The sequence below is a fragment of the Hyperoodon ampullatus genome, assembly GCF_949752795.1.
Source record: "Hyperoodon ampullatus genome assembly, chromosome: 13".
NCBI classification, from domain to species: domain Eukaryota; kingdom Metazoa; phylum Chordata; class Mammalia; order Artiodactyla; family Ziphiidae; genus Hyperoodon; species Hyperoodon ampullatus.
Genome location: NC_136926.1, coordinates 3746147 through 4034504, shown reverse-complemented (window position 1 = coordinate 4034504; position 288358 = coordinate 3746147). Strand labels below are relative to the sequence as shown.

The 288358-nt window shown below is 46.4% G+C and overlaps 3 protein-coding genes across 5 annotated transcripts in view; 2 read left to right on the top strand and 1 right to left on the bottom strand.

Moving 5' to 3' along the window:
• The window catches only part of TMEM132C (transmembrane protein 132C), a gene marked incomplete at its 5' end in the record, with an annotated part of 378847 nt that extends 282626 nt beyond the window's left edge, over positions 1 to 96221 (top strand). Inside the window, 6 exons of the mRNA XM_079717718.1 lie at positions 27047 to 27230; positions 68810 to 68953; positions 84625 to 84830; positions 86542 to 86815; positions 88753 to 88944; positions 94737 to 96221. Coding sequence (XP_079573844.1) covers positions 27047 to 27230; positions 68810 to 68953; positions 84625 to 84830; positions 86542 to 86815; positions 88753 to 88944; positions 94737 to 95900 — 2164 coding nt within the window. The 3' untranslated portion in view covers positions 95901 to 96221. The remainder of the gene's footprint in view (positions 1 to 27046; positions 27231 to 68809; positions 68954 to 84624; positions 84831 to 86541; positions 86816 to 88752; positions 88945 to 94736) is intronic.
• A 58545-nt stretch (positions 96222 to 154766) lies between these two features.
• SLC15A4 (solute carrier family 15 member 4) lies at positions 154767 to 177571 on the bottom strand (the record flags this gene model as incomplete). Its single annotated transcript, XM_079717514.1, has 8 exons — positions 154767 to 155854; positions 160186 to 160344; positions 161416 to 161571; positions 166259 to 166427; positions 167112 to 167189; positions 167622 to 167790; positions 170205 to 170500; positions 177047 to 177571. 8 exons carry the CDS (start codon positions 177569 to 177571, stop codon positions 155706 to 155708), a joined length of 1701 nt encoding a protein of 566 aa, XP_079573640.1. The 3' UTR covers positions 154767 to 155705.
• An 883-nt stretch (positions 177572 to 178454) lies between these two features.
• GLT1D1 (glycosyltransferase 1 domain containing 1) lies at positions 178455 to 280669 on the top strand (the record flags this gene model as incomplete). 3 transcript variants are annotated; one of them, XM_079717097.1, is made up of 12 exons in its annotated part: positions 178455 to 178582; positions 204893 to 205041; positions 206322 to 206427; positions 213966 to 214017; positions 226742 to 226778; positions 229116 to 229172; positions 238438 to 238533; positions 239158 to 239207; positions 255429 to 255472; positions 256863 to 256983; positions 265072 to 265170; positions 280508 to 280669. In XM_079717097.1, 12 exons carry the CDS (start codon positions 178455 to 178457, stop codon positions 280667 to 280669), a joined length of 1101 nt encoding a protein of 366 aa, XP_079573223.1. The 3 variants fall into 3 exon arrangements, with proteins under 3 accessions (XP_079573223.1, XP_079573224.1, XP_079573225.1); XM_079717098.1 differs by lacking the exon at positions 178455 to 178582 and adding an exon at positions 189665 to 189754; XM_079717099.1 differs by lacking the exons at positions 178455 to 178582; positions 226742 to 226778; positions 229116 to 229172; positions 238438 to 238533; positions 239158 to 239207 and adding an exon at positions 189665 to 189754.
• Between the last annotated feature and the right edge of the window lie 7689 nt (positions 280670 to 288358).

Below are 288358 nucleotides of genomic sequence, written 5' to 3'. Positions count from 1 at the left end.
TTGATCTTTTAAAAGCTTTACGATCTTATCTTGGGGTCACAGAGAGAGTGGATGCCTTTAACTCCCCCCAGGGCAAGAGATGAGCCCGTCTCACTTCCCACTAACCGGGTATCACACTTTGGGTCCTATCGCCACCCACCCTGCCTTGTTAGAAGCCTGGAAATACCACCTTCCGCTTTGCTGACCTCAGATGACTCTGCAGGGATTCCAAGACACCCATGGCAGAGTTTCCTAAACGCCATTCACGATTTTTGTCCTATCTGCAGAACCTCCGTACTATTATTATTCTGTCAGTATTTTAAATGAAAGCCAACTCATCTTGTTTTCTATTGAAATACGTTTATTTCAAGAGGAAACTTGAAGTTATTCCTGAATAAGAAAAACCCAGTATCAGTTGCCATAAAAAGGAGGCAAACATTAAAATATATGCAATTACATTCTTGGCCTGGGGAGGACTCCACTCTGGTGGAGACTTGTGATCCTGCAAGCCTCCCCTCCTCCGTCCTGGAGGCCCCAGGAGACCTTTCATCTTAATCCTTCTCTTTTGTAGGAACAGAAGGAGGCATTTGAAATGAGCATGTAAGTCATGTCTTGAAGCTAGGCAAACTGCATGCCGCCCACCTCCCAACCCTAGAGATTCCACTTAAAATCATCTTGAGTGGGGCTTCCCTGGTGGCGCAGTGGTTGAGAGTCCGCCTGCCGATGTAGGGGACACGGGTTCATGCCCCGGTCCGGGAGGATCCCACATGCCACGGAGCGGCTGGGCCCGTGAGCCATGGCCGCTGAGCCTGCGCGTCCGGAGCCTGTGCTCCGCAACGGGAGAGGCCGCAACAGTGAGAGGCCCGCGATCATCTTGAGTGCTAGGTGCTGTATGGGTACCTCACTAAGGGGAATGTTGGGCTATCAGATGGTGGTTTTGTTACCGGAAGTGGGGTCCAGCTGCTCGCTGCTCAAAAGCCAATAAAGAGGCAAGGTTGGTGGAAAGGAAAGTTTGCTTTATTTTGGATGCTGGTAACCAGGTGGTGGCGGGGGACACCTGTCCAAAGGCCGTCTCCCCACTCCCCTGACAATCAGGGGCAAGAGCTTGTATAGACGGAGGGAGGGGGCTCCATGCAGAACCAGCACAGGCAGCTCCGACAGGCATCTCGAAATTGGTCCTCGGTGGTCTGACCAGCGTCCTCTTGATGGTTTTAGGTACAGTGAGTCTTCAGTTCCAGGGTCGGTTTGTTTCCATTTCTTTGAGGACAGTTCTCGGAATTGTGGCAGCTTATGTCATGGCTACAGTCTGCTCATCGTGTAGTTAACTTCTCCACCTGGTGTGGGTTTCAGTGTCTACAAGACAGATCCCAGGACACGGCTCAGAATATGATCTATAGCCCTTGAGGAGGAACTAAATGTCCTTGACTATGCTTAGTGACTAAACTATTATATTATTATTTAGTCTTGTTGGACTGTTTTCCTTTGTTTCTTCATTTCTCTCACTCCTCTGATTAAACTTATTCTTTGGCTGAAGTTTTTCCACAGACAAAAGGCAGGCGGAGGACATGGTGGGAAGGACCATAGGACCCTGCTCCGTTTCAGTTTCTTGTCCTATCATTCAAGGTCTCATCCAAAGGTCACTGTCAGTCCTCATCTTCCGCCTTAAGCAAGCCCTCCTTGGCCTCCATCTGAGCTCCCTGGGTGCCCACTCACAGCTTGACTCTTGCTGGTGCCCACTTCAGTAATGCCCATCCAATGTCATCGCTACCTTGAAAGCCTACTTCCTATCTGATTATCCAATGCAGATTATTTCCCAAATAGATCTTTTCCTCCCATTAAGCTTAACTGTGGCTGGGAAATTTTAAGGTTGCATGCTTGTTTTGGGTTTTTTTTTTAATAATAAAGAATTATAATTAGGAAAGCAGAAACACCATAGAAGCATTATTCTAGATAAAAATGACTTGGCGTTGGGACTTCCCTGGTGGCGCAGTGATTAAGACTCCATGGTCCCAATGCAGGGGGCCTGGGCTTGATCCCTGATCGGGGAACTGGATCCCACATGCATGCCACAACTGAAGAGCTCACCTGCCACAAATAAGAACCCACACCACCAAATAAATAAATACATATTTTTTTAATGACTGGAGATTTTTATATTTAGGGGATTATTGGTACTACCCCAGCCTTCTAATGATTAAATTGATTGCCCAAAGTCTCTTCAGTAAAATGCTGGAGCTACAAATAAATGAATGAATAAACACTGCTAAAGAAATATAAGTTCTATCCATTGAAGTGGTGAGTGGCGCCATCTTGAATTTCAGGGGTAGGTGCAATGATGGAGCTCCCGCAACCCCTGGAATGGTCTCTGGACCACTTGTTGGCTGGAGAATGGGTGCAGCTGAAGGAACCTCCTTGGCCTGTCTCCTGCATATCTCACCATCTAGTGGCCCAGCTTCATTCACAGATTGAACAGATTGGCCCTTACTGAGAATTGTTTCCACTCTAATGTGTTCCATTAAGGGTGTATCATCAGTCATCCTATCAACACATTACTCTGAAAGCTGTTGAAAGACTGGCACGTGGTGCAAATGTGCTGGGCCGGGCAGGGAGAGCATAAACAATCTTCTTGCATGACCCACTCCTTCTCCTACAAACGAACACCTTGACCCCTGGTTCTCTAGCCAGATAACTTTGGGGAACAGTGCAGGCTGTATCCCCTTTCTTGGAGTGTCCTAGTGCACATTGAACAGTAAGGCTCAGATGAGTCCTGCAGGAGAACATTTTGCTTCCCAAATGTACTGGGTGACAGAACCTCCCCCGCCCCCGCAATGGGGTACACCCAGGGAGCCCGCTTAGAGAGGTGATGCATTCACTGTGCTCTGTGCCCTCCTCCATCCTGGGCAGGGGAGAGAGAAGGAGAGAAGTGTGATGAGCCAGAGTGCCTGCCTTCAAAGGGCTGCCAGTTCTCCTGGGGAGGTGAGGCTGCCTGATACTGACCTGAAATTAACCAAGATGTGGGTGGGATCCAGTTGGCTGTACAGATCCAGAGGGAGATAAGGATGGTCCTGGTCAGTCAAGCAAGGCTTCATAGGGGGAATCTGAACAACTCCAGGCCTGGACAGACAGCTTAGATTTAGCTAAAGAGGAAAGGGAAGGTCAGGGAACAGCAACAGCATACACACCTCAAAGCCCGGGGTTCCCAAGCAGTGAAGAAAGATTCAGGAGGAAGACAAGAGTTCAAAACCTGCCATGTGCATTGGCCGTGGGACCTTGGCCAGGTGAGTTCATCTCTCCAAGCCTCAGTTCCCTCATCTATAAAATGGGAATAATTCTGTGGCGAGTTGTTCTAAGGATGAAAAAAATAACAACCCACATAAAGATCCTGGCACAAATAAATCCTACTGCACCATTGCCTGGCTAGAGGGAAGCCAAGGCCTCAGCCCAGGTTGGAGGATTGGACCACCAAAGGACATGTTTTTGTTCCATGCAGAAGTTGTAAAATGAACACATTTTACCTAAAAATCTAGATTTCTGAAGGCTCTTGCAAAGGACAGAAGTACATTCCACTTGGCACGAATGGCATGCGACCAAGACTCAGCTGGGGGACATTACGTAGCAACTGTCCCCATCCCCCAACAGGGCACTTACACCACCCACTCACGCACCTTGTTACCCTTGGTTATGTGACTCACCCTGCCCTCATAGGCATCTACATTTTCACTTAAGTTCATTTTGGGCAGGATAATCCTTTGTCGTAGGGTCTATCCTGTGCCTTGTAGGATTTTTAGCAGCATCCTTGACCTCTGCCCACTAGATGCCAATAGCACTTCCCTAAAAATGTCTCCAGACATCACCAAGTGTCCCCAGAGACGGAGGGCAAAATGACCCCTATTTGAGAACCACTTGTGTAGCCCCAAACCCTCCTGCCCTCCAGAGGTTGAGGACACCATGGAGAAGTAAAAGGAGGTCAGATTAATGGGGGGAGCACTGAGGCTGCAGATGTCAGGGAGAACTTTGCACAGGTTTGGGGGGCAGGTACAAAGCCATTGCAGTGATGCCTTTGGATGTGGAGCTGGCACCTGTGAGGCCCTCAGATTGTATCACAGCGCTGTCCCCATTCCGGGATTTCTTCTTTTCCTTTCCTTTCAAACTACACATTTGCAAAAGAAATGTTTAATTTTCTAATCACAGTGAGCTCCCGAACCCAGCCAGCCCTTGAACAAATAAATGTACAGCATGTGTCGGCGGCGAGGCCTCTCTCAGACTTCTACGCCATCAGTGAGAGAGGAAACACTCTTTATGGCGTCTGCAAGGGCCACGTCGCATAGGTGGGTTTAGCAATATTTCATAGCTCGCTTTGACTTTCCTTTGAAGACGATCAATTTTCATCACAGCGGTTAGGAAAAAAAAAAAAAAAAAACCTGGCTCCTTGAATCTGAACTTCTTTCCCAGTCTTTAAAATGCAAAGTTCGCCGTTATAATGACCAACCGGGATATTAGACACATTTCAGACCCAGCTGGAGTGTATTTCAGAGCCAGACAGCTGATGTCAATTTTGCCGAATTCTCATCTTCTCGTTTGACTGCGTTAGCTTGAGGGGGCTCTGGTTCAGGGCGATCCGAGTGGTGCCAACTCATAAAGAAACCATGTTATGAGGAAATGGAGAAAGCAGATGTTTTATTCACATTCCCTGAAGAGATGAATTGGGGGTGATGTATGTAGCTGATGGTTTGTGCCATTGAGAAAAGTGGGGATGTGAGCCAGCTTTGCAGACCCAAAGAAGTGGCTTCAACCCCACGACTCCTCTCTGCATTTTTCTCAGCAAACCCGCCCCCTGACCATGTGGCAGATGAGGAACCAGATAATAGAGGGATAAAGATTAAAGTGCTATGATCCCAGGTTTCGGGGACCACAGGGCTTTGATGGAGAGACAAGCATATAAAGAGGAAGTTGAAAATATTTGCAGCCCACGTAACAGACTCACGTGAAGTAGAACCAGGAATGAGAAACAGAGAAACAACTCGATGGACAATAAGCAAAGAATATGAACAGGATGTTGGCTGAACGGAAATAAAAGTTGCCAATGTATTAAGGAAAAATGCTCAGCTTGACTGGGAATTAAGGAAATGTACATGAAAACAATGAGATGCCATTTCTCACGTATCAGGTTAGTGTCAGTTCAAGCCTTTAATAATCTCCCATGTTGCTGAGGGTACAGGAGAAATGGAGACTTACACACCCCATGTGGGGCTGTAAGTTGGTACAGACTCTTTGGAAAACAGTTTGGAATTTTCTCTAAAACGTGTAAGTGTTCAACTCTTATGAGGCAACTTCCTGGTGGTTACACTCATGAAAAAGCATCTATACAAAAAGACTTTACTATATACAATGGAATATTACTTGGCCATGAAAGAGAATGAAATAATGCCATTTGCAGCAACATGGATGGGCCTAGAAATGATCATACTGAGTGAAGTAAGTCAGACAGAGAAAGACAAATATCATATGATACCACTTATATGTGGAATTTTAAAAAAGAATACAAATGAATTTATTTACAGAACAGAAATAGACTCACAGACATAGAAAACAAGCATATGGTTACCAAAGGGGAAAAGGAGGGGGAGGGATAAATTAGAGGAGTCTGGGATTAACAGATTTGTGCTATTATGTATAAAATATTCAATATCTTGTAGTAATCTATAATGGAAAACAATCTGAAAGTTAATCTGAAAAAGAATATATATATGTATAACTGAATCACTTTGCTGTACACCTGAAACTAACACAACATTGTAAATCAACTATACTTCAATTAAAAATAAATGGTTAAGGTGATAAATTTTATGTTGTGTGCATTTTACCACATAAAAGTAAAAAGTAAAACGAAGAAGTATATTTGTAAATGGCTAGAAGATCTCTGGAATGGTATACAGTGTGAGGGGCTCTGAGAAATTAAAGGTCAGAGATGGGAGAAAAATTCCATTTGCACCATATTCTTGTCTTGTTTGAATTTTTGTTACTGTGCATGCGTGTTGCCTTTAAAAGCATCTTTAAGTGTCAAAAAATGGTGAATAATTACAATCGCCAAATATACTTGAACAACAGAGGTTATAAATACGTAATGTATGTTTCTATGTAATTCATGTTACGTATTTATATTAATATATTGTGTTTATGTAAGTAAATAGTGTATATTATAAAGATATATTTAGCAGTGTATAGTTAGCGATCTCTGAGCTAGTTTGCAAGACCCTAATTCTTCTTTGTTGTGGTTAAAAGGATTATAAGCTGCAGGGTAAAAGTGGGATTTGGACTTGTATTTTTCCACAGTTACATAAGCAAATAAAACTGCCAAACTGCTGTCTTTACTTAAATATTCCTTAATGATGCGTGAGACTTTTCCTCTGTATCCTCCCCCCCCTTTTTTTTTTTTCTTTTTCTTTCAAAAGAAGCAATCATGCCTTCCATGGAAAGAACAATTGTGGCAAATATGAACCAGGAACTAAACTGTTTGTCTCTTACATAAAAGCCAATGTGAACGCACATCAATACTTAATTGAAAACAAAGAGCCCTGGCTGCCAGCATGCTAGGTGGAGGGTTCTGTTTGTTTCTCCCCTAACTTCTCTCCATCCTGAACACATCTCTGCAGCCATGAGGGGCTCACGTCCTGGCCTTCCTGCCATCCCAGAAAACTGGCTTCCCTGGGAGAGTGTCCTGGACAGCTGTTCATCACCTCTGTGGACACAGAGATCACAGGGAGTGAGAGAAAGCTCCAGGCTAGGGACCAGGAGATGCTGAGTCCAAGTTTCTTCCCTTCATTTTTCACTTAGGGCAAGATGCACAGATACTTTAGGCCACAAAAGAGGAAGGAGAGGGAGTCAGAGTTTCTCAGTGCTGCTTTGTTCAAAAGATGTTTCCCATCGCTTGTATGTGGAATCCTAAAAAAAAAAAGGGTACAAATGAGCTTATTTACGAAACAGTAATAGAGTCACAGATGTAAAAGAGACACGGTTACCGGTTGGGGGGGAGTGGAGGGGGGGAATAAATTGGGAGATTGGGGCTGACATATACACACTACTATATATCTACTACATAGAAAACAGAGAAGTAATAAGGACCTACTGTAGAGCACAGGGAACTCCACTCAGTACTCTGTAATGACCTATATGGGAAAAGAATCTCAAAAAGAGTGCATAGATATGTATGGATAATTGATTCACTTTGCTGTATGGCAGAAACTAACACAACATTGTAAATCAACTGTACTCCATTAAAAAATTTTTAAAAAGATGTTTCCTCCTGGGGGTGGTGTTTACAGTGGTTGTTGGCAATGGTGAGCATCACCACCTAAAAATAAGCCGCTAAAGCAGCGTTCCCAAACTATCATGTGAGACGGCTTGATTTGGACCACACACTTGGGGACATCAAAGCAATCGAGCCTGTCCCTTGTTCTCTGAGTCCTTCTGAGGAGTCAGCTGTGGGGCTCAGGACTCCCTCCTGCAACAAGATCTAACGCATGTATTCACCTGGTTGATTTCATGTTGGCCAGTGGATCTCCTTTCCAACCGGATGTATTGATAGAAAATTCTGTGTTAAGGAAGTGCATGTAAGTTTAAGGAGAAAGTGAGACCACTTACAGAGAAAACACCAAGGTATGTACTTAGATTTGGCCACAGGCCGTGTAGATGGTGTGATCTGTGGCCAGATTTGAAGTTTGGGGACTTGCAGTAAAGGGAGACTAATAAAAATAACAGCAGCAGCACTTAATGCCAAAAGAGAGCTGCCTCTGGGTCAGAGTCTGTTTTATTTTCAGTCTGTTTGAAGCACATTGTGTATGTTAACTCATTTCATTCATTCTTGTAAAAACCCTATGGAGTGGACATGGTGATGTACCCCATTTTAAAGACAGAAAAACGACCTAAGCGTCTAGAGTATGAAAAAATTAAGCTCAAGAGAGGAGCCATGGATGGCTGTAAAGTCCCCTCCCAAAAATATGTGTAGTGCACTTCTTTACCTGTTTACTTATTTATTTGTGAATAATTAGAGCCTTTCAGTTGTAAATCACCTTGGGTTGCAGGAATGAAGCTTTGACCTGGTGTGTGAGGGACGGCAAAGAGAAAGTCAGGGATTGTGTTGGCAAACTGAAGAGACTATTTCTTGCACACAACGCAAAGTTTCCACTGTTTGGACGGGGACCTTTATTGAAGGGCTCCAGGCTGGAGCTGCCTGACTAAGCTCTTGGGACTGGATGACAAACAGGGTTGCCAACGGGTGTCACGTTTGGTGGCAGGTGCCAGATTTTCACGCCTGTTCCCTGTGTTGAGCGGCCTCAACGGACTCCCCAGCTGGACAGACGCCAGGGGCAGCTCTCTCAATACAAGATACAAAGACAAATACACAAGGAACCGAGCAGGAGTTAGAACAGAGTGTGAGACCCTCACCTGTCCGCCATCTCCTGGCAAGCTGTCCTGCCTCTAACCCCACAATGGCCTTCCTTTGCCCTCGGGGTCACGTTCAGCCCTTTGAACCTCCTGCACCCCTCCACCTAGATCTTCGCCCACACTGACCCTTACTCTCCTGCCCTCTCCCACCTGCCCCACCCACCTCAGGGCCTTTGCACGTGCTGCCCTTCTGCCAGCAGGGCATTAGCAAGGCTTCCTTCATGGCTCAGATTTCAGTTTAAACGTCCTTGACCTTCTCTCCCCACCCACATACCTCCCATCCCATTACCAGCTCCCTGTATACCTTGTCTTTATAGCATTGTGTCACTGTTTATAATCATAGATTTGCATAATTAGGTATTGCCTCTTTTTAGCATTAGTTCAGGAGACTGAATGTGACATGGGCAAGCATTTCCTAAGGTTTGCTTGACATGCTTTCAGAAATTCAATTGGCCAAGAAACAACAAACCTCAAAATATTTAGACGGTTAATGACTCAGAGCACAGCCAGCAGTGTGAGCTTCATGATGGCAACAGTCTCCCCGCCCCAGGGTGGGTGGGTGCTGTAGACTGAATAATTCACGTGTTGAATCCTAACCCCCAATATGATGGTGTTTGGAGATGGGGCCTTTGGGGTGCTTAGGTCATGAGGGTGGAGCCCTCATGAATGAGGTTAGTGCCCTTATAAAGAGACCGCAGAGAGCTCCCTTGCCCCTTCTGCCATGTGCAGACACCGCAAGAATACGGCCATCAGTGAATCAGAAAGCAGGTCCTCACCACTAAATCTGAAAGTGCCTTGATTTTGAACGTCCCAGGCTCCAGAACTGGAGAAATAAATCTCTGTGTTAATAAGTCACCTAGTGTATGGTATTTGTTAGAGCATCCTGAACAGGCTAAGACAGTTGGGGTAATGCAGAGCAGCCCCAGTGGAATGGGGTACACAGAGGGGTCTCTGAGAGATGCTAAGCTTACAGGGGCACCCCCAGACTCACAGGGGGTGCTGACACACCTGCCCAACCCTTGCCCTGCAGCCAGACACTATTTTTTATTCTCCTGGCCTGGAAACAAATCTGCCCTCTGCCCTGGAGGGAGACAGTATCTCCAGCTTCCAAGGCTGTTTGCATAGCATGAAAGGCTGGTGTCAGACACACAGAAGTGCCAGAGTTAGCTCCTGACACAGAGGCAGCAGCTGTTTTGCTCATCATGGATTCTCCAGGGCTCAGAGTGGCTGTATGATGCATGAACAAATGACATCCTGGGTCCAAGTGCCATTTCCTCCTCTTCTCACCTAGGCAGCACCTTGGGAAATGCACTTAAACTTTCTGTACCTCAGTTTCCTCATCAGTGGGGATAACAAGGGTGCTTATCCTAAAGGGGTTAGATGAGTATTAAAGGCTTAGAATGGCGCCTGATACACAGTAAGCCGTATGTAAGTGATAAAAGCTAAATATTACTGTCTGATGGTGATGGATGGTGATGATGATGATGACGATGATGATGATGATGATGATGGAAGCAGTGTGGGGCGGCAGGTTCCAAGTCACCCTTTCCCCACTGCTTTTTACTGTCTCCCGGCACCAGTCTATGCAGAAGATGCTGTTACATGTGGTGCTTCTTTTTAGCACTTACATACCTGGGTCAATTCATTCATTTTTATTCCCTACTTGGCCCCCATTAGGCATTCAATTCTAGGACACCCCTGCCAGGGGCGAATGGAAGCTCTACCATTTTTACCCTTCTCATGTAGCTCACACCTGTAGCACACTTCCTAGTCTATGGCAAGTGCTCAGAATAGGTGTTCAATGAATGAACAAATGAATGAATGCACTTCTCTCTGGTTCCCAAAGCTGAACAGGGGCTACAACTGGACATGACCCAGCAGATTTCCACTCAATATAAAGAAGAGCTTTCCAACCATCAGGCTGCCAACAGGTGAAATTGGCTGCCTCAGGAAGTGCCAAGCTCTGTCCTGGCTGGAAACGGGGAGCCGAGGCTGAGGTGTCACCTGTCAGGACAGGCACGGAGGGAACACCTGCCAGAGGGATGGGAGCAGGGGGATGCACAGCAAGGGCTCTGAGATCCACGGAGTCCCTTTCCTTGCGGACCATTTAACATCAGGGCCCTGGCCCTGCCATTTGTCATTGTCAAGGACTGAGAGACCTGGGCCCTTCGGGGACCCCTGAGGACCAAGTTCCCTTTCATAGGAAGCCTGGCTCTGCTGTGGGGACACTGACGGCAGCTACAGTGTCTCCTCCTTCCTCTCTCTTCTCTTCTCCTTCCTTCCCCTGTTCCTCCCCTCCCCCTCTTCCTCCTCCTCTCTCTCCCTCCTTTCTTCCTTTCTCTCCCCCTCTCCTCTCTTTTCTGTTCTCTTTTTAAAAAATTAAAATAGGAGACAGAGCTCTCCCCTCAACTAAGCTGGAAGCATGGGGCTTTCTTAAAATTTTTATTTATCTTTATGTAAAAAAATTTATTGAAGTAAAGTTGCTGTATAATATTATATAAGTTATAGGTATACAATATAGTGACTCACAATTTTTAAAGGTTATTCTGCACTTATAGTTACCGTAAAATATTGGCTCTATTCCCCGTGTTGTACATACATCCTCAGGTCTATCTTTTACACCTAATACTTTGTACCTCCCACCCCTCATCCCTATGTTGCCCTCTTCCCCAGACTGGTAGCCACTAGTTTGTTCTCTATATCTGTGAGTCTGCTTCATTTTTGTTATATTCACTAGTTTGTTGTATTTTTTTGGATTCCACATATAAGTGATATCATACAGTATTTGTCTTTCTCTGTCTGACTTACTTCACTTAGCATAATGCCATCCAAGTCCATCCATGTTGCTACAAGTGGCAAAATTTCACTCTTTTTTATGGCTGAGTAGTATTCCATTGTGTAGATACACCACATCTTCTTTATCCATTCATCTGCTGATGGAGACTTGGGTTGCTTCCATATCTCAGAAGTCTGGTGCTTTTAACATTCAAGCCAATTCTCTGAGGGAAGTGATGTCACTCCCATTTGGCAGGTCTCTGCATAGAGACACTTTCCCAACCTTACACAGTTTAGAAAATGGAATTCAGATGTTTACCTGGATGTGTCGGACACCTGCGTGGGAATTGGAGTCCATCAGATCTGGGTTCAAACCTTGGTTTAAAAGCTTTGTGTCCTTACTTATTCTGTGTGAGCTGAATAGGATCACATTATAGATAGGACCGTTCTGAGGAACAGTAAACACTGCTGATGGACAGTGAACCCTCAGTGCAGTGTGTATGCACAGGTCCACATCTCCTTCCCCACCTAACCCACCTGTTTCCCATTCAGTGGACAGTGTTGAAGAGCGGAGACGTATCAGGGTGGTTCCTGACGATCGGTTTCCACTCTCCTGAGCTCCTCCCACCCTCTCTGATGGAGTGTTTCGTGCTTGTCTACAGAATCCTGGAAAGAGTGCTCGCTGGTGCGTTAGGAGCCTGGCCTCCAAACCCTGGCTCTCCTCAGGCTGGGAAAGGACACGGGGCTCCTGTTCGCACCACCAAGAGGAGGCTTTTGCTCTGAGCCCTCAACTGAGGAGACAAGAAAGGACAAAGCAATCCAGCCAAGTGAGGACACTTCCTCTCACTAACGGCTTCGGCGGCCCCTCTGGGATCAGAACACTATCGCCCGGGTGACACCATGTCGCCTGCAGTCTGGCACAGACCCCCAGCGGGGTCCCTACAACTTGGGAGGCCAGGGGCAAGGAGATGGGCCTGTGAGATGATGCTTCAGCTGCCGTCTTTGAGCATTTATTCAGCGTTCGGTCACGCGCTGCGTGCTTCCCACCCACAAAGAACAGTCACTGGGACTCTCTTGTTGGTCTGTTTCCCCACCGCCCCGCCTGCCCCGCCATATGCATCCACTAGCATGAAACCTCCAGGAGACGCAGGATCTTTTTTTGTCGCTGCTGCGTCCCCAATGCCCCCAACGTCGCCTGAGTGTTGAGGCACTCAGTAGCTGTGTTCTTGAAAGAACGCGCGTTGCACGCAGTAGGCGGAGAGGGTCAGAGGCTCCCCATCCCGCAGCTGGAGGACGCGGTCCCCCGCCAACAAGGCTGGGAATTGCGGAAAGTAAAAGAACAGCTGTCGCAGTTGCTTTGTAAAATTCGGTGCACAAAGGCTCTGGGATTGAAACTGTATTTCAACGAGGATGGTGGTTCCATCTCCAGTGTGAACACAGTATTTATTATAATATTTAATTCCTCACAGCCCTCGGTCCGGGGAGTCCACCTAAACGGGCTTTAAGATGAAATTGCAGCCTTTAAACTGATGTCTCAAAGGATGTGGTTCATTTCAGCATCTTTACCCTCTCTTCGGGCAGCTTCCAAGACACCTAAGAACGGCTTTTTTTTTTTCCCCCTAAATTGGAGACCCCCTCAGAGAGCCTCAGCTAAATAGTTACGGACTCCGGTGACTTTGATGTGAAAAGTCCTGCCCCGGGCTCCCCCTCCATCCATTGTAGCTGCTGGAGGGAAACCAGATTTGATGGTGGCTGCATCCTTCACGTCTGAACGGGGAGAGAGCTGCTTGCCAGCAAGCATTCCTTTCTTACGATGGGTCAAAATGGTCAGTGAAGCTGGAGGAAAAACACTGCTCCCCGGAGAACAGGGTGGGGAAATATTGTTTTGATCCTCCGCTGACTTTTCCATCCCCTACATTTTTTCCTGATATCTGATTCTCTTGCTGTGTCTGGTGATAGCTCCCCGGGGGGACATATGTTCGTGGCATCTGCCTGCCTTTCAAGCCAGACCGCCTTGGTGTTAGAACACAAGGAACCGTTTAGAGATGAAAGAGTTTGATGCAGCTTCCAGGTAACTTGAGGAAGGTGGGGACATCTCCCGAAGCTGTGTCTCCAGGCACTGTTTTCTCCCAGAGTGCTGACATCTGTCTGATGTGGGATAAACACCGCTGTGTCCAGAGTGTTATAACGGAACGGAGATGATCTGGTCGTTTTACCTCCTTTTACAAAAGGGGAAACTGAGGCCCAGGGAGGGGCCAGGGTCAACCAGGTGTCTTGGTCAGGGTTCTTGATTAGAAAGCAAGAGAAACCCAAATCTGGGAAACTTAAGCCAAAGGCAATGCATGACCCAGAATAGGAGGAGGTCATGGGATCGGAAGAGGCCAAAGGACCAACTCGGGAATGGGCAAGAACCAGTGAAACACAGAGGACAGGGCGACAGTAACCAGAGCCGGAACCTTGAGGCAGAGAGGTCAGCCAGAGTGAGCCATTCAGGCATTCCTTCCTTCTTCTCTTCTTTGCAACACTTGGCGGTCCAGTTCCCAGACGGGGGCATCCACCTGGTTAAGCCATTGGCCATACAGCACTAGAAAAATGGAGAATTCAGCCACTTCATCTGTAAAGTGGAGGTGGGGGAGTAATGACCAGTAATTAACCTCCCGTCACAGCTCCGTATGATAGGAGAAGGCTAATTCTCCAAGAGGAAGCTGCCATGCTATTAAATCATATTAAATTGGGTGGATGCTGGGGAGCTCTGAAAGGAGAAGTAGCCACTGCATCAGGGCCAGGGCCACCTCTTGATTCCTGATCCAGCGTTCTGTCACACAGGGCTGCCTTCTATGTAGGTCCCGAGGCTATGGGAGGCATGGCTTGAAGAATCTGCTTTCCCCTTACACTTGGCATGACAGCCCCATCAGACTTAAACGTCACCACTCACGGGCTCCTCCAACTGAAAGCCATTCATTACATTGATTTAGTCAAATGCTTTGTCATCCCCATGGTCCAAGTCACTTGTATGACTGAAGATTCGACTTTTTTGGATGGAGGTAGTTCTTTTCAGCTCGTCTATTTTCTATTAAGGACACTTTCAGGGCACTTAATAAAGCCTTTCCCTAAACTGGAAATGCCAAGTGGTACAAGTTGTGTCAAGTTGAGAGGTGATTGTTTGGCCAGGAGGCTTGGCCCCGTGCCTGTCCTTAGGACACTGAAGGGCCTCTGGAAACTAAAAAGAAGGTTTGTACGGGCAATCTGGGCTACCCCTTGATTCCTAGGGAGTATTGACTTCCCCACTGAGCAATGACAAATTGCAGATTCTTGAAGGATTACCGAAGCTCTGCATTTCAACAGTCCACCTCTAGAAGTGAGTTTCCTTCTCGCCACCATTTCTTCAGCTTATTTTGGCTTCCTCGAATCAGCTTAACCAGTTGGACATGCCTTTTGGGGATGTTTCCGATAACTGTCGCTAGGAAAGAGTAAAGGTTAGTTTCCAGGATGACTGGCTGATGCAAATAGCAGCGTTATCCAAGGATCGTGAAGCTGTGACAGAGGAATCTATGCATTCAACTAATGAAGGTTTATTCATCTCTTCCTGCGTTACCAGGCGCTATTCTTGGCATGGTGGTGGGAAGGGGTTTACAACAGAGACGAAGACGGAGCAAGTGTCTCATCTCGAGAAACTTCCGTCTTAGCGGGGAAGACAAACTGAGCAAAGGAACACCAAACAACGTCTTCACTAGTGATAAATGCAGTAATGACAATCTAGCCATACTATTGTTTCTGGAAGTGGGTATTGGAGAATGTCTACTTGAGTTACGTGTTCAAATGTTTGAAGGTGTTGGCTTCTATGCTGAGTGACAAGAGGGAGGCCATGCAGACAGCAGGCAGGGGGAACAGCAAAGACAGAAGTGGGAATAAGCTTGGCATGTTCGTGGAGCAGACAAGAGTCCCAGTGCAGCCGGAGCATAGTGATCAAGGGAGAGAAGGCAAAAGAGGAGATCAGAGGGGGAGGATGGGTCCAACGATAGGATTTCAGGTTGTGTTCTAATTGCGGCAGGAAGCCAAGCAGACTTTTTTTTTTTTTTTCGGTACGCGGGCCTCTCACTGTTGTGGCCTCTCCCGTTGCGGAGCACAGGCTCCAGACACGCAGGCTCAGCGTCCGTGGCTCACGGGCCCAGCCGCTCTGTGGCATGTGGGATCCTCCCAGACCAGGGCACGAACCCGTGTCCCCTGCATCAGCAGGCGGACTCTCAACCACTGCACCACCAGGGAAGCCCCAGGCAGAGTTTTAAGGATGCACATGGCCTTAGGAGGTATGTATTATGCAGAGACCCCCTCTGACTCCTGGGAAGAGGATAGATGGTAGAGAGACAAGAGTAGAATCTGGGAGAACAGGCAGCCACAATGGTCCAGGAGAAAGATGAAGAGGGCTTGGATTCAGAAGGTCACAGTAAAGAGACAGAGAAGTAAACTGACTCAAGATATATTTGTAAGTAAATTCATTTGTATTATTTTTTTTAGATTCCACATGTAAGTGATATCATATGATATTCATCTTTCTCTGTCTGACTTACTTCACTTAGTATGATGATGTCTAGGTCCATCCATGTTGCACAAAACAGAAACAGACTCACAGACTTAGAAAACAAACTTGTGTTTCCCAAAGGGGAGAGGTGGGGAGAGGAATAAATGAGGAGGTTGGGATTAACATACACACACACTACTATATATAAAATAGATAACCAACAAGGACCTGCTGTAGAGCATAGGAAGCTCTGCTCAGTACTCTGTAATGACCTATGTGGGAAAAGAATCTGGAAAAGAAGAGATATATGTATACGTATAACTGATTCACTTGGCTGTACACCTGAAACTAACATGACGTTGTAAACCAACTATATTCCAATATAAAATTTAAAAACTGATTTGGTGAAAAAAAATAAAACAGCAGAAAAGAGAGAGAGATTTAGAGGCAGAGCCAACAGGACTGGCTGAAGGAGTGGGTGGGGGAGGGAAGGTGGGGACAGAGAGAAATCAATCCTTGTTTTTAGCTGTTGGGCTTCAAGGCTGGGGGCATGATGGTACCTCTTACCCCAGTGGGAAAGACCAATGACCCGAGGATGAGAATATAAGCAATAAAACCTGTTTAAAGAAGTAGAACTCTGGGGTTCCCTGGTGGCACAGTGGTTGAGAGTCCGCCTGCCGATGCAGGGGACACGGGTTCGTGCCCCGGTCCGGGAAGATCCCACATGCCGCGGAGCGGCTGGGCCCGTGAGCCATGGCCGCTGGGCCTGCGCGTCCGGAGCCTGTGCTCCGCAACGGGAGAGGCCACAACAGTAAGAGGCCGGCGTACTGCAAAAAAAAAAAAAAAAAATGATACGAACTAGAGCCCTCAGTATCAAGCAGCGCATTCCTTCTTTTAATCCACCTTCTAAGTGGCCAAAGAAGATGCTGAAGAGGAGCCGCTGATGCTGCGTCACACTGACCCTTCTCTCTCCATTCTGCCCCATCCACTCCATCGGAAGTACTGAGGGGTTCCTATCTCCCTACCTGCCGGCTCCCCACTCCACGCTGCCCCCCGGTCCAAGCCGCCATGACTCTCCTCTGAGGTTATCCGTCCGCCCCCTCACTGCCCCTCCGGAGCCACTGTGCCCACGGAAGCCAGAGGGGTCTTTCTCGAATGCAAGTCTAATGAACGCTTTTACGCCAGGAGCACCCCCAAGTCCTTCAGCTAAAGCTCCACCGTGCTCCGGGGTCTTGCCCTGACTGCTGTCCAGCCTCAGCTCCCACACGGGGGCTCCAGCTCTCTGGAGACCCAGCTGGGGGCTGGGCCAAGGGGAACAGCTGCGCCCCCGACTACATCCACTCAACATGATGCCTTCCTGGTTTGTTTTTGTATTTTTTCCTTTAAGAGAAAACGTCAACCTGACAGCTATTAACTGTTTTTAAAAATGTTAGAGGGATGAGTATGAAAGACCCTGATCACCACCCCCAGCACCAAGCAGTGACACAGGGTGCCGGCCCCGCCCTGCCCTTTCCAGCCTCAAGCTTGCTGCCCGAATGTTAGGATGTGTCTGTAACCAGGCTCATTGAACTCCAGCTGGACTTCTTTGGGTCCTCAAAAGGTCTCCACCCACGACAACCCCTCTTCCTAAATTCCCGTGCCTCTTTTTTCCTCTGGCTTACATCCACTCAGAGTTCAGGTCTGAGCTCAGAAGTTCCCGTTTTAGGGAAGTCTTTTCTCACCCTCTTGGCTGAGTTATCCTGATTTCAGGGCTTGCACTTGATTGTCTTCATATCCAGGCTTTTAGTGGGTGCTCGTTCAACATCTGTTGGATGATCATGGACGTTGTGTTCCCGACAGAGCCAGACAATGTGTGGACTCCCCGCTGCACGTGGGGCTGGTGTCGTTTGTGTGGAAATGATGCTGGGAGTGTGTGCCAGCTGTTTTCCGATTTGGTCTCAAGTCTATTCCCTGCCATTCTCTTGCTCTGTGGTCGGTCGCTGCAAACTATGTTTGCCAGGATCCCTCAGCAACTGAGTTATGGCGATGTTTAGCCAGTGGGAGGCGCTGGTGAGAGATTGAAATAGGGTGGAGGAAAGAAGTCAGGAGATTTGCTGCCCTCTCTGCTTCAGATGGTGTCTCAGGCAGTGGGTCCTACGTCTTCTTGGCTCTTTTCCTGCTGGGCAGCTCTTGACTGCAGCTCTCCCCCAGGGACCTAGCTCCTGGGGTCACCAGCCCTGACCTTTGTCCCTTGACCCTGGAGGAGCATCTTTTTCCCACTGATAATCTCTGGTTCCCTCAGCATCCCGTGTGCCCCCTCCACCCCCTCCAAAGCCTTTGTAACTAAAATTATATCTCCTCTACAGAACTACCTGGTGTAGCCTCCGTTTTCTGACTGCTCACCACAGTACAAGCAGCATCCGGAAAACTGATGCTTTCTAGGGTCTGGTGGGTGGAGCTTCCCACAGCACTGGGGAACCCGACACAGAGATGAAGGGCCTGGATGCTGGAGCCTGCCTCTCCATTTATGCTCTGGATGGGGCTGTCGTCTTGGTGCTGCTGAGTTTGGTACAAGAATAAGGTCTCTGTATTTGAAAGCATTCCCGTAAACGAAGAGTAAGAAGCAGTTCTCTTTTTTCCCCAGTTTTATTGGGATATAATTGACATACAGCACTGTAGAAGTTTAGGGTGTACAACATAATGATTTGACTTACATACATCATGAAACGATACCCACAGTAGGTTTACTGAGCATCCATCATGTCATAGAGAAACAACATTGAAGAAATAGAAATATATATATATATATATATTCCTTGATGAGAACTCTTAGGGTTTACTTTTTGAAAACTTTCATTTATAACATGCAGCAGTGTTCTTAATCTTTATCACACTGTACATTACATCCTAGTATTTATTTATAACTGGAAGTTTGTTGACTACATTTATCCAATTGCCCTCCCCCAACCCCCGGAAAACAGTTCTTCTTAACCCTGGCTTCACAAGGGGATACCCTCGGAAGCTTTACCAGAAAAAAAAAATGACATCCAGCCCACCACAGACCAGCTGAATCTGAAAGGAAGAGAGGAAGGTGTTTCTGAAAAAGCATTGGTGCTTTGCACGACAAGTGATCCTGTCGTGCAGCTGGGGTTGAGGACATTAACTAGAAGTACAGAGATTGCCAGTGTAAATTCTCCCAGGATGAGGATGGTATGGACCCCAAATCCAGAGAGAAGTGGTAGAGCAGGAATTAGACTGCTTTCTCAACTCAGGCAGAACCCCGCCCCCAACTTGGAAGACGCCAGGGCAGCCGGATGCTGCAGAGGGTAACAGGGGACCAGAGCAAAGCAGCCCCAGGACATGCTGCATCTGCATTCACTCTGGTCAGTCTCCTCCCTGTGTTTTTAGCCAAATAAATGGGAAACTAATAGCAGGTGGTGGGAATTCTGGTGGAGACCTGTGACCCACTGTTGGCCACAGTGCATTCACTTCTGTATCTCAAGTACCAAAGCGCATGCCTGGCACAAAACAGGGGCTTGGTAAGTGCTTGATGGATGGATGAATGGTGGGTGCTCAGCAGAGCACGCTTCTATTTTCTATTTTAGAGTAAAGCTTTCCTTTATCCCCTCTAGTCCTTTTAGTCTTAGTGGTTCGTGCTGCCACAGAGACCCTCAACTCGTCAATTACAGACATTAACTGTAAATTATACTTTTGCATAGTTAATTCAGCCTCTTCATTATGTATTTAGTGGTGCTCAGCAGGCTTAAAATTCAATAGCAAGCTTTGGAGCAGATCCACCTTCTGTCTTCTGTGATATTTGGAAAAGGCGAAGTTTTAGTAGTGGACCTTGGGGCATGTCTTTCCTGGAAGATCTCCAATGGGCTCTGCTTTTCGCTTCTCCCTTGGAAGGAGTTCAACCCTTCTGGAAAGGCTGATAACTTCAAAGGCTGCCTCTGCCCTCCTGTCCAAGTGAGCGGGGAACTCCTTCTCCCTTCTTGAGCCGAAATGAATATTAACCTGACTAGTGGAAGGAAATAGAATGTGAATATCAGGGGACCCAGCTCCTGGAGCATCACTCATTCATTATTCATTCGACAAATATTTACTGAGCATCTCCCGAGGGTCAGCGCTGTGACGTATCACGAGAATATCACAGTGAACAATACAGTGTCCTTGCTCTCGTGGAGCTCTCAGGGGAGAAGAAGGGGAGGGGCAGATGGCGAACGACCCAATGTCTATAAATGTATAATGTGCCATGTGATGATGTGGATAAAGTGGGCTGAGCCATGGATAACAGGGTGAAGGTAGTGATGGGTGAACCGCAGTGATGTCTGGGGGTGAAGCCAGTGCAAAGGCAGTGAGGTAGAGGGAAGCTTGGTGGTTTTGAGTAGAATAAACGAGGGAGAAAATGGTAGAGAAGGAAACTGGTGCAGTAGTGGAGACAGGGACATTGTATTATCAGGAACTGGGAGATGAAAGCATTGCTAATTCCGGGGCCAGGCTCAGAACGGACCCTCAAAAAACACTTGCTCTGCCATGTTCAGCTTCCACTAACAAAGGTCGTGGGTGTGTTTCCAACCTACAAATCCAGTGTGCAGACCATATATATACAGCTCTATTCCTTTATCTGTCAGTGCTTTCAAGGTCTGCCTTAAGCCCCCATTCTACTTGGTAGCAGAAAAGTTAATCTGGTTGATTTCAAGTTCGCTAAGGCATTTCAGGTTTAAACTTGGTTGATTCAGTCTTTCGAGATCTGCCCCATTTTCTTCAAAATGGACCCAGGTGGGAAGGATGATGGCTTTGGATGGGGGTTGGGGGGACCTTGGGTCTTCAGATAATCTGGCTCATGGCTCATCCACAGGGATGTGCTAAGGTGTGGTCATGGTTCGGCGCTAATGTTCATGAGGTTTCCGTGTTTCTACCTGGTCTCTGAGTGCACCATCCATGACGTCTTTCCCTGCAAGAAAAAGACTGCAGGAGACTAACTTCAGTAGTCTTCCCTGGAACTAGGTGAAAATTCCATTGCTTTCCTGTACCACTCAGGCCTTAGGAGGCTGGGCAGTGGAGTGAGCTCCCTCTCAAGCCCTCCCTGCCCCTGGCATCTTGAGATAATCCTATTAGACCTCTGCCATATCCTGCTGGCAAAGTGCATGGGAGACTCTAAGGTCCCTTAGGAATCAAGTGAAAGACTTGTATCCGTCAGAGACATCATCCCTTATCCATTGCTGTGTAACAAACTGTCCCAAGCTTGCTATCTTCAAATAACTATTATTTCTCAATAAATGGGAATTTTCTGGGCAATCCCTCTGTTGGTTTTCCTAGGCACTCTTATGGAGCTATATGTATCTGGTACAATAGTTTGGAGCCAGGATGGCTGGTCCTCACTCTCTCCACATGATCTTGCATCTGGGCATCTTCATGATCCCGTTGGATCTGAGGGATGAGCTCAATGCTTTCCCTCTGTGTTAGCTGTCTACAATTTGCGCAGCTATGTGCCAGGCTCCTAGAGTGAGTTAAGCATGTACATTTATCTCCCTAAATATGCACAAGACCCTGAAAGAGCAGAACATATATCCCCATTTCAGAGATGAGTAAGCTGAGGTATTGAAAGCATGAGTAACATGAACAATGTCTCGAGGGTAAATGTGAGGTTCGTATCCAGAGCTTTGACTCAGAAAACATGTGCTCACGCCCATCCACCACGCTGAAGAAAGGAAAATAAGTGACGGGACCTGGTCTAGTCAAATTCAGGGTCAGAGCTGGAGACACACTCTTCCTGGGAGGGATTCTTAGATCAGGATCCAGGGACCTTGGGTAAGGTCTTGTTTTTCCCCACCTGCTGTGTTCCACAAATCCCAGGACACACGGCCTTAGGAGGACAAAGATGTCCAAGTCCTACCAGGTTATTGAACAGGAGAAATACTGTAGCCAGAGCTACCACTTAATGAATAGTTGTTTTTATATGCATTCAGCTTTCCACATGTTATACCTTTTATCCTTCCAACAGCCTCATAAGGGTGGCTTATCACAGATCAAGGAACCGATCCTTCTACAGGTAAAGTTAGTGGTTGTTCAACTTTGCTGCATCTTAGAATCGCCTGGGGAGTCCTTAAGAATCCCAGTTCCCAGGTCCCACTCCAGGCCAGTGAATGAAGATCCCTCGTGTGGGACCCAGACCACAGAATTTGTTAAAGCCCTCCACCAGATAATTCCAGAAAGTCATCAAAATGGAGAACGAATGGGTTACGTAACTTGCTCCAGATCACACCCCCACTAAAGAACAGAGTCAGAATTCACACCCAAGTGTGTCTTATTTCAGAGCCCACGGTTGGAATGCCTACCCAATACAACTGCTGCATGGACACTAGAAATCAAAAAAATAATAATCATTCAAAAGCAAAATGCTTGGTGATCACAGAGAGAGAGCCTTTTTGGTATAGCAGTAATGTTAGACCTTGGCCACACATTAAAATCACCTGAGCTTTAAAAATGCTAATATCTGAGTGACACCTCTTGAGATTCTGATTCCATTGGTCCGGGGTAGAACCAGGTGTCGATAGTTTTTTTTTTTTAGTCTCCCCAGGTGATCATAACATCCATCCAGCCAAGGTTGAGAGTCCCCGCTTTGTAGAAAGGGAAGGCTCAGGTTACTTCCTTAAGGGTTGCAGTTCACCTTTGAAGCAATGTCATTGGTGTCAATATTATTTGCGTAAAGTACTCTCTTTCCTCATCCTTCCACATTTACCTGCTCCTATAAATTTTTAGGCTTTGGGGACCGGGATAGCGAGAGGGAAAAAAAATTAAGTCTGAGCTCAGTCTAGTCCAAGTGTGTCTGGAAACAGGGCAACCTGCAAAGGCTTTCCTCCTTCCTCTGTCCTGCACCGTTATCCTGCATCCTGGATTCTGGCCTGCATGTTAATTGCAGAGAGCAGGAATGGAAGAGATGACTCTCTCAATAACAGACCAGATCCTTTCTCACTGTCCTGACATATTGGATTAGGGGACGTTAGCTCAGCCAATCAGATATCCGCACTCAGCACTTTGAATGTGGGATCAGTGGTGCAAAGCATCAAGGACAGTAGAAAATTCATTTTGGCATCAGACGTGGTGCCCCATCTAGAGCTGGTTTTGTCCAACTTTCCTTTGCTTCCGCCTATTCTCCATGTCTTTTTCTCCACACTTCCTAGTAATTTTGAGGCATGTGTTAAGTTCCCTTTTCTTTATCGGTCAGCTCAAGATGTTTTCTGTTGCTTGCAACTTGCAGCTCAAACTGATATGTTGCAGCACCGTGGAGAGCACCCAGAGATCATCAGGGCGTTCCTGTGGATGGTGGGGTCAGTGGGACTATCTAATAAAGCCTTTCCCAGGGGAGATGTATGTGTCCTTGGCCTTCATGAAATACACATGAAGTAAAATGAATCAAATGAAGCCTGGGCCAAATTATTCTGTTCTCTTGGAGCTGCTTCCCTATTATAAGGTCGATTTCTTCATTTTGTTAGTCTCATTTCTTTCTGCAGGCAGTAAGCTGTCATCAGTGTCTGACTTGGGAGCTGAAATCCCTTACACTCCACAGTGGGGAGGTAAAGCCCTTTTGGCTTCTTAAGATACACCGAGACTTCATTTTCTTACAAGATGGAGTGCAACACCTAAGAGGTTTGATAAATTGGGTTTCCAAAGTCCAAACTTTATTGTGACTATTGTGGAAATTTATTTGTTTTGGGTAAGAGCTTTTTTTAAGCCAATTTTGAACATTTCTTTCGAGAGTTAACTGCAATAAATCTACCCTATTGATTTAGCAAGTAGTGGTTCTTGGGCTCTCTCTGGAATCACTCAAGTGTTTAAATTCCTCTATTTATTACTCCAAAGATATCACAAGCCCCATATAGGCTGGCATGGAGGGTTCTTGGTCCCTTCAAGGCAAAGGCTTAACAAAGATTTCAGTTGGCTCAGAGAGAGTAGGAAAGCACCAGCCACAGACAGATTTGCAGACAGGTTTCTTCTTTTCTTGGTCCCCATCTGCTAGCATAACGTATCATACCATGGTATCGTGTCTGACAGGAACAGCTACCAAGTAAGTGCACTGTATACAAATCTGAACAGATCCCAGTTCACGATGAACAGCAGGGAATTGGCATCTATCCTCTGGCTTGTTCTCCGGGAGCTCCTGGACCAGCCCTAAAGGGGCACGTTTAAGAGGTGGCTTTTGACCAAATCTAAAGTCACAGAGGATGAACATAGGGTCAAGTCCTGCTAAACACAGGAAGAGCTCGCGTTTATTAACCTTTGGTCGTGCCAAGTTCTGTTCTAAGTGCCTGAGACATATGTGATCATTTATTTAATCCTCGTATCAACTCCATGAAATGGGAAGGAGTTGACTTCCCACTTGGCAACTAGGGAAAAGAGGGCAGAGCTGCCCAAAGTCACCCAGCCGGTAACGGGTGGTGCCAGGACTTGAGCTCAGGAGGTCTGCTTGGAAGGTGACAGCAAATGAGTCATGACACTGGCTGTGTTCCCTTGAAAGAGTCACGGGTCCTCGTCTTGCTTCGACCCACTAACCTCCCTCCTGCCCTTTACCACTTCCTTTCTTTTTCATTCTTTAATAAAATACTTCTTGGATGCCCAATATTCACAACATGTAACACTGGATCTGCTTTTGCTGCAGTAGGAGTTGATGAAGGAAAGAGGTGTATCAAGGACCAGTTCCAGCCCCAGAGCCAGCACTGTCACACCCCCTGGGTACACTAGGGGTCCCATGGACCACAGTTTGGAAATCACCACACTGCATTGTCTTTAGGGCAGGAGTCTTCCACCTCAAAGATGGGGGTAGGTCGCAGGCACATTGTAAAATCTCTAGCAATATTCTCAGTGTAGGCATCCTTTAGGCGTCACGACGGGATCTTTGGATAACTGGATTTTTGCCACGTGGGGTACTAAGGAAAGAGAATTCTTTGTTGACTAGGGTCAGATAACCAACAGCTACATCTCCAGCGAGCACAGCCAAGTAGCCAGCTCTGCTGCAGATAAGGAGATACCAAGGGAGGCTGTTAATCCTGAGAGGGCAAGATTAAACCCCCTGAAATGAGGGAAGTCTTTAGTCTTGTGAAGGGAGAGGCTGGCCAGAGCATGCAGGAGGGATGTCCGGAAGTTGAGTTGAGCAGACCCTGATCCCTGCAGGCCTTAGCTGCTGGACCAGGAAGTCTTAGTTTGGAAACACTCCAGATTCCAGACACGTCTCCCTCATTTTCCAAGACAAATAATTCACTCTTGAGCTTGCACAGACCATGGCTTGAGGTTCCAGACGCTGAATTCGTTTTCCCTCCCAGAGGGATGTATGCAGCGTCTCATAAATCGCTATCCTCCGGGCTCCACTTCCAGCCCGGAGCACCGGAAGGAAGATTCATGAGTCCCGGTGCTTTGGCCGGTGCAGCGACCTTACTGTTACGTCCCTCCCCAGCCTCTGAACGGGCCTGAGGGTAACAGAGTGAGAAATTAGCGTTCTGGCTACTGGGCAAGACCTGAAGATTGAGTGGGTGCATCTTTAACTGATGGTCGCCCGCAGCAAAGGGAAGAGTTTCTCCGTGACTCTTCACACTGGTACCAGCACACGCTTGGGATGCAGTGTTAACATCTCTGGTGTTTCTTTCTTGATGTGCTGTGGGAAATCCCCCTCAATTCACCTGACATCAGGCGGCCTTTCCAGAAGCTGACAGCTGTGAGAGTGCTAACTGTTGGCCCACCACTTACTTAATATTTACCCTACAGGCAAAGAGCACTGGGGGCACCTCAACCTGGCTTCAAGATCCTCCCTGGCCCACCTCACAAGCCCAGCTGTATGTCTGGGATTCCCTTCCTTGGAAGGGCACCGCCAATATTGATTCTTTTGATTCAGTAGTTCCAGAAAGCTTCTCCCACTTTCCCTTCTCTGATCTCCTAAAACAAGGGCTGGCAAACTTTTTCAGTAAAGGTCCAGTTAGTGAATACATTAGGCTTTGCAGGTGTTACATGACCTGACATAATTATTCAACCATATTCTTGTATGTAACATGAAAACAGCCAGAGACAAAACATAAACAAGCGGGCAGGGCTGGGGTCCAATGAGACTGTTTACATAAAACAGGTAACAGGCTGCATTTGGCTGACAGACCACAGTTTGCCCATCTCTGTTCTAGGGAAACTTGCTTGGTGTCTTGTAATTTCATACTCGACCCCCGACTAAATTAGAGGAGAATGCTGTCGAGAGCACAGGGCTGGGAATTGGGAGAAGCTACATTCAGCTTGCTTCTGCCACTAACTAGCTATGTGGTTGAGAACAAGCAATTTTCCCTTCCTGGGCTTTCGTTTTGTCATCCGAAAAATGAGATGTTTGGACTGTCGGTCATTCCCAAAGCATCAGAATTGCTGGGGCAAGCTTGCTAAAAAATACATATATCTGGGCCCACTTCAAATACAGGGTATTAGTCAGATTTCTTAGTTGCAGACATCAGAGTCCCTTTAGCTAACTAGTCCTTCTAAAGAGAAGAGTTTTCCTTAAGGGATACTGAACAATTCCAAGAATCTCTAGGAGAGCTGTTGAATTGAATGTGTTTACTACACAGCCAGGGACAAGGCAGACAGGGAAGAAACACAGATAAGAAAAATGACCAACTCTGCCGTGGACCTTTGCACTGGAAACATCACTTGGCATGATAATACAGGGGCCTGGATAACAGAACCACCACAGCTGCCCCGGAAGAACCAGGACCGTGATGCTTGTCAGAAAAATCCTAATTGCCTTCCCCGCTGCTGCTTCATAACCCACTTCTACATCTAAGTACAAGTAGAGTGGCTCTGACAAGTGGAAACTTGGCTTTAAGCCTGCAGGTAGCTGCAAGGGAGTCTAGAAAGGTAGTTTTATGCTTCTCGGCCTCTGTAGGAGGATAAGCTAGGAAGGGGTTGAAAGACGTTGATTTGGCTGCTTACAATATCTGCCACACAAACGACACTGAACTTCAAGGGGGTCCATTTAGTTCCGAGGTCATCCAGGTCCATGGTGCCAGGGTGAGGCAAACTGGATTAACTCACTGTCTGAAGAGCTAGTCAAAATCAATCCAGGAGACTCATCAATACATACACTGATGCTCAATGTCGAAGATTCTTCAGCCACATTCTTAACGTGTGGGTGCTATTCCATCCCACCCGCCCAGGTCCCTAAATTGCAGTCGGTGCCAAGTCCCAGGTGCCATGCCTGAAAGGCATTTCCTTTGTCCTTACATTCTAGTTATAATTGTGAGGAGGACGGGGCGAAGGGATGGAAATGTGCTTCCACCAAACCAAGTCAGCTTAAAGCTCTTTTCCTCTGCTCTCTTCCAGAAGCAGCAGTTTATTCAATGAGGTTGTGCAGATGAACTTTGAAATCGCCAGCTTCAGCAGCCTGTCGGGGAGTCAGCCCATCACCTGGCAGGTGGAATACCCGCGGAGGGGGACCACAGACATCGCCGTGTCTGAGATCTTCATCAGCCAGAAAGACCTGGTTGGCATCGTGCCCTTGGCCATGGTAAGACCGGTGTGATCATGGAGGCGCGTGTGATCATGTGTCAGCTGTCTGATTGTACTCTGGTGTCCCTCCTCTCTTTCCCAGGCTGTTTGCTGCCGTTGTTTCATGGGATGTTTGCATTCACAATTTCCCCTCTTCCTAGTCTTTGGAAGTTGCTATCGTCGTTAATCCAGCCTGTCTCAACTTCAGCTATTTTCATACCAGCTTCATGACATTTGCCAAATTTATAGTATTTACTTACTTTTTCTTCTTGAAGTCTACTCAAGTTCTTTTTATTTCTGTTCCTTTCTTTTTTTTTTTTTTTTTTGCGGTACGCAGGCCTCTCACTGTTGTGGCCTCTCCCATTGCGGAGCACAGGCTCTGGACGCGCAGGCTCAGCGGCCATGGCTCACGGGCCCAGCCGCTCTGTGGCATGTGGGATCCTCCTGGACTGGGGCACAAACCCGTGTCCCCTGCATCGGCAGGCGGACTCTCAACCACTGCGCCACCAGGGAAGCCCTCTGTTCCTTTCTTATAAGGAAGCTTGAGGTCACTATGGCTATTAAGATGGGTATGGTATGTTGCTGCTACAAACAACCCCCAAATCTTAGGTGCCTAATGCCATCTAGGTGGTTCTTGCTTATGTCATGTGGTTTAGATGGTAGGGGGCTCTGTTCCAGGCAGTCCCTCAGGGATCTAGACTGATGGATACGTCATCATCTTGGAACTAGAACATCAGGAACACGTGGCCTTCTTGGTGGCAAAGACAGAGGAGCAGTCAGAGTGACATGCAAGCTCTTCTAAGCAATGGCTTACAAATTACATATGACACTTTCACACACATCCTTGGGCAGGAGTCCCATGGCCCCGTCAGATTTCAAGAGGGCTGGGAAACATGGGTGCAGAGGAAAAGTTGGGTGACTACCCCAGTCTCTGCCTCACTACACAGTAAGTCAACATGTCATTGACACAAGTAGAACAAAACACAAATAGAGTATACACAAACCCGTGTTACCAACTTCTAGCTAGATCCCATGCAGCTGGAACTGAGAAAAGCAGAGGATGATAAGGGGCTAGACTGTAACTCTATCCTGTGGTCACTCACCCACGTCTGCCAAGCCCTGGGACTATTCTCCAGGACCATGCCTGTGCACAAGTGTTAAGTCCCCCTTATGGAGATACATAGAGGATGGCGTTTCAGAGGCACTGGAAGAGTGTTCTGAAATATAGCTCCAGTGGTCTTTGCCAGAATTCGCCTTCATAGACATGGAGCCTGACATGGATATTCTAAAACTAATTTCTGTTCAGCTTTGGAATAAGCAGGCTTCATTGACACCAGGTTAAGAAATATATCAACTAGAAGTCTTTGAGTTCCATGTGACAGAAAACCCAACTCAAACTGGCTTAAGCACGATGAGAAGTAACCAGCTCACATAACTTAAAAAGTCTAGAAGAGTGTTTCTCAAATGTTAATGTTCACATAGGTCACCTGACGATTCTTCTCAGATGCAGGTTCTCATTTAGGAGGTCTGTGTTGGGTATTTTTTAAAGCTCCTAAGTTATGCCGATGCTTCTAGACAGAGACAGCAGAGCACAGGTTGAGTACCAAGGATGCAGGTGTGCAAATGATGTCATCACGGAAGGTGGCTTCTCTTCCCCTCTCAGCTCTGTGCTCCTCTTGGCTAGAGTCACTGTCCAGGAGGCTCTGTCCCCAAGGTGGCCCCTGGCAGTGCCATGCTGACATAGTCACAGCATCATATCCAGCAGGAAAAGAGTGAAAGATCATTGCTGATCACCCAAGAAAACTCCTAGGACTGGCTCTGTTTGGAATTGATTGGCTTGGCTTGGGTCACGTGTCTAACTTGGGAAGCCAGTCACGGAAGCCAAAAGGACGTGATGCTCTGAATGGCCAGGTCTGGGGAACACCTTCCCCTGGAGCATGTCTGGGATCAGATGGAGGGCTGGTAGGCGTGGTGCATGATGGGAAAATCTGATTCCACTGAAAGAGGGGCAATGGATGCTAGTCAGACACAGCAACAAATGTCCACCACAGGAGGTATTAGGATTTGTTAATACTCTGAGGTTAGAGAATGACTTCTCTTGACTTTTCATGTCCTAGAAAAGGCCTCAACAATCTACAGGCTATGGGCCAGATTCAATCTGCTGCCTCTTTTGGTACACCATGCGAGCTAAGAGTGGTTTTTGCATTTTCAAATAGCTACATTTTGAATGGTTATATAAGTCGCTTCTTAATATGCTCAGTTTTGCCTCTTGGCTCACAAACCCTGAAATAATTTCTGTCTGGCCCTTTAGAGAGAAAGTTTGCAGACCTATGTCACAGGACCTCGACCTCAGTTCTAGAGTATACTTGCCTAGTTCCCACCCTACCTATTTCAAAAAGATAAGTCCTGCAGATACTGTGAAAAGTAAAGTCATTATAAGTATATGAGATATGATTTTGGCCACGCCTTTTTTTTTGGCCATGCTGCGTGACATGTGGGATCTTGTGGGATCTTGTGGGACCATAGTTCCCCGATCAGGGATCAAACCCATGCCCCCTGCATTGGAAACCCTGAGTCTTAACCGTTGGGCCACCAGGGAAGTCCCTGGCCATGCTTTTCAAGGGACTACAAGAAAGCCTTCTTTGAAGCAGGGTGTCATTAATATTGTGCTTATAGTGTTTTTGTAATACCTTTAAGGTAAAATGAAATGACGACTTATGTCACACCCAGAATCCTTTTGTGTGCAAATAACTGTAAATGAATTCAAACTGGCTTCATCCAGAAGGTCACAGAGTGGCTGACTGCACGGAATAGAGCAAGGACTTCTGACGGCCGGATTTAAGAGCTCATGTGATGTCATCCTTTTGCTTCCCCTCGAATGTACAGTTTGACATCAACTCTGCAAAGTGCTGTGGACAGTTAGGAACTATACCAGGGAGTAGACAATAAAAGAAGCAATTTGGAAAGATTTCTATTCTCTTATTTTCTGTATTTTCAAAGTTTTTTTTTTTCTAGAATGAGCTTTAGTACCTTGAGAAGCAGCCAGAATAGAAACTTTTATTGGAAGGAAGTAGCAAATAAAATGGCAGCTTGACTAGAAGATGAGACATTTTTTTAAAAAACTGAACAGGAGGCAAATCTTTATGTTACCTGTCAGCAGCCAGTGAGGCAACGGGTCAGTCTTTGAAAACAATTAATTGCCCCAACCGTTGCTCATTCTAAAGAAAAGCAAACTGCCGAAAGGTAACAGAGAGGATTACCGAATAGGAAATGGGCCTCGTTGGGGAAGTTCTCACCTTAAAATCAGACCTTCTCAAACCCCTTCCTAAATCCAGGAAGAAAGCCATGACGCCACCCATGTGATTCTCGGTGGCCTTCTATCTCACCCAGCAGTACCTTCCAACTCCCAGTGAGTAAATGAGACACAGGGAGCAGGGGGCAGTGCCCTCAACTCTCCAGCGGAGTGACCCTTCCGGGCGGGAGCCCCCTGAATCACACTGCCTGCCCCCAGCACCATCCTGGGTGGAGAACTCAGCCTCACAAAGCCATCATTTACCCACCCCGCCGTCAGACTTAACTCAGCAACAGGACCCTTTCCTTGCATGGGGGCAGGAAAGCTTCAGGGTCCAGCTCCTTGGCCTTTGAGCATCTCCCACCCCGCCAGTCCTCAGCCCCTGCCCTCAAAGTGCCCACATCATCTGGGGTGGAAGAGAGGGAGGGGTCTGGCTGCGGGGACCAGGACCGAAGGCTGGTCCAGGGCAGCCTGGGGCCAGCACAGACTAGGAGATGAAGCAGCAACTTTAGTGCTTGGGCTTCAGTTCTTCTTTGCCATAAGAGAAAATATTCACATCCCTAGTTGAGACCTCACAAGCAGATGTCAGGCGCAGACCTCCATGTGGCAGTTTCTGCAGGTTGGCGGCAGGGGTGTAGGGATGCTGGTCTCTTTTCAAGAATAAAGACGTGCAGAATCCACTCAACCTCACCCTGAGCTCTTGCGAGGTGCAGGCACTGTGGGTGCACATCGTGTTCCATCCAGGGGACTCAGCAGTAAACAAGCAGGTCTTCCCCTCAGGGGGCAGGGGGATGTGGGGGACAGACAGACAGCAAATAGGAAGCTATTTCTTAAGCTAAGACCAGGTCATGATAAGGTGCTGCCATGAAGACGAATAGCGCGGGACAAGGGGATGGCTTGTAACCGGTTCCCAGTTCTGTTCATGTCTCAGAGCTTCTCCCTGCAGTTTATTTAAAAATAAAACGGTAGGGGAGTTTCCTGGCAGTCCATTGGTTAGGACTCCGCAATCTCACTGCCGAGGGCCCGGGTTCCATCCCGCAAGCCACATGCCACGCGGCGAAGCCAAAAAAAAAAAATGACAATGAAAATAAAATGAGGTCCAAAGTCCAATGACTGGTGTCCTTAGAAGGAGAGCTCAGTTTGGATATCTGGAGGAGACCACAGGGAGGAAGGCCATTTGGGGACGGCAGCAGAGCTTGGAGAGATTCACGTACAAGCCAAGGAAAGCAAAAATTGCCAGTAACCTACAGGATCTAGAACAGAGGCAAGGAAGTTCCTCCCCTAGCACCTTCAGAGGGAGCCCGGCCCTAGGGACACCTTGATTTTGGACTTACAGTCTGCAGAATCACAAGAGAATGAATTGCTGTTGTTTTAAGCCACCAGTTTGTGGTACTTTGTTACTGCTGTTCTGGAATGCTGCTGCATCCCTATCCCTCCCCCTCTTGCTGCATCCCTGTCCCACCCCCGGCCCCATCTTGCCGCACATTTGCCAGGGGCATGGTCCTCTCTGCGTACAGCTCCTGTCCTGTCAAAGAGGCTGTTTTCCGTGGTCCTCCTCTCTCTGGGTACCAGTCACTGGGCTGCTTGCCTCAGGCTCCCAGCTGAGATGGGCGTCTGGACATTGCACCATCCCTGGCTGTTTCCTTTGATCCTGCCCACAGCCCTGTCATCACACACTCTCCAGTTCAACTCCTCTGAGTGGACCTTCTGTTTCCAGCCAGGATGCTTAGGGATACCGAGGGGTACGTGCTTCAGACTCTCCTTCCCAGAGGATACATCACACCTATCCTCAGTCTGTGAGGGGAGAGGTTAAGGGATCTCACTGGGGTATCTGAACCCCATGGCCGGATATTTCTACCCAGCAGTATCCCGTGGTTACTTCTCTGCATCCTTTGTTGTTGCTAAATTCAGAGAACCAGACTGAGGAACAGAGCGTGCATTCGCAGGCCTGTGGCATTGCAGAGATGCTCTTGGACCCCCTGTCAATCTACAAGTGATGGACGACTTAACTTGGCTTTGAGGTCCGTGGGGAAGCATGTTGGCAATATCCTGTGTTAGAGAAAGGCAAATACAGGCATTTCAGAGAATCGAGGGACATCTCCTTTGACAGGGATGGGATAATATTATTTTTAAAGAGACAATGAAAAGATAATGTTTTCTAATTTTCCTAAAACACCCTGATCTCCACACTCCTTCTCCAACTTGAAGATTTTACATTGGTAATTTTCTAGGAGTATTTCAAGGATGGCTTTGATGCTCTCGGCAATTGAAAAATGTTTGTGCAGTTGAAAAATAACTATATGGGCAGAATAAGTGTTTCCTTGCCACAGCTGGAGATTTACTTTGGAATTCAATTTTAAAATGTCCCTCTCTCCAACTAACCAGCCCAGATTTGTGTCTAAAAAGCTGATCTATGACCCATCAGAAGCTGTTTTGACTTGGTGGCAATGGTTTCAATGTTGCTGATTAATTATCCAATTAATGGTACCTTATTCACTGCTTGCCACAAAGAAAATGCTCCAAAAATGTGATTATGATTGTCATTCATGTTTTCACCCTCATTACGTGATCTTGGGTTTCCCCATCAGTAAAAGGAAGGGGTGGGGGATGAGCAATGGCTCAGGTCTTTCCCAAGTTTATGCTTTCCATTATTTACTTACATTACGTAGAAAGTAAAAACTGCCCTAATTTTAAAGATTATATTACTTCACTGGCGATGAGAGATGGAGATGGAGAAAAAAAGTGATTCTTACATAGGAAAATTAGCTGGAGGGAATCACAGGCTAGCGCTGTCTTCCTCCTCACCCTGAATGTCAGTTGGAGCCCACGTACTATAAGAGGGGACCCCAGGAGAGAAAACTGCATGCACCGTGGCACAATTAACTGCCAGCCCTTAGCACACCAACTTCTGACTTTTTACAATGTCCATATACCACTGAGTTTATCCTTTACTTAATATTTTCTCTAATAGAGAACAGTACAGGAATTGGGAGCCAACTACGTTGGCGTAAGTCCTAGCTTTTCCTCTGAATGGCTGTGTGACCTTGGAAAAGTGGCTTGACCTCTCTGTGCCTCATCTGTAGAGTGGGAATAGACATAATACCAGACTCGTAGGACTGTTTTGAGAACTAAATGTACTCAGAATTCCTTGTCTGGCACTGGTAAGCCTTCAGGAAATGCTAGCTCTTTTACCTTAAGTAGTTCCATGTTAAACTTTTAATTATATTTAAAAGGAAATGCCACTTCAGTAGGTATACTTCAGTAGGTATTGAATCAGTTGTTTATAAATCCCCTAAAGACGTGATGTTAGTATAGAAATGTTCACCCATGTGTAGTCAGAATCACCTTGGATGGGGGAGGGGACACCCCAGGGGAATCTGTCCACAGCCCGAGTGACCCCAAAACCCCAAGTTCCCAGCAAGAATGCGGTCACCCACCTCACAACCCCAGCCTTCCCGCTGGAATGTCAGAAAACAGTCCTGGGAGAGAGTGGCGAGAGGATGGGAAGTGGCAGATGACCAGGACGTAAAAATGCCACAGCACGCCTGCAGGGGTCTTTAGTCCCTTTGGGAATCACAGAGACCTCAGGCAGGTCTGTGAACTTGAACGGGAAAAATTCCACCTCCACGGTCACTAACAACCTCTAACCAAAACTCAACATTTCCGCCGATTATGAACAGAGATCCCCCAAAGTATTAACAGCCACCACTGTACTCGTATCACAGATTTCCATACATATTACTGGCGATCCAGACACCCTGAAATACCATTTCTACTTTTCACTAATTGGAAATTATGGTCACTTTACACCCAATCCTAGATCTTATTTTGAGGTACACTAACACAGAAGCACATGCATTACTCTATTTCAGATATTCTTTATATTTTGATACCGGTAGTTTAGCACAATTGGCTTCCTTTGCAAGCCCACGTATTTTTTTATGCATTTAAAGACTTTATTCTTTTTTAAATTAATTTTTATTGGAGTATAGTTGATTTACAACGTTGTGTTAGTTTCTGCTGTACAGTAAAGTGAAACAGTTATATATATACATATATCCACTCTTTTTTAGATTCTTTTCCCATATAGGTCATTACAGAGAGTATTGAGTAGAGTTCCCTGTGCTCTACAGTAGGTCCTTATTAGTTATCTATTTTACATATAGCTGTGTGCATGTGTCAATCCAAATCTCCTAATTTATTCCTTCCCCCTTCTTCCCCCTTTGGTAACCATAAGTTTGCATTCTACATCTGTGAGTCTGTTTCTATTTTGTAAATAATTTCATTTGTACCATATCTTTAGATTCCACATTTAAGTGATATAGTATAGTATTTGTCTTTCTCTGTCTGACTAATTTCACTGACAGTCTCTAGGTCCATCCATGTTGCTGCAAACAGTATTATTTCATTCTTTTTTATGGCTGAGTAGTATTCCATTGCATATACGTACCACATCTCGTATATCCATTCATGCGTCGATGGACACTTAGGTTGCTTCCATGTCTTGGCTACTGTGAATAGTGCTTCAATGAACACAAGGGTGCATGTATCTTTTTAATTATAAAGACTTTATTCTGAGAAGGATTCTTAGGCTTCACCAGACAGTGAGACATGCCCATGACACAAAAAAGATTAAGAGCTGCAGCCACAGAGAATTAAACCCTCACCCCAAGCCCTCCGTCACCCCAGCCTGTGGGGAGAGGGCGATGCCACAGTGAACCTCTCCTTATTAAGCACCTACTGTGTGCCAGGTGTGGTTTGAGGTGCTGCCCAGTGCCTCCACGCTCAGCATCCTTGTCCTTGCTGAGTCCTCCCCCTGAAAGTCTCCCCGCCATGCCTCGTTCCTGCAGACGCAGCCCATCAACAGCTGTCTCCTGACACCCCATGCTGTTGTGTTACCATATCTTAGTCTCATCATATCTGAGGAAATTCTTCTTTTATCATTCCCCCACATTCTCTTTTTTACGTTTTTATTTATTTTTTTAATTAATTAATTTTCAAACTTATCTTTGGCTGCGTTGGGTCTTTGTTGCGGTGCGCGGGCTTCTCATTGCAGTGGCTTCTCTTGTGGTGGAGCACGGGCTCTAGGTGCACGGGCTTCAGTAGTTGTGGCATGCGGGCTCAGTAGTTGTGGCTCGCAGGCTCTAGAGCGCAGGCTCAGTAGCTGTGGCGCACAGGCTTAGTTGCTCCACGACATGTGGGATCTTCTCGGACCAGGGCTCGAGCCTGTGTCCCCTGCATTGGCAGGCGGATCCTTAACCACTGTGCCACCAGGGAACTCCCACATTTTTATTTGCTTTCGTATTTACTGCCTGCTTCCACCAGCCCTCCCCCAATCTGGAAGGTTGGCTCCGTGACAGCTGGGATTTCGTCTCTATTTCATTTCGGCCTAGAGTCCCTTACCGTCCGTTCGTTCCATCTTCCATCAAATATTGTCTGCTGGCCGGCTGTGCACCAGCCTGGGGAAACAGCAAAGAACGGGCCCTATCCCCGTGTACAGCATCCCAGACGTTATCCTGCAATGTCCGCTTTGAAAGCCCCCTGTGCGTCTGGGGCCCTTGTTCCCTCCCGCTGCCTCTCACCTAAGACGGCGGGTTCTGAGGTGCAGACGCACTCCCGCAGCACCGCCGTCTGCTGAGCCCCAGCGCCCACCAGCCAAGAAGACAGATCTTCACATCCAGAGGATGCTGGATCCTGGTCAGTTCCACGGGAAGGAAGTCAAGAGTGGCCTGGAAACACCTGGACAGGATAACAGTCAGCCTCTTAAAGACTCCAGGTGGCCGGTGAGATGCTACAACAGGAATAACGCATTGTGGGCGCAGAATTCTACCCCCCTGCCGGTTCCCCTAACGCCTGCCAAACACTCTGATGTGACACCTACCTATCTGTGTTGTGTTTGTCGCAAACAGGTCTCAGAGGCTGCGGCATCTCCCTGCCTTACAGCCACAGGCTCATCCGAGCCACCATCATCTCCCTGCTGCCAGCCTGACCCCTGACAGCTCATTCCTCATGTTGAGAACCTGACCAGGTCTCTCTCCTCCAGAATGGCACTCTTCTGATAACTCCCCTTGCAAAAGAAAGAGGGAGAGAGAGAGAGAAAGAGAAAGAAAGGAAGGAAAGAAGGAAAGAAGGCAGGGAGGGAGGGAAGGAGGGAGGAAGGAAGAAAGAAAGAATGAAATACAGTGGGACTCACCAGGGCCTAGGCAGCCCTGAATGTCTGGCCCACAGCTGTTCTCTGATCTAGTGATCTTCCCCACCTCCCCTTCCACTACATTCCAGCCCCAGGGCCTTTGCACTTGCTGCTTCCTGTGTCTGGAGCCTCTCCTCCAGATTCCATACTACATTTTTCCCATGTTATACAGATCCCTGCTGAAATCTTCTCAGACTGATTTCAGTGACCTCATCTTCTCACAGCCCAGTCACTCTCTCTGCCCTGACTGCCTTGATTTTCTTTCATAGCAGGACAGAAAATCGCCTGTTTATTTATGTGTTCATTGTCTGAATTTCCCCACTGGCATGTCAGCTCCAGGAGGGAAGGGACCACTCTATCAATAGCATCTAGAACAACGCCTCACACACAGTAGGTGCTTAATAAGGAACTGTGGATTGAATGAATGAATAAATGACCCACCGTATCCGTCCTCGAACTGAGGGACTCCTGTCTCTTCCATCATTTGGTCACCAGCCCCTGGCACTGCTCCTGCCAAAAGGACATTGCTCCAAAATACTTGTTGCCAGAATTTCTCCAGCTGAAAGGAAGATGTATGATTCTTACTGTTTTCTGAGTGGTTAGCAGTGCCAAGGCTAACATTCAATAACTGTCAGCCTTTCTTCTACCGCCCCATAATTATGTCGGCATTTGAAACCGGTTAGAGCATTCATCTAGGAATGAATTTACAATTCATTTTCAGTAATTGTCCCACAGGAGGAAAAAGGAAATATTTTGGAGGAAAAAACAGAAGATGTGTCTGTGTGAACGTAATGAATTCTCTGGAGCCATTTCAATCCCTTTTACAAATAGACTTTGTATTCAGACCTGTTTTACAGCATCATCCACTCATTTTTTTCAGATGAGAGTTCAAGGGCTACGCAGGGTCTTTTGTCCAGCTTTTGTTCGTAAACCGTAAGACCTTAAAAGCAAGTCGTGGACTAAGATAGGAGTGCAGATTGCGCTATTTAGGTGATTCTCAAACTTGTGAATGGTCAACGTCACCTGGGGGCTTGTTAAAACATGCATTGCCAGCCCCACCCCAGTGATTCTGGCTCTGTAGATTGCTGGTGGAGCCCGAGGATTTGCATCTCTGACCATTTCCTGGTGACAGTGATGCTGCTGGTCCAGGGACCACTGTCCTGGATCAAAGGCTCCCCCTCTCCCTGCTTGGTGTTCCCTTTGCGACACCCATCTCTACCCAGCACGATGTTCTGTGTGATGTTTTTTGACTATCAGTGTCCCATCTCCCCTCTGGCCGGTCATGTTCGTGTGGGCATGTTCTTGGACTTGTTCATGGCTGTGTCTTCAACTTCTAGAATGATGCTCAGCACCTAGAGATGTTCAACAAATATCCCCATTGAATTAATGAGTTCTAATAATGTATATACCTTCTGCATATTCCTAAACATTATTAATTTCAGTTAGAGTCTAAGAAGGAGGAAAGAGACATGTTTAGAAACTTAGAAGGCAGTGTTATCCAGTGGAACTTTCTGTAGCAAGGTTCCATACCTGCACTGTCCCATACGGGTACCACCAGCTACATGGGGTCATTGAGCACTTAAAATTGGCTAGAGCCACAGAGGAATTTAACGTTTAACTTTACCTAAATTGAATTCATTGTAATGTAAATAGCCACATGTGGCCAATAGCCCCTTTATTAGAGGGAGCGGTGATACAGAGGGATGGTCATGAAGGTGACCGAGTGGGAAATGTAGGTCCAGATTCTGGACCTACAGCTCTGCTGTGAGTCCAGGCCTGTCCATCATTCTTCATCTGTTCAGCCCTCAGTGTAGTTCCTATGGGACTGTCCAGTGATTGGGCTGCATTTTTTTTTCATATTGTATGCGATCTGGTATGTTAAACTTAAAAAGAAAAAGCATGATGGAAGATCTTTGAATTCCTTGTGTTTTATCAACACAATTTTGGAGCAGGTGTCAAGCAATGAGCTCAACTGGCTTAATCCAAAAGGAGGATTAATCGCCATTGTCCAAGAGCTTCAGGCACTGTTGGATCCAGGCACTCAGACAACATTTCCATCCATTTGTCTTTTTTTCTAAGCTCTGCTTTTCCGTCTGCAGACTTCCTTTTCAGGCAGGGTTTCCCAAAGGTAGCTGCAGGCTTCCATGCAAGTAATTTAGCATTCCTAGGAGAAAGTCTTCCTTTTCCCCAAGAGTTCCAACAGAAGTCTCAGACCTCACCCTGAGTCTAGCTTATCTGGGCATCCCATTTTTGAGGCAGCCGCACTCGCACTGATTACAATTGGCCTAGCATGGTGTGTGTACCCCAGAATAAGGTCAGGTCCAAAAAGAACCATAAAGAATTGGAGGAGGGTGGGGAAAGGACCATTAGGAGACTTGGGAGACAAAGCCCAAGAGATGCCCATTACCCTACTTTACAGACACTCCAGGCAGGGCTCAGCTTACTGATGCCTTGGTTTTTGAGTCACTACTCTCCATGGAATAAGAACACAGGGACAGGTGAGCCCCAACCTGGGCTACACATCGACTTTCACAGCCATAGACCTTCATCCTCTTGGTTTACATTCTGCCCTGCCCACCTCCTGCCAGGTGTTATGAAGACAGAATAGGGGATAAAGGGCAGTCAAAGGCTAACCTCATAGACCATGGCAAGTGCCTGGCTTCCAATCCCAGCTCCACTACTTTTCGCGCTCTGTGACCATGGGCCACTAACCCTCTCTGTGTCTGCTTCCTCACCTGTGAAACGAAGGTAATGACAGTCCCTACCTCCCAGGGTTGTCGTGAGGATTACATCAGACAATATATATGAAGCCCTTAGAAGAATGCCTGGCACATATTAAATGCTCTATAAACGTCGGCCATTATTATTTAGGAGTAGCATTAGTAATAGGACTTTCATTAACTAGCTCCTTCACATTCATAGTAAAATGCTTTATTTAGTATGAAGGCGCAAATGCTATTTGTTCTAATTCAGACTCCACTTTATTTTATTTATTTATTTGGCCATGCCGTGTGGCACGCAGAATCTTAGTCCCCCGACCAGGGATCGAACCTCTGCCCCCTGCAGTGGAAGCACAGACTCCTAACCACTGGACCACCAGGGAAGTCCCCAAATTCCTGTTATTTGTTGATCCATACAATCTATTAATGTTCTTTATTTGTTCAAGTACATACTCCAAGTTCATTAATATTATGCAAATTTCTGCCCTGATACATCTGGTAGAATCATGCCCTTAATTACTGGATGAGTAGAAGAACAAGAGTGGGGTTTTTTTTCCCCAAGACTATGAAACTAAGCAGATAACAGAGTCAGAAGAGCACTTTTGGGCGTGACAAGCTCTTTTCTCTGCACCTCAGCTGTGAGCACAGCTTCGAGAAGCTAGTTGACAAGGACAGTCCCTTCCACATTTAGCCTTGTTGCATTTCATTCCTTTTTCTCATCAAATGCTTCTGCCCTCGGATCTTTGGGGAACACAGCTCCTCAAGTTCTGCATGCCCTTGTTCTGCAGTTATCAAAGTATAGAATGGAAATCCTTGGGGGTCCCCAAGACCCTTTCACAGAGTCTGAGATAAAAACTATTTTCATAATAATACTATAGTAGTTACCTATTGATGTGTAACAAGTTACCCCAAGATGTAGTGGCTTAAAATAGCAACAAGGGACCAGGAACTCAGGACGATCTCTGCTGGGAGTTCTGTCTCAAAGTCTTCCTTGAGTTTGCCGTCAAAGTGTTGGCCGGAGCTGCATCATCTAAAGGCTTGACTGTGGTTGGAGGACCCACCTCCAAGGTGCCTCATTCCCATGGCTGACAAGTTAGTTCTCAGCAGGCAGCTTGAGTAGCCTCACAACATGGCGGCTGGCTTCCCCCAGAGACCAAGGGGAAAACTGCAAAGCCTTTTATGACAGCCTCAGAGGTCACACACCGTTGATTCTCTGTATTCTATTGCTTCCATCAACCATCTCTGATCCAGCGTGGGAGAAGACTACACAAGGGTGTGACTTTCTGGAAGCAAGGACTACCAGGGGGCTGTTTGGAGAGACTATCAAAAATGTGATGATGTGATTTGACTTTTTTACTCTCTGTCACAGGTGCACAGAGGCATAGGATGATGTCCTCCTCCTTTTTTTCTTTGATTTTGAGTTTTTTATTATTTTTAAATTGAAATATAGTTGATTTACAGTGTGTTAATTTCTGCTGTACAACAGAGACTCAGTTATTCATATATTCATACATTCTTTTTTATATTCTTTTCCATGATGGTTTTTCACAGGACATTGAATATAGTTCCCTGTGCTCTACAATAGGACCTTGTTGTTTATCTATTCTATATATAAGTTTGCATCTGCTCATCCCAAACTCCTAATCCATCCCTCCCCTCCCCCTCCCCCTTGGCAACCACAAGTCTGTTCTCTATGTCTGTGAGTCTGTTTCTGTTTCATAGATAGGTTCATTTGTGTCCTATTTTAGATTCCACATATAAGTGATATCATATGTTATTTGTCTTTCTCTTTCTGACTTGCTTCACTTAGTATGATCATCTCTAGGTCCATCCGTGTTGCTGCAAATGGCATTCATTATTTCATTCATTTTTATAGCTGAGTAGTATTCCATTGTATATATGTACCACATCTTCTTTATCCATTCATCTGTCAATGGACATTTAGGTTGCTTCCATGTCTTGGCTATTGTGAACAGTGCTGCTGTGAACATAGGGGTGCATGTATCTTTTTTGAATTATAGCTTTTTCCAGAAGGATGATGTCCTCCTTCTAAGAGCTAATGGAATGTGTGCTTTTGTCATCTTGATTTTCCAAAACTTCCAATTTTAATTTCTAATACAGTAAATATCAATCAGCACAACCTATATAGGCAAAAGCTCTTTAGGGCCCTCAGTAATTTTTAAGACTGTAAAGGGAGCCCAAGACCAAGATGTTTGAGGACCTCTGACTTTGTGAGGAGGGCTGGGAGAAATGGATACTAGTAATAAAAAGAGATGTTTAGGGAGAGTCGGATCCCAGGTTTAGTCTTCCTAACCAAACAGTTCTTTACAAATGTGTGAGTTAAATACGAACGTGGATTTTTATTCATTATTTACCTTTCCAACTAAAATCCTCTTCATGTGACCTTCCCTCCAGAAAAATCCGTGATTAATAATTAATATTCTCAAGGCAATGGGAAAACAGCAAAGGGCAGATGTCAGTTTACCTGTAGCAGTGGCTTCACGTGCAGAATGCCCTATTGGTTCATTCATTGAACAAACATTTATTGGATGTGCACAATATACCAGGTTAAAGTTCTAGATTTTGAGTTTAAGGACTGAACCAAACAATCAAGTGTCCTGCTTACATGCTACATGAATCAACATGCCCTTCATTAATGAAATCGAAAAGTAAAGAAGCTGCATTTAGAAACCAGTGTTCTCTGTTTTAGGAGAGATGGCTGTGAAAATATGTGTGTGCTTCCTCTTTGTAATTCATGATGTCCTAAGGGAAGGTCCAAACCACTGGCCCAAGCAGAGTCTTCATGCAAATTAGAAAGAGGCGCCCTTGCATAAGAGACTTGACTTCCCTCTGTTTTGCAGAACACCTCCAGAAGCAAGCCCTTGTGCAGTGCAAAGCCTGTGCAACTTGAACTTATCTGCAAACCAAGTAAAACCCACTTTCCTTAGTTACAGGGAAAGAGATGCTATCTGTTGTTCATTCTTCTGGCAGTTTTCCTTTCACCCTCATTTTAGGCTTTAGCACCGAACTAAGGACTTTGATTTCTGCCTTGCCTGTGCCAGAGTCTAAAGTGACTTTCATTTGTGGCTCAAGGTTCTTGGTGCCCCTTTTACTTCCTTTCCTTCCAAAGGGGCCTTGCAAAGGGGGGATTTATTAGAAAACTAGTATGTGAGCAGTATATAATTCCTTTTCCAATGACTACTGTCTGGTAGTCATAGCCACTGAAACTCTCCTCACTCTTGTTGATAAATGCTGGGTCAGGTGGGTGTACATATCACCCACAAAAAGGGAGGAATGATCTAGTTACTCAGAGCAAGAATTTTACATCACTCACTGTCATCAGACCTAAAATTCACTTACGAATGTGAATATTATCTCAGATACCTGCTTGCATAATATTAAGAGGTTCTAAGCAACAAATTTTTAAGATACTGCATCGTGCCCTGTAATGGAGGAAAAAAAAAACAGTTTTCCAACTGCTTACAGAATCCCTGCTGTGCTCAAGTGCAGAAATCACTGAAGCCCGAGTCCCTGCATACTAAAAACTCTTGCAAGTATAAATGAAAGGAATTGTTAATGGAATTTCATTTTCAAGAACCTTAGGTGGGTGCAGAGTTGAATGAGAATTAATCTTGGTATTTTGCTTTATAAATTAATATAAGAACGGCTGGATGAAATGAGATTTTTTCTTTGTCTCCATCCGGGTGTTGTCACGGAGTTTAAAAAGGTCAAAATCAGCACATTCATTTATTTTATTGAAAGTGTTCCCTTTGCCTTCCAAACACACATCTGGGAGCATGCCAGTTTTCCCTATGAGGGGCCACCTGCTACCAGGTTACATCTGAACCCCCGAAACTGATCTCCATTAACTAAAAGCAACGTGCAGTGAAGTTATAACCCCTCAGGGCTGCGGCAGAAAATTCTAAGAGCTCTTGGCAATTTGTAATTCTGTTTCCGAATCTACAGAGAACTTCTGAGCAGCCATGGCTGACCACGTGGACGTCATTTACATGGTGCACACTCCTGCCCTGCCCCCTCCTTGCCCCAAATCCGGGCCTGAGTGGGAGCTGCCCCTTTGCCCACATATTGTGGGAAGGCTCCAAGCTTAGGACAAAAGTACTACATGTCGGGCTTCCCTGGTGGCGCAGTGGTCGAGAGTCCGCCTGCCGATGCAGGGGACACGGGTTCGTGCCCCGGTCCGGGAAGACCCCACATGCCGCGGAGCGGCTGGGCCCGTGAGCCATGGCCGCTGAGCCTGCGCGTCTGGAGCCTGTGCTCCGCAATGGGAGAGGCCACAACAGTGAGAGGCCCGCGTATCACACACACACACACAAAAGTACTACATGTTGCACACTGTACATTCAAGGACCCCAGAAGGTGGGTCCAGCCACCTCCTGAAGCCCCCCTCCCTGAACCCCCTTATCTCAGCTCCATTATTTCCCTCGCCCAGGGTGGGTGATCCTTCTTTTTCCCTCTAACCAATCCAGAATCTAAGAGACTGGCTAAGAGGCTGTAGCTATAGTCTGAGACATTTTTTTTTTTACCATAACCTTTTCCAAATTACACTTGCTATTAACTCATTTTTAAGGTGTCTCCCCTGTATCCTCCTTCCTACCATACAATCCTGCTTCTGGGAGACCCAGCAAACAAAATAAAGCCTCTCTGGATACAAACATCCCCGTTGGCTCTCACATTTGGGGCAGGTGGAAATTTCCGGAACAGGACTGCCAAATGCACCGTGAATGTTGGCCTTTCCGTGACCTGATTTCTCGGCAGGCTTCCACGTCGGGGTGGGGACTCTGGAACTTTCAGAATCAGCAAACAAAAATGTCACCCGTAATTTGGGGACTGACACCATGGGAAGTATGAGAGTGCCTTCTTTATCTGCAAAATCTCCAGAAGCTTCTAGTTTCACGCAGGAGGCCTGATTTGGGTTGTTTTATCCTCAGTTCTGCAAAGAACTGGACTGGATGCCTTTCTTGGTTCCGTGAGTGGCCAAAGGCTAGACAGTGAGTCGTAACCCCCTTCCCTGACATCTTCTCAGCACTCTACAGTTTGTAAAAGACTTTCCCATATTTGATCTTGTTTTATGTTCATCAGTGTCATTCATGGAGACCTCCTTGGAGGCGAACGTCACCAGTACCCCTCTGAAAATGTGGTTGTGTCATCCTGGGGAGCCTAACCCAAGAGTCAGAGGCAAAAATCAGCAACAATTTCCAGAAATTAGAGCTGCCCTGATGTGGTGAATCTGTGAAATCCAAGTTTGCTGAATCACATTGAGATTCATTTCCATGATAATAGTAATTAACATTTACTGAGCGCTGGCACTGTGCTAAGTGCTTCATATTCGTTGTTTCATGCAATCCTTAGAGCAGCTGCTTCAGCAGTGTCTGAGCCTGTATTATCTTCAGTTCCTGGGTGAGGACACTGAGGCCTGTGGTGTAGCTAATATTCCTGCAGTTACATGGCTTGGGAATGGTGCAAATCGGGTTTGAACCCATATCTAACTCCAGTGTCTCTCTTCTTGATTTTCACACTTCATACTGGAAAAGATCTACGGTAGAAGGGTGCAGAGGAGGAGGTGAATGATGATGAAGCTGTTGATGATAGTGGTGGTGACGGTGATGACGATGATAGCAATGGTGAGTGTGATGATGGTGATAATGAACATGGTGAGGGTGATGGTGAGGGTGATGGTGATCATGGTGATGGTGATGATGGTGATGGTGGTGATGATGGTGGTGATAATGATGATGATGGTGATGGTGATGGTGATGATGGTGATGATGATGGTGATGGTGATGATGATGGTGATGGTGATGATGATGATGATGGTGGTGATGATGGTGATGGTGATGATGGTGATGGTGATGATGATGGTGGTGATGGTGATGATGGTGATGGTGATGATGGTGATGGTGATGATGATGGTGATGGTGATGTGATGATGGTGATGATGATGGTGATGATGGTGATGGTGATGATGATGATGATGGTGATGATGGTGATGGTGATGATGATGGTGATGATGGTGATGGTGATGATGATGGTGATGATGATGACAGTGACAATAATGATCATCATGATGTTGGAGACTGTGAAGAAGGTGATGATGATGATAGTGATGGTGAGGGTGATAATGGTGATAATGATGATGAACATGAGGATGGTGATGATATGATGATGGTGATGGTGATACTGGTGATGATGGTGTTGATGGTAATGAAATAATGATGATGTTGATGGTGGTGATGATGATGATAATGATTATGATGGTGATGCTGATGATATTGGTGATGAGAATGGTCTTGGTAATGATGGTGATATTGTCTTTGAGAACAGCCAAAAGTCAAATCTGATGAATGAGCAAGTTGGAGAAAGAGAATGGTGTCTTTGATTCAAAATGAGGTGTCAATAAATGGAAGAGATTTACTTCTTTCTTTTCTCGTGTCCATAACTTCGCTCTGAGAGTAGTTCCCAAGGGTGAGCAGCCACAATATCCCAGACATGGGCACCTCACGGGAATAGACTGGCCTCCCAATGCGGTGACCAACTGTCCCAGTTTGCCCAGAACTGAGAAGGTTCCCAGGACATGGGATTTTCAGTTTTAAAACTGGGACAGTCTGGGCAAACCAGGGTGAGTTGCTTACTCTTCTTCCCAAATTGATTTTGGGGTTACAAACAGTGGTGTGTGTGGTCCACTGTAGTTATTTTATGACCAGCTTTTTGCTTCATAAGCAGAGACCCTAAACTGGAAGAAGTCCTGTGTCTGAATCCAGCCTGAAGATGAATTTTGTTTGTTGTCCATATATATCAGTTGGGAGATTTCACACGAACAAATCCAGTATCTTGACTTCTCTTGAAAGAATCAGAAGATCAGGAAGTCTTCTGGCCCAAATTCTTATCAGGCAGCAACCAGTGGAATCCTTTGGACCAGCATGAGCTAGGGTTCGTAATAGTTTCTACCAAATCTGTTTCACCCATTTGTTTGCCTGCCCAAACTCTGTAGGCATCTCAGTTGAAATAAGTGCTTGGCACTTAGGAAGTACTTGGCTATTTTAGTTTATGATTCCTGCTTAGGAATTATACCTCCCACCTCAAGAATACCACAATCTTTCAGCAATAAAAAGGAATGAAGTGTGATGCATATTACAAAACAGATGAACCTTGAAAGCATCATGCTAAGTGAAAAAGCCAGCCACAAAAGACTACACATTATAAAAAATCATTTCTGTGAAGTGTCAGAATAGGTAAATCCACAGAGTGAGAAAGTAACTTTATGGCTGCCCAGACGGGGAGGGATCAGGGGTGGACAGCTTAGACATACAGTTTCTTGTTAGGGTGATGAAATGGTCTAAAATTGATTGTGGCAATGGTAGCACCATTCTATGAATCTACTAGACATCATTGGATTATACACTTTAAATGGGTGAATGGTAGGGCATGTGAACTATATCCCAAAGAGCCAGGGTTTTCTTTAAGTGCTGCAGCCTAGTTCAGCTCCAAGTGCAAGTACTGCACACCTCTGAGGTCATAAGGTTGGAGGGATGAAGAGAGACACAGAAGGCTTGGGGGAAGCAGGGGGCTTGAACCAGTCCCTGGTGGGATCGCAGACTTTAGAGACAAACAGTCCGGGTTTGCGTCATGACACCGGGGACCGCCAGTCCATCCTGGCACCAGGCTCCTCCCTTTCTTCAGCCACGTTTCAGCACCAGTGTAGCCGGCATGCTGGGTCCCCCTGCACACCACTAGTTCCAGCCTCAGGCCTTTGTCTGCACCATCATCCCCTTGTGGGCACATCTTCTGTCACTTTCCTCGCTGATCCCCATCCACAGTCTTCTTCGATAATAATAATAAACCAGTAATTACAGATGTGCCCTCCCAAGTATCCCTATGTGATGGGTGCTGGGCTGGATATGTCCAAGTCCTACCCCCTGGTAACGATGAATGTGACCTTAATCGAAAACGGGGTCTTTGCAGATGTGGTTAAGGTAAGGATCAAGCTGAGATCGTGGTGGATCAGGGTGGCCCTAATCCAACCAGAGGGTCCTTAGAAGAGATGGAAAAGGAGACACACAGACACAGAAGAAAGCCATGTGAATTGGAGGCAAAGATGGAGTGATGCGGCCACAAGCCAAGGAACGCCAGGGACGTGGCCATCACCAGGAGCTGGAAGAGGCAGGAAGGATGCTTCTCTAGAGCCTTAAGAGGGAGCACGGCCCTGGCGACACCTAGATTTGAGACTTCCGGCCTCCAGAACCATGAGAGAATACATGTCTGTTGTTTAAAGCCACCAAGTTTATGATACTCTGTTAGAGCAGCCACAGAAAACTAAGACAGGATGGTACTATTACTATCGCCTTTTTTTTTTTTTTTTTTTTTTTTTTTTGTGGTACGCGGGCCTCTCACTGCCGTGGCCTCTCCCGTTGCAGAGCACAGGCTCCGGACGCGCAGGCTCAACGGCCATGGCTCACGGGCCCAGCCGCTCCACGGCATGTGGGATCTTCCCAGACCGGGGCACGAACCCGTGTCCCCTGCATCGGCAGGCGGACTCTCAACCACTACGCCATCAGGGAAGCCCTATTATCAGAGGAGGAAGCTGAGGCCCAGAAAGGTTAAGTAGTTTGCCAAGGACACACAGCCTATGAGCGGCAGGCCGTGGATTTGAATCAGGGGGTTTGTGCTGTTCTCTTGTCCATCCCACCCCCTGGCACAGCTGGGCAGAGACCCAGGAAGGGCTTCAGCGAGCATTTGACAAGCAGGGGGCAGCATTGACATTCGATTGTCTGAAGGCTCTCCATCCTTGTGACTGTGATGATCTCTCACTGACCCTCAGAGAAGCCTTCTTCCTTGAATTTGCCAGAAAAACTGCAAAGGCCACAAACTAGCTCTCGTTCCCTTAATCACTTGAAAGAAGGAGGCACGATCTCTTTTCTCCCCAGGCTCTTATTTATCCAGTATGTCAGGAACTCCGCGTGGGACACGGGATTCTTACGACCGGATTACTGCTTACACTTTCGCAAAATGAAAGCTACAAAGCTGAGGGAAAGCAGAGGAAACTGGAACATTTCTCCACTAATTTGCAGAAGGTCTGCCTTAATCGGACGGATTAGCCCAGGGGCAGTTCAGGGAGCCTCTTGGCTGCTGCTGTCTGATTGTACCCTTTTGATGTGGACCTCACATTCTACTGGATTCTCCCAGACTCCTCAGCAGATGCGCTCGTTAATGATTAAGGCGGAGGTAATGAAACCTCGGCTGAGGGAGTCGGCTAACCCAGAGCAGAGAGAAACCACCCAGCCGACAGCTGCAGTGCACGTGCCCAGCCGACAGCATCCAAAGCCTGCATTTGGTGCCCTTAAAATTTCGTAATTCAGACACTGTATTTACTGGTAGAGACAAAAGGCAGATTTTTTTAACCCCAGTTTTACAAGGATACTTGAATGTGAAATGCTTCTAATTTTATATATATGTATATGTGTGTTGATAATGAATTTAAATGGTTGTTATCATTATATATACATATATATATATATATATATATATATATATATATATATATATATATATATATATATATATATATATATATATATATATACATTTTGGCTCCGTGGCTTGTGGGATCTTAGTTCCCGACCAGGGATCGAACCCAGACCCTCAGCAGTGAGAGCATGGAGTCCTAACCACTGGACCGCCAGGGAATTCCTTCATAAAACATATTATTGTTATGTTTGCTGCTTCTAACTACCCTTCTCATTTTCTTCAGGTATTTTTTTTGCGGTTGGTGATGGGCCCAAATGCCTCCTTGCTGTCTATCTGATTCCTTCCAAATCCTCTTTAACATACAGATTAAATTGGATGCTCGAGCAATGGTTCAGTGACTGTAAGCCAAGACTTACCATAGTTATTCATTTAATTCTGAAGTGTTAGGGGAATTTAAGTGCTTGATGGGATTAGTCATTGGGAAATGCAAATTAAAGCACAGTTACGCTCACTAGGATGGCTAAAATCAAAAAGACGGATAATACCAAGTGTCAGCATGGGTATGGGGAAACAAATCTGTCTGTATCGGTGGTGGGAATGTAAAACGGTAAACCATTGTTAGAAAACAGTTGAGCAGTTTAGTAATGCATTAAAGGTTCACTTGCCATACAACCCAGTGATGCTACTCTCAGGGGTCTAGAGAAATGAAAACACCTGCTCACATGGAGACAGGTGGGCAAACATTATGACACAACACAATCCGTCATCGCTGAAAACTGGAAATCAATCCAAATATCCCTCAACTTGAGAAAAGTAAACAAATTGAGGGATAGTCAGAGGACAGAACACTGTTTGCAGTAAAAAGGAAAAAAAAACTACCGATGCATCAAGCAACTGATATGAAAACAGCCAGGCACAAAAAAACTACACACTGTAGGAGTCCATTATATGAAATTATTAGAAAAGACACACCTTTAGAGACAAAAAGCCAATCAGTGATTGCCTGGGGACCGATGTAGGCGCAGAGCTTAATTGCAAATGGCCCGAGGGGAACTTGGGCTGATGGAAATGTTCTGAAACTGCATGGTGGTAACGGTTCCACAACTACATAAAGTCACTAAAATTCATCAGACTACGGATAAATTTTACAGTGTGTATCCTTTACCTCAGAAGGGCCCTGGAGCAGCCATCAGGACTAAGGGAGTAGATTCCATTCTACCCGGATCAGGGATGTGGGCTGTGGTTTCTGTTTGTTCAGAAATATCAGTACCAAGTGAAAATTCTCCATTTGCTGCAATGCTGTGTATTACCAATGTCTGCCACTAGGGGGTACTATCATCCATTACTTCTGTGGTCAATGACCAGTCATCAATGCATAATTATGGCCGAGTAGGATTCATGAGGGATTTTGAACAGATTTGGGCAGGCGGTGTTGAAATGGAAAATAAGTTCTCTGTGCCAACAACTAGATTTGGTATTAATTGGGCACTGAGATGTAGGAACTTTCTGGCCTTCACTGAACTATGCCTGAGGCAGCCCAGAAGTTCAGAGTGGACCACTGGTCCTGCAACTGGAGAAGGCCTGGGATACTAGGTGTGACTGTGTCCAAGCCACTGCCCACAGAGCTGAGGATTCTCCCAGCCAGTCAGGTTCCCTCCCTCCCACCTCTTTGCCACCGCCAGTGAGGGCACAGCCCCTAAACTCGCCAGCTGGATTCTCTGACCCTCAACTGGCCTGATGCGAGGACACGAAACAACTATTGGGGTTCATTCCTTAGCATCCCCTTGACAAGACGTGGGGCAGCCTTTGTCACCCAGATTCACCCATGGTGCCTGCCCTGTTCCCAAGCCTGACCACCTTTTGAAACCCAAGATCCTGCTGACAAATCCCCTGTTGGCTTGAGTTATCCAGAGTTCATTTCTGTGCTCACAACCCCAGATTCCCACTTGATAAAACCTCTCTGTACGATTTTAATGGGAAAAGCCAAGAAAGCCCACCTCTACGATTCTTAGAGCCCCTTAGAGCCCAGGGCTGTTGTCTCAAGAGTTCACCGTTGATACCTTGTGCCTCTGAGTTAGAATTTCTTTCCCTCTCCCTGTGGTTCCCCCTGAAACCCCAGTGCCCCTGGCAGGGGTCATCCAGTTAGTTTGGTCCAGCGTGCTTGCATGTGACCGTGTTTACTGGAGGGCTTGCTTGTATTCAGGTGGCCGCCACGCCTGGCTTCTCTGGGGATGCGTCAGCAGATGTCCTGCTAGCTCCTGCAACAGACAAGAGCTGGGATTTCAGCGGTGCACAAAATTTATTTATCACACTCAACGCGAAGCTTGGTGCAGGTCGACCTGTGCTCGATTCCATCCAGCGACTTGGGGATTTAGCTCCCCCATCCTGCACCCAACATTGCCCCACCAGGGAGAGAGAAAGCAGAGAGCCGGCCTGCTGGCTTTTACCTGCCTCAGCCCAGAAAGGATATACATCAATTGCACTCACTCACGTTTTACTGGCTGCAAGCGGTCTGGACACCTGTTCTTCCGTGACTCAGGAAGGAGGGGAGGTCCGGGTACCGAAGCTCCCCTGAAATGTCTCTCATACAGGGTGTGTGTGGAAGGTGACAGAAAGGGTCCTAAGGATCAGAAGCGACACAGGGACCCCTGGCCACTTCTGTTCCCTTCATAATATTGCCAGGGTGGGCGGGCTCTGCCCTCAGGACTAACCTTTGAAACATCCTTGACTCACAGCAACAGCGAGGCAGAACTATTGAAAACAGAAAGCGACTACAACTTTGGAGAAATAAAGTACGTTTCTCATTTCTCAACTCTCTCCTTTCTTGGCTAGGTTGCAAAAAAATGTGACATTTCTCCGGGAAGTTGATGCCTCGTATTCCCATGTGCCATCCCAAAGGGCAAGCCCATGTAATAACTCAATTACAGTGCTAGAGCTTCTGGAGACACTAGCCTTCTTAAATTGAATTGTTTCCTTGCTTTAAATGAACATTTTGGAATAGAATCTCCATCTTGTTTGAGAAGCAAATTGACAGATAAGTAAAGTTCGGCTCCTGCACCCCAGTTTGCACTGAGAATGGATTTCAGGTAAATGAGGTGGGAGTTGGGTTTCCCAGTAGTGACAGAACCGAAAATTATTGGTCTGTTACTGCAAGCCCGCAGCGCTGTTAGCGGAGGTCCTCAGGGAGGGAAGGAAATTTGCTCAGCTACCGTTTGAGACAAGTTGCAGCTCCCCGGGATTGATTTGCTAAATGGTTTACTATTGTGCATCTGTGTTTCTCCCATGCTAACTGCTGGCAGAAACTCGGAGCTGCAATCCGAAGAATGAGGCTTTTCACTTCTCGTGACTAATGCGGTCAGCACAGATCTCCACAATTGGAAACCCACATGCCTGGACACGTGTAGGTCATTTCGGCAAGACCAGCTACCTATTGTGTTCTGACCCTCCGGGTACCCCCAAGAAAACCTATGAAGACTCATGTAACAGCCCCATTAAAAAGTAATGGACTGGGCTTCCCTGGTGGCGCAGTGGTTGAGAGTCTGCCTGCAGATGCAGGGAACATGGGTTCGTGCCCCAGTCCGGCAGGATCCCACATGCCGCGGAGCGGCTGGGCCCGTGAGCCATGGCCGCTGAGCCTGTGCATCCGGAGCCTGTGCTCCGCAACGGGAGAGGCCACAACAGTGAGAGACCTGCGTACCACAAAAAAAAAAAAAAAAAAAAATAGTAATGGACCACTTCCAACCAGAGATTCGGGCGTCATCATGGCCACGTGCCCTAGAAAGTGCGGAACCTTGTTTGTTACCTTTTATTTTCCACGTGCAGTGGGTGCAAACAGAGGTGGGATTCAAACTCTTTTCCTATTGGATTGGCACAGGCTCCAGCCAATCAGAACAGACCAGAGGTGGGACGTTGACCAATCAGAAAGGGCGCGGGTGACCCTGCAGAATATCGGCGCTGGGTGGGAATCTCCATCCATCAGACCAGATGTGCAGAGACAAAGCATCACTGGCTTTCCTCTAAGTCGCCCTGATTTCTGCCTCTCACCTCCCATTCCATCAGGCCAGTAGAAAACAAGTTCATCCCAATCCTTCTTGGAATTTCAATCCCTTCACCTTTTTGTAACAGCTCCTGTCTCTCTTGCTGCTCAAACCAGTGCTGTGGCAGTGAGAGCCATCTGGGTCCCTGGTCCTGACCCACACAGGTCCCCCAGAGCCTCCATCATTCCTCGATTGTGGTCTCTGCACCTACAGTCATCTCTATGCTAAACCCAGGGTCCCAGCCTCTTTGCTAAGGTTGGTGCCATGAAGCGACATCTCCTTCTAGGATCTTGATTTTGTTCCCCGGGGGAAGCAGCCCAAGATTCCTCTTCTTCTTCCCAATTCAAAACCGTCTTCAAAAAGCCCTCCAATTCTCCTGCCCTAAATGCTTTTAGAACATAAAACTAGAAAGACTGGCAGGCAGTATCTGTTTTCCATCTCTTCCCCATGCATTTGTGGAGCTCCTACGCTGGAGAACAGGATGCCTTCCTTCTTGGAGCTTTCATCCCAGACATGGCCCCAACACTGAAATGAAACACATAGTGTCCTGGGTGATCAGAGCTCTGGAACGCACAGCAGAGAATGGGGATGGAGAGGTAACATCTGGACAGAGATGCTCGGGAGGTGAGGATGGAGCCACGTGGACGTCTCGGGAAAGCATTCCAGGCAGGACGGCGGGTACAAAGGTTCAGTCGTGTTCAACGCACAGCAACGAAGCGGTGGTGTCTGGAAAGCATGTGGAAGGGAAAGAAGTAGGAGAGGAAACCAAGAGTCTGAGGGCGTCCAGATCCTGCAGGACTTTGCCTCTCGCTCTGTGTGGGATGCAAACCAGGAGAAGGTTTGAGCAGAGCAGGATCTCATTCAGGTGTCAAAGGGCGCACCCCTTCTGCTGTGTGGAAAGTAGATTCTCTCGAAATAGCATCCAGCCACCTAGGTCAGATAATGCTGGAACCCAGTGCCATCCTCCTCCACACATCAAGGGGTCTCTTGTTGGCTGTGGGGTGGGTCTGTGCCGGGAGCAGAGCCCATCCCGTACAAGGATCCCTTCCTGTTCCCGAAATGGGAAGGGAGACAAGTTCGCCTCACAGCATCCCATTGATCTGTGCTTTGAAAATCGGAAGAGACACAGGATCCAACAAAGAACTCCTGTGCTAAGAAAGAGTCAGCCAGGAGGGGTCCCTAATTAAGATGCAGCTCGAAAGGCAGCCAATGGGCTGAGACTATAATTAATGAGACACCGTCTAGGAACACGCAGGGCTGGGAACACGGCGTTCGTTCTGAGAGTCACAACAGCGGCATTCACAGCAGCAGGAGGCAGCCGTCGCCCTCACGCCTGGACGTGGAGAGCGGACCGGGGGCCCTGGAACAGACGCCTGACCGGTGGTCAGCATCCGCTCATCCCAGCCTGTGACCTGGGGCACAGACATCTCATTGCCTCTGTGGCTTTATGAAATGACAGTTAAAAAAAAAAGAAAAAAAAAAATCACCTCCTTCTGCCCAGATGCCAGAGAGGTGGATTGTATAGGATTTAAAAAAAGGTGCTTGGACCACTTTGGAGGAAAGGCGATTCCTACATTTGGGGGATTATTGTAACTTTTCCAGTGCCAAGAAGTTAAAGATAATTCATCTTAAGAAAAGAGTCTAGGTAATTACCTGGCTTTAAAAAGGCATTTTCACATCCCCACTCCTAGGTATACTCGCCAGAGAAACGACAAGCTTCAACCACACACAAAAGTCTTGCACTCAGATATCCGTAGCAGCATTGTTCGTATTAGCCAATGGTAGCCACACCGTGGTCCAATAACGACCCAAATGTCCATCAGTTGATGAATGGATACATGCAATGAGGTCTATTCATACCCTGGAATATTATTAGGCAATTAAAAAAAAGAACGAAGCACTGACACAGGCTACAACATGGATGAACCTCGGAAACATGATGCTGATTGAAATAAGCCAGACACATGGGGCTTCCCTGGTGGCGCAGTGGTTGAGAGTCTGCCTGCCGATGCAGGGGACACGGGTTCGTGCCCCGGTCCGGGAAGATCCCACATGCCGCGGAGTGGCTGGGCCCGTGAGCCATGGCCGCTGGGCCTGCGCGTCCGGAGCCTGTGCTCCGCGACGGGAGAGGCCACAACACTGAGAGGCCCGCGTACCGCAAAAAAAAAAAAAAAAAAAAAGAAATAAGCCAGACACAAAAGACCACACAATGTATGAGTGCATTTATAGGAAGTGTCCAGGAGAGGCGGATCCATAGAAACAGGAAGTAGATTGGTGGTTGCCGGGGCAGGAAGCAGGGGAGGTTGGGGAATGACTGCTAATGGACATGGTGTTTCCTTTTGGGGACATGAAAATGTTTTGAAACTAAATAGAGGTGATGGTTGCAACTGGCAATTACATGTTAGATCGGTGAATTGCGGCATCCGAACTGTATCTCAGTAACACTGTTTTTTTTAAGGACCTTTCCTGAGATGTATAATACATGCATTTGCTTTTTCAAAGCCAGTTTACAGCGTCTTTAGGGACAGTGCGGTCAGAGAGTGTAAGGGCTCGGAGCCAGGGCTCTCTCTTCCCTCCCCTCCTCACCCCCTCGCTCACATTCTTTAGCAAGTTACTTAAACCTTCTGCAACTCTTAAACTTTTTTCTAACCTAGGAAGTGGGGGAGAAGGGAAGTACCTGCCTCGTGGGGTTGTTGCAGGGAGGAAAGAAGTCAGCACATGCAAAGAAGCCTGGAACAGCACGCAGTACTTGCAAAGGTTCAGGATCACAGTGGGCTGCGAGCTGGCCTGTACGGGTGTTGGTACCGTCACTGGTAGAGTCAGTGCTGTGTCAGCTCCGAGGGCTGTTTTGCATAAAGGCAGGCGCTCACGTTGAACGGCTTGGCTGTCAGAGGACTGGAAGGTTCAAATAAAGTCCTCTGGGCCTCAGTTTTCCCATCTGTGGTAACATCAACCCTTTCTACTCTGCCATGTTGACAATCAAAGTGGCAGCAAATGGGCTTCCCCGGTGACGCAGTGGTTGAGAGTCCGCCTGCCGATGCAGGGAACACGGGTTCGTGCCCCGGTCCAGGAAGGTCCCACATGCCACGGAGCAGCTGGGCCTGTGAGCCATGGCCGCTGAGCCTGCATGTCCGGAGCCTGTGCTCTGCAATGGGAGAGGCCACAACAGTGAGAGGCCCATGTACCGGAAAAAAAAATATTAATAATACGAGCAGGTCTGATTATTTATGATTGTGTCCTGGAACCTGTGAGCCATCCAGGAAGCTCTTCTGGCTCAGCTCCGAAAGCCCCATTCTGCACTCTGCTCTGGCACGCTGGACTGAGATACCTTAAGTTTTTATATATTTTATTTATTTATTAAATTTATTTATTTTGGCCACTCTACACAGTGTGAAGGATCTTAGTTCCCCGACCAGGGATCAAACCCGTGCCCCTTGCAGTGGAAGCATGGAGTCCTAACCACTGGACTGCAAGGGAAGTCCCACCTTCTGTTTTCAGATGTGGACCCTCATTGGTCCACTATACCATTGGGCTAAGATTTCTAGAAGGAGTTGCAAAGTGAAGACAAACAGAAATGACAGAGGAGAAGGTGTAACTGGGAACAATTACAGTGTGGACGGATCTGTCGGCTTATTGATGGAAGAGGCCTATTCTCTTGCTCCCTGGAATGTTAGGAAGAGAAAGCCTTCCCATGGGAAACACCTTCTCCTCTTCCCCAGCCTGTCCACCTCCTGACCCTCGCTGCTCCTTGGAAATCCCAAAGCCACTGCAAAGCAGAAATGATAATATTGGTTTCCATTTCCCCGTCAGCATCTCCTGGAGCATTTTTAGAATCAATTCTGCCCCCCAAATCAGGCAGAACTCTTGGGGATCGTTTCATTAGGAAACGGGAGGGGAGAAGGTGGTGTTGTCGGTTAGCGAGTTCAGTCCAGCCCGCTCCATCAGGTGTGCCGTTCTCACACCAACCAGTCATAAGGTTTCCCTTCTCTCTCTGATGAGAAAAACTGTGGCAGAGCTGGGCGTCTGCACGCAGCCTGGTTAGAGGGAAAATTACGTTAGCGGCTGGGACTTTGAAAGGTCGCCCCTACAATGCCTGTGTGGGTGTACATAATATTCTTCATCACAGGATTCTGTAAATAGCTGGTTGCACCTAACAAAGTCAGCCTATCAGATGGCACTTCCCTGGGCTCATCTGCCCTGAATCCAGAGTCCTCATTTCAAGTACTTTCACTAATCAGCATGCCAACTGGCTGCTGTGCCGCCCGTGCATCATTTTAACGAGGATGCCTTGAATTGGGAAGAGGAAGCGCCCTCTTGGAGTAGTTTTCCTGGTGCTGTAAATTATGCTGAATTGTCAGTCTCTGCTTGGCCCTCCACTCATAAGAGTCCTCTGACAGCCTTGCTTCCACCACCAGCAGCAGCCAAAAGCAATGGGCTTACTAGCATCCCCTGCCATTCCCCAAGTGCAGGCCACCGTCTAGCACCCTTGCCATGGAGTCCCCTTCTTCTGGTTACACAACTGGAAATGTTGCATGCAAGTGCAGCAGATAGCAACCTTCGTTCACGATCTCAGGCATACAGAGAAATATCTATGTGCGTTAGCCTTAGGTTAGGCTAAGTATAATAGAAAATGCTCAAAACTAGTAGCTGAGACATAAAGTTTACCTCATGTACATAAGTAAGTCCAGGACCACTCCTTAGTCATCAGAGATTTAGACCTCTCCTGTCTTTCTACCCCGCCATCCTCCATGAGTGGCTTTCATTTCCAAGTTGGTCTCATGGACCAAGATGGCTGCTCGTGTTCCAGCCATTGTATCTGTATTCCAGGTAGGAGGAAGGGGAAAAGGGCAAAAAGAACATCCCACCTCCCTTGTCCAGCTCCCATTAAGCAGACTTCCTGAAGAAGAACATGGCTGCTTACATCTGGACTAGAACAGTAGTTCTCAAACTTTTCAGCAGCATCAGAATCACCTGGAGAGATTGTTAAACAAAGGGTGAATAGGCTCCACCCCCAGAGTTCCTGACTAAGTGTGTCTGGGGTGGCACCCAGGAATTTGCATTTCTAGCAAGTTCCCAGGTGATGCTGAGGCTTCTAGTCCAGGCACCACACTTTGAGAACCATCATACTTGAACCCCATTCCACGGTCACCCCCATGCAAGAGAGATGGAGTTTAGACTTCTCTGAGCTGGTACTGTTCCCCACTCCACCTGCCGAAAATTCATGGTTCAGTTACCAAGGAAAAGGAAGAGAGTGGATATTGAGTACCAACTAGCCCCTTTTGGCTACAATACCTTGGGTCTTTTTTCCTGAGAACCCGATCAATTTATTTTTCTAGTCTCTGCCTTTTTCGGGCCACCTCTGGGATCCAGAGATCTTTGCCGCTGCTTCGTAGACACACTGAACAGCCACCTTCTCTTGCCTCTTCCCAGAGGTGCCATCCAGAAACAGGACACTTGTCCCCTCTCTCTCTCTCTCTCTGCTGTAGATTCAGCAGATATATATATATGTATACATTTGATATTTGAGCACATCTTCATATATATATATTCATATATGTATGAATCCAAAGACCTCTTTCACCCAGGAGACAGTATTCTTTCTGCTCCAGAAGGATGGGTGGAGGGGGAGCCCCATTCTTCTTCCCGATTTTGGCCAAGACACGTTTTCTATCCTTGTGAAGCTTCTCCTCTTTGGGGAATTGGGGAATTGGAGAAATCTCCTCCTGCTTGGCTTGCCATCCTGCTCCGAAGATCCACGCTCAGAACTGGTTTCCATGTTTGGGTGAGAGGTAGAGAGAGCAAAACTGCAGAGGGGAAACCCAAACGTAGATGAGCATCTCAAACTATGAACCTGCTAAACAGACCTCGCCTTGGAGGGAAGCTCTTTATCTCTATTTCAGGGAAGAGGAGGATGGGTCATTCCTAGACCCCAAATTCACGGAGTGATTGGTGCCCACCCGCCTCTCTTTGCTCCACAGCGTGAGGTTCAACTCTGAAGCCCGCAGCAAAGCCCATCGCCGCAGCCCCCGGGGGTCCTGCCGATGCTGCCTCCAGATGGAATTGAAAGTTTAATTAAACGACTCCTCCATCAACTTCCAAGTGATGCTGAATTAGTTCCCAGATCAGTTACAGTTGAACACTCACCCTCTTACAGCCGAGAGGCTGCGGTGCTCAAGAGTGATTTGGTGAAATAGGACGTGGAAATTCCGAGTCACGGTTCTCGTACTCTGTTTCCCAGGGTTGAGGACGGTGGGGCTGGTGTTTATGGAACGGCCACCTCTGTGCCAGGCACGAAGCTAGGGGGGTTGCCTAGGTTCTCTCATCTAATCCCCAGAGCCACCCTGGAGGAAAGTGGGCCTGTCCCATTTCACAGATGAGGAAAACAAAGCACAGAGAAGGCAAGACCTGGAGCCCCATGCAGCAAGCGTGAGGCAGCAAGATGGCAGTCTGATGCTGCCTCACTGAAGCGGTCTCAGCCCTCTGAATGCCAGCAGCTGGGCTCCCTTTTCTTGGTTTTCAAGAAAACCAGACCTCTGATCTTGCCAGAGTCTGCCACGTGAGCTGGGGACGCTCCAGCTGCCTCAAATGCGCTTTCTCCAACACTGCTGTGTGTTTTCCCGACCTACTGCACTTCAGCCGAGATGAAGGAAGAAATGCTCGTTGGTTTTTCCACGCATATACTTTTTAAAAACTTTTCTTATTGAAGTATAGTTGCTGTACAATGCTATATAAGTTACAGGTCTACAATATAGTGGTTCGCAATTTTTAAAGGTTATACTCCATTTATAATTGTTCTAAAATATTGGCCGTATCCCCCATGTTGTACAATATATCCTTGTAGCTTATTTTATACCTAATAGTTTGTACCTCTTACTCCCTGATTCCCTTCCCCGTCCCTCTCCCCACTGGTAACCACTTATTTCTTCTCTGTCTCTGTCTACTCATACACTTTTCCTCCTGAAGCAGTCATCTGTAATGTTATCCACCCCACTTAAGTCTGGAAAGGCTGATTGTAGGGGCTTCCTATGTTTCAAGTATTCATACTCACCCTCCTTGAGCTAAAAGTGTGTGCAAGGAACCCAGCGCTGCCATAGCATGAATATAATCACGACTGCAAATTAGGAAACACTTACAAAATCAGCCCCAATTCAAATACCCCTTCCTATTTAACACAAGACCCAGTGCTCTAGGGCAATGCTTCTTGTGGGTCCAAAGCCCCCAGGTCTCCATGTGATGCAAATTATCTCAAGAGAGAAATCTATCCAGGTTGAGCAAAGAACGCGGACTTCCGTGCCGGTTGTGGTGCTGATGTTGAACTGTAGCTGGAAACACAGTGCATCAGAGGAGAATCAGAGGAGATAACCACTGAAGAAAAGCAAAGCTGAAAGGGTAGGCTCAGCTCTACAAAACAGAATGACAACACCAAAGGGTTAGGAGACGCCCTTTGGGGGCATGCCGAGAGCCCCATCATTTTGGGAAAATGATTCCTCTTGTTCAGGGTTTGGCAGAATTTTTCTGTAAAGGGCTTGATATTACACATTTTAGGCCTTTTGGAGACACATACAGTCTCTGGCATTTTCTCTTTCTTCGTTTTCTTTTTTTAAAGAGCCTTGACGATGTAAAAATCATTCTCAGCTCACAAGTCCATATAAACACAGACCACAGGCAGGATTTGGCCCCTGGATCTTGTTGTAAAAGTCTGACATGGCAAAAAGGTATCTGTAAGGCTCTCATAGACACCTCTTCGCCTGTAATCCACTCCACACCCCCATGTGCTAACGTTTCTGCTCTTCTAGGCAATGTGTGTTCCCATGCTTGCTACATACTGCCTTATCTTTATTTGATTTTATTTTCTATGCCTCTCCCTCCAATAGAGAAAATAGAGTTTCAGGAGAAGTGTTGGCTATTCTCCATCTGCTCTTGCCTCATCCAGACATTTCACATTTATGCTTAATAGCTGCCCTCTCATTCAACAAGGACTTTGTTCCACGCCCTGACAGGCCATTCATAAATATTATCTGATTTAATCTTCGCAACAACCGAGATGATTCCCCAGGTTCACAGGTCAGGAGACTGATGCTGGGAGAATTTAAAACACAACAAGGAAAGAGCAGAGGCTGAACCGAGGCAGTTCTGTCCCATGTCCTAGCTCTTCAGCACAGAGCAGGAGAAGAGATCACGTGTTTCATCCCTGGAGGTCCACGTTCAAACCTGGCCAGGCCACCTCCAGGCTGTGTACCCTGGACACATCACTTAACCAGCTCTGAGCCTCAGTTCCCCATCCATAGACCTGGCATAAAAAGCCCACCTGCTTCATGGGTTGGTGGTAGAGATGAAAGCATTTAGCAACACCTAGCGTGTAGGAAGCGCTCCCCAAATGTGACCTGGTTTTTTATTTATTATTATTATGTACCACCTCTAAATGACTCCCAAGTACATGTGCATTGAAAGAGATTGTTTTTTTTCTCTTTTTTAAATTGAAGTATAGTTGACTTACAATGCTTTGTTAGTGTCAGGTGTACAGCAAAGTGATTCAGTTATGTATATGTATATGTTCATTTTCATATTCTTTTCCATTATGGTTTATTACAGGATATTGAATATAGTTCCCTGTGCTCTACAGTAGGACCTTGTTGTTTATCCATTCTATACATAGTAGTTTGCATCTGCTGACCCCAAACTCCCAATCCATCCATCCGCCAACTCCCTCCCCCTTGGCAACCACAAGTCGGTTCTCTACGTCTGTGAGTCTGTTTCTGTTTCGTAGACATGTTCATTTGTGTCATATTTTAGATTCCACATATAAGTGATATCATATGGTATTTGTCTTTCTCTGTCTGGCTTACTTCACTTAGTATGATCATCTCTAGGTCCATCCATGTTACTACAAATGGCATTATTTCATTCTTTTTTTATGGCTGAGTAATTTTCCATTGTGTATATGTACCACATCTTCTTTATCCATTCATCTGTTGATGGACATTTAGGTTGTTTCCATGTCTTGGCTATTGTGAATAGGGCTGCTATGAACATAGGGGTGCATGGATCTTTTCAAATTAGAGTTTTGTCTGGATATATGCCCAGGGGTGGGATTGCTGGATACTATGGTAGCTGTATTTTTAGTTTTTTGAGGAACCTCTGTACTGTTCTGCATCGTGGCTGCACCAACTTACATTCCCCCCAACAGTATAGGAGGGTTCTCCTTGAGAGAGGCTGTTTTCTACCGTCTGGAACATCTTAGCTTAAACCTGCCTCATCCTCAGACCCTCGTGAGATTTGAACCCACAACATTGGTGTGGAAGGCGAGGTGTCTGGTCTTTGAGCTGCAGATGTGTTTTCTCTTGGTCCCATTTCCCGGATGAGTGAACTGAGGGTGGGTGGATGGATTCGCTCATCTGAGGCCACACGACCGGCCAAGAGACAGAGCCAGGTCTGAGCCCCGCCGGGGCCTCTCCATGGCACCAGCACATCTCCCACACACCTTTCCTTCTCTTTTTTAATTGAGATGTAATTCACATGCTATAAAATGCACCCTTTTTTGACAAAGCTGTAGGGTATTGTTCATTTATTTTCTAAATTTCATATTCTAAAAAGTTTTTATTGAGGTGTAGTTGATGTACAATATTCTATGTTTCAGATGTACAGCATAGTGATTCACAACGTTTAAAGGTTATATTCCATTTGTAGTCATTCTAAACTACTGGCTATATTCCCCGTGTTGTACAATGCATCCTTGAAGCTTATTTCTTTCATACACAGTAGTTTGTACCTCTTAAGCCCCATCCCTGCATTGCCCCTCCCCCTTCCCTCTCCCCATTGGTAGCCACTACTTTGTTCTCTGTATCTGTGACTCTGCTTCTGTTTTGTTATATTCATTCGTTTCATGTTTTAGAATCCACATGTAAGTGATAACAGACAGTACTGTCTTTGTCTGACTTACTTCAGTTAGCCTAATACCCTCTAGGTCCGTCCATGTTGCTGCCAATGGCAAAATTTCATTCTTTTTTATGGCTGAGCAGTATTCTATTGTATATATATAATATATACACCACATCTTCTTTATCCATTCATCTGTGGATGGACACTTAGGTTGCTTCCGTATCTTGGCAGTTGTAAAAAAAGGCTGCTATGAACATTGGGGTGCGTGGATCTTTTCTAATTAATGTTCTCTCTTTTTTGGAATAAATACCTGAGTGGAATAAAAAGCACCATTTAAAATCTTTAACGAAGTGGTTCTTAGTCTATTTACAAGGTTGTGCAACCATCACTTCTGTCTAATTCCAGAACATTTCCATCACCCTAAAAATAAAAATCAGACCCTTTAAGCAGTCACTCTGCATTCTGTTCCCCCAGCCCCTGGCAACCACCAATCTGCTTTCCATCTCTATGGATTTGCCTGTTCTGAACATTTTATATAAAGGGAATCATAAAATATGTGTCATTTTGTGTCTGGCATCTTTCACTTAGCATCATGTTTCAAGGTTCATCCACATGGTTGCACTTCATTCCTTTTTTGTCACTGAATAATATTCTACTATATGGACGTCACACATTTCCACTCTCCTCATTTCTCTTGATGAGAAGCCTCTGGGGAATTTGTAATGGGCATTTCACCCCCGTTCCAGGGATAAGTGCCTCCTCCCTTGGCCAGCTGGATTTATCTTTTTAATCAGTTCACACCCCCTCAGCCTTTTTAACCCTCCAGAAGTAATTCTGTGTTCTCTATTTATTTAAAAATTAAAAACCCAATTTGTAAAAAAAATACAGAAAATGGCCAAACCAATTTACATTTATGAGGACAAATCAAACAAAGCGTGTTTTCTCTGAAGCCTCAGGCTTTTTTCAAGCTTGAAATGACAGTGATTTAAAAGTACCTTACTTGATGGATTCTTTTCAGAAACACAGAGAAGTTCTCTGGTTCCTGATGGAAGGAGGTGAAGGGAGAGAGAAAAACAGTGATAGCAGAGAACAAACATTTAATAACAGGAAAAGTGTCCAAGTAACAATTGTGCCTTAGTCGTGTTCTGTGAGTCTCTGAAAGGGTATTGGTGGGTGGGGTCTGATGTCAGCTGGGGGCAACAGGAGATGTCCACCCATCTGCTTTCAGAGGAGGACTGCATTCCGTGATGCTGAGCATCTCATAGCTCAGGGGGGTGTGGAGGGAGGACAGCCTGTACCCTGGGCTCCAGAGCCACGCTACGTGGAGGATAAAGGCAGGCAGCACCTGCTCCCAGCCTGCCCTGCCCAAAATGAGTTCTTCCACGTCCGGCTGGGGGTTCAGAAAGCACACAATTGTACGCATTTAAATAGCGTGCCAGGCACATCGCTATGAAATGGCCTCGACCGTAAAAGGATTTGGGAGCAGCAACAAGCCCCATATAACTCTGTAACCTGCGGCGTCACTATCACACACAGATACACACACATGCACACACAAACACACACACATTTTTAACTCTCTAGGAAAGCTTCCCTCCTTCCCAGCACAACATCTCCCCAAGTCCTTGGGAGGGGACAAAGGACCTTTACAGTCAGACCTGGCCGATGTGCCCAATCCATGCCTGGGTGCCTCACTGCCCCCTCTGCTTCTACAATGTGTGCTATTGCTTTCTGTAATCTCATAGCTATGCCCGCAACTGGGGGAAACCAGAAAAGTACAATCCAACTGAAAAATCGCTCCCTCATGGGGATCCAAGGATGGTACAGGAGTTCTTCATTTCTCTTTGTGGTTGTGATTTACATTCCCCTGAGGGTGAGTGACGTTGAGCATCTTTTCATGTATCTGTTGGCCACTTGGATATCTTCTTTGGAAAAATGTCTACTCAGATCCTTTGCCCATTTTTTAATTGGGCTATTTGGGGGTTTTGTTTGTTTGTTTGTTTTTTGCTTTGAGTTGTATGAGGGAAGAACACAGACTTGAGCCATGGAAAATATAGCTGGGGGTCTACTATGTAGAAATTGTGGGCTTCCCTGGTGGTGCAGTTCTTGAGAGTCCGCCTGCCGATGCATGGGACACGGGTTCGAGCCCCGGTCCGGGAAGATCCCACATGCCGCGGAGCGGCTGGGCCCGTGAGCCATGGCCACTGAGCCTGTGCATCTGGAGCTTGTGCTCCACAACGGGAGAGGCCCCAACAGTGAGAGGCCCGTGTACCGAAAAAAAAAAAAAAAAAAGAAGTAGCTTATTGACTGATGAAGCCAAACAGAGGAAAAGAGAGTCAAGAGATGGGGAGACATAGAAATTAATTGTATGCAACTAGAGATGATCATACTAAGTGAAGTAAGTCAGAAAGAGAAAGACAGATACCATATGATATCACCTATATGTGGAATCTAAAATATGGCACAAACGAACCTATCTACTAAACAGAAACAGACTCACAGACATAGAGAACAGACTTGTGGTTGCCAAGGGGGAGGGAGGGGAGGGGAGGAGAGATGGGGAGGAGAGGGGGAGGGGAGGATTGGGAAACTATTATCTATAGGATGGATAAACAACAAGGTCCTACTGTACAGCACAGGGAGCTATACTCAATAGCCTGTGATAAATTATCATGGAAAAGAATATGAAAAAGAATGTCTGTACGTGTATAACTGAGTCACTTTGATGTACAGCAGAGATGGGCACGATATTGTAAGTCAACTATACTTCAATTAAAAAAGAAAGAAATTAATTGCAACATGTTTTGAGAACCTGGTCCTAGCAGTACCTGAGCTGGAATCTTCCCTCAGATATTTGAGTCGTACAAGGCAATAGGTCCCCTTTTTTGCTTAGATTGAGTTGAGTTGGATTTTTGCCACGAGTTAATGAAAAGGTCCTGACAAACCCAATATTGTGGTTGCCTGCCTACCTGTTCCCCCCCCGCCATCCCATCCATCTGCGTGAGCATGGGCTTGTCACTCTGGTTCACTACATTATAACCGAGTGACAAGAACATGCTGGGTGCACGTAAGTGTTCATTAAATGGCTGTTGGATCTTCATGGTTATCTAGGATTTGACAGCTGGAAAGACAGAGAAGATGCAGTCCAACCCCCTAATTTGTAAAATGAAGAAGCGAAGATTCCAAGAGATAAGAGATGCGATGAAGGGTCTACAGAAAGTTAACGGCAAAGCATAGACTAGAATCTGGGATCCCAGACCCCTTGTGCCCACCAAGTAACAGACACTCACCAAAACCATTGATCAGGAAAGAAATTTTTTTCTTTTTACTCATTAAAAAAAATGTGTTTTTATATTGGAGCATAGTAGATTAACAGTGTTGTGTTAGTTTCAGGTGTATAGAAAAGTGATTCAGTTATACATATACATGTATCCTTTTTCAACTTCTTTTCCCATTTAGGCTGTCACAGAATACTGAGCAGAGTTCCCTGTGCTCTACAGTAGGTCCTTGTTGGTTCTCCATGTTAAATACAGTCGTGTGTGAGTGTCAATCCCAAACTCCCAATCTGTCCCTTCCTCCTGGTAACCCTAAATTCGTTCTCTAAGTCTGTGAGTCTGTTTCTGTTTTGTAAATAAGTTCATCTGTACTCTGTTTTTAGATTGAAAAGGAAGGAATTTTTCAATACAGGGAACTTCATCCTTGTGGCTTAGCCAGGTTATCCTGAAGATCAATGCTTTCTTCACCCATTTGGCATTTCTATGACTGTAAATTTCTGCTTCTGAAATTGATCTTGGTCAGTGAAAAATATCTAATGATTCACCAGTCTTAATCTTGATGTAATTCAGTTTAGGAATAAGAAGTGTTAGGTAAAAGAGGATGTGTGTGTGTGTGTGTGTGTGTGTGTGTGTGTGTGTGTGAGAGAGAGAGAGAGAGAGAGAGAGAGAAAGAGAGAGAGAGAGAGGGAGAAGGAGAGAGAGAGAGAGAGAAACTGCAGTGACCATTAGAAATCTAATCACAATTAGTACACAAGGGAGTTTGCTGCTTTAATGAAGCCATTAGCCAAAGACCATTCTCAGAAAGAAAACGTTAAGACTGAACTCCGAGCACATTACCTGTAATGAACCTGAAAATGGACTTGGGGGATTTCTGCAGTATTCTTAGCATCTGTAATAGCCAATGTGAACACTGCCCAGATGGCAGCTCCAGCTCCAGGAAGCCTGTGGACCCAAGAGAAGACATGGCAGAGGGTTATTGAACTGCTGGCTGATGGGCACCAGCATCGGAGAGAGGCTTGCACTCTCCTTATAACGGATGACTCTTTCAGCTATGCTCTTGGTTAATGCAGAAGGTTGTTTCTGTGTCAGTTTCTTCCCTGGTGGAAGAAATGAGAAAATCTCTTTCCTTGCATCTCTGGCTTCAAAGTGGAGCAGCAGTTCTGGAGAGGGACTTGGGGAGAAGTTGACCCAAAGGTTAAAGGTGCCAATAGATGTCCCAAAGCCACAGACCCTTTTTCATCTTCATTTGACCATAAAGGAAAGGATTACAAAAGTGCAAGCAGGGAGTGCCTACAAATTCAAAAGAGAAGGCATTTTCTTCATCACTTTGCAAATCTTAACACACATGAGAGGCGTGATGCTCATCATTTTGCACGAAGTCAGTATGAACAGGATAAACCAAAGTCCCCAGACCTCTGATGGAATGGGCCACAGTGGGTCAACAGAGGAAGGCAGTTTGGTTGGCTGCACAAAACAATGAAGCCCATTGCCGAGGTGCAGTAGTGATCACGGGCATTTGGGGGTAAAATTTACCTAACTCTTTGATTGGTTTTGTAACGAGTATCTGTTGTTGCTCTTGTTTGCCTGATGGGAATCTATACGTTCTATCGTCTCCTGATAACACAGTTCTGATTTTTTTTTAAGACTGCCCTTTTCCAGTTGGAATCAGTCTTGGTAGGCATGTCAATCAAAGTGGCCCCATCCTTCCCTGGATAAGGGGTGGGCACCAGGATGAGACAAATCAGACTCTCCCTCCAGAAAATTTAAATCATAAGCAGAGTCACTCAGGGATAGAAATGGTTGAAGGGATTTACTCCACTTCACTCTAGAGAGACTTGCCCATACTTTCCTCTTTTCAACATCCTGGAAGTTGTTCTTGGTCCTGCCTTTCCAAAGGCTTCTTCAGCTTTTCCTCTGATCCGGGAGTAGCCCAGGATCTATCCACTAAGAACCTGAATTCGTTTCCTGTTACAACAAATGCTCTAACAAATAAGCGCAAATTTAGTACATTACAGTTGTGGAAGTTGGAAGTCAGAAATGAGTCTTCTGGGGCTAAAATTAATGTGCCTTCCTCCTGGAGGCTTTAGGGAGAAATCTCTTCTTTTTTCAGCTTCTAGAAGCTGCCCACATCTCCCGGGTCATGGTCACATCACTCTGCTTCCAGCACCGCATCTTCTTCTCTTCATTTGACCCCCATGGCTACCTCTTCAAAGAACTCTTATGGTTACATTGGGTCCACACCAGGTAACCCAGGATAATCTTTTCATCTCAAGATCCTTAGCTTAATCACAACTGCAAAGTCCCGTTTACCATGTAAGGCAACAGATGCACAGGTTCCAGAGATTAGAACATGGGCATCTTGGTTATTCAACCTACCAGAGTACCTTCCTGCTCAAACTAGCCAGTCAACTTCTGTTACTTACAACCCAAACCTAACTGATGTGTAACTTTTACTTGGTCTCTGCAATAAAGAAAAAGAATACATATTTTTGGATTGTTGTTGTTGAAAACTAGGAAGACGATCACAAATAAACTAAAAGTAAATTGTGAAACGCTCTTGGGAAATTGTTCAAAAATGACTCCTTTGCCCAGGTCCCTAAGGTAAGTGCTGCATGTCTTGTCTAAACAAAGACAGCCTGGCACACACCTTGGAAGGCTTCCCCTAGGGTCGGAGAGAACTGAATAGCTCCCTTGACCCAGCTGTGTCTGGTTCTTCCGGCAGGACACCGAGATTCTGAACACCGCCATTCTCACGGGAAAGACAGTTGCCATGCCCATCAGGGTGGTCTCCGTGGAGGAGAACAGTGCCGTGACGGATATCTCGGAGTCAGTGGAATGCAAGTCCACAGATGAGGAAGTCATCAAAGTAAGTGATTCCAGGGATTTCCCTGGTGGTCCAGTGGTTAGGACTTGGCGCTTTCACTGCCGAGGGCATGGGTTCGATCCCTGGTCGGGGAACTAAGATCCCATAAGCCAAGAGGCATGGCCAAAAAAAGTTCAAAGTAAGTGATTCCATTAGCCATCTGGATTGAACTGGTGGAAACTTCATGGGGGCCTCCCATTCACTAAGAGAGTTTAGCCTGGTGAAATAAGAGGTTCAGCTGGTAGGTTTATGTACACAACTCTTCCGGTGGCTTTACTAAACTTTCCCATTTCCATCATCTCTTAATTTGACATCATGCCAACCTAGCTGTCATCAAGAAAGCTATGGACTATGGGTCAAACCCCCAATACCTACAGTAACCAAGCAGGTAATTTAAGTGAATGAAGTGGTAAATGAGACAAACCCATTTCTAGAAGGGTAGCAGTAGTCAACTCCTGTCAGTTGTGGAGTGTATAAATGTGAATTTAGGATTGCTACGCCTTCAAGAGAAGCTGCAAATTTGGTAAGTCACCTTGTTTTTCAAAGTTGGCAATCAAAGGTAATTTAAAAAAAAAAAAACTACGGCGGGAAAAAAATAAAATATAAAATACATCAGCAGCATGGATGGGTCTGGCCCATGGGGCAGCCATGACTGCTCTATAGGGAAAATTATGAACTTTGGGACAAATTCAGCCCACCACCTGCTTTATAAATAAAGTTTTATTGGAATATGATCACTCAAATCTATTTCTTTTTTTAAAATTTTTATTGAATGATTCTTTAAATTCTATAATGCTTTACAATTTTCAAAAGTTTCACACATGATTTCTTTTTTTTATATAAATTTATTTATTTATTTTTTGGGGGCTGTGTTGGGTCTTCGTTGCTGTGCACGGGCTTTCTCTAGTTGCGGCGAGCAGAGGCTACTCTTCTTTGCGGTCTGCGGGCTTCCCACTGCGGTGGCTTCTCTTGTTGCTGAGCATGGGCTCTAGGCACGAGGGCTTCAGTAGTTGTGGCATGTGGGCTCAGTAGTTGTGGCTCGCGGGCTTAGTTGCTCTGCGGCATGTGGGATCTTCCCGGGCCAGGGCTCGAACCTGTGTCCCCTGAATTGGCAGGCGGATTCTTAACAACTGCACCACCAGGGAAGCCCACATGGTTTCATATAGTCCCCTAACAATCCTGTTTTTCTCCCTCTACCTCTATATTGCCCCTGCCCTCTCCCCACTGGTAACCACTAGTTTGTTCTCTATATCTGCACGTCTGCTTCTTTTTCATCATATTCACTAGTTTGTTGTATTTTTTAGATTCCACATATGAGTGGTATCACACAGTATTTGTCTCTGTCTGACTTACTTCACTTAGCATCATGCCCTCCATCCATGTTGCTGCAAATGGCAAAATTTTGTTCTTTCAAATTTATTTCCATATTGTCTGTGGCTGCTTTTGAGTAGTTTCCACAGAGACCATATGGCCTGCAAGTCTGAAATAGTTACCATTTGGCCCTTCCAAGAAAAAGCTGGCCTAGAGAAATCCCTGCTCTGGAAACTAAGTGTCTTGCGGGAAGGACCCTAATTTTTGGTCTTTCCCACCAACATGTACCATGATCATGTACCCACAATACTTGCTCAGAGAATAAGACAGTGAGGGTTTTTCCAAACTAGAAATTAACTGTTTGGTCTTTCTCTATATTTTTTTAAATCAATAGGAACATACCCAGAAAAAAACATAAACATCCAAAAGAAAGCATCCAGATAATGTTTCCCCATCCCTGCCCCCCAAATCAAGTCTGACAGATAGCAATCAGAGTCTTCTCTCTGGGGTTAAAAACAACATGTGTGCATGGAAGAGAACCTTACAGACCGTTGAAGGGGAGGATTGTGGTGGAATAAATCCTTCTCTGCAAACTCCACCCCCAGCATGGACACATGGCAACCAGCACCGCCAAGATTGTCCACTGCACTTGGTGCCATGTTCACACAGTCTAAATTGTTACACTGACCTTCCAGTAGGTCACAGTAAAGCGTCCCAACAATATCCTGTGACCGTCATTTTTTGCCTGTTAGGAGTGTCGTCTCAAAGAAGGGACTATTTTTTGTAACTAACCCAAAAGTGATTTATGGGCAGAAGGTAGCCCTGAGCCCAGAGTGCTTTACAGAAGACCCAAAAAGCCTGTGTGGGCGGGGGGGAGGTGGAAGAAGTTCTAAACAACACTGTCCAACAGAAGCACAACGTGAGCCACGCAGGTAACTTAAATCCTCTCGAGTCACATTCAGAAAAAGAAAAAAACAAAACAAAACAGGTGAATCTGATTTTTTAACGGCATATGTTTAACCCATTATATTTAAAAGCTTATTTCAACATGTAGTCAATGTAAAAATGATTAATAGGACGTTTCATATTTTTTGGCACTGTCTTTCCAATCAGTGTGTGTTAGAATACACCTCCATCACAGCCCCATTTCAAGTGGTCCAGAGCCACGTGTGGCTCGTGGGTGCTGCATTGGACAGCAAAGTTCTGAGCTCGGAGGCAGGATTTTGCAACCTTACCGCGCTTAATATTTTGCGCCAGCTAATTCTTTGTTATGGGGACTGTCCCACACACTGTAGGTTGTTTAGAAGCATCTTTGGATTCTTCCCAGTAGATGCCCATAGCACTCCAAGTGGTGACAAATAAACATGTCTCCAGACACTAAATGTCCCCTGGTAGACAAAATCACCCGCATTGAGAACCACTGCTCTGAGGGACCTCTGCTCTGCTTCTGGCTGGGATCTCTTTCCTGTGGCTGAAAAGTAACTTTGGTAGGAGGGGAAGGTGAAAAGGCACTTGGTTTGGACCAGCCGTGGTCACATACCAGGTCCCTGCTGATCATTTGCATTTATTACTGATGTGCAATCCCCCGAAGGGCCAGGACCCTTGATAAGTGTGACCCTTTGAAAGGACACCTCCGGCGCTGATGACTTTTCTAGAGGTCCATCTTTCAGCTTACGAAAACCCAAAAAGAAATTTCACTGCAGTTGTACACAAAACTGCCCTGAGCTGTTCTTAAATAGGTTTGACATGGAGCCCATTACTAGTATTTCCAGGAATGTAATTAGTATCTTTAGGGAAATGAATGTATTCAAGCTAAAAACCACCCCCCGAAATGAATTCTGAGTCAATACCCCTGGCTGTTGACAAAGCAAGGGGAAGTCTCGAGTCAGCAGAAGCCAAGGAAGGATGTCTGAGCAGGCACACGGGAACCCCGTTTCCCAGGACTCAGACACAGCCTGTGGTTCGCGGTCTGACAAGGTGAAGGATACTTGAAGAGCTAGTTTGGTACAGCTTAGGGTGCCATGGTGAGAAGAAAGGGGGAGGGAATTGGCCCCTAATACATGCCTACCCTCCAACAGGCTCATAGGGTTTGGGACTTAGACAGACCTGAGCTCTGGAAAGTCCTCTGAAGGCTCTGAGATTCCACCCTACGTGCAGGTTGACACATCAACCTGTCACAGTTTGCTGGCAGAAGACACGAGACTCCTGGGTCAGAGTCAAAGGGCTAAAGGGCAGCCAGTGCATCTGCATCTTCCTTCATCTAAGCTCCAGTCCCCCAGGGTTTTGCCACACTGCATGAGCTGTGGTCTCTGTTCCAAAAGAGGAACCCTGGGCTTCAGGAACCCAAGTCTTTTTTAACGGGCAGTGTTAGGGACTGAATGTTTGTGTGTTCCCACAGTTCACGTGTTGAAGCTTCAATCCCCCATGAGATGGCACTAGGGACAGGGCTTTGGGAGGTGATTAGGTTTAGGTGAGGTCCTGAGGATGATGGGATTAGTGCTGTCAAAAGAGGAAGAGACCAGAGCCTGCCCTCTCTCCGCCATGTAAGGCCACCACAAGAAGGCGGCTGTCTGAAAGCCAGGAAAAGGGCTTTTAGCAAAACTCGACCGTGCCTGCACGTTGATCCTGGACTTCCCCACCTCCAGAACTATGGGAAATAAATGTCTGTTGTTTAGGCCCCCAGCCTGTGGTATTTTGCTGTCGCAGCCTGAGCTAAGATAGGCAAAAAGCCTGCCTTGCCTTCTCCTGGACCGAGACAGTATCTCTGCTCTGTTGAGCCACAAGCTTGCCTGCCTTTTGCTCCAGAAGGGGATTCTGTCTCTCTCTCCTGAGGCTTCTCACCATATAAACATCCTTGAAAAGACCATTCAGACAAAGACAGTCGAGTCTCTGTTTGTAAGATGTTGAGAAACACAAGGGGATCCTGGGCAGTTCCTTCCAGCAAGTTCTTCTTGGCTTTGCCGTTTCCAAGCTATGCAGTCTTGGGCGATTCATATATTCCCTCTAGTCCTGAGTGTCCTCCAGTGTAACATGGGGACAATCACATACCTAATTCAAAAGGTCATTGTGAGGATTCATGAGTTTCAATTATCAAGTAAAGGACTTAACCTAGAAGCCAACACACGGAATGGACTTAACTCTGAGTCAGGTAATCCCCTTGATGACCCTATTAGGTAAGCCAGGGTTTACAGACCGGCCGTCTACAGGTGTATTTTGTGTGGTAAGCACAGTGTTATTTAAAAATTAGAACTGGATGCAGCTTATTTCCAGTGTATGATTCAGCGACACTTTAGGAAATTTATTGAGCTGGGTAACCATCACCATGACCCAGTTTTGGAATACTTTTGTCACCCCATTTTCTGTTCATCTTCATTCCCACCCCTAGCCCTGGGCAAACACTAATCTTCTTTCTGTCTTTATGGGTTTGCCTTTTTTGGGGCATTTCATATAAATGGAATCATACAGTATGTGGTCTCTTACTAAAGAAGTTTAACGAACATTTTGTACAAAATCTCTTTTGCCACTTTATGGATAACCATGTAGAGAGATGTAATTTTATGAGAATGGGATCATATCATACAAACTATTTTTTTTAATCATGGACTTTTAAAATTGGCAGATCAAACGAACTTGTGAAACAGAACAGAAACAGACTCACAGACACAGAAGACAAACTTGCAGTTAGCAAGGGGGACGGGGGGGATAAATTAGGAGTTTGGGATTAACAGTTCCACACGACTATGTATAAAATGGATAAACAAGTACCTATTGTATAGCACAGGGAGCTATATTCAATATCGTGTAGTAACCTATAATGGAAATTAATCTGAAAGAGAAGAGATTTGTATATACATGTATAATGGAATCACTTTGCTGTACACCTGAAACTAACACAAACTAACACAACACAACTAACACTAACAAACTAACACAACTAATCTGAAGAAGAAGAGATTTGTATATACATGTATAATTGAATCACTTTGCTGTACACCTGAAACTAACACAAACTAACACAACACAACTAACACTAACAAACTAACACAACACAACTAATCTGAAGAAGAAGAGATTTGTATATACATGTATAATTGAATCACTTTGCTGTACACCTGAAACTAACACCTGAAACCCTTCTGTGTGTGTGTTTATATATAAACACACACAGAGAAGGGTTTTTCTGTCCTGGTTTGTTTGCAGAGATGAGGTACACATTTCTGCCTTTTCCCTCCTCTCACCTTGCGATGCTTCATGAATATCCCCGACTGGTGGGCATTTGGGAAATGAAGCTACATCAGTGTGGGGCGTGAAGGAACTGCAAGTGAAGAGGGGTCTGGTTGGCAGCGTGTTCGGTGTTTAGGTCAACAGGAGTAATAACGTGTGAGTGGAGAGACCTGCGAACATCAGCGTCTGTACTGATTGATGTTCAAGGAATGAAAAAGCAACAGCCCAGAGATGGGTAGTGATGTGCCCAACAGAAGCCCAGGAACCACACGGGGAGGGAAGATACGTAACAGGGACAAGCACGTGCAGCATCCAAGTAACCACCGTCATAGCGTCCTTACTGTACACATTCATCCACACGTGAACATCCTTGAAATATAGATGAGCCATACAGTTGATGGCACGGCAAAGATTAGTTGGCAGAGGTTTTCTCACTTGTGGTCCACGAAGTAATGGTGTCTTAGATTCGACAACATACAGTATTTTCCATAACCACCTAATGATTCATTCAACAAAGACGTATTGGCCTTTTTCTAGGTACCATTCCAGTATTGGGGACGTGGCAACAAACAGAACATGTCCCCTGCCCTCATGGAGCCTGGCATGGAGGGAACAGACAATAACAGATGAGCGTATTACAGGTGGTGACGAGGACCGCAAAGGAAATGCAACAGGTGCTGTGCTAGGGCGTGGCCTGGGCGTAAAGGGTGACTCTGGATAGGTCTCCGAGGAGGAGGCGTTTGGGCCAGTTGGTGGCAGGGAAAATAATGACTATCAATGCCTGCTATTGACTGTGTATCCCTGATTTTCACAGTGCTCTCTCCAGCCCCCCATCCTAACCAGGCTGACACTAGGTTACCCCACCCTGTACTTCCTGGGTGGCTCCTACCCTGGCCTGCAGCCCTGCCTGTGCTTTCCCCAAAGCTCCTGAGGCCGTAGAGGCTAGGCACTCCCCCTGACAGAGTGGGGATGCCGAGATTTAAAACATCATTAAAGAAAGCTCATTTATTGAATTTCCGGTGCAGCCTGTCTGACCTCCAGGGCACAGTTCCAGCTAATGGATTCCAGTGCAGAGCTAAAAATAATGTATATGGGCAACCACAGGGCCCTGCTTCCCCTGCTGACCAAAGGAGTTCTAGTACGCGGAAAGCAACCTCACGTAAGCAACAGTCATTTTTCCCTGTGCAATGGCTCCCCTCAGCACAAAGCTTTCTCCCTGCTGAATTTACTATTGATTCCACAGCTCTGAGTCCTTGAGAGAGCTAAGTTCTTTCATAACAGCCTGAAGTTTTTAAAGAGTCCCTGAGATTGATTCCCACTGTGAGCAACACTCCCTCGCCCAGTAGGAAAATGGGCAAATTCTTTCCCAAGGAGGGAAGAGAGCTGCTCATTTTTGCTTTTCATATCAAACAGGCTCTGGAAGAAAAGCCAAAAGGTCTTTATCCTCAAGAGCCATTTGGTTCTAAGAATGAGAGAAAGTCAAGAACAGCAAAGGAGTCCCGGGCATCAGGCTAGGCTGAGTGACACTGCCCAGTTGTGCCCCAGTTCTGAGCTGGGGGTCTCCAGTGTAAAGCAGGGAAGTTCCTTCCATGAAAGTTCCTTGTAGCACCAAAATTCCCTCCAGCAGTTGAAATAGTGTGTCTAAGAGCTTGCACTCTGCCACAGACAAGTTCTTCAAGCCTCAGTTTATTCATCTGCAAAATGGGTAATACTCATACCAACCTCATAAGATTGTTGCGAGTTTTAACATAGTTATAAAAGTAAAGCATGTAGGACGATGCATTTGGTTAGCTCTTCTTACTATCCAGGTAGACCTAGATCTGGTGTTCTCTCCCTGGGGTGATCGTATCTCTGCCAGGGGATTTGGCAATGTTTGGAGACATTTGTGGTTGTCACCCTCAGAGAGAGGGTGAGACTGGCCACACAGGTGTCTCATGGCTACCATGTTGGACAGTGCACAGGTAGGGCATTGGATGCACAGGTGTAGGACATTTCCATCATCACAGACGTTCTTTGGGAAGCAAAGACCCAGAGCCTGCAGCTGGTAGGAACTGAGCCATGCATTCATCCCTAGGTTGATAGGCGGAAATTAATGCTTGGGACTGGCCAAGAAAGAGCAGGTTAAGCTGGATACAGCTTAAACCTTTACGCCCAGGCCACGCCCTAGCACAGCACCTGTTGCATTTCCTTTGCGGTCCTCGTCACCACCTGTAATACACTTATCTGTTATTGTCTGTTCCCTCCATGCCAGGCTCCATGAGGGCAGGGGACATGTTCTGTTTGTTGCCACGTCCCCAGTACTGGAACGGTACCTAGAAAAAGGCCAATACATCTTTGTTGAATGAATCATTAGGTGGTTATGGAAAACACTGTATGTTGTCGAATCTAAGACACCATCACTTCGTGGACCACAAGTGAGAAAACCTCTGCCAACTAATCTGTCTTAAGCTCCCAAGAATACTGTGCTCTAATAAAAGACTTTTGTAAAAGATAAGACCATTTATTTATGAGTCAGATTTTACTCGAGCCAAGGGAAGTCCATCTGGATTTGTTTAACTGAGAACAGAGGTTTTGAAGCCCTGGGGGTCCTGCAACTGGGCGTAGACGGCTCTTGCATTGAAGAAAAGTCTCTGGCCAGCTCCATGAAGCACAGGGCAGAGAAGTCCAGACTGGAATCGCATATCTGGTTGGCCTTGGGACAAATTTAGATCTAGAAAACAGTTCTCCTCCTGTGTTAGCTTTTTCTCCTGCCAGATATTAACATTTCTGCCCTGCTTTGACCTCTCACCTGAAATCCATCTGAGAACAAGGATTTGGTCTCAGGCAACATCATATGCCAACCTCCCAATGGTTCATCATATCTTTCTCAAGGATGATGTGGTTGTTGAATGATGAAGACTCCCAAATTGGCTTAATAAGTAAGGGGAGAAACTGTCTTATTATTTAAATGTCTAGGGCACAGGTGGATTCAGAAATCAATTTCTCTGCCCCTCTAAGCTCTGCCTTTGACTCTTTATATGTGGTCCCCAGAGGTCTTATGTCCACAGCTTCCCAGAAATGAGATGGTACTTTCACTCCATCAGAAATCCTTGGATGACCGCCTGGAGGGGTGGGATAGGGAGGGTGGGAGGGAGACAAAAAAAAAAAAAGAAAAGAAATCCTTGGACTTCCTGTTATTGGGCTAGACAGTGTCATGTGACCATTCCTGGACCAATCCCTGTGGCCAAGGGCAGTGTGATGTTATGAGTACACCCCACTGTGTAGCTGAAGTCAAGACCATTGAAGCACAAGGATTGAGCATGAGGATCTAGGGAGATTCCCCTCAAAACACCTAAAAACTGTAACCAAAAATAAGATGAGTGGGTGTTGGGTAGCAAAAATAACAAATATCCACTGTATCTGAGCTGGAATTCAGTTACGTTATTCCGCGTTTACTCTCACTCTCCTTTCCACGAGCTCTCAGAGGATTAAAAATCACCATGCAGTGTCAGCCTAGTGACACCTGTGCCTTTTTACCTGTCTCCTCTTGTCCTCCTTTCTGAGATGTTGATGGGGAGGGTCTGGGCTGGTGCAGCAGAGCTTGCCTCTTCTATCTGAGAGCATGATTTTGGTTAACAGACAACGTGCCTCAAACTGAGGTAAGCAAAAAAGGGAGGGTTGTTTTTGGCTTCTATTTCTGTACAGTAAGCAACTCTGGCTTCAGGAATGGCTGAATCCAGGAGCTCACATGAAGTTATCAATCAGTATTTTATTTCTGGCTCTCTTTCTCTTGGTTCAGTATCCTCTGTGCTCACTGACATCTCAGATGAGCCATACTGTCCCAAGGTGGCTACAGGCGGCTACAAAAGCATCTCTTTACATGGAGCATTCCAGCAGAAAAGAGCAAGTATCTTTTGTCTAGTCTCACCTGAAAAATTCCTGAGATTCCCTCCAGTTGTACCAGCTTAAGTCACGTGTTCACCCCTGAGCCAACCACTGTGACCAGAGAAATGTGAAGCTCTGATTGGCTTAGATCGTCATCACATGACCCTGCTTTGGAGACTGGAGGCAGAGATTCATCCAGACCTCTGGACTAACGTGAGGGAGGAAAGGATCCCCAAATGCAACTAGGGCTGGGGCCACAGGGAAGAGGACTGGGTGCCTGGAGTGGAGGCTACTCCCTTCCCACCCCAGGGCCTTGCTCTTTACTACCGACCCTGTCCCTGTCCCCCTGTCCCAGGGCCTTTCTTCCATTTCTTAACTTGTCCCAGGTTAGAGAAGAGGCCTGCTCCTGCCCCAGCCAGGAGCAGGTTCCCCTTGGTGACATTAGCCAAAGCAGTGACTTGCTCTGATGGAAGCAAAGGACGAGAAGAAGTGGAAGAGCCTGAGATCTCCCAGCAAGACTCTGCCCTGAGCTCCCCCTGGAGGAGAGGGGTCCTGTGATCGGCCGAGGGAGGTCCAAGAGGGAGGGGATCTGTGTATGTGTGTGGCTGAGTCACTTCGCTGTGCGGCAGAAACTAACACCACACTGTAAAGCAACTATACTCCAATAAAAAATAATAAAATAAAATGACAAATTACTCAGCAAAAAGCACTAGGATAATTGGCAAGGAAATTGACAAATTGACACCTTAGTGTGTGAGTGATTCTGCGTACCGCAAAAAAAATAAAATAAAATAAAATAAAGGGGGCCACAATTCACAAAAATTTTTAAACGTTAGTCCCAGATTAAGAAGCTGGGAAATGGGGGACTTCCCTGGAGGTCCAGTGGTTAAGACTCCAAGCTTCCAATGCAGGGGGCTCTGGTTTGATCCTTGGTGGGGAACTAAGATCCCACACGCCTCGCGGTGTGCCCTCCCCCCAAAAAAAGAAGACGGGAAAGGTTAGAGAAGAGGTCTCTGTGTTGGATATGCTGTTTGTCCCTCCAGACCCCTCTGCACTTCTCCCACCCTGCTCTGGGAGGCCAACCTTTGTAGATTACATCCCAGTCATCCTCAGGGTTCCCACGAGGCTGGAGGCAGGGGGAGGCACCCCCAGGCACTGGAGGGTGGGGAAACTGAGGTCGGTCTGCTTTATTCCTCTGGGCCCCTTGCAGCACGGTTGTGAGTTGACATTGGCTGCATTTTCTGCCAAGGTGGGCAGGCCTCTCGAGCAGGGACAGTGCCCAAGCTGGGCACAGACACCAGCCCTTTAAGGGCCCACCCTAGGCTGGTATCACCTCATTTTAGCTAATTACATCTGCAGAGACCCTCTTTCCAAATCAGGTCCTACTCGGAGGTCCTGGATGAGCATGGATTTTGGAGAATGCTATTCAATCCACCACCCCGACCTCTGTCTCTGCTGGGCTTTGCCATCTCTTGCTGGTTTCCTTCAACCCTACCCACACCTTTGTAAAGAGTCCCTCTGTTAAACTCTCCTAAGTTCCAGGTAGCATGTAGTATCTGTTCCCTGACCAGATGTGCAATGTTCCGGCCTGAATGGGCTGCTTTGGGAATGGGCCAAGAGAACGAGGGCCAGGGCAACTGGCGGAAAGGACCTGAGCTGGTCCACGCCAGAGTCAGCGGCCAGTGGGCTCTCTCGGGGCCCCTCTCCCTGGTCCCCCAGCCCACAGGAATGGAAAAGACCCTAAGACTCACATGACAGGAAGGGCGATTTCCAAGGCCACAATCTCAGGATATTATCTGTTAAGACAACACGACTGAAACAGTCTGATCAAATCCTGCACTGACTGTCATAAACCGGTTCTATTCTTCACCCCTCTTCTCCACCTTGGGCAAGCTGCAACCTCAGTGAGCCTCAGTTTTCTCATCTCTAAAATGGGATCCTGATGGCTGTCCAGAGCTCCAGAAAGGACCGAGGGTGAGAACAATGGGGAAAGCACATGGCAGATGTAAAAGAAGGCATGAGTACAGTGTAAGAGCATTTGATCGTTTATGTTAACAGAGCAGGTACACACACTCAGGTGTGCAAGAAATGTAAATCGTTTTTCTGTATTTGAACTTAATTTCTATTCTCAACCCCTAGTCTCCGAAGAGGCAAAACCTATTAGAGTTAGATTTCTGAGCATATTAAGTTGGAAATGCTAATTAGAGAGCCAAGTAGAGATGTTGAATAAGCCCTTTGTGGTCGGATAAGCACTCCTCCTTCACTGGAGGTCGGCTGTGGGGAGTCATTAGCACAGAGGTGGTATTTAAAGCATCAGAGCTAAATGATTACAGTAATGACAGGAGTATACATGGACTGAACGTTTGTGTGACACTCCCCAAATACCTATGTTGAGATTTTAAACCCCAGTGTTTAAGAGTGTTTGGAGGCAGGGGTTTAGGGAGGTGATTAGGCCACGAGGGCGGAGCTTTCATGAATAAATTAGTGCTTTTATAAGAGGCTCCAGAGAGCTCCCTCACCCCTTCCACCAAGTGAGGACACAGAGAGAAGACAGCCATCTGTGAGCCAGGAATGGGCCCTCACCAGACACAGACTCTGACGGCGCCTTGATATTGGACTTCCCAGCCTCCAGACTGTGAGAAATAAATGACTGTGGTTTAAGCCCCCGGCCCCGTCTCTGGGTATTCTGTTATTGCAGCCCCAAAGGGCTAAGACAGGATATTTAAGCTGCCATGGAAACACAGAAGAAGGAGCAGTTTCATTATTTCAAGGAGTGAGTCTCTAATTGTGGTCCCCAGACCTGAAGCATCAGCGTCTCCCAGGAACTTGTTAGAAGTGCAAATATGGCCCCCCCCGGCCCAGACCTGCTCAACCTGGGACTTTAGGAGTGGGCCCAACAGTCTGTGGACACTTGACAAGCCTCCTCTGATGCTCGTCAAATTTGAGAACCCGCTTGGCCGAGGGCATCCAGACAAAAATCACATTGGATGTCGATGTCTGACCCACAGAAGCCTTTTGCTTTCTTCATGGAAAGTGGTCCCCGGCTTCTCCCCTCAGAAGCAGGCAATGTCCTCAGGAAGTCACCAAGGCCTGAGTGACAACAGAAGGTGTCAGCTGACCATAGGTCACTCAACCAGAACCCACCCTAGCCCCTCCAAGTCCTTAAAAGCAGACATCAGTGGTTGGTTCCATGGCCACCGTGCATTCAGAAGGGAGAGTTTGAATGTCAGAGTGAGCAGGAACCAGCCGGCAGTTTTCTCCGTGGGCAGCCCACCCACAATGAGAGAGGAAAAAGATTCCCAGAAATGGAGCCAAGGGGCTGGAAAGATGCTCGTAGGGGTTTTGGGTTCCTTTTTTGCAGATGAGCAAGCTCGTTTTATGATACCATGGTTCCCACTGCTAGCCACTTAGGAAATGATGGATGCATCCTGAGACTTGCCCAGACATTTATGGCACCTTCAGGAATAACAGTGACAATGGCTCTATCATGCCCCTCCACTTCATACCCTTGGCGTTCCTCTTAATTATTTATGTATTCTGGAGCAGCCAGGTTCCTTCCCACCCGAGCTCAGAAAGGTAATAAATGAGGAAAGTCAATGGTCTGTAAATTACAACATTGATTAAAGAAGTGATTACTGATATAACTCTTGCTTGGCTATTATGCTAATGCCTGCCCAGATCCAGGACAGTGTTTACATGCTAATGACAAATCTGGGACAGGGACGGAAATTGGTTTCCACTCTTAATCAGTATGTACACATTTTTAAACCACTCTTGACCATGAGCGAGAAGATCCATCCATGTGTTCCCCTCCCAACCGCCCCCTGCCACTGTCCCCAGCAGATGGAGGAAATTCTCTCAGCCCAGCCCTCTCCACCTGCCGCTCCAAAGAGCAGTGTGAGCTGAAGATGAAAATTGGGCCCAGAGTACCCATCCATAGTTCCTAGAAGCTGGGGAAAGAGAGTGCGATCACAAGAGTTCTTTGCTCAGCACTGGATGTTATTTAACCGGGGCCATAGACCCCCCCGAAGGAAATGCTGCTCCTTCCAGCGTATATAACCTGGATGGGAGACAGATAAGCAAATTGGTAATTACAGCTTAGTGTGGTAAATGCTGGGTGAAGAGTCCATGTGTGACTTCATTAACTCTGAAATGCTACACAAAACTGTGTGTATATGCATTTCTATGGCAAGAATTAGCTTTATGTGTATTCTCAAAGGAGTTCATGACTCCTAAAAGGTTAGGAAACACTGCTCTCGAGCTTTCTGAAAGTTTTCAAATTAACTTCTTGTGTTTCCACTGCTCTTGGCTCCATCTTATCTTGGTCTTTCACCGTATCTCCTTCGCCCCAAGATCTTTGTTTGGTTGTCTTGAAGCAAGTACCCCATGAAGAAAGGGCCGTGTTCAGGCATCCATCCAGATGTCCATCTATCCGTCCTTCCATACATCCATCCATCCATCCACCCACCCACTCATCCATCTATCCATCTATCCATCCACTCATCCATTTATCCGTCTGTCCATCCATCCATCTGTCCATCCATTTATCCATCCATCCATCCATTCACTCACCCATTCATCCATCTATCCATCCACTCATCCATCTATCCATCCACTCATCCATTTATCCACCCATTCATGCATCCATCCATCCACCCACCCATTCATCCATCTATCCATCCATTTATCCATCCATCCATCCATCCATTTATCCATCCATTCATATATCCATCCATTCATCCATTCAGTATCCACTTTGCTGAGCTCCCACTTCATGAGCAGCTGGTATGAGGAACCAAGAGATCAAAGAAGAAAAAGATGTACTTACCGCCTTCGAGGATTTTACAGTTTTGCAGTTGAAAGTGTGAATTTACACATGGGGCTAGTGTAAATCCCATCCCATAAACTTGGCTATGCAAGATGGGTCATGTTTCTCTATAACCCAACTTGATTTATCTTTTCAGTTTTCAATTCATTATGGCAACGAAACATCATCCAAGGCTAATTTCTAGGAAATTTAACTACTATCAAGGCCTTTGGGAGGGGGCTTCTAGTGCTCAAGGATTCTGTTCACAGTTCCTAGGGCACGCCCATTATCATTCAGAGTGGTCCCACCCCTGTGCACTCTGCTCCTAGCAGCCTCCTACCAAGCCTCCTACCAAGGGGCACGGGCATCCTCCAGCTGTTTCTTTGCCATATGACAACATCCGTGGGGCTGTAAATAGATGCATCTTACTAAGGGTTTAGGCATTGGAACACAAAATCTAGATGCTTGAAGACTTTTATTTTCTTTGTATCTGTGTTTGTTTTCCTTTGTGCTCTGTCTTGTCTCTTTCCTGAGTCCATGATCTTCTAGAAATGGGAATAGTGAAAGGAGGGAATTCAGGGGAAGGAAACATAAGTTGGTCATCACTAATGAGATTCTGCTGTTCACAGGATGAACAGTAACGGTACAGATACACAAACAATCCTAGGGCCTCAGGGGAGGTGCTGCAAACAGGGAGGGAAGGGTGTTCCCAGGGAAAGGGAACTACATGTGCGAAGGCCTGAGTGTTCTCCTGATGGGGAGCCATCAGAGCTGTGTGTGATTGGAACAGAGAGTGTAGGAACTGGAAGAGCCCTGCTAGAGAGAAAGACGGTACAAGCCCTTTAGATCCTGAGAGGCTGGATGGGGTGGGACGTGGGTGTGGCTCATCTTCTGAGCAGACATCAGCCTGGAGAACAGACACCTCTGGTGCCCAAATCACATTCCCTGGGTCCACCCAGAGTTCAGTCCCAGCTGCAGTTCTGTGCAGGCTCAAATTCACTTGGTGATTGCTGCTTCTCTCAATCTGCTTCTGCTTTCCATCCCAGGGCCTGTGTCTCAGCCTAAAAGTGTGGGGAAGTTAACTCACACAGCAGCCCTCACTCAAAGAGAGACAGGAGAGGAGCTGGTAGATAATATTCCTGCCTCTCATATTGCAGGTGGACAATTCTGTATGCTTTCCATGAGGCCCAGAGAAATGGAGCCTGATGGTCACAGCAGCAAATGCAAAGATGTACCTTTCTACCAACTTTTCATATTTCTCTGATTCCCTCAGTCTGCTCCCTGGTCCCCCTTCCCTGGGGTCACCTCCCAAGTAAACCAACCGCACTGAATCCTTGTCTCAGGCTCTGCATTGAGGGGAACCTAGATCAAGCATGCGTGCTTTGCTAGAGAAAAGGACAAATGGCAGAAGAGTGGTCTCCAGGGCCCCAGGAACTTCTCCTCCTCCATGCCCTCTCTGTCTTGGCAGGTGTCCGACCGCTGCGACTACGTCTTTGTCAATGGCAAAGAGATGAAAGGCAAGGTGGACACAGTGGTGAACTTCACGTACCAGCACCTGAGTGCCCCCCTGCACATCACCGTGTGGGTGCCCCGGCTGCCCCTGCAGATCGACGTCTCTGACACGGAGCTGAGCCAGATTAAAGGCTGGAGGGTCCCCATCGTGGCCACTAAGAGGTAAACCCGGGACAGGGAGATGCATCAGAGCTGTGATGGCAAAGGCTGTGGATACTGACCTTAACGCTAAAGGAGCCAATGCAGGGCCCAGTGCAGAGTAGGTGATGCTGTTACCATGGTGATTACATGATGCAACACATACATGCCTACAGCCTAACAACAACCCTCTGGGGAAACCAAGGCCCAGGGTAACCCAGCCAGGCAGGAAGGCTGCTGAGCAGCTGGGTCAGCATGAGATCCAGTCATTTGCAGTCTACACAGGCTCCTAGTAAACTGTCTCCTGCAAGTGGCCCCTCCAGAATGAAGCCACAGAAGTAACACGATTTTCTAGGCCCTCCACCCCCAGGCAATTTGTTTGGGTTTATTTTCTCTAAGCAAAACGGTGAATCCTTTTTCTGTGCTAGATGAATATCTATAAACTTGAAAAGCTCTATGCATATCAAAATATTGGGTAAAGTCTACTTGCATTTATACTGGACCATGGGGTTGCTGTCTCCTCTTAAACCTAAACAAAAGCCTCTAATTTATTCTGACTGGATTGTCTCATGTAGGAGTTTGGGGTCTTGTTTTCTCAGCTCTGTGGCCCTCAGTTTAGCTAAATAAGAGTTGTTGTTGAATTCCGGTTTCCTGTATGGAATCTCCCATCTTAAACCACCAGGACTATTTTCCTGACAGTCTCCCAGGCACCAGGGTCTTGATTTTTAAGGAGCAACTGGAGTCCATCTCAAGATGGATACATGGAACAGTGAAATGGCGAATCCATTTCTACAGGGTAAACTTGAAGGCATTTGTCCTGACGAAGAGGAAAGCCATGACTCCAGCCAAGACTTCAGACCATTTAGTGGTCACGAGTGGACAAGATATGGGTTCGTTCCGTCTCCCTGAAGAAGGCAGAACTGACACTTGCTGGGTTCAAATCCAAGCTCAGCTACTTTCTTGCTTTGTGAGTTTGGGCCAGCCACCCAATCTCTCTGCCTCAGTTTCCTCATCTGGACATAAGAATAATTACACTTTTGCCTCATGGTGTTATGAGATTAAAAGAGTCCATCCATGCAGAGCTTAGGATAGACACATCTCAAGAGCATCATAACCACTCTGCCCAATAGACCTTTCTACAGTGGTGGAATGTTCTAGACTCACAATGTCCAGCATGGTAGCCACTAGCACAAGGGGTTATGGAGTGACTGAGAAATTTAGTGTTTTGATTTGCTTAATTTTCTTCATTGAAATTAAGTTGTAAATAGCCATGCATGGTTCTCTGCTACTTTGTGGACAGTGTAGGTTTAGTAAATATTAGTTCTTCTATCTTTTATTTGTCAATAAATGTCTTCAAAAGAGAGATGGGATTTTTTGTGGCTTACATATATTAGGAGAGATAGGATGTGGAGAAATCCTTTGGGTCATGCTGTTTAGTGGAGAGAGATATTCACATTTTCTTCTCAATTAAGTCTTACCTTCCTCCTTTGACAAGTACAATAAAGCTTGCTTCTTTGCATTATTAAACAAAAGAGAGAGAGAGAGAGAGAGAGAGAGAGAGAGAGGTGTTTCACCCTTTGTGCTGCCCGGAGATAGAGCTGGTGCTCCTGTGTGGTCCTGAGGCTCCTGCCCGGGATGCTGTCTCTTGTAGTTTGACGGCGGCACCTGCCTCGTGACTCGAGAGCCCCTTGGATCGCATCCCCTGACCTGAGAGCCTCTTCCCTTTTCCCACCAGGCCCACGCGAGACAGCGAGGATGAAGAGGAGGAGGGGCGGCGGGGCCGAGGCTGCGCCCTGCAGTACCAGCACGCCACCGTGCGGGTCCTCACTCAGTTTGTGTCTGAGGGCGCCAGCCCCTGGGGCCGGCCAAGCCACCTGCTCAGTCCCGACTGGCAGTTCGACATCACCCACCTGGTTGCAGACTTCATGAAGCTGGAGGAACCCCATGTGGCCACTCTCCAGGACAGCAGGATCCTGGTCGGGAGGGAGGTTGGCATGACAACCATCCAGGTAGGAAGCCGGAGCTGGGAACTTCTGCACGCCCATCACTGAAGGTGGTACCCAGCCCCGGGGGAGGCTCACTAGATGAGCGGGTCCTCATGGGCAATTCCTTGTCCTCATGATGACATCCTGGGGCCCTCGAAAGGTGAGCCTGGGCCAGCTCTTTGAGCCCCAAGCTCCTTTCAGACAGAATTGAGAAGGTGGTGGCCACACCCCTCAGCACCGGTACGACCCCCTCACTGCTGCATATGCTCCATTCCCACCGCCCAACCCGCCCCATCCTGACCCCTCTCCTCCACCCTCAGTGCCCCCTTTCCAGATGCGCACCTCCTACACCCGCTTAGAACCTTCTCCCATCTCTGCACTGCTCTTGCCAGCGACCAAAGAAGGATGCGTCCCTTATTCCTTTCCTCCCTTCTTTCCTTAGGTCAGTCTGTCATTCTGTCATATAGTCATGCGACAAACTCTCTTCAAAATTCTACTGCCTCGGGCTTCCCTGGTGGCGCAGTGGTTGAGAGTCTGCCTGCAGATGCAGGGGACACGGGTTCATGCCCCGGTCTGGGAAGATCCCACATGCCGCGGAGCGGCTGGGCCCGTGAGCCATGGCCGCTGAGCCTGTGCGTCTGGAGCCTGTGGTCTGCAATGGGAGAGGCCACAACAGTGAGAGGCCCGCGTACCGCAAAAAAAAAAAAAAAAAAAAAAAAATCCTACTGCCTCTTTTGCTCAAGGAAATGTATAGAATGGTGGGATATCAGGACAGGTGACAGGGCATGAGAGCCTTTCAGTCAACCCATGAAGTCCCACCCTACTGACTCCACCTTTTTGGTTTTTTGTTTGTTTGTTTTTTAATTTTACTGAAGTATAGTTGATTTACAATGTTGTGTTAGTTTCAGGTGTACAGCACAGTGATTCAGTTATACATATACATATATCCATTCTTTTTCCGATTCTTTTCTCATATAGGTGATCACAGAGTATTGAGTAGCTTTCCCTGTGCTATACAGTAGGTCCTTGCTGGTTATCTGTCTTACAGAGAGTCGTGTGTGTGACTCCACCTTTCTGGAATGTCATTCTGGATCCTTTCACAACCACCCCAGGTAGAAATGATAGATACGTTTCTACCATTTCACCTGAGACATCTCAGGTCCTACATGTGGTTTATGAGATGAGGCAGAAAGTAATATTTCAGCAGAGGACACATTGTGCTGGGGGCCCGAAGGGAGAGTAAGCTATTTATAATTCAGGTCTCCAGTTGATTCCATAATTCACCTAGAATGGGATTCGGACTGTGCAGAGTCAGTTTGTGTGCGACTCTTCATGGGTCCCGGCAGCAGGATTGTCGTGTACGGTTGACCAGGTTGTGTGGTACGCAAGAGAGCCTCATCTAAATGGGGAGGGTCATTTCCTTTCAAAGACAGAATGGAGGGCTTCCCTTGCAGCGCAGTGGTTAAGAAGCTGCCTGCCGGTATAGGGGACACGGCTTCGATCCCTGGTCCGGGAAGATCCCACATGCTGTGAAGCAACTAAGCCCGTGCGACACAACTACTGAGCCTGCGCTCTAGAGCCCGTGAGCCACAACTGCTAAGCCCACGCGCCTAGAGCCTGTACTCCGCAACGAAGATAGCCCCTGCTCGCTGCAACTAGAGAAAGCCCAAACGAAGCAACAAAGACCCAACGTAGCCAGAAATTAATTAATTAATTAATTAATTTTTTTAAAGACAAAATGGATTTTAATTTTTATGTCCATTTTCCAAAAGATAGAGCTAAAGTGTCTCAGGGGAGGGGTGACTCTATCTGATTCTCACAAAGGCCCAGTATGGGCTAGTGTATATAGTGAAGTAGATGTGTGGCTCCTTCACACTATATTCTGGACCCTGTTTAGGATGGAGGGAAAGGTTCCAACATCCAGAAGCAGGTGTGACAGATTTATCTTGTGTCCTGCCCAGGTGCTGTCCCCATTGTCTGACTCCATCCTGGCCGAGAAGACAGTAACCGTGTTAGATGACAAAGTCTCGGTGACAGACCTGGCCATCCAGTTCGTGGCTGGGCTGTCTGTCACCCTTCACCCCAGCACAGAGAACAGCAAGGCCGTCACGGCTGTGGCCACAGCTGAGGAGCTGCTGCGAACCCCCAAACAGGTAGGGGCCTGGATGCCAGAGGTCGAGGAGAGCAAGGCTGGTTGCCACACCTGATTCAGCCAAAGGGGAGGGAGGTGGGAGGAATGGGGACAGGGTGGCCAAACCACATTCCAGGATGGAGTGATTCGGGCTGTGTAAAATGCACGTGGTTACATCATCCAAGAAGTGGGGTCTGTGATGAACCAGAATAGTGGTACCCCGTGCACAGGGATGGATTAGTCATCTGTGCAACGAACTGTCAGAAGCCTAGCAGCTTAAGACAACAACCACTATCGTTCACAGTTCTGCAGCTCAGGAGTCCAGGTGGGCTCAGCTGGGTGCCATGCTCCTGGGTTCACAGGCTGAGAGCAAAGCCTCTTATCAGGATGCTCTGGGGAAGAATCTGCTCCTGCACTCACTGGTGTGGTTGGCAGAATCCAGCTCTGTGCAGCTGAATGCCTGAGGTTTCTGTTTCTTTGCTAGCTGCTGCCTGGGAGCCTCTCTCTGCTCCCTTCTCTCTGCCCACACCGCCCCCCCACCCCCCGCCATCATCTTCAGAGCCAGTAACAGTGCGTTGAGTTCTTCTCGTGCTTTCAACCTCTGACTTTCCCTCTGCCACCAGCCAGAGAAACCCCTCTGCTTCCAAAGGCTCCTGTGACTACACCAGACGCCCCCAGCTCAGCCAGGCAGCTCTCCCTAACTTCAACTGTGCATATAACATCATCATGGGGGGGGGACATCTCGTTACGTTCCAGGTTCCAAGGACTAGGGTGGACCATTCTAGAAATGCTGTGCATTGCTCCCTGGTATGGTTCCAGAGCATCATCAGCAGGGACCTGGAGTAGGTTCCCATCCTGGTCCGGCTCCCAGTGCTGGAACCTCTGCTCACCTCTCCTGGGGGCAGGAAACTGGCATGGCACTTGCTGGTTTAGAAAGAGCAGAACAAGCAAAGTGGGGAGACAAAGCAGAAAGCATGAAGCTATTTGCTGAAAACTGGTAATTAATCAGGGGATAACTGACATTGCCACCTCCCTGGCATGGGGCAAGGCCACCCATCAGTATCCAGCTTCACCCATCTGTCTTCATTGGCTGATGGTAATTGGAGTGCCCCGGCGCTGCCTAAGGGGATCTATGGATGGAGTTCATTCAATCTGCAGACATGACTCTTGAAAGAATAGGAGCTCTAAATCATGCCTGGATGTGTGTTAGTTTAAGTATTTCAGAACTTCTCATCTTTGGGGAATTGCGTTGGCTTCTCCTGAGAACAACCCCTATGTTCCAACCTCGCTGTCATGAGCTAATGGAAGGCTTGGTCTCAATCACACAGCAGGGATGATGGAGATGGAGGTTGGCAAGCCCGTGAGGTTCTGAGGGCTTAATTCGGATTGCCTGCCATTCAGGGGGGCTTGTTTGATGTTAAGTTCATTCTCCGTCTAGAGTTGATGAAGAAAAATGAACTCAAGGCGAAAAGTCAGCCAAGATGAACTTGCATGCTGCGTTAACAATGTTTTATCTCAGCCCTTGGAGTGTGGAAGGCTGGCCCCTTGTTCCTGATATTTCCAACTTTGAAATACAAAATCTGAAAGATGGCTATGCCGTGACTATGAGGGCAGTTGCATTATACTCCTCTGTGCCCTATTAGTGCTAAAGAAACCTAGGCTAGTGAAATGAAATGAGGTCTCCGCCAGCATGAATGCATTCGACTGAGGCTTTAGAAGAGGGCCTGTCCGATTGTAGATTTGTAAGTTGATGAAGCTAAGGGAGAGGAGGGCGGTGAGGAAAATTCCTGAACCAGTCGTGTCTTAGCTTTGATTCCCCAAAAAACTGAGCCTGAGATGAGGATCCGCGTACAAGGACTTCATGTGGGCAGTGAAGGGAACACCAGGAGGGCGTCGGGAAGTGAGGGAAGGAAGGGAAGACAGCCAAGAGTGTGTGTTGCCAACTCAGCCACCACTGTGGGCTACTGGAGCCTGGGTCTCCTGGGGAAACCGTCAGCCAGTGTAGAAAAGGCTGGAGAGTCATTGTGCCGAGGTCAAGGAAGCTGGGATATTTATCACACCTCCCGTCAGCCCTTAGTGGAGGGCTGCTTCTGGAGGGTGTTAATTTCTCAGCATTTCTGGCTACGGGCATGACCACATGGGTTCCAGAGGCCAGAATGCCCTCAGGCAAAACCACCTTGCGGGCTTGACAGCTGAAAGTTAAGCAGGCAGGTATTGTAGGAAAGTGGGCAGGTGCCAACAGCGAGCACACACCATCTTTAGATTTCATGAACATTCTCACTCACTCCTAACAGGAAGCTGGTGATAGTCTGGGCTTTTCCTTACAAGTGACAGAGGCCTAACTCGGGCTGGTTGAGTCAGACGTCAGAGTTTATCAGTTCATGTCCAAGCATTTGCATCTTCAGGTAAAGCTAGATCCAGATGCTCCAGTGGTGTCATCAGAAACCTTCATTTTTATTATTAGCACTTGTCCTCAATTCTGGAAAATGTCCAGCCCTTATTTCTTTGACTATTGAAGTTCTCCCATATTCTTTGCTTCTGGAACTCCTAACAGAAAACCATTGGTCATTCTCATTCTCTTTCTCATTTCTTTCCACCTTTCTTTCATATGTTTCATCTCTTTATATTCCTGTGGTTACATTCTGGGTAAGTTTCTTGGCTCAGTCTCCCATTACACTAATTCTCTCCTCAGCCATGTCTAATCTGCTGTTCAAACTATCCACTGAGTAATTAATTTCAACCAGAGTATTTTTCATGCCTAGAAGTTCTGTGTGGTTCTTTCCACAGCTACCTCTTCTTTTTCCAGTGACTCCCACTCTTTCAGTGTAGCTTCTACTCCTTTTTACTCTCTTTAACTATTTTTTTCGGCTTATCTTTGTTGTTGCTTCGTTTTATTTTATAGTCTTTTTCATTTGTTTTATTATCTCAAATCCTTCATCTGCTGATCTTTCTATGTGAGATTTTTATGGTTTTCTCTCATAGTAGAGCCTTCCCTCCTAGGGATTGTAATTTTTTTATCATGAGCACCTCTTGAGCTGTGGTTGCTTTGTTTTAAATCGTTCCTGAGGAATTCCTATGCAGTTTTGCATGTGTATGGGTCCAGTTTCAAGTAAACGTCTTGCAGCTCCTTCACCATCAGGTGTTATAACTTCAGACTCCCCACTCCTGGGGAAGGGGTGAGGTTCTGATTTCCAAGGGAGACATTTTCGCACCCAGTGCTCAGCGCACAGACAAGCATCACTGATGTTCCTCTGGCCCAGTGGGTAGGCTTTCTCACCCCCATGTGTGGAGAGGAGTCCCGGCTTTACATAAAAGATTTCACCCCAATCTGACACATGCCTAGGTGGGCATCACCATCCCAGCCACTGGCTGGTGGGTCTTCTGAGCAGTTCTGCACGCCCTCAAGCTGTCTCAGTAACAGTTACCTATTTGTACCACTCTAGTATGCCTTCTCTTTTCATTTCTGATTCCTGGGAATTTGCATCTCTTATTTGTATATTTTTACCTACTTTTTTTTTACTAGTTTATACTTAGCCAGTCTTCTTTGTTGTTGGGACATGCTCTTAAGATTCTCTCTCTCTCTCTCTCTCTCTCTCTCTCTCTCTCTCTCTCTCTCTCTCTCTCTTTCCATTCCAGCTTGCATCCCAACTCAGTAGTGCCAGGGGAAATAAATTCTGCTCTAATTCCAACAAAAGCCCAGAGGTCATGTCCCATTGGCTGGTTTGGGTCATGTGCCTCTTTCTGAGCCAATCACTGTGAAAAGGGTAGTAAAATGTTCTGATTGGCTAGACCTTGGACATATGCCCACCTCTGGAACTGGAGAGGCCAGTCCCTCCCACCCATACTCCTCAAACTCTGAATGGAGAAAAGGCATGGTTCTGAAAGGAAAATTAGTGTTCTAGCCCCCATCGGAAAGGAGGAATGGAAACTGGTCAGGCCAAATAGATGTCCATCCCAGACCCTATGGTTTAGGTATTCACATTCCCACTTTCATTTGGGGAAACTGAGGCCCAGAAGAATTGGTTTAAAGAAAAATGTTCCCGGGGAAATAGTGGATCCATGTATTTAATTCAAAACTCCCACTTCAAACCCTCTGCCCTTTGCCATGGTGTCCAGAGGCCAGGATTAGAGGAAACACAGGATCCTTTGCCCACAACAGACCCCTGGGGTTCCATTAGCTCCTGCTTCACCTTCATAACATCCAGCACATTGTCCAGCAGGAGCTATCCTGGCCATTTCACAGCCAGGGCCAACCCATCTCCCTCCTAACCTCCAGTCACCTTCCTTCCTCCCTGTACATTGAACTGTACATTAAAAAGTAAAACTTAGGGGGCTTCCCTGGTGGCGCAGTGGTTGAGGGTCCACCTGCCGATGCAGGGGACACGGGTTTGTGCCCCGGTCCAGGAAGATCCCACATGCCGTGGAGTGGCTGGGCCCGTGAGCCATGGCTGCTGAGCCTGCACGTCCAGAGCCTGTGTTCCGCAACGGGAGAGGCCACAACAATGAGAGGCCCGCGTAACGCAAAAAAAAAAAAAAAAAAAAAAGTAAAACTTAGGGAATTCCCTTGCGGTCCAGTGCTTAGGACTCTATGCTTTTGCTGCTGAGGGCCCAGGTTTAATCCCTGGTCGGGGAACTAAGATCCCACAAGTAATGTGACACAGCCAAAAAAAATTAAAAACTTAGCACATCAAACTTATGCAGAACTAACATCCCAGCCCAGCTCCAGGAAACATCCCAGTCTGCCACAATAAACAGCCGTGTATTGTTTACTCTCTGTCAGTCTTCTGTCCAAGACTACTCAGTGTCTGGCACACGGCCTGACACAGAAAAGGCTTTTAATACATGTCCCTGAAATGATCAGATGAATGAAAATTGGACCACTCAATGCCTGTTCTTAGAGGACAGGGAAGAATTCCAGACACATCACAATTGTTTCCTTCAATCCCTGGCCTGGTCAGTGGCCTCAGAGTCAAAGGCAGCCAGGAGACTGACTAGCCACCGTGCTTAAGGCTCGAGATGAACTGGCTGGACTCAAACCCGGCTCTGTCACTTAGCGGTGGAAACTTGGGTGAGCCTCGGGTCCCCCCTGTGGTCCAGTCTACTCACCTGCAGAATGAGAAATATAGATAATAGTCTGTACCTTGTATACTGTGGTGGTGATTATATGAGTTCATAATGAAAACCACATAGAAGAGTGGCTGGTACCCAGGAAGCACTGTGGACACCTTAGCTACCATCACCCCCGTGGTAGGTGGAATAATGGTGCACCATAGACGGCCACGTGTGATTCCTAGACCCTGTGAATACGGCACCTCATATGTCAAAGGGGACTTTGCAGATGTGATTAAGGATCTTGAGATGGACAGATTACCATGGATTATGCTGAGAAGGGAACATACTGAACTCAATGTCATCACAAGGGTTCTGATGGGGGGGCGGGGACATCAGAGTGAGGAGTAGGATACTGTGAAGACCCAGCAGACGTGCTCAAGTGACGTCACTGGTAATAAATTCAATGGAGCCTAAATTCAGTGAGGGCTTTTTATGGAGTCTTTTCCCTGGGTAAGGATTACACTGGAGCTGTCACTGCCTGTCTACATTGGTTCTTGTTTCCATTAAGGTGATTCTCGGATCTTGATATAAAACCTGGATTTTTTTTTCCCCAGGTTCATCAGCCACCAGGTCTGGATTTTAAGTCCTGCCCCTAAGTCTTTGGGTCCCGTTCTAGAATGGGGGCAGGCGCGACCCCCGGAGAAGAGGCATCTGCCGCCTCTCGCCTCCCCCGTGGCTTTCTAACTGCCCCTCTCCCCGCAGGAAGCCGTGGCCAGCACTTGGCTCCAGTTCAGTGATGGCTCAGTGACACCCCTGGACATCTACGACACCAAGGACTTCACCCTGACCGCCACGTCCCTGGACGAGGCCGTCGTGTCCGTCCCCCAGCCCCGGTCGCCCAGGTGGCCCGTTGTCATGGCCGAAGGGGAAGGCCAGGGACCCCTGGTCCGAGTGGACCTGACCATCGCGGAGGCTTGCCAGAAATCCAAACGCAAGAGCGTCCTGGCCGTGGGCGTCGGCACTGTCAGGGTCAAGTTCGGCCAGAACGACGCCGACTCCAGCCCCGGCGGGGCCTACGAGGAGGCCGAGATGAAGAACCACGCCAGCGGCCGGCGCCAGAAGGGCCAGGAGGGGCCCTGGTCCGGCAGCTCCTCCGCGGAGCGCGAGGACGGGGCCCCCCGGAGGGGCAGCCCCACGGCCAAGTCGCTGCTGGACAACAAGGTGGGCAAGAACAGCCGGCTGGACGGGGCCCGGCTGGTGGGCGAGGGTCAGCTGCAGACCATCCCCATCGACTTCGCCAACTTCCCGGCGCAGGTGGACCTGCCGCGGGCGGGGGGCGCGCCGGGGGCCGGCGACCTGGTGCAGGCGCCCCGCGGCCTGAGCGACCTGGAGATCGGCATGTACGCCCTGCTGGGGGTCTTCTGCCTGGCCATCCTCGTCTTCCTCATCAACTGCGCCACCTTTGCCCTCAAGTACAGGCACAAGCAGGCGCCCCTGGAAGGCCAGGCCTCCGTGACCCACTCGCACGACTGGGTGTGGCTGGGCAACGAGGCGGAGCTCCTGGAGGACGTGGGCGACGGGTCCCCCCGGCAGGACGAGCACACGACCGTCATAGACGAGAGCGACCGCCTCCTGCTCAACGGAGGTTCCCAAAAGCACGGGCACAGCCAGGTCCCCAGGCCCGCCGACTCCGGGGACAGACCGGCCAGGGACCAGAAGCTTGAGCCCCTGCACTCACCCACCTCCAAGAGGAAAAAGGTGAAGTTCACCACCTTCACCACCATCCCCGCCGACGACAGCTGTCCCACCGTGAACTCCATCCTCGGGGGGACCGAAGAGGACATCCAGTGGGGGTGCCAGGACGTGGGCGTGGGCGCCCCCAAAGAGCTCAGAGACCACCTGGAGAAGCTCAAGGACAAAGCCTAGGCCCCTCTGGCCGAAGGGCCAGCGCTTGGACGCCCTCCTTCGGTTCCAGAGTAGCTCTGGGGCTGAACAGGGAATCGTTGGGGTCCCCCTTCGAAACCAGTTGGAAATTCTGAAGCCGGAAAGGGACTTTTTTTGTAATCAGAGGTTGATGACGGCAGATGTTCGCAAGTTGGCGGAATAAACTCGGGGAAGGGAGCTTCTGGAGACGTTTGACCTGTGCAGGGCCAAATTGGGAAGGTTATTTTATGAGTCAAAATATAACCCAGACAAGCTACCAAAAAGTATTTGTTAAAAAAAATGCAAAAAGACAAATAAAAAGACAAGTAATCATCTGTTTATATTTCTAATAAAGGAGCAAAATATATTAAAACTAGGGCCTGCTAAGAGACATTTTCCGTTTTAATTCAGTATTCCTGTCCTATTCCGAGGACAGCCTTGGACTGTCACCCTGGGCTTGGGGAGGAGACGTTTCTGAATATTGGTTGCCTCTCGGGATAGACCTGAGGATTTTTACATCTCTGCTTAATAATCTTTTCTTTTTCCACATTCTCTTTTTTCCCCTCCTTTTTTTCTTTTTGTGTCTTAGACTTCCATTTGATTTATATTTAATGTTTATTCCTGAGGATCCAATGGTATATTTTCCTAAATTAAACAAATTATATCCCTATACATCAGATGAATGCTTAGAAACGATGTCAGTTAATCCACTCTTTAAGTATTACGTTTGATGCTTTTCTGTATCCCTCCAGCCTTGTTGATATTTGCTGGGTTTTCTACAATCAGGGGGAGTTCTCAGAGCCTTTGGGGGGATGGGGGAAGATGCCCTCACCCATCACCACTACACCCACCACAGGGCCAAAGCCAGTGGGTGGGACATTGGCAGAGGCTGGACCAGTGGGACACAGCCAACAGCACAGAGCCCAGCCAGGTTTCCCCTGACCCCTCCAGGACTCCATCACTGGTGTCATGCAGATACTTCTCCCAGGGGAAGATGAGGTCAGATCCACAAGAGAGAAACCAGACCCAAGAGTAATCAGCACCAACCTCACAGGGTAGATCTATCCCGAGACATGCTGATATTGCCAAATGAACAAGGATAAAAAATACTGTCTGAGGGTTTTTCAGTTGTTTTTCTTACTTCGTTAGGCAGGGTATAGCAGCATAAACGGAAAACACGAAAATCTACGTTAGATTGTCAATCAACTGTGCTTTTTAGTACCAGCCTAATCGTGTAGCAGCCCATTGCAAAATGCACTCATCCAAAGTGAAGTGTACGAGGCAGAGGAGACCACGAGGTAGGGACACAAACCCCAAGACTCCGTTCTGTCCGCAGCTGCTGGGGACGAAGCCGCCCGGCTGTCACGTGATGCTCTCAGTGGGGCGGCGCCCGCAGATACCGGGAATGCTTCCTGTTTTTATTTTTTTAATTACTAAAGTCGATAGCTAAGAAAGGGTCCTCGAAGCCTCATAACCTTAGCTGGACCTTTAAAAAAGATATTTCTAGCACATATTAGAGACGGGAAAAAGGAGCTATTTATTTATACCTGTGATGCCAATTGTCATTAAAACATTTTCCATGGCTTGACAAGTCAGTATCTTGTGGGCTGTCTCTTATTTCACTTAACTCCTATTATTTCTTCTCCCCGTCAAATGTACAACTTGTTAAAGAAATAAACTGTCTGCTAGTCTAGAAGGAAAACTATACACTGTTGGCTTGTTTTCCTCTTGGTTTCTTGGCTGATCCAGAGTAATTCCTAACAAGGGAAAATTCCAGTCACCTGTCCACTGTCATCTACATCAGCAGTTCTCAAACGTGAGTATGCTCAGGGTCACCAGGAGAAAATGTGCGTTCCTGACGTGTCCCAGGGTGATGCTGATGCTGTTTGTCCCCCCACCCCCCAACTCAGTGAACTTCCAATTCACATCGAAGGAGAAGGAGAGCCTGGACGTTGAATAGCAAACTGTGTTGATCTCTCATCTGGGGTAAAGGTGTACTTTTATTCTGATTATTTTTGCATTTGTTGTTGTTTGAAGTTCCAGTGGGATTGTGGTTCCTTTGGCTGGCTGAGGGAAGAGAATTTTTTGGTTGAAGACAAGAGAGTGATGTTTTTAAATGTTTTGTTGTTTTTTATTTAAAAAATTTTTATATAATTTTTTAACAACTTTATTGGAGTATAATTGCTTTACATTGTTGTGTTAGTTGATGTTGTATAACAAAGTGAATCAGCTATACATATACATATATCCCCACATCCCCTCCCTCTTGTGTCTCCCTCCCACCTTCCCTATCCCACCCCTCTAGGTCATCACAAAGCACCGAGCTGACCTCCCTGTGCTATGCGGCTGCTTCCCACTAGCTATCTATTTTACATTTGGTAGTGTATATATGTCCATGCCACTCTCTCACTTCATCCCAGCTTATACGTCCCCCTCCCCCTGTCCTCAAGTCCATTCTCTACGTCTGCATCTTTATTCCTGTCCTGCCCCTAGGTTCTTCAGAACTTTTTTTTTTTTTAGATTCCATATATATGTGTTAGCATACAGTATTTGTTTTTCTCTTTCTAACTTACTTCACTCTGTATGACAGACTCTAGGTCCATCCACCTCACTACAAATAACTCAGTTTTGTTCCTTTTTATGGCTGAGTAATATTCCATTGTATATATGTGCCTCGTCTTCTTTATCCATTCATCTGTTGATGGACTAAGTACTTAGGTTGCTTCCATCTCTGGGCTATTGTAAATAGAGCTGCAATGAACATTGTGGTACATGACTCTTTTTGAATTATGGTTTTCTCAGGGTATATGCCCAGTAGTGGGTCTGCTGGGTCACATGGTAGTTCTATTTTTAGTTTTTTGAGAAACCTCCATACTAATGACAGCCTTATTGAGACATAATTCACATAACATAAAATGGACCCATTTAGAGTGTACAGTTCAATGGCTGTATATTCAGAGTGGTGCATCACATCAATTTTAGAAAATTTTCATCATCCCAAGAAGAAACTCCATCCTCATCAGATTCACTCCCCATTTCCCCACCCCCTCACCAAATTCCCAGCCCCAGGCAACCACTGATCTACTCTCTGTCTGCATGGATTTGCCTGGGGGTGCTGTGGGGCTAGTATCTATATCATTATGGGAGAGTCTGTGAGAAGCCGATGAGGTTCATATATTGTCACTGTTTTTTTGTTTTTTGTGTTTGGCTACAACGCATGGCCTTGTGGGATCCTAGTTCCCCGACCAGGGATGGAATCCGGGCCCCCAGCGGTGAAAGCACAGAGTCCTAACCACTGGACCGCCAGGGTCCCTGGGAGTGTTTCTTAATCGAGGCACCAGGGGAGCTCTGTTCTCCCACAGCATGGCTGCATGTGTGCAGTAAAACAGCCTGTAGTACCTTTTCTGTAGAAGCCACATCCACTCCTAAATCGAGCTCCCTACCTAGCCAGCTCATGTATTGCTTTAAAAGAATCAGGCTTCAAATCAAGAGAAAGAAGACTGTAGTTGGATCTAATGCTGGTTGCTTCATTTGTGCCCCAAGTTAAACTCTAAAGAAGGCCAGCTGGCCTTGGGCACATACCTCCGCGGTCCACCGGGGTCAACTGAGCTACCCCGGTTCTGAGAGCCTGAGACAATGAGGATGTTTGACAACTGCCTCCCTCAAGGAGCACATGCCATGGTGTCAGTAGAGCTAAGAGGCCGTGTTGGGGGGACCAATGGGTCCCATTTCCCCTGGGACTGTCCTGGTTTTTTGGGGGGTTTTGGGGGGTTTATGTGGGGTTTTTTTGTGGTACACGGGCCTCTCACTGTTGTGGCCTCTCCCGTTGCGGAGCACAGGCTCCGGACGCGCAGGATCAGCGTCCATGGCTCACGGGCCCAGCCACTCCGCCGCATGTGGGATCTTCCCGGACCGGGGCACGAACCTGTGTCCCCTGCATCGGCAGGCGGACTCTCAACCACTGCGCCACCAGGGAAGCCCCTGTCCTGGTTTTAAAACTAGAATCCTCTCAGGATAAACAGGAAGCTTGGCCACCCTGGTTGACATAAGTGACTCCAACTATCATTAAAAACTTTCCGTTGGTCACTTCAGGCAATCAGGGCCTCACGGTGTCAAAATGTCTCTTTCATTGTAAATGTAAGACTCAAATACAACCTGGCCTAGGGAGGGACACAGCTCCAGTGTTGCCAGACCCTGAAACAAATTGGGAGGTTCCTCAGGGACGTCTGCTCTCCCTCCTGCACCAGCGCTGCCCGTCCCGCCAGGCCCGCCTTGGGATGTGAACCTGTGACCCCACTGAATGAGTCTGTAGGTGTCTGACCTCTGACTCCCTAGGATGGGTGTCAGCTCCATGCTGCAAATAAGGTCACAAGGGAGGGGATGATGAACCATTTTGAATAAAGTGCTGCCTTTTTACAGTGATGTGAGCCTCTCAGACTGGCAGGCGGACGAAACACTAGCAAGGCTTTCCAGATAGACAGTCGGTAGCTCTTCCTTCCTGCTAAAATGATCAAGTAGAGCAAGGGTAGCTTGGCTCTTGGATGCTGGTCCCGTGATTCACGTCACATGCACTTATTGAGCACCTGCTGTGTGCCTGGTTTGGGGAACACACAAAGAATGGAGTAGTTAACAAGACCTCAAGGTGCGGCCAGTCAGAGGGTGGAAGCAGAGAAGGGGGCAGTTAGTTAAGCACAGAACAGCGAGGGGATCAGGGGAGGTGGGCAGGGCCTTCACCCCCCGTTGCCCTTATGTTCCCACTAGCTCGTTCATGGTCACTTGTAGACTCCAGCCAGACTGATGGCCTCTCAGAACACAAGGCTCTGAAAAAACAAACTGTCCTTTCTCGTAAGTGAGTAGATCTTAACTAATATTACGGTTGACCCTGCACAACACGGGGGTTAGGGCCCCAACCCTCCCTGCAGTGGAAAATCCAAGTAGAGCTTAGAGTCCACCCTTCTTATCCGTGATTCCCAATCAGTGGATTCAACCAACCCTGGATCTCGCAAGACTGTAGTATTTACCTTGGAAAAAAATCCGTATATAAGTGGACCCTTGCAGTTCAAACACATGTTGTTGAAGGGTCAACTGTAATATTTATTAGCATTAATCTTTATTGTGATCAACAGTAGTGTATTAAATTATTTTAATAATATTAACAATAACTACGAGAGTAATAATAATGAGACTCCATTTAACAAGTCTGGGTCAGACTGAGTATTAAACATCCTTAGTGTGTGTTGTTATTCAGTCACAACAACCCTCTGAGGCATGTGTGTTTCCCCCCATATCAGAGGTGAGGAAACAGGCTCAGAGCATCCTCCTCAAGGTCAAGACTAGGAACTAGCAGAGCCAGACTCAAACCCATGACCGTATCTCCAAAAACTGTGGTCTTGATTATTACACTACTACAAGCTTCACATATATTTTCTTGTGTTAAAAATGTAATCAGACTGACCGAAGAAAAGCAATTCAGGCTCATGACACAAAATCTAGAAAAGTAGAAGAAATAAAGAAAAAAAAAGCCTCTGGTTCCTCCTCCCAGAAATAAAAATTAATAACTCATCTTACACACGCTTCCGTGTTTTTTTTCAAATGGTGGACAAAATTTTGCACGGACCTATTCATATTTTGAAAGTATACTGTTATAAACATGACTTTTATTTTTCCACTTTTAAAAGTAGCCCAAGAGCATTGTAAACAATCTATAAAAATGACCGAATTCACCCCCGTTGGAGCTTTGGTGATGTCCTTCTAGGTTTTTGCCCTCCGATGCCTTTTTTTCTTCCGCGGTTGAGATCAAAGTACAAAAATTGCTTTTTAAGTATAATTAACAGGGAAAGTTCCGCAGCCTTCAATCGGAGGTGATAGGGCTCCCATGTGCATGGGACAGATGGTGGGCTGCATGAGGGGGCCCCTCGGGGCGGGGGGAAACTGGGCCCTAAAATCCAGCCCAATCTTTGCTTGTCAATATACCTGTACCTGAAGGAGAAGCTTACGGCTCTCCTTTGAACAAGAATACCATCTGCTTGCCAAGCGGGCAGCCTGCGCCGCACTTTCCAAGTGGAGACTACAGTTTACATCTCGTCCTTAAAGGCAAACGGAGCCCTGGAAGATGAGGTGAAAGGAATCAAGGCGATGGCCAGCCTTCATCAGTGAGTAGCCTGCCTTCTGTGACGGTGATGAAGGAGTGGCTCATACAGATGAACTCTTCCATGGCTAATAATGACACAAGCGGCCTAAAGGGCACAGAACAGCTGTTTCAAGGCACTGGAGAGTAACTGCAGCTGAGACAGGCTGGGACCTGGGAGCCGGGCCTTTTGCTGCAGGGCCTGCACCTGGACACATGTCTCTGCCAGTTACAGAATACAAAGAAACTATAAGGGACTAAAGATAACCACGTGCATGAGCAGTTGGGGCAAATTATGGACAAAAAGATACAAAAAGACCAAAAAAAAAAAAAATCCAACTGCCATTTCTGAAGAGCCTGGAGCAAAAGCAGGGGGTCGGGAGCCAACGCAGGGCACTGCGCATGACCCCTTCACTCAACACCACCAAAGCGGGGGGCAGACCACCTGAGCCACGCCTCCAGCCCGACCCCTGGACACACACACCCCCACCCCATATAATGAGCCAGCTGCCCCCCACCCCCCACGGAGAGTGAGCAAGCAAGGGAAGCTGTTACTGGTCCTCGCTCCCCGGTGCTGCAGCAGGGGCCCCAGTAAAGCCTTGCCTGAATTTCTTGCCTGGCCTGTGATCAATGTCTATTGATTAAGGAGGCCAAGAACCCTGGTTGGTACCACGGTGATGGAGACCGGAGGGCAAAGATCCCAGGGAGGGGGGACGGGCACAGAGGTGAGCCCCACATTGGCCACCAAGCTCTCTCCTTAGGGTGTTGTCCATGCACACCGTATTGCTCAGAGGCTGAACCAGACATTACAGCCCAGAGCTTGCAATAGGCTCCCCGGGCTGGATGGACAAACACTATGTCCAGGACACTGGAGGCAACAGGGAACTGAGGGTCTGAAATTCCTGAGATAAGAGGTTTGCAGGGATGTGAGTCCAGTGAACAATTTCCTCTTCAGGAAATTGCCAGCTTCTCAACTGGACATGAAGCTAAGAAAACAAGATAGGGAGGTGTTAAAGGCTAAGCTGTTATGTGGGTGATCTCCTAGGACTCTTTTTGGTTCAGGGCCACCCTGGGAGGATGTAAATTCCCAGGCACTCCCTGGCATCTGTGCAGGTCAGCAAAGTGGGATTTGGTAAGAAAAACCCTCAGGTGCTGGATCTTGGAAAGGAAAGCAGGAGAAATCGGGCACACACGGGATGGTACCCAGAGATAGGGTTCCAGGCACTCGCCATTATAAGTATTAATCAAATCTTCACACAGACCTTTGCAGAAGTTTCAACTATGGCAGAAGAGACGTAGCTGGGGCAGGGACAGCTCCGATGCGACACTCAAGGTGGCCAGGGAGGTCCGAGCAGGCCACTCTGAGGACATGTGGCCTGAAGCATGGGATTCCTTAGAGGCATTAGGATGTGATCTAGATAAAACACCGGCCAGAGGGAAGCACAGGTGCAAAGACCCCGCACAGGGAGGTGAGCGCACGGCAAGGACCAGCCATTGAAAAAACATGTGGCTGGAGAGATTGGTTTCCCAGCAGCAGGAAAATGGGTTCATGCATATAAAAATTCACTCTCTCTTCCCTCACAACTGTGGAGGACACAGCTCTACTGGGGACAGAGGCCAGAGGCCCAGATAATATACTGGATTTAAAATGCACATGCTTTCCAAGTTCTTTATTCAGACCTTTGGCCAAATAATAATGTTTTGGATTGGTCTCTGCATCTCAAAATCTCCACCTGGAAGAAGCTAAAATTGGGTGGTTTTCCTAAGTTAAGTCCTTCTAAACACCAAACAAATAAACGGAAAGAAAACCCAAGGGCTGGGACAGTCAGCTCCTGCTTTAGGAGTTCTCTGGGGTGGAGATGATCACTTAAACATGTGGATCTGCAAATGAACTTACTTACAAAACAAACAGACTTACAGACATAGAAAACAAACATATGGTTATCAAAGGGGAAGGGGGGAAGGGATAAATTAGGAGTTTGGGTTTAACAGATATACACTACTATATATAAAATAGATAACTGGGATTTCCCTGGTGGTGCGGTAGATAAGACTCTGTGCTCTTATGCAGGGAGCCCAGGTTTGATCCCTGGTCAGGGAACTAGATCCCACATGCATGCCCCAACTAAGAGTTTGCATGCCACATCTAAGGAGCCCGGGTGCCACAACTGGCGAGCCACAAGTAAGGAAACTGCCTGCCTCAACTAAGACCCAATGCAACCAAATAAATAAATAAATAAATATTTTTTTAAAAATAGATAACCAACAAGAGTTTACCGTGTAGCACAGGGAACTACATTCAGTATCTTGTAATAACCTATAGTGGAAAAAAATCTGAAAGAGAATATATGTGTGTGTATATATATATATCTGAATCACTTTGCTGTACACCTGAAACTAACACAATATTGTAAACCAACAATAGCTCAATAAATAAATAAATAAATTTGGATCAAGAAGATTTTACAAAGTAGAACTAGGAGAAGAGGAAAGTCAGGTTATCCTGTTACCATTCTCTTTGAGACAGAACGTCAGGTAATGTTTCAAAGAATGAAGCAAATTATGGCTTTTTTTTTCCATTTACATTCTACTGACCAAAATGTTCTGTCCAAAAAGCCTTTTTTTCCTCTGTCAAAGAGGGCATTTGGGTGGAAAGAAATTACCAGACTGTGAAATTTCATTGATTTAAAAACTTGAGGTTAACTTCGGGGTCCAGATTTACATTTTCTCTCACTTATGTTGTCCTCTAAGTGAAGGGTGGCATTGGAAGAGCCAGGCCGTGTTGAACGGTGAGATCTCAGGATGCTGTGACGTTCAGAGCTGCGCTTCAGCCATGGAAAGAGAGAGTCATTGCATGAAATGACTGGATATAGTCAGGAGAATGGGGCACAGACAGGATGAAATTCATTCATCTGTTCATTCAATAAATACTGAGAACTTTCTATGAATAAGACACTCGTCTATGTAGTTGGAATAGTAGACAAGTAGACAAGAGGAATATACATGGAAAGTATATTGTTATAGGGAAAATAGATAAGAGATGCTATCAGACTGTGAAAATACAGTGCTATGAAGGAAGTAAACAGAGCGGTGAGGAATCATTGGACGCCATGCGTAGAAGGAGACTACTTCCCACAGGGAAGGTGTGAGGCAACATTTACGCTGAGAATTTAGGAATAAACCCAGCTATCCCTGGGTAACAGGGTTCCAGGCAAAGAGAACGGTAAGTGCAAAAGCCTGAAGCAAGAATGAGCGGATGGCTGTATTTGAGAACTAGAAAAATGCCAGTGTGGCTGGAAGGCAGAGGTTGCAGGATGAAATGGTGGAGGATGATGCCAGCCCAGAATGGCATAGGAAGGGGAGTGGGCAACGTGGAGGCCTCTGGAGGGTTCTAAACGGGGGAGTGAGCATCCCTGAATCGTGCTGAAAAGATTGGTAGCATCATCGTGAGAGGAGAGCTTTGGGGAGAGCACCCCATCAGGATGGGGCTCATTCCGCCCTGTGCTGGCTTCCTTCTTTTTCTCCTCCCACTTCCCCAGGTCCATTTTGGTGCCTCCTTGGAATGAGCTATTGCAAAATTAATCACGCGCTCCCAAATCCTTGTCCCAGATTTTGCATCCGGAAGAACTCAATCTAAGATGTAAGACCAGCAGGATTTGCTAATAGATCACATCTAGGGTTAAGGAAAAGGAAAGATTCTGGGATTTTTAACTGTGCAATTGGCAGATAGTCTATCTATTTACTAAGATGATGACAGAAAGATTAAAAAAAAAACAAAAACCTCCAACAAATGACATCTGTAGAAATTCTGTGGAGGTTTTTTTTTTTTTTTTTTTTTTTTGCGGTACGTGGGCCTCTCACTGTTGTGGCCTCTCCTGTTGTGGAGCACAGGCTCCGGACGCACAGGCCCAGCGGCCATGGCTCACAGGCCCAGCCACTCCACGGCATGTGGGATCTTCCCGGACCGGGGCACGAACCCGTGTCCCCTACATCAGCAGGCGGACTCTCAACGACTGCGCCACCAGGGAAGCCCTTCCTTGTTATTTTTAAGGAAGACATACTGATGTCTCAGGTATGATGATGACGGTGATGGTGATGATGGTATAACAGTAATAATAATAACGACTTCTGGGAGTCTGAATAATGGCTCCCCAAAGACGCTGACATCCTAATTCTTAGAAGCCGTGAAAACTTTAACTTACTTGACAAAAGGGATTTTGCAAATGTAATTAAGGATCTTGAGATGGAATTGAAACAGGAGGGAAGGGGGCAGGGCACAACCTTTAAAAGAATGATACAGCCATAGGACATGACATAAACTGGTGAGAAACAACTAGGTCCAAGATGGCAGAAGATTCGACTTCCAGTGGACCTTGAGCCTCATTATACACTCATTGTAATGCATCAGCATCTATATGACACACCCACCAGCACCATGACAGTTCTGAGGCCGACCATAAAAGGCCAAAAAGTGGGCGGTGGCCAAATTCTTGGAAATCCCCACCCGTTCCCCGAAATACTTGGAATAATCCTCCCACTCATTGGCCTACGAAACTACCCAGCCCATAAAAACTAACCACTCCGTATTTTGGAACCTCTCGCCTTCTGAGGTGGCCCACACTCTGTGTTTCTCCCAAGGCCATTCTTGCCTTTTGAGACGGACTGCATTCTGTCTATGGAATGTGTACCTCTCTAAATAAAGCCACTTCTTACCTATCACTTTGTCTCTCACTGAATTCTTTCTGCGATAAGACTTGAAGAACCTGAGCTTCATTAAGTCCTGACACCAGGTGTGTGAACTCAATTAAAAGACCATGGGTTCGGGCTTCCCTGGTGGCGCAGTGGTTGAGAGTCCGCCTGCCGATGCAGGGGACGCGGGTTCGTGCCCCGGTCCGGGAAGATCCCACATGCCGCGGAGCGGCTGGGCCCGTGAGCCATGGCCGCTCAGCCTGCGCGTCCGGAGCCTGTGCTCCACAACGGGAGGGGCCACAGCAGTGAGAGGTCCGCGTACTGCAAAAAAAAAAAAAAAAAAAAAAAAAGACCATGGGTTCAAGTCCCAATCTGAGTTTGCACGGTTTTAGAAAGTACCACCCAGGATTATCCAAGTGGGTTCAATGTCATTGCAAGGGTCCTTCTAAGGGAAAGAGGGAGACGGGAGGGAGACAGAGAAAAGGATGTGACAGGGAAGCAGAGGTCAGAGCAATGCACACAAAAGGTCATGAGCTAAGGAATGCAAGGCTTCCTCGAGAAGGCAAAAGAAGCAAGAAAACGATTCTCCCCTGCAGTCTTCAGAAGGAACACAGCCCTGCCTACACCTTGACTTGAGGACTTCTGAGCTCCCAAAATACAAAAAACAAAAACACAATGTTTGCATTGTTTTAAGCCCCAAAGTGTGTCACTTGTTACAGCAGCAAGAGGAAACTCATACGTTGCTTCATAGGGTTCTTATGAGGATCCGATGCTAATAGTAACAAAGAACACTGAAAGAACTGTGTATGTATTGGGTCTGTTCCAAGTGCTTTAACAATATTAACTCATTTATTCCCTACAACAAACCTATGGGGTAATAGCGTTATTAGTGCCACCCTTTTGCGTATGAGAAAAGTGAATCACCAAGAGGCCCAGCTGTTTAGCGAGAGACATCTGTCTATTTAGGGGGTAAAGTCAGCACCTGAACTGGGCATCCTGGATCCAGTGCCAAGCCCCTAACCACTGCACCGCGCTGCCCCTCACATAGAACAGCATGCAAGCCAACTACTTAGCACCGTGTGCCTGAGGAGTGTTAAATAAATGTGAGCTATTGGTGAGTTTGATCTGATGTCTCTGAAACACCCTGTAAAAACCAGGTGTGCCACTCGAGCTCCCTGGATGTCCACCTGGCAACAGCCCCAGCTGTTAGGATCATTGAGCCCATTGTTTGGGAAAGATCTTAAGCTCCATTTCAATTCTGAAATAAAAGGTCAGAACCAAAGAGTCAGCCACAGAGAGGCTAAACCTGATCCCGGTGTGAATCTCCATGTAATTGCAAACCTGCCCTGTGGGTCCCCTCCCATCTTCCCTCCCTCCCCTAATCTGACACCCTGTGTCATCTTGCATCTATTTTCTCTCTTTGGTTAGTTAAAGACAAGCAGATTGTAGGAAGAGTCCTGCTTCTTCTTGAGCGACCAATGAGATGACCACTCTTCTTAGCCAACAAACAGCACTCCTGCCCCCCAGGGCTGCTAAGGACCCCAGGCTGCTCTGGCCAGGTGGGCAGATACTGGGTCACCAGATGGTGAAGGGGTGAGAAAAGGACTGGAGAAGCTGAGGGCTCTGTTTTCTAGACTGCTCCCTCTGTCTGTGTGTCTGAGACAATTCTGTGTGTCCAGAGTTTGGGCAGACCACATATATGCTGCATTGCCCATCATGCCTGCCCTGACACGTGCATGATAATAACACAGATCCACCTGTGCTTGCTTCCTGCTCCAACATGCTAAGGACAGACTATTTGTTGGGAAAGTACAGACGCTGGATTGGAGAAGGTATGACTGTCCCAATGGCATGGAGAGGACGTGGATTTCTAACCATAGGTCAAGGACAGGGTTGTGGTGGGAGACCCTGTACAGCTCAAAAGTCTGACGCCCCTGGACTTAAAGCCTGGATCAGTCATTTCCTAATTCAGGGGGGCCCTTGGCAAGGGAGACCGAGATTCTGTCCATATTCCCTCTCGGGTATCCTGTGCTTTGCACATAGCAGTTTCTCAGTAAATATGTTGCCTGTATGAATAGATAAGAGACATTTCACGGTGCTCTTAGACCAGCACTGTCTATTAAAAACAAAATGTAAGCCATATATGTAAGTTAAAATGTTCTGGAAGCCACATTTTAAAAAGTAAAAAAAAAAAATTAATTTAAATATTTTATTTAAGTCAATTTACTTAAATTTTTATCCTTTTGACATGTAACCAAATAAAACTTTGTCAATGGATATTTTGTATTTTTGGAGCAAATCTTCCAAATCCAGTCAATCCTGTGTAAATACAGTAAATCCCTAGTAAAATACGGAGAGCACATCTCAGTTTGGACTCACCACGTGCAATGTGCTCAGTAGTATTTGAAGGGGTTCAGAGTGTGCCATCCAATCATTCTGAGGTGAAGACAATTAAAAAGAAGCAAACAGGGCTCCCCTGGTGGCGCAGGGGTTGAGAGTCCGCCTGCCGATGCAGGGGACGCGAGTTCGTGCCCCGGTCCGGGAGATTCCCACATGCCGCGGAGCGGCTGGGCCTGTGAGCCATGGACGCTGAGCCTGCGCATCCGGAGCCTGTGCTCCTCAATGGGAGAGGCCACGGCAGTGAGAGGCCCGCGTACTGCAAAAAAAAAAAAAAAAAAAAAAAAGGAGCAAAACTCTCTGCTCTCTCCCTCTCTACCAGGAAGGGCAGGAAGATTCTGAATCATGGGACACAACTCTAGATAGAATTTTGTCAGCCCAGAGACAGCACCAGGGAAATCCACATAACAAATCTTACTAACTAGCCCTTTTCTCCCATTAATTTCCTCCACATATTCACCTTCAAACAATGTGCCACCTTTAGAAGCTCAAAGTCCCTTTCCTTTGTCTTGTCACTTCTATACAAAATGACTGTGCTTTTATTAAGATGCTTTATCAGCCCAAGTTCTAACCACTCTTTTGAATTCCTCATCACTGAGTTCTTCCCTGTGTATGTGCAATGCGCACATGAATAAACTTCTGTTTGTTTTTCTCTTATTAATCTTTCTTCTCTTGGTCTAGTTTGCAAGGCTCCCGCCAAGGAACCGAGGCATCTGCAGTCACATCCCGTTTGCTCCTGACCCCAATCTGTGCAGACAGGTCTGAATGTTTTAAGCGTGCCCACATAATGAGGGCTCTTTGTCTGATTCAACCTGTGCCTGCATTTCTAAAGAGCTGACTTTATGACTTCCAAAGAGGAGCCTCTGTAGCTTGGTGATTTCTCCTCATTTGGAGCAATTTAATGAAAAATGTAGAAATTCCTAATGCAACCGTGAGAATAGATCAGAGAAGATAAAGGAGAACGGTAGCCCAAAGATCTCTTTTCTCATTAGCCAAGCATATTCTGCAGCTTTAGAGAAGGCATTCTCTCCTATTTGGTCTTGACTAGTTTATCTCTCTTCCCAGTTGAATAAAGCAACTCGTCTTCCTTACTTATTATTACTTTTCTTTGAGCGAAAGTGAGAAGGGGGAACGCCAGGCCCTTCAGACTTGGGGAGCAGAGAAAGAAGGATGGTATTTAATGAGAACTCAGGGATGCCCAAGAATTTCTCTCCCAGCCATCTCTTCCCTGCTTCCTTGCTGTTTTCATTTGTTGACCAGTTACTAACTGGCAAAAGAAGACATATAAAAAAAACAATAAACATCTCAGAAATGGTCAAATGATTGCAAACGAAAGCAGTCTATCATCTGTCCTCTTCCAAATTGGCAACGATTGGTGTTGCAATTGTTTTACTGAAGTCACTCCAAATAGAGGGGGTTGTGGAGAGAGAGGAATGTCACCAAACAGAATGGTGGGTGTTTAAATGTTATAAAATATCTGGAGAGCAACTGGCCAATTTTTTAAATGTGGATAAGCTGTTCCCAAACATGGATCGACTGCCCAAGAGAAGCAGACGTACAAAGAAAAGCAAAGGCTTGGGCTTCCCTGGTGGCACAGTGGTTAAGAATCCGCCTGCCAACGCAGGGGACACAGGTTCAAGCCCTGGTCCGGGAAGATCCCACATGCCACGGAGCAACTAAGCCTGTGCGCCACAACTACTGAGCCTGCGCTCTAGAACCCATGAGCCATAACTACTGAGTCCACGTGCCACAACTACTGAAGACCGCACGCCCAGAGCTCATGCTCTGCAACAAGAGAAGCCACCGCAATGAGAAGCCCGCATCTGCTCACGGCAACTAGAGAAAGCCCACACGCAGCAACTAAGACCCAACGCACCCAAAAATAAATAAATAAAATAAATAAATTTATAAAAAGAAAAAAGAAAGAAAAGCAAAGACTAATAAAAGTAAGCAGATGAATTGACCAGGTAGGAAACCAAGATAATTCAGAGAACAGAAGAGAGCTTAAAAAAATCCTAATTATCATTTTCAAACCAACTACCCAGAAAACAAGAATGTGATAAAGAAGCAATCAGGCAACAACAACCAAAAAAGTGCTCTTGGAAATTTAAAAGAACATTACTGAAACTAAACCAAAAGTTAAGTTGGATGGCTGGAAGAAGAACTGGAGGAATTTCCCCAGAATATACAGCAAGGCAGCATCTATGAAGAGCTCGAGACACTAGACCTAGTGGAAGGGAGAAAAATATCAAAGAAATAATAAAAATTTCCAGAGCAATAGAAAGACATGAATCTTAGGATAAGAGAATTTGTCTCATGGAAACACAACACGTTTTTAAAACACCCACATCTAACACATCCTCATGAGATTTAAGAACTTTCAGGATAAAAAGAATATACTAAGAGCTCCAAGAGAGAAAGAATTCACTTATAAAGGAATTCAGAATCAAGCTTGCATCAAACTTATCATGAATGGTGCTCAATGCTACAAAAATGTGGAATAATTCTTTCAAAGTCTAAGTAAATATATATAAAATAGATAACCAACAAGGACCTACTGTATAGCACAGGGAACTATACTCAATATCTTGTAATAACCTATAATGGAAAAGAATCTGAAAAATAATAAATATATATGTATGTATAACTGAATCACTTTGCTGTACACTTGAAACTAACACAGGGAATTCCCTGGTGGTCCAGTGTTTAGGACTCGGCACTGTCACTGCCAGATGCTTGAGTTTGATCCCTGGTTGCGAAACTAACATCCCGCAAGCCATGCCACATGGTCAAAAACAAAAAGAAACTAACACAACATTGTAAATCAATTATATTTCAATAAAACTTTTTTTTTCTAAGTCTAAGTAAAAATCTCTTTGAATCTAGGTATTTAAGCCTTGCCAAACTATCATGTAAGGGTGGGACAAAGTAAGTTCATTTTCAGATATGAAAAGACTCCCAAACCGAGCACATTATTGAAGATGTAAGTTGTGGATGAAAATGAGGGTGAAAAACTCAAAGATGTGGGACCCAAGAAATGGGAGAACCAACCAAGGCGCCCACTGGAAAGGAAACTACAGAATCTCTGCAGTAGGGGGAGGGAGCATTCATTCAAATTAAGCAAGAGGTCAGTGCCTCACTGGGGAATTTCTTCAAGAAGAAAAATGGAAGGATTTATTTCAGGAGATGGAATGAGGGGAAAACTGGAAGATCTTAGCAACATGATGTACATGTACAGCTTTTTACATGTCAATCATAGCTCAATAAAGTAGTGTTTTTAAAAAAAAAAGAAGGAGGACTTCCCTGGTGGCGCAGTGGTTAAGAATCCTCCTGCCAATGCAGGGGACACGGGTTCGAGCCCTGGTCCGGGAAGATCCCACATATCATGGAGCAACTAAGCCCGTGTGCCACAAATACTGGGCCTGCACTCTAGAGCTTGCGAGCCACAACTACTGAGCCCACGTGCCACAACTACTGAAGCCCGCGCACCTAGAGCCCGTGCTCTGTAGCAAGAGAAGCCACTGCAATGAGAAGCCCACACACTGCAATGAAGAGTATCCCTGCTCGCTGCAAGTAGAGAAAGCCCACGTGCAGCAGCCAAGACCCAACGCAGCGGAAAAAAAAAAAAAAAAAAAGGAAAACAGTTATTCACACAAAAACTTCTATATGAATGTTCATATCATCGCTATTTACAATAGCTAAAAGATGAAAGCAACCCAAATATCCATCAACATATAAATAGATGAACAAAATGTCCACACAACGGAATATTAAACAGCCATGAAAAGAAATCCAATTCTGATACATGCTACGACATGGCTGAACCTTGAAACTATGATGTCAATTGAAAGAAGGCAGACTCAAAAGGACTTATATTGTATGATTCCATTTATAGGAAGTCAAGAATAAGCAAAACCATAGAGACAGAAATTAAGTTGTTGTTGCTTGGGGCTGAGGAGAATGGGGACAAGAAAGCAAAGGGGTATGGGGTATCTTTGGGGGGGTGAGAAAATGTTCTAAAATTGATTGTGGCGATGGTTGCCCAACTCTGTGGATATAGTGAAAACGACTGAATTGTACACTTTAAAAAAGGAAGAAAAGCCGACTGACTCACGGCACGTACTAGCTGAGTGGCCGTTAGCAAATTCCTCAATGACTTTTATCCTCAGTTTGCTCAGCTGTAAAATGGGAGGATGCCTGACTTCAATGTCACTGAGAAGATTTTTCTCATCTCATGCAGGCAAAACAGCCCAGCACCCAGTTCTTCTAAGTGACTCAGTGGAGAGTGATGTTGAAACAGAGCAGGGCCCTATGATCCGTGCCCCTACCCCCATATCCTCAGCCTGCCTTTTGTCTGTGGAAAAACTTTAGCCAAAGAATAAGTTTAATCAGAGAAGTGAGAAAATGCAGAAACAAAGGAAAACAGTCCAACAAGACTTAATTATAATAGTTTAGTCACTAAGCATAGTCAAGGACATTTAGTTCCTCCTCAAGGGCTATAGATAATATTCTGAGCCATGTCCTGTGAGCTGTTTTGCAGATACTGAAACCCCCATCAGGTGGAAGATGTTAACTACACAATGACCAGACTGTAGCCATGACATAAGCTGCCACAATTCTGAGAACTGGCCTCAAAGAAATGGAGACAAACCGACCCTGGAACTGAAGATTAACTGTACCTAAAACAATCAAGATGACACTGGTCAGACCACCGAGGACCAGTTTCAAGTTGCCTGTCGGAGCTGCCTGTGCTGGTTCTGCATGGAGCCCCCTCCCTCCGTCTAGAAAAGCTCTTGCCCCTGATTGTCAGTCGGGGGGAGTCGGCCTTTGGACAGGCGTCCGCCCTTCTCCCCGCCCCCCACCCAAAATAAAGCAAACTTTCCTTTCCACCAACCTGGCCTCTTTATTGGCTTTTGAGCAGCGAGCAGCTGGGCCCCACTTTCGGTTACAATGTTATTAGGAAAATTCCTAATTCCAACAGCTAGGAATCACTTGTTTGTTCTTTTTCCTTTATTGTGTTGAGCCTAGATCAGAAGATGCAAAGGTGGGTCCCGGGAATATAGGCATGTCTATGGGCTGGGAATTGTCTTTGAGGATCTGTGTTCAGCAAATTCTACCATTTTGTCTTTGTTCCTGGGAAGAAAGATTGAAGGAGAGGTACCTCCTGAGGGACTTGTCAGACACCGGTGCCCGGCTGGCTCAGGTTGACAAGTGAAGCGCGTGTCTACTGTACTAGTTTCCACGTTGCTGGAAGCCTGCAAAGGGGAATCCACTGTTTGCTAATGTTGCAGTTTTCGCAAATGATCAAACTCGGCTCTCCCTCAAGAGCAGAAAAATCAACCTCAGTTCAGTGCACCCTTGGCCCAAATTGTCAACTCTGGATCTTTTGAGCCATCAGAAAGAGCTTTTCCATCAGAAATGATGGTTTTCCGCTTCTCCCTTGTGAAGAGACCTATACCCTCTTTGGGAAACCGCTGCTTTTCCCATCAATAGCACAGGCTGATGTTTCCCCCTTTCTTTAGCTCTGCAAATGATTAATCTGGCAACAGATGCGGTGGTCTTCTATTAGCCGACCACCTTCGATTGGACCGATAGCCCATGAATTTTGGCAAAATGCCACTGCTTCCCAGCCATGCTCATCACTGAATGAGTGTGAAAGGCAGATACGATCATGTTCTAGGTCAAGGAGGATCTGAGAACAGCATTTAAATGACCCAGCTGTGAGAAGAGGTCTCCAAAACCAGGGGACCAGACCATTAGCTTTAGCGGTGAGCAAACAGAAAGCCCAGCCATACCCTCACACCTAGGCAAGGTAGGCCCCACACTGCACAGGTCCCCGGTCTGGCTCTCCTCCGCCTGTGTATTATTACAGACCTGCGTCCCTCCCAGGGAAGGAGGCTATTATGGGATGAATGGTACCCTCCACCAGATTCATATGTTGAAGCCCTAACTCCCAATCTCTCAGAATGTGTTTGTATTCAAAGATAGGACCTTTAAAGAGAAGATTGAGTTAAATGAGGCTCTTAGGTTGGGCCCACTCCAACGTGACTGGTGTCCTTATAAGGAGAGACAATTTGGTCAAAGAGACGCCAGGGGTGGGCACACACAGAGGGAAGACCACACAAGAAGGAGGCTGTCTGCAAACCAAGGACAGAGGCCTCAGAGGAAACCAAACCTGTCAAGACCTTGATCTTGGACTTCCTGCCTCCAGAACTGTGAAGAGATTAATTTTTTTTTTTTTTTTTTTGGCTGCACAACGCGGCATGTGGGATCTTAGTTCTCCAACCAGGGATTGAACCCGTGGCCCCTGCAGTGGAAGCGTGGAAAAATCAACCTCAGTTCAGTGCACCCTTGGCCCAAGCTGTCAACTCCGGATCTTTTGATCAATCAAAAAGAGCTTTTCTATCAGAAACGCCTGTTCTCTGCTTCTCCCTTGTGAAGAGAATTATACCCTCTTTGGGAAACTGCTGCTTTTCCCATCAAAGCAGCGTCCTAACCACTGGACCACCAGGGAATTCCCAAGAAATTAATTTTTGTGGTTTAACCCAGCCAGCCTTTGGTATTTTGTTATGGCAGCCCGAGGAAGTTAATGCCAATGGGACATGCCCACTAGGAGTTTTGGGCTCCCCTCTGGACCATATTCTAGGTATGTGGACCACAGGATCTCTTGCAGAATGGCCCCAGGCTCACTTCCAGGCCAGCAAGGGCCTCTACTTGAGGCCAACCTCTGAAGGGAAGACCAGAAAGCCTGTGTGCCCAGCCCTGAGCCTGGGGGCCTCTGTCTGCAGAGGGTCTAAGGAAAGGTTGCTTCTGCAGGACAGGTGGCCATGTGTGTGCAGGTAAGTCTCTGTAAGTTTGGGAGAGGGATGTGGGAAGAAAGAGGTGGGGGAGGACCGTGGACCAGGTGTCGGGGGCTGAATTTCCCTGTTCAGACATTTTCTGCACGTGACTATGAAGAATCTTAAGGCTATTCAATCGAGCCTGGCTGTCTGGGTTGTTTAGAAGTGTCAAAGCTGGGGGATGACACACATTTCATTTAATAATTAGCCTGATCAGTAACTTTTAAACATTTATACATGGCATGTGGACCACCATGAACATTGCTTTGGGGCCCTACAAATGTTGGGGTCAGGCCAATAGCATCCAACCAACATGGGAGTTGAGTTGGGGACCCACCGGCCTTGGGCAGCCACATTCTCATCCTTGATGAGAGCGTGTGAGTGGCGTGTGGTTTCTCTCAAGCCGCCTTTTCCGTCCTCTTAAACAGAGAGTCAGCCCAACATACGCATCTCTGGGGAGTTACAAGTGATATCTGCTGAAGTCATTTTTGAAAATACGAACCAGGGATGCTCATTCAGGAGGAGGGCACAAGAGCAGGATTTCAGTCAAGGAGGTGGGTCTCGTTAGAAAGAGCTGGCCTGTCATTTGTGATTGTCTGCGGTTTGCATTCTTAGCCAAGTGGGGTTGCCATGGAAACCCTTTTTCAGGCCCCGTGGGCTGTATTCAGGTGTTGTCACCCATGATGTCCAAATGTTTATTTGATAAAAATTTTAATGTGTTCTAAGTATTCGGAGGCTGCTCCTTGCATAATTGCTGTCCATGGAAAAGAGAGCAGCATTCCCTGTGTTTCCAGTTCAAAGTGTAACTGTGCCTTTCTCAGGAACAAGTTCAGCCACATGTTCGGAGACATGGCCCCAAAACAGACGGTCAGAGTTCTTTTTCCTCTGCTTCTGGGTATTGTCCAGCTGGCCTCTGGAGTAAGGTCCTGGCTTCCGTGGGCTTTATTCAAGGTTTCCTTCTGGGAGAAGAGAGGACAGACTATAAAATGAGGGGGTTTTTTTCCCAGCAGAAATATTTACACACATATGCCAGGGATCATACTGGTATCTGTTCAGTCCCAAGTGCAGGCTTCAGGATCGTTTTTGTAAGCATCATAGAAACCGAGAGAGGAAATAATGACTCTCCCTTGGAAGCACAAACTTGAGTGTAAATATTAAACTTTTGGTGAACTGGCAAAAATAAAATGAATTCCCAGATCGTACAGGGCCCTTCAGTCCATACCCCTGTGTGTGGGAAAGCAGCTCTCAGAGGAGATGTATGAGCTTGAAAAATGAAGCCAAATGTGGCTTTGGACCGGGGACAGCTTTGCCCAAGGCCAAGTCCAGGTATGTCTTAATTTGGATGCTGTTTAATGACACTAGTGCCTGATTCATTCATTATAATCTGAAAGAAACTTGACGATGTTACTAGCAGAGAGCTGGAAAATTGAGTGGAAGAGAACACACCTAAGAACAACAGAATTTCAGAATTTGAGGGTCAAACGAGATAAAAAAGGAGACAAGGAGGGGAAAAAGAATGGGAAGTATGGCATGATTTCTGGGGCAGGAAAGGCTCTTTTGGTTTCGAGCAATAGGAAATCCAACCCAAAATGGTTTAAGAGAGAAAAGGAGGGGTATGGCTAGATAAAATTAAAAGTGCAGGAAGCTTCAGGTATAGCTGAATCCAGGTGCTCCAATCGTCGTCACTCTCTCGGGCTCTCAGTTCTGCCTTTCTCTGTGTTAACTCCATGCCCAGGCTGGCAGGATGATGGCCACCAGGAGAGCCAGACTTGATTTTTAACCTCTCAGCACCTCCAGTGAAAAGAACCATTCTTTTTGCTAACCATTCAGACAAAATACTCGGAATTGAATCTCTTTAGACCATTGTATTACGTATGTATTTATCAAGCCACCACTGTGTCTAAGACTGTTCAATGCTCTAGTTGCCTGGGTCAGATGCCTACCTCCAGAGCCAAGGAAAACTCATAGACCAAATGTGGACTCAGTTCCCCGCACCCCCAGATTATATGGTTTTGTTAACAGAAGAAGAAGAAGGAATAGATGCAGGGCTGGGAAAAGGCAAGATGAAGACGGCCCAGCTTTACCAAACAACGTAGTGCTCAGAGCGTCAGTGCCCTACAGGGGCCACGACCTTGCTGACCTGTGAACCCAGCACTTGTCATCAATGACTCCTGATGTGTTTGCTTCCTCTGCCTGACCAGCACCTGGAGAACGGACACCATTTTGAACAACTGCATCTCATTCACTGCTGGCCCTGTACTCCACACACAGGCATTAAGAAAATGCTTGTGTGTCTGGAGAGAGGATTTGGAAGTTGCTGAACAGAAGTGAACATATATTTTGTCATTTCTTCTTGCCTTAGCTCACATGTTTGTGGTTTTGATATCTTGTCTTTAAGAAAGTGGCAAATCCCTCTTGTCACTTTCCTCCTCTTCACCCCCACCACTCTGCTAACCACAGGTGCTAGAAAAAGATAACAAGAGCTTGGATATGATATAAATACACGGGGTCTGGGGTGGATGTGGCTCTGAGATGCTGTTGGATCGTCAAGTGGAAGTTCTGCACATCCTCACTGGGGCAGCACTGAAAAAGCTGATAAAGTTGCGTTCAGCCTTCACTGGAGCAAATAACAACCTCTCCAAACAGAAAGTAAATCAATAGTGGCTGAAGGTTGGGTTTTCCTGGTTCAGAGGCAGAAAATGTGAATTATGTTCTCCTCTCTGATTCCCTTTTATGTCTCTGCAGACGTCGGTGCAGAAGAGCCAGCAAAGGAAACGGTGCATTTGGAGGACAGTCCACCTGCCCCGTGGAGGTGAGTATGTTTAAGGAGATAATGTCACTTACTGAACCAGCAGGACCCTGAGACACATTTTATACCGTTTTCTGCAGGAATCAAGATGGTATAAAATCGGGCTAACTTCTCAGGGTTTTCCTTTGCTAAATTTACACACATGCACACACACACACACAATACACACACACACACCAGCTTCCCAGATAGCACAGCCTCTACAGTGCCACACAGTAACAAATAAGCAAAAGAAGAGACAGCAGTCCAGCAGCCAAAAGTAATACTTTAAGTGTAGGTTTCATTGGGGACTTCCCTGGCCGTACAGTGGTTAAGACTGTGCTTCCACTGCAGAGGTTTGATCCCTGGCTGGGGAACTAAGATCCCATATTCGGGATCTTTATCCTGCAAAAAAAAAAAAAAAAAAAAAAAAAAAGAGTAGCTTTCATTAAGATCAAGCTTTTTGGTCACAAGTATCAGAAGTTGGCTCTAGCTACTGAGCTCAGAAAAGCAACCTGCAAGGCTGTTGGGGAGCTCACAGAACCCTGGGCAGGACAAGAGGAGCAGCATGGAAGCTAAGACTCCAAGCACCACGTCCAACATCACACGGCAGACCCAGCCAGACGCAGAAACTGACACTGCTATTGCTGGCCCGCCGAGCCCCAGAGAAGACCCACAGCTGGTGCAGACCTCCCCCTCCCCTCAGGGATTCCACCTCTGCCCCAGGAACATGTCGCTACATCACTGAGAAAGGACTAATGCTACTCACACCGCCAACAGCTAAACCTCGCTTCAGGCAAAAGGACCAACAAAAATGGCAGCGCTAGGCTGAGCTATGTTCACGATGCCCACATTGGAACTCAAGTTGCATCTGGGTGAATCTCATTGACTCAGCTCAAGTGCATGTCCACATGGGGAGAGGCAGCACCTGGAGCCCTAGAGCATCTCTGTGTGTCCTTGCTACAAGGATTACCATTCCCTGATTCTGAGCACTCTCAGTAGCTAGTCACATAGGCAACTGAGAGGGTCAGGGCGCCCATGGAGGGACCAATGGGCAGCTGCTCACGCCCCATATATGTTACCGAAGGCACCGTTGGCACCCAGCTGTGGTGTAACCCACTGTGTGTGCAGCTTCCAGCTTTGTGGGATTTGGGCAGTAAACCCGGTACTCCGAGGCAGATGTTCACATGCTCCCCTTGCTGTGGCTGGTCAGTTCCTTGCTGTCATCCATCACTCCAGAACCATTAAGTCTTTTTTTCTTCCAGTTTTATTGAGATATCATTGACATATAGCCCCGTATAAGTTTAAGGTGTACAGCAAAATGTTGTTACATACATCATGAAATGACTATCTCCAGTTCAGTGAACATCCATCATCTCATATCGATACAAAATTACAGGAAATGTTTCCTTAGATGAGAACTCTTAGGGTTTGCTCTCTTAGCAGCTTTCATATGTAACATACAGCCGTGTTCATTATAATTGTCATGTTTCCTATTACATCCCTAGCCCTTATGTCCAATTCCCCCTCCCCCCAAACCCTGCCTCTGGTGATCTGATCTCTTTTTTTTTTAAGCAGATATTCATTTTTAACTATTATTTATTTATTTATTTATTTTTGCTGTGTTGGGTCTTTGTTTCTGTGTGAGGGCTTTCTCCAGTTGCGGCGAGCAGGGGCCACTCTTCATCGCGGTGCGCGGGCCTCTCACTGTCGTGGCCTCTCTTGTTGCGGAGCACAGGATCCAGACGCGCAGGCTCAGTAGTTTTGGCTCACGGGCCTAGTTGCTCTGCAACATGTGGGATCTTCCCAGACCAGGTCTCGAACCGGTGTCCCCTGCATTGGCAGGCAGATTCTCAACCGCTGTGCCTCCAGGGAAGCCCCGATCTGATCCCTTTTTCTGTGAGTTTCTTTGTTTTTGACCATTAAGCCTTGTTGTCTACTTTTGGTGACCTCAGAGTTGTGGGAAACCAACCTGCTTTCCTGCCTCGTCATCAGCTTCAGGGTCTTCGTTCTGCTTATTCTCTGTGAGGTTGGGGTTCTTCCTGACAGTCGGCACCCCGCAATAAGACCGGAGGTGGAGGGCCTGGCGGCTCGGACTCTGACTTCTCAAATGGGAAAATGAGACTCATAATATGAGAATTTCTCTGTGAGAGGCAGATTAGAGACATCCCCATCCTAAACCCTGGAACCTGAGAATATGTTACCTTCATGGCAAAAGGAGCTTTGCAGATGTGATTCAGTGGAGGACCTTGAGATGGGATGGGTATCCTGGGTTATCCAGGTGGACCCAGTGTAATCACAGGGGTCCTTAACAGTAGAAGAGGGAGACAGATGCCACTCAGAGGAAGATGTGACTGCTGTCACAAGGCACAGAGAGATGCAACATTGCTGGCTTCGAAGGCGGAGGAGGGGCCGGAAACCAAGGAATGCCTCAGCCTCCCAAAGCTGGAAAAGAAGAAAACAGACCCTGCCCAGAGCTTCCAGAAGGAACCAGCCCAGCTGACACCTTGGTTTCTTAGCTCAGCAAAAGTCATTGCAGACTTCTGACCTACTGAACTGTAAAATAATGAACTTATGTTTGTTTCAAGCCACTTTCATTTGTGGTAATTTGTTACAGCAGCGATAGGAAACTAATACATTCCCTAAACGTAAAAAGACTGTTCAAAAGATAATGAGCACCAAAAAAAAAAAAAAAGACAGGAAAGGGGAGACATAGGACAATGCCGTGCAGGGTCTGAGGTGGACAGGACAGGGCAGTGACATTTTGGGAGGTATCCTTGCCTTGTGTCCACTGGAAAAAAAAAAAAAGTGAGAGTTGTGAGTTAAGTTTTATTTGGGGCAACAAGAGGATGATAGCCCAGGAAACAGGCTCTCAGGAGCTCCGAGGAACTGCTCCGCAGAGGTTGGGGGCCGGGGGTCAGTAGACATGTGACTCTGGAGAGGGAGTGCGTGCAGTCGAGCACACATCTTGGCAGAAGGTGGCAGCTCGTCACGAGGAGCAGATGTCACCATTAATGACATTAGTGCTTTTCTAGGCATGAGGAAATACTAGATTGGGCTCTTAACGTCTTCCCCTGAAAATCTCTAACTCTCTGAAGGCCTGTTCTGCCAGCTTTTCCCAGAGCACCGAGGGCCTCCTTCCTGATCTCCACCCAGAACTCCTTTCAGGGGGTGTCAGAGGTCAGCAATGGCAGTGGCCAGTGACTTCACCCTTGTAGAGCAGATGGCGAGTGACCGTTTTTGGTCACTTGCTGCAAAGGGAAATGTAAGAACAGACCCAGGCAATGAAGACTCAGCTCCTCAAAACTCAGTCCGGGCTCTCCTCTCTGCTCCATCTCTGTATCCTTCTCCTTGGTAAAGCTCCTCTACGACCTCATGATGATGTAAATGGGTGTCTCTCTGCCGCAGCCCTCCCCTCTGAGCCCCAGAAACTAAAGTCCCCTCCACCTGGCCCTGTTCCTTTCCAACCATCCTGGGAACTTGGCTGGAAAAAGTAGAACTCTCCTGAAATGGAAGATAATGGGGGTGAAAAACAACAAAAATTCCTTATTCAGAGGTATGGGTGGGAGTTGTTAGCTGAAAGCTTTGAAATACATTTTGCCTTTGCTTTATGGAATTGAAATAAGTGGTAAAAAAAAAAATTATTGGGGCTTCCCTGGTGGTGCAGTGGTTGAGAGTCCGCCTGCCAATGCAGGGGATGCGGGTTCATGCCCCGGTCCGGGAAGATCCCACATGCCGTGGAGCGGCTGGGCCCGTGAGCCATGGCCGCTGAGCCTGCACGTCCGGAGCCTGTGCTCCACAACGGGAGAGGCCACAAGAGTAAGAGGCCCGCGTACTGCAAAAAAAAAAAAAAAATTATTACTCTATGGTTATCGGGTTAGTCAGCGTTGTCCAGAGGAATAGAGCCAACAGGCTCCGTAAAGAGAGAGACACTAGGAGATTTGTTACAGGAACTGACTCCTGCGATGATAGAAGCTGAGAAGGGCCACTATCTTCCGTCTGCAGGCTGGAGACCCGGGAAAGCCGGTGGTGAAATTGGGTGCAGCTCCAAAGGCCTGAGAATCAGGAGGCGGGTGGTGTAAGTCCTCAGTCTGGGGGCACAGACCTGAGATCCCGGAGGCCGATGTGTCAGGGCAGGAGAAGATGGGTGTCTCAGCCCTGCAGGGAGAGGGAATTTACACTTCCTCTGCCTTTTTGTCCTATTTAAGCCCTCGCTGTATGGGATGACGCCTCCCCACGTGGTGCGGGCGATCTTAGCGTACAGATTCAATCGCCTATCTGCTCCAGAGACGCCCTCACAGACACACCCAGAAGTAATGTTAACCAGCGACCTGGGCTTCCCTCAGCTTAGACAGTTAACACATAAAATTAACTATCACATTGGAACGCCCTGGTGGTCCAGTGGTTAACACTGCAAGCTTCCACTGCAGGGGGCACAGGTTCGATCCCTGGTTGGGGAACTAAGATCCCACATGACGTGCAGCCAAAATAAATAAATGAATTAAATAAAATTAACCATCACAGTTATGAGACCCACACGTCTAACTAAGATCAAGGTGGAGATACTTGACTGTGTTTTCAGGTATGGATATAATTGCTGAAAAATACGTCTAAAATGTGAGGGGTGATTACAGATATTATACAGTTTCATTATGATTTTTTCCTGAGAATGGACATTCCCCAGCTCCAAAGTGCACTTATACCCAAGTCTGTTGTTTGACAATGTTCAGGAATTGAGCAGGGAAGTGAGGGGGGCTGCCTGGGATGGGATGATGGAACGTTCTGGACTCCAGCAGGTCTCTGCTTCCATCGGGCTCCCCACTCTCTAGTTACATTAAGAGAACGTAGAGTTTGGGTTGCAATTAACATGAATTTGAAATATGTGAAAACGGAAAAAAAAAACAACCATGGGGCAACCTTAAAATATCCATAAAATCTCAATTATCAGCAAAATTTAAAACAACATGAATCTCATAAATGTATCAAAAGTCACATAAATGTAAAGCTGTCAGATAAAGTCAGTTGTGACCTGTGTGCTGTTTACTGACACATTTTGTTACCATTTTTTACCAGGTAAACAGAATTAGCTGCCAACATCTGTTAGGAATGCCTTGAACTAAATGTCAAGGTACCCCAGGCCTTCAGAAATGCACGTCTCCCCAAAGAGTAGTTTTCCTAAATTCTAATGCTTGTAAAGTCTCCAATGCAGAAATACCAGTGGCTATTCAACATTTGAAAAGATTCTCAACAGCACTGAAGATGGGGAAAATATACAAATTGAAACAAAGTATTTTTGGCTTCTCAGATTGTCAAAGATGACAACATGATGATATGGCCCGTATAGTCCCTACACTGTTTGTGCTCATGTAAAAGCACACGTTTTTGCTTGTCCAAAGGGATCGGACCCACTTGGAGGGCAACTTAGGAACAGCTCCAAGTGTGAAAGGGCAGGGGGTTTCTTTCCGGGGTGGTGAAAACGTGCATTGACTATGGCAATGATTGCATGATTCTGTGAATATACCAAAAACTGTATTGACTCTCAATTCTACTCTAAAAAGTATAAAAAGGTATTTGAACACGTGTAGCCCTCCTCCGCTCTTCTGTACCACAGAACACAGAATACAGTTTGGCTACTTTATCAGTGTTCCCAAGAGTGGGATATACACTAATACCATTTTCAGTGCATGGGAGAAAAGTTAATTTATTACATACAAGGGATGCCTTATGCCAGGCAAAAGGCGTAATTCTCATGGAAACCCTAGTTGAGAAAGTGGTGGGTATCTGAAATGCTGGAAAACTGGAGATGGCCTAGAAGTTTCGCCAAAGGGATAATGGTTGAATCAATCCATTTGTCTACTGCACTAGCCTGCAGCTATTAAACAGAATAACATAGATGCAGATATACTGATATTTCCATGATCAACAGCTAAATTTAAAAGAAAATTGCACCATAATGTGATACCGCTTCACACCCACTAGAATGACATTTATTTAAAAAGACAGATTAAAACAAGTGTTGGCAAGGTGGTAGAGAGATTGGAACTCATACACTGCTAGTAGGAATGTAAAATCTGACAGCTGCTTTGGAAAACGGTCTGACGGTTCCTCAAATGCTCAAACGTAGAGCTACCGTATGACCCAGCAATTCTACTCCTAGGTATACACCCAATGGAAAGGAAAACATATGTCCTCTTAAAAATGTGTACATGAATGTTCATAGCAAATGTTTTTCATAATAGCCAAATGTGTTTACAAAGTGTAAATAACCCAAGTGTCCATCCACTGATGAAGGAACAAAAAGTGGTGTAACCATAAAATGGAATATTACTCACCCATAAAAAAGGAATGAAGGACTGAAACCTGCTATCACACTTGTGAATCTTGAAAACGTGATGCTGAGGGAAAGAAACCAGGAACGGGGACTTCCCGGGCAGTCCAGTGGTTAGAACTCTGCACTTCCACTGCAGGGGGCAAGGGTTCGATCCCTGGTCAGGGAACTAAGATCCTTCATGCCGCGCAGTGTGGCCAATAAATTAAAAAGTAAAAAAAAGAGAAACCAGGTGCAAGAAGTCACATAGGGTGTGATTCCATTTACATGAAATGTCCTGCGTAGGCAAACCCATAGAGACTGAGTGTAGGCTAGTAGTCATCAGGGACTTGGGAGAGGGACGCAGGGAGTGGCTGTTGATGGTTACAAGGTGTCTTTCCTGGGTGGTAAAAATGGGCTTGGATTATGGTGATGGTTGCACAACTCTGTAAATGTACTAAAAGCCGTCAAATTGTACTCTTTAAATGGATTCACTGTATGATATATGAAGTATATCTCAATAAAGCAAGCCAGCAAGAAAGTTGCAGGTGAGGGACTTCCCTGGCAGTCCAGTGGTTAGGACTCTGTGCTTCCACCACAGGCAGGGGGCACGGGTTCCATCCCTGGTCGGGAAATAAGGTCTTCCATGCTGTGTGGCCAAAAAAAAAAAAAAAAAAAAATAGTTGCAGGTGAAATAGATGATGCCCAGGAAATGAAAGCTCAGAGGCAGGACTGGGGTTTGCTCTGTGCTGAAAAAAACGCTGGAGTTGGGTAAGGAATACGTGAGGGCTCACATGTCTCTCTACCTTGCATATAAAAACGGCCAACATATACCTCTTTTAAGTGAAGTCTGTTAGATCAAACCAGCCTGACAGAGTGTTGATTCCTGGAAACTGAATGATGAATGTGTGAACATCACTGTACTCCTCTCTCTACCTTTGAGCAGGTGTAAAACATTCAGTTGTAGAAAGATTTTTTTATTGAAGTAGAGTTGATTTACAATGTTTCAGATGTACAGCAAAGTGATTCAGTTATATATATATATATATATATATATATACACATATATATATATATATATTCTTTTTCATATTCTTTTCCCTTGTAGGTTATTACAAGATATTGGATATAGTTCCCTGTGCTGTACAGTAGGTCCCTGTTGTTTATCTAGTTTATACATAGTCGTGTGTATCTGCTCATCCCAAACTCCTAATTCATCCCTCCCCCGCTTTCCCCTTTGGTAACCAGAAGTCTGTTCTCCATGTCTGTGAGTCTGTTTCTGTTTTGTAAATAAGTCCATTTGTATCATTTTTTTAGATTCCACATATAAGTGATATCATATTTGTCTTTCTCTGACTTACTTCAGTTAGTTTGATAATCTCTAGGTCCATCCATGTTGCTTCAAGTGGCAAAATTTCACTCTTTTTTATGGCTGAATAGTATTCCATTGTGTGTGTGTGTGTATATATATATATATATATATACACACACACACACACCACATCTTCTTTATCCATTCATCTGTCGATGGACATTTAGTTTGCTTCCATGTCTTGGTTATTGTAAATAGCACTGCAGTGAACAGTGGGGTGCATGTGTCTTTTTGAATTAGAGTTTAGGTCTTTTTCAGATATATGCCCAGGAGAGGGATTGCTGGATTATATGGAAGCTCTATTTTTAGATTTTTTAAGGAACCTCCATACTGTTTAGAAAGATTTTTTTTTAAGTAAGACAAATAACAACATCAAGATTATAATTTAATTTTAGCCAAAGTAATCGTAATAATCTGTATATAGCTAAAGCATGCAAAGGAGGTTATAATCTATACTAGTCATTATCTCTTGATGGGCTAGGGTGAGATATGATGGCAAGGTACTCTCATTTTCTACTTTATATATTTTTTCATTGTTTGAATTTTTACAGCAAGCAGGCACTGTCTGAGAACAAAAAATTATTCTTTTTCATTTAATTTTTATTTTATATTGAAGTATAGTTGATTTACAATGTTGTGTTGTTCTAGGTGTCCAGCAAAGTGATTCAGTTATATATATACGTATATCCATTCTTTTTCACATTCTTTTCCCATATAAGCTATTACAGGATATTGAGTAGACTTCCTTGTGCTATACAGTAGGTTCTTGTTTGTTATCTATTTATATATATAGTAGTGTGCATCTGTGTGTATCTGTTAATCCCCAATTCCTAATTTATCCCTCTCACCCGCCTTTCCGATAGGGGATGTTTTCAACTGCACAGATAAAGCCAAGAGCATCCCAGCTGTTGGTCTTCCTGTGCTCTGTGTCCTCGGCTGGGCCACACGCATCCGAAGCACCTTGCAGAGCTCTTGCGAGGCTGAGAGGGACTAAGCCACCCAGGCACTCCGCCAAGAGCAGCACGAACCATCTCCTCTTCACCGCTTCCTTCACGGTGGCGTCGATCCTGAACAGAATTTTGATTTTGGTGAATCGTCCGCCGTTCGCCCAAATACCGCATCACCGTGTTTCTTCTTTGCGCATCACCGTGTTTCTTCTTTGCGACGTGTCCTTTTGCCCTAGCCCCTAAAAGCCCTTCTCAGAGGTATGAGCCAGGCGCCTCCGTCATAAATTCATCTGGCAAGTCACAGCACAGGTGACCCGTCAGCACCGGAACGCCAAATGGTTCTCCAGGGGTCTGAAAATTATGATTCTCTCCACATGTCCACCCTTCAACAAACCAGCATCCATACAGACAGGCTCCGACCTTCACAAGTTTGCTGAATGCCAGCGAGGGTCGGGAATATTCCTCGGGCTGACACAGAGCCCAGGGCCCTGATGCTGGCTCCGACATGATTACGTCTTGCAACCAGCATCTTATCCAGCTGATTCGCTGCTGGACCTCTTTCTCCTCCCCAGCCTGATAAAACGATGCCGATAAAGCCTTTTCCAGTCCCACGGAGGAAAACAGATCTCAGCTGGACCCACCACCAACAGCGAGTTTTGAAAATGAAGCACATTTTTTTCCTTTAAATGAAAGACTTTGTCAAGGTTTATGGTGAAGCAGGTCTAAATAACCTTGTAATTCATTCTCATCAGGCCCCTGGTGTTAAAGTCAATGCGTGAGTAGCCAGGGAGGAACGTGGTCTCCATCATTCCCAGGAACGTACATTTAGATGGAAAGTGGTAAGCGGAGCTGGGGAACATTTTGCACTCAAGGCAAATGTAGTCTCATTACCAGGTAAGGAAATTTCCCTTGTCTTCCACTGTCAATTTTGTCAATGTTGCCAGAAGCAAGAGAAGAGGTTTTTTTGGTGGTTCTTATCCAACTCTAAAGAGCACATTGCTCTGTTGAAGACTGGAACCGAAAGGGATGAGGCTTGAGGGGGAAACAGCTGCCCCTTGGATTTGGTGGGACGGGCGGGTTCGCCTAGTCGGGATGGAGGTCCTTGCTCTGCCACCACGTGACAACGACATCCCGAGATGCGGCCTGGCTCGGACGAGCTTATCACTCAGCATTCTCCGCAGCCCTTTAAATATTCACTCAACATTTAAAAAAACTTCCCTATTAATCCATGCATTCATTTAAGGACTGTTCTGTGGCGGAGCTCATTTCTAGGCAACAAGGGCCCTACAGTTAATAAGACAAGCAAACCCCCTGAAGCCATGCATCTTACATTTTCCTGGAGGAAGACAGCTGATCAAGAAGCAGCTAAGGAATACCTTAATAAAAAGTTATATTGTGAGCTATGCTAACGATGTGCAGGAAGTTTGAAAACATTATCTCAAGTGAAAGAAGCCAGGCACAGAAAGCCAGGCCTTGAATGATGCCACGTACGTGAAATGTCCCAGAAGAGGCAAATCCACAGACACAGAAAGTAAATGGTGCATGCCAGGGGCTGGGGAAGGGGAAATGGGGGGACCGCTGGTGGGTACTGGCTGTCTTTCTTTGAGGATGAAAATGCTCTAAAGTTGATGTGGGGATGGATGCACACGTCTGTGAATATACGGAAAACCATTGAGCTGTGTATTTTCAAAAGGTAACGTGGAATATATGTGAATGATGCCTGCTGTATGTTTTTGCTGAGTAAATGCTGCCCCAGGACAATGTGACTTAGTAACTGCTTATTGTTGATCTTGAGTTTATGGGTCAGCTGGGGGGATTCGGCTGATCTTGGCTGGTTGCTCGTGGGTCTGTGGTCAGCTGGAAAGATGACTGAGGACTGGTGATGGCCTCACTCACGTGTCTGGTCATTGGCTTACTGTCGGTGGGGCAAGGGGACGTGAGTGGACCATGCGTCACCTTCCACCAGACTGGTCTGGGCTTGTGCACATGGTGCCTGCAGGATCCTGAGGAATGGTGTTTGAGGCTTCTGGAGACCTTGGAAGTGACACAGCATCACTTCCGCTACATCCTTTGAACCAAGGCAAGTCCCCAAAACAGCCCCGAATCAAGAGTCTAGACTCTTTTTTTAACAGCTCTAGTAGGATAGAATTCACACACCATCGAATTCACTCATGTGAAGTGTATATTTCAATGGTTTTTAGTGTATTCACAGTTCTGCATCCATCACGATGATCACTTTTAGGACATCCTTACTACCCCCAAAAGAAACTCTTCACCCTTTAATCTCACCCCCTAACCCTCCGATCCCCCACCCCAACCCTGTGCAATGACTCCTTTCTGTCTCTATGGATTTGCTTGCTCTGGATAGTTCATATAAATGGAATCATACAGTACATGGCCTTTTGTGCCACATTTCTTTCACTTACACGTTTTCAAGGTTCATCTGTGTGATAGCCTGCATCCCTACTTCATTCTTTTAATTGCTCAACAATATTCCATTATATGGATGCCGCATATTTAACAGTTATAGACTCCTAGAATATTCTCCACTTCTTTATGGGGGAATGGCAGAGTCACACTGCAAGGAACACGGATGCAGGATGGGGGAGAATGGAGCCCATTTTTGCAAATAATCTACCCAGCAGCATAAATCAGTCCACATAATTTGGAGAGTGATTCGGCGGAATCTGTGTGAAGTCTGTGTTCCCTTTGTGGCAGACGTGGGTTCCCCTCTCAGCAGTGAGTCCTGCTTTTTTTTGCTTGCGTCGATTTTGTACAAGTGACAATAAGCCCAGTCTCAGGGGATGAAACATGATTGATCTAAGCCAAGCATGGCAATCCCATTCCTTTTGTCAAAAACTAGTCCAAGGTAGACATGTGACACCCTCTGGCCAATGACAATTGAGTGGAGTCCGCTGGGGGTCTCAGAGAAAGAGCTTCTTCCCTCATAAAGCAAGAGCTCAGCACAAGACCTCTTTGCCTATTTCCCAAAGATTTTTTAGGGTCATTTTGACCCTGTGTGATTTTTGCCCTTTGCTCTATCTACAGAACTCTCATTATGTGTACTGGATTGATTATCACGCCTCCCCCCAAATTCATGTCCACCTGGAACCTGAAAATGTGACCTTATTTGGAAATGGGATCTTAGAGATGGAATCACAATAGGATGAGGTCATACTAGTTTGGGGTGATCACTAATCCAATGACTGATGTCCTTACAAGAAGAGGGAAATTCAGACACAGGGACATGGGAGAACACCACGGAATGAGGACAGCAGAGATTAGAGTGATATGTCTACACACCAAGGACTGCCAGCATCAGGTTGCTAGGAGCCAACCCTGCCACCGCCTTGACTCTGGACGTTTAGCCTCCAGACTGAGAGGGAGTGAATTTCTGTTGTTTTAAGCCACTCCGTTGTGATACTTTGTTATGGCAGCCTTACGAAAGTCATGCACCACGAGTTCCAGAATTTTTTTTAAATGGACAAATTCCTTACAGCCAACCACAGGGACAGGAAATGGGAGCCTGTCTGGGGACTAGAGGTGGAGGCGGGAGGTGAAGGCACTCGGGGCTCTGGACGACGCTTGCATCACACACCCGCATCCTCACTTTCAAGCCCTCCGTGCCCAGAGCATCCCTTGCTCCCAAGCTCAGCTCACCTGGAATGGGACAGGGTGTTTCTCTGCCAACAAACATGTGACATTCGTCGTGATGACTAGAGTAAAAGCCTCCGGCACGCCCCACTCCCCTCCTCTTTATCGTAGGAAAAAAATTATACAGTTTCTTATTTTAAAGGATTATGGGCTGTGGATGCCCGCTTTCCATATGTTAGGAGCATATAAAAACGTTGGAGTGGGCTTCCCTGGTGGCACAGTGGTTGAGAGTCCGCCTGCCGATGCAGGGGACACAGGTTCGTGCCCCGGTCCAGGAAGATCCCACATGCCGTGGAGCGGCTGGGCCCATGAGCCATGGCCGCTGAGCCTGAGCGTCCGGAGCCTGTGCTCCGCAATGGGAGAGGCCACAACAGTGAGAGGCCCGCGTAACGCAAAAAAAATTTAAAAATGTTGGAGCAATGAAAGTGAGTAACTTGAGGTCTGCATACAATAAAGTAATTTTATTTTCTATTATAAAGCAGTTTGGCTTGAGGTGACGAAAAAATGTTGATATTTGGGAGGGCTGGAGTTTCTCCTTCGGTCAAGGACAAGGGCTGGTCTCTGGGAGGTCATTTAATTGCCTACGATTGAGGCTCTGGACTGACTGTTCAAGTAAGAACTTGGATGAGTTTGGACATCCCAGGGAATGGTACCTGTGTGTCATTATTATAATATGATACCCTGAGATTGTGTCTCCAGGGCTGCCACTTCGTTGATCTGTGCATGTGTATGCATGCACACACACACACACCTCACAGACACGCCTCCCCACATGCAGGTGCATACACACAAACACATGCATGTGAACTCACATGCACACACGTAGACGTGCAAAGACACATGTGCACACATACACAGATACATGTGCACATGCATATATACACAAATACACATGCGCACACATGCACACACACAGAGACACACACACAAACCTGACAGTCATGGTCCTTGCACACACACATATAGATGCACAGACACACATGAACACATATACACATACACACACATGAACAGTCATGAACACACTCAGATATGCACACTGACATCTGTGCACACATACACATAGACATACACAAACACAGCTCTCCCTACCTGACCACAGTCCCCCCGATCTCACCCCCAGTAGGTGTGTTCAGTCTGCTGTGGTGTGGCGGTCTCCTTGGGGTCTGATACTGGGGGTCCCAGGAAAACGTGGACCTCCTGAGGCCCCGCTGCTTCCCTGCTGACTGTGTGGACGGCCTCTCAGGGAAGGATCATGAGACGAAATTCCTAGATCCTGACAAATCATGTGGATTCTGCCCTCACCCCTTGCCCGTCTTCCCCAAGCCCCGTCACCCAGGGAACTGTTGCAGGCAGGGACCCCGATTGCACGGCTGGTACTCTGAAGAACACAGGAATCACCACGACAGCAACCACTGCCCATAGGTGCCGAGAGGTCCGCGGAGAGTGTGCTGTTCTGCTTCCCACCAGAGTGGACCTGGGAGAGGGAGCCCTTCACCTCCCGGTGTAATCAATGCTCTCTTTTCCACTATTGTCTCTTCCTACCACGAGGGGTCCCTCAAAACGCTGCCTTCTTCTGTTGAGGCGATGCTCACGCTGTAACATGACAGCGCAGTGATGCTCAGGACATTCCCATTCTGTGCCACCATCACCTCCATCAAGTCCAGGGCAATTCCACCCCAGGAAAGAGAAACCCTGTGCCCACCAGCCCTCACTCCCTATTCCTCCCCTCTCAGCCCCTGGCCCCCATCAGCCTGCTTTCTGTCTCTATTGCAGACCTTTCACGTAAATGGAATCTTACTGTGCGTGGCCTTCCGTGTCTGGCTTCTTTCACTTAACATCATATTTTTGAGGTTCATCCATGTTGAAGCTTGTTTCCGTGCTTCAGTCCTTTTTATGGCTGAACACTATTCCAGTGTATGGATAGATCCCATTGTATCCATTCATGCCTTGATGCACATTTGGGCTATTTTCACCTTTTGGCTGTTGTGAATAGAGCTGTCATGAATATCTGTGTAAAAGTTTTTTGTTTGAACACCTGTTTTCCATTCTTTTAGGTAGGAACCCAGGAATGGAATTGGTGGGTCATACGTCGTTCCGTTTAACTTTTTGAGGGCCTGACAAGCTGTTTCAGCCTTTTTATTTAGCTTAAACTTTTAAAATAATTAAATCTAACACAAATACAGAAAGCTAAAAAGACAGAAAATTTTCAATTTATTATTATTAAATTATATTATATAAATTATTATATTAGTAAGTAATTAATACACAATTATAAGATGAACAGCCTGGTAAGTAGCTGGTATATAACCGGTATACCATCCAACCCAGAAGCCCCCCGTCTATGCCCCCCACAATTATAATTCCACCTGTTCCTTAAGAGTAGCTACTATCTTGACATTTATGCATTATTATTATTTTTTTTTTCTGGTACGCGGGCCTCACACTGTTGTGGCCTCTCCTGTTGCAGAGCACAGGCTCCGGATGTGCAGGCTCAGCGGCCATGGCTCATGGGCCCAGCCGCTCCGTGGCATGTGGGATCTTCCCGGACCGGGTCACGAACCCGTGTCCCCTGCATTGGCAGGCAGACTCTCAACCACTGAACCACCAGGGAAGCCCTATGCATCATTTTTAAAGTCAGTGAACACTATAGCTTGGTGATATTTTCAATCACAAACATAAAATTCATTCCATTTAGTAGCTGTCTAACATTACACTGTGAAGTGAGCTATCGTTTATCTAACCAATCTCTGTCCTTGAACATGTGGATTGTCTCCAGGGCTTTGCTATGACCTTCAGAGGACTCCTCATCCCTCTAAGACCCTTGGGTCCTCTTCAGTGAAATGAGAGATGGGGAAGTGAGGAAAAGCATTTGGCAAAGTGTAAGGCACCATGTAAACACAGCACCAGGGCCTATGCTAGACCCTGATAGAACCCTAGGTGCCCAGGGAATGAATGTAGAGTGGAACCCAGTCATTAGGGGGCACCTTGCTAAGTCTGTGCAGAAAGCTGAATTCTCCTTAATAACCACACCAGTCTCCCCATCCCACCTGTTCTTAGAATGTGGCAGAGGCTCCTTTCCCGGGGAGGTGGTCTAAGTTCCTCCTCTTGTATCTTGGTGGGACCCAATGGCTGCTCCACCGATAGCATATGGCAGAAGTGATGCTACGTGACTTCCAAATCGCGGTCTTAAAAAGAATACAGTTCCTGCCTGGCTCTCTCTGGGAAATGCTCACTCCAGGGGAAGACAATCGCCTCGCCATGCTGTAAGGAAGCCCAAATTGATGCACGTGGATTGACCCAAGCAAGAGATTTACATGGAGAGACCACATAGAAAGACCACATGATACACCCACGTGGAGAGAGTCACATGGAGCCTTACCTGACTTCCCTCTAGCTGGGATGGTTTCATATTCTCATTCCCAAACCAACCCTGTTGAGCAAAACGGGATTCTCATGACTGGTCTAGGGAGGGATACGGCTCTGTGGAAGGATGGGCATTCACCTAGTGATGACAGGTTCTTTTTGAGAGAAGGAAGGCAGGTGAATGCTTTAAGGTGGCTCCTTCAGTATCTGCTGGAGGGGAGCGGAGGGGTGGCCGAGTGCAGGTAGAGCTGAGCTGGTCTTTGAAGGATAAGATGAAAGATGGAGAAAAGAAAACATCCTAGGAGAACTATGTAGTAGTGGGTTCTGCTGAGACTTTTTAAGCCTAAAAACTCCTAAACCTTCCTTCCAGAGTTGTGAGCTTCAATTCTTTTCCCTGACCAGCATTTTAAGATATTTATCTGTGTTCAGCATTTTACCACTTGGATCGGAGGTCCGCAGACTTCTCAGCTGTTTAACTTAAGTACCCAAAGAGTGGCACTTTCTTTTTCTTTTTATAAATTTGACTTTTTTAAAATTAATTTATTTATTTTTGGCTGCGTTGGGTCTTTGTTGCTGCCTGCGGGCTTTCTCTAGTTGTGGCGAGCGGGGGCTACTCTTTGTTGCTGTGCGTGGGCTTCTCATTGTGGTGGCTTCTCTTGTGGAGTATGGGCTCTAGGCACGTGGGCTTCAGTAGTTGTGGTACACGGGCTCAGTAGTTGTGGCTCATGGGCTCCAGAGCGCAGGCTCAGTAGTTTTGGTGCACGGGCTTAGCTGCTCCGTGGCATGTGGAATCTTCCCGGACCAGGGCTCAAACCCGTGTCCCCTGCATTGGCAGGAGGATCCTTAACCACTGTGCAACCCGGGAAGTCCAAGAGTGGCACTTTCTTATCGATTAGCGCTCTCAGCAGGGCTGCGGAATGTGTGAACCAGATTGAATTTCCCATCAGCCTTGAGCATCCCCTTAGTGGCAACCCGCTCCCATGGAGAGAAATCGATGGAGAGGTAATTAAGGACCATGTAGTATCAGGGAAATAATTATGGGGGGGAGGGGGACAGTAGTTCTCAGATGTTGTGTCTTGCCAGGTAATTCATCAGCAAACAAAGACGTGAAGATTCCTTTGTGGGAAGAAAGAAAAGTGCTCTCGATATGGCAATCAAAGGAATTAGAGATGGCAGTGGAGGTGTCATTATTCCAGGACAGAAACTGCCCTTCTTCACAGAAGGTGCTCAGGAAACCTCATGGGCTTTGCTTGCTGTGAGTGTAGCAGCGTGGGGTGGGATTTAGAAACATCAAATATTGGTAGAAAACAATCTACTATGTGCTAAGCACATTGCACATGGAGTCCAGGGAGGAGCTGAGCCACTGTCCTCCAGCAGTGAGTAACTAATAATAATATTAGTTCCCCGACCAGGGATTGAACCTGCGCCCTTGGCAGTGAGACCATGGAGTCCTAACCACTGGACCGCCAGGAAATTCCCTCAGTATCTTGTAATAATCTCTAAGGGAAAAGAATGTGAAAAAGAATATAGAGATATGTACAACTGAATCACTTCATTGTACAACTGAAACTAACACAATATTGTAAGTCAACTTGACTTCAATTTTTTTAAACGGGGGAGAAAAGCAGCAGAGTACGAAATTTTAAAACCTTAGGAAGCAGAATGTGATGTGATGACAGTACATAAACAATCCATAATTGTGTGCAATCCGGTTGCAGTATCTACCAAGACAAGCAAAAGCCGCGGCAGGCAACCTATTAAGTAGACCCAGACGTCCTCTGTTAATTCTCTTCCCTGGGGTGTGGGCTGCATGGGGAGACTTCCACCTAACTGATGGAATGTAGCAAAAGTGCCTCTTACAGGAAGAGTCTGGCTTCCATTTCCCACAGTCTGTTTCCCTATCTCTGCTCCATCTCTTTTCTGGGAGAAGCGAGCTGCCAGGTTGAGACACCCTATGGAGAAGCCAGGTGGCGAACATCCGAAGTCCCGCCAAGAGCCGCGAAGTGAGCTTAGAATTGGGTCATCCCCCCGTCCAACCCTGAGATGACGGTGGTCCCGGCTGACACCTTGATTTCCACCTTACGAGAGGACCCAGCTAAGCTCTGCCTGGATCGAAACTGTCTGGTAACAACTGTGTGTTGTTTTGAACGGTCAGGTTTGGGGGGTAATCTGTGACACAGCCCTAGATGACTACTACAAAGCTCTAGATGTAAACGTTTAGCTATATTTCTACACATTCAGAGTAAGCAGACCTCAGAGTGTTCCTGTGACGTGAGCTGAGTATGAACAATTCACCGAAGCAGGACACACGGTCTGTTCCGTGCCACTGTTTCATCCGATGTTAGGCTGTCTGAGTCTTTGGAGAACTGCTTTATAAATTCACATGCCTGTCCTACAATGGCCTTGAAGTGTTTTGTAAAACTTTGAGATGCTGTTCAAAACCAGACGCAGCTCTGTAATCAGGGTATTCAAATAATAGAAGCATCACAAACTTTAGCTTTTAAAGCTTTTGGCAAATTGCAGTCACTGGGGGGGAAAAGCTGGGAAGCAGGAAGACAAAGTTTATCCCTATGGAGGCACGTGATTAGCAGAGCAAATTAAACAATAAGGGTGCAACCCTACAGGCAAGATTTAATTTTGAAACATCAGAGGATTGTGCTTTGAAATATCCTGACCTGGAAGAAGAATCTTGTGATAGAGTTCCTCTATTTAATTAGAGAAATTGATATTCTGCGTCAGATGGAGTAAAATTGAGAAAGCCTGCAATTTTGCAGGATCTAAATGTGGTGAAATATTAAAAGAAACCTTAAGGAGAGGTCATTTATTTGATAGGTTTTGTGCTGTAAAAATATTTGTCAAAGAAAGGTCTTCTGAAGGAAGGAGAAAAGGACACGGCTTGTGAAAATATTTGGGCTGAATATTTGATTGTTAATTGCAATATTCAACATCTTAGTTTTTTAAAAAAAAAAAAACCCTTTATGTAGCAGCTTTGGTTCTGAGCTTATATTAGATAGATTATATTAAGAAAAATTTTTTCTTCTTTAGAAAAATAACTGGGGCATAGTATTAAGGACACACATGACTAAGAAATGAATGAAAGGATGTGAATATGTACTGTGATGGTTAATGTCATGTGTCAGCTTGACTGGGCTTCCCAGATACCTAGTTAAACATTGTTTCTGGGTGTGCCTCTGAGGGTGTTTCTGGAAGAGATTAACATTTGAATTGGTGAATTGAATAAGGCAGATGGTTCTCTCCAGTGTGGGTGGGCATCACCCAATCCACAGAGGGCCTGAATAGAACAAAAACGCAGAAGAAGGGAGAATTCTCTCTCTCTCCCGCTCACTTTCCCCCTCCCTCTCTCTGCCTGACTGCTGACCTGGAACATCCATTTTCTCCTGCCCTCAGAATGGGACTTACACCATCTGTTCTCCTGGTCCCCAGGCCTTTGAACTTGGACTGAATTACACCACCAGCTTTCCTGGGTCTCCAGATTACAGATGGCAAATCATGGGACTTCTCAGCTTCCATAATCACATGAGCCAATTCTTCATAATCAATCAATCGATCGTTGGTTGTTTCTCTGAAGAACCCTCATCAATACAGGAACCAAGAATAATTAGCCTGCTTCTGTTATTTGTAAGTTAATATAAGACATTTATACAAAATATAGTAATATTCATTTTAAAAATTAATGTAAAGAAGTTAACGTTTTTCCTGTCATGTACACAGACATCCGTTGTGTATGTTTTAGGAAGTGTTATAGTTTTGAAAGTAATTTTTGAATAGATTTTAAAGGTCCATCAATATAATAAAGCCAATTTTTCAGTCCCTTAAAATACTTTTAAAAGTACAGAGTGCTCATTATGGGTTTTTTTGGCTGCATTGTGTCTTTGTTGCGGCGCGCGGGTTTTCTCTAGTTGTGGCGAGCGGGGGCTACTCTTCATTGCGGTGTGCGGGCTTCTCATTGCAGTGGCTTCTCTTGTTGTGGAGCACAGGCCCTAGGCGTGCGGGCTTCAGTAGTGGCAGCATGCAGTCTTAGTAGTTGTGGCTCGAGGGCTTCAGTAGTTGTGGCTCGTGGGCTTTAGGGCACAGGCTCAGTAGCTGTGGCGCACAGGCTTAGTTGCTCTGCGGCATGTGGGATCTTCCCAGACCAGGGCTCGAACCCGTGTCTCCAGCATTGGCAGGTGGATTCTTAACCACTGCGCCACCAGGGAAGTCCTGTTAATTATGTTTAAAGCCCTCACTCCCAAAGGTGTCTTGGTTTGGATGATATGAGGAACGGAAATTTCCTCTCTAGAAACAGGAGCGATGGGGAGTGAGCATCCTCCCTGTTGGGTGGCTTCGTTGGCTCATGTAATACATTACTTCCTAGACTCTTTCCACCTTCTGAGATTTCGCTGGTAGTGTTGCCTTCATCAGCAATGCACTGTTTCTCCTTTATCCCATTAAATATCTGATGATTGAAGTGCTATAAGGCAGGGTCCTCAACTCTGGTGCCAAAAAGGTTGGGGACCACTGCTTTAAGGCCAAAATGTGGGATGTGCAGCACGGAGGGTACTTGGGATGATTTATGGTGTGTGGGGCAGGGCATTAGAGTAACCTCACATGCATCACGCTAGAAACGCTCCCGCTTCAATTCTCCATCATGCTTCCTGCATTCCACCCTTCGCCCTTAGAACTTCTTCTCTATCCAGTGAACAGAGCGATTCTTAGATCTCAGCGATTCACAGACCTCACTTAGATCATATCACTCCCCTGCTCAAAGCTCCCCAATGGCCCCCCGGCTCACTCAGAGGGACATTCCAGGTCCTAAATCCCTGCTCCATCCAGTCCTGCCCCCACCTCTCTGCTTCAGCCACACTGGCCCATGGTGGTTCTTTCTGGCCTGCAAATAACTGACAGTTCCAGGAGCTGGCAGTGCCACCATTGGGAGCATAAATGATATGGTGGTTAGAATGCATGTGTTCTCACCTCTGCCTTCCCCCTTCACCCTTGCTATGGCTTCCCTGGGGGTGGAATCTATCTTCTCCACCCCTGACACTGGGCTCAGCCACGGGATGCCTTTTGGCCAACTTGACCCTGGGGGGCTGTTTGTTGCCCGGCATTATCACAGCGATAGCTAACTAATACAGACAATACATAAGATATGGACATCACTTGTCCATTCACTGCCCCAATAAGTATGTATTGACCACCCACTCTGTGCCCAGGACGCAGCACAGAAGAAAGCAAAATCTTCTGGTGCTTACGTTCCAAGGGTGAAGACAGAAAACACCACGGAAAAGCAAATGCGTCTCAGGTGATAATAAATGGTGTGATGAAGTGAAGGGAGCTGCAGGGATAGGAAGTGACCAGGGTGTCAACAGAACCAGCAGGGAAGCCCACTCTGATGGGGAGACATTGGTTGAAGACCCATACATGTGTATCTGGGCAAAGCATTCCCAGAGGGAACGGCCAGCACAGAGGCTCGGGGACGGGAGTGAGCTTGGAGTGTCCCAGGAGCAGCAGGAAACCCGACGTGGCTGGAGAGGTGGGCAAGAGGCAGGGGTGGTGGACGGCAACGAGGCCAGAGGCAGATGACACAGGGCCTTGGCAGGAGGCCAGGTAAGGATTTGGGGTTACGCTGTGAGTGACGAGATCTGACGGAGAGTTTAAAAGAATCACCTTGTGGAGTCCATGGAGAATGGGCTCTGGGCACCAGGGTGGAGCCAGGAGAGCAGAGTAGGAGCCCGGGGCGGGGGGAGGGCTGGACCAGGACAGCGACTGTGGGAGCGGGGGTGGTTGGAGCTGGGGCGTATTTTGCACATGATGGGATTTGATGATGGAGATCATGTGGGCTGTGAGAGGAATGACAGCGAACACATAGGACTTGCCGTGTGCCCGATGCTGCTCTGATGCCCTCAATCCAATAACCCCAGGAGGTGGGTGCCCTGTCTGTCATCTCAGGCGACTTGCCCAAATGCAGTTTAGCAAGTGGCAGCGTGGGACGTGAACTTCAGTGGTCCAGCTCCAAACTTTTAGCCTTCGTGCTCCTCAAGAGGAAATTTGGGAGGTTCAAGTCCCCCAGGAGAGAAGTGACTGGTCTGCAGGACAAGACAAGAGGGCGATGCCTGGGACCACGACAAACTGGTCCCTTGAGCTCCATGCTGCTGGCCAGCTGTGGGGCGCGGGGGACAGAGGGAGAGACAGAATCCAAAGGCTTCTCAGAAGAGACAACTGTGGATGGAGTCTTAGAGGTCGACCAGGTGCTCACCAGGTAGAAAAGGGAGGACACCCCGCCCCCGCCAATTCCGCCACCAGAGAGACACGTGGGTAGGAGGTCTGTCCCAGACTGCTCGTAGGCAGCTCCATCCACTATTGTAAAACACTGGGACAACCCAAATGCCACTAGCCGGAGTCTGGATAAAGAAATCCTGGCAAATTCATATACAAGAATACTAAGTATACTGTAGAGTACAGGGAACTATATTCAATACCTTGTAATAACCTATGATGGAAAAGAATCTGAAAAAGAATATATACATATATGTATAACTGAATCACTTTGCTGTACGCTAGAGACACACACTAAATCAACTATACTTCAATTTTTTTTAAAAAAAGGGGGAAAAAAGAATACTAAGTAGAGTGAAAATGAATGAACAGCTGCATCAACAGAGCTGGATCTCATATATGAACTACTGAAGCACGTCGTCAAAGGATACATTCGGTGAGTCCATTTATGCAAAACTTAAATGCGTAAAACTAAAAAACAACGTCTAGGGACACATACACACGCCGTAAAGCAATGCAGACAAGAGAGCGATAAATACAGAATTTACAGTGGAAGAGGACTAGGGAGCGGGGGTGTGGGCACGCGGCCGGCTCTGAGGGTTTTGGTAAACTGCTATTTCCTTCACTGGACAGTGGGTACATGGGGGCTTATTTGATTCTTCTTTCTAAGCTAGCTATGTTTTGTATGCTATTTTTTAAGTATAGAATTTTGTATAGTTCGTGTAATTAAAAGGGGAGGGGCCTTCCATGTAAAAGGAAACGTGCATGCAAAGTTTAGGAACCCAAGGGGCGTGAGTTATTGGAGAACTAGGTAACATCACCTGAGACGTGGAGCCAGCGCCCAGCCCCACCCAGGCTTCATGCCTTCCCTTCCTTTACATGCTCTTCTCCAAGCCCTTCCCACCAGGTTCAGGAGGAGTGATCTTCATCTGCTTTCCTGCCTTGGCTCCAAGCATGGCTTCTGGAGAAGCTGGTGGGAGGGAGCCAGAGGCTGAAGCTGACCCGGGGTGTGTGTATGTGTGTGTGGTTGTCTACGTGTGCATGTGTGTACATGCATACATGAGTTGGGTGCATGTGAGCTTGTGTATTTGTGTGCGTGTATTTATGGCTGCATACATGTGTGTATTTGTCCATGAATGTGTACATGTGTGTGCATGCATGCATGAGTATACACATGCATGTGTGTGAGCATACGCGTTCATGTGTGTGTGCGTGTGTGAAGAGACAGTCGCTAAGCTCTGCCACTGGCACGTCCTCCTCTCGATGCAGAATCTGGAGACAAAGGGGGCCTTTATTTTACAGGCTCCCACAGCTGACACTGCCAGGCCTGCTGTTGGGAGCTGAGGACCAAACACTCCCCGCCCCCCAGGGGGAGCGAGGCTGCCCGTTCCCACAGCAGCTGGACCATCTCCGGGGAGATGTCTGAGCAGGGCCTGGCACGCGGGCTGCTGGCCTGGCTTGGCTGCCACGAGGCTGCCCGGCAGACACCGTTCTCACAAGCCCCGGCATGAAGCGTGCGGAGGAGCCTCACGGAGAGCCCCCGGCTCGCCACTGCCACAGTCCTGACGGTTGGAAACTGGAGGCTGAAGGAAGCATGAATCCGCGGTGTGGGGCCATGGCTGAGCTTGCAGGCTGACGGCGTGAAACGACATGGACCCAGACGCTGAGAAAGGCACTGCCTCCTCAGTCCTCCCTGGGCCCCGCAAGCAGCCTCGGCGGGGGCTGGCAGCGTTGACGCTGCCCCAGCTCCGGCCCATTGCCCTGTTTTATTGACAGGCAACTGTGTGTGTTCCTGGAATATGATGGTTCCTTTTCATTGTTGGTGCATGGCCGTGGTTTGCTGTTCCAGGCAATGATATCACTTCCTTTTACAATAAATCCTGCGATGACCACACTCCCCTCCCCTTTTCTGTCCCCCTGGAGTTTGCCCTCCAGTCCAGCGTTTCTCTACAGCAGTCAAAGAAGGTGCATTTAAACCCCCATGCTACCGTTGCTCTCTGCCCTTGCCAAAAAAAGTGATCAAGGAAAAAACATATATTAAATAGTACCCGGTATCGTGGGCTGGATTGTGTCCTCCAGAAAGATGAGTCCAAGTCCTCCCCGCTAGGACCTAAGCATGTGACCTTATCTGGAAACAGGGTCTTTGCAGATGCACTGAAGTTCAGATGAGGCTTTACTGGATGAAGGTGGGCAAATGTTTCCTGGGCTGAGCCTCTGTGTTGTGTCATTTTAATTAAAAGACCTCATTTTGTTCTGATGACAACTTGTGAGATGGAAAAGAGGTTCAGTTTGAGGAGATTCTGCTTAGAGGGTAAGATAAAGCAATCCAGGCAAGACCATCCATTAATAAAACGGGTGAAGTCTTCTGTAGAGTACTGACTGCTGAGGGCCTTGAACTTGGATGAAGGGCTGAAGTCCTGAAAGAGTCTGAACAGGTAGAACGGGTAGCAGAATATGTAATACGTGTCGGTTAGTTAGCTAAGTTTGTTTCCCTTCCTGTGGAGGCCGTCTCCCAGACTTTCCTTGGGGAGCCACACTCCCCCACTCTTCATTTGTCTGGCTTGGGGAAGCTGAGTCTGACCCGTCTCTAGGGTGGCATGAGACCCAGTCCTGGGCAAGCCTAGTATTGCACCATCCCAGCCATGGTGATGGGCATGTGTCTGTAACCCTGCCAGTAGAGCCAATGAGATCAACTCCAAGACTTTCAGTGGAACTTTTGGTAAACAGAAAGCATATTTCCATGGGACTTAGAGCTGGTAGAATGAAAGCATAGAGCTCCTAGGGAACAGGAGCTCTTGCAGTCTTGTGGGGAAAGACAGAGAGTGAAGCCAACACAGACAAAAGCATATTCAAAAGATGGGAAATGTAGGAGTCCTGACAACATAATGTGAGCTACTGGATCCAGCCATACCTGAAATCCATACCTGGGCTTTTCACTTATTTAAACCAATTAATTCTGTCACTCATCACTTCATGACAGTAACATATTTCTCCAGGACTGAACCTTTGCAGAATAGGCAACATGAGTCAGATTACTTCTTACCAAGGACAAAAAAGCAAGACCGGGCTTCCTTGGTGGCGCAGTGGTTGAGACTCCGCCTGCCGATGCAGGGGACGCGGGTTCGTGCCCCGGTCCGGGAAGATCCCACATGCCGTGGAGTGGCTGGGCCCGTGAGCCGTGGCCGCTGAGCCTGCGCGCCCGGAGCCTGTGCTCCGCAATGGGAGAGGCTGCAACAGTGAGAGGCCCGTGTACCGCAAAAAAAAAAAAAAAAAAAAAAAGTAAGACCGCATAGAATCTGTCTCTTGGATGGACTTTCCCTCTCCAGGAGGTAAGAGCAACCTGGGCTAAGGAGTGTGAGACGCCATGGCTTTACTTCATTAGAATGATATAAATTGCCGCAATATGAATTGCCTGCCCCAAACGGACAAATTCATCCAGGGGTTGTGTTCCAACCTGTGACCCACCGTTGTGAAGGTTCTGAAGACAGGGGTGTGGAGAGTCTATTTTTCACGTGGATGAACTGTTCAAGAAAGGCAGTTTTGTTTCATTTTGGCCATAATGAACCATTATGCTGACTACTGAATTCTCTCACATCAAGGGCCGGAAACGCAGAGCTTGCCTGACCCAGGCAGGTGACGTAAATGCGTTAACCAGCTTGGCCGAGGGTGTCTGTGTGTGTCCCCCTGCCCCTTGGAGAGGCAGGTACTGTGACAAATCAGAAAGACATCCCTTCCCAAGGACGCGGCTCCAGCTTACGCCCCAGGGACTGGAATCCGTCTTGACCTATTTTCAGAAGTATGGATTTTTTAAAATATAAAATCTGCTCATTTTCCACTGTTGGGTGTAGTGGTTTGAAGAGTATTCCCCCCCAAATTCACATCTACTTAGAACTACAGAATGTGACCTTATTGGACATAGGGTCTTTGAAGATGGAAGTAAGGTAAGGCTGGAGATGAGATCACACTGAGTTAGGGTGGCCCTAAATCCAATGAGTGTCCTTGTAAGAGACAGAAAAGGACATACAGAGACACACAAGAGAAGGTCCTTGGAAGACAGCGGCAGAGACTGGAGTGATGCAGCCATGAACCAAAGAAAGCCAAGAGCCCCCAAGAGCTGGAAGAGGCAGGAAGGATCCTCCCCTGGAGTCTCTGGAAGAAACATGGCCCTGTAGACACCTTGATGCCGGACTGGTAGCTTCCAGAACAGTGAGAGCATTAATTCCACTTGATTTAAGCCACAGAGTTTGTAGCAATCTGTTACAGCGGCCCCAGGAAGCTGACATACTGGGTGAATTTTTTTAAATACTCAGGACCTGGACCCATTCCAAGCTCCCTCCAGCCCTCAAGGAGGACTGCCTCCACAAGGCCAGCAAGCGGATCTGAACACACAGCTCTAGCAACCTGCAGGGGTAAAGCACTGGTCCCTCGAGAACCTCTTTCTTTAGGAAGTGTTTTCTCAGCTGGACAAGGAGGGGACACCCACACGGAACACTCCAGGGAAGGAGGCTCCATTCCTTGTCACTGGGCACCTTCCATCTTGGGAAACGTCCAAACGCAGTTAAGAGGGGTTTGTCTACTCCGGTGCCCTCGACTGCAGGCTCTCCGCTTCTTCACTTGTGGGCGTCCCCTCGGTCCCCGAGATGTCTTTCTGGAAGACTTCCGGGCTAGCTGGCACCATCTCACAAGTGTCCTGGATACTCCTCCCCATTTCAAAACCCTCCCAGCCCCACTGAGCGGGCCAGGGGGCTTCCAGCTTGTTGCCCTGGGGTTTTTCATTCATTCATTCATTCATTTTGGCTGTGCCAGGTCTTAGTAGCGGCATGCTGGATCTTTAGTTGCGGCATGCTAACTCTGAGTTGCAGCACGCCTGCAGGATCTAGTTCCCAGACCAGGGATTGAACCCGGGCCCCCTGCATTGGGAGCGTGGAGTCTTACCCACTGGACCGCCAGGGGAGTCCCGCCCTGGGGTTTTTCTGTCTCCACTGGGGCTGGGGGGCTGGGGATGATGTGCAGACCCGCTCAGCACTCAGCCTTGGCAGCCCAGAAACGAGCGGGGAGAGGGTGCCGCACTGGACAAGGCGGGGATGGGCCCAACGGATGGACGGATGGTCCCCATGTCCGCAGGCAGACAGCTCTGAGGCACGTTTCAGAAGGGCCCACGGAATCCAGTGCCAGGTACCACAGTGGCAGCAACCAGCTCGGTAACTTCTCTGTTACCTGCTCTCTCTCCTCCCCCGTTTCTCTTCCCTGTCCCCCTTTCCTGCTCTGGGATCCCACTGCAGTCTCTCCCGAGGGAGATGCAGCCTCACAGATGGGGCTGTGCTCTCAGATGGCATGTGAATCTCTCCGAGGCTAGAAATGAGATGCGCTTCATCTCACGGGCAATGAGGAAACATGTTGGCTCATATTACAAGAGAGGGTCCCATGTGTGAGAAAGTGAAATAAAGCTAAAGACACATGCAACCTATTATATTCGCTCTAATGAATTCTAAGTAGGTCTCAATACTACGTTGACCCTAAGAGGTTTGGGGAAAAATGACTTTTTAAAAAAAACTATTTAATAGCTTTTATTCTACACATTTATAAAAGTAACAGTCTTTCCAGGAAAATAGTTTTCACCCAACCACCATATATCTGAAAGTATTATGTTAAAGTATAAACTCAAAATGAGGCCAAGTAGGATCAGTAATACTGGGGCTCATAACGTAGGAGCTGAGACTTCCCGCGTCTGGAGGAGTTCCATAACCCTAGAAGAGCAGGTTCTGTTTCAACTTGGAGCAAGAATGGTAGACAGAGGTCTACAGAGGTCTACAGATGCAGGAGAGGTCCTGCATCAGCTACACTTTTTAGTGTTGGTGAAAATGAAAACCATCCATCTGTTTTGATGCCTGTTCAGTCACACAAGAGAAAGCCATGAATGGTTCCCCACTTTGCACAGTCCGGTTTGCTTAGAGGACGTTTTCCCTGGGCATGTTGGAAAAATGCGGGAAACCATGATTTCATCTGTTACACCTTTTTTTGCACACACTTTTCAGCCAAAACTGAATTTTGGTGGATTCTAACTGTATTTTTCTTCTCTATACAATTAAAAAGAAAAAAAAATCTTTTTTAACCAAAATATAATTAACATATGACATTGTGTAAATTTAAGGTGTACATGTCGACTTGATACATTTATATACTGCACTATGATTACCCCAGGAGAGTTAGTTAAGACCTCTATCTCGTTTTTACATAATTATCATTCCTTTTTTGTGGTTGGGAGCGATCAAGATCTAGTCTGTTACCAGCTTTGAAGTTTACAATGTAGTATTGTTGACTATTATCACTATTCTGTGCATTCGATCGGGACTTATTTATCTACTAGTTCCCAGTTTGTCCCTTTAAACAAGGTGATTTTTGTATCAGAGGCATTCAAAAACTTTCTCGGCAGTTTTGGAAAATAGCCTGTAGTTCTAATTTCAGCCACTAGATGGCAGGGCAAACAAGAAATGGCAGACAACTCATGGGCTTAGTGATTGCTTGACCAGAGGCGGGGGAGGATCACCCTGGGAAGTGGTCTAAACCCAAGTCTTGCTCTGCATCCAATTGCCTCACCACAGGAGATGATGCTACCCTGTCATCTTATACCGTTTTCAGCATAATCCTTACGCTTTCTGCAATGTTATTGTTTGCTTACGTGTTTACTGTCCGTCTCGCTCATTAAGACGAGACTTCCAGGAGACCTGAGACTTCACTGCTGCAGCCCCCAAGTTTAAAACCGAGCTAGCACACACGAGGTGGCTAAGGGGTGTTTGTTGAATGAATGAATGATAGGAGTGGAAGAATGAACGTGACCTCTGATCCACGCGAACAGGCTGAATCTCCTTCTCTGACTTTGCTGTTTCCGACGGCACCGGACCTCACTGTGAATGATGATCTGCACTTAACACGGTATCCAGGACATTAGAAAACTGCTGAATTCCATGGTCTGACTTATGTCTTTGAAATACGTGAGCCCTGAAGAGCAGTAAGCAAGAAGTCCTCTGGGTCTAACTAGCTCGGTTTGGGTTTAAAATTTAAACTGGCAAACATAAATCCACTCGGAGGCTTCTCCGATCATCCCTGAAGTGGGTCCATCCCCTTTCGGCTCCAGGAATGACAAATGGCTCAGACAGGATGGAAGCTGTAAATTCTGGCACATCGAGGTTGCCTGAGATAAATCACCCATCTGCAATGAGTCAGAGCAGGCAGAGGTTTTGCTGGGAGCGTGGGGAACACCGGGGATGCCCCATCCTAGAAATGAACAAGCCACGGGCTGAGGGATGGAGAGAATTCACACAGCAGGGCCGGGACGAAGAGTGAGGACAGTGAGGCTGAGTCTTGCAAGAGCAAAGGGCTCATGGTCCCTCCCTCCATCTTCAAAGCCAGCAACCGGATCACTCGGCTTCCCCGTCCCTCCATCCTCACTTCTCTTGGCTCTCAATCTCCAGCCTCCTTCTGGCTTATAAGGAGCCCTGTGATTCCAAAAGCTCCCCCAGATAACCCAGGATACTCTCCTCCATCTCAAGGTCCTTCATCACATCCTCATCTTTTGCCACATGAGAGAATATATCCTAAATTCTAGGGATTTGGATGAGGACATCTTTAGGCGGAGGGCAGTACTCAGCCTAACACAATGCTGATCTGAGTTTGAACCTGCGGTTAATAGAGAATGAAGAAAAAGCTCATGGTCTAGGGGCTGCTTCCATGAAATACAGTTAGCTTTGTTGAATAGGCCACCTTGCATGGAGGACTGTGTGTCCTGCTTCTAAGGGCAGGGTCCAACCTTGACTGCTCTGTTCTGGCCACGGGATGGCCACTCTCTGTGAACTTGCTTATCTCAAATGAGGGGCCCTGTGGGCGACAAATTCTTCCAGATCCAACGCCGACAGCATCCTCCAGGAGTCACCGGGGATTGTATATACACAAGGAGGATGCTGGGGTGAGCCCGCCCGGCCCGGGAAGGCTGGCCCTGTTTGAGACTGGAGACAAGAGTAGCTCCCAGGGGGTGGTAACTTCGCTTTGGTTTCCAGACACACTGACAATCACACCCGCAAAGAGCACGTGGGGATCAAAGACCTAAGTCCGAGGTGTGGCCCTGACGACTTGGTTATTCCTCAAGGAAGCACGCGTGGGGTTTGAAGGTTTTGGGTGGCCTGGGCATGGGGTCTGACAGGTCCGAGGAGCTGTCCTTTGCAGTTTGGGGTAGGAGAAGGGCTTTATCAACACTCAAGGGTCTAGGAATTCCCTCGCGGTCCAGTGTTTAGGACTCTGTGCTTTCACTGCCGAGGGCCCAGATGGGTTCGATCCCTAGTTGGGGAACTAAGATTCCACAAGCCTCATCGTGCAGCCAAAGAAAAAAAACAAGAAAAAAAAAACAAACAAGGGTCTAAATGACAAATAAAATGGTAAGATATCTAGAGTGTACATCGTGATGATCTGCTATCCCTCAACGAAACTGATCAAAACAGAAAATCAACTTGAGGCCCACCTACTCATCAGGAAAACCCCCTGTCCCTGTCCCTGCGGTGTGTCCTGGGCCTGCCCTGGGGCCTGTGGCAGGCAGGGCCCCTGCCTTAAAGCCTCTCACCATCAGCACATTTCTGCCTTAAAGGCATTACCTAGTGACAGCACCCGAGTTCCTCTTTCCTATTTCCCTTTTTTTTTTCCATTTTTTTAAACATCTTTATTGGAGTATGATTGCTTTACAATGGTGTGTTAGTTTCTGCTTTATAACAAAGTGAATCACCTATACATATACATATATCCCCATATCCCCTCCCTCTTGCGTCTCCCTCCCTCCCACCCTCCCTATCCCATCCCTCTAGGTGGTCACAAAGCACTGAGCTGATCTCCCTGTGCTATGCGGCTGCTTCCCACTAGCTGTTTTACGTTTGGTAGTGAGATGGATGGACCTAGAGTCTGTCATACAGAGTGAAGTAAGTCAGAAAGACAAATACCGTATGCTAACACATATATATGGAATCTAAAAAAAAAAAAAAATGTCATGAAGAACCTAGGGGTACGACGGGAATAAAGACACAGACCTACTAGAGAATGGACTTGGGGATATGTGGAGGGGGAAGGGTAAGCTGTGAAAAAGTGAGAGAGTGGCATGGACATATATACACTCCCTGATGGGTTTTAAATATCGGCGTGAACGTGAGAAGTGGCTCAGATGTGCATTCTGTCTGGCGGGGACGGGATTCAGAGCAACGTGAGTAATAAACGGCTGCTTAATATGCCTTCATAAGCAGAGTAAATGTTTTTCTTTTTTCTGTTGTTTTTTTTTTTTGGCTGCACCACGAGGCTTGCGGGATCTTAGTTCACCGATCAGGGGGTCGAACCTGGGCCCCCTGCAGTGGAAGCGCGGAGTCCTAACCACTGGACCGCCAGGGAAGTCCCGAACTCTCAATTGACATAAATGGCCTGTTGGAATTTTCTTGACTTCAGGAACATACTACTTTTGTGTTCGGAATGTGGAAAAATTAAAATCCTGGACCAAAAATGAAAAGGAGGGCATTCCCTGGCAGTCCAGTGGTTAGGACTCTGCACTTCCACTGCAGGGGCCCTGGGTTCAATCCCTGGTCGGGGAACTAAGATCCCATAGGTGTGGCCAAAAAAAAAGAAAAAAGAAAAGTAAACAAGGTGACATGGCCATGGCCATCCTCATTTTCTGGCCAGCGTGCCGTGCTTGGCGGCGTGGATGGATGACCCAACAGGGGAACGTCCCACTCTTCCTAATCCCGTTTTCTACAACAAATGCTACTTTTGTTCATGTCCACATCTGTACCCATCAAGTGAATTTATGCAGTAATACAAAGTATAAACATTCATGTCTGGATCTGTCCAAAAAAATTAATTTTGTTGGCTATTAGCACTGCCAGAACAAGAGGGGGCGACTTTAGCATTTTTACCAAGTATGTGTGGAAGGTAGTTTTGATTTATGATGAGCTTCTCTTGTGAAAACATGCCAGGGCTCACACACTGGCTTCAACATTCTGGAATTTTGACTGCCGGTCAGCCATGGCTATGGGCAGAAGAATGGCCCCCAAGGATGTCCACAGCCAGGTTCTCGGGACCTGTGGCGACGTGACCTCACCTGGCAGAGATAACAGCGTTTGCTTATTAGCCGACTTGAGATCAGCCCGGGTTACCTGCGTGGGCCCAGTATCATCACAAGTATCCTTGAAAATGGAAAGAGGAGGCCGAGAAGGTCAGAGGGATGTGGGGTGACTACTCAGCATGCTGTTGCTGGCTTTGCAGAGGGAGGGAGGGGACCCCAGCCAACGGATGCGGGCAGCCTCCTGAGGTCGCAGAAGGCAAGAAAAGTAATCCCTGTGGAATTCCCTTGCGGTCCAGTGGTTACAACTTGGCACTTCCACTGCCGTGTGCCTGGGTTCAATCGCTGGTCGGGGAACTAAGATCCCGCAGGCTGCATTGCTCGGCCAAAAAAAAAAAAGTCCTATCTGCAGCCCCCAGAAAGGAAGGCAGCCTTGCCAAGACCTTGACTGTGGCCCAGTGAGACCTGCGTTACATTCCTAGCCTGCAGAACTCTGGGAGAATACATTTCTATTGTTTTTAGTCCCAGTGCTAACGGCACTTGGTGAAGGCGGCCCTAGGAAACTGCTAATAGAAGCATCTCCCTTCCCACTTCTAGAGGCCAAGGTGTGGGCAGGGCCGTCCCTCTGAAGGGCCTGGGGAGCGGGGGGCCCTCCCTGGCCTCTTCCAGCCCTGGTGTTGCCGCATGCTCCTCGGTGCCCTCGGCCTGCGGAAGCATCACGCCGCTCTACGTCCACGGTCACGTGGCCGTCTCCCTGGGCGCCTGTGCGTCCAGATTTCTCTCTTCTCCTTAGGACACCAGTCGTCCTGGATCCGGGGCCCAGCTTGGTGACCTCATCTTACCTTGATTCCACCTGTAAAGATCCTATTTCCAAGTGAGGTCACACTCACAGGGTCGGGGTGGACACCGTTCAACCCAGCACAGCAGCCGGCGTTTCTCTACCAGGACGGCTCCTGGGAAGCAGGTCTGTTACAAGGAGGGTCTGGCCTCTCGTGCCCTCTGGGGTGCTTCAAACCTGGGGGCCCGTGTGCCCACGCTGTACAGAGTGGTGCTGGGTGCGTGGCTTTTTCTGCGTCCTTTTTTTCTCTTTTTGCCCCCGAGTTTGTGGTCCCCTGCGTTTCTCCTTAAGGCTTTGGCTAGCGGTGTGAGGACACTGGAAACGGGGTATCCCACACACCGGGGGCCCCTCTTGACAGGCTCGGGCCCCTGTGGGGAAGGGCCTTTGAAATCCTCGCACCCCGTACCCCGCTTCTTGCTCTCTGGACTCATGCCCAGTCCCCTACCTCCAGCCCCGGCAGGGAGAATGTCACGTTGGGATTCCACCACTTTCCCACGACCATAACGCTCACTTTATGCAGATGCTGGGATTTCGTAAAGCTCTCTCTTTTCTCCATTCTCAGAACCACAGGAGACTCCAAGACCTCCCTTGCCCCGCGTGGTCCCTGGCTACCACCCCACTTTCTGGTTCCCTTTAGGGCAAGGTTAGCAGGATTTTACGGGTGCCCAGCCCTCCCCTCTGCCGTCTGCAGACCCTCCCGTCCAGCGCACCAGCCCTCGACAGTGGTCACCAGGGTCCCCATGTCTGACTCATTGCTCAGCAGGAGAGAGACTCGGTCTCTACTTCCTTCTGGAGAGACACCGCCACCCCTCATCCCTTCGACCTCGGAGCATGGGAGTGGCCGCGTCACATCCCTTTTCTCTTGTGCCCTCACAGACACAGGCTTCAAGCATCCTCTACCCAAACCGGAATCTCCTACCCTAAGACTGTGGTCGGTGGAGCAGAAACCCCTTCGGTCACGATACTGATCTATTTTTAAGAACAACTGCTAATGACTGCAGCTCCGAGCGTCAGGGGAGAGTTGAGGAAGGATACGGAGAATTACGTGCAAGCCAGAGGTCCTGCTTGGCCCGTCCACCTTCAACTCTGCCGCTGGAGTCCCAAGGTCAAGGTCAAGGGCTTCATCGTACATTTCTCCAAAGCTCCACGTAGCTGGCCGCCTGCTCCCCCACTGCTATCCAAGCCGTCTTGCTGCGACCCAGAGCCACTGGAAAATCAGCCTGGCGCCTGTCGGGTCTTCACCGCCACGCAGCCAGGCTCCGGTGAAGTCACTTCCGTCTGGGTCCGCTCACCTGTCAGTCCCCTCCCCGCTGAGGCTCTGGTCTGGAGGAGACGCCAACACAGGTAAGCCTGCAGGTGCAACACCCCGGCACTAGCTCGGCTTCCTTTGTGAGGCACGTGCCTTTCAGTTCATTTGGAAGTTAGTAAGTGCTGATTTTTCAGGGTTACGCAGCCTTGCTGTGTTTTGGTTTTTCCCTTGCATTTTGTACTGTTCACTTATTTAATACGTCCTAGTTCCATAAAGCACTTTATAAAATGTATTATTTCCTCTACAAGGCCTTATTTCCAACAGAGCAAGGTGTTACAAAGAACATTTAAAAACATCTGCTCCAATGACTTCATTCTACTTGAAGATGCCTGTCCACTATTTGGTTGGTTTTAATAACAGCAAATCAGTGTGTGCTGTGTGGCGACTTCAGATTATTACAGTACTCTGCTCTTCTTTAATGTGCTTTGATTTTCAAGCAACGGGGCTGTTTTGCACCAAGTGGAACAGTCTGAAAACACTGAAGCCCGTCCATTTTTTATTACCTAGAATTTAGAAATGATCGGGGTTTTGAAAAGAGGCCCAGTGTCATTTTGAAAGGACTTGTTGTTTTGAAGCTTTTCAGTGTAACACATGCAGTGCTGTGCTCTCCCCACCTAGCGAGAAGGGGCCACCTCAGCATCTGGCTAGGAAGGGGGCAAGTGGCTCCAGCGGCCCCTCGGAGGCGGGACCCCCGCTAGTGAAGTGGGACGTATGGACGGCAGACGGACCGCAATGTCCCCAACTGCAGCCTGTGAGGTCTCTGTCCGAAACCGGGAGGCTCGTAAGCTCAGTCTTATAGGAGCTCAGCCTTAAGCCAAACCTTGTCTTTAAACCCACCCACGATACCGTGCAGAAACAAGGCGCCCAGTTCCGCACACCTTCGGGGGAGATAAAGCAGGGATGAGTGCTTTCCAGCGGATGACAAGGACACGTGCCTTCTGAGGCCAATAAATGCCGGCAAAAGACACATATCAAAGTCTCCAGGGCCTGCACTTTTTAAATAAAATCCCTACAACAGCACATACTGGTTTTGTGTATTTGTTTCTTCAGCTGCTGTTCAGAGCCATGTGGTGACCACAATCCGTACACTCTCTAAATTCAGATGCAAAGTTAGAGGCTGTCAGTTCTGTGCCTGACTGGCTCTCTGGACAGTTTCCCCTTGATAGCAGAGCGTGTACCTACCTGGCTCTCTACCTGGGCTGATTCCCAGCCCCCCTCCCCGGGGGGTAGGATGGTGGCCCGCATAGGGCCCCATCTGCCGCCTTCACGTGCCCCGGCCACACGGAGCCCAGGGAAGGGCTGGCTCATCACACCTCCCTTTTCCCTTTTGTGCCCAATTCCCTACAGAGAAAATGTGTTTTCTGACGGCACGGGTTAATGGTCTTCAGTATGCAATAGATCCTGAAGACAGAAACTGTACCTCTGGGGGATTATGTATTTCCTAGAGCAGTGCTTTCCAACCCTTTTTATTTATGTTTTTAACCCAAACTCACACCTTCAGCCCCTCTGAGAACTGGTGTTACAGAGTCATCGGTCCGCAATCTGTCTGAACCCCACCAGTCACGACCTCCTTGTGTTTTTCTATACTTTGTATTAAAAACGACAAGATAACCCAAAACGAGTAGGGTGTTTGCATTTGTTTTTCTGTTTCCGCCAAACATAAAGTTCTATTTTAATACAGAGCAGGCTCAAGAATCACTATCCTAGAGAAATCAAAGAGCTGCGTCAGGAACAGGTATTTTATCGTGACTTTTCGTCAGTTCCTGACTCAGGACCCTGTACCCCGTGACAGTTCAGGAACCCTCATGATATCCACACGTAAACGCAAATACACGACGACTGTGGACAGACCACGCAGAGAAGGAGCCAGTGGGTCTCATATTCGAGGTGCTTTTTATAATAAAATTACGGCAAAAATACAGCAACGAATAAGACAACAGTTTATTAGACAAAATGAGAACGCCCATGTCACAGAGAACACCACGACCAGAGTCGGTGACTGCGGACAGCTCCGGACCACAACGGGCACTCCCAACGGTCTCCAATCGCACCAGTGCTGCTCAGAAGGGGGGTTTCCTTCCACCCACCATGGTGGGTCTTTAGTCTCGACGGTACCAGAATGAAACTGTACACAAGGACTGACCAGGCGGGGTTTAAAACACGCATTAGGCTGCTCTGCAGGCTGAGACGGAACACACAGTCTTAAATAGTTTTTAATGAAACATCACGCTCTTAAGGAAAGAGCAACAAAAGAGCAATGGCGATGGTTTAAGAACTCAGCATTACGGGAAGCAGCAGACAGAACACATTCACCACCGGCCGGTGCCGAGGACCCGCACGGGCAAGATCTGTGGCTCATGAGAGAAACCATAAACAGGGCTTTTCTTTAAAACCTCGGCAGCACTTGACCACACTTTTATTTCTTAACAAATCCTCCCCTTCCTCAATATAAACAGATGTTTATTCATCAGAAGAAAAGAAAGTGAGAACGTGTGTTGTGGGAAGGAGAGGATGAGATGTGTTTAAAATACCGGGACGCCAACCAGCATGGGTGTCGCCTCCCGAGACTTTGTACCCGCGGCAGCAGGTGTCTGTAAGAGGGGAAACCAGCTGCGGGGCGACCAGGGGCCTTTAGCAGGGCTCAACCACAGGAAGGCACTTACCTAGGCCACCGGGTGGAAAAGAAGGAACCAACCCCGGCACCACGCAAGTTTTAGGGAAGTCAGCCGTTTGCTCTCCGAGCCCCCAGAGCACCTTCCCACGGATCTGTCCGTCCATCTGTCCGTCCAACAGACCTGACGGGGGTGCAGGAGCATCAGGTCCTCCTGCTGGCGGGCGTGCCGTTTGCTCTCGACCGCTGCAGGTCATATTTCACGGAAACAATAAGGAAGAGCAGGAGGGTAGCTCCTTGAATAGCAGCCAGAAGGAAAAAGTAATAGTTCAAATAGCAGCCGTTGATGTTGCCTAGAGAAAAGGAAAGAAAGAAGCAAGGAAGCTGCACTTAGAGAGAGTTTTAAAGATTTTATTTATTTAACCTGGTTCCTACGAAGGTCAGGGTGACTTTTAACTGTGGTCATTAAAAAAGAAAAAAAAGAAAGAGAGAAAAGAATCCTACCCCTAATTCAAAATACACAAGTGCTTTGTTTCCAAAGCCACTGTGAGTCAGCTGTGTCTCAACACGGGCTCCGGGCTGGGGCCTCCTGCCCCCACACGATGAGGAGCCCCCCACTGTCTCCACGTCAGATCCTGCGGCGGACGGCCCTCCTCGCCTGGGTCTATGGTCTGCACACGTGCCAAGACCGCGCATCGGGCCAGGACGCAGCCCGGACGTCACGTCAGGTGTGAGTGCTGGACTCCCGTGTCGTCACCTGACATCAAACAAAGTACCGTCACAGGCCGGGACAGACGGCTGAACACACACTCCACGCGCTAGGGGAAGGCAAAAGCTTGCTTTTCACGTTTCTCCTTAAAAACTTCAGGCTGCAGGTTGATACACAGGTGCCCACTTTAACCCTAGGAGCTGACACACTGAATGGCCAACTCTGGCCTGAGCACCACACAAGGCGTCCTACGTGAGAGGCTCCGTTCAGTGCCCAATGAATGCCGAGGTGGCGGAGGTTAAGGGCACGGACCGCGGAGCTCCACCAAGGAGGCTCAAACCCCAGCGTCTTGGTCTCTGGGCCCAGGTTCCCTGCCTGTCAAACGTGGAGACTGCACCCGGGCCACACGGCCACCTCCTCTTCACGGGGCCCCGTTAGGAGCCCCAGTCCACATGCAGGTCCGGGGCCCCAGGGCTGTAAACCTGCCGTGTGTCCCCTGAGAAGCGGCCACGCAGCGTGGAGACGCAGGGCTGTGTGGAGGGGACACCAGAGCCGCACACAGCACGCCACCCCGGCTCCCAGCAAAGACGGCGTCACCACAGCCCTGGACGGTCTACCGCTGACGCCGCTGGCCACCCACTGGAAAGGGCCAGGCCCACTGCCGAACAGAGGGGGGCGGGGCGTCAGCAGCATCTCTGGAGGACGCTGGCATCTTAGGAAGAAAGCTGCCGTGCTCTCTGACCGGCTTCAAAAGCGTCTCCCATTGGCTTATTTAAAACGCCAGACTTCCTTTCCTCTGAAGGTCTCTGTCAAGCTGGGTTATTCTGGAACTTCCTTTTTCTATCTGAACATATACGCATTAAAATCGGACATTTAACACTGCTTTTATTTAACAGATCTAATGAACAGATATAATACACATGTTTGTATAATAAGCACTCACATGTTTTTAAAGAATCCTCACTCCTTCAGGCTGTAGAAGACAATGATTTCATATGTTTACTGCTTTGGGAAGAGATCCAGTAATACCTACAATTTCTACCAGACTGTGTTATTTATTCAACCGTGGTCAGAGAGTTGAAAACAGTGGTTTGGTCCTCGTTGCGGGTGGGCTCCACCCTGGACACAGAGATCCCAGCCCCTGGACCCTGGTTTGCAGACGCCAGCACTGCAGTGCTGCTTGGTGCCACCTCAGCAAGGCTGTCGTCAAAACACCAATCACGCCGTTCGTAGTGCCGGCTCTGAAACATCCATCTCCCCAAACTAAGGAGTCATTTACAACTTCCAAAGCTCAAAGCTGGCAGGCCGAGCGAACTGTGCACGGTGTCTTCCCTGCCAGGGCCGGTCGCAGTCTGGCGTTAGGAAGGGTATTCAGAACTGGGTCCACCACCTAAAAGTGATCACCCTGTACTTTCTTGGGCCTCTTCACAGACAGAAGGCAATTGCGTATAAAGACGGTAAACTCTGGGTGTTTCATATTTGCTAAGACTGACTCCTGGGCCCCAATAAACAAGCTTCATGTGTCCCCCAGACATATGCACAAGAACATTCCCAGCTGCTTTATTTGTGACAGCCTCAAACTGGAGACACCACGAACACCCACACGCAGCAGAACAGATAAATGAATTCTGACTTATTCGTACGACGGATACTCTGCAGAAATAACAAAGAACCGATCGCTGGGATGACTCTGAGAACTCAGTGCTGAGTGAAAGGCCACAGCCACGGCAGAGGACGAGAGAGGCCACAGGACTCAGCAGGGCCGACCTCAGAACAGAGTTCATCTTGCCGGGGGCGGGGGGCTTAACTCAGAAAGGACAGAAGGCACCCTTCCACGTCCTGCATTTTGATCTGGATGAAACGCACACCAAGCTGTGCACTCAAGACCAGTGCCCTCCACAGTACGGACGTGATCCCCAGTCTAAACAATAATAATAATAATAGGACAAGCAGGCCTAGGGGAGGGCAGGGAGAGAAGAACACAACGAGGTGAGAATCTAGGGACTCCTCCTTCAGATGTGGTCCTGGAACCTGACGGGAAGTTATCCACGTGTCAGCCAGGAAATGCTGAGCCAGCCCCACTGCCGCCGGAGCCCTAATGCAGGCAGGACCTGCCGCAGGGCAGAGCCGGGGAGAGCCCAGGACACAGAGAAGCCGTGAAATCTGGGATCACATCTGCTGCTCCTCCTACAGAAACAAGGATCTGGGAGCGGCGGGGAGGTGTCACCTGTCCCATTCTCTCTCCAAACCACCACCCATGACAGCCATCTGCCCCTAACCGAGCGGGAGCCGACCTGCCACGTCCTCTCACATCACTGGACATGGGGCTCTGGGCAGAAGGGACTGGAGGGAAAACAAGGAGAGACCACCTTGCACTCCTGGACAGGGCAGCCGATCCAGGACACACGACAAGGCACTTCTCTTTCGTGAAAATAACACAACAAACAGAATGCAGGTCCAACATCTGTCCACGTGTGCCATGTGCATCAATACTGGACAAAAACCTCACAATGAAAAGTTTTAAAACTACCTGTCAGAAGCAAAGGATGACTGACAGGTAAACTACCAGTTATGAAGTTAGTAATGGCTGGGGGGGCGGGGGTGGATTAAATCACTGGAAAGCAATGAGAATGACAAAAACCAATCGATCCTTTAAGATACACGTGAAAGTAAAAAAACAGAATCTATGTCTTAAGAACTACCGAGGTGTGGTCCCTATAACAAGTCTTTCTTTGAAGGAGGTCCGTCATACGTACAAAACAGATTCCGTGACGCCAAGAGCGCAGGAGAACTCCCAGAACCCTGTGTGACTGGACTTGCCCTCCGAGGGGCCGGAGTAACGAGCACAGCCCCTCCTCAGCACAGCCAGGAGGGCCTGGCCGCACACCACTGGCTCTCACAGCCGGACCAGCTGGACACATCACCAGTGGTGCCCGGGGGCAGCAGGGGCTCCGGTTTCTGGAAGCTGCATCAGGGGTCTCTGGGCCAAAACGCCCCCCTCAAGACGGGAATTTTAACCGAATCATGGGAGGGCTTTTGGAATTCTGCAATTTCTGGAAAACAGTCTCTAAGCTTTCACCAGATTTTCAAGGGGATTTAGAACCTAGAAGTGGCTCAGTACCCAGGGGGTACTGAGCACAGAGAAGCCACGAAACCTGGGATCACACCTTCTACAGGGGACGGCAAACGCCACAGGCCTATACAAGGAAAAGCAATATGGTGGTTTTTACTGGTACAACATACAAAGAAGAAACACACCTCCATCTCCTGGGTCTGTTTAAAGGCTATCATAAATATGGAAACAGCAAAGCTTGCATCTCTCGGGAGTGATTTTGCTCAAGTTGCCACCTACTGGTATTAGCTGTAAAATCCCATTATGATTAATAATGAGTAATACTTGTTTTTAACAAGGAACTTATTATCTCTTTTTTTTTTTTTTAACAGCAGGAAATTAAAAGGTACCATCAAGAAAAGAAAAAAAATACGAAAATAAGATACTGGGTTGGCCAAAAAGTTCGTTAGGTTAGTGAATACGTTGTTCAATAAAGTTCTTCATGAAAATGAAAAACGTGGCTTTACTTAAAACCGAACAAACTTTCTGGCCAACCTGATAAATGAAGGGAAATTTGTGATACAGATTTTATTTGCCTCATAATAAAATAAAACTAGTGCTGGACCTGAAGGTGGGAGGGTCAGTCTACTCGTCACAGACGCTCCGAGAAAACAGCAGCCACAGAGCTGCTGCTGGAGGCCGACCTGGGGCAGGAGAGGCCCACCCGTCCCCAGGGGACCATCAGGGACGTGGGTAAACGAGGGGAGGCGGGTGGTGTGACAGGGCGCGGGGAGCAGGCCGGGGCCTCCCGGGGCAGCCCAGCGACGCGGAGCACGTCTGGTCCCGGGCGCTCCACACGGCCTGAGGACTGGGGTGCTGGTCACTGCCAACGACGGGGAGGGGGGCCGCGAGGGGGGCCTTACCGAAGTCCGTGTGGCTGCTCATCCACCCGATGGCCTTGAGGGACACCAGCGCCAACAGTCCTGAGCCCACGAAGGACCCGACGCCAGAGAAGAAGAAGAACAAGCCCATGATGGCACTCTGCATGGACTTGGGGGCGGCCGAGTACGCGAATTCCAGGCCTGGGGAAGAAAAGGAGGGCGTCTTGGGACAGGAGCAGGGTGCCCACGCCGCGGCCCTCGGACACCCGGGCTCTGGGGCGCGGCTCAGAGACAGCACCCGGTGGGCTGCTCACCTCCTGCAGTCACAGCCCCTAGAAACTCCGCAAGGTGGCCAGTCACCTCCCGCCTTCACACCTGAAGGCAGCATCTGACTTGTCAGCTCTTGGAGTTTCTCGTTCCTCATGGAGAGAAAGTTTGAAGAAGCAAAACCTGCCCACACTCTTAACTAACGGGACTTTGCACACAAAGTACTTAAAGGGGGGAAACCGACTCAGGAATTCTACCTGAAAGGCAAGGTATCTTAGAACAGTTCCAGCAGAGGCATCTATAAGCCGAATCACCACTGTGATAAGCAGACGTGGAGATCTGCACTGTGCTCTAAAGGAAGGGCCACCCCGTGCGACTTATTCCCTCCACGAGTTCATCAGCCGGTCCGCGTGAGCTCTGCAGGAGGCAGGAGAGGTGACAACTGCCGCCCTCCCAGCCCCATCCTCTGGGCATCGCTCATTTCCTCCTTCCCTTGCTCCCAGCAGCTGGGAACAGGCCTGCACAGAATGTACGTGTCCACATGCCACCACGTAATCTCACCAATAGGGAAGAGAGGCCTGTGAGCACAGGTTTTAAAAATTAGGTTTGCTTCCTTATAAATCTGAACGAAGACACTGAGAGCCAGGCAGTGATGGACCCCGAGGCCTGGCCATGGTGGCAGGACTGCAGGGCTTGGTTATTAGCAGCTGCCAGGCAGCGCTTACAGGAGTCTTCCTTCTTTTATCCTCTCCTGTGGACCCTCTACGGTAGATGAACTTCATGTTGATGTTTTGGGGATCCTTTTACACCAAGAAAGGAGAGCCTCAGGCACAGCATTGCTCTTTCCTCACCAATTCACACTCTGCACCACAACTGCCCACCAGCACCCACCAAGCACCGTGCTGTTTCCGTCTCGACACAGCCTAACAAAGAAGGAAACAGCACGGGCTTTATCGTGCTGAGACAGGACTGGACGCGGACGCCCCGACAGCAAGGAAACCTCACCTGCGATGCTCGCAAATATTTCACTGACGCCAATCAGCACGTACTGAGGGACCTGCCACCAGATCGGCAAATCCGCAGCGTAGTAAACGACATTTCCAATGGTCTGGTTAATGGTCTTCTCCTTCACGAGGTCCAGCCGTTTGCTTTCCAGAATTCCTACAATTCGTAAGTAGGTTATGAGCATTTATTCATTAACATTTGCAATTAAACTAAAAAACTAGATGCTTGGTACAAGATGTCTGTTGATGATTCTGAGAAATACATGAAAGGATAACGCCCTATGACACGGCTTCCCCCAGAAGCCCCCGACCTCAGGAATCCCCCTACTTTCAGCTTCCGAGGTGGGTTGCTAAAAGCAGTGGTCACGTGACCCACACCTCGCGGGGCTGCGCCCAGCGGCGCCTCGTCAAACCAGCGCGCACCATGGTGAGCGCAACCCTCAAGTCTCCGCATCGCTCACCTGAACACCTTTTATTTCTTTTAAAAGAGGGAGCAGGGGAAAGCTAAACAGTCCTGCAATGAAAAGATTAATCGTGCTATTTACTTATCAGAAGGTCATAAATTTGGAGATGTTTTTCCCTTCAAGGGAACAGATTGAAGCTGATTCACTGACCGTCATCACTATTACAACTACCACTACTACCACTAATGCCGGTTCCCTTGTGCAGACGGGCTCAACCTTGTCAGCAAAGTACAGTGGTCCCCCCTTATCTCTGAGGGACACGTTCAAAACCCCCAGGGGATGCCTGAAACCCAGGACAGTTCCACATCCTACATATACTATGTTTTTTCCTGCACACACATACCTCTGATAAAGTTTAATCTATAAATCAGGCACAGTAAGAGATTAACAACAGTAACTAATAATAAAATAGAACAATTATGACAATATACTGTAACAAAAGTTACGTGAAGGTGGTCTTCCCCTCTCTCTAAATATCTCATTGTACTGTAGGTATTTTCGGACCACCATTGACCATGGGGTCACTGAAACCACGGAAAGCAAAACCAGGGATAAGGGGGACGACTGTAACCCCGACTTTTCGAACCACCCTCTGCCCTCAGCAGCACCAAGACCTCACTGGATCATCGGTCATCTGCCTCGCGGGGCAGAAAGACATGGGAAAATAAGCAAGATCAGAAACAGCTACTCTCCACAAAACAAAAAATAAGCAGATCAAAATAAAGTTTAAAACAACAACGTGTAGGACCAATTTCTTAAGGTAAAGATGTCGCTAGGTTTTGTTTTTAAAGGATTCTAATTGCAAATGAAATAGCGGGCCATAATATCTAATGTATATGTAAAAATATACGGATTTAAAACCGTATGAGGAAGGACAGGAGTCTGGGTAGAGGACAACGGAATATATTAAAAATATTCCTTTTAAAACCTGAGCATGAGAAAGGACCAGGGTATGACTGACTGGATGAAAGACAAACTCTGGAACCTGCAGCCCACAACATATCTCAAATGAAATGTCCAAACAAATAGAAAACACATCAAAGGGCCAAGGGAAAGAGAGACCTCCCAGAGGTGATCGACCTTCACACCCATCCTGCAACTGAGACACACAGAGCGGGCCAAGGCATGCAGAGCGGTCACTGCAAAGCGCTTGCTGCTCTGGAAAGGGGCGCGTGCGGCGCGGCCCAGCGGTTATCAGGACGCTGGTGGTGGCATTAAGGGCCCTGTCCACAGCGACAGCTCCACTCCCTGGCAGGGCAGCGGGCAGCACCAAGGGGGCCGTGGCGTCAGCCTGGCTGGAGCGCCTTCAACGCACAGGATAAAGCACTGTGGGCTTCCTCTGCGTGGGCCGAGCTCCAGCCAGCCCGGGGCCACTGCCCTGAGACCGAAAGATCACTGCGCTGTGCTGGCCACCGATCCTCTATATGGAAGGGCTCCATCCAATCCAAGAGCAGAGGGGGAAGCACCCACTCAGCCTGTTTTAGGGGAATAAGTACTGAAGCTGGAGAAGACTCTTGTCCTCCACAGGAAAGGCAAGAGAGGCTTAAGACAGTGTGTATGTGTCTGTGTGTGTGCGTGTGTGTGTCTGCCTGTGTGTGTATGAGTTTGTGTGTGTCTGTGTGTGTGCACGTGTTTGTGTGTGCGTGCGTCTGTGTGTGTCTGTGTGTGCATATGTGCCTGTGTGCATGTGCGTGTGCATGTGTCTGTGTGTGTGTGCGCACGCGCGTGCGTGATGGGGCAGTACTGGTGGGGACGATACACAGATTTAGTCCTTCTGCAAGGCCTGGCAGAGAACGGAAGTAACCTGTCGCACAGGACCTGCTCTGCGCTCTTACTAGTTAGGAAAGCACGGCTCCGTGAGGACGGGGGGTGAACAGGTAACGGAAACGAAGGGGCGCTGGCAAGGGGGACACAAATAATGAGGGTCGAGCCCCAAGAGACAAGAGCGTGAGAAATCACTGAAGCTCCTCTCTGGTGGGACGGCTGGCCGGACGGCGCAGAGAACAGAGGCCGAGGGAGAACGCGAGCCCTCCAGACGACGCAGGAGTATCTCATTTTCGCAGAAACACAGAAGGTGTGTGTGTACGTATGCAGACACACACAAACGGGATTAGACAGATACACACCATCCCAGGAATGAGCATCTCTGGGGAAATTACAGTTGATTTTTATTTTCTCCTTTATGTTTCTAAGGTTCCCTTTTCTCCAGTGAGCATCTATGATGTTAGTAAATTAAGAACACACACAATTTTTAAGGGGCAAGGAAATCTGACCAATTAACACACTTCTTTTTTTTCCTCAAGCAGACTAGAAGAAACCCCTTGGACATGCCTGATTCTCATCTAAGAAAATTTAAAGAAAGAATTATTACCGGCAGGGATGGTACTAAATGGAAGATCCTGATTTATCATGGTTGAATGTAGTAAGTTAAAAGGCAAAATAGTCTCTTTTCTATTAAAACTTTGGTTTGCTGTAATGATTTCAGGTCTGTATTCAAAGGTCATTAATGTTCCAGTTAAATAATATTCACTGGAGCTGGAAATGAAACGGCATGAAACACCAGTTACTGCTTACATTAAATTTAATACATTGTGCCTAAGTCCAGTTGCCAGGTATTTAAACTCTTTAAACCAGTGACCATTAAGCTCCTTCCCAACATCTGGCCACTCGGCAAAGAGAGCCTCTTTAGGACACCAGCCTCAGCGGTGTTTTCCGCGTGTAAGTGATCACTTCAGATGCTGAAGTTCAGAGCGGTCATGGTCACACAGTGCAGAGTACCTGCCTCTCCGCAGGCGCCCGTGGCCACCTGACGACAGCCCGACCTGCTGAGCAGGAAGTGAACTGCCGGCACGGCCCGCACTTTTAAGACAGCACTGACTGCCCCGCTGGACAACCGTCACCCGTCTGCTGTCGTTTCCCATGTAAACAGGCAAAGAAACCACCGGGAAGCCCCCGGGGTTCTCAGGGCAGCCTGGAGAAGCTATCCAGCCATAAATGAAACTGGGAGACGAGACGGTATTAGAGGAACCAAAGCTGGAGTCTGCTAGAAAATGCCTGGGGAAGCAGCAACCTCCCCTTTCCCACAGGGAGAGGACAAGGACTCCTTTCCAAGGGGTGTGACTGGCTGGTCGGGGCACAGAGAGGGGGCTCCCCAGCCCAGGAAGAAGCCGGGCCCATGGCAGGCACTCAGGGCACCACCCCAGCACAGCGGCTCTGCCCATCACCGATTCTGTGGCACGAGACCTGCAATCAGAGCCCCGCTGTAATCCAGCTCTCGTTTGCTCTGGCTTACCTCCCCATGTGCACAGGACTGGAAGAGAAACGAATCACACAGAAAGCACACAGCAGAAACTTCATTCAGACACGCCCTCCCTTTAATTACCTATTTGATTAAGAAACAACATAATTGTCTCCTAAGATGCCCCAGTGTCTGGAATATAGAATTCTTAAGCCTAGGGACTCATTTCTTTAAATCTGTTGAGTACTGTATCAATAGATAGTACTATATTTAGTACTGTGTTCACCCTGGCGAGAGTGGACTGAGGCTGCTGTGAAGCACTGTCGGAGAATATTAAATTCCATCTCAGCAGTGCTTAACATTACATTCCTCATAACAGAGATGATATATAGGTGATTCAGGAATATCGGCTTTTCTTGTCTTGTTATATAACTAAGCTATTTCACAGTTCACTCATTTTCAAATATTAATGAAGAGCTCCAAAGCAAGGTGAGAAAGTCAGCAACACCTCAGTTTTATCAGCACATGATATTTCAGCTTATACTTCAGAATCTAAGATTTATGCAAACAGAATGGAGCCCCCAAAAGGTGTTGGAATACTCAGGCATTAGTTCTTAACCTCTTTCTTTTTTCCTGGGGGATGGAGGCTGGTTACAAACCTGTATTTGATTTAAAAACAAAACAAAACAAAAAAACCTTTCTCTCCAGGAAGATGCATGTAAAATTTTACATAAAAGTGCAAAAGGTTCAGGGTATATGAAGCTGATTAATGGACCTGACATTAAGAATCACAGCTCTGAGGATTATTTAACACCTTTAATTTATGAAATTTCACCTACACAGCAATTAACAGCTCTCTAAAATCTAAGTCACTAGGAGACAACAAGCCTCCTTTGATTCAACCCAAGTCACTTTCCAGAGCATTTCACTGGTTATAGTTCTAAAAAAAAAAAACAAAAACAGACAAACCCTTAGGAAAAAAATCTTAAGCTTCATAAATGAAAAACTAGAAAATGAACATCACTCAGTGTTAGAATAACCCGTATATGTCCTCTTTTGAAGTACACACACTTCCTGAGTGCCATGCAGCGTGTGGCCACATTCCGCATCACCCACAACCGGAACCGGAAACGACTTCTCACCTGCTGCGAAGGCCGAGCACATCACAAAGAACATGCCCACCGCAATCCTTTTCAAGGACGATGGGAGCAGCCCGTTTCTTCTCAAGATGGGATCCACCACTTTATCTTTCAAGGGAATTAACAGGAGGATGAGCACAGCATCAAACATGGTTAGCCAGGCTGCTGGAAACTGGGAGTGGGAAACACAGAAGACACCTGCTTATTTTTCTGCAGTGTCAGCAGTCACTCGTCTGACAACTAACATCTAAATGGGAAAAGCTTATTTCAAGAATAGTTCATCAGGGCTTCCCTGGTGGCGCAGCGGTTGAGAGTCCGCCTGCCGATGCGTGCCCCGGTACGGGAAGATCCCACATGCCGTGGAGTGGCTGGGCCCGTGAGCCATGGCCGCTGAGCCTGCACGTCCGGGGCCTGTGCTCCGCAGCGGGAGAGGCCACAACAGTGAGAGGCCTGCGTACCGCCAAAAAAAAAAAAAAAAAAAAAAGTTCATTTGTACAAAGTATAACCTTCCAGGAAAATAGTCTGTCTCAAGACACTGGTACTGAGAAAAGGCTTCTATTTCTAAAGGGATTTGCATTTGTTTTTCTGTGCTTTCTCGGGGGAAAGAAGAATCAGGTGAAATATTAACGTCAGGAGTCAACTTAATCTAGCAAAGGACATAACCAATGGGAAACAGTCTCAGAAATAAGTAAACATTCCATTTCAACATTCCATTCAAATTCCATTTCAGCATTCAAGGAATGCTTTTAGTTCAAGCTAACTGCTGTTATTACAAAGTATCTACCATTGGTAGAAGGAATCCATTTGTCACGTAAACCCCCAAAGACAATTTTCAGATCATTTCAACTGTTCTCACCGTATGAGGATTGGTTGTAATACTGGAAATTTCTGGAATCTTCAAATGAAGACTTTGTAAAACATACGTCGTCTGCATCTGGGTGTAGAAAGCAGCTGTCATTACATGAGCACGGCTGTCACTCACTCGCAGCGTGCGCCCTCCCCCAGACCACACTGTGCTGAGACTTGCAACGCTCAGGTTTGAAAACACGGGTCAATTACTTGGTCACCATAAAAGTCATCTGGAGATGAACTTTGAAAAAGAAGTAACCATTATCCCAATGAGAAACCATATTAAAAGGTGGGGTCTGGAAAAACAGAGCATCCCCATCCTTAGCTTCGTTTTAAGGTTTTCAAAACATTTCAATCAGCAAAAATGAGTCCGTAACTAAAAACAAGATTCCAAGATCCTGAAGGCTCGTGACAAAGAAAGCCAGGAACCCTGCGCACTTCAGCGATGGCCAAAACGAGTGCCGGGGTAGCGTTCACGGGGAGATAGAGGAAATTAAACCTGAATGTCACCACTCACTTGAAAATACACTGTCCAGTAAGGTATCAAAGCCAAGAAAACGGGGACAATCTTGACAAGAGCTTTCACATCTTCCACTTTATCTTCCGGGAATGGCCCTCCATGAGACATCTTACATGAATCAAACAGACTGTGTTTAGAAGATTGCTGAAAGACTCCAATGCCTTCACTTTGGGAAATAAAATGAAGGAATTAGTTTTCTTCCACCCCCAGAAATCAATTATTTGGTAACAAATTAAGTTTGGAGGTAGGAAACCAGCTTGCTGTGCTGAATTTGCTTCAACTCCATTCTGCTACCTACTAATCGTCCCCACCCAATACAGCTACCTGGATTACTCCTCAACACTGGGACACGTGGACACAGCTGGCAGAAGGACTTCCTAGCCAGAGTGAGACTGTGGCCACCATCCTTTCCCTGAGACTAGGAGATACGGTAGGATCGCCCCTCACCGTCTGAAAGGTGGCTGACCTCATCCCCAGCATTGTCACACTGGCCACCAGCCCCACTGTGCTGAGGAAGGCCCGCAGTTTCATCCGAAGCTGATGACAACTACATCGGCTGCATCACTGGGTGAGCATTTGAAAAAATTACTGTGCTGGACTGTTTGGATTTTAAATTAGGTCATTTATCAAACGTCAGGACTTGAAGACCACACCGACTTCGTTACAAACCCGAGCTGCTTTACTTACTATTACACCAGTGTGACTGGGAGGGAGGCTTTCAGGGAGGCCACCAGCTCTTCCGTGAAGGAAGAGCTGAGAGGGGAAGGGGCGATGCTTCTGGTGATGATGATAACTTGACGATGTGACCTTCCGCAAAAGCATCCTCATCAGCTAGTTACCCTTAACTGGGCTCTGATTAGCTTACTGAGGCCTCACGCTGATCCTATGAGAGGGGTCCTTTCCCACTGCACGAGAAGGAAGGCTTTACAAGGTCATTAACCTGCCCAAGGTCATACAGCCCTAACCTGTGCGTAAGGAGAGCACAGCTGGAGAATTCTCTAGACCATCAACTTTTCTGCAAGCTGGTCCTTTTCTAATTGTGCCAAGGAAGACTTCAAAAACCAACCTACAGGGAAAACAGATTCCTAAGTCCAAACTGACTTCACCACGCCACGTGTGCATTAAAACCCAAGTGTCCACAAAGCAATGGTGTCCTCTCGCAGAATTGTCTACCAGGTACCACCCACACAGACACACTGAAAATTTAACGGTATATTTTGCTAATGGCATCCAATCTGTAGCCTAAACATCTAGGATCTGAAACCCTGCTTCTGCCTAATGAAAACGAGGCCCCCATAAAGCACTACTGCTTGCTGCTGAGGCAATGAGGCTTCAACTGTTAAACATTCTTTAGTGGGGCCCCACCAGCTGCAGTTCTGAATTATGAGTCTGAACGCCACACTGACCCGCTAGAATTCCAGGGCACTGGGATGGTGAGATGTGCCGGAATTCCTCACGGGGACAGCTGAGGCAACTAGAGACGTTTAGCCTGGAGCAAAGGGGCACGGCCACGGAGCTGCTCTGGTACAGCTTCAAATCTACCCCGTGGGAGCAACGTCAGACAGCTGTTATGGCTCCAAGGACATAAATCAGACACACGCAGACAAGCCATGAGGAGGCAGACAGACGCGGGGTCGGCCTGCAGAACGTCAACCTCGGGCTCAGGGACTGAGCGCCCATCTCAACACCTGCCTTGATCAAAATATGTCGAGAGGCTCAACTCCAAAGGGTCCTGGGGACTTTTCTGGGGGGATGGACATACTCTGTACCCTGACTGCACTCTGGTTACATGATGGAATCTGTCACAGTTCCCAGAACTGTATAGGTAAAAGGGAGGTATTTTACTACATGTTGTTGTTACATCAAATAGTAACAACAAAAAAATTCTGAAGTCTCTTTTTGAGCTAAGTTCTGGACTTTTCTTCATTAATCTGCATCTAGGGTGACTGACCTTCCGCCACAGTTTGCCCAGGACTCCCCGGGACCCGGGACTTTGGGCCTTAAGACCTCAGGTCGTGGGCATACGGTGCTAAAACCGGGAAGTCCCCTGCAGAGGGGATGATGGAGGTACCCTACCTGCATCTCAGTCCTGCTCTCCTGCCCTTCTCAAAGAGCGCTGCAGTGACCCCCGGGGGACGGGCCACAAGGACCCGCGCAGCAGCTTCCTGCTTAAGGAGCACAGACAGGCAGCGACCAGGTAAGCGACTGCTTGGTTTCTCATTCAAAGGAATGCATCAAGTAGTACACTGTCTCTTCGATGCCCTCAGCAAGGTTCTGTCTTTATAACCTTTACACGACTACGTAGTCGGGAGCCTCCATCTTACATCAGCAGTGAGAGGAAGGTCAACGTGAAGGTTAGAAATGAAAAACACGAGCCCGGGAGGGAGGCCGCTGGTCTGTCTCTAAGATGGAGACAGAAGTACCTCACACCCGCCTCCTGGAGCTGGTGTGAGACATTTCAACCTCAGCCCCGTGTCCCCCTCCACGGTGAGCACAGGACAGACATAAGCCAGCACTTTATTTATGACGGTTGGTAAGTCACGTGGAAAGCTGAGCCTGTGACGAGAATAAAGTGCTCACCCACTAGGACTGCGTTCCCTGATTCGCTTCTGGGGGCAGCACGAATACACCAGGATCCTGAACATGTCAGTGAAGGCGCTGCCGTCGGGCGGCTTGGTGATGAAGAAGGTCTGGCCGCAGAGGAAGGCCATGAAAGCCACTCCGATGCAGACAGCGGGGATGATGTAGCCGGTGACAAAGCTCACGTTCTGCTGAATGTAGGCAATGCCCCCCAGAGAAACGATTGCTCCCAGATTAATGCTCCAATAAAACCAATTAAAAAATCTTCTCGTGGCTTCTGGACCGCGATCTTTAACCTAAAATAACCGGGAGGAAAGAGACTTAAAAACATGTGATCATCCTCAAGGGTGAAAAACATATACGAAGTTTTCATATATTACTATATCTTTATATCAATTACTGTTGTCATCACAGCCTTTAAGCAAGGCAGCACATGGGAATTCCCTGGCGGTCCAGTGGTTAGAACTCTGCACTTTCGCTGCCCGGGCCCAGGTTCGATCCCTGGTCGGGGAACTAAGATCCCACAAGACGCAGACAAAAAAACCAGAAATGTAGCCAATCAATCAAAATGGTGTTTACAGATACAACTGAGGGTCCCCTGACAAAAAAAAAAAAAAAATGTATCTTACGCTTTTAATTACTACAGATTCTGGGTAGTGTTTCTCTTAACTATGCTTAAATCCAACAAATCCTAGAGAGTTTCTCCAAGTATCTCCCGTGGACCACCTGCTTTGGAAACGCCTGGCATGCTCCTTAAAAATACAGATTCACAGGACCCACGTTCCAGGACTACCCACTCACCACTTCTGGGGTTGGGGCCCAGGAATCTGCATTTTAAACAACTTTCCAGAGGACTTCTACTCACAGCCATATAGCTCCACGCCTTGATAAATCCGGAACAAGGGGAAAATTACAGACAAACTAAAACCGCATGCTATTTTTAGACCAGGAAGCCTCTCAATGGAATCAGAAGTTCTGATAAGGACAGAGCTCCCTGGAAGGCACAAAAATCACTGATTTCCTGAACGCAGACAAACACAAGCACCAGGTAACACAAGCAAGTTCTAGGTGTGCACTCTCCACAAGACCTGCCCAGCTGGAGCCCGTCCTGGTGGGGACAGTCCACGTGGGGTGGGCACCCCGTGGACGTCCCTCCGAGGACGGCTTCTCCCATCTGCGTGGACACCACGAGAACGTGCTCTGCGCCAGCCAGAGTCATTCCTAGCCAGTTTCGCCTCATAAAATGTTTAAACAAACGTTATTAGCTAAAGGCTGACGCTGGATCGTGTACAAAGACTGTCAGGTGTTGCTGCCTTGGGAACTTCTGTTGTCTCGTCCTTAAGTTACAGGTTATGAAAAGGCTGGACGATTCCTGGTCCAGTAACAGATCTGAATTCTGATCCACAGAGCAATCTCCTTTTCTAAGTAAGAGAGGAGGTTTTCAATGGCGGCCTAAACAACCAGTTGTGATGCACAGAAACTACCTTTTTAGCAGTCATATTGTGCAACATGACACTTTAACCTCTACTTTTTAAGATCAAAGTACAGGTGTAAATATATAGTCAAAATCGTTTGTCCCTCCAAAAAAATGTAATCCAAAATGATTAAACATGGCTATTGTGATAACAAATAATATGCCTGAAGTAATTATCTGGTAACCCCCGTCTCAAACGGAAAATCTGAGTTCTAAATAAACCGCAGCAGGAGGAGCTTAAACTTGGCCCCCCCACGTCAGAAGGGAGCACAGGTCCTGGACCAAACGCTGGCATGATCACTGGATAAATGATCTGCACGGAGCAGGCCTTACATGTCTAAGACAGCTCTCCGTGAGAACACAACGCGTTGATTTTTTTTATCGTTTTTGGCTGCGCCATGCCGCTGACAGGATCTTACTACCCCGACGAGGGATCGAACCTGGGCCTCCCGGCAGTGGAAGCGCGGAGTCCTAACCACTGGAGCGCCAGGGAAGTCCCCACAGTGCGTTTAAATGTCACTAAAATGGACTCAAATATTCATGCTATCCTGCAAAGAGACCAGAGGGAAGAAAAAACTGTAAGCAGACACGGTTACAGAGAAAATGTAACTAAAGATATAAAAACAAGTAATTAGGGTGGGGGGCAAGCTTAAAAGGGGGCCAGTAAACATAATATCTAAAGTTAATGCAGGGGCTTCCTGGTGGCGCAGTGGTGAAGAATCCGCCTGCCGATGCAGGGGACATGGGTTCAAGCCCTGGTCCAGGAAGATCCCACATGCCGCGGAGCAACTAAGCCTGTGTGCCACAACTACTGAGCCTGTGCTCTTGAGCCTGCGAGCCACAACTACTGAGCCCGCGTGTCACAACTACTGAAGCCCGTGAGCCTGGAGCCCGTGCTCCGCAGCGGGAGAGGCCACCGCAGTGAGAGGACCGCACACCGCAACGAAGAGTAGCCCCCGCTCGCTGCAGCTAGAGAAAGCCCGGGCGCGGCAACAAAGACCCAACACAGCCAAAAATAAATAAATTAAAAAAAAAAAAAGACAATATACGTATTAACTGAACTATATCTCGGCCCTTCCCAGTATCTACAGTGGCACAGCACACATCCTGGTAAACGTGGCAGTCGACTTATTTGAACTTCCGAATGTAATTCACTAAAATTACTTCAGGAACCTAAGCCTATCACTAGACCCTAAATAACCACATAGCAGTAATTTTCTTATAGGAGCCTGCTGGCTCCTATAAACCGCAAGTCACATGCCTCCATGCCCTGGACTGACACCCACACTTCATGTGGGTCACATTACGTCACCGTCTGTACACCTGCCTCCCGCCCTACCCGACCAAGGGTAAACAGGACCATCATATGATCGGTCAAAAGACACCGCTGCGGTCAACTCAGAGAAGTGCAGCTAAAGGAACAGGATCCTGGGGAGTGAGTCAGACAGTTGGCTGATTTGGAAAAATTCCTTTAAACACATAACAGCGCAACTTTTTTTTGCCCTCTAGAAAAAATGTATCTTTGCTCTCTTTGTTTGTAAAAAAGAGTTCTTTCAGTTCACTCGTTCAGCTACAGGAGCCATCCATTTAGAAGGACTGTGACCTCTGAGGAAGGTTAATCACTCAGGGGAAAAGACAGGGCTGACATGATTTACATCAGCATCCCCCCTGGACTCTGGTGTACATCTTCCTTCAAAAGTCAGCTAAGGCCTCCTTCTCAGGGCTGCACAGCATGACCCCATTCATCTCTCACTCAGAGGGTTTCCTAGAGGCCCTGTATCGCAGACAAAGGCATCAGGGATAGAGAAGCATAAAGGTACCTTCAAAGTATTACTCAGCCGTAAAAAAGAATGAAGTAATGCCATTTGCAGCAACATGGATGGACCTAGAGATGATCATACTAAGTGAAGTAAGTCAGACAAAGAAAGACAAATACCATATGATGTCACTTATATGTGAAATCTAAAATACGACGCAAATGAACTTATTTCCAAAACAGACTCACAGACACAGAAAACAATCTTATGGTTACCAAGCTGGCGGAGGGATAAATTGGGAACTTGGGATTAACAGGTAACACACGACTATATATAAAATAACCAACAAGGTCCTACTGTGTAGCACAGGGAACTATATTCAATATCTTGTATAACCTATAAAGGAAGAGAATCTGAAAAAGAATGTATATAAATGTATAACTGAGTCACTTTGCTGTACACATGAAACTAACACAACACAATCAACTATACTTCAATTAAAGAAAAGAAATCCTGGGAGTTCCCTGGTAGCCTAGTGGTTAGGATTCCCTGGTGGCCTGGTGGTTAGGATTCGGTGCTTTCACTGTCGTGGCCCGGGTTCAGTCCCTGGGCTGGGAACTGAGATTCCCGCGAGCCGTGGCACCTCTGGGGGACGCCTCTCAAATCCCCTTCAAAGACCAGCCAGCACCTGGCACAGAGCAAGCACCTTGGCTGAAGGGTACTAACATTTTCCTTTTACATGTTTTTTTCACTGAGATACAATTCTCATAATAAAAAATTCACCCTGTTGAAATGTACCACTCAGTGGTTTTTAGTCTATTCACAGATGTGCAACCATCACCTCTGTCCAATTCCACATTTCTTGTCACACCAACAAGACACTTCCTCTTACAGTAGCTTCCCTTTCCCCTCTCCTGACTCCTGGCAACCACTAGCCTCCTCGTCTGTATGCATCTGTCTATTCTGGACATTTCACATAAATGGAATCATAGAACATGCTGGGTTTTGTGCCTGGCGTCGTTCAGTGGCATGATGTTTTCAAGGTTCATCCACGTTGAAGCAAGTACTTCATCCCTTTTTACTGCTGAAGGATATTGCACTGTATGGAGAGACCACACGTGCTTTATCCACCCATCAGTTGATGGACATCCCCTTAACTTTTTAGTAAAAAAATTTTAAACATACAGAAAAGTTGAAAGAGTAGTAAAGCATATACTTCTACAGCCTTCATTTGCAGCCTTAGTTCTTTTTCTGTATATACATGAAATACACTGTTGGCTGAACCATTTAAAAATAAGTTACAGCATCATTATTTCACCCCAAAGATTTCATCATGAATCTCCTAAAAATAAGGCCATTCTTCTAGATAACACAAACCATTATCACACCTAAGAAAATTAACACCAATGCAACTTTATCTAATATGTGGTCTATAATCAAGTTATCACAATCGTCCCAATAAATGGCTTTTAGAAAAGCTGGGCTCCAATCACGAAGCACACGTTGTGTTTGGCTGTCAAGTCTCTCTGATATCCTTAAATACAGAGTGGCTCTCCTTTTTCCACGACAGTGTCACGTTAGAGAAGATGAGGTCAGTTCTCCTGCAGAACAGCTCGTTTCTTTTTAAGGTCCACATCTAATTACACACCAAAAGAGTGCAAATTCTGTCATGCCTTCTAGAGAACCTCTACAGAACCACTCATTCTTTTCAGGAATATTAATCCCTCGTCTATTATCTACTGGAGAGCAGGAATTTTTAAGTCAGACTTTCCGGGTTTAAACCCAGCTCCTCCACTCACGTGCTGTGGACCTGGGTAGGTCAAACCCCCCAAGCCTCCGTTTACTGTAAAACAGGGACAATTAGGGATATAAATTGTTGCAAGGTGTTAGATAAGATCGCATAGGAAGAGCACTTGGTACAGTACGGGGCACAACCTAAACACTCAGGGCGCTCTTTAGTCCTGTGGCCTGGGCTTTAAAGATGGGTAATCCCAGTCCTGTGCCTTCACGGTTGGCCCATGAGCTGCCGGCACCCCCAAGGCCAAAGCCAACGTCACAGAATGCCCATCTCAGTTAAAGGACACATTAAGAAATCAGACCGGCACCTAAACCCTGGCTTGACCACTCACTACCTATAGGACAACAAAAGAAATCTCTTTGCACCTCCATTTCCTCATTTAAAACATGGGTATAAGATTCACATGAGGTTCAAATGAGTTCAGGTACGGAAAGCACAATCCATGGTGCAGAGAAGGAAGTGAAGAATTCAGGACATTAGGCAACTATTATTTCCAACATCATTATAAGGCGTCGCCTTTCACAGGGGTGATTAAAGTTCACATTCAGAGGCCAGGCTCTTGCACCCTGGCTCAGTCACGTACTAGCTCTGTATCATTGGGCAAATGATTTAACCTCTCAAGCCCCAGTTTCCTCATCTGTAAAATGGGCACGGTAACAACAGAGGAGTCCTATGAACTGACAAAGTACTCGGCACGGGGCCTGATGCACAGTAAGCCCTCCGTAGATGTTTGCAATCACATGGCTACTTAGCGCAAAAACCCAGGAGTTATCTTCCCTGTTGCTTGCATAAGATCCACCAGCAATCCCGGCCCCTCTACCTCCGTAACTTATCCTGAATCGACCACTTCACTCCATGTCCACTGCCCCCGTCCCAGTCCAAGTCTCTAATCTCTCACCTGGCCAGTGAAACAGACTCCTACCTGATCTGTCTGCTGTCAGCACCTCCCATACAACCTAGTCTCTATACCCGACGTCCGCAAACTTTTCCTGTGAAGGGGCAGGGTGTAAACAGTTTAAATTTTAAGTGATGTTCAGTCGGTCACAACTACTTGATTCTGCTACCGTATTGTGAAAGCAGCCACAGCATATGTGACCAGGAAGATGCAGGGCTGTGTTCCAATAAAGCTTTATTTGTGTGAGCTGAAGTTTGAGTTTCCTATCATTTTCATTTGCCACAAAAATATTCTTTTTACTTTTTTCCTATCGTTCAAAAACCTAAGTACCGGTCTTATTCTTAGCCTGTGGGCCCTCCGAAAACAGGAAGTAGGCCAGATTTGGCTGGCAGGCCACAGCTGCCAGGCCCACGCCCTACAGAGACTGAATTTTTTAGAAACATAAATCAGATCACATTACCCCCTGCTCAAACCCCAAAAGAGGCTCCCTACTGTATTCAAAACAGACCTCAAACTCTTTACATAGCTTCACTTCACGAAGCACCTGCCTGCCACCCCTGTTCCCACTTCTTCTTTTGTTTGAAACATACTTGTCGCATAACCTTCCGTAAGTTTAAGGCGTACAGTACGTGCAGACTTGGTACACTGATGTGTTCTGTACTGCAACACGACTGCCACGGTAGCTGCAGCGTCCCTCTCTTCTGGCCCCAGGGCCTTTGCACTTGCGGAGGCCCAATCCAGAAACCCCTCTGCTCTCCCCCAGGTCTCAACTCCTAAAGGCCCCCTCCTAAAGGAAGGAGGCCCCGCAGTCTGCAGCCCCCGCGCGCCAGCGCCCACCCTGCTTGGTCCCCCGCGGTATTTGGGTTTCCGGGCCCGCGGGCGACCCCGCCCCCTCGCCCGCACCTGCGCGGCCCTCACCTGGTCGGCGCCGAAGGGCGTGATGTTGGCCTTGACGGCGCCCACGCCCAGGCCCACGAGCGCGAGCGCTGACAGCGCGGCGGGCGCGCAGTAGCGGGCAGGCGCGTCGGCACACGGCGGCGCCGAGCAGTTGCGGACGCGCGTGGGGCGGGGGGCCCCGCAGAGCGCCGTGCGAGTGGCGGGCGCGGCCAGCAGCGGGAAGGCCAGCATGCCGAGTAGGTAGAGTGCCAGGCTGAGCAGGATGGCGCGCGCCCGGCCGAGCCGCGCGTCGGCGAGCCAGCCCCCGAACGGCGACACCAGGTAGGTGAGGCCCATGAAGAGCAGCAGCGCCTGGCTGGCCTGCGCGCCCTCCCAGCCGAACGCCGTGCCGTTGAGGAACAGCACCAGGTTGGCCGTGACGCCGTAGAAGGCGGCGCGCTCCAGCAGCTCCGTCAGCAGCACGGCCGCGCACGCCGCGCGCCGGCCCTCGAACGCCGCCCGCCGCGCGCCCAGCAGCGGCGTCCGCTCGTCGCCTGCGCCCGCCATACTCCCCACCGCTCACCGGCGGCCCGCCCCGCCGGCAGCTCCGATGCGCTGGGCTCAGCCCGGCTCTGCCGCCGCCGCCGCCCTTCTCGCGAGATTGGCCTCGCCGGCCTTCTCGGCCCGCCCCGCGAGCGTCCCTATTGGACGAGCCCGCCGTGTCGCCCCCCTGGACTTCCGGTCCCGCCCCGGAAGCCTGCCCGGGCGGGAGACCTGCTTCTGCTAGCGGTGGTGCCGGAGAGAGGGTTTTAAAAGTGAAATCAGAGGCAGGCCTTCCGAGGTTCCGAACCCACACTTCTTACGGAGGCTTCAGCCTCTGCCTGCCCTCCAGGCTAGTTTGCTCAGGCTGGCCCCTGCTCCCGCGCCCGGCCTCCTGCCTCCCTGCCCTGGGACCAGGTTTCTCTGTGCTCTGTTGTAGGATGGGTAACGGCATCCCTGGCCTCTGCTGCACTAGATGCCCGTGCCACCCCGCTCCCCAGTGTGACAATCAAATCTGTCTCCAGACGTTCCCAAATGACCCGCGGTGGAGCAAAGTCGCCTGCACTGAGAACAAGCTCAGAGCCTTGTTTCCTTGTCGCATGGCTGGTCTCCTGTTTTCCTTCAGCCCTCAACTGGAGTGGTGACTCCGTGTAAGCATTTCTTGACCAGCCCATCTAAAGTGGATCCCACGCCCATCCCCTTACACTGTTTTAGTTTCCCCCATGGTAACTGCCACGTTTTTTGTTTATTCCTTTGTCCCCAGCTTGTGCGTGGTCCCCACAATGATGAGCTCCATGGTGGCAGGGTTCTTGTGCCTCTTGTTCCTCACCACGCCCTCCAGCACCTACACCAGTGAGGGACATTACACTGGAGTGGAGCGGAAGAGTGTTCTCCAGAAACGGCCTCCAGCATGGCTTCAGAAATTGGGACCCAGGGCTGTCACAATTCAGTTCATCTGAGACCATTTCTTCTTCTTCCTCCACCCTTAACTCCAGCTAAAACCAGGATGGAGCAATTACCTAGGAAGTGGGCTTGCTGGTAGGTCATCTGGGTAAGTAGTCCTTCCTAAAAGGCTTGAAGTAGCATGCATTAACTTTTTTATTTTTCAAAATGTCTGACATCTTGACTGTTGCCTAGCAAGGTGCTGGCACACAGTGGGCAGTAGATACATATTTAATGAGAGAATAATCGGATGCCAAAATAGGACTTGTCCCACCCTTTCCATTAGTGCTAATCATCTTCAGCTGTCAGCTCAAATGTCACTTCCCTGATCTTCCCAGATTAGAACAGATCTCCCTTTTATATGTCATTAGAGCACAGTATACGTTTTTCTTACACCGCACCCATTATAATTTATAATTATTTATTTTGTGAAGCTGTTTAGTAGCTGTCTTCAAAGCTAGGAGGGATGAGATTTTGTTTGTTTTGTCTGCTACTATATTCCTAGAATCTAGGACAGCACTCTCCAGTGATAGATATGTGTGGAATTAACTGAATAAATGAATGACTGAATATTTGTTGAATTGTAAATGGTGCTGGAAGAATGTCTTATGTTCACCTAATTTTTTTTTGAGACTCTCGTGATATTCTACAGCATGTATTAGTATCCTAATTTCGCTAGTGGAAAAAGCAAACCCCTCAAGATTCCAGTCTAGGATCACACATCTTGTAGGCATTAGAATTCAGACTTGAGTAAAAGGCTCAAAACTAATTCCTAGTCCAGTGCTTCTTCTACACCCCAGCTGGTACATAAGTCAAAAACTATGAATGTCTGTTTTAAGACTGACGGCATGATACGCTCAGGCAAAGAGCAGAATAACTTTAAACGTGGAATGAAAATAAAGCCATTCAACTTGAATCATGTGGTGACTTAGTGGTGAAGCTCTGCCCAAAACAGATGTGCCATTTTGGATGACAGCAAGCTAACCCAGTTGAGTTGTCTTGTTTAAGAAGGATAAAGCCAGGTGAAAGGGGGGTGGGAGGTGGGAGGTGGCAGTTACAGAGCTTAGGATGTGCACCCGGGACTCGTGAGCACTTGTTGCTGGTCCGCGGGAGGTCTGCTATGCACCCCAATCTGGGTACCCAGAGGCTGCAAAACAAATCCAGCGGGCAGAAATGTTTTCGTTTGGTTGCGATGTTTAAAAGAAGTGAACCAAGACCGTATACTTCAAGATTCCATTTCTATGAAATGTCCAGAGAAGGCAGCTCTGTAGGGACAGAACACAGACTGGTGTGTGATTGCCAGTGCTGGGGGGAAGGGAAGGTGGGGGAGAGGCCGCTAAAAGGTGTGGCGTTTCCTTTTGTAGTAATGAAATGTTCTGAAATCGTGGTGATCGTTGCACAACTCTGTGAATATACTAAAAACCATTGAATTGTACACTTTAAATGGATGAACTTATGGTATGTGAATTACATTTCAATAATGCTGTTACCAAAAAAAAAAAAGTGAGCCAACAGTTAAAAATCGGGAGGTTTCCCATATAAATTTGGATGTCCTGCTGCTCTTGAAAAAAACAGACGGGAGCCCTGGCAACACTGGGACGTGTGGCTGCCTGTGACACTAGTGACCACCTCCCGCCCCTGCTTGAACCACGCCTCTGGTATTTGTGCCTTTACGCATTCTTTGCAGGTCACAGTGCCGAAGGGCTGAGACTGTGACCTGCTTTGGTGAAGAGACTGTGGCAGAAGCGTCCCTGAGCCAAGTCTGAGCGTAAACCTTAAGAATTTCTTTTGTGCCTTGGGAGCCCTGAACCAGCTACCTTGCTGGAGAGACCACGTGTTGGGGGAGATTCTGCAGCTACATGGAGAAGGGGTCCCAGTGCCTCAGCCTCCCAGCCCACCTTCCCGATGAAGGAAGACACACAAGTAACCACCAGCAAGACCAACAGGACAAACTGCCCAGCTGAGCCTCCACCCAGATCACAGAATTAACAGATCGTAGGTGAACAAATTAAATAATTGTCATGTTAAGCTGCTAAGTTCTGGGGAGGTTAGTTAGGCAGCATCAGGTCATGAAAACACACCTGCCTTCCCCCAGAGCCATGATCTGCTGACACCAGGTAGCCGCCCCTACCTTTAGATGGGGCACCAACTGTCTGGCTTACACAGATCCTCCCAACGCTCTGTTGTCTTATTTTTCTCCCAGTAGAGAAATTATTCCCCATATCTGCACTGTCCTCTGTCCAACTTAAATTCGTTCAAATTTCATCCAGTGAGATATTTTGTTTCTCAATCATACCAGCCACATTTCAAGTGCTGAGTGGCCCCAGGTGACCAGTGGCTGCCATATTGGACAGCACAGGACTGATCACTCCACCGCTACAGAAACTTCTGCTGGACAGCCCTGCTCTATATTAACGTGCAGTGGGCCCGCTTGGCTACTTGTCACCAACATCCACACCTTCTTTCTCCCTGCTCCCCACCAGCTACCCATAGAGCTCAGAAGAAACTAGCTTCATCTTTGTTTCTGGATCTGACTAGTCAACACCAGTGCTAAGTCTCTGATGCATCTTCACAGTGTTCAGAAACCCAGACTCTAGCCATTCTGGATGTGAATTTCCCCTGGGGCCCAGGAGAAGACAAGTGACATAGATGGGCCCAGTCAGGCTAAAGGAAAGGACTCTTACTCAGTGACTGCAAGAGAGATACACCCTTCCAGACCAGGCGTGAATTAGGACGTCCATAGCCCTAGTTGCCTAGGGGGCAGCTATTTCACAATCATGTGATAAACCAGTGTAGGATGAAGCCAGCTGTGTGGATAGCACAGTAAAGAATCAGAGAGATGTCACATAACAACAGATAGTAAATCTGACATTGTTTAAGCCACTGTGTTGGATTTTCTGTTACATATAGCACCAAACCACCTATTGTGATTCGATCAAAAAGGGGGAAAATAAAAAATATAAGGGGAGGGCTTCCCTGGTGGTGCAGTGGTTGAGAGTCCACCTGCAGATGCAGGGGACATGGGTTCGTGCCCCGGTCTGGGAAGATCCCACATGCCGCGGAGCGGCTGGACCCATGAGCCATGGCCGCTGAGCCTGCGCGTTCGGAGCCTGTGCTTCGCAACGGGAGAGGCCACAACAGTGAGAGGCCCGCATACCGCAAAAAAAAAATATATATATATATATAAGGGGAGGGCAGCCTGATGTTTCTCCCTACACACACAGCCCAATTCGCTCTTAGAGTTTTCTCTCAGAAAACCCTTCGCAGGCTCTAGAGCACAGGCTCGGTAGTTGTGGCTCATTGGCTTACTTGCTCCGCGGCATGTGGGATCTTCGCAGACCAGGGCTCAAACCCGTGTTCCCTGCATTGGCAGGCAGATTCTTAACCACTGCGCCACCAGGGAAGTCCTCTTAGAGTTTTCTGCCTGGTCCCTGTGATCAGGGAGCTTGCAGCCTGTGTACTAAGCTCCAATGATTGAATACCTGAAGAACTGATAATTGATGTACATTGCGTCTCACCACTTTGTTGGGTATTCTTGTGATACAGCCCCTGTTCCTGAAAGTAGTTGTATGAGTCTCTCCCATGAACCTAAAATAATCAAGTAAATAAAAGACCTAACTCATACAGCAGGCGTCCAGGGATAGGTGACACCATCTTATCAAGTTTTCTGGGTGGCCTCTTTGCCTCCAGGGCCCTCTGGGAAAGAGGACCTTACTGCAAGTATGCTTGTGGTGTGGACTGGAATTGGAAATGTGCTGTTTGCTCAAAACCCAGGGCCCTTCCTTCTCCGCTGTCACCCTGTCCCCTATGCCTTTCTCAGAGCAGAACTCAGAGAAGATGCTCTCTGATGGGAGGTATTCAGAAACCACCCAAGGCTGAGGACATTTCAGGGGCTGCCGAATTTCTCTGACTTTTTTCATGATATTTCTGCTTCTCATTTCACATCTGCATGGCTCAGCCCTTGCGATCAGACAGTGGCATGTGCTTACTCACAGTTTCAGCTTCCTCAAAACGCTGGTTTACAAATAGTCATCATGGACTTTGTCCACCTCCACTCATCACTCGCTCGATCAACAAACAGCTTAACACCTTCCCCACATGTCATGATGGCTCATTGTCAGCACTCACGGCCAGTGCTTCTGCTTTTCTGTTTCCCAGTTCCCTACAGAGGGACTTAGGCCCAGCTCACCTTTGTGCATCAGGCCATGGCATAGGTCATTAGCTAAAGTCGCAGGCCATCTTTCGACTCTCCTCAGGTATGGAAAGTTGTCAGAAATTCTATTTATTGCAGGGAGTCCCTATTGCAGCAGTTCTATCTGGCTGTGGATAATCTAGGTAGAAGCAGAAAATAGAAGGACTAAAAACGGAGCCAACCAATGGAATGGAATCAAGTCTTGTTTTCTGGAGCCCAAACCAAAGCCATACCAACCTGCCTTTGTGAGAATGAATTCAGCTTTCAGAATGACCTGTGTTTTATTTTTACAGAAGATGTGAGAGCATGTGACCAGGAAGACAGGTTTTGATTTGACTTTTTTGAAGCACTCGCTTTATTTGACCTTTGGAGTAGCAACCTCTGCTTCTTGGGTTCTTTCCCTCCTGGGTTTTAAAGACCCACAAGACATCTGCTAAAGTCGGGCATTCACAGATAAAAAGAGGGAGGTATAAGAGGGAGTGAGAGAGTTAAGTGAAAGAAAGTGAACTTCTGTTTCTTCCTATTTGAAGTACAAGATGTGAACAAATGTGGGACCGCGCCTAACCATTCTCTTTTAACTACCACTTTAAAAAAATTCCTTATAAATATCTTAATTTATGTTGCAATCATAAAATAGATAATTGGTAGTTATAAGTGTATTTATTTTGAAAATTAGGCCTTACAGGAAAGATCAATGGAGATGAATCCAAAGGATAAAAATTGAAGCACATACATAAAATAATTCATCCTGTAATAATTAAAGGCATTTCCAAATCCATGGGGAAAAGAATGGATTATTCAATAAATTCTGTTGGAAGAAAGTAAATGTGGGGAAAATTGACTTCACATATTGTACTGACGTAAATTCCAGACGGATAAAATATCATCATGGACAAATCGAAAAGATAAAAGCGTTAAGAGAAAATTGGGCAAATATAAAATCTCAGGAGGGGAATGCTTTCCTAAGTCTAACACTAAAGCCATAAAGGAAAAGTTAATTGATTTGATTCCATAAAGATATACAACTTATCTGTAAAAAAGAAAAGAACAATTGCAGTTAACAGCAAACAAACTGAAAAAAATATTTGAAATACATATGACAAAGTTGCTGTCCTATTCTTTGGAATCTTATGAAATGTATTGGATAAGCATCCAGTAAATAAAATTGGCAAAGTGAATGTCCAGGCATTATGGGGAAGAGCTGTCCCTTGGGCCTAGTCAGCATCTATTCCTCCTCTGGTAAGAGAACCTGGATTTTCTAGGGAAATCAGTGCTCCCTGTGGTTCAGGTAGGACTGGCTGGTCCCCTAGGCTAGGAATGGTCATGTGACCTAAGCCCATCCAATCAGCAGTAGTCCATCTATTGCACTACAGCGGCTGGTTCAAAGATGGACATGCGACCCAAATTGGTGTAATCAGAGCTAACCCCATGACCTATTCTGGAGTAACAAGGAAAAAACATTCCTCTTTCTGCTAGATTTGGAATTATAAAGATATAAGCCTGGAGTTGCTGGGGACCATCTTGTGAAACCCAAGAATTAAGCAACCCAGAAGAAGGTTGAAATGAAGTGAGAAAGCCCTTGTTTCAAAATGACATTTTCTAGGCCTTGGTTCTGACCCTGGCTTAAAGTAGCTTTCCCCACCCCACCCCGGACATTTCAACTGTGAGCCCATAAATTCTCATTTTGATTAAGCAAGAGTGACTTTCTGTCATCTGCAATTGAAAAAGCCCCAACTAATACAAGCAATACATACATATGCCTGCACAGAGAGACAAAAGAAAAAATACAGTGCCCTTCAGGAAAAAAATCAAATTTCACCGATGATTAAAAAATGCAAAAAGAGGGATGCTTTGTTACTTGAATGGAGAAATACCCAGTGTTCGCAATGTTTTGGTAGATGAGTGTGCGTGTAAATGACCAATGCAGAGTTACATTGTATGACTGTTCTGGAGGACAATTAGTCACTTGTATGAAAACCACATTTGCCTACACTTTGAAAGTGGAATTCCATTTCTGGGAACTTAAGAATGTGTGCAGAGACTTAGCTATAAAATGTTCATTGCAGTGTTGCTTAAAATAGCAAAAAGAGGGCTTCCCTGGTGGCGCAGTGGTTGAGAATCTGCCTGCCGATGCAGGGAACACAGGTTTGTGCCCCAGTCTGGGAAGATCCCACATGCCGTGGAGTGGCTGGGCCCGTGAGCCATGGCCGCTGAGCCTGCGCGTCCAGAGCCTGTGCTCCACAACGGGAGAGGCCACAACAGTGAGAGGCCCGCGTACCGCAAAAAAAAAAGCAAAAAGATTAGAAACAGCAAAGATACACAATAAGAAGGCATTGGTTAAGTAAATTACAGTGCTTGCATGCACTGGAATGTTATGTAGTTACTCGCATGATACTGTAGAAGTAGGTTCTGAGAAGTATTGCTGATATGTCATTGTATTAGTTTTCTGTGCTGTGTAACAAATGACCCCAACCTTAGCGGCTCAAACAGCAGGCACCTATTATCTGGCAGCTCTGCAGGTTGGGAGACTGGCCATGCCTGACTGGGTTCTCAGCTCAGGGTCTCACAAAGCTGACAGCGAGGTGTGGATGGGGCTGAGATCTCACCTAGAGCTCTTTCCAGCTCCTGTGCTTGTGGCCGAGTGTAGTTCCTTGAGGTGGGGGGGGTTAGGGGGGCCCATCTCACGCTGGCTGGCAGTTGGGGGCTGCTCTCAGCCCCTCATACCTGCCAGTACTCCTTGTCATGCAGCCCCCCCTTTATCCCCAAACCCAGCAACAGAGAATCTCCCTGACATCGTATCCTCTCTCATACTTTGCATCTTTCCAACATCAGGAAATGCCCAGTCCCTTTAAAGAAACAGCTGTTGGGTTTGACTCACCCTGCATATGGAGGGCAACTGATTTGGGAATTGAATCACTTCTGCAAATTCTCTTCACAGCACCACCTGGATGGGTGTTTGAACTGGAAGAAGGTGTAAAACAGGAGGTGGGAAATCTTGGGGTCCAAGTTAGAATTTTGCCTATCACAATTGCAAAAAGAGCAGTAACTCCCCACCACCACCAAAGTGTAGAGTGTTCCTATTTTTTGGTAACAATCACACACAAAAAACAGGATAAAAGTTAACAACTGAGTCCGAAAGAGAGCCAAAGAATCATAGTAAAGAATTCACATTGCCTGTGTTACTTCGGGAGGTCTCCTGCTTTCTGTGTCTCAGTTTCCTCATCTGCAAAGTGGTGAGAACCATAGTACCTACCGTTTAGGACTGGGTGGGGGCACTGAGGAGTATGGCAGAGTGCTTAGAACATTGCCAAGCACAGGTGAGCACCACTATTACGATGATTATTTGTGAAGTCTGGAAAAACTTGAAACCAAAGTGTTTATAGCCTTTTTCTCAGATAGTGGGATGCTGTGTGATTTTAAAATTCTGTTTTGTTTATCTGTATGGCTATGTAACAAAACTTGGTTATGTAATAAAAATAAATTGAAAATTTTAAAGATTAACTATGGGCCTCTGCAAATAACAGGTTGTTACTAGAAGCAGTTAGAACATCTTCCCTTTAGTAAGCCTCCGGTGTGCACAGAATTGGACTTGTGTCTCTTCCGTAATTAGAAATAGGAAGCCTTATAGCTGCACCAAATGCTGTCAGACTCACTGTCTCATTCAGCAGTGCTGAGAATCTTGGGGGAGAGCATCCTCCTGCTGAAAAGTTATGAAACGAGTCTGCCCAGCCATCAGAACAGCAGTGGGAATCACAGGCCTGCTTTCTTGCCCGAAGCTCAAGGGAAAATCACTTACTCCTGGTTGACTTCCACATGTTCATTAAACAACACTAGAAGGAACTAGTTACTTTCAGACCAACAGCTTTTTTTTTTTTTTTTTGCATTTGGTCACTTTTAAGTGCTGTCAGTGAAAGCCAGAAAAAGGAAACATAACCACTGCACTTAAACCACAGTTCGGTTCTGCATGTATCTTTTTTTTTTTTTTTTATGAAGATCTCTTTCTCTCTCTCTCTCTGTCTCTCTGTCACACACACACAGCATTTGTAGTTCTCAGTACTATGGAGAGGAATGATGGTGCAAAGATGGAAAACTCTGATGGAAATAAAGAAGCAGAATGCCTCACTTATTAATATCATGAAGGGAAAAAAAAGAGAAAAGCATGTCAAATGTTGCTTTTTTTTGGCTGCACCACGTGGATTGCAGGATCTTAGTTCCCGGATCAGGGATGGAACCCAGGCCCTCGGCAGTAAGAGTGCAGAATCTTAACCACTGGACCTACAGGGAATTCCCCTGAACTGTTGATTTTTATCACAGACCCATTTCTAAAGTCAGTATGCCCACAGTGCCCTCCCTTGAAAACACTATCACTTTTATACAGGGTAGATAATTTTCCCTGGTGCTAGGAACTAAAGAGATGGTCTGAGCAAACACTACGATCAAAGGAAAAACAAATTTTTCTCTACGTATATTTTAAGACCCTCATGTTAGAAGCATCTGGAGAAATCTCCTAAGAGATGCCAACAACCTTTTCTGTTCTACCCCCCGCCCCCCGTAATTATTTCCACATTATTCAATAATAACACAGTTGTCTTCGTACTCTTTTATATTACCTACTTGGGAGAATCATAAAAGACTTCATCAAAATGAACTAATTAACTATGATACTGTTTATAGTTCTTATTTTCCAAATGCGTAAACGGAAGCCATGAAAGGATAAAGTTATGGGCCCCCAAAGATATGTCAGAATCTCTTACCTCATGGAACTGGTGTATTCCAGAAAAATCGAATAAAAGCCAGTTTCAGCCCAGAAAATCCTATTGTGGCAGCACTGACTTTCACTAAAAAAAAAAATCAGGAATGCACTCATGGGAATAAAATCTCACAACAGCAAATTCAGTGGTTTTATTTAATCCAACAAACATCTATTGAGGGCCTTCCCAGTGCAGGACGTTGTCCCCAGCAAGCGGAGGTTAGAGCTGTGGGTGAGCTCAGGACCAGGGTGAGAGGTGGGCTGACCACTCCCTGATCATGAAACATAATATGGGGTCAGTACAGAAGGGACAGAGAGCGTGGGGGGAGGGGGAGGGCATGTGTGGAGAACAGTCCCAGATGAGTCACTGGGGGCCTTCGTACACGCAGCCATCTGTGAAAGGGACCTCTGAAGTGGATTGAATGGTAGCCCTGAAAAAGATAATGTCCACATCCTAGTCCACCATTTTATTCAGAGTGGCAAGGTACCCAGCTAACAGACTGTATTTCCCAGCTGCCTTGGGTGGAAGATGTGGTCATGTGCACAGTAAGATAAAGTCACAGAGGCCGTGCGTAATTCCACGAGGGGCCCTTAAAATGAAATGCACCATTTTGCCCTTCCTTCTTGCTGGCCTGTAATGTGAATGTGATGGGTGGAGCTCTGGCAGTCACATTGCACCTAGAGGCCATCTTAAGAATAAAGGCCAGGGACTTCCCTGGTGGCGCAGTGGTTAAGAATCCGCCTGCCAATGCAGGGGACATGGGTTCGAGCCCTGGTCTGGGAAGATCCCACATGCCACGGAGCAACTAAGCCCGAGCGCCACAACTACTGAGCCTGCGCTCTAGAGCCCGCGAGCCTCAACTACTGAGCCCACGTGCCACAACTACTGAAGCCCGCGTACTCTAGAGCCCGTGCCCCGCAACAAGAGAAGCCACAGCAATGAGAAGCCTGTGCACCACAACGAAGGGTAGCCCCCGCTTGCGGCAACTAGGGAAAGCCCAGGTGCAGCAACGAAGACCCAACGCAGCCAAAAATAAATAAATAAAAAATAATAAAGAATAAAGGCCACACAAGACCGTGCTGGAGAAGAAAGAGAGAGGTCTCTGTCCCTGGTGACTATGCAGCCAAGATATAAACTTCAACTTCTTCTAACAACAGGAATACAGATTGAGCTCACAAAGGAATTGAAATGCACTTACAACCACTGTGGTAAACTGGGGAGCTCAGGTCCCATCTGTTAAACAAGGAGGCCACCTGACTAGGGGGGACTTAAATGCCTAGGTTCTTTCTTAAACCAAAACCTAAGCTGTAAATGCCTCAAGGTTACAGAATTGAAACCTAAAGACAGCCAATCACAAAGAGGCAACTAGACTTTCAGCAGTAGCCAATCAATAATTCCCTTACTTTGCTTATGCCTTTTAGGTATAAAAGCGTCACCGCAGCTCCTGTTTGTGGGCCCTCCTGGCCACTTCCGGTTCTGTGCTACCCAGTTAGAGTAAACTTTTGCTCTAACTAAAAATTTAAATAGCCCTCAGTTTCTCTCAACACTTCTGAAGGGGCACCTGCTTCTTAGCTCTGTTTACTGTGGGAAAGATGGCTGCTATTGCCCCACTCTCATTTTCAAGAGATACCAGAAATCCCTGGTGGTGGCCCCATGGAAGTGGACACTGCTCACCCTAGTCCCCTTGGGAGTCCACCCATGGCCTCCTCTGGTCCCTGTGGCAGGGAATCGGCCATCACCCCTGGTACCGACCACCGTGGAAAGGGACCCGCGGACCCCTGGTCCCCATGGCAGTAGCGCGCAGCCACCCTGGTCCCTCTGAGTGTGTGTGTTGGCGGGGGGCGGGAGGGAGCCTGTGGCCAACCCTGGTCCCAGTGGCAGGGGATTGTGGCCACCCACCCCTTGTCTCTGTGCGAAGGGACCCGAAATCACCTCTGGTGACAGTCCCCATGGAAGCAGACCTGCGGCCGCTCCGGGACCCCCGTGGGAGTCCCTTCTGGTTCCCTTGGAGGGGACCCAGGGATCCCCTGCCGCTGGTCCCGTGGGAGGGGCCCCGCGCCCAGTCTCCCACACCCCGGACACGCCCCCCCGCCGCCGCCCCGCGCGCCCCTAACCCCCGGCCCCGGAACCGGCGAGCGCGGGCGCGGCCTGGGGAGCGGCGGGCGGGCTGACGGACCCCAGCCGCCCCGGCCCGCGTCCCCGCCCCGCCCCGGGCCCGGCCTTGGCAGGTGGTGGACGGCCGGGCGGCGGCGGCGCCATGCGGCTCCTGTTCCTGGCGGTGCTCCGGCGGCACACGGGCAACTCCATCACGGCCCAGCGCGTCCGGTAGGTGCGGCGGCGGCCCGGGTCCCGGCGGGGGCACCGGCCGGGGGCGCGGGGGTCGGCCCGGCCTCCCCGAACCGCGCGCCCAAACGGACCGGCCGGAGGGTGCGGGGCCCGGCGTAGCGCGGGGCGGCGAGGGGCGCGAGTCCGGCTCCTGCGCGGGTGCCCGGGCCCCGCCCGGCGCTGCGGTCCTACCGCTCCCCTGAGGCCGCTCGGCCGCTGACGCCGCTGGTGCCCGGCGCCTGGGCGGCCCCGCGAGGCAGGCAGCGCGACGGAGGCTGCTCGGCCGTCTTCACGGACGCTCCGTATTGATCGTGAGCGCCCTAGGTTTGGGGAGGCGGCGCCGGAACGCGAAGTCGGGGCTTCGGGACACGGCACGTCTGCGGGGACGGGAGAGAAAGAATACAAACACATGGGTGTAAATATACAGTGATACCTACAGACCCGTGTACACACACCCGCCAGGGCCGCTTGTGCGCGTGCGCTGTTTTAGGCGGGATGCTCCGGGGAGCCCTCCTTGTTAGAGTGACGTTTGCGCCGCATCCTGGGTGCGACGAGGGTCCCTTGAAGCTGGGGCGGACTGGCGGGGTGGGGTGGGGGAGTAGGGGTGGACCAGCATTTCCAGGCAGAAGGCGCAGCAAAAGTGCAAACCAGTGTTACTGGACCTGCCATCCAAAGTAGCCTTTCCTTGGACTTCCCTGGCGGTCCAATGGTTAAGACTCTAAGCTTCAACTGTAGGGGGCACGGGTTCAATCCCTGGTCGGGGAACTAAGATCCCGCGTGCCTGCGAAAAAACAAAACAACCCCCCCACAAAGTAGCCTTCCCTCTTCTCCTCTGCCATTTCCACGTTCCCCATCTCCTTGCTTGGTTATCTTCTTAACATTTATCTTTTCCTGCAGTTATCTTGTTTTCTAGGTTTATTCCTCCACTTTTTCTCTTCTCCCTGCTGGAAGGTAAGTCCCCAGGGCAGGGAGGGAGCTGATTAGTGCCTGAAGTTTCATAGCAGCTTTTTTTTTTTTTTTTTTTTTTTTAAGCAAACTGACTTGCCTCATGAAATTTCTCAATGGACTTCCCCTCTGTGGGCCTTCTTTCTCATCATCCAAATGAGTGATTGGGGCTACACCTCCCCTTTCACGTCCCTTTCTCCTCAAATATGTTAGTTCTCCTAAAGAGCAGCAGCGACAGGATACATCAGTCTTCTGAAGTTCACGGTTAGGTTTTTCCCATGAGGATTTTCACTGCACAGGTTTATCTTAAGTCAGTGGCACCGCTGTCACTCATTTGGAAGGCAGCTATGCTCACCACTGTTTATTTATTTATTTTTGGGCCGTGCTGTGTGGCATGCGGGATCTTAATTCCCCCACCAGGGGTCGAACCCCTGCCCCCTTCCGTGGAAGTGTGGAGTCTTAACCACTGGACCGCCAGGGAAGTCCCAGCTGTCACCCATTTGGACATAAACAGCCAGGAGGCACATGGTGGTCTCTGCCCTCATGGAGCACATTCCAGTGGGGGGAGAGAGAGATTGCAGGATTAACCAGAAACGAAGGAGGTGACTGGGGCTGCGGCTTCAGAGGAGGACTCTTTGAGGAGGTGACATTCAGGCCAAGACCCCAGTGACAGAAGGAGGCAGCCACTCAAGGATCTGGAAGGATGGATGGACCTGGGACAGAGTAATAGCACGGACACAGGTCCTGGGGCCAGAGCAAGCTTGACAGGCTTGAGAAACAGAAAGAATCCATGCTCTCTGGACTAAGGCAAAGAAGGGAGGTCAGAGAGAGACGGGCCAGTCCAGCAGAGCCGCACCCATAGTTTACGCTGTGGAAACTAGAGAGAACATCCCTTATTTAACACTCCACCCCTCCCTCGAGGTGTACCCCGGAGCCCAAATCTTCCAAAGGTTTGCAGCCACCAAGGGGCCCTCAGGGGAGCCAGGCGGGCACTTCCACGGACATGCAGCAGCGTGCAGGGCCCTTTAGCTACTTGGTTCTTTGTTTTCCTGGCTGTGCATGACGCAGAGTAAAGATTGTTCCTTGTGCTTTGCTCTGTCTTCAGAGCCAGGCTTTGGTCTCCCCTTCACTCAGGAAGGATTGCTCGGGGGTGGGGGGGGGAGAAAAAGGGAAAAGCGGAAGTTGCTGGAAGACATCTTCTGTCTTGTGAAAGCCTAGGTTCCTTGAGGAAATGATGCTCGGTGTCCTGAAGGGGAGGGGAGGGAGGTTTCCATGGTGACAGGCTTCCCTGGGAGCCAATTACCAGGAAGCAGTGAGAACCAGAGGAGCTCCTCAAACGTTCTCTGGGGAAGACCCCTGCGACCCTCAAGGGACCCTGGTCAGCAGCAGAGGGAGTCCCCCCTCAAATGAGTAAGGTCGGGGTCCTCATCAGTCTAGCAGGGGAGGGTGTCTGAGTTAATTAAGAAGGGACTTAAAAGAAGAGGAAATGAGTCTGTTCTTGCACACTCAAGCTTGTAGTTGTGAATGAACACCCGATACATAAATAGCGATGCTGACTTGTGATGGGCACATCTGTACAGGACTGGACACGTAGGGTGCTCTGGGGAACCACCCCACGCTAGACGTGGGATGGTTCAGGCATCGCAAACTGGTAGAAAGACCCAAGCTCTGGAGCAGACCTGCCTTCACAAGTCAGCTTCCCTGCTTAAAATCCCTAAGATCTAAGCCAGGTTACATAATTGCAGCTCAGACCTGCCACACAGGCTTGTTATCAGGATCAAATAGGAGTTCATACATTTTCAGTGTTCTGAACCAGGCTTGGTGCTTAGTACGCTCTTAATAAACGTGGGCTATTCGTAAGAATATGAACCTGAGTTGGCGAGGCAGGGAAGGGTTAGTGTCGGGGCGGGGTGTCTCAGGCAGAGGGGTAGCAGGTAGGATGTGGGCAAGAGCGGATCCCTTCCCAAACTGAGTTGTGCAAACTTAGCGGTATAGAATGTTCTAGGCCAGTGCTTCTCCCTGGGAGCAGAGGAGGAAGGAGTGACTTTGCCCCCGGGGACATGGAGACATTTTTGTTGTCACAGCTGGGGGTGAGGGGCTCCTGGCATCCAGTGGGTAGAGGCCAGGTGTGCAGCTACACACCCTGCAACGCACGGAACAGCCCTACGACAAAGATTGAACGAGCTCAAAATGTCAGTGGTACCGAGGCTGACAAACCCCGCTCTCGGGGGAGTCTACAGACGTGGCTGAGAGGCAGGTAGGATGCAAGTCACACAGGACCTGCAGTTTTGTGCCAGGCACGGGATGCAACCATGAAACGCTATCAGATCTATATGTCGTCGAAGATGGTTTGGGCTGCAGCCTGAAGGGTAGATCAGGATGGTGGCAGAGGAGATGCCATTTGGAAGTGACATATTTAAGAAGTGAAATGCACAGGGCTTGGCAATTGAATATGGAGAGTGTCAAATGACAAAACGATTACAATTTAGTAATGACGCTGATGCCCCTCATTCAAGGGAAAACAGTCCATGGATTGGGGGGCACAGCGCCTCCCAAGCAGCCTAGCCCTCTTCTGAGCGATTTTGGCTGAGAGCGAGTTTTATAGAATCTCAGAAGCAACAACATGGAAACAGGGCATGACTGGCTAGGCCATCGGGGATTTCCTTACAAGGTAGCAGGCCCTGTTTTTCTAGGGTCAGGGACCACGCCAAAGATGAGTCAGAGCATCGTGACTGATGTGTATTGTTTCCTTGACCACGAGGCCTGTCCTATGCACAGACTGACTTACGCTGAGATTTGTGACATCAACCGGGCCCTGGGTGGCCTCCACTTCGTGGGTCCTGATCTACAAATTAACTTCGTCAGGAGTGAGGGGAAAAAAAAAAAATCCACAACTTCCTTCATTAGAGAGGGAAAATACTGAGAGAAAACCAAGAAAAGCTGGGTATATTGGGGTCTTTGTAGTAACCTTGGGCCTCTGCTGTCCAGGAGTTTTTTAGAAGGTGTAGGTGATGGAGAAGGCATGTGGGGGGAATGTTTGTCTGGGGCTTGATAACTAGAGAGGGAGTGTTTTATTGTCTATGTGGCACCTTACATATCCTTCGGTACAATCAGTCTGCCCTGGGTCAGGTAACTTTCCCTTCTAACCTAGGGGTTGTTTGCTAGAATTTTTAAAACCCTAATCAGGGCCTACTCACTGGGGTTGTCTCCTAAGCACTATAAATGTTAGAAACCTGCATCAGAGGTTTTTTTCACCTCTGAACAAAAAGGAGCTATGTTTGGGGTATGCGGTTTGCTGGCACTGTTACGTGGGCTCTTGTGTGGGCGCGAATCAGGGAGCCTGGCCTGCCCAGCAGCGCTGCTCTCTGCGTCTCCATTTGGCCTGTGTCCCCATGGTGTTACCTGGGTCAGCTAGAAGGCGGGTGCAGCAAGGGGGCCCACGGGTCCCCATTCACCTCTAATCCCCTGGGGCTGCCAACAGTTTCCAGAAGAACCAGGCAATCTTGAGGATCCTCTAAATCAGGCGAAGGGGTTCAGATCAGTTGCTAACAGTGAAGGTCGAAATTTAAATTGCACAAGTCATAGATGTAAAAAAACCAAAAGCAAAAGTCACACCGGTGCTGTAGTGATGAGGTAACAGGAGATCAGAATTTCAAAGTGCACCTCCTGCTAGGCTAAAATAAATAACAGAGCTGAGCAGTTGGCCAGAGATCATCCACCCGCAAACCCAGAAGTATTTACTCTCTGACCATTTCCAGAGAAGGTATGCTGACCCCTTGCTCTAAACTGGACTATCAGAGACTCGCTAGACTACTGGGCCTCACACCTAGAGTTTGTCTGCAGCACTGCTAAGGGTTTAGGGAAATGCAGGAAAAGAGATGGAAAAGAAAGGAATTCCCTGCCAGCCCAATGGTTAGGACTCTGAACTTTCACTGCCAAGGGCCCAGGTTCAATCCCTGGTTGGGGAACTAAGATCCCGCAAGCCGCAAGGTATAGCCAAAATTTTTTTTTAAATAGAATACGTACATACATACGTACATGCAAAATAAAAAGAGAGAAAGATGGAAAAGAAGAAAAGGTGAAGGATTGAGGCTTCCTAGGTCCAGAGTAGGGAGTCCTAAAAGTCAGTGCTTGGATGAGCGCCCTGGCACCCAAGTGAATGCAGTGTCCCCGAGTGTGAGCAGCACTTTGTACAGTGGCTGTGACTCTGTGTTCTTCCTTCTGCCTTCATCTGGAAAAGGGTGTATAAAAGTGTTTTTATTTGAATGGGAAGCACTTTAGATAACAGAAGCAAACAAGACTTTCTGGAAACTCACTGGAAGGGAAAAAAAAAAGGAAGAAAGGCAAACATCATGGCATCCAATGCAATCCTGACCCTACTGCCCAGCTGCCTTCTGCTGGTCTAAGTTTGAATTCTGCTGTGAGTGCCAAGCATATGGGAAGGAAAAAAGCCTGAGCCTATTCAAGTTTTCTACTTTTTCTTTAGAAGATGCCAAGGAAATGATGCCGAAAATTTGGCCTCTGTGCCCCGGTGCCAAATTGAATCTCGGAAGCAGAGTTTTCGGTGAAGTAGAAAACAATAGCTTTATTGCTTTGCAAGGCACAGGGGGCCACAGTGGGCTAATGCCCTCAAAATCTGTGTGTCCCAACCTGGGAGGATTTGGTGAGGAGTGTTTTGGTTTTTGGTTTTGGCCAAGCCATGCGGCATTCGGGATCTTAGTTCCCCAACCAGGGATTGAACCCATGCCGCCTGCAGTGGAAGCCTGGAGTCTTAACCACTGGACCACCAGGGAAGTCCCTGAGGAGTTTTATAGCAATGGGTCAAGGGCAGGGTTGCTGATAAGGATCAGGGTGTGTGCAGGGCCTACATTCCTTTAATCTGGCCTCAGGTGGTCTGGTGAGCTTCTGTGGTTCTCGAGGTTATCAAACTGTGACCTTCTCTCTGGAATGAAAACTGCTTTATCAAGTAGTTAACATCTTCTATTTGTTGGGGGTTTTAGTTCTGCAGAAGTGCTCAAAGATAGTGTTCTGTGTATCCCTTCAGGTGGAACCAGGACCCTGTCCCAAGGTTTCTTTTTTATAGTTTTATAGTTCTTTTTGTAGTTTCTTTTTTTTAATTAATTTTTATTGGAGTATAGTTGCTTTACAATGTTGTGTTAGTTTCTGCTATACAGCAATGTGAATCAGTTATATGTATACATATATCCCCTCTCTTTTGGATTTCCTTCCCATTTAGGTCACCACAGTGCATTGAGTAGAGTTCCCTGTGCTATAGAGCGGGTTCTCATTAGTTATCTATTTTATACATCGTAGCGTATATATGTCAATCCCAGTCTCCTAATTCATCCCATGCCCCTGCACTATTGTGTCCTGACTGCTCCCCCCTTGTCTCTGCATCCCCTCCCTCCGCTGATTAGCAACTGTTTGAACCTGCCCTTTGGAACTCAGGGAAGGTCATGGAGGCTGCAGCGTATTTCCTACAAACAAGAAATGGGGGACACAAAAAGGCTTCTGAGCCCAGTAGCCCCACAGGGTCCTGCTCAGTTTCAGAAACTGCAGATGTACTTTAAGTCAGTGCGAAGAGGCTATTTCCTTGCCTCCCCCGATGTAATCATTGTCGCTTATTATTTTCATTTGGCAAATATTTATTATTGAGCATCTCTAGTGGGCACAGCGCTGTGAAGACCCTGCGTGTGGAGCCAGGGAAGGACAGGTGAGCCCTGCAGAAGCCAGCAGCCATTCAACCAGAGAATTTTTAGCACATCAGCTCAGTGCTAAGCCCTGTCACTTGAAAGAAGTTTCCAGCCTTCTAGCACGAACATACGGTTACACAGATTATTTAATTACAATATGATCCATGCTAGGAAGAAGTGCTGGGTGGTAAGAGTATGTTCAAAGGATGGACCTAGTTCTAGGGGGGGTCCGGGACGCTCCCCTGAGAAATAGTTTTTTCTTGCTCATACAGTTCTTTTTTATTGAGATATAATTCACATACCATAAAATTCACCCTTTTAAAAGCATCCAATTCAGTGGTTTTTAGTCTATTCATAAAGTCACACACCATTGCCACTATCTAATTTCAGAACATTTTCAGCCGTCTCAAAAGGCACCCCAGACCCATTAGCAGTCACCCCCCCATGCCCCCTCCCCCAGCTCTGGACAACCACTAATCTTTCTGTCCCCATGGATTTGCCTATTCTGGACATCTCATATAAATGGAATCATACACTATGTGGTCCTTTTTGAGGACTTTACATAATGCATCAGTACTTAATTCTTTTATAGCTGAATAATACATTCCGTTGACGGGCATATCACGTTTTCTTGTCTATCCATCAGTTGAAGGACATTTGGGTTGTTTCCACTTACTGGCTACTATGAATAGTGCCGCTGTGAACATATGCGTATGAGAAATAACCTTTTAAGCTGGGGTTTCAAACCTGTAGGTTAGCTGGGTGAAGAGGGAGAGAGGTTGGGAACAGCATTCCTGGCCAAGGGACCTGTATGTGCGGATGCCCTGAGGCAGGAAGGGACTTGTGGAGTTGAGAAGCCGAGGCAGCTGAAGAGCCAGCAAGAGAGAGCAGCTGGCCTGGCAGGCATGAGCCAAATCATTGCCACAGTGAAGGTTCTGGATTGAATGCTAACAGGATTGCAGAGCGAGGGACTGAGGTGGCGACATAGGGAGGGAGAGTATAGATTCGAAAATGATTTGGAAGGACCTGGGATGATGCAGCAGAGGAGAGACAAGATGTCAGAGATGCTCGTGGGGCTCTGGTGTGTGCTGCCGAGTGAGCAGTGGGCACTTCTCACTGTGTTACTCAACCGAACCTTGGGTCCACGCGCCCGATGCACAGCAAAGCCAATCTACTGACACCAGGTTGTGGTGAAGGAAAGTACAGTGTTTATTGCAGGTGCCAAGTAAGGAGAACAGGCAGCTCATGCTCCAAAGACCCGAACTCCCCAGTGGTTTTCAGGGAAGCGTTTTTAAAGGCAACATTTGGGATGAGGGCTACAGGGTGCATGCCTTTCTTTTGATTGGTTGGTGGAGAGGTAACGGAGTGATGTTCTGGGAATCTCAGTCCTCAGGGTCCACATGCTTATGCTCAGTGTGTAGTCGCCATCCTCCACCTGGGTGAGGGGTCTTAGTTCTTGCAGAACAACTCAAAGAGATGCATCAGATTGTTATCTGTATCACTTCAGGAGGATCTAGGACTCTGTTTTATCACTGAACTATTGTTTCTTTTCTTCTTTTTAAAAATTTTTTTTCCTTTTTTATTTATTTTTGTTTTTGTTGTTTTGAACTATTGTTTCTTGACTGCTTCTGCTCTGTTTCTGTGTCCCCTCCCTTTCCCTAATTAGTGACTTCTTGAGTCTACTCTTTGGAATTCAGGGAGGGTCTAGGAGACTAAAGCCTTTTTCTCCAAACAAGAAACGGGAGACAGGGAGGGGCTTTGGGACCCTCTGAGGTCAGAGGACTGTTGCCGTGGAAGGGATGGAGGGGCATGGGGGAAAGATAACCCGCTGTGGTTGGAGATTCTGATGGCTTACAAGGAGCTAGATGCAGCAAGTGGATTTTATATCAGCGAACAAGAAAGACTCTAAGCTGCTGGTCTATAATCTTCGCAGAGATTTTCAGCCTCACATCACTGAAAACCCAACCCCAATCGGCCTGGACAAGGACTGGGATTTCGTGGCTTATTCTATAAGAGGTCTGGAGGTGGGGTGGGCTTCAGGCATGATTTTGCAGCTAAGATGACATGGGCAGGAGTCAATGGCTCTCTGTGTCTTGGGTCCACTTCCCACTCCTGTCAGGTCTTCTTTCCTAGCACCTTCCAACCCTACATCCATCCAGTTCAAGCCCAGCAAGAAACAGTGAGTTTGAGTGTCTGAAAGTGCAGCCCCAGGTCCCAAATTGCATACCCCGGGATGGGAGTGTACATAGGTGGGGTGCTCTTGTTGGATCCGGGGGTTGGGTGCTTCCCGTTCAAATGAGTGACGGGGACATTCAAGGCTGCAGGAAGCAGGGACATGGGAATGGATGCTATGGAGGCCACAGGTTTCAGAGTGAAAGCTTTACTGATTCTTATCAATAAAGGAAAGGGGAAAAGCTGACCTGTGAACTTTTGAAGACTTAAGGGAATAACAAACATTGTCGGCATTGAAGGAGCAGGAAATAACTTGCAGGGGAGGTGGTTAAAATTGGGAAGTTTTTTCACAGAAATTCAAATACCTGGCTTCTCTTGGCGAACTGGCAGAACTGGCCACCGTGAGACGGTGTCTGCATGGTACCCGCTGTCTAGAGCTGAAGAGGATTTAATCCAGCTTGTTCAGACATAAAGGGAGCCACGCGTGTCATTTAAAACGTTCTAGTAGTCACCTTAAACAAAGCAGAAAGAAACAGATTAAATTAATTTTAATAATACATTCCCATGAACTCAGTATATCCAAATATCATTGCAGCATGTCATCAGTACAGAAATTACGAATGAGCTGTATGTATATTTTACACTCAGCACACCTCTGTTCAGACTTGCCACGTCCGCAGTGCTCAGTTGGCCCGCTTTGCCTTATTAGACAGTGCAGGACCGACCCCTGCAGATGGGACCTTTCTCTCCCGTTTGGTGGAGGGCTCCTCATGCCTTATAGTCCCCACCACCCCCCGTCTCCCCATTCATCTATTTCAGCAGTCTGAGCTCAGCAGACATTTGGGTTTGAGACCTGATCTAGATGCTTTGCCTGTTTTGTGATTGTACTTTTGCTTCCTTTTAAAAAGAGTGATGTCCTAACAGTAATTCTCTTGAGTACAGGAATCCCATTAGAATTGCATTAAACAAGTAGATACACTTTACTGTTTACAAGACACACCCACAAAGGTAATATGCACGGTAACACCGTGTCCTGCAAATGGGTTATGGTCTCACTTCATTTACGGAAGGGCAAGGGAGACAGTGCTCTGTCCAGTTTACCTTTCCGAACTGGGGCTCACGGGTTCACGCGGGCATTGCATTCACACAAAGGCCTTCATCTTGCTGAGCTCCACCATGGATTCAAGACCAGCATCGTTCCTTTTAATGTATCAGACCTTTTTGGAATATTGTCAGAGGGTAACATTTCACAGCTCAACACAGGTGACTTCGCCCCACCAGTGACATGACACTGTTTCCCCCCCAGGTGAGCCTTGGTTGACATCACTGGGCTGCCAGTAGGTGCCGTGTCCTGTGAGAAGCATTGCTCCCAGCCAGCCACGCGCACTCAGAGGCCCACAGCGTGGGACGGCCTTAAGGAATATTAGATTCCTGTTTCCCATCTCAGGATCATGCAGGGGCTCATGGCTATGGAATGGAATGCAATTCGTGTTGCCTGCCCTATCTTTTTTTTTTTTTAATCAAGACATCATAGTTTATGGAAATTCACATAAGTTAAACACACAAATGATTAAGCCTTTTTCTGTACTCAGTTAAAGGGGGTGGCTTTCAGCCAGGTGGAAGCAGGTAGAGTCCCACTGAATCTTTGAATCTTGGGTCAGGGGTGTGCAAGGAGCTTCAGTCAACTCCTGGAACATGCTCAAAGTCTCTTAATTTATTGGAGATGCTTTCATTCTCAAAAAAATAAATAAATAAAAAGCCTTCCTTAAGCCAAATAAGCCAGAACTCCTGGAACATAATAGGTGCTCAGAGAATTTATTAGTTGAATCAAGTTATCACTCACAGAAGTGATGCCAAAAGCTCAGCCTCTGTGCACCAGTGCCAAATCAAATCTCAGAGACAGAGTTTTGGGTGAAGTAGAAAAGAGTAGCTTTATTGCTTTGCCAGGCAAAGGGGGACTCCTGCCCTTGAAACTGTGTGTCCCAATCCAAACTTAAAATTGGGAAGTTTTTTCACAGAAATTCAAATACCTGGTGAGGAGTTTTACAGCAGTGGTTCAAGGATGGGGTTGCTGATAAGGATTAGGGTGTGTGCAGGGCCTGAGCTCCTTTAATCTGGTCTCAGGTAAAATCTTCAACCAGGACCCTGCCCCCAGTCTGCACTACTGTGTCTTGACTGCTCCTCTGGTGTCTCTGCATTCCCTCCCTTCCCTGATTAGCAGTTGTTTGAACCTACCCTTTGGAACTCAGGGAAGGTTGTGGAGGCTGAATGAAGCCTGTTTCCTGCAAACAAGAAACGGGGGTCACAGAAAGGATTTTGTGCCCAGAAGCCCCACAGGGTCCTGCTCGGCTTCAGAAGAAACCAGAACAGAGCAATTTAAAGGTGTTACAAGTCAACTGGAAAGAAGGCTCAAGTATCAGTCCATAGAGAATTAAGATTTAAAAAAAAACTATTTTGGAATATTAATGATATCATAAAGCTAGTGTTGGGCTTCCCTGGTGGTGCAGTGGTTAAGAATCTGCCTGCCAATGCAGGGGACACGGGTTCGAGCCCTGGTCTGGGAGGATCCCACATGCCGCGGAGCAACTGGGCCCGTGAGCCACAACTACTGAGCCTGCACGTCTGGAGCCTGTGCCCCTCAACAAGAGAGGCTGCGATGGTGAAAGGCCCGCGCACCACCATGAAGAGTGGCCCCCGCTTGCCGCAACTAGGAAAGACCTCACACAGAAATGAAGATGCAACACAGCCATAAATAAATAAATAAAGCTAGTGTTGAAATGCCATTTGAAAATAGGTTTAATAAATCAAGAACAAGCCATTTTCTCTACCTAACCACCCCCATCCCATATGCCCTACCCTATAGATTCTGCATCAGCCAGAAATCTCTCAGGTATGGATTTCCTAAGTAGAATTCAAATTGTTTCTTTTCCATTTATCAACACCTTTTTTATTTTGGCTTCTCATTTCAAAGTTTTAAGAAGATGGAATAACAATTGTTTCACCCATCCTCTGAAGCACATTGCATCCTTAGTTTTGCATGATGTGTATTTTTAAGCTGAAGTGAGCCGATAGCTAGACTGCCTGCAGGCTTCTGTCCTGGCTCTGCTTAACAGTTAGTTGCCATCAGCATTTCCAGACGAGTTCGGGGGTGCGTGGTGGCTGTGGTTCGGGTGGCTGTGATTGGATCGGCATTATCAGTGGAAATGATAAGATCAAGATACTCAGCATGCTTCAAGAGCAGAAGCCAACTCAAGTCTCCAGGCCTTAGTTTTTCTTTCTTGGCCCAGTGACAGCTGCAGTCTTGTGCATTTAATTTACAACACAAAAGAGAAAACAGAGAAAGAGAGAGAAAATTTAGCATTCCCATAATAGAGTAGGTGATGATTCTCACCATATTCCCCAGAGTGGGTGCTAGCTTGAGGATTTGGATCTAACGTTTCTTCAGAGGTCCTTAGTTCCCCTGAGGCTCCCACGGTGTAAGCAGGTTGGTCATTTTATAGTCATTTTGCTTAAAGATTCTAGATCCTTCATTCTTCTATGTTTACTCTTATTATTTGATATGCTATTGCCCCTAAGTGCAAGCCAGCTGATTCATCTGGCGTTCAGCTGAAGAGTAACAATCTTTATTATTGCTGGAGTTAGGGGGGAAAAATGGCTATATTGGGTTTAAAGTTTGTACTATAGTATCTTCTGGATGATTTAAGAGATTTTCAAGGGTAATTTTAAGTGTCCTTGATTGCCACCTATGTGCTGATTTTGTGTTTTTTTGTTTGTTTGCTTTTTCCAATTTTTTTTTTTTTGGAGTATAGTTGATTTACAACATTGCATTAGTTTCAGGTGTACCACAAAGTGATTCAGTTCTCTACACACACACACACACACACACACACACACACACACACACACATTCTTTTTCAGATTCTTTTCCATTATAGGTTATTACAAGATATTGAGTATAGTAGTTCCCTGTGCTATACAGAAGGTCCTTGTAGGTTATTGATTCTGTAATAGAAACACTAAGTATGATGTGACTGCCTTGTTCATATAACTGCATCCCAGAGCGATTATGGTAGCGATGGGCTTGGAGAACAATGGAAACAGTGAGAGAGACGGCTGTGTTAGCCTCAGGGGCTTTCAGATTTCACCGAAGGGAGCTGGCATTGGGGAACATCAGAACATGGTCATGGGTCTCAGAAGACATGATGCGTTGCGTGTCCTGCAGGTGGAAGGGCTGGACTGGAGCTAAGGGTGTCAAGAGTGGGATGCGCCTGGCTGTGCAGGGGATGCAGGCTATGAAGGGTACTGTCTGCTAGGCTAGGGCGTTTGAACTTGATCCCAGAGACACATTCAGCCATTAGTTTATTCAGTAAGCAAGACAGATCCAGGCCCCATTCTCATGGAGTTGACAGTTGGGCTGACTACCCCAAGCCATTTGAGGTTTTTTGTTTTGTTTTGTTTTGTTTGCGGTACACGGGCCTCTCACTGTTGTGGCCTCTCCTGTTGCGGAGCACAGGCTCCGGACACGCAGGCTCAGCGGCCGTGGCTCACGGGCCCAGCCGCTCCGCGGCATGTGGGATCTTCCCAGACTGGGGCACGAACCCGTGTCCCCTGCATTGGCAGGCGGACTCTCAACCACTGCGCTACCAGGGAAGCCCTGTTTTGTTTTGTTTTTTTAATTTTTTTTTGGCTGTGCCATGCAGCATGCAGAATCTTAGTTCGCCAACCAGGGATCAAACCCGCATCCCCTGCAGTGGAAGCACAGAGTCTTAACCACTGGACTGCCAGGGGAGTCCCCATTTGAGGGTTTTAATGAACCTGGTTGGATTGGTTGTATATTCACGTGCACCTCAAACAATTTTAAAAGATAATATATGCACCTAGTCAAAGAATCCAGCCATGAAAAATGGTGTGTGATGAGAAGATAATCTCTCCCCCACCCTGGTCCCTGGTCCTCTTTAGACAGATTCATTATTATCTGTTTCTTCTGTATCCTTCTAGAGATGTTCTGTGCACACATACTATATATGCACAAAGTGTTCTTCACCTTTTGAAGAACACTTCATTAACAATGTGTCCTCTTTTCATTAACAATGTGTCTTGGAGCTCATTCTAAATGACTTCACAGTGATATTCACTCTTTTCATGGCATCAGACCTGAGTACTTCATATGCACCATAATATGACCGGTCCCCTACTGATGCACACTGAGGTCAGTGTTAGTCTTTTTGCTACTTCGGATATAGCCTCGGTGCTTGTTCTTGGGTGCATGTTTTGCACTCATATCCAAGTGTGTCTTTGGAATCAGTTCTGAGAAGTGGAGTTGTTTGGTCACAGAGTTTGTGCATTTTAAATATATTAGCTGTTTCTACTTTGCCCACAGAAGAGGTTGTACCAGTTTACCCAGTATAGGAATGTTTATTTCATGAAGCCATAGGCAGACTTTTGTTCTTTACAAATTTTCTACATTAAAAGGATGACTGAAGTTGATCATCATTTCTCATATTTAAAAGCCCAATTGTAGGGTTTTTTTTGTTTTTGTTTTGTTTTGTTTTGTTTGGCATGGACTGCAATTTTATGGTGATCCTTATTTTTCTATTGGGTTGTTAGGGTTTTTTCTTATTGATTTATGAGAGTTCTTTATATATTAAGCAAATTAGCTTCTTTCCTTTTGTAAGTGTTGTAAATAGTTGTTGTTTTTCCCCCCAGTTTCTCATTTGTCCTTTGATTTTGCTCATGCTATTTCTGCCATTCAGGAAGTTTCTTTTTGGTTTATCGGATTTGTATTTTAGATTTCTATTGCAAGGAACTGAACCGAGATGAGAAGAAAAGAGACATATTTGAAAGATATTTGGGACGTAGAATGGAAAGGCCATGGAGTATTTCTTGAAGCTCTGATAATGGGTGACTTTTGAATTCTTGATTAAAAACTGAGTCACAGATGCCTAAGCCCAAACTTTGAGAAACAGGAGAAAAAAGTGAAATCAAAGAATTAAAGAAGGGAAGGGAGCTTTCTGGTGCAGCAAATGTCACTGGAAATGGCCGTGAGTGCCTTGTGTCTCAAGGCTGCCAAACCTTCCTGAATTAGCCCTTCATCCTGCTGGCCTTGGTCCCAGCCATGGTCCCAGTCCCAATCCTGGTATCAGAGACTGGTGGATGCATGTATTTTAGGTGGATTGTCTCTAAAGGACAATTCGGAAAATATGTATTATTAACTTTTGATTTGACTAATCTTTGGATTGGTTTTCAGTTTTAACCACAGCAGCAACTTGTGCCCTTTTAATGTTTTTTTCTCCTGTCTTTTTCTTTCCCTGTGTATTTTTTGATAAAGGGACCATCTAGAAGCTGCAGGTCACGTGTGTATTCTGAAAGATCCCTCGGACTTTGAAAGCCCATCCGAAATCTCCAACTTCATCAAGGCTGAGAGCTTGGAGGCAGCTATGGCTCTTCATCTATATAGAGGGGGTAGACTTTTGCCAGGTAACCCCCCCTTCCCCAAAGGTGGAGCACTAGCAGTCACAAAACCAGAGCGCCTGCGATTTCAACTTAAACATCGATGAAGCAGCTTATCCCCGCTCAGAAATGGAAGGGATACAATCATCTTTTTGCTTTGCTCTTCTAAACGGAGTAGTTTTCTAAAAACGATGTAACTACACCAATTGAGAATGGATGCATATATACTGAAGCTACTTTTACGGCATGAAGAGTCTTTTTTTTTTACAAGTTTTTTTTTAAAATAAATTTATTTATTTTTGGCTGTGTAGGGTCTTCGTTGCTGCGCACAGGCTTCTCATTGCGGTGGCTTCTCTTGTTGTGGAGCATGGGCTCTAGGCGCGCAGGGTTCAGTAGTTGTGGCACATGGGCTCAGCAGTTGTGGCTCACAGGCTCTAGAGCGCAGGCTCAGTAGTTGTGGTGCACGGGCTTAGTTGCTCCATGGCATGTGGGATCTTCCTGGGCCAGGGATTGAACCCCTGTCCCCTACACTGGCAGGCGGATTCCTAACCACTGCGCCACCAGGGAAGTCCCTACGGCATGAAGAGTTTTATCCTGAATGTTTTTGATGTGTATTTCTTTTTTTTCGGTATGCGGGCCCCTCACTGTTGTGGCCTCTCCCGTTGCGGAGCACAGGCTCCGGACGCGCAGGCTTAGCGGCCATGGCTCACGGGCCCGGCCGCTCCGCGGCATGTGGGATCTTCCCGGACCGGGGCACGAACCTGCGTCCCCTGCATCGACAGGCGGACTCTCAACCGCTGCGCCACCAGGGAAGCCCCTCCAGTATTTTTGGTTCCCATATATTTGTGCCCTCCACGTTTTATCACTGCTGTTGTACTGTGTGTGCCTGAAGATACAGTCTGTGTCTCTTTTCTCTCCCTCTTGGTTCCTTGCCAGCATGGTGACTGTTATTATGAACAGCAGATCTAAATTTGAAGCCCTCTTTCTGTCATAAGCACCAGTAGCTTCAGATTAACCCATTTCCGAACAATACGCTTTGCTTTGATAGATGGAGGCTAACAACATTTTTCATGTGTTAAAATTGAAAGCAAATTGATTTAAAATCGTCTTGTCTCACGTGATTAACCCCATGTCATGTTCATAACAGTGACACCTGTTCTATTCAGAAGAGCTGGGTAAAATTCAACAAAACCAAATATGCTCCCTACATTCTGGGAACTTCAGTTTTTGGTATCATCGCTTTGGGATGGTTAGCAAGGGGTGTTTCCGAAGGTAAACTGTGCTTTGTTAATTATCCTATTTTGCAGGTCATGGAATTCCTTTTGGAATCATCTTTGGTGGAACTGATTTAAATGAAGACATAAAGCAGGGAGAAAAAAACAAAGTGATGGGAGAAGTCCTAGAAGAAGCCAGGTAATACTTAAGAGAATTTCACAGGAGTTAAGCATCTAACCCTTTTGGATGAAATTCACTGACACAAAAAAGACAGAGGAAACCAGTAGTTTGGGAGGTTTACATCTTACCACGTAGAATCAATTTCTTTCTTTTTGTTCATCTTTCCTTTCATTTGCTGCCTGTTTATTTTGCCACAAATAGTCATTGTAAACAAGTTATTGCGCTTGAATAGTTCTTTGACTACAGTTAATATTGGACGAACGGGCTTAGAATGTTCTGAGTGGTGGAAGAAACAGAATTCTTGCTAAGAGACGATATGGATAAACTCAAGCTTTATTAGCACACAAATTGGGGTTGACTTTGCATCAGCTTTGCCCAAGTAGAATATTTTTTCCAGTTTTCTTGAGATATGACTGACATGCAGCGCTGTATAAGTTTAAGCTGTACAACATAACGATTTGACTTGCGTACTTGAAACGATTATCACAGTAAGTTTACTGAACATTCATCATCTCGTATGGACATAAATTTAAATAAATGGAAAAAAAAACCTTTTTTCCTTGTGGTGAGAACTCTTAGGATTTACTTGCTTAACTTTCATGTATAACATACAGCAGGGTTAATTATATGTATCATGTTGTACGTGACATCCCTAGGACTTATTTATCTTACACCTGGAAGTTTGTACCTTTGGTTGCCTCCATCGAATTGCCTCTTCCCCAGTCCCCGCCTCTGGTCACCATGAATTCGGTCTTTTTTTCTCTGAGTTTGTTTGTTTGATTGGTTGGTTTTGAAGTATGACTGACCTACAACCCTGTGTTAGTTCCTGTTACACAACATATTGATTCAGTATGTGTCTACATTTGAAGATGATCCCCATGATAAGTCTAGTTTCCATCTGTCACCATCCAAATATGTTACATAGTTACGTACTGTATTTACTGTCTGTCCATCTATGTGATTATTTTAACTTGCTGGTCTCTGAGTTCAAGCACATTTTAACAACGCTGCCTTTTTACTTCCCCACCCTGCTCCCCCCAACATTTACTGGTTTTGATGTCGTATTTTACATCTTTTTGTTTTGCATCTCCCTTAACTGTGTAGATTGTGGTATACAGGTGATTTTCCTACTCTTTGTCTTTTAACCTTCCTACTAACTTTATACACAGCTGATTTACCACCTTTACTGTATATTTTTCTTCACTAACAAGATGTTTTCTGGGGTAATTTTCATGTTTCTAGTTGTGTCAAGTGGAATCTCTTTGACGTGGTTCTTAACATATACGGATTTCTGGGCTATATATAAACCGTTTGTGAGAGCAACCAGTGACCGGGTTTCTCAGTAGGGTCACTGTGGGTATTTTGGGCAGGATAGTTATTCATTGTGGGGCTGCCCCGCGTGTCCCTGACTCTGGACACTGCGTGTCCATAGCACCTGCCGGGTACTGCAGCAGTTAAACACACCTGCCCACATTTCTAGCCCCTGGGATGGGAATAGTTACTGCCCCTGGCTGAGAACCCAGAGCTGTACTTGCCAACCTTCTTCGTGTCGAGGCATTCTTAGAAAATGATAATATCTGTACAGCATTCTGGAGTGAACTGGGAGGCTTGGTGGGGAAACAGAAACACCCCATTTTCTCTTTATAACAATCACAGTCATAATAACTAACATCATAATAAAATACAAATCCTCTCTGTTCATATAAAAATTGTGGAAAAAAAGCTAATGAAATCAAAAGAAGAAATATACCTGCGTACCCAAAGCAAAGCAAAGCACTCTTCTTGGCAGGCTTTCTGGGGTGATTCCACGGAAGGGTTGACGTGGACGGATGTGGTCTCTACCCACCGTGCACCCACTGGCTGCTGATGATTCAGAGTCTCACCTGCCATCGAATCACCCTGAAGTCAAAGCTTACCGAAAACCCAACCAGTACTGTTGAAGCATCCTTTCAACTCTAGTATATTTTTGAATCATTGTGGGGTAAAAAAAAACCAAACAGGTGATGAATTTTTAAAATGTGGACACACTACTTTATTAATTGTTTAACCACTTTACTGAGGAATGATTGCCATGCAAAAAGCTGTACGTAATCGATGCACACAACTTGATGAGTTTGGAGACCAGTGTACACCCGTGAAACCATCATCCCAATTTATGCTATAACCACATCCATCACCTCCAAAAGTTTACTCCCACCTTCTTTATTTTTATTATTTTATTTTAATTTTTATGATAAGAACACTTAACAGAAAATCTACCCTCTTAGCAAATTGTTTACCTTCAGTATTATTACCTGTAGGCTCTCTGCTGTACAGGAGAGCTCTAGGGCATGTTCATCTTGTACAACTGAAACTTTGTGACCTTTGACTAATACCTCCCTGTTTTCCCCTCCCTCTGTTTCCGCCTCTCCCAACCCCTCCCATGCTACTCATGCTTCCATGAGTTTGACTACTTTAGATTCCAGGTGTCGGTAGAATCATACAGTATTTGTCCTTCCGCATCTGGCTTGTTTCCCTGAGCATAAATATGTCCCAGGTTCATCCATGTTGTTGCAGATGTCAGGATGTCCTCCTTTTTTAAGGCTGAAAAGTATTCTAGTGTATGTGCATTCCACATTTTCCTTATCCATTCGTCTGTTGATTGACATTTAGGTTTCTTCCATGTCCCCAGTAAGTGGCCAACCATGAATTTTCTTTTTTCTTTCTTTTTTATTATTATTATTATTATTATTTAACATCTTTATTAGAGTATAATTGCTTTACAATGGTGTGTTAGTTTCTGCTGTATAACAAAGCTATACTAACCATGAATTTTCTGTGCTCATCTGTAACCCTTGCGTGGCTGAGAAGCTGTGGGAATCCAGACTTCTTCAAGTGTATGTAACTGTCCCATTTCTGATCCACACCAAGCACAGAACCCCAGGTTCTATTTCGCAGCCTAATTTTTTTGTGGGGAAAGATAGGTGTCAATCTTGCCCCTTAAAACTAGGGTTACAAATAGATGGCATTGCATTTCAGGACCCTGCTTCTTCCTGAAGACTTCCTGGACATAAATGTGGAAATGCAACCTTTTTAAAATAGAGAGTACGCTCCGTGTATGTGTATCTGTTTTACAATAAATGAAGGTATTAAAACAGTGTTGGCTCACCTCGAAAGGTGATCTATCATTATAGGTTTTCTTCTTCTTCTTGTTCTTACACCCTAAAAATTTATTGCCTTTAGATTCCTACAGTTTGTAATGCACTGTCTCATAGAAGGAAAATCATTCTGCTTGGGAGAAACAATATGGAATTAATTCATCTTATGATATTATCATTAGCATTATTCATTGTGTTGATTTTTCTTTTTCTTTTTTTTTTTTTCTTTTGCGGTACATGGGCCTCTCACTGTTGTGGCCTCTCCCGTTGCGGAGCACAGGCTCCGGACGCTCAGGCTCAGCGGCCGTGGCTCACGGGTCCAGCCGCTCCGCGGCATGTGGGATCTTCCTGGACCGGGGCACGAACCCGTGTCCCCTGCATCGGCAGGCGGACTCTCAACCACTGCGCCACCAGGGAAGCCCCACACATTGATTTTTATTTGGGGATATTGATTGGAGTTAGTGGGCAAGGAAGTTGCATGAATCACAGATTTCTTGTCTGACACAATACAGCATACTTTTCTGTAGAATAAAGCATTGAACTTGTCTAGCTTTGTAACAAGTGTTTCATTTAAATAGTTATATTTTCCCTATAAGGTATATTTTTCAACTTTTTTAGTATTGAAAACTTTTCCTGTATGGTATAGTATGTGAACTTATTTTAGCATCCACTTTTTGGCTTATGAATATTATAATAAGTATTTGGTAGTTATAAACACCAAAATTAAATAAGGAGTATTTGAAATTTGTGGAAATTGTTTAGTGAAGTCTTATCCAGGTGCATATTAGAAAAACTTAACATTGCCAAGCAAATGAGCAAAAGAGAGTTTGTATGAAATGAATTGCGTCACAAATACTCTCACGATTACGGAATCAATGGCACGTGCAATTACTGTTTTGTAGGTCAAAACTGGTTGAATGTTGGTAATTTCATATGGTTTTTCAGTGTTACTAAAGATGTTTTTGACAAACAGACTTCTATGTCAAAGTAAGTGTGTTATGAAATGACAGTGTTCAAGTGCAAAAGTGGTACTTTTATATTTTTCCTTAAAAATGTGTTATTTTATTTTATTTTTTATGTTACCTTAAATAGCATTTTATTTTATTTTATTTTTTATTGAAGTATAGTAGATTTACAATATTGTGTTACTTTCTGCTGTACAGCAGAGTGATTTAACTTTACATATATATATATATATATATATATATATATATATATACACTCTTTTTTAAATATTCTTTTCCATTATGGTTTATCACAGGATATTGAGTATAGTTCCCTGTGCTCTACAGCAGGACCTTGTTGTTTATCCATCCTATATATAATAGTTTACATCTGCTGACCCCAACCTCTCACTCCATTCCTCCCCCAACCCCCCTTCCCCTTAGCAACCACCAGTCTGTTCTCTACGTCCGTGAATCTGTTTCTGTTTCGTAGATAAGTTCATTTGTGCCATATTTTAGATTCTACATATAAATATCGTATGGTATTTGTCTTTCTCTGTCTGACTTACTTCACTTAGTATGATCATGTCCAGGTCCATCCATGTTGCTGCAAATGACATTATTTCATTCTTTGTTACGGCTGAGTAGTATTCCATTGTATATATGATCCACATCTTCTTTATCCATTCCTTTGTCGATGGACACTTAGGTTGTTTCCATGTCTTGGCTGTTGCAAATGGTAGAAATGTGTTATTTTAAATATCTTTATCTTCCAAGGATCTTTGGGCTAGAAACTCTCTTAAAAGGTTATCTGTTAGGTGGGTGTAAAGCCAGGCCCACTGTTTCTATATGAGGAGCCACAAGAAAGACCGTGTTATCTGTGGCCCTGGAATAAGTGGCGTGTCTTTCAAGTTAGCTCCAGTTCACCCCTCTGACTCCGAAAACATTTTCACGTGCACCTTTGAGGAGAACCTTCCCAAGACTCTCATCCTTCCCTGCCGTCTTAAACTGACGCTGTAGCTCCTACTGATGCCTCATCTTGGGTCCCGAAATGAGCAGGACGTGATGGTGGGGACGGTTACATGGGTGGGGGACAGTCACAGTCAGCCGCTGGGCTACCGTGCACACAGAGTCCGCTCCGCACACCTGGGACATTTTCCTGCTCTTTCCTCCCCCTCCCCACCCATCCCTCCCCCTCACCTGCTTCCTGTTGGAATTTAAAGCAGAACTGTTCCTTCTCTTACTTGTACACGTATACAGGCAGCAGGTATTTTTGCCCATCTCCTGGGTGCCAGACACTCCAGGGGCTGGGGAGGTGGCCAAGAACAGAGCAGCGTTCCAGCTCACGTGGAGCTGACATTCTCACCGAAAAGCAGAGCATCACGCTTGCCCAATGCGTGGCTTTAACATTCCACAAAACCCACCTTGAGAACTGCACTTGTGCATTTATTCATAAATGCTGTTATGGGGTAAATTGCTTGGTCTTTGTGTTCTTGACCTTATTCTTTGTTCGATGGCTCTTCTTGCTTTTGGTGTCTTTTTTTTTTTTTTTCTGAAAGCTTTAGACTGTCAAATAATTTGTTCACTGGCCACGTGGGGCACCCTAATGTTTTGCACAAGTCCCAGTAGTGGTGTGAGTGCTAGTAGAAAATAATAATAGCAGATGTTTATCAGATGTTAAATGAATTAGGGACCAGGAACTGTGACAGGCAACTTACATGCATTGTTTGTTCTTTGTTTGATTCTTAAGTTTCTCATTTTTGCCGATTTCCACAAAGGAAGGTTTCTGCACTCTCCTTGCAGTTACTATTTAGTGGCTTTTCTCTCCTTTTTATCCTCATTTCTTGGAGTAAAGTTGACGCCCTCAGAATACAGTTTATTTGTGTTTCTTGCCAATGTTTGGGGGATGTGGAGAGCATCTCGTAAGTGATGCCAGCAGTCCGATCCCTATTGGGCTCAGATGCAAGGTCTGATGTGGTCTGGTCCTGCTTGCTCACGTTTATTCTACCCAAAGGGAAGGAGTCCGTATTTCTCCCTTAAGTAAGAGGCGTGCGATTGGCTGTGTCTGCGATTGGTGGCTGGTTTGGGGAGAGTGGGGGTGGGGAAGAAGGGAGGCTTGGAGAAGACACAGGCAGGCGGGCGTGAGCTCCCCTCTCCAGGTCATGCCAGTGGGGAAGAATCATCTATTAACGGTTCTTTTTTTTTTCTTTCTTTTTTTTTTTGGCCACGCCACGTGCCGCTTGCGGGACCTTAGTTCCCCGACCGGGGATAGAAACTGGGTCCCGGCTGTGAAAGCGCTGAGTCCTAATCACTCAACCTCCAGGGAATTCCCTATGAATGGTTCTCGGTTGCAACAATTTTTACTGCGCTGTTTGCGCACTGATGACTTTCTGTTTCTACCACTCACACATTTGTTAATTGGAATTCTACTATAAGGAAGAGTTGTCTGCTTGACCCCATTTACTTATTCAGTTATTTAGTTACATCAACACGGACCCATGGCTATTTATTTTATTTGACTCTATGGGTTACCCATCACTCCTATTACTTATTTTGGTGCCCAGATCACCCCAGCCATGGCCATTGGAGATATTTTGAGTTGACTCCTGCATCCTTTCGACAAGCCCTTGCCATGTTTTGAGCGCTTTCTTACTTTCTGGCCCCATAAGATATTCCTGGTTCATTCCATGTGGACCCAGTCCTGCTTCTGGAAACCGCCATTTCTCGATGAATGGGGGCATTAACTTTCCTAACCCATGAACATTCAGTAAATCTTGAACACTTTTGCCTAGTTTTCCTTTGGCAAAGCCAGTGGACCGGATCACCTGCCCCTGAATATTATCTAAGTTCCTTGCCTCTCTAGTGCATCTTGTTTTCTGTCTTTTTTTTTTTTAAATAAATTTATTTATTTTATTTTTGGCTGCGTTGGGTCTTCATTGCAGCGTGTGGGTTTCTCATTGTGGAGGCTTCTCTCCTTGCAGAGCGTGGGTTCTAGGCACACGGGCTTCAGTAGTTGTGGCACGTGGTCTCAATAGTTGTGGCTCACGGGTTCTAGACTGCAGGCTCAGTAGTTGTGACGCACAGGCTTCGTTGATCCGCGGCATGTGGGATCTTCCTAGACCAGGGCTGGCACCTGTGTCCCCTGCATTAGCAGGCGGATTCTTAACCACTGCGCCACCAAGGAAGTCCCTCTTGTTTTCTGTCTTTATCTCTGCTTCTCTCACCTTCCATGAAGGAACAAGAAACATAGGAAGTTTTGAGCTTCATTTGTTCATTTTCTGCAGACAGAACTTTTTTTTTTGGATGTGAGTGGAGACGAAATGTAGCAGCCAATGACCACGACTAATAAAGATTGATCGCACTGTAAATTCAGCTACTTACCTGTCTCTCACAATTTGTTCCAAAGAGCTGTTTCACAGTTATGTTAATTAGATTCTGCCCTAATCATTTTCATTATTTTTGCTCACTTTCCTAGATTCGCTGTCGCTTTCACGGAGTCAATGAAGGAAGCAGCACAAAGGCAGTGGGTACGTGTTCATTTCACGTGTTGATTTGGGTTATGCTGCAAAGTTGCAGGATCAGAGAACAGAAAGGCAGTTTTATTAGAGCTGACAGGGTTCCCATAGGCACCGCCCATGGTGGCCACAGCAGTGTGTTATGTTTCCCATATGTTGATGTTTTTTTATTTGGGTAGATACTCTTAGACCGTCACTGATTTTTTTTGTTGTTGTTCTTCTTGAATTGTAAAAATAGCCCAACAGCCAGCTCTTTTCTTTTTTGTTTTTTGGTTTGTTTTTGCAAATCTCTCTCTCTTTTTAAAAATAATTATTTATTTATTTGGTTGCACTGGGTCTTAGTTGCAGCAGACAGGCTCCTTAGTTGCGGCACGCATGTGGGATCTAGTTCCCTGACCAGGGATCGAACCCGGGCCACCTGCATTGGGAGCGCAGGGTCTGGAGTCCCCCGCCAGATCTTTTCATGCTTTGTCTGTTTTCATCTTATGTGCTCAGATGGGATGATTTACGGACTATACTGTAAATGTTGCAGCATCCTTGTACACGTTGGGAGTAGCAATCCCTTAGGTGGCAGCTGGTGTTTCCTAGACTGGACTCTTTATTTGAAGGGCTTTAATGAGTAGAGGGCTTTGTAGCTATAAAAGTTAATGCATTTATTGACTTTTAAAATTCATTATGACTTGGCGGGGGGTGAAATGAGCTGGCAGGAATCTGAATCCTCCGTGGGGGGTTCTGTAGAGGACTGGTGGGGCTGGTGTCTGCAAAACTAAAGAAAAATCCAGCTGAAAGGTTGCTTTCCTCTGGTGGATCATAGGCACGATGCTGTTTTCTCAGATGGTGACCCCTGGGCCACCGGCGTTGCTTGCCCTTGTGCTTTACCAGCAAACCGTTGTGCACAGCACTTAGGCCCTTGTCATCTGGAGGCATTATTCCTGTTGGTGGCATTTTACAGGCTGTGCACATTCTTTATCTATAGGCTTTCACTTTGTAACATCTAACGCTTGGAAACGGCTGCAATGGGACAAGGGCAAATGCAGTATTTTGTGGGACTGGTCAACCTTTGCCAAAGCCCAGAGTACTGTGTGCACGTGAACGTGAAGATTCCCTGCAACCAGAGTGTGCATATTCTTATTTTTCACCTCAAACTCCCCAGGCAGAGAACCGAGGGTGCGTTTTTCAGTGCAATGTAATGAATGAAAAACGGCAAGCTTCCTGGCTCCGAGTTTCGTGTTTGTATCAGTTTGACTGTCCATCTGCCTTATGGCAGTGATGTACCAGTGATTCTCAAAGGGGGGTCCCTGGGACTCTTTCAGGATCTGCACAAAGTCAAACCTATTTTTGTCATAATGCTCAGACATTATTAAAGGCATGATGAAAGGCAAAAGCCTTTTTCCCCATGTGAAGAGCAGTGGCGAGGAAAATGGCTGATGCCTTCATCGTCATGAAAGCAGGGGTACCCATCTGCACCGATGGATTCTTCACCATCACCCACTTATAGTTAAAAAAAAAAAAGAGCCAGTTTTTCACTTAAGAATGTCCTCGATGAAGCATAAAAATGATAAATTGTTATCAAATATTAACCTCTGAATACATATGTTTTTTTAATGTTCTGGGTGATGAAACAGGAAGTATGTATCAGCTCTTTCTGCTGCCTCTGAATGAGGGATGAGGGTTATCTTTTGAGCCAAGGCCCTGGTGCAGCGTTGGGGTTGCAGACTGAACCAGCCATGTCTTAACACAATTTTTTATCTGAAGGACTGATGACCAAGCTATGGTTACTCAGACTTGGGCATTTGGCAGTCATATTCTTAAAAATGACTCAATTGAGTGAGTCACTTCAAGAAAAACAACGGGCAGTATCTATTGCCAATGATATCATTTAAATTTTAAAGAAAAAATTAGAATCTGGTAAGCTACTGGGAGGTGGACAGCTTCCTCTTACATCCTTCCCTGATGAGATCAGTGGTTGTGTTGACAAATGTGAATTTTTGTTTGTTTGTTTTGGATGCTGTGTAATGAAATGGTTCAACATGTGCGAGCTCTGCATCACTCAGTGAACCAATATTTTTCAAATGACTAATACATGGCATCACAGAATCATGCATAGATAACAGATCCATCAAAGTGCAAGATAGACCTATGGATTCGAATATATCAGGGCATGATATAATTTCAGGTTCCATACTGCAGCGAACATTTAAGAAGCTACCATTTGTCGAGTTTTGGTGTCATGTCCAAGAATAATACCTATAATGATCTGAAAAGGCTCCTTAAAGGCCTGTATTAAAATATTCCTCCCCTTTCCAACTACCTATCAGCAAGAAGCAGGATTTTCTTTATACACTTCAGCCAAAGCAACATATGGAAACAGATTGAATACAGCAGCAAATATGAGACTCCAACTGCCTTCTGTTAAGCCAGACATAAAAGAAAGCTTTTCCCTGCTGAAGCAAGTTTATCCTCCATGATTTCCCCCCGTTTCCTTAACTTCTCAGTTTTAAATGTCACCTTTCTCTGTAAAACCTATGGCCCTCCAAACCTGGTACAGATGTGTTCACTGCTGTATCAGTTATTTTTGCTACATAACAAATCACCTCAAACATAGTGCCTTAAGACAGCCATTTATCATTTATTCTTTGTGTTGTCTGGGCGTTTCTGGCCGGGGTCAGCTCAGCGGGGCTGGGTAGTCCAGCATGGCTTTGCTTGCGTGCTGGGGCCTCGGCTGGGATGGCTGGGACAGTTGGTGTCTCTCTCCATGTGGTCTGTCGCCCTTTATTAGGCTCAGCGGCAGGAGAGAGCAGGCACCAGTGCGTGAGCAGGCTGCAAGCTTCTGCCTGTGTGATGTCTGCTACTGTCTGGGGGCCAGAGCAAGTCAAGCGTGGAGCTATAGCCTCTACCTCATTATGGGACGATCTTCAAGGTGGCCTTGAAAAGCAGGGAGGCAGGAGGGAGCCGTTTATTAGGTCCATTTTAATAATCCACCACACTTAGTGCTTATCCCTCGAGATTGTAACACCTATTTATTTATTGATTTATTTATTTTTGGCTGCGTTGGGTCTTCGCTGCTGCGCACGGGCTTTCTCTAGTTGTGGCGAGCGGGGGCTACTCTTTGTTGCGGTGCGCGGGCTTCTCATTGCTGTGGCTTCTCTTGTTGGGGAGCACGAGTTCAAGGTGCACAGGCTTCAGTAGTTGTGGCACGTGGGCTTCAGTAGTTGTGGCACGTGGGCTCAGTAGTTGTGGCACACGGGCTTAGTTGTTCTGCAACATGTGGTATCTTCCCGGACCAGGGCTCAAACCCGTGTCCCCTGCATTGGCAGGCGGATTCTTAACCGCTGCGCCACCAGGAAAGCCCCTGTAACACCTCTTTCCTTCACTTTTCGCACCGTGTGGCTGTGAGTTCTTTGAGGACAGGGACAAGGTGTGGTTCACTCCTGTATCCCTAGAGGGTAACATACCACCTCACATTCAATAAATTCTTGTCCAATTGACTTGGCCAGGAAGGGATCCTTCTTTACAACTTTTTATTACACAGATGTCCAAACATATACAAAATTAGCAAGAATAGTAGGGTGAACTCCTATGCGTCCACCACCCAGCCTACCATTCTCCAATCCTTTTTTTCTTTTTGGCCACGCCACATGGCTTACGGGATCTTAGTTAATGGACCAGGGATGGAACCTGGGCCACAGCAGTGACAGTGCCGAGCCCTAACCACTGGACCGCCAGGAAACTCCCTCCAATCTTTATTTATTTGACTCTCACCCCCTGCCCCACCACTCCTGCACACACACACACACACACACACACTTTTTTTCTGTAATATTTTTTTAAAAAGCACAACCACCATGCCCTTTTACTTGCACAGGATATAGATTTTTTTTTTTTGACACAAGCCACATGTTATGGATCCATTTCTGTGCGGGAAGACCATAGCATGTGAGGAAGAAATAAAGAAGGGCTCAGGGATATTAACATTTTTATGAATATATTTTGGAAGAACTTGAGGAAAGGAGTATAGATGAGGAGAGGGAGAGGAACGGGGTCTTTGAGCTGCAGACACATTGAATTAGAGACAAATATTGGACTCAGGGATGAATATCCAGAATGTAGCTCAAAGTGTGGGGCTGTCGTCAGCAAGGGGTGCAGCTGGAGATACAGATGTGGAAGTCATCAGTGTCAAGGTGATACGGGATCAGTGATTATTCTTAGACGGGATTAACTTTTATTTTATTTTATTTTATTTTTGGCTGTGTTGGGTCTTTGCTGCTGCACGCGGGCTTTCTCTAGTTGCAGCGAGCAGGGGCTACTCTTCGTGGCGGTGCGCGGGCTTCTCATTGCGGTGGCTTCTCTTGTTGCAGAGCACGGGCTCTAGGCGCGCGGGCTTCAGGAGTTGCAGCACGTGGGCTCAGTGGTTGTGGCTTGCGGGCTCTAGAGCGCAGGTTCAGTAGTTGTGGCGCACGGGCTTAGTTGCTCCGTGGCGTGTGGGATCTTCCTGGACCAGGGCTCGAACCTGTGTTCCCTTCATTGGCAGGTGAATTCTTAACCCCTGCGCCACCAGAGAAGCCTGGGATTAACTTTTCGATGTAATGATGAGAAAACTGCGTTAAATGCATAGACCAGTTACGTTTTGGGCAGGCTTGCTAGCAGTGGTGAGAATATCCAGCAGTGTCCTGTCAAAAGATCTTTTTTTTTTTTTTTGGCTGCGCCACGTGGCAGGTAGGATTTCAGTTCCCCGACCAGAGATTGAACCTGGGCTCTCAGCAGTGAGAGCGCAGAGTCCTAACCGCTGACTGCCGGGGAACTCCTGGAAGGATCATCTTACATGTAAAGATTAAGTTGACCATTTGCTTGTCACCCAGGTCAGCCACACCAAATCTACCCTCATCCTAGGTTAGCAGTCTTTGTTTTCAGACAGATGCTTTTCCAAATATAATAACAAGGCATTTGAACAAAGAAATGGAGAAGTCAGCAAAAATTGTTTTGTCTTGGATGATGATGTCACAGGTAGCATCAAAAAAGCTCATAGGGCTTCCCTGGTGGCGCAGTGGTTGAGAGTCCGCTTGCTGATGCAGGGGACACGGGTTCGTGTCCCGGTCCGGGAGGATCCCACATGCCGCGGAGCGGCTGGGCCCGTGAGCCGTGGCCGCTGGGCCTGCGCATCTGGAGCCTGTGCTCCGCAACGGGAGAGGCCACAACAGTGAGAGGCCCGCGTACCGAAAAAAAAAAAAAAAAAAAGCTCATGAAAGAAAGGATGAATTTGTATTTATTGTTTAAAGTGGTGGAGGTTAGTTATTAAATTCGAATGTGAACCTGTTTTTTAATACAGCTTTAGTACTTTTTTTTTGGTGGATGATTTTTCAATAAAGTTCAGCTCAATACCTTTATTTGATTAGTTTTTGCAAATGAAAACTGTGTAGAAATAATATAAAGGTTCATTGTTCAGCCATATTTATGTAATGCTTTGAGATGGATTTTTGTGGAGAGACTACTTGTAGTTACGTGTTCGGAACAGTGATGCAGTTTTTGAGTAGTTAAGTTTCATGCTGCATTATTGAACTGCCAGCTTTTGTTTTTAATTTTCTTCTTTATTGTGGTGAGCAGGCTTGGCTCAGGTCCAGGTCCAAACTTAGTTAACCCTACGTAATTATTATCAAACCAGAATCAAATTCCAATTATCCCAGATTAGAAAGATTTATGGTCTTTGATTCTTACTGCTTTTGTGATTTCATGTAGAGTCTGTATAGATAAATATCGTTTTGAGCATAAAATCCGGCCTAAAACTTGTTATTTTCTCAAACTTGATTTTTATAAAAACACAGGCTCGCTCTTGATACCAGTACTGTTAATAGAAATACAGTGCAACCTACAAAGATGAGCCATGGATGTAATTTACAATTTTCTGCGAGTCACTTTTTTCTTTTTTGCGGTACGCGCGCCTCTCACTGTTGTGGCCTCTCCCGTTGCGGAGCACAGGCTCCGGACGCACAGGCTCAGCGGCCATGGCTCACGGGCCCAGCCGCTCCGCGGCATGTGGGATCTTCCCGGACCGGGGCACGAACCCGAGTCCCCTGCATCGGCAGGCGGACTCTCAACCACTGTGCCACCAGGGAAGCCCTGAGAGTCACATTTTTAAAAGTAAGTGGAAACAAGGAAAATCAGTTTTAATAATCTGTTTTCCTTAATCCACCTCCCGGAGTTAGCCAGCCTGCAAAGGGTAAGGGTAAGGGTACTCTCCCCAAGACTGCCCTCACTTTTGACACCAACGGCAAGTTCAGGGGGTCCCCATAACCACCCTCAAGTTTGAGAAATGGCTTGAAGGACTCAGAACTCACCAAGAGTTACACTCGCTCTTATGGTTTATTACTGGGAAAGGATACAGACTAAAATCAGCCCAAGGAAGAGATGCAAGGGGCTGATCCTCCATCGCCCTCTCCCTGGTGCAGTCAAGACATTTTACCCTCTGGCTGTTGATCTATGACCATCTCAACCTCCAGTTATTGATCTGAGACATATGCACGGAGTTTTGCCAACCCGGGAAGCTCACTGAGTTTGGCGTCCAAAGTTTATCCTGGGGCTTCATTGCATAGACTTGATTGACTGATTGTTTGCGTGCATGGTTGAATCCAGTCTTCAGGCAGGTTGATACCACTTGGTCCAAAGTGACCAATTTCCATCACATGGGTGGTCTTTCCGGCATGGCCAGCCCCTCCCTACCTAAGACTGTTAGCTGTGGCTGGCCGCACCCTAGAGAAATACACGCCCCTTAGGAATCACATAGATTATTTCCTAGAAGCCCAGGGCAAAAGCCAGACCACCTTTTGGCCAAGGCCAAGTTCCTAACTGCACTCCTACTGTATCCAAAATCTTACTATTTCAACACATGAGCAATGTAAAAATGACTAAGGTGCTATTTCACATTTTTTTGGTACTCAGTCTTTGAAATTGAGTGTGCATTTTACTTTTAGGAGGCACATTTCCACCCAGACCAGCTCCGCTTCAGGGACTCAATAGCCTCACCTGCCCAGGGCTGCAGTATTGGACAGTGCAACATACCACAGACACGCACGTGGGGAGGACCCTGTTTCAAGCTTTCCAAAACATATGCTCCGATCTGGTCGTGGGAGACATAGTAACAGGAAGGAGTGAAGGGAGGGTTTATTTAGCAAGCTGTGGGTTAATTTCAGCCCTCTGAGAAAGCTAGGATGCTCCTTTGGAAACATTATTTTGGGACCTACTGTATAGCACAGGGAACTATCTCAATGTCTTGTAATAACCTAAAAGGGAAAAGAATCTGGAAAAACAATAGATATGTATGTATGTATAACTGAATCACTTTGCTGTACACCTGAAAGTAACACAACGCTGCAAATCAAGTGTACTTCAATTTTGTTTTAAAAAAGGCAATGAGGGGAAAAAAGAAGAAACATTATTTTGGAGGCTGTGTTGATGATCATCCTTCTGCCTGTGGCCGACTTTACACAAATTAGTTTGATTGGATTTCGATAAAGAGAGTTTTATTTTATCTCTTTTAATTTGAAGTGCCTTTGTTTGGGCCCGTTGTTATTTTTTTAGTGTTGTTTATATCAGCCTTACTTTGATGTTGTGCCTACTTTGTAAGGGGCACTGTCCCAGGGGGCTTTTTACTGGTGTCTGCCTGCTATGTCGTCAGTACTTATCATCCAAGTTCAACATCGGTGGTGTTTTGGGGTAGTGCTGCTCTGTTGGTTTGTGATATTATAACCTTGATTTGGTGTTTTTAGGAATTTGATTCACTGCACATGTCTAACTGTGATATATGCATTGTGCAAATTTAAAACTAGCCTAAATAGAATTTTGATTTCTTGCTACAGTGTGTAATAGACCTTCAGAATACAAATTTGGGCACTTCTAATTCTAGTCCATGTTTAGAATACTTTCTCTAAATGCACCAGACTTTTACCAGAAAATGTAACTATATCACCAATATAATTAAAAGCAAATTAGGTGTACGCATATCTTAATCGAAGGCTTTTCTCTCTGCAGAAACAATGATTGTGGTTTAATTTGTCTCCACTGGGTTCAAAACCCCACAGGTCTGTGTAAAGTTTAACTGCACTGTTCACATGCTTTTTCTAATAAGTACTCAGCTAAGAGGACTGTCTCTAAATTCAAATATTTATTTATGAACTATTTAAAAAAAATCTTGAGCATGAGTAAATACTGTTTGACACAGTTATCGAATTCAGAAAAAGCAGAGTGATAACCAACATGGCACATGGATACACTTCGTTGAGGTTGGTGCTGAGCTAAGCTTCCTGGTATTGTTACTTTTTAGTGATTTTTTTTTTTAATTTGGAAACTTTGAGTCCCTGCCTTCTGGGGCCTAATTTATCTACCCTGCCTTGGCACTCCTTAAAGAAAAAGTAACTTTCTGGAAGCAGTTAGGCAATATCTAAAGAGTAATTTTACTTTCATTGTGTATATATACTCATCACAATTCTTTTGGAAATTGAAATACGGAAAGCAAGACAGATCTCATTGGCTGTCCCATGCCCGTTCATGGCACAGGGGAGCTCAAAAGGCTGATGTAGGTGTTAGTTCTTTTCTAATCTGAATGAGCTGCCTCTCGCCTAATTGCTGAATTATGTTGTCCTTTGAATTACTGTTACTTCTTCTTCTTCCTGCATGGCCCATCGCTTTGTATTTGATCATCTCCCAAAATCACATTGACAGCTGCAGGAGCTACACAGACCACATCTTTTATTATAGTTTCTATTGTAACGTGAACTTAAAAACATCCACCCCTCTGTTTCATCTTTGGAAACCCTAGTTTGTATGCTGGCCCTCCTCACAAATATCCTGTAAGGGAAACTCCAGGGATTGGTCATATCTTAGGAAGCTAATCATTTTTAATAACTTCTATTAAGATTGGCTTCCCTCAGAGATTTCTTGATAGAACTGCACATGTCCTTTGCATTTTTTTTCACCATGTGAGATCCCTGGGAATTGAAAAGTTTTAAAGGAACTCAAAGGATGGAAAACTCATCAATTTCAGAGCATAGATTCTGAGTTAACCTTTCCCATGACCTGGGGCACAAACTTTTGGAATGATCAGAAGCATTGCTCTAATTCATCAGATTGCAAAGGCAGAGAACCGTAGGGGAAGCTTTTGAATAAAATCAGCAATGATTCCATGTTATTTACTCCATAGATTTAACTGTATTTTATTTTTTAATCTTCCTGGGAATTTTCTTGCTGGCATTCCTATTTCTTGAGTTGCTGGGCTAGATTACGTGTTACACATTCATCCTTTGATTTTGCCCAGGGTGCCCAGGGTTGTTTTAGTTTCATCTTTATTTATAGCCTATTTCACGTCAGATCCCATGAAACTGGATCCCAATTCAGTTCTCAGACGTCCTCCCCATCTCATTTGTGGATTTTTTCCTTTTCTTGAAAAATCTTTCCTTGTCTGGTTCAGTTGCAGTAATTTAGTGACAAGGTTGTTCCCCCTCCTTTTTATTTTGAACATTACTATTATTATTATTAATTTCCCACGCCACGTGGCTTGTGGGATCTTGGTTTCCCCGACCAGGGATTGAACCTGGGCCCTGGCACTGAAAGCACTGAGTCTTAACCACTGGACCGCCAGGGAATTCCCTGAACATTATTTTCTTTCCTTACTTAAAAACAATTTCTAAGGGAAAAGAGGAGAGGGAGGAAAGAAGAGACCCGTGTCCCCTGAAAAATGCCCAATTTCTGTGTTTTGTGATGTATTTTGAAAGCTATACACTTACAGGCCATGATTTCTTCTAAGTAATTTGTAGCTATTTTTAAATGACTTTTAACAAAGCCATCATCAGAAGTTGTAAATTAATATTTTTGCCACCTGTGGAGGATGAAATTGTGCATAGATTTAAAAAGTAATATTTATTGTGGTTTCCATTTGGTGGAAAGCTTAACTTCAGAAGGTTATATTAATAAAAGAATGGGAAATCTTTTTGTTGTTGCTGTCTGTCTGGTATTCCATTATAAAAAGGCATAAGTGAGCATTTGGGTCTGTTACAAAGTCACATGTATTTATAGGTATTTATAGGGCACTGACTTTTTGTATTTAGTAGTGGGTCAGATTAAGTAATGGTTTCTCATAGACTTTAAAAATGGAGAAGAAAATAGAGAATCTTCCCCTCCACCCTTCCTACACACACACACACACACACACACACACACACACGAGTCTTCTTTTTCATTTTATGCATCAATGAGCTGATCTTCCAAGGGAAATGATATATGTAAGGACTTCGACTCATGTTATTTCAAGGCAAGTGAAACAACAAATATTGAGCAAAGAAAGCTAATTTGTATTTAGAGCATTTTAATATAGAAAATGATTTTCGAAATCAATATAAGCCAATTGGCTTTTGCCAGATCGCTTTTCTTACAATGATTAAAAATAACTCAGATGCGGATTTCCTTTATACTGTTCCTCTATTTTCTTGATTTGCTCGGATAAGATCTTCAAATACCATTTATGACATGTTTTAAAAGTCTATATTGGACGTGATACTTACTTGTTTTGGGGGGAGTTCAATAGATTTGGGGGAAATAATCCTCAGAGTTAGGTAAAATCAGTAGATAAACCCAGACATTTCCATATAGAGTCAACTTATTCTGTTTATAGAGTTGAGATACCCTTTTAATTAATTAATTTCTGTTTGTGCCCAAAGGAACATTCTTGAGAGGAGCATTGGGGGTTTACATATTTCTAATTGCACGGCTCAGTTCTAATGAAAGTAGTAGTAAGGCTGTAAGCTCCATTTTGCCTGACAGTCATGAATTGAATTTATATAGAATTACAGTGAATCTGTTTTTGTCAAACACTTGTATTACCTTTAAAGTTAAAATGCTATCCGGGTATATTTTTGACAGTGCTTCAGTGTCCTTCTTATGGACATTTTTTGAGCCAATGTTGTAGACTTAGGTCTGGTTAAAGAAGAGGCACTCTTAGCCTGCACTCCATTCCAATACAGTTTTCTTCAGTTTTCTAGTGAAATTATAATTTAACAAAAAGGAATATTTTAGGGCTCTGAGCTAAACTCTGATTTCAAGTGGCTGCTATTAACCGTTTTTTTTTCCCATTAAGGTTAATATCTTTTTTAACTAGTAGAGAAGAGATTTTTGAAGCTCTTTTTTTGCAGCCTTGCTATTTTAAGGACATTTTAGAAGGGGCTGCATCCTGCTGTGTGGCATATGGAGGAGGGTACTCGGGACGTTTAGAAGTCTCAGGTACCTCTGATGGATAAATATAAAATGTAACGCTAAGGTGAAAAGCAAAACCAAACCAAGACTTGTGTCTCTGTACCAACTTCCTTATTTTTTTTTTTTTTGGCCATGTCGTGCATGGCGTGTGAGATCTTAGTTCCCCGACCAGGGATCGAACCCGCACCCCCTGCATTGGAAGCCTGGAGTCTTAACCACTGGACCGCTGGGGAAGTCCCTCTGTACCAACTTCCATTCAGCCGTCCTAGGATGGCCAGATGCTGCCTCCCCCGGAACCTTCCCATCCACCAGGCAGAGGGCAGGGTAACTCCCCCTTCTCCCCATTGATCGTCTCTCCCTTGTCGGGACTGCCTCACCTTTAGCTTGTCTCCCAAAACGTAAAGCTGATTTGAGGATGAAGGTCAAAGTGGGTCAGCAGACCATATGCAATATGCAGGGTCCCGGTCACCTAGAGGACCACCAGAGCCCTTCACACACCTTTAGGTAGAGAGAGCCCGAAGGTGCAACTTCTGTGATGACCACTCTTTACCTAGTTTAGTGGTTTCATGCATGGAGCTGATATTTAGGCCACATGGTAGAAAGATGCACCTTTTTAGACTTTATCACCAAAATGACCATATCTTGGATCACTTACGAGAAACAGCCCTCTGCACCTACTTGACCCTGCTGCCCTTTAAGGCGGATTTCTCACTCTGCTCCCGTAACATCCACCTTTGGGTCTAAACCTGATTTTTAAAAATATTTATGTCACTGTTTCGAAACAAGCTTGAGAAATGGATTCTTTTTCTCTCTAGTAGTTTTGTGAAGTTCCGCCAGAAAACACCACCAGGGATAGTAAGTATATATCTGGGGACACATATCTAGATCAGTCATGCAAGTGTCACGGTGTCCCTTGATGTCAAAGAGGCTTTCGGGGAGGTCCTTACAGGGTCCTTGAGACCCGTCCATTCACATCCTGGAAGAATCTACCCCCTGGTGCCTGTCCTCTTGTTTCCCAACATACTGGGTACCCCTCCCCCTCCATCCCCATCTCCTCCTTGCTTCTCCAAAGGTGGGGAGTGTACTCTCTCTATTCAAGGATTTGTATCCACAAACCACATTTCCCAAAACTTCTGCGTTCAATCTCAGCTCCTGATATGCACCTGATGGGCTGTATCCCTGGCATGTTCTCTGTCTGAGCTTCATCACTTTTCTACTAACATAGTAACTATAAATTGGTAACCTTGCATTATGCCTGATTTAAGGGACATCTTTGTACTTCTAACCTTAGATAAGCCATGTTTTTAATGGGCTAAACCCCCATTAAAAACAGAGGTAACTCTTTGCTCTGATAAAGTAACTAGTCTGTGAGTGGCTGTGCAGATGATTCTTTGTGATGTTTTCCAAGAGGATATTTTTATAGCCTGCATATTCTTTCTAAGCAGCAATGGGAATGGACTAGCAAACTTACTTTTTTTTCTTTCTCCCCTCTTTTCAAAAGCCACATGCTAAGGATAAGATCTATGTCCAGAGTCAAGGTAAGAAATTTTAAATATATATATATTTGAAAAAAAAAATGAGTCTTTTACCGTTTAGAGATACCTACTGAAATGAAATAACATGGTGTCTGGGATTTACTTGAAAATAGTAGAATTTATTATTTTTAACATTAAGATAAAAATAAGACTACATTATAAAAGAATAATTTAAATGTAGAAGAATGGATAAAGAAGATGTGGCACATATATACAGTGGAATATTACTCAGCCGTTAAAAAGAATGAAGTAATGCCATTTGCAGCAACATGAATGGACCTATAGATTGTCATACTGAGTGAAGTCAGACAGAGAAAGGCAAATAGCGTATGATATGTAGAATCTAAAAAGAAATGATACAAATGAACTTATTTACAAGGCAGAAACAGACTCACAGATTTAGAGAACAAACTTATGGTTACCAGAGGGGAAGGGTGGGAGCAAGGGATAGTTAGGGAGTTTGGGATTGACATGTACACACTGCTATATTTAAAATAGATAAACAACAAGGACCTACTGTATAGCACAGGGAGCTCTGCTCAATATTATGTAACAACCTAAATGGGAAAAGAATTTGAAAAAGAATAGATACATGTATATGTAAAACTGAATCAGTTTGCTGTACACCTGAAACTATCACTACATTGTTTTTTTTTAAATAAATTTATTTATGTACTTATTTTTGGCTGTGTTGGGTCTTCGTTGCTGCGCGCGGGCTTTTCTCTAGTTGCAGCGAACAGGGGCTCCTTTTTGTTGCAGTGCGCGGGCTTCTCATTGTGGTGGCTTCTCTTGTTGCGGAGTATGGGCTCTAGGCACGTGGGCTCAGTAGTTGTGGCTTGCGACCTTCAGTAGTTGTGGCTCGTGACCTTCAGTAGTTGTGGCTCGTGGGCTCTAGAGTGCAGGCTCAGTAGTTGTGACGTATGGGCTTAGTTGCTCTGCGGAATGTGGGATCTTCCCGGACCAGGGCTCGAACCCATGTCCCCTGCATTGGCAGGAGGATTCTTAACCACTGCACTACCAGGGAAGAACCATTGACCCGCAAAATAGAGATCAGGGAAACAGTAGCTCCAGAGAACATGTAGCTGATTCTGAGCTTAGGTTTGAACCTGTGCTGAGCCCAGGGTCACACGTACAAGTCCACCTTATAAACATCACATTATCAAGGCTCTAGTGGTTTCAGGGATACTTTTAGCAGCAGAATCACTCATCAAACGAACTCTTTCTTGGAGTCCCCATTTAAAAAACGATGCACTGACTCAATATGCATAAAAGGGGTGTGTAAGTGTCAGGGCAGGCCTGGGGTTGGACCTTCCATTCCTCTGCCACAGCCCCTCATTTATAGCCATGGAAGACATTGGTGCTGCAGGAAAAACATGGGCTTTGATGCAGCGCGTGGGTTTGGATGCAGCCTCTGACACCTAACATTTTGTATCCCGATTAACCGCGATGAACCCCGGTTTCCAGCCGGATAAACTAGAGGACTCAACCTGCTTCACAGGGATTAAGGGTTTCCAGGACTGGGTGGAACACATCCACTCACAGTCTGTGCTGGGGCAGGCGTGGAGTGGACTTTACTACAAACTTTACTAACTGTAGTTTGTATTAGTCAGTGTGAATGGCCAGCTTACAAGTGCCTTGGAGAGGCGGTTCGACGACTTAATTTACGTTCCATAAAATTTCACATCTTTTCTGCTCTCGAGATAATCTGTTAAATGTTGCTCTGGATTTTTGAAATCTTAAAATGTTCATTTTTTTCAGAGAACTTTAAACTGAAAGCTGTCTGAAAAAGTGGCACAGATATCAGGAAATTATGTATGATTTAGAAAGTTGAGATGAGGAATTTTAAATACAGACATAATTTCTATGTAATTTCTTTTAGAGTTTAGTTGGGAATGTTTTGGATACCTGTCACCTTTATGCATTTTTTAGGAACTCAAGCTTTCTGTGACCTAGAGACAGTTTGACCCAGGAATGGATGGTGGGGTTGAAAGTGATGGATCTTTTCTCCTTGGGAACTGTGGGCGAATTTTATTTTACTTTTTATTTTTGTTTTTGGCCTCACTGCGTGGCATGCAGTATCTTACTTCCCCGACCCGGGATCGAACCCGGGCCCTCAGCAGTGAAAGCGTGGAGCCCTAACCACTGGACCGCCAGGGAAGTCCCCTGTGGGCTCATTTTAAACCTCACAGGCTTGGAGAGATTCATGGGAATTCCGCAAAGCCCTCAGAACTTTAGTTCTTTATAAGAACCGAGTATGACGGTTATTTGAACGTCAGCACAAAATAACTGGTTATGTGTCAACAACATGAACTTTCTTTTGTTCTCTTTCCTTTGACCCAGGAATTGCAACAGTGCCGAGCACCACCTTTAACTGGAACACCTTCCTTCAGCGTTCAGGTAAGAGATGAAAGCTTCTGGTAGGATTTTGACTCAAGTGCATCTTGCCAACTTGTGTCAGTTCCTTGCTAGGTTCACATGGTTTTGAAGAAGAGGCAGCCAGGGTCGAAGAAATGGACTCTGGGTAGAACAAAGGAGGGAGCAAGGCATGATCAGAACAAACTTCGTTTCTCCCCGTTTGCCGAGGTGTCATCAGTGGCCCCATCCCGGTGAGGATGAGGATGCAGCTGAGACACAGGAGGAAGATTAGTGGCAGCCTCTCTGATGCTGCTCTTTGGACAAACCTCCCACACACCTAGTATCATGTGACATTTGTCCTTATTAAGGATGCCAACCTCCTGTGTTCATTCGGTGTTACTTTATTAGCTACACACATAAGAAGTGACTCTTGTGGGACTTCCCTGGCGACCCAGTGGTTAGGACTTGGCGCTATCACTGATGGGGCCGGCTTCAGTCCCTGGTTGGGGAACTAAGATCTTGCAAGCCGTGTGGCATGGCCAAAAATTTTTTTAAAAATGTGACCATTGTAAGATGGAGATCAGATTAAGAAACAAACTTTTAAACACTTGAAATCTCAGCACCAAAAAGGAACTGCTATAAGTGTTTTGATATATCTTTCTCAACAATTTTACATATATATATGAATGCTTTTCATGCATTAATATATAATATTAAATTATAGCTGTATTAACCTATTATATATTTTTGTCTTTTAAAATCATCATGTAAATATATAAATATGTGATATTTGTATATTTATTGTAAATGCATAATATGTATGATACCTATATTATTTATATTATATATAGATTATATATAAATTATATATAACTAGGTGTGACTTTATATTTTATGTTTAAATAATACATATGTATAAATAATCATATATATAATGATTTTTAAAAGACAAAAGTAGAGTCAAACTGTACTTACTGCTCTAACCTGCCTTATTTATTCATTATGTTAGTAACAATATGAGCTAACTTATTCTTTTTTTAAAATTTCTAAACTAAAGTAAAATTTACAGACTTCTAGTGTAAGATTAGATGAGTCCTGACATGTATAAATACCCTAATCCAGACAGATCCCATTTCCACTGCTCAAGAAATTTCCCTCTTATGCTTTTCCATATTTAATTCCCACCCCTCTGTAAGGGACCCCTATTCGAATTTCTATCATCATCGATTCGTTTTACCTGTCCTTGAACTTCATCTAAGTGGAATCATACAGTAAGTACTTTTTGTGTCTGGCATCTCTTTTGCTCACCATAATGTTTTTGAGATTCATGTATAATGTGTGTATCTGTAGCTCCTTTTTTATTACCGAGTCCTATTCCATTGTATGGATGTGTCACACATTGTTTCCCTATTCTCCTATTGATGGACTTTTGAATTGTTTTCCATTTTTACGTACTATAAATAAAACTGCTCTCTCTCCACATTCTTGTGCAAGGATTCTGGTGAATAGCTTGAGTGTAGGGTGGATACATGCTTCACTTTATAAAAGAACAGCCAAACAGTTTTCAAAAGTGTTGTACCATTTTACATTTCCACAGATATTGATGAGAGACCTAGTTATGGCACATCCTTGCCAACAATTGGTGTGGACAGTCTATTTAATTGTAGTTATCCTAGGGGATCATGAAATGGTATTTGATTGTGGTGTTGAGCATTTATGTATCGATATCTTTCTTGGTGAGGTGTTTAGCCAGGCCTTTTGCGCAAATGTTTTAGTGTGTTGTCTTTTAATTCTTGGTCTGCAGGAGGGTTTTGTGCTTTTTTTTTTCCCCCTGGGTAGAAGCTTTTTGTCAGATACATATATTGTGAATGTTTTCTTCCATTCTCTGGTTTACCTTTCTGTGTTCTTAACTATGTCTTTTGAACAGCAGAGGTTTTAAATTTTGTTGAAGTCTAGCTGATCAATTTTTTCTTTAATAGTTAGTCATTTTGAGTCCTGTCTGAGAAATCTTTGCCTACCCTAAGGTCGAAAAGATATTTTCCTTGTTTTTTCCTCCAGAAGTTTAAGCTTTTCCATTAGGATTGTAATCCATCTGAAATTAAATTTTGTGCGTGATATTAGGAGGTAGGGATCGAAATTCATTTTTTTCTGTAAATTCCAGTATCATTGAAAATGTTTTTCAATGAATCGCTCTGGTTCCTTTGCTGAGAATCAGTTTACTGTGTGTGTTCCTTTGTGTCTGTATAAATCTACCTTTATGCCAGTATCATGCTGTCTTGTTGTTGTAGATTTATGGTACGTCTAGAAATCAGATAGGGTTAGCCTATGACTTTGTTCAGAATTGTTTTAGCTCTTCTAGGTTTTTTGCATATCCATATACAAAATTTAGAATCATCTTGTCAATTTCTATAATATCTTGTTGCATTGAATCCACAGATCATTTTAGAGAGAATTGCTATCTTAACAATAATTTGTCTTAAGATCTCTGAACATGATGTATCTTTCCATTTGCTTGGGTCTTATTTATCTTCATAATGATTTGTACAGGTCTTTCATGTCTTTTAAAAATATTCTGAAGGATTTTATTATTTTTGATGTACTATAAAGGTTTTGTTTTTAATTTCAGTTTTGAATTTTAGTTGTTGCTAGTATATAGAGATACACTTGATTTTTGTAATACATTGGCATTATATCTTGAAATATAAATTTATTGGTTCTAATTACATCATGTTTTAAATTCCTTTATGGTATTTAAAATTCTATAAATGTATCCAAACAATCCTTTTGGTTGGGAATTTAGATTTTTTAAAAACTTTTTGATATGCAGTGATGAAAGTGCTAGGATTTTAATCTTCATCTGTTTACCCAATTGTTTTCTTAGGAGCAATTCCTAAAGATAGAATTGCTGGATTAGATTATGCATTTAACGAGAGCTTTCATACATCTTACATGATGTGTAAGTGTGTCACCTTGGAAAAGTGACATCAGGGTGCATGTCCATCAGTGAAGCTATGAGGGTACCATTTTCTCTACATGTGGTGCCATTGTGTTTTCTGTGCATGGTATGATCCAAGCATAATTACGGTGTTTAAGCAAAATTTTATTGTATTGTACAATATCTTTAAGTGTAAAAAGTTTAGTTGTCCACAAATGAAGCCCATAAGTTTATGCTAATTGGGATTATAACTGCCTTGCAGGCTGATCAGCCCTGTAATTCTGGTAAAGGTACTAGAACAGCTAAAATTATCTCAGCAAATGCAATTTGAGGCCTAAGAAGTCATCTCTTTTAACCTGAAATACTTCTCTCTAAAGACGACAATGCAGGGGTACAATTAGGGGGAGTTGAAGTTGCAGGTCCTGCTGTAAATCTCAGAGAAGAGAGTGAAAATGCAAAATCAGTGCCCTGACCTCAGCAGACAGGAAGACACCCCAGGCCTGTTTTTACTCTGAAAACTTCAGACAAAACCTCCAACACATACTCCGTGTCAGCGTTCGCTTCCCTTGAAAAGAAGAAATTTCCAAACATTTGATTAGAAATAATTTTCCAAGTGTTTTAACATCAATCTCAGCAAGAATGGCAGAACTCTTGTCAGCGTTACAAATGAACCCACAGCATCCAGTTGCTTTATCATGTCAGGAAGTGTAAGCCGTTATTCAAAACGGCTTATTATTCAGGAAGCCCATTTTAAATGGCCTGTTGTGGGCTTCCCTGGTAGCGCAGTGGTTGAGAGTCCGCCTGCTGATGCAGGGGACGCGGGTTCGTGCCCCGGTCCGGGAAGATCCCACATGCTGCGGAGCGGCTGGGCCAGTGAGCCATGGCCGCTTAGCCTGCGCGTCCGGAGACTGTGCTCTGCAACGGGAGAGGCCACGGCAGTGAGAGGCCCGCGTACCACAAAAAAAAAAAAAAAAAAGGCCTGTTATAAGGTTATTCCATCTTCTGTATATCAGAGGTCACTGTTGCGGTGTAACTAAGATTCATAATTTCCAAAAGGAGAGTGATTTGTCATCAAGGTCTGTACCCTGATGGTTGCTTGTTTCACCGGTCTTACTGTTGAGTATATTAACGAAACAGCCAGGAGATTTAAAATACTCCGCAGACAACATCCCCTCCTGGGAACGTTGGCTTCAGTTTACTCTTAATGTGTGCGATCAGAAGCTGTAAACGCATTCAGAATACATGGGCTCAGGGAAGCTCAGGCGGGGACTGCGGGAGCTGACTGCTGGAGAATGACTTAAGAGTTAAGATGGAGAATTCAGCGGTGTCTCAGGGTTTTATGATCAGGTGTCTGTTCTCATTTGTACAGTCATTCATCTCTGTCAACTTTCAGACTCCAGAGGTAGACCATCTTTCTCACCCATCCTCTATCTCACCCTGGCCTCTGGAGCGTTCTAAACCTATGACTGTGTTTTGTCACTTCCACTCTGGGCTGAGACAGTGAAAACAGAAGTTACAGTGAATTTGATGCAGACCGTTAGTGATCAAATACCCTCTGGATTCCTATGAATTGTTAACCTTGAAATCAAGGAGAGTGGGTTGGGAAGGGCCTCACTGAACACTGAATATAAATAGGCGGGTAGCGGATTAGTCCCCGGGGTTTATAGTCACCTTCTTAAATATCTGATGTCCATTTCAGGGTTTATTCTCCTTTAAGATATGTCTCGAGTTTGCTGAGAATCTTCAGTTGTATCTCTAAGCCCAAGCTAAACAAATTAACTAAGTCTCCTTAGTTTAAAACATGAAATCAGTTTTATGCCAACCAGATTCCATGATCAAACAGGTCAACTAGGAACAAATAAAGAATAAAATAGATTAAAGGCACGAAGTGGCATTGTTATAATTTTTCACGCGATGTTCTCATTAGCTCTTCTGATCCGAAGGTATGTGTTTAGACATCAAGTTGGTTATCTGGTCTTTGTGTTTTCAGGTACATCTTAAATGTTTTTATGATTCAGTGATCCAGGATTTTTGCTTTTAAATGCCAGTAACTAATGCATCTAGAGTAATGGTGCCTCTCAGGCCATCAAATCCCGAAACTGTGAAAGCTTAAACTTGACCCGGACACACCTTCTTAGCTTTTATTTTCATTTTATTTCTATTTTCATTGATTATTTAATTTTCGCTCTCCTTTCTTTAAAACTCTATTTGTATTTCTATATGGAAACTCTCATATGCAAAACTCAGATGGTCATATTTTCCTTCCTCAGGCTATTCCTAGGAAAACTCACTTGTTTTTTCACATGGAAAATTCATGTCTTTAGATCCCTGTATGCGTTCACAGCCCCCCAAATGAGATTTTTCAGCTAAAAGTCACTAAGTCTAATCAACAGAAGTTCTTGAATTCTCTTCTCCTTATAATCACGCATGAAAAAAAGAAACAAAAAAGACAGAGCTGCTGGAATAGAAAACGACAAAGAAAGTAGCTTAAGCGTGGATTGGGTTTCTATTCTAGAACCAGCGGATGGATGAGTCACTTAGAGGATTTGGGAGCGTGGTGCTTAGTCTGTTGGGACTACTAGGGTGCCAGACCATGAAATCAACACGTTTCGTTTTGTAGATAAAAATACCATTCTCCAGGAAATGGTAATATCGGAAAGACACGTAAATGGTTGCATTTGTAAAGGATGAGTTCCAGCCTTGACTTGTGCGAATCCCAGATGTGAGAGGAAAAGTAAAGAGAAGAAAAATAATCTTGGGGTTAAAATGGGGAAATGAAATCCACTAAAAAAATTAGGTAGGTATCTGCCTCACCTCCAAACCTCTAGAGGCCAGTACGTTTTAGTTCTTTTTTAAAATCTGAGAATGAACACGGTACATTTCCCTAAAGTTGGCCAAGGCCCGGGGAGAAGCTGAAATGGAATTACTTAGAGTTGATGTATCCATAAGGTCGGGCCTGAGACCTTGGTTGTTTGATCAGGATTTTTGAACTTCATTTCCTGAAAACGATATTGGTGTATGTGAAAAGTGCATGTAAACTCTCAAACCCAGATGTTTTCTCTGCATTTAATTAAAAAAAAATTTTTTAAATCCTAGAATAAGACAAAGCCTTTGGTTCTTTGTTTGATCCTATTCTAATATAGGTTTCTAAATTCCCATGACATTTGATCTCCTGCCCAGGAAGAAGAGGGGGAAAGAGGCAAGAGAATATGGGATTAACTCCGTCTCCCTCTAGGGTCTGGTAGGTTGGGGCGGTGGCGGGGATCTCAAAATCATTTAGTGAACCGGGCAGCAGCACTTTAAAAAATTGAAATGAAATAGAATAGAAAATATCAGAGCGCCTTGTATGCAATAAATCTAAATGATTCTTTGAAACTGTACCGTGTCTGTGTGTCTATATGTATAAACACATATTTCATGTGTACAGGGTTGCGGTATAGTGTGTACATCTTACTGTAAGTCATAGTCAGAACATTCTGAAGATCAGTGTTGTGAATTATGGATTATTGTCTCTCGAGGTTGGCTTTCCTAGGGATCCTGGGGTGGGGTACGAAGAGGGCCACTTTCCTCCAGCTTCACCTCACCAGAAGGCCAGCGGGTCTTCCGAACCTGCTGTTCTGAGTCGCCAACACGTGTCAAATAGAAGTCAAGCAACAAAGTAGGTTTCTAACATCTATACTTGTCACAAAGCAAAAATAAAGAATTAGATGCAGCCTTTTTACCGAGACATCACATCGGTTCTTTAAAATAGGGCTTTCTTTGGATGCCATCTCTGGCTGCCGTCTTTGTGTTTGTTTTGTTTTTGTATTTACTTTTTTTCAATTTGGTAGTACAGTTTCTTTGATTTCCCCCTCTTTCTGGTACGTCCATGGTTCTCCTTCTGCCTTCCTTTTCTTCACTCCGTTTTTTTTGTTTTTTTTTTTGCGGTATGCGGGCTTCTCACTGCTGTGGCCTCTCCCGTTGCGGAGCACAGGCTCCGGATGTGCAGGCTCAGCGGCCATGGCTCACGGGCCCAGCAGCTCCACGGCATGTGGGATCTTCCCGGACTGGGGCATGAACCCCTGTCCCCTGCATCGGCAGACGGACTCTCAACCACTGCGCCACCAGGGAAGCCCTCTTCACTCCTTTTCTATAGTTGAATGGATATTCCATGTATTTACATGATGAGGATGATGTAAGGGATGTTGTATCCTTCTCACTGTATCACACCTGGAGACACATAACATTACCTTCTTCCATTACTGGTGATTTTTAAAAATATATATCAACTCTGTGTGTGTGTGTGTGTGTGTGTGTGTGTGTGTGTGTGTGTAAATAAAGCCACATGTGCTGGGTTAAGGTCTCCTCCCTTAGTTAAGTGGGTGTCTTTCTCGGTTTCCCCATGTCCAGGTGTTATATTTCCTTTGTAATCAATAGGTTACTTTTGAGAAGGCACTTGTCATGTCTGCCCTCATCACACTCCCCCCTTCACCACTTTTAGCATTCATGGATGGTTCTTGCCTAACTCTGTAGGTTTTGGCTGTTTTTCACACCTGACCTTCCTTTCCTTAATGGTATTCTTCAATTTGTATCATTTTTTAAAATTTATTTATTTTTTATTATTTTTATTTTATTTTATTTTGTTATGGCCGCACCACTCAGCACACAGGATCCTAGTCCCCTGACCAAGGATTGAACCTGTGCCCCCTGCAGTGGAAGCGTGGAGTCTTAACCACTGGGCCGCCAGGGAAGTCCCCTGCATCCTTTACTAAAGAGAAGAGCTTGTCTCCTGACCCCAGATTCAAATGCCTGACCTCAAATTCTTCTGATCTCAAATTCAAATTCTGGACATAGCCTCTAGCTTAAACTTTTGGTCAAAGAAGTATTCACTAAGGTCTGTATTTCTAAGGTTTAGTTTCAATACTGAAAACATAGGAAAAATATATAACAAAAAAACTCAACATATCTCAATGAAATTGTCAACAGTTAATTCAGAGACTGTAATAATGGTTTAAGGTTTTTCTAAGAGGACATCTGAATCTTAACATTTCAGTAAAGACTTTCTCCAGTGCTGGTTATGTATTATTATTATTATGAGCTTTTGTGATTGTGTCAGAGTGCTGTCAATATATCTTATTACATTCAGTCTAATTATATTACTACTCAAGACTTAAAGCACAGAGGGAATGAAATTATTTGCATTAAGAATTGGATAAATGAAATGAATGAATGAAAACCTTCTCCTTACATGATTTTATGTCCAATTACATATGTTTGGAAATGGTGAAGTTTTAGACTAGCTTGGGTTAATATTAATAATTTCTTTTGCTTTAATGAAATTTTATAAAGAAGGCAGGATGGCTTCTTTTCTTTTCTTTTCTTTTTGTGGGGATCCATGCCATGTGGCTTGTGGGATCACAGTTCCCTGACCAGGGATTGAACCCAGGCCATGGCAGTGAGAGCGCCGAATCTTAACCACTAGACCACCGGGGAACTCCTCAGTATTTCTGTTGACTGCATGATCTATGGCTACCAAACAAACCTCCTCAACAAATGGTGACTTAAAACAACCGCCATGGATTTTCTCATGATTTTGCGGATTGGCGGTTTGGACTTGGGTCATCCCTGCTTCCACTGTGTGTGCTGGGCTCACTTGTAAGTTGGGCTGAGGCCTGACGGGTCTTGCATGGGTGGTTGGGTCTCTCCTAAGGAGGCAGCCAGGCCTGACTGTAAGGCAGCAGCATCCCAGTGGGTGGGGATGCTGCACACCAGGCTTCCCACGGCCAAGACTTGGAAGTCACTCCCGCTCTGTTACTGATGCCAGTCACCAAGTCAGCCCAGCGTCTAGGGGTGGGGAAATGGGTTCCATCTCTCGCTAGGAGGGACCGCAAAGAGTGTGGTCATCTGCAACTTGCCTTACATGACAACTTTCAATGTAGCAAACCTAAACCTCTTATTTTATGTATCTGTGGGCACGTATGCATTACGCGTGTGTCCCTATATATGGACATATACGAACTCAAGAGGACATTCCTATATAAACCATCTTTCTAGTTTCATAAAGAAAAGACTCTTCCTAACTGGAATTGCATGGAAATATTTTCTAGGACCTGTGGCTGACGTTTCAGTCATAACGGAGTCAGTTCTTATCACCTCATCCTTCTGCATTGCAGCAAAATACCTTTACTTTATTAGGCCAAGTTCAGCTCAGGTTGCTTCACCAGGAGGAACAGTTAGTTCATGCAGTGAAATGAAGATAAAACTTAGGCGTGGGAGCAGCTGCCTGAGAGGTCAGAGCCCAGCAGCCTCTGAGCTGTGTCTGCGGGGCCATTGTCACCGGGTCATCGATCCAAGTCCTCTTCGTTGAAAATACCCTGAACTCTTCTGTTGCAGAGATTAACCAAAGTGCTGACAACCTACACGTGTTTCTCCTGATCTGTGGACTCCGACAAGTGAAAGACCCTCTCTATTTGGTGGATGCATTCTCGGGTATGTGTTCTCAGGTGACCCTTTGCCTGCGGAATTCCACTGGGGTCCCTGTCTTCCCATGTCTCTCCTTAGGACTTTGAGTTTTCTCATTTTTTTTGCCCATCAGCAGAACTGTTTCTAGGTTGTTACTTTGGAAACAACCAGAAAAATAATCTCGCTGTGCAGCCATTTCAGTTGTTTCCTACTTTCCTGTGGCCTCAGCTTCTGAGGAAATCATAAAACACAGCCAATAATGATAAGTCTAAAATAATTTTATCTGGCAATGTTTTACACATGCCAGTTTGTATGATACATTTGGAGTTTTGTGGCATTGCTTAAGTTAATCTATAGACTCTTCAGTATATTCTAAAATCCATATTGAATTGTGATGGCATATCCATCCTAAGTACCTAATAAATTAGATATCTGAATAATGTGCAACGTTCTAGAAAAAAATATTTTCCTTAAAACCATAAAATGTCAAATACTTACATTTAAAATAATTATAAGTTGACTTATATGAATGAAAGCAAAATGATATGAAATAATTTATATTGTAGCGTAATTAATATTAAACTGATTTATGTTTTCAGCTGTGACTTAAAACCATTTTAAAAGTTTTTTTTTTCTTTTTTTCTCCCCAAGCATGGCATCAAGAGGAGCCCAACGTTTACATGGTTATCGTTGGTCCTGAAGTAAGTTGATCTGCCATAAGCATTGACCTCTTCTCTGTTTTCCTCTTTATTCTTCTTATGTATTTTCTAAAATTACTTTCTGTTACTTTTCTAACCCAAAGTTTCTTGCTTTCTTAAGTATATAAAGTCTGTTTACCTTTTTAACAATGAACACCAGACCAAGGTTAAAGATTATGAGGCTTTATAACTCTTCACAATTAACTTATTACTCTTCACAATTAACTTATTGCTACAAAGGGTAAGAAATTCTTACGGGAATACAGAGGAGTCATATAAAGCAAGTCCATGTAAGTCGGTGTATAAGGCAAACGTGCCATGTGGTCCGGATCGTCTTTGAAACTTCCTGGAAGTGCTCAACTGACAAACACAGAGCTGTTCCTTCACCCGAGCACCGGATTAAGCCATTGACTTGCATTCAGGAGCTGAGTGGGGTGGAAAAGCACAAGAAGTACAGTCTGCACTGGGGCAATTCCTTGCCTGTCAGTGGCCGTTGTCCGGGGAACAGAGACCAGTGGCAGGGCTTGGAGGTGCTGTCTCTCACTCCCCGGGACTCAGGATATCCCCTCTCCCCTCCGGCAGATCCGGAGCAAGCATGTGCTCTGTTTCAGAGTCAATTCTAAGCGCTCAGGACGCAGAGAATCTGGGTGGTGACACACTGGTCATCTCGTGAAAGTGAACGCTGATTTGCTCCAAGCAGTTTGGAAAATAAAGTACGTATCCCGCCAGGTGGGATGTAACACTGCAATAACAGGGCCTTTTCTTTTCTTCGTGGGGCTTCTGTGCCAGGGCTGCACAGTGCATCCCCTGCACCCTAGGATGGCTCACGCTTCCTTTCCCTTTTGCCCAGCCGGATGGCTGAGTCTGTGCATGTTAAATGCCTGCATGACCTCCCTGTTCTGTTCTGTAATTCCTCCTCTCGTGGTTTCCTAGTTCCCTGGGGACCCACCGAGCATGCAGGGGTTGGCAAGCTTTTCCTTAGAATGCTAAAGACCTTTGGAAATACTACATTTACCTCGAAAAAGGCCCCTAGCCTAAAAACATATCAAGGGCTAGAATCTGTGTAGCCACATTGGTTGTCACATGGAAGATGAATCACCCCATCATCCATGTTCTTTGTTGGTATAACAGACACACACACAGGCACGCACATACCCAGGCTTGCATGCATATACCCACATCCATCACATGCTCAGGACCAGCCTTTTGATGGTTAACAAGATAATCCCTAGTGCACTAATGAATGCATGTTGAATAATGAATGTTAGGTCCCATAGTGGCAAAGTTGTTACTGTTATTATTATTTTAATTCTCTTTCCATCCTCCTGTTCGAAGAGCACGATTGACTGAAAAAGTTTTAGTTTGATGCTAAATTCCTTGCTAACCAAGAGAGAAGGCCTGAGGTTAGAGCCATGGCAACAACAGTTATCCTGAAAGAATTTAGTAATGTGGCTTTCTTTTCCATTGTTTTTACTTTTATGGTTTTGTTCTACTTATGGTGTGTGATACTGGCTTTCCAACGCTGAAAATTTCCTTTAAAAATGAATCGATGTCACAAAAAGTAGTAAATAAGCAGTAGTACAGCTGGGGCACAGATGTGACAAATTGTGAAAGTACGCAAATAGCCAAAGTTTGGGAAACAGTTTTTATCGAGAATCAATCAGTGTGCCCAGTGGAAGAAATACCAAAAGAACAACGCGTGGTGGAGAAAAACGTTCACAAACATCGGGCTAATGGTGATCTGATTTCTCTGTTTGACTTTTTCTGTCGTGTTTCCTTTTAAGGAAACCTAGAAGGAGGTGGAAAACTTCAAAGCACTAGTTTAGCACTAAATATGTGCCAGAAACCCTTTTCCAGAGACATAAAGACCAAGGCAGCATTTGAGCTGATACAGAGGTCAGAGAAGAGGGAGTGACCAGGCCATGTGGTGCTTTCCTGCATTTATTAAGCATCTTCATCTTTAACTCAGTTGCCTACAGGTGAAGGATGCCATTTGTTTCATAAAGGCTTCCTAAGTCATAGTCTTTTAGAAGAAACACTGTTGTATTGTTTTTTACATTAAACAATGAGGAAGGCTTTTCCCTTCTCAGGACAAAGATATTTATTCTGCTATTTGTTTTTGGAACATGCAGCTTTCCCTCTAACTTTAGTTTACCTAATTTTAAAAGAGCAGTGAGTGTAAAAAATGTGTCTCTTTCCTCCTAATTTCACTGCAGGGAAACTTGTCCCTCAGGCTCCAGGTTGGGAGGTGGTAGGGGAGGGTGGAGACTGTGGCCAACTGTGGAATGAATGGTGGGCGGGGCACGATTCAGCCACAGCAGGGTTTGCATTCAAAGATGCAGGCTCCCTTGTCAGCCTTGCAAGAGAAGCCACAATCCAGAGGCCTTTTTCTTTCTCTCTTTTGAAAAAATGCCTGTGTGTGTGAAATGTCTTATTTTTAACTGCTGGGAACTAATTAGACAAACGTACTTATGCTTGTCCATGCATGCGCGCACGCGCACGCACACACACACACACACTCTCTCTCTCTCTCTCTCTCTCTCTCTCTCTCTCTCTCTCTCTCTGTTTGCCTTGTTGGCCCTACAAAATGCATCTCTGTATTTTCCCTTTTGTAACTTCCAGAGGGAGGCAATCCTAAGTGGTTTTGAGCAAAGGCTATCATGACTTTGCCTATTAAGGATCAGGGAACAGAGGGTGACGTGAGCTGGGCGAGGCAAAGCAGGTTTGCAGGGACCGTGGAAAGACGTGTCTTGGGAAGCTTAAGTGCTTCCGCAATTCCAGGGTCCCCTCCTCTCTTTGTCCAAACTAGTCTAATAAATCTCTGATATACCTGAGGACAGGATGCTTACTGGGCAAATGCGGGTCTGGGACTAGTCTTGTAGAATGCCCCACCCCCAAGGCCCCCATGGGCCTATTCTGAAGCTGCATCTTCAGCCACCGAGCTGGTTTGCTTGGGTGGAGCGGGAGCACAAAGCAACAAGGGAGTGAACGAGAGGAAGAGGAGCCATGAAAGGGAGCTCTCGAGTGAAGGGTGGTGAAGAGTTATGATCTGAGAGCTGCTAGTCCTTAAGTTCATTGCCATGAATTAGTAACAGTTCGCAAGCACTTCTTCCACAAGGCACTCCACTATCTATAATTAAAAACCCTCAAGGAAACGGGGAAAGGCGTCCTTGGGTTGCAAATTTGCTGCTTAGCAAAACCAGCCGTAAGCACCTGGCACTGTGCAGGCAGGCACACTCAACCCAGAGCTTTACTGAGATTTGCTCACTTCTCCTCCACCAACCGGAGAGACTGGATCTTCCAGATCTAAATCTGCCTGCAGGGATGCAGCCGCCTTCTCAGCCTTGCACGGACCTGAATGCAGAAGCGAAGGCTTTGGACCTGACTAGTGTTAATCTGTCTTGGTCCATCCGGGTGGCTATAACCAAGGACTACAGATGGGGTGGCCGACAAACAACGGCGATTTATTTCTGACACTTCTGGGGGCTGCAAGTCCAAGATGAAAGTGCCAGCATGGTCATGTTGTCGTGAGGAGGCTCTTCCGTTCTTTCTGTGTCCTCGTGGTGGAAGGGGCGAGGGAGCCCTCCGGGGTCTTCTGTAAGAAAACTAATCCCATTCATGAGGGCTCCAGCATCATGACCTAAGCACTTCCCAAAGACCGCACCCCCCAATACCATCACCTTGAGAGTTAAGATTTCAACGTATGAATTTTAGGGGGGACACAAACATTCAGCCCCTAGGAATATCCCTGCCTTGTCAAAGGTCTTTATCAAATCTAAAGAGCCATTACAATAGCCATTGCAACAAACACCTTAGTGTCATCTTAGCAGACAGAATAATTTGAGTTTCTAAATTTCTAAGGCAGCACTTAGAATCCAATTAGTCACAAACTCCTTCAAACCTCGTTTCCTTCTTGATTCCCTCTTCCCTACAAAAGATTTTTATTTTTATTTTTTTGGCTATGTCACACCGTTAGTGCGATCTTAGTTTCCCGACCAGGGATTGAACCCCAGCCCTTGGCAGTGAAAGCGCGGAGTCTTAACCACTGGACCGCCAGGAAATTGCCCAAAAGATTTAAAACCAATATATGTAGACACACATTTCAGATCCTCCAGTAATTCAGATAAGGCTAGTGTCTGTTAAGTTTTATGTTTGTTTGCTTTTTCTCCATAACCAGTGGTATGCTGGTCAATGTTTAAAAACGGTTCTGTTGGGGAGAGCGGGGTGGGACGCCCTGTTTTCTAACAGCCCTGTTTGCCTATTTCTATAAAAAGCTTTTACCACGGCCAGACATCAAGTAAAGCCAACTCCTGCACGTTTTACCTAGTGACCCACTACACACACACACACACACACACACACACACACACACACACACACACCAGAAACAAGGTTTATTAAACAATACTCTTGCTTCATGTACTTCACACACTCTGTTATTTTAAAAAACCTGTTCTATGTCTCTGCTTTGCTATTCCATGTCATTTAAACAAAGGTTATTTTTATTCCAAAATTGATTTCATGATGTGCTCCCTGATCTGAAGTTTGGAGAACACTGACTTGGGCCATGCTTGATGGTGTGTGTGTGTGTGTGTGTGTGTGTGTGTGTTTCTCTCCATCCACTACACATATTCCCTCTTGAAAGCCAGTGCATTTGCTGCTTCCTCAGTGAAAGATTCCCTCCCCACATCTTGGGCTGGCTCAGATGTGCTTCTCCTGACCCAAGCTCTTCCCCACTATCATTATAAGATTTCCAAGCATCTATCAGTTTTCAGTGTCAAGAATTCAATTTACCATCACTTTTTTTATTTTATTTTTTATGAAAGCTTCTTTCTTTCTTTATTTATTTAATTTTTGCCTGTGTTGGGTCTTCGTTTCTGTGCGAGGGCTTTCTCTAGTTGCAGCGAGCGGGGGCCACTCTCCATCACGGTGTGCGGGCCTCTCACTGTCGCGGCCTCTCTTGTTGCGGGGCACAGGCTCCAGACGCGCAGGCTCAGTAGTTGTGGCTCACGGGCTCTAGAGCACAGGCTCAGTAGTTGCGGCTCACAGGCTCTAGAGTGCAGGCTCAGTAGTTGAGGCTTGCGGGCTCTAGAGCGCAGGCTCAATAGTTGTGGCGCGTGGGCCTAGTTGCTCCGTGGCATGTGGGATCTTCCCAGACCAGGGCTCGAACCTGTGTCGCCTGCATTGGCAGGCAGACTCTCAACCACTGCGCCACCAGGGAAGCCCCCAGCATCACTTTTGAATTCAGATGTAGGAGGAGACTAAAAGGTGTTTACATTTGACATTGAATATTTGCTACAATGTTATGGGTTAATATGCTGATCTTTCGGAAATAGATTTGAGAAGTGGGTCAGAGGTCAAATCTTGGGACACATTAAGATTCATCTTGTAACCATTGTCTCTTAGAGCAGATCAAACACCCTGAGTATTACAATTATTTTTGACATCTACTGTGAGTACACTCTTCTCCCATTCATCTTTTTCTTTGTTCACTGCTAAACTCAGTGATTGAATAAACTCTTTAAGTCTAAATTACACACTTTTGGAGGACTGTAGCCTTTCCAGGTCATGTGCAGGGTGTCTTAGTACAAAATTGCATTTACTCTGTTAGTTACTTATTATTCACTAACCTATTATTAGGGCCTATTATCAGGGAATAATCGCAGTGCATGCAGCAGTGACTCCCTCTCTCTCTGTCCACATCTCTTCGCGGAGCCTGGTCAGACCCGAGACCCCAGTGAAGACCTGGCTACGCAGCTCAGCCAGTGCCCCCTTGGATGCCGCATCAGTCCAGCTTCAGCCCGAGGGAATTTATTAGGAGGTGACAAGGGCTACTAAGAAAATTGTCGCGGAGGCTGAAGACCAGGTTGGCTGCATCCATTTCTCAGTCTCTGAATCTTTCCCTTCAAGGTTCACGGTCCAGTGTGGGTTACATCCGCCATTTCGTAAGGAGAGGAACGGGCACCCGATTCCACTTCCACCAGACCACATACAGTGGGAGGAGATGAGGGAGACGCCCAGACAAAGCGGAAGAGGTGAAATGGATGCCAAATAGTCAAAGCAAAACATGGATGAGCATGGCATATGTGGATTACCTGTTTGTTTTCATGAGTGATAAAACAAGAACTGAATACTTTCATAGGTCACTTAATGGAAATCAATGTGGCCGTTATTTGTTCTTGTTTGCCATCCTAACCAGACTGCATGCTCCCTGTGGAAAGGGGCCATGTCTATTGTATTCACTGGGATATGTCCATGTGCCTGCAACACAGTGACACTCAGTAAGTATTTCTTGAAGGAATGAACAAGGAGGTAAATAAAATTATATATATATATAGTGGGAGAGTGAAATTTGCCACCCCAAAATGTCTCTTTGGCATGCGGATTATTATTTATTATTATTTCTAGCTGTAAACAATCAAGGCCCAAAAGACTCAGGAAGAACCTTTGACCCTCCCCCTAACTGCCCAGAGAATGTCGATCGAGCACCAGGAAGGGAGCATCACCATAGGAAACCACAGTATGAACTAGGTGTGGAGACAGGGAGGAACCCAGCAAGGTGTGTTTGTTAAATTCCTCTCTGTGGCCCATTGTCTCTGCCTGCCCCAGCAAACATTTGTTCACCAAACATTTGCTTCTCCATCTCCATGTGAATTGCCTTCCTTCACTTTGAGGTCCCAAACCCCTACCCTCAACATCCTCTTCTGTCTTTAGCTGATAACTTAGTTTTCCTGGGTCTCTCCCATGTATACATGTAATTAAACTCGTGTTTGTTTTTCTCCTGTTCATCTGTCTCACGTCAATTTAATTCTTAGACCAGCCAGAAGAACCTCGAAGGGGAGAGGAAAATTTCCCCCTCCCAGACAATATACATACATATATATGCATATGTGTATAGGTATTCATACATATACATATGAAGGTACATATATACAACAAAATACATACTGTTCATGTAAATGAACACGGAAGTAAATGAAGATATCCAAGCCTATTGAAGTTTTACTTATAAATGTCAGCATATTGCATCAAAGGATGATGCAATAAGGGGTAATTGCTACATTAAATTACAGCTGAGCACCATTTTCACTGCCAAGAACACTCTTTCCCTGAGGGAAAATCACTGAATAAACACCAGGGACCAAACATAATGGCAACATTGATTTCCATTAAGTGACCTATGAAAATATTCAGTTCTTGTTTGATCACTCGTAAAAACAAACAGATAATCCGCATATGCCGTGCTCATCCATTTTTTGCTTTGACTATTTGGCATCCATTTCACCTCTTCCACTTCGTCTGGGCGTCTCCCTCATCTCCTCCCACTGTATGTGGTCTGGTGGAAGTGGAATCGGGTGCCCGTTCCTCTCCTTACAAAATGGCGGATGTAACCCACACTGGACCGTGGACCTTGAAGAGAAAGATCCAGAGACTGAGAAATGGATGCAGCCAAACCTGGTCTTCAGCCTCCGCGACCATTCTCTTAGTAGCCCTTGTCACCTCCTAATAAATTCCCTCGGGCTGAAGCTGGACTGATGCGGCATCCAAGGGGGCACTGGCTGAGCTGCGTAGCCAGGTCTTCACTGCGGTCTCGGGTCTGACCAGGCTCTGCACAGAGACGTGGACACAGAGACAGGGAATCACTGCTGCATGCACTGCGATTATTCCCTGATAATAGGCTGAGCTCTTTTTCAAGACATATTAACTAACAGAGTCAGTGCAGGCTAGAGGTGTGTGTGCCAGGACAGGGGAGCCCAGGGCCTGGACTGCATACAGCATTCACATTTGTTCCTGCCATGTCCAATGGCCGGGCTCAGAAGGCAATTATCACACTCTTCTTTGGAATAGTATTGCTCTGCTTTTTGAGTGGCATTACCCTTCCGCCAATGATTTATAAAATAGGAGAGTAAACGTTCTTGTGTGTGCTTTATATTTTAGATGCGATACATATGTTTCCTTCTGTGGTCATTCTTAGCAAGAACATTTCAAAAAGCAGGATCTCAGTCCCCTGTGAAATCTATCTAATCCTTCATTACTGTTTGTTTACTGCTGGCAAGTTAGTTAACACCTTTGGACCAAGATTGCGTCATCTGTGTCAGGCAAAGTGTAGTCTTGCATGGCTGTGTAGTAGAGTGGTTGTGTGCTAGCTGGGTGCACTTCACTGCTCTGGGCCTCAGTTTTCCCCATCTGTAAAGTGGGTGTGACTAAGAGAATGTAACCTGCCTCATCGTTTCTTGAGAGGCCAAAATGAGTGCATACTTGGCCCAGCGCCTGGTTTGTAGGCGGCATTGTACAGGCATTAAATGAAAGAACTTTCTGTGCTGATGTTTCCTTTCTGTGTTGACATGCTAGAATTCTGTTTTAGCTGCAGAATGGTTTAAGGCATTGGTTTTCTATTAAAGCTTCTTTGATCTCTTGGTCCAACCATCTCAGCAAAGCATGTGGTTTCTGCTCGCAGGGGGGGGCCCGGAGTGGGTGCATTTTCTGATACTCTTTGATAAGCAGTGTGGTAGGAACATTCGGCTCGAGCATGACAGCTTAATGACTTTCCACCATAACTTCGTATATCAAAGATGATTTTCCTTAAGCCTGGGAGTTGAGACAATATATTTTGCTAGAAAGTAAATAAGCTTAGAAGGAGGAAATGAGAATTTTCTTTGCTGCTTGCAGTGCTTTCACTTTTTAAAATTTCATAACATGTGCTTTCATTAAATAAAAATATCTACCCTTCTGTTTTCTTTGCCTTGTGTTTTGTTCCCCTTGGCTTCACTAAGAGATCTGAAAATGAACTGATGCGGAAGACAAACCCAGAAAAGTTTAATGCAGTTTGTACTTTCAACTTGAAACTTGCTGTTATACCTTCAAAATTGTAGTTAGAGGGTTAGGTATTTCAGCTGTCTTGTAAAAAAATTTTTTTCCCTTCATGAATTCTTTTCCCCTAAATAGTTAATCATGAGAGCAGAAAAGTGTTAAAAAAATTAAAAACAATGGGGCTTCCCTGGTGACGCAGTGGTTAAGAATCTGCCTGCCAATGCAGGGGACACAGGTTCAAGCCCTGGTCCAGGAAGATCCCACATGCCGCGGAGCAACTAAGCCCGTGAAACCAACTACCAAGCCCATGTGCCTAGAGCCCATGCTCCGCAACAAGAGAAGCCACCGCAATGAGAAGCCCGCACACCACAACGAAGAGCAGCCCCCGCTCGCCGCAACTAGAGAAAGCCCGCATGCAGCAATGAAGACCCAATGCAGCCAAAAATAAATAAAATAAGTTTATTTAAAAAAATTAAAAACAAGAAGAATTTCTAACTAAAATTTATCATAAGTAAAACATGCATGTCAGAATTAATATGTATTGCCAAAAGAAGTCTTTCATTGCACTGTTTATCTTTTCATGATGGGATGTTAGGGTTATAATGCAGTTCAGTGGTTTAGGATAATTTGAATGAAAAGGATCAGAAGTGGGAAATGGAAAGATAGAGCCAGTATAGAACGAGCATGACGTTGGGAGGAAAGTGAACATGTCTAAGGAGAAGAGATGGACAAGTACCCCAAAAAGTAGGCCCACTTTTGGTGGGAGAGGGTAGAAAACTTTGGGAGGAGATGTTACTTCTGGTTTGGGTAACTGGGCAAAGTTTCTCCGAAAGTTGACATTTGTCTGTGCCTTGGGGGATGAATGGGTTTTAGGGATAGAGGGTGGCATTCTTGGTGGAGAGAAAGACATGCAATTAGGAGAGAGGTGAGAAGTGGAGAGTAAATGTTACAGAGTCCATGCTCATACTGCTCGCTGCACGGACAGGCCAGTAAATCAAGAAACGAGTCGCTGGGGCAAGGCACAGCAACTTTATTTGGAAAGCCAGCAGACCGAAAAGATGGTGGACTAGTGTCCCAAAGAACCATCTTACCTGAGTTAGAATTCAGGCTTCTTTTATACTAAAAGTGGAGGGGAGTGGTTGGTTGTCACAGACTTCTTGGAATCCTTTGTTCTTGCAGCTGTTCGTGAAAGTTAGATCACGCTGTTCCTGTAAACTTCCAACAAGACAAATGTTATTCTCTGTTCTGCAGCTTTTTATCTCCATATGAATGGAAAAGTGTTATAGCTTTAAGAGTGGGCTCTTGTATATTTCAGGCTACAGGCAACATTCTTAACTTGTAGCAAAAACAATAGAATACAAAAGTTAAAGTAAAAGAAACAGATCCAATATGGAGTCAGATTTGTTCTTCCCTGTTACATAAATAAGTAAGTAGGTAGGGGTTCCATAACCCACATGGGCTTTGTATAAACTATATGATAAAAATCCTTTGAGTAGAAACCAGAGGGGCAGTGGAACTTGGGTAAGAGTGCCATCTCCAGAGTCAGACTGCCTGAGTTTGACTCCTGGCCCAGCACCTTCCTAGCTGTGTGATCCTGGCCAAGTTATACCAGCTCTCTGAGCTCCACTGTCCTCCCTCCTAAAGTGGGGATGATGATTGCAGGATTGTTGGCAAGAAGTAATGCACACATAGGACTTGGCGTAGCTTAGGCCCAGAGTAAGCAGCGAGTGAGTACTGACTGTTAACAACAGCAGTAAGCAATAAATCATGCATGACTTTGAGTTTATTCTTTAAAGATCTTTCTAGCAATGGCATTGTGTCTGTAGCTCCTTGTGTCCCTCTGTAACCCCACTGTTGCCCCTAGCTTGCAGAGCTCCAGCCTAAGGACAAAGGGGCTGAGTAAGAAGGTCTCTCTACAGTGGCTCCTGCAAAAATGACTGCCTGCAAGTCCACGGAGGGTGAAGCCCCCAGGAAGCAACTGACTACAAAAGCCTCTTGCGAGAGTTCTCCCTGAAGACCTAAAGAGACATTTCTCCAAAGAAGACGTACAGATGGCCAACAGGTAGAGGAAAAGATGCTCAACATTGCTGACTATTAGAGAAATGCAACTCAAAACTGCAATGAGGTATCACCTCACACTGGTCAGAATGGCAATCATCAAAAAGTCTACAAATCATAACGCTGGAGAAGGTGTGGAGAAAAGGGAACCCTCCTACACAGTTGGTGGGAACATAAGCTGGTGCAGCCACTACGGAGAACAGTATGTAGGTTTCTTAAAAAGCTAAAAATAGAGCTACCACATGATCCAGCAATCCCACTCCTGGGCATATATCTGGAAAAAACTATAATTCAAAAAGGTACATGCACCCTTATGTTCATAGCAGCACTATTCACAATAGCCAAGACATGGAAACAGCCTAAATGTCCATCGACAGATGAATGGATAAAGAACATGTGGTATATATATACAATGGAATATTACGCAGCCATAAAAAAGAACGAAATAATGCCATTTGCAGCAACATGGATGCAACTAGAGCTTCTCATACTAAGTGAAGAAAGTCAGACAAAGACAAATATCATATGATATCCCTTATGTGTGGAATTAAAGTATAACACAAATGAACTTATTTTCAAAACAGAAATAAACTCAGACACAGAGAACAGACTTGTGGTTGCCAGGGGGGGCGGGGGGGGAGTTGGGGGGTGGAGGAGGGATGGAGTGGGAGTGTGGGATTAGCAGATGCAAACTATTACATACAGAATGGATAAACAACAAGATCCTACTGTAGAACAGAGGGAACTATGTTCAGTATCAAGAATATGAAGGTTACATATATATATATATATATATATATATATATATATATATATATATATATAACTGGATCACTTTGCTATACAGCAGAAATTAACACAACATTGTAAATCAACTCTACTTCAATAAAATAAAATAAAAGCAGCACGCCCTATAGTGGAGAGGTGAAGAAACTCATCGTTACAGGACTGTAGCAGCTCGCGGAAAAAAGACGTTATCACGTCCACTGAACTTCTGATTGGCAGGCGTTCCTTCCCGTGTCTGGTGCAAGAAATTGCTCAGAACTTCCAAACAGATCTGTACTTTCAGAGTGCAGCTATCCGTGCTTTGAGAGAGGCCAGCAAGGCCCGTCTGGTTGTCTTTTTGGAAGACACCAGCCTGTATGCGATCCATGCCCAATGTGTAATAGTTAGGCCAAAGGACACCCAGCCAGCATTCTGCTTACACCGAGAACATGCTTAAGATGACTCAGATGGGAAAACTTCCATTGTTTAAAAAAAATTCTCTTCTTGTTTGATAGTTCAGAACGTTAGATTTTTTCCCCCCTGATGGACGCAAAAGGTACCTAAGTGTATGATTGTTGAGTGGAAAAATAGGGGGCAGAAATCAGAGATTGGCAGTTTTTCCATTTTCATTTTGTATGTGAATTTTTAACGTAAAAGCAGAGACAGCAATTCAGGTCATAATGTTTCAGCAAACAAGTTTCAGAAGTTGAATTTTATAAAAATTATTAATAAACCTGTTAAAATATTCTGGATAATGCCAGCGTTTGGATTTTCTTAAAGAAAGTAAATTTCTTTTTTAAAAAATTTTTATTGAAATATAGTTGATTTGCAATGTTGTGTTAGTTTCAGGTGTACAGCACAGCGGTTCAGTTACACATATATACATATATGTATCTCTATTCTTTTTTAGATTCTTTTCCATTATAGATTATTACAAGATATTGAGTATAGTTCCCCGTGCTATAAAGTAGGACCTTGTTGTTTACCTATTTTATATATAGTCGTGTGTATCTATTAATACCAAACTCCTAATTTATACCTCCCCTTCTCCCTTTCCCCTTTGGTAGCCATAGTTTTGTTTTCTAGGTCTGTGAGTCTATTTCTGTTTTGTAAATACGTTCATTTGTATCATTTTTTTAGATTCCATATAAAGCGATACCGTATGATATTTAAAACAGTAAATTTCCAGCTGACAGCAACTAAATGGTCTTTGCAGCGTTTTAATCATACAGTAGATTCCATCCATTCACTACACTCTTCTGAGTTGCTTTACATACATGTGTTTAGTGGTTTGTGACTTCGGTACTGTTCTCTCAAGTTTGTTATTAAAATAAATTAAGCTATAAAAAAAGTCTAGGAATAATTTCAGTTTCTTTAGGCATCCAGATTTGCTGTGTTCGCCGTCAAAGTGATGTCATGATCTCGGGGATGTAAGTGAGCTTTGCATTTCTGGTTCCTTGGGATACATCTCGGCGTATGAGTAGTTTGAAGGATTTGGGGTTACACACACACACACACACACACACACACACACACACACACATAGCATTTCCTTGCCAAATGGAACTTAAATGAAGTTTCTGGAAAACACAAAATTATTCAGTTAGTATGATAAACTCTCTAGGGATATCATATTCATTAAACTGACTTGGTTTGTAATTCCTGGTACCTGCTGGTGAAGTGTGAATGAGAATAGAAATTGAATCTGCTTTCACTTCTAAGCTCATTAGCAGTAACAGGACAAGCTGGCAGACACTGCATTCGTAAAATGTGTTTACACCCTCATCTGCCTCTATCTTTTTTTTTTTTTTTTTTTTTTGCGGTACGTGGGCCTCTCACTGTTGTGGCCTCTCCCGTTGTGGAGCACAGGCTCCGGACGCACAGGCTCAGCGGCCATGGCTCACGGGCCCAGCCGCTCCGCGGCATGTGGGATCTTCCCGGACCGGGGCACGAACCCGTGTCCCCTGCATCGGCAGGTGGACTCTCAACCACTGCGCCACCAGGGAAGCCCTGCCTCGATCTTTGAAGACACGTTTAGAATTTTGTCTTACACGTGCATAAATTTAAGAATATTTTGTCAGTTATTTTAAAATTGTTTTCATTGTTAATAAAACCATTGGAAGGGTGGTGCAGGGCACAACCAGTCTATTGATTGTTTCACTGAAGAGTTTGCAGTTGGATGAACCAGATGTGATAAATATATTCTGCAGCTCCATCCTAACTAGGCTTAGAGGAAGGCTGTGACAGATGGAAAGGTATCCCTTAAGGTCCTCTTGGTACCTCAGTGAGTAAATTTACCTGAGAAGAACTCATTGTGCACAAAGAGTATTATAGTTTGGCTTCTGATGGTTGGGAATAAGGTGTGCTCCTCCGTGGATACGATGATTACCTTCAAGTGTTCCAGTATCTTTCTCTTGCTGAGAAGTGTGGCAGTGTCACTGGGAAAGTACACATTTGAGAGTAAGTGTATACATATTTTTGTATTAGTGGTGCAATCTGCAGATTTCATTCTTATTCTTTTCTGTTTTCTTCTACTGCTTGTATAGCAGTTACTATGTCTCAGAAATAGCTGTAAGCGCTGAATGTGTTTCTCATTTTATGAGATGAAGAACCCAAGGCCCAGAGACATCCATTAATGTATGCACGGCCATGTGACTAGTGACTGGTTTTGGGGGGGATTTCACCCAGGTGATCTGTCTCCAGAGCCCCCCTCAGCCTGTACCGCCTCTCTTTCTGGCCTCTGGATATCTACTTACAAGTTTGCTTAAAAACACATGGCGTCAAAAATGTTGGCATAGCAGATCAGCTTGAAAACACTGCTATTAATTTTTGCATTAATTTAACAAACATATTGACCACCAGGGATGCAATAGGACAAAACACGGTGCCTGTCCCAAAGGACACATGTCCTCCAGATGTGAAATAGGAGTGAAATGCAGACTCAAGCATATTAGATTGTAACTAATTAAAAAGTTGGACTTGGTTTTTTAATTAATTTATTTATTTTTTAGCTTTGGCTGGGCTGTGTCTTCGTTGCTACGCGCGGGCTTTGCTCTAGTTGCAGCAAGCGGAGGCTACTTTTCGTTGCAGTGCACGGGCTTCTCATTGTGGTGGCCTCTCTTGTTGCAGAGCATAGGTTCTTGGCGCATGAACTTCAGTAGTTGTGGCTCGTGGGCTCTAGAGCACAGGCTCAGTAGTTGTGGTGCACAGGCTTAGTTGCTCCGCGGCATGTGGGATCTTCCCGGACCAGGGCTCGAACCCGTGTCCCCTGCATTGGCAGGTGGATTCTTAACCACTGTGCCACCAGGGAAGACCTGGACTTGGCTTTTTAAAACTTGGAATATAATTCATATGCCATAAAATGCACCATTTTAAAGTATATAATCCAGTGGTTTTTAGTATAGTCACAAAGTGTTGCTACCCTCACTCCTATCTAATTCTGGAACATTTTCATCACCCCCTCAAAAATCCCATACTCATTAGCAGTCATTCCCCATTCTCCCCACCACCCCCCACCCAGTCCCTAGCAGCTACTAATCTACTTTCTTTCTCTATGGAATTGTCTATTCTGGACACTTCACATTAAAAAGAGCCACAATTTATGGCCTTTTGTGTCTGAATTCTTTCACTTAGCATCATGTTTTCAAGGTTCATCCACGTTGTAGCATAAATCAATACTTCATTCCTTTTTGTGGCTGAATAATATTTCATTGTATGGACAGACCACATTTTGTTTCCCATGTATCAGCTCATGGATGTGCCCTTGGCTTTAAAATTGTGTGTCTGGGAAGGCTCCCTGTTAAAAATAAAATTTTAATGTGGTCAGATCCTTTGTCTTAGATGTACCAAGGGTTCCAACTCCTTCTGCCTCAAAGGTTTTATGACAAAATCCACCACTGTAATGAACCAGACAATCCTTTCAGTGAAGTGTTGTGTTGTCCGATTCTCCCTTGACTATAAATGACTTCTGTTTCAAGACCTTGAGTTGGGTGGATGGCTCTTGCGCTTTTGTACCTGGGGCTTCACCAGGCTCTTATCTTACAGGCCAAACAGGAAACAGGAATACAGTTGGCCCCCTGTATCTGTGGGTTCTGCATTTGCGGATTCAACCAACCATGGATTGAAAATATTCAGAAAAAAAAATTCCAGAAAGTTCCAAAAAGCAAAACTTGAATTTGCTGTGCTTTGGCAACTATTCCACTGTATTTATATTATATTAGTATTATAAGTAATCTAGAGGGATTTAAAGTATACAGGAGGATGTGCATAGGTTATATGCAAGCACTACACCATCTTATATAAGGGACTTGAGCATCCGCGGATTTTGGTATCTGAAGGGGTCCTGGCACCAACCCCCTGTGGGACAACTGAGGGACGACTCTATATGTATATTTCTTTAAACTTTCTCTCAAGTCCTTCTCTTTTCTTTATTACTTTGTAGTAGCTGGACTCAGGGGTATTATTTCCTATTTGATTTGTTTTTTCCCTTTCTGAATTGTTAGGTTTGGCTGTTTTGCCATAATCTGCAATTCTCTTGAGACTTAGATTCACTTCCGGCTTTTCCTAAAATTCATCTTTGTCTCCTTTCAGGTTGATCCAGTGTTCACAAGGGAAGTAAAAGCCAAAGTAAAGAGGTAAGTGTACGTGTTTTGCAGGAGAGGAAACCTAGTGACCGATAAATGATCCCAGTCCCCAAGCACTCACCGTGTCCCAGGCTCTGTTCCCAGCAGTTTACTAATAATTCCTCCTTTAATCGCCTGTGCGATTAGGGTGATCCTGTGCCATCCTAGGCGCTATTATTTTCCCCATTTACAAGCCAGGAGGCTGATATCCTGGAAGCATCAGCAATTCCCTAAGGGGCGGCAGCATGGACACACGTGTGAAGACGTGCAGCCTCACTAGGTCAGGAAGTTCCCAGGAAACCCACTTTGAGGTTACAATTGTCACTGATCACATTGGCCAAAACTGAAAAGACTTAAAACATCTGCTGGTGAGGGTGAAAATTGCTGCCACCCCTTTAGAGGGCAATTTGTCAGTCTTTGTTATCAATTGCATTTGTCTGCCAGTAACCCGATAACACTGGCTTACACACCCTGGCGCTTAACTGCTCACATAAAAAAATCTGGGGTCGTTGGTCCAGGACCAAGTAAGACTTCAGCTCCTGTCTTGCTGTCCTGCGGTCCCTACCTGTGGCTTCCATCCCTAAGGTGACAGTGGCTGTAGAACTCACGCATCACATTCCGAATTTTAAGTGGGGAGACGGGGAAGGACAAGAGCCAGAAGGGTTACCTCCCATTTGGATCAGCCCCTTTTTATGTGAATTTCCTCACCCCCCCAGGATTCCAGCTCCTCTCACTGGCCACGCCATCACCCCAGGGGCCTGGGAAACTGATTTCATCCCCATATGCAATCAGGTGTCTTTATGTTGCTCATAGATACAGAATGCATGTATGTGAAAGTATAACCAATCATGTGAAAGAATAACCTCAAAATCCTGAGACTGGTGGAGAGGGTTAGGGGATGGAGAAGAATGTCCATATTTTTGGATGAAAACAAAAAAGAAAAGAAAACAAAACCTATGTGACAAAGTACTGGGAACCTAGGTGTTGGTTGAGTTTCTCTATTTCTCTCTGTTTATGATACATCTATGATTCTCTTTCTGTGTATCTTTAAAAAAGAATTTGAAGAAATGTTGCATTATTAGGAAAGGTTTGTTTTCTAAGTCATTCAGAGAAAAATGTCAAGAGCTGTATCTCTGACGTCCAGTATCTGAGAAGCACGTGTCTCCTTGTCAGAGGGCTTCAGAATGACAGCGGGTGTGTTAACAGGCTTCCTCTCTCTCTTACCAGGGATGGATATAGAATAGATTCTCACTCCAGTATGGTTTTCTGTATTGAATCCTTTAACAGTAATGCTTCCCTGTGGATCTAGGGTATTTCTCCAAAATCGTTATCTCCCCTTCTCCCAGCCCCTCCGCGTGAGATTCCCAGCCGTAAGCTCTCTCTCTGCTCCGTGTTGTTCCAGGACCCCTGGGGTACGATTGATCGGGGAGATGACTCGGGAAGACCTCCACGCGGTCGTGAAGAATTGCTTCGCGGTGGTGAATAGCTCTGTCTCTGAAGGCATGTCAGCCGCAATCCTGGAGGTAATGATATAATGGGTACTGAAAGTGGCAATATGAAATGGTCCATCACCCCTTTTCTCAGTTATGGAGGTGATGCCTTTGTCAATAAAGTTGTGCGCTTCTCAAAGCTAACGAAGTGAAACGGCATTTTCTCGGGAGTTCTATAGTAGTTTTTAAGTTCTGTCTGGGGCTTAAGAATACTATTTCCTTTCACCCTGCCATTTTTCCTCGCGAGCTACAAAATGAAATAAAACTAGGATAGTGTCGCCTCTCTGACGCGCCACTTAGCTTCAACGGGAAGACGGCTGAGGCTATGAGGGTCGGGACAGGATGTGGGGTGAAGGTGTGTTTTGTAGCGAACCTCCTTTTGTCTTGATGTCTTCTCCCTCTTTTCAGTGTGTCCTGTGATCCCAGAATTTAGGGGATAAGAGAGGGCTGGGCTTGGATTTCCCTGGCAGTCCAGTGGTTAAGACTCTGCACTTCCACTGCAGGGGACAAGAGTTCAATCCCTGGTTGGGGGCACGAGTTCGATCCCTGGTTGGGGAACAAAGATCCCGCAGGCACTGGCACAGCCAAAGAAAAAAAGAAAGAAAGGGTTGGGCTTGTGCACATGGAAGGGGGTGGGGCTTCATACACGGAGGAGAGTAGCTGCAGATGCACAGGGCGGTGGGCATGAGGGTGGACCTCATCCCTCTGTCTGGTGTTCAGCTCTGAAAATCTCTTATGCTACTTGGACTAAGTGTGCACAGCCCAGCACAACCGTGCAGTCTGTTGCTGGAGTTATCTGTGTTTTGCAGGGAGAGGCTGAAATAAAAAGTCCCTGCTCTTGATCCTGGCAGCCTCTGGATTGAGTGTATCAGCTCCTGGGTCAGAGGGACTTAATCCAGCCTCACAGCCCTTTGCAATCTCTTCTCCTCACTGAGCGTTTTACGTGATGGGGTGTTTTACCAGGATCACTTAAACTGCTTCATGCTGATGACCTGAGTAATCCCCAGTGTGCCTCTAATGCAAAAGGATTTTCCTTTCCCTTATTTTGCTGTCGGTTCACAGCACACTGGGTTCCTTTTCAAGAGTGATCTTAGCAAAGAGGAGACTCCGTCCCTCCCGTCATAACCAGCATTCAGTGCTGGATTTTCTTCATATCATTAAATCACAAGCCATCCCTCGCATGGAATCTCCTTTAGTTCTCACACAATAGATGCCTTGTTGAGTCCTCTTGGTTAGCGCATGATAAAACTTGCTGTAGAAACAGAAACGTTTGGTGATTGACCCTCCAGGTCTTTAAATCGCGTTTCACATCCCCTTTCTCACGATGCTAGTTTCTTACTTCAGGGTCTACTTAGAGCAATGCTATTATTTTATCATGAGTATTTGTAACATCCATTTATTCCTTTGGATGCTAGTTGAATTTACCAGCCAAAGTTACAATTTGTGAATTTCAGTGTTCAGAGACCATGGTAAATAATTAAAGCAGGAAAAAAAAGCATGCTCCCTAAATTTAAGAAATGACTGATGTCGCATGCCTAATATTTTCTGTGAACGTGGCATCATTTAGAAAAGCAAACAAAGAAAACTAAAAACAAAATACTGTGGGTGGGGGTAACATATACTGATGCCTGTAATTCCAGTGTTCAGAAGCTTTCAAAGCACAAAGCTTGGATTTGTAACATTTTCATCTTCAGCCAGATGTTGAATACCTCAATACCTCAGTCTAAGCCTAATGATTAGCATTTATCTCCGTTGTGGTTTAGAATCAGCTTTCGACTAGAGTCACTGGAGCGATACATTGTACTCTCCCTGTTAGCTTTAAAAATGTGCATTCTTACAGTACCACGTCCTCAAGCCATTGCTGAATCGCTCCTTTGTATGTAAATACACATTTTTTTCTCCCCCCAACTTCTTAAGAAAAGGTAAAGTGGAATTCGGGAATGATTTTATAAGCAGCACACACAGCAGTTCACTGCAGATGAATTGCTGTCAAATTTCATTTACTTCAAAGGAAAGGCAGCTGTTGGCAATTCTGTCTGCCTTCAAATGTGGACACTGTGTTCCTTTTGAAAATTCCAAAATAACCTTTGGGCTGAGGGTTTTGAATGAAACTGATTTTAGGGGAGTCGTGGAGGGTGGATTTCATTAGAATCAATTCAAAAAACCAAAGTGGTTAATCACAGAATAAGTGCACATCACTTTTGAAGGAAGGGATCCTTTGGCCTTTCAGAATTAGCTTTGTTTTGTCATGGAAGCATGTAAAAATCCATTTGCTATGACACACTTCTTATCTTTTGCTGATAAACTCCAAAAATCAAGCGTTAGCTGGATGCCCGGGCAGTAGAGGGGACATCCCTACAACGAATCTGTTGTTTCAAGTTTGGGCTTATTATGGAGTTGAACTCTACACAGAATTAGAAGAATACAAAAAATTATTATCATTATTAATTTTTGTTTTGCTTTGGCCATGTGGCATGTGGGATCTTAGTTCCCCGACCAGGGATCGAACCTGGGCCCCCTGCAGTGGAAGCGCGGAGTCCTGACCACTGGACCGCCGGGGAAGTCCCAGAAAGTTATTTGCTTACCCCACACTTCCTCACTGGGCGCTCCTCCCTGCCCTGGAGCACACACACACACACACACGCACCCAACCTCCAGGTCAAAGTTTTCACTGCCCAGAGGAGAAGAAGGCATCTTCTAAAGCAAAGAGCAGTAAAAAGGTAATTCTTGGGCTCTTAGCTTCCAGGCCCAGGACCTAGTGATGAAAGATTCATTTCAGGGCTTTTCAAGGATAACTGTGACCCTGTGTCACTTGACCTTGGCTAATTTCAAAAGTGTGGGGGGCAGAGCTGTACCCTTTCCACTTTTATTTGTTTGTTTGTTTGTTTTTGCGGTACACGGGCCTCTCAATGTTGTGGCCTCTCCTGTTGCGGAGCACAGGCTCCGGACACGCAGGCTCCGGACGCGCAGGCTCCGGACGCGCAGTCTCAGCAGCCATGGCTCACGGGCCCAGCCGCCCCGCGGCATGTGGGATCTTCCCAGACCGGGGCACGAACCCGTGTCCCCTGCATCAGCAGGCGGACTCTCAACCACTGCGCCACCAGGGAAGCCCGCCCTTCCCACTTTTAAAACGGGAGGGCTTTTGGAGTTGTCACAACTAGGAGACTGCTACTGGCAATTAGTTTGGCGGGGAGGGAGTGCAGACAGGCGAAGTATTTTTCAACGTGCAAGACGGTCTTTGCGTCAAAGGTCTGTCCCCAAGATGCCATTGGCGTCCCCGTCAAGAAACGCTCTAAACTCCATGGTGTCAGATCCGAACGCACTGTGCGTGCACATCAGTGGAGCACTCGGACCAGCCCCATCCCCATGTGACAAGCAGTGATCATGGTGCTGGACATATGCCCAGTTAAGGCCACTGAAATGCACGCAGACCTCTCTGCAAGGAAATCTGGACCCCAGAGGTTTCAACCTAGGGTGTGCATCAGAATTCCCTCTGAAGCTTAAAAAACCATCGGTATGAATGACGGCGCCCTGCAAAAGCTCTCTTGGCTGTGCTGACACGGAGCCCTGGCGGCCGGGCTTCCAAAGGCTCTTCTGCGTGTAGACTGGGGGCCATGTCTCTGGAAACCTCTGTTAGGCCCGCTGAAGACGGTGCACCAGCGACAAAGCTTTTTTAAAAGGTCAAATGGGAAGCTTCCACCTACCTGCTGGAAGGTTGAAGAGCTCATCGGGGGGCAAGAGAAATTCAGTGACTGCAAACTCGACCGGCTATTAGGTGCCCCTTCAGCTCTGATGTTTCCTCTTTTTTGTCCCAAAACGGGGCCCCAGATTCCAGGTTTGAGCGACTCTCTGCTCCAAGCCCCACCCCCTCCACTGCGCCTTTCCCTCCTCTGTCACGACCAGAAGGGGTTCAGAGGGCGAGCTCGCCCATCTCCAAACACCGTCTCATCCAAGACATTGCCAGTCCCGGTTCTCATCAGGACCAGCCTCACAGCACTGCTGTATTCTGGGACTTTGCCTTTCTTGCAGACACAGTTTGTTTTTAAAGAGGTGACTTCACCTGAAGAAAGTGACTTGTGAATCAGCCATCTGATTCCTTAATGCCATGTCTTGGCTCTATGAAAATAGTATTTCCATGTGCTTACTTATTCTTAAGATGCCTCCTTTATTTGTTTTTCTTTTGTTGGAGTATAGTTGATTTACAATATTTTGTTAGTTTTAGGTGTACAGCAAAGTGATTCAGTTATATATATGTATATCTATGTATATTCTTTTTTTCTGATTGTTTTCTATTATACGTTATTACAAGATAATTGAATATAGTTCCCTGTGCTCTACGGTAAATCCTTGCTGTTTATCAGGATGTCTCCTTTCTTAAAGACAGTTTATTTTTAAGAGGGGGCTTTGAAATTAGTTTTCTCTGAATATATAGCTTTCAGAGAACATTTAAGTATCATCTTCCTCCACCCAACTCACAACTTCAAGACTCAGACTGTATTTCTCTCTTTCTTTTTTTTTTTTTGCGGTACACGGGCCTTTCACTGTTGTGGTCTCTCCCATTGTGGAGCACAGGCTCTGGACGCGCAGGCTCAGTGACCATGGCTCACAGGCCCAGCCGCTCTGCGGCATGTGGGATCTTCCCAGACCGGGACACGAACCCGTGTCCCCTGCATCAGCAGGTGGACTGTCAACCACTGCACCACCCAGGAAGCCCTCTCTTTCTTTTTGAGGTATAGTTGATGTACCTTATAAGTTTCAGATGTTCACCATAGTGATTCACAATTTTTAAAGGTTATACTCCATTAATAGTTATTACAAAATATTGGCTATATGCCCTGTGCCGTACAATATATCCTAGTAGCTTATTTATTTTATATGTAGTAGTTTGTACCTCTTAACCCCCTACCCCTATCTTTCCCCTCCCCCTTCCCTCTCCCCACTGGTGACCACTAGTTTGTTCTCTGTATCTGTGAGTCTGCTTCTTCTTTGTTTGTTTGTTTTGGGGGGGGGGGGATTCCACATATAAGTGATATCACACAGTATTTGTCTTTCTCTTTCTGGCTTATTTCACTTAGCATCATGCCCTCCAAGTTCATCCATGTCGTTGCAAATGGCAATATTTCCAGAATGAATTTCACTCTTTCTGCTGATCTGCAGTTTTCCTTGAAGGCAAGGAGCATGTCCTCTGCAACCTTGAACCCTCCCCCAAAGTCTAGCTTTGTACCATCAATAATCCATCAATATTCACTGGATTGAGCAAAGCTAAACTACTATACGGTATCACCTCTTTGACTCGCCTTTAACCAACTGGTCTCATCACCCAAACCTCCTGTGTCTTGCCCTTTGCAGGTTGATGATTGTTTGTTGAATGAGGGACAAGGAATGGGTGATCTCACTGGCCCATGGCCTTACTTGTGTGTTGGGTGCTTGGTGTGCACTGGTTGATATACAAGTAAGTCTATACTACGGGAGGGATGATGGGATCTTTTTTTGTTGTTGTTGCTGAAACAGGGATATAAACTCTGTCCTGCCTCAGGGTCGGCCGGTTCTGAGATTCTCTGATGGCCAGTTTTACAGATCTACACTTGCATCTTCATATCTGTATTTATAGAATCTCCTCTCAATCTGTGTGTCTGCCACAGTTTCTCCAAAATGCACCGGTGCTTAGCAACATCAGTGGATAAATGTACCATTTGGATTGGAAGATGCTCCAGGGCCCACCTGGGCCAGAGAACAATGAGAACAGAGCTAGCCGTGTGCCCTGAAGTGTGTGATCAGCCTCTAGCGAGCCTCCCCTCATCCCCCTCATCGGTGGGATGAGATGAGACGGTCTGGAAGGTCTCATCTGCGTGGAAGATTCTGCAGTCCCTTGACAGATGCCTAGAAATGGAATCACAGTGGGTCATGCCAGTTTGATGAGCTAATGACCTGAACAGGGTGACCAGCAGGGAAAGGAGCCATCAGACATCCTGTCATCTACTCACCATGACTATATTACGACCCTGTAACTTACATAGGCAATGTCAGCTTCAGCCATCAACCACCTAAGTGGTATTTGTGCAGATTGACATCTGAAATTTTCATTTACTCTGGAAAGTTTAGCCCCTCGTTCCCAAATGATAAAACTGGAGCCCAGGAAGAGGTCCGGTACCGGGTGTCGAACTTCGACTCCCTTTCCCCAGAATGACTGATGAGCAATGAATTTGAGACCCGCCATGTCAGTCGAGGGCAAAGCCTCCACCAGGGCAAGACCAACGTCTCACAAGTCCTGACTTGTGCCCGTCTCCAAAATGCCAGATGGCACCCACGGTGTGTCAGAACCCAAGGTCCAACCAGTGGGTTCGTAAAGCACCTGTGACCCTAATGTTGAGATGTGGCCGTTTCGGGTTACTTTTTGCCTGTGCTGCTGAGTTTCCTTGTTCTGAATGTAGTGACAGTGGAAGGTCCCAATTTTTACCCTACAAGATGCGAGCGGAATATCACGACTTGGAGGCTTTCTGTGACCATGAAAGGCCACCATGAGAGGCTGTCGCGGTGCTGGGGAGGGGACTGTGAAGCTGGGGGCGAGCAGGAGGGCTCCTGTCCGAGCAGCCAGCCAGCTCCACCGCCTTCCCCGATGGTGGGGACAGCACAGTCTCGGGGGCAGGAAGGAGGGCTGTGCTCCCTCCTCCGACCTCATGCAGGGCCTGGATCTCAAACTCAACGTGTACTGGGAAGATACAGGCGACACACAACCAGAAAACCAGGTGAGCTCACCCAGAAAGCTGCTGACGAGAAGATGATCCTAGTGTGAACCATTGACCTATAATTAATTTACGTTCAGATGCTTCTGGAACATTTGATCCACAAGCATTCATTGAGCTCTTAACTATGTGTCACACATGGCTCCGGGCACTTGGGCGTTGGTGGCGTTTGTGCCATGTGAAGTCCTTGGTGTCAGAGCTTCCCATGGTAATATACTAAGCGGCTGAGATCGGGGGACTTTACCTTTCTGAAAACCGAATGTCACCCCTTCGTGACCAAATTGTTTATTATGTGAAATGAGACACCGCCTGCCGAATTGGAGTGCCTAAGACATCCTTGTGTATAGTAAGAGCCAGAATATTGGTTTGCTGATAGCATTCCCTCAGGGCTGCCTCTGGACACCAAGGTGTGAAGGGATGTCCCTCTCACCTGCTGAAAGGCACCTGTCACGTGAAAGCTAGATTGGCCCCTGTGAAAGTCACCATGGGAGAGTCAATGCGGGAGGCTGAAATGGAGCTGGGAAGGGCTGGCCTAATCCTGTATGTTTCTAAATGCCCCCCTCCCAGGCAGGGGAGGCCAACACTGCATGCTGCGCTTCTGGGCATCTTTTTGAGGGCTCGATGCCAGGTTGTGCCAGGCTATGGGGTGCCCCAGCCTGGCTGATCCCAGCCCTTTGGGACTGGAAAGGCTGCTTAGTGGATAATCGGGATGATAAATCGTGCTTCTCACTGCTGTGTGATGCCAAAGGGACGTGTGCAGTCCTGGTGGCATTCGTATGGCGGTGCTGGAAGAAAATTACTCATCAGGGAAAGTAACGATGGTAGTTAAAAATGTATACGCCGGGCTTCCCTGGTGGCGCAGTGGTTGAGAGTCCGCCTGCCGATGCAGGGGACACGGGTTCATGCCCCGGTCCGGGAAGATCCCACATGCCGCGGAGCGGCTGGGCCCGTGAGCCATGGCCGCTGAGCCTGCGCGTCCGGAGCCTGTGCTCTGCAACGGGAGAGGCCACGACAGTGAGAGGCCCACGTACTGAAAAAAAAAAATGTATACTTCACGCTGCCGCCGAAGAAGTGTGAACTGAACATTTGGAGAGAGAGGTTTTCTTTGTGACATCGCAGTAACGATGTCAGACAGACCATTACAGTATGTAGTTTCCCAAGACTCGCAAATACAGTCAGTCATTAAGATTCAGTATGTAGTTGGAAAATCTGGGGTTTGGATTGGGAAATCATTTTCGGCAAGCTTTTGGGGTACTTTCTGTGCACTGCCAGAGGTCCAGTTCAGCTAAGAAGTTATTCCCCCACAGACCGGCTCGTCTGGCCACAGAAGCTCTCACAGCGATCGCCCACCTCTCCTTTGTTCTTTTCGTCCTCTTAGGCGATGGATTTGGAAGTCCCTGTGTTGGCAAGGAACATCCCTGGGAACGCGGCAGTGGTGAAGCACGAAGTTACAGGATTGCTGTTTTCTGACCCTCAGGTAAAGGAGAGTAATTTCCCCATGTTCACCTGGTCTGAGTAGCTCTCATCTGTGTGCGGTGATCAGAGTCTGTGATTTGCGTCTTTGTGGTTAGCTCTTGGTGTTCCCTTTATAATCAGTAGAAGAGAGTGTGGAGCACTGTGTCACCATTGTCACATGGGCAGCCGCCTGGACGTGTCACTAAAAGAAACCTAGGGACTTTCAAGAAAGCCGAGACTTGAGTTCTATTTCTGAGGCCGCTGGTGATGATCATTGTGACCTTGAACCAGTCCCTTCCCCTCTTATATGCTTGGGTTTCTTTTTTTTTAATTGATTTTATTGAAGTATAGTTAATTTACAGTACTGTGTTAATTTCTGCTACACAGCACAGAGACAGTTATACATTATATATGCATTTTTTCATATTCTTTCCCATTATGGTTTATCACAAGATACTGAATACAGTTCCCTGTGCTCTACAGTAGAACTTGTTTGTTTGTCCGTCCTACAGATAGTATTGGGTTGGCCAAAAAGTTCGTTCAGGTTTTTCTGTAAGATGTTACTTTTTGGCCAACCCAATAGTTTGCATGTGCTAACCCCAAACTCCCAAACAGACTTCTGGTTTCTGAAGCAGGCACTCTTCAGTTACCATCCTACACTTCCAGGACATCTCCTGGTGTTTAGAAGACTGCCATATATCTGATCCCTTGCAATCCTTCAAAGCAGTGTATGGAAGAGGCAGCATAGTTGTGTTTATACATGTGTGTATCTGATACATGTGTATCTGAAATTAAAATAAAGGTGAATGCAGCTGACAGTGGGCACCGCTGGTGGAGCCAGTGTCATCTGGGGCACACCTGTGTGCCAGGACCTCCCAGGACATGTGTGAAGGGTCCCCGGTCACAGAGTCTGAGGTTCCAAGGATGTGCCTACACTTGAAGCCCTTGGGACCCTGTGCAGGGCCTGTAGCCTGAGTCTCCAAGCTCTGTCTTGTCCTCCGTACGATTACAAGAGCTAATTATAACTCTTGCTCTTAGAGGTGTGATGTGGGCTGAAGGGGTTGATATACAGGGCTGAGCCGTGGTCACGGCGTGCGGTCAGGGCTCTGGGTCCCCGTTATCACCAAAAGGAGAGCCCATTGCTGCTGCCTACGGCTCGTGTCCAGTGGCAGCAAGAAGAGAATCTTAGGCCCATCCTTCGCTCTTCAAGTCTTTAGATTTAGAAATTAGGTTCTAGTCACTATCATCTTTATGAAGGCACATGTTATATACAGAAATAAAGGGGTTTATACTTAAAAGCTCGGGTCAACTCCAATATTTGAAAATTCCGTTTTTCAGCTTTCCTACCGCAGATATTTAATCCCAGATCGCTTCCCCTTCCCCGTAGTATAATTATGCGTCACCTAGTTGCACTGCCTTCTTATCACAGTCACGCGGACAAGATGGAAGCCAGCTTCCCTGGGGGAGGGGCAGGATTGCAGGGAGCCGGGCATCATCAGGTGCTGTGTGGGTGCAGCCGCTCACCTGGGAAACAACTGAAAGAGCAAAGGGCAGGCCCGGGGCTTATCAGTTATTATCTAACAAAAGGCACATCTAACACGAATGCCTTTCCTTTGAATAGCGGCCCCTAAAAGCTAAAACAATACCAGCACATGAAGAGTGTGTAGCGGTTCCTTGCTGATCCTCCAGACAAAGGCATTTGGCTTTTTACCACGTTCTGCATCTCTCAACGTCAACGCCAGCCAAGCTGGAGGTCACAGAATATTGTCTCCCCGTGGGCAAAGAGATTTTAATTTCATCTCCCCAAACCCAATGTCTATTTATTTTATAGCTCAATTTCAGAGCCCTCTAATTTTATCAGTGAGTGTCTGAATAGCCATCACTTATAAATGGCTGCATCGGGTCCAGGGCTAGAACGAGAGCAGTTTGGCTATCCTGACTTCATTTCACATTCCTTGTAAGGCATTCCTTTCAATATTTGCAAACAGCTGTCCTATCTCTGACACGTCCAAGTTATTTCTGCCCGTTACCGGCTTCCTGGGAGTTATCAGACACAGTTCCGCAGCACTCATACAGTTAAGGCGTGGGCTTATTTTGTTTCCAGCGCTTTAATGTTACTTTTACAAAGGATGTTAAAAAAGAACAGAACGGTCTAGGGGGGAGCATCTGGGGGGAGGCTGCGTTTTTTTAACACGTTTTGAAAAGTGTGCTCGACGCGGATGTCACACGTGACTTTGTTTTATAGTCACGAGCAGACTCGACCTAGCACGGAGTGGAAGCTGTTGCTTCAGAGCAGACATGCGTTTTCTGTACGTCAGTGGCCTTGGTTACTGTCATCTAGCTCAGGAGCACAGACGGAATCAGCCACTGATTTGTTGCCAGTGTTTGCAAGGTTTATTGCAAGCGTGCATTCAAATAAGTATTCAAAGCTCCATTTCACTTATTGAGAAGGGACTTCCATGCCAGGGTGTCAGCCTCATTAAGTTAATGTAGATAGATGCATAGACGGATAGATACATAGATCCATACATAGATAAGATAGATACAGACAGACAGACAGACATGTCGAATGCAGAAAAATCATACTTTGGATTTTCAACAAAATGATGAATAAAAGTATTCAGCTGTGGTAGGAACAAAATAATCTCTGTTTTTATACACCTCAGCCCTGGAAAACCTTAATTTAAGTGAAGTTTTCCAAACCTACTAAACATTGATTTTTTTTTTTTTTTTTTTTTTGGTTACTGCGACAGTCCCATTCTTTTTCTTTTTAAGAAGGAAAGAGCTGAGCTATTTTATGGCTACATTTTATAGCTTCGAAATTAAAAGCCATTTGACATTTAATAGAAACTGTGAATCCGTTTTCTCTCTCAAGGACAGACTTTCGAAGTGTGGCCCAAACTAATTTCGCTGGGAGGTTCTGTTTGTTTTTTAGGCAACTATAAAAAAAGTCATAACTTTCGGAATAATGATGATGATGACAGCTAACATTTATCGCATGTGTGTTATGTTCGGTGTCTGTTCTTTGCCATCAGCATGGATTTACACTTTTATTAAGACTGTTTCATTTTAAATCTCTGACTTTTGATGGTCAATCAACAGTTTAATGTTTGGAAGAAGCAAGGCGTGTTGGAGACACATCAGCCTCCAAACTTTTGTTTGGGCAGAGCTGTGCTTGGGTCTTGAGTTTTCCCCCTCGAAATCTGAGTGATCCTGGACACGTTTCTTCTTCCTGCGCTCGTTCCTTGATCTGTAAGATGCAGATAATGATGCCCGTCTTTGGGGAATAGCAGAAAGCAGGTGGGCTGGAGTGCTGTCCTTGGGCTCAGAGGAAAGCTGCGTGGATGCAGAGTTAATCATATTCAAGGTGCGCCACTGGGTGAAGTTGTTTGCTGCTGCTCGGGAGCTGTACAGTCTGCTGAGGTCTTAGGTTTAAGCAGTGGAATTAAGCTCAGTACAGCGAGACGTTCTCCTTGTGAAATCTGGCCAGCGTCATGCAAAATATCATTTCTCTCTTTCTTCTTTTTATTTTTTACTTAAAACAATTTTTAACTTTTTAACCAAACATTTAGAGTTCTTAGATGTTACGTACAACTGTGATGTGTAAGCCCCCAACCAGTCCCTCTGAAATGTAAAAACGCACAGATGCAGGCTCGTCCAGTGTTTGTTGGATTTCCATTTAGGCCCAAAGGAAACTCTGGGCAAACTCTGCGTGAACTAGAATGGAAGTCAGTCCAACATTTTTTTTGCATGGATTTATCCACAGGGTGACCATATTGTTCATTGTAAAAAAACAGGTACCTTTGAGAGTGAAAGGGGTGTTATTGATAATTATGCTGGGATGACGGCTATGAACCTGAACCAAATGATGCAGGTAAGGACCGTCTGCTTGAAGAGCTGGGATCAGATGCATAGCTGGTATTTGTTAGGGATCAAGGGTGCATCCAGCCATGAAGGGGAGTCACAGTTTTCTAATAGCCACGTTGAAAGAAAATAAAAAGAAACAGATGAAATTCATATCAGTAATATATTTTATTTAGCTTCATCTATCCAAACTTGCATCATCTCAACATGTAATTGATATAAACAATGTTTTTCCCCATCCCACCTGCCCGTAGAACTGACCATTGGTCTCAGTGCAATATAAACAATTTTCAATGAGATCTTTACATTCTTTTTTTTTTTCGAGGCTCTGAAATCCTGCGTGTATTTTACCCACCAGCTCATCTCAGTCTGGAGATTCAATTTGTATCGAAATGCTTGGTTTGCATTGAGACTCCATACCATTTGCAGCTGAAAAAGTAGATTCACATGTCCAGGTTGTTGCAAGTATACTTGTAAAGCTTTGTAATACCTGAATCAAGCACCAGTGTTAAAATTTCAGTTTAAGTCCATTCAAGTGAATAATTAATTAAAAATGCAGTTCCCGGGCACACTGGCCACATTTCCAGAGCTCAGAGTGGGTGCTGGGCGGCACTGCTCCCCGGAAAGGGAGCGATGGGACAGGTGGTCCCAGCCAGGCACCACTGTAGGGACCTTGCCCGTTTCTCTTACTAATCCTCACGGGAACCCCACGCAGGTGTTACCGTGATGATCCCAGAGAGGGTGAGGCATTTACCTTCGAAGCTCAGCGGGAGATGACGGGGCTGGGACTCGAGGTCTCAGCCTGGTGGGTGCCCGGCCACCCCTGAGAGCGTCTGCACGATTCCTCATGTGGCTGTCCCTCCCTCTGTCTCTGTCTCTCCTTCTGTCTCTGTCTCTGTTTTTCCCTCTATCTATGTATGTCTCTGTCTCTACCTTTGTCTCTGTCCCTCACTCTGACTCTCCCTCTCTCTGTCTTTGCGTCTCTCCTTCTGTCTCTGTCTCTGTTTTTCCCTCTATCTCTGTATGTCTCTGTCTCTCCCTCTGTCTCTGTCTCTCCTTCTTTCTCTGTCTCTGTTTTTCCCTCTATCTCTGTATGTCTCTGTCTCTCCCTCTGTCTCCGTCTCTCCTTCTGTCTCTGTCTCTGTTTTTCCCTCTATCTCTGTATGTCTCTGTCTCTCCCTCTGTCTCTGTCTCTCCTTCTGTCTCTGTCTCTGTTTTTCCCTCTATCTCTGTATGTCTCTGTCTCTCCCTCTGTCTCGGTCTCTCCTTCTGTCTCTGTCTCTGTTTTTCCCTCTATCTCTGTATGTCTCTGTCTCTACCTTTGTCTCTGTCTCTCCCTCTCTCTGTCTTTGCGTCTCTCCTTCTTTCTCTGTCTCTGGCTCTGCCTGTGTCTCTGGCTCTCGCCCAGTTTTCTGTGCCTGTCTCTCCTCCTCTCTGTGTCTCTCTTTCTCCCATCTCCGTCTTTCCGTCTTTCTTGATCTCCGTCTGTTTCTGTCTTTCCCTCTATTTCTTTCTCTCGCCCTCTATCCGTGTCTCTCTCGGTGTCTGTGTCTCTCCCTCTGTCTCTGTCTCTGTCTCCCTCACCATCTCTCTCTTTCTCCCTCCCTCCCGTCCTCTGTTGCCTGGGCAGAGAGGGGACACTTTACCATGGGACCGTCCTCTAAAAGGATCCTGCTCACCATTTTGTCCGACTTCTTGGGGAGAACAGACCTCTTTCTGAGGCCCAGTCCTGCTTCGCTTCTCTGCCTGTGGCTGGTCCCTGGGGTCAGAATGACCCAGAGGGCTGGAGGTGGTGGGGGGAGGGGGACGCCTCGGGTGGGCACAGAGCTGAGCGGTGCTGCACAGAGTCGGGCTTGGCCAGGTGAGGAGGACGAGGATGGAGCCACCAGGTGAGGCTCGCCGCTCAGGAAAGGCCAGGCCAGGCCGGGAGCCAATGAGGGATGGAGCACAGGGCCCTTCCCGGCTCTGGTCCAGGCTTTTGCACTCCCGGCCGGCAGGCAAAGTCTGACATTCTCTTAAAATAGGAGGACGGACGGGAGGACCGTTTTTCTTCTGCTTGTGGACTCTCCACCCGCCTTTACAGGGCAGGAGGCTGCATCTCGGACCTGACCTTCTGGCCTGACCTCTGCTGGCCGCCCGTGTCTCACAGGCGACGTGTGCGACTCTCAGACCCGCCGGCTGTGCACACCCGCTCTGCGTGTGAACAAGCACCTTGCGGTTTGGGGACTTTTTTTTTTGAAAGTGAGAATTTTTAGCTACTTTATTAAATATATTCAGTTTCAAGGCTCTGACCATCCATAATCGCCATGATGCAAAGCATGTGTTCACGTGTAAAAAATACCCCTTCAACATGCTTTAAGAGGAATAACTGTGTTTTACAATCTATGCGGCATGAAATAGAATTTGATATTTAGAAAACCAGCTAATTGTAGTTTGGGGGCTTGCGATTAGGAGAGCGGCCTGCCTGACCCCGCCTGACCACACCAAAGGGACCCTTGGCCCCAGCGCCGCCGGCCGAGGCCCTGCCCATCACCCTGTGAGTTTGTCCCTCTTCCCGGGGGCCTGGGGACGAGATGTCGGGACAGCAAATGCGGTGCCCAGCCCGCTCCAGGAATCAGCCCTGTAGGTGCATTTGCAGTTGATCCTGAAATTCAGAGTAAGGAGATGATGGTGACTTCTTGGCACTGGCAGAATTCAGGAGAGTGACCTGTGCAGGGGGACCCTCGGGGGCTGCAGCTGCCGGGGTGATGCCGTGGGAGAAGGCGCGGGACCCTGGCAGCCGGCTCAGGCCCCCTCCCCGCGGCCCCCCCGACCAGAGCGGCGTGTGCGCACACGAGCAGCCCCGCACCACTGTCCTGGGCTCTGTATCTACGTGCTGCTTCCATCCGTCCCCGCCTCTCAGGGGCTCTGTCCCCAGAATACTGCTGTATCCAGACCCTTACACCATTCCCCCGTTCCAAGGCACTCCTGGGTCTTGTCTGGACGGTTAGAATGGCTTCTCCGCTCCATCCCGCGCACCCTCCTCCTAGCAGCCAAAGGGACCTTTATAAAATGCAGGTGCCGTCCCATCCACCCGCGGTGCAAAACCCCTCTGTGCCTTCCTGTGGCCGTAGAGAAAAGGCACCTCTTCCCGGACTCCACGCCTCTCTTCCTCTGCTCCCGGCCCACCCCTGGTTTTTCCCGCAGCCGGGCCGCCGGGAGCATCCTTCCCCCTCGGCTTCACTGTCTCTTTCTTGAGAGGCTTTCCCCGTCACCCTCCCCCATCTTCTCCATCCACCCCGCCCTGTGCTTTTCCTTCGTAACCCTCTGCGCAGTTCACACGCACGCCCTTGCTTTTATCATACATGACCTCCCCGCCCGAATGAATGAATGCCCCCCGGGTTGGTGGTCATGCTGGCTTATTCACGTGGCCCCTCTGGTGGTGGTCCTGGCACAAATGGGTGCTCCGCAACTATCGGGAGAGGTACTTACCCCAGGGCATTAAAGGGATAATCTTTCTTGGGTAGTAACCAAACACCTTTGGTTATTTTAGTTCGATGTGAATCTACAGCGCATGCCACCCAGGTGTAGTTGAGCTGCTTTCTTTTCCTGTTTTCTTTGCAAAGTAGCAGAGGACAGCCTCGGCCCCTGAACTCTGCCCGGACTCCCTCCCTGGATGGTTCTACTCCACGGTCTCGCTGAAGTCAGCGTTCCTTGGGTGACACTGCCAGTTGGTGTCATGCTCAGCCATCTCCCCCGAGTACGACCAGGATGGCTTAATTGCAGATTTCCTTGCACATTTCTTCTGGGTTTTGCTCTTTGCCTCTGACTTTCTGCCGCTGGCAACGTGCCCACCGGAGCCATCTCCCGGGTCCACCTCTTCTCTTCCAAGCCTTTCCTCACTTTCTTCCCTCTCCTTCCTGACATCCTCCTCTTCCCTGCCTCCGAACCAGCCAGGGGAGCATGAGCAATTTTCTGCCAGCTCGTGTATTGAAATGACGCTCTGGTCGGAATCTGGGAAGCAAGAGAGTGGGAAACACAGAGAATATTCCCTATCCTTGCTTTTAGTTTAACCAGTAGTTCCCAGATCTCATGGATCTGTGCGGTAGCTTTGCTCCATCCTCCCGTGAAGCAGCCAGGCCTGGTGTAAAAGGACCTCAACTCTGGGGCTGCACTGAGTTTAATTCCCATTTCTGCCACTTACTGCTGTGCTACCTCGGGCAGGTTCCTGGACCTCTCTGTGCCCCCGTTTGTGTCTCTGTGAAAAGAGTCACAGTCATAGCACAGAGTCCTCGTCCCTTTTCTGCAATTCCAAAATCCAAAAAGCACTTGAAAAACAGTTTTATTTTTAGTAAGTTGGGTGCCACAACTCAGTTGGCAGCAGACTCATATCTGAGCTGATGTGAAGTTATTCCTGGCTTTGTTTATCCTGCTTGGTGGGACGATTCTTAAGTTTGATTTGGACGTTCCAGTGTGTTGTTTATGGGGCGCTGCGTTAGACCCCTGGAGGGCGTATGTTACTAAAAGGGCACGTAGACCATTTTATTAAAAACCCCAAATCCTGGATTCTGAAACATGACTGGTTGTTACCTGGGTATAAGCTCTTGCTAACTGTTGACTGTTGTTATAAATTCTGACCAGTTCTGGCTCCTGTGGGAGGCTCTTGACCAGAGACCAGGTGTCACTGTTGAGAAGGTAGAGGACAGGTTGGCACCTCACCGAGGCTTTCTGCTTGACTCAGCCAGGCACAGAAGAGAATTGAAAGGCGGTTCGCTTTCTCACCAAGTGGTCCACGGTCGTCCGCTACCGCTGCCTCTCACGGGCCACCCGAGAACAGTGGTCTAGATCACAGGCCAGAGCCTCCAGGGCTCTGCCTGTCACTCCTGAGTATCGCTGGGTTTGGGACCTGGCTGTGAGCGGGCTTGTTAGATGCGAGCGCAGGAATTGTCCTGTTAAAGGGCCTGAGCTTGCAGTGTGAGTGAACAGGATGCATAGCCGGACTCTGCAGCCGCCAGTCTCGGAAGGGACGGGTGGGAAGGAGCCAGATCAGACTCCCAGCTGCTGCCATTCAGTGGCCACGGGTCGTGGTCAGGGGCCCGAGCCCCTGCCACCTTCTCTGGCTCTGCATCGGGCGGGCGGTGTGGACGGGGATGATCTACCGGGAAATTGCTTCTACACCTACCCAGGTCGGCTTCTGCTCCAGCATCTGCCCAAGATTCTCACAGCTGTTGTTGATATTCGTTTTAAAGTCAGCCGCTCTCTCTAACCATTACGTTGTCGTGTGAACAAGCAGCCCTCCCCAAACTCAGTTATCGCTGCTGCAAGTTTAAAAGATAGGCTGACCATGGAGAACAGTATGGAGGTTCCTTGAAAAACTGAAAATAGAGTTGCCATACGATCCAGCAGTCCCACCCCTGGGCGTATATCCAGAGAAAACGATAATTTGAAAAGATACATGCACCCAATGTTCCTAGCAGCACTATTTACAATAGCCAGGACATGGAAATGGCCTAAATGTCCATCGACAGATGAATGGATAAAGAAGATGTGGTATGTATGTATGTATACACACACACACACACACACACACACAGTGGAATATTACTCATCCATAAAAAAGAATGAAATAAAGCCATTTGCAGCAACATGGATGGACCTAGAGATGATCATACTAAGTGAAGTCAGACAAAGAAAGACAAATGTCATATGATGTCAGTTATATGTGGAATCTAAAATATGACACAAAGGAACTTACTTACAAAACAGAAACAGACCACAGACATAGAATACCAACTTATGGTTACCAGAGGGGAAGTGGGGGCATAATTAGGAGTTTGGGATTAACAGATACACACCACTATGTACAAAATAGACAAACAACAAGGTCTTGCTATATAACACAGGAAACTATATTCAATATCTTGAAATAAACCACAATGGAAAAGAATATATATATATGAATCACTTTGCTGTACACCGGAAATTAACACAACATTGTAAATCAACTATAATTCAATTAAAAAAAAAAAAAGACTGGGAATTCCCTAACGATCCAGTGGTTAGGACTCCATGCTGTCACTGTTGAGGGGCTGGGTTCGATTCCCTGGTCAGGGAACTAAAATCCCACAAGCCGTGCGGTGTGGTCAAAAAAAAAAAAAAAATAGACTGAAGGTTTATGCTGAATAATTCCAAGGCTATTTGCACGTTCTTACAAGTGGTCCCCACTTTACCCAACGGCAGGAGTCATCGAGAGAACAGCTAACGGAATTATTATGTGGCCACGTGTACATATACATCATTGTGAACAATGGCGTTTGGATAAAGCTTAACACTAGACCAGCAAATGCTGTTTTGTGTAAGAAAAACAAGACAGATGCGTGCATGTCACTTCTAGATGGATCTTGAAGTGTGATTCTCGCAGCTTACAGTTGTCAATGAGATGAATCTATTCTTTTTGTTATATATATAAATTTATTTATTTATTTATTTTTGGCTGTGTTGGGTCTTCGTTGCTGTGTGCAGGCTTTCTCTAGTTGCGGTGAGCAGGGGCTGCTCTTCGTCACGGTGCCTGGGCACCGTTGCAGTGGATTCTCTTGTTGTGGAGCACGGGCTCTAGGCACGTGGGCTTCAGTAGTTGTGGCAGGCGGACTCAGTAGTTGTGGCTCACGGGCTCAGTGGTTGTGGCTCGTGGACTCTAGAGCGCAGGCTCAGTAGTTGTGGCGCACGGGCTTAGTTGCTCTGCGGCACATGGGATCTTCCCGGACCAGGGATCGAACCTGTGTCCCCGGCATTGACAGGTGGATTCTTAACCACTGCGCCACCAGGGAAGTCCAAGATGAATCTATTCTGTGGCCAAATAACTTGTGTAAAATAGGGTAGGCACAGTTGTCCGTCTTAGACTAGCATTTTTCATAGTCTGACTCTCCAGAATCACCTGGGGGGGAACTGTTAGAAAATACGCATGTGTTACGGACTGAATGTTTGTGCCTGCACGCACTCACCCCCCAATTCACATGTTGAAATTCGAGCCTCTCCTGTGATGGCGTTAGGAAGCGGGGCCTCCAAGAGTCCATTAGGCCATGAAGGTGGAGCCCTCACGAATGGCATTAGAGCCCTAATATAAGGGACCCCACAAAGATCCCTCGTTCCTCTGCCATGTGGGATTACAGTGAAAAGACGACCGTCTCTGAACCAGGAAGCAGGTCCTCACCAGACACCGAATCTTCCAGCGCCTTGATCTTGGACTTCCAACGTCCAGAACTGTCTACTGTTTATAAGCCACCCCCTGTCTGTGGTATTTTGTTATAGCAGCTCAGACAGGCTAAGACACCACTCCTGGACCTTGCCCCTGACCTACCCAGTCAGAATCTTAAAGCGAAGTTTGAGGACCAGAGGCACAGACTAAACCTTAATTAACTCCAGGGTTCCGAGGAAAATCACGATCCGCGATCGAAATGACAGCACATCTGTCAGTCTTCAGAAACCCCCTTGTCAGCATCTCCCATCAGTGAGCTGTCGTCTTCGAAGCATCTGGAGAAGCAGCTTCGGGGTTGTCTAATTAAACATACCTTCCGAGCCTGAAATCCAGAGTTTTTATGCAATTGACTTTCGCTTCTCCTGGAAGAACACGTATGTATCCCTTACAGAAGGTGGTCGGAACGCAGTGCCCTTTCAAACCATCCCATGTTCAGTCTGCCAGCTCCCGTGTTCTCTCTGCATGAGGCGTTTGTTTCTCGTTGAGGGGCTCCCCCCTGCCCCGTGGCTTTCAACTGACACGGTTATGAGAAGGATTCCCAACAGGGGTCTAAATATCCATCCTGTAAAACTGACACTGCTTCTCACGCCCTGGATCTGGCTGGTACCTCAGGGCAACAAGGCAGGTCAGAAGGATTTAGTGAGAAAAAAATTTTTAATTGAAATATAGTTGATTTACAATATTATATTAGTCTCAGGTGTACAGCATAGTGATTCAATATTTTTATACATTATACTCTATTTAAAATTACTGTAAAATATTGGCTGTCTTTCCTGTGCTGTATAACATATCCTTGTAACTTATTTATTTTATACATAATAGCTTGTACCTGTTTGTACTTATACCCCTGTCTTGCCCCTCCCTCCTCCTCTCTCCCCACTGGTAGCCGCTACTTTGGTCTCTGTAGCCGTAAGTCTCTTTCTGTTTTGTTATATTCATTCCTTTGTTGTATTTTTTAGATTCCACCTATACGTGATACAGTATTTGCCTCTCTCTCTCTGCCTGATGTATTTCTCAGTGAGTTTTCTCCACCAGCAGGGACTACTCAGTAAGGAAGAAAACTCTGAAAACAGTCAACTGCTAATTGAATAATTACGAAAACAAACCATGGTGTTTTACATGATTTTTTTTTTTTTTTTTTTTGCGGTACACGGGCCTGTCACTGTTGTGGCCTCTCCCGTTGCGGAGCACAGGCTCCGGACGTTCGGGCTCAGTGGCCATGGCTCACGGGCCCAGCCGCTCCGCGGCATGTGGGATCCTCCCGGACCGGGGCACGAACCCGCGTCCCCTGCATCGGCAGGCGGACTCTCAACCACTGCTCCACCAGGGAAGCCCGATTTTTTTTTTTTTAACTTTAGAAATCTGTAACCTAAGCCAGTGTTTGCATACCTGTGGTCCTGGGGTGGGTCTGGTCTGCACAACTGTTTTGTTTAGTTTGCTGTTTACTTAAAATTCTGAATTAGTTGTTGGTATTTAGCATGGAGTGCTTTTACATAAATATGCCGAATTTCGACTTCTCTTGAAAAACACAGCAAACGTGGGAACAAGTGGAGGCCCCTGCTTACTGAGGCAGCCGGGGTTCAGCACTGCGGGCCTTCCCCACTGGGAGCTGGCGGGCACTTGAGTTTCCACCTCTGATCTAGAGCAGTGCCTACATCTGTTTTTGAACTCTCTTAAGATGTGGAATCCCAGTACTTGGTTTCTATTTTCTTTTTTTTTAGTGTGTGTACCCTTTAATGCCTCATAACTTATTATCATGAATAATTTTCAAGAATAGATCATTACATCACATAAATGATGAATTCTCCCCTCCCCCAGTCAAGACTTGGTGGTCAGATATGATGGGTGTTCTGGCGCGTTCTGCAGCTGACAGTTATAGAAAACTTTTTGGGCTTTGGTTGGGATGATGATGAATTGGCATTTGTACTTGTTTCCTGGAAGTTTTGCTACAGCTCTTATGACATGGTCCTTTGGTCCATTGGATGAGTGTCTGGTCGCTGGTACGGGTGGTTGCTGGGCATCTCAGTCCAAGTGGTCATTCATCCTCCAGCAGGCTACCTCAGGCTCCTTTATGGGGTGGCCTCAGGCTCCAAGAGGGCGAGAGTGGGAGCTGTTAGACCTTTTGGAGCTTTGCTTGGAAGTCAAACTACATCACTTCTGACCTATTCTGTTGGTCAAAGCAAATTCCAGGGCCAGCCCAGATTCAGGAGATGGGGAAACAGACCTCCTTCCCCCTTTATTGGAGGAGTGGGTGAGCCCTATTTCAAAGAGACGTTCACGCAAGGATGGGGGACTGCGGCCACCATCTTGCACACAGTAAATGACAGTCTGTATCAACGGGCTTTTCTCATTGTCCGCACGCGTGTGTTCAGAGTATTGACTTAGTTGTCGTGGAGAAGCTGTTTTAGCCCAGAAGAAAATATTCCCAGGGCCTCAGGGAGTGACTATTACAAGTCAAGAGTGAGATTTTTCTTTCCTTCTCTTTCTTTTCCTTCAGCCCCCCAGCCAGGGCTTTATGCCAACGGCCAAGGTGTTTCCCACTCCTTACCCAACTCTCTCTTGCTTTGTTTAAGTCAGTGTTTTCTGTTCAATCTTCCATGCAGAGACGGAAAAAAAAAGTGTGCTTTATCACATCCTATTCCTAGAAACTCTTATTCAGGATTCCATTATAGAACAGTCATATATTCTATAGAAATCATAAGCAGGGGGTTGGGTTTTAGCCGAAGTGTCTGCATCAGATAAATCAAAGATATGACCAGCATCATAAAATAACGTACCAAAGCTATAAGCCTCTCAAATAATTTAAATAAGAACGTTGTTCTCCTATGAGATGGGAATAAATATGTTACATTTTTATTATAAAAAGAACACCAATTTACCATAAAGTGTATATATACTACATAAAAATATAATTCCACTCTATCGTAAATATTGCTCTTTATATTGCTAGCTATAAAAATCATCCAACGTTTAATTAACGATAATTTTGAGAATACGTGGACGTTTCTCGTAAACGGCAAAGCACTGTGTATTAATCTTAGGCACTGTTGACTTATTGGAATTTACACGGGTTGGGGACTCACAATAATAATGATAGCTAAGTCTGGGCTAGGCGCTGCCCTGAGTTCTTTGTATTCACTCATTGAATCCTGTCAACACGCTATAAAGCAGGTACTGTAATTATTCCTAATTTAAATATGAAGAAACCGAGGCTCAGAGAGGTTACGAAACACAGCCAGCATCACTCCCGTGAAGGGTAGGGTGTGAATTTAAATGCAGGTCTCCTGGCTGGTGAGCCCTGCTTTGACTTAGGTGCAAATATAATAAATAATGTGTGTGCCCCTCCCCCCGCTGAATACTCTTTAGCAATCAAAAGAATTCTAGTTCTTTCTAATTATGAAGGGCTTTGATATTAAAAAGTGGCTAATTTTTCATTGCATCAGCGTCTGCAGGCATCAGTGAACATAGAGCAAAGCACTCTTCCTCCCTCTGAAACAACAGAAGGAAAGTGTAGAAAATCGAGCCGGTTAAATCCACTCTCCCCTCCTTCACCCGTGGAGTGAGTGAAGGAGTCTGGGAGTGGAGTCTGGGGCAGGGCAGGGCTTACCCATCCAGTGCCCACTGCCTCTTTGGAGATGATCACTGTGGGGCTCAGAGAGGTTAACTAGTTTGCCCAAAGCCACACGGCTAAGTTATGTGTCGAAGAAGGATTTGAACCCAGATCTGAACCAGTGGAAGCCTGGTCCTTTCCACTCCACCAGGTGATGTTCACGATTTGAAGACACACTCCATGCCCGGGCAAGATGAAAGGATCAACACAGTGGAAAACAAACGTGGCAGGGGTAGTGTTGTCTAGAATATAGGAGCTCAGATTCTGGAGTATGACCTGACTTCATATCTCAGCTGATACAAAGGAGGGAAGGAACTGTGGATCTAAGTGTGGAGTCACTGTAAGGACTCAGTTACTGTGAGAAACAGCAGCTTTGAGCAATCTAGGGAAGAAAGATGGGGAAGCATAATCGATGACTACAGTATTTTTCCACGATGTTCACCCTCGCACGTGTGTGTGTGTGTGTAATTTCTTACTCAGTCCCAATGTTTGCATTAACGCACATCCTTCCAGAAGGTCCTTTTCTCCAGAACACGGTAGGCGGGCAAAGGATGGACCAGGAGCAAAGGCAGACGCGGGCTTTGGGGTGCGTTTGCAACCCCCCTTCACCAGTTACTTACCTCTCTTTCTCCTCCACCTCATTCTTTGCAGGAGTTTGTTCGGCTGGCAAAGAGACTGGGGGGCGATCCGGCACTAGAAAAACAACTCGTGGCCAACGGAAGGGAGTATGTGAGAATGTATCACTCGTGGCAGGTGGAGAGAAACACCTATGGGCACCTGGTCAGGATGCTGGAGGGAAGCAGTGAGGACTAAGGGCGTGCCCGGTGCCGTGAGATGCTCAGCCCTGGGCAGACACCCAGGGACAGGGCTCTGGGCAGAGGGGCCATCCAGTCGAAATCAAGCCGGGTGCATTGGAACCGTAGATTTATTTGTCATAAGACGATTCATCCAGAACCTCTCTGTGCTTCCAGGTAACAGCCCAGATGTGTTTCCTGATCAGTCCTCATGGAGATGCATTACTAATTGGGGCAGGGTAACTGGTTTTAAGGGGCATCAGGGAGAGAGTTTGATCAGCTGCTTTAGGACTTCTAGGGACAGTAGGGGCTTATTTGTAAGCCATCACAGGGAAGGGTAGGCCTCTCTCCCCTGTCTTCTGATGACCTGTAACCCATCACTGTCTGTTCAAAGAGCAAAAGCAAAAATCAGACGTGTTGGCTGAGAGGGGTACAGGCAGTGATTATAATGTGGTACAGACCCTGAAGCCAATCTGGGGCCCCAACAGATGTGCAGCTGGGCTCCCAGGCTCTGCAGGTTTCCGTCTCTAAACACTGGAAACATTGCTGTGCATGAGTTGACCTAATCAGTCATGTAACTGAGAGAGCGGGGAGTGCTCTAAATAAGCAGGCCAACCCCTGCCCCGCCATAGGCTCCACCCACCTCCTGGTTGAATTTGGGTTGAAAACCAGTTGGAACGAAGCCCATTATCGCCCATGGCCTGGAAAATACTGGAGCCTGGTTCTTTGGGTTCAGTGTCAGGGACCCAGCATCAGGGACCCAAGGATGAGTATCGATCTGGTGACCAGCCTCCAGCCCATCGCAGGACCGGCACTCGGGTCCCCTTGACCTTATCCAACACGGGACAAGTTTAACCAAGTGTCGTCATCACTGTAAGGACGTCCCGGCTGCACCGGTGCTGCATCGCCCAAACCCTGTGCTTGTTTTCCTTGGTGGCGGTATGTGCCTCTGTTGGATCCTGAAATCCCTGCTTTCTCATGGACGTTCCATGTCAACAACTGGGGGCGAAATGCTCCGTTTCTCGTGGGAGGTGAGGAAACAACCTGGTCCAGAAGGAGGAGATGAAGGCGGCTCCAAGCCCGTCACAAGAAGCGTTTCCTTAGTGTTTGTTCCAGTACCTGCAGGCCCTGGAGTGGGGAGGAGGGATCCACATCATATTTGCCTCAGACTTCACAACATCTTGGACTCTTTTCTTTCCAACCATCCTATTTTTGTGAACGACCAAACCTACATCTTGTTTTTAAAAGAGTCAGACTCAGACCGGACGTCTTAAACTCTAATGACTTGGGGGTAAGAACAGCATGTTTATGGATTCTGTACCGTGTCACTTCCTGTGTCGCTCTATGCCTCAATCTCAGAACAGGATCCTTTCCCAAAGGCAGTTACCTGGACCCCGAAGAGGCCCCTCGCACCCAGGATTTGCTGTCCTGCTCACAACACCCCTCATGATCCCCCCTTTTTTGGCATCTGAGGGTCACTAGGGTCGGGGCTCCCCTGTGGCCATAGCGAAGAGAGGGAGGGAGAAACAGACTCCAAACTCCAGGTGGACAGCGCCGTCTGAGTCTGGAATCAGCGATGCCAGCCTAAGAAAAGGCCGCGTGTTGCCCCGGGTACCAACCAGTGATGCTGCTGCTGATAAAATGCTGGTGGTCGGGAAGCTCCGCTCGCGTCCTGGTTGAATGACACGGTAGGTGCTTCGCTCCAATGAGCCTCAGCTTCGTTCTTTCGTGTCTGTATAGAAACACTCCCACATGCTGCATGCCCTCTGGGGAAGGGCATGTTGTTTTTAAATGAATAAAGTGTCACCATCCGCTCTAGAGAAAGAGCCCCAGTGTGTTTCTTGTGTGAGCCTTGTCCTGCAAGAAACAGACCCTCCACACCCTCCAGTCCCCGCACTTTAAAAGAAGATACACTGGAGCATCTCATTAAGAGGGGTTTAAAATGCAATTGCTGGGCTTCCTTGGTGGCGCAGTGGTTGAGAGTCCGCCTGCCGATGCAGGGGACATGGGTTCGTGCCCTGGTCCGGGAGGATTCCACATGCTGTGGAGCGGCTGGGCCCGTGAGCCATGGCCGCTGAGCCTGTGCGTCCGGAGCCTGTGCTCCGCAACGGGAGAGGCCACAACAGTGAGAGCCCCGCGTACCACAAAATAAATAAATAAATAAAATGCAATTGCTATTTTAATACCAAAGTATAGACGTTAAAAAAAAATGCTTTTCTATAAATGTTCTAGACGCTCTCAGTTTCATACTCAGTTAACTTTATGTTTAAACATTTTGTGTATAGTTTCCAATTTGCTGATGTACAGTTGTGGAGGACTCAAACAACCCATTTCCAGATAGAATTAAGATACTATAACCTTCACACGCGGAGGGAAAATGCATTGAATATAGCATGGTGTTATCTAGCAAAGAGGCACCGTTCACACCTGGCTTACAGCTTCTGCCGGAAGAACCCACCTCCCCCTTTTCCCACACTCTCACAGCGAAGTTAAATACAACAGCATCGTTTTGATCTGAAAGGTTTATCCAGTATCTTCAGGTTTCCAAAAGCAGGCTCTCCGTGCACATGGGAATGGGCGGTCCAGCCTGATGCCCGGTGCAGCCGGCAGACCTAGAATGTGCTGCTAGCTGGTCTCACCATCAGTTGCGGATGGGATGTGGAAATCGTGTGCACCCTCAGCCGGCATTGTGGCTTCAAGGCTTCATTGCACTTCTGTGTCATCCCCGGGAACAATAGTTAGCACAGCTGCGTAAACTGTTCCCTTGAAGCTGCCTGGTACTTGACCTTGCAGTTCGTTTACTGCAGCCCTCATGAGATGCTGAAAGCTAGCTCTTGACTTCTTCCTCCTTCCCTCCCTTTTTCACTTGGCTCTCCCCATGCCCCAGCCTCCCTTCCCCTTTCTGACCCCATCTCCCCTTGGAGAGTCGGGGGACTGATGTGGAATGACACACAAGAAGTACCCCCCACCCAGAGCCAACCCTCACCAGGGAGGCCACTTAGTAAAGCAGCAGATCCCAGCCTCGGCTTTTAAAACTCCCAATGCTCGGGCTGCATCTCAGACCAATTACATTAGAGTCTTGGGGTCGGAGGTACCCAGACCTAAAGCTTCCCTGATCCGACGGGCAGCCACCATGCACCGCTACTGACTGGAAACCCCCCTCTTGAATACGGACCAGAATTTCATAGAAAAGAAGGACCATCAAAGAAAAAGTTGGATTGTGACTCTGTATCCAGGAATGAATCCCAGCATTAAGAAAATAGGTTACATTGGTCTCATGTTTACTAAGATTTATTTCTGCAGGTAGAATTGAAACTCGAAGCGCAGGGCCAAGAAATACTTCGCACCAACAAGTAAACAAAATCATCCACGGGGATTTCATCAATATTCCCCAGAGCTTCTCTTCATCCTTTGATGCTGAAGTTTTCTTTTGCAGCGTCTGCCCTGTCATCATCCTTACGGTCACTCGTTACCTGGTTCCGTCCTGCCAGAGCCTCATTTGCCTGGGTTTCAAGTAATTCTCCAAAATCCTTTTCATCAATTTCAGGAAAATCCTGCATTTTCTGCAAGGTTTGCGATTTTACTTTTTACTTGACTTACATTGTGTTGGCACTTAAACACTTTGAACATGGAGCAGTCATTATGAGGGGCCAACTCAACATTGGATGGGAGGGTATTAATTAGCATTAACACTTGGGTACAGATGACAGAAAATCCAAAAGAACGGTGGCTGAAGCAGAAGATGAATACATCTTCTTCTTCTGTCAAGTAAAGAGATTAACAAAGCACAGGTGGTGTTTCCCGGGGTCAGGGACTCAGACCCCTCCATCCTCAGTATGTGGCCATCTCTACCTCTTGGTGTAAGGTGGCTGGCTACCCAAGCTCCACCACCATGCCTGAATTCCAGACTGATGCAAGGTGGGAGCAAAGATTTATTTCCTCCCTTTCAGGACAATTCCTGTTTCTGAGTACATACCATGCCCACACCCAGTTGCAAGGGAAGCTTAGGATTGCAGGCTTTTCTCTCAGCAGCCATGTGCCTAGTTAAAAAACAAGGGTCTGTTAATAAAAGAGAAGGGGATGAAAGACCAAAGCAGAACATCCTAGAACTATGGGACAGTTTCAAAAAGTACAGTGTGCATAATGAGAACACCAGAAGGAAAAGAGAGAAGGAAGCAGAAAAAATATTTGAAAACAGTAATGACTGAGAGTTCTCAAGATCAATGTCAGACACCAAACCACAGATTCAGGAAACTCAAAGATCACCAAGCAGGGTAAATGCCAGAAAAATATACACCTAGGGTTATCATATTCAAACTACAGAAGGTCAAAGATAAAGAAAATTCCTGAAAGAAGTCAGAGGTAACAAAACCCACCTCACTTAAAGAGGAAAAAATATAAGGATTATATCTGACTTCTGTTATGGAACCATGCAAACAAGATGAGATTAGAGCGAAATATTTAAAGTATTAAAAAAAAAAAAGAGAGAGAGAGAAGGGGAGAATGCCTATTTGGAACAGCTTGCAGTGCAGTAGCCACTGTGAAAAACTGTTTTTAGATTCTGTAGTCGTTACAGCCATTCTACCTTTTAGTAATCACTGAAGACCTTTTAATGCCAAGAAAAGTGCCTTCCACAAGGTTTTCATTAAGCCTTGAAGGCCATCCCAACACAGCCCACCTTTTTCTCCCCAAGATCCCACTTGTATACAAGCCCTCAGCCAGGGCCATGTATCCATTATTACCCCAACCCCTGCAGCTCCTCAATTAAAAATTCAAGAGTCTAAGAGTACACGGGCTCCCATCTAAATCTCCTACGGTGTTTCTCTGTGTTGGGTGAAACATAGCCCTGGAAGACACAATAAAATGAAGTGTACTGACTCCATCCACATAATCCTGGTCTTTCCACCGAGTGTACTTCTGGTTACCCTGAATGAGTAAGCGCAGCGCTGCTCATGTCAGAAGGTCTTGGGAAATACTGTAGAGATCGTTTCTGAAATGATCCATGAGCCATAGTTTGACTGAAACAAAGCAAGAATTTGCATTGAAAAACAAGATGCTGGGACTTCCCTGGTGGTCCGGTGGTTAGGACTCTGCGCTTTCACTGCTGTGGCCCGGGTTCCAACTCTGGCTGGGAACTAAGATCCTGCATGCTGCGTGGTACAGCCAAAAAATAAATAAATTTTAATTTATAAAAATAAATAAATGTATATATTAAAACACACAAGATGTCATGAAGTTCCAACATGCATAATGTTTCGGTTCAGTGTTTAGAACAAAAATTTTGCGTGGTCAAAATTATCTGCAAGGACTCCCCACAGGTCTGGCATATTCGGTTGTGTATTTACAGCCCTGCCCATTAAGTCACGTGCACAGGCAAGTGTTAGAACCAGGGAGGGAAGTTGAAGAATGTCACCCTCTGAATGTCTGGTTATCAGACGGTTCTCATTTTATATATAGAACTGAATCCCTAGAAGCACTCCCTGTTTCCCTGTGGGGTTTGTTCCATTCCCTTTTCATGTTCTCTATCTAACCATTCATCCATTCATTCAGCCAGTATTTCTTTTTTTCCCCATTGAGTTATAGTTGATATACAATATTATATAAGTTATAGGTGTACAGTAGAGTGATTCACAATTTTTAAAGGTTATCCTCCATTTATAGTTATTATAAAATATTGACTATATTCCCTGTGCTGCACAATATATCCTCGTAGCTTATCTCATACCTAGTAGTTTGGACCTCTTCATCCTCTACCCCTATATTGCCCCTCCCCCCTTCCCTCTCCCCACTGGTACCCACTAGTTTGTTCTCTTTATCTGTGAGTCTGCTTCTTTTTGTTACATGCACTAGGTTGTTGTATTTTTTAGAGTCCACATATAAGTGATATTGTACAGTATTTGTCTTTGTCTGACTTATTTCACTTAGCATAATGCCCTCCACGTCCATCCATGTAGCTGCAAATGACAAAATTTCATTCCTTCTTACGGCTGAGTAGTATTCCGTCGTATACATGTACCAGATCTTCTTTATCCATTCATCTGTGGATGATCACTCAGGTTGCTTCCATAGCTTTCGCCAGTATTTCTTGCAGTAGTTGAGGCAGGCACTGCTCCCTGGTGTAGATACAGCAGTGAACACTCTTTGCCCTCATGGGGGGTCTCTCCCTAGTGGGCTTAACTGTTCCCACGGACGTGGATGGATGCCTGCTACAAGCAGTCAGCGAGCAAGGAGCCAACCCTCAGGAAGGGGTCAGGATCAAAAGTCAGTGAGAACATGACCCACAGGGCAGTTACACCCCAAAAGTTGGAATGAAAACCGCATCCAAGGTGCTACAGCTAATTTCTAAGAGAATTTTATTAGACTCTAAAGGAACTTCTGGTAAAAAATGAATACAGAAAAAGGTGTGTGTGTGTGTGTGTGGCAGAGGAATTTTAAAAAATAACTTCATCTTTATCTGTGGCCACAATCTATTTTAAAGAGATTATTTTACAATGTACTTCTTTCTTCAAACTCATTAATGGTCCTTGAAAATCCAGGCTGAGAGAAATACCTTCCCCCCCAAATTACACAATTCTGCTAAATTACAAAAGAAAAAAAAATGAACATCATGATACCTTTCTCAGTAGAAGCCCTTGAACTCATTCTATCATCTTCAGAAAGCCTCAGCTATAAGGAGAGTCATGCTTCAAAGTGGATTTTCTTCTTTAGCATCTAATATAAAAATATGCTAAGTATTTCCCCCAAATCAGAAAGGTGAATAACCAGACATTTGCAAGAAGCCAGAGAGTGAGGCGCAAAGTAATAGTAGGAGACTAGCTTTCTGACTTGGTATTTGGTGCAAATTCCTCCATTTCAGAAATAGTTGGAAAAACAGCTCACAGTCTAAAGATCTGCTAGATTTCCGCTTGCTGAGAAGGGTTTCCTCTCTGTTACCAAGTCTAACCTCATACTGCTCGCTGTCCAACGGGTCAATAAATCAAGAGAGGAGGTGTAGGACAAGGAAAATCAACTTTATTCGAAAAGCCAGCAGACGGAGAAGACGGTGGACAAGTGTCCCAAAGAGCCATCTTCCCTGAGTTAGAATTCAGCCTTCTTTTACACTGAAAGGGGAGCGGTGTGGCTGGTCCTTGCCAGCTTCTTGGTGCTGGAATCCTTTGTTCTTGCATCTGTCCACCTAGGTCAGGTCACCATGTTCCTATAAACCTCCAACAAGACAAATGTTATTCTGCAACTTTTTTTTTTTTTTTTTTTTGCGGTATGCGGGCCTCTCACTGTTGTGGCCTCTCCCGTTGCGGAGCACAGGCTCCGGACGCGCAGGCTCAGCGGTCATGGCTCATGGGCCCAGCCGCTCCGCGGCATATGGGATCCTCCCAGACTGGGGCACGAACCCGTATCCCCTGCATCGGCAGGCGGACTCTCAACCACTGCGCCACCAGGGAGGCCCATTCTGCAGCTTTTTATCTCTATATGGGTAGAAAAGTGTTATACCTTTAAAGGTCAGGGCCTTGAGAATGAGCTCTCCTGTATTTCAGGCTCTAGGCAACATTCTTTTACAAAAAGTGCAGAGCCAGCACGACTCAGCACAGGCAACAGAACACAGGGGTTAAAGCTAAAGGAATAGATCCAACATAGAGTCAGGTTTGCTCTTCTCTGTTACGTCCTGTACTTTTCTGTCCCGTCTCTTCCAATGTCTAAATGCATTTAGAGG